Source organism: Heptranchias perlo, chromosome 7 (genome assembly GCF_035084215.1).
Source record: "Heptranchias perlo isolate sHepPer1 chromosome 7, sHepPer1.hap1, whole genome shotgun sequence".
Lineage (NCBI taxonomy): Eukaryota > Metazoa > Chordata > Chondrichthyes > Hexanchiformes > Hexanchidae > Heptranchias > Heptranchias perlo.
The window spans coordinates 30,510,780-30,728,772 of record NC_090331.1 but is presented as its reverse complement, the minus strand read 5'-3'; the positions used below and the strand labels follow the sequence as shown (position 1 = coordinate 30,728,772).

The window sequence follows — 217,993 nt, the reverse complement described above, 5'->3', positions numbered from 1 at the left end:
TTAATCCTAAACTTATGGTACATGAAAGATAATATTCAAAAAATGAGGTAGGCCGTACAATGGTAGTTAACTTATCGTTCCTGATGCTACATGGTTTTACTCTAGGCAGGAGAGAAATGGGCAGAATAATGGTACAATCATACTGAGTGGCTTTAATTCCAAACTAACCAGGTTCACAGTTCTAAGGATCATACTCTATTGGTCACAGATCAACTGAGTAACAGCTTTAAAGTCAAAATTGCCTTTATAGCTCTGTGATTACTTGCGAGCTCGTTTGTTGCTCTCCAAATGCTTTCCTCCTGCAGATAGGCATACTTGATGACTTAAAATTGTAAAAATATCAAAAGAGCTGGTCGTGCCTCTACAGGCAGGTCACCCCACGGGAGAAACCAATTTTACCAGCAGTGACCCTCAGGTAAGTCCCAGAAGGGGGAGTTGGAACATGTTTGGGGAGGGGGGGGCAACATGACTCCTGTGGTGGTGGGAGAGCACTCCTGCTTCTGGCGCCATATGAAGGTGTTTTAGGAAAAGAAAATCAAAACTTCCAGGTTGGGGACTGCTGAAGGATCCTGAGCGGGCCAGGCCCAATTTTAAGGGTAAGGGCATTAGGTCTTTTAAGGGCACTTGTATTTTTTGGAGGGGAGAAGGTTTCTAGTTGGCACCAGTGCTCGTCAGCAGGAATTCTTTGAGAAGACATGTTTAGAGAAAAAGGGGAGCAGCGGAAGGATGACACATGATCAGATTGCCCGAGAAGTGCTCTGGGCCTTCCTGCCTGAATCCACACCTGCACCCAAACATCATTCTGGCTGGTAGCATCACAATGAGATGCGAATGCCTGTCTAAGGTATATGCTGAAAGTTCCCCTGAAGTATCCCAATCACAGTATGTCGTGCTTTACATGGTATTGCATGAAAGAAGGCACATCAGGGTGATAGGAGCAAGCATTGCATGTTTGGTTGCATCTGCTAAGATGCCACTAACCATTTCTACAGGCTCTGGAAAATCCAACTGGGAATGATTGGTAAACTGCCTGCTCTGAGTCTGGATGTGGAGGAGAAGATGCCAAGCTCTGCCATCTGCTACAAGGACACCAGTGGTAATCATACACATGTGCAAACTCTGTTGCATGAACAGTAATTGTCAGCTGTGGCCTGAAAAGTGACTACACCTTGCAAGCACGTTGCAGTGCTGATCGATGGCATGGTACAAAAGGACATAAGAAATAGGAGCAGGTGTTAGGCCATCCGGTTCCTCGAGCCTACTCTGCCATTTAACAAGATCATAGAATCATAGAAGTTACAACATGGAAACAGGCCCTTCGGCCCAACATGTCCATGTCGCCCAGTTTATACCACTAAGCTAGTCCCAATTGCCTGCACTTGGCCCATATCCCTCTATACCCATCTTACTGTCCAAATGCTTTTTAAAAGACAAAATTGTACCCGCCTCTACTACTGCCTCTGGCAGCTCGTTCCAGACACTCACCACCCTTTGAGTGAAAAAATTGCCCCTCTGGACCCTTTTGTATCTCTCCCCTCTCACCTTAAATCTATGCCCCCTCGTTATAGACTCCCCTACCTTTGGGAAAAGATTTTGACTATCTACCTTATCTATGCCCCTCATTATTTTATAGACTTCTATAAGATCACCCCTTAACCTCCTACTCTCCAGGGAAAAAAGTCTCAGTCTATCCAACCTCTCCCTATAAGTCAAACCATCAAGTCCAGGTAGCATCCTAGTAAATCTTTTCTGCACTCTTTCTAGTTTAATAATATCCTTTCTATAATAGGGTGACCAGAACTGTACACAGTATTCCAAGTGTGGCCTTACTAATGTCCTGTACAACTTCAACAAGACATCCCAACTCCTGTATTCAATGTTCTGACCAATGAAACCAAGCATGCCGAATGCCTTCTTCACCACCCGATCCACCTGTGACTCCACTTTCAAGGAGCTATGAACCTGTACTCCCAGATCTCTTTGTTCTATAACTCTCCCCAACGCCCTACCATTAACGGAGTAGGTCCTGGCCCGATTCGATCTACCAAAATGCATCACCTCACATTTATCTAAATTAAACTCCATCTGCCATTCATCGGCCCACTGGCCCAATTTATCAAGGTCCCGCTGCAATCCCAGATAACCTTCTTTACTGTCCACAATGCCACCAATCTTGGTGTCATCTGCAAACTTACTAACCATGCCTCCTAAATTCTCATCCAAATCATTAATATAAATAACAAATAACAGCGGACCCAGCACCGATCCCTGAGGCACACCGCTGGACACAGGCCTCCAGTTTGAAAAACAACCCTCTACAACCACCCTCTGTCTTCTGTCGTCAAGCCAATTTTGTATCCAATTGGCTACCTCACCTTGGATCCCATGAGATTTAACCTTATGTAACAACCTACCATGCGGTACCTTGTCAAAGGCTTTGCTGAAGTCCATGTAGACCACGTCTACTGCACAGCCCTCATCTATCTTCTTGGTTAGCCCTTCAAAAAACTCAATCAAATTCATGAGACATGATTTTCCTCTCACAAAACCATGCTGACTGTTCCTAATCAGTCCCTGCCTCTCCAAATGCCTGTAGATCCTGTCCCTCAGAATACCCTCTAACAACTTACCCACTACAGATGTCAGGCTCACCAGTCTGTAGTTCCCAGGCTTTTCCCTGCCGCCCTTCTTAAACAATGGCACAACATTTGCTACCCTCCAATCTTCAGGCACCTCACCTGTTGCTGTCGATGATTCAAATATCTCTGCTAGGGGACCCGCAATTTCCTCCCTAACCTCCCATAACGTCCTGGGATACATTTCATCAGGTCCCAGAGATTTATCTAACTTGATGCGCGTTAAGACTTCCAGCACCTCCCTCTCTGTAATATGTACACTCCTCAAGACATCACGATTTATTTCCCCAAGTTCCCTAACATCCATGCCTTTCTCAACCGTAAATACCGATGTGAAATATTCATTTAGGATCTCACCCATCTCTTGTGGTTCCGCACATAGATGACCTTGTTGATCCTTAAGAGGCCCTACTCTCTCCCTAGTTACTCTTTTGCCCTTTATGTATTTGTAGAAGCTCTTTGGATTCTCCTTTGCCTTATCTGCCAAAGCAATCTCATGTCCCCTTTTTGCCCTCCTGATTTCTCTCTTAACTCTACTCCGGCAATCTCTATACTCTTCAAGGGATCCACTTGATCCCAGCTGTCTATGCATGTCATATGCCTCCTTCTTCTTTTTGACTAGTGCCTCAATCTCCCGAGTCATCCAAGGTTCCCTACTTCTACCAGCCTTGCCCTTCACTTTATAAGGAATGTGCTTACCCTGAACCCTGGTTAACACACTTTTGAAAGCCTCCCACTTACCAGACGTCCCTTTGCCTGCCAACAGACTCTCCCAATCAACTTCTGAAAGTTCCTGTCTAATACCATCAAAATTGGCCTTTCCCCAATTTAGAATTTTAACTTTTGGGCCAGACCTATCATTCTCCATAGCTATCTTAAAACTAATGGAATTATGATCACTGGTCCCAAAGTGATCCCTCACTAAAACTTCTGTCACCTGCCCTTCCTTATTTCTCAAGAGGAGGTCAAGTTTTGCCCCCTCTCTAGTCAGGCCATCCACATACTGAATGAGAAATTCCTCCTGAATACACTCAACAAATTTCTCTCCATCCAAGCCCCTAATGCTATGGCTGTCCCAGTCAATGTTGGGAAAGTTAAAGTCCCCTACTATTACCACCCTATTTTTCTTGCAGCTGTCTGTAATCTCCTTACATATTTGCTCCTCAATTTCCCGTTGACTATTTGGGGGTCTGTAGTACAATCCTATCAAAGTGATCTCTCCCTTCTTATTTTTCAGTTCTACCCATATAGACTCAGTGGGCGAACCCTCGGATATATCCCCTCTCACAACTGCCGTGATGTTCTCCCTAATCAAGAACGCAACTCCCCCTCCTCTCTTACCTCCTGCTCTATCTTTCCTATAGCATCTGTACCCTGGAACATTGAGCTGCCAGTCCTGCCCCTCCCTTAGCCATGTTTCAGTAATAGCTATAACATCCCAGTCCCATGTACCCATCCATGCCCTGAGTTCATCTGCCTTGCCCATCAGACTTCTTGCATTGAAATAAATGCAGTTTAATCTAGACTTCCCTTGGTCTTTGCCCTGCTTTCTCAGACCATCTGTCCGGTCATGTTTTGTACACTCTCCCTTACTGCCTTTTGTTTCTGTCACCACTTTACTTCCCACTGACTTCCTGCATCGGTTCCCATCCCCCTGCCACATTAGTTTAAACCCTCCCCAACAGCACTAGCAAACACTCCCCCTAGGACATTGGTTCCAGTCCTGCCCAGATGCAGACCGTCCAATTTGTACTGGTCCCACCTCCCCCAGAACCGGTTCCAATGGCCCAGGAATTTGAATCCCTCCCTCTTGCACCATCTCTCAAGCCACGTATTCATCCTAGCTATCCTGTCATTCCTACTCTGACTAGCCCGTGGCACTGGTAGCAATCCTGAGATTACTACCTTTGAGGTCCTACTTTTTAGTTTAACTCCTAACTCCCTAAATTCAGCTTGTAGAACCTCATCCCGTTTTTTACCCATATCGTTGGTACCTATATGCACCACGACAACTGGCTGTTCACCCTCCCCCTCCAGAATGTCCTGCAGCCGCTCCGAGACATCCCTGACCCTTGCACCAGGGAGGCAACATACCATCCTGGAGTCTCGGTTGAGTCCGCAGAAACGCCTGTCTATTCCCCTTACAATCGAGTCCTCTATCACTATAGCTCTGCCACTCTTTTTCCTGCCCTCCTGTGCAGCAGAGCCAGCCATGGTGCCATGAACCTGGCCGCTGTCACCTTCCCCCGGTGAGTCATCTCCTCCAACAGTATCCAAAACGGTATACCTGTTTTGGAGGGAGATGACCGCAGGGGACCCCTGCACTGCCTTCCTACTCTTCCTCTGTCTGTTGGTCACCCATTCACTATCTCCCTCAGTAATTTTTATCTGTGGTGTGACCAACTCACTGAACGTGCTATCCACGACTTCCTCAGCATCGCGGATGCTCCAAAGTGAGTCCATCTGCAGCTCCAGAGCCGTCAAGCGGTCAAACAGTAGCTGCAGCTGGACACACTTCCCGCAGGTGAAGGAACCAGGGACACAGGAAGGATCCCTGAATTCCCACATCCCACAAGAGGAACAAGACACGGGTCTGGGATCTCCTGCCATGACTTAACCCTTAAGTTAGCTTAACAACAACTACAATGTCAAGAGAATAAAAAAGGAAAGAAAAACTACTTACCACTCCCTTCAAGGAGTTTACACCTTTAAATTATTCTTAATTTAGAGAATGTTAACTACACTAGGGACCTTGATTCACTAAAAAAAAACGCTACTTGCTATCAGACCTGCAGACCTTACCTTTCTTTTTATTTTAGTTGCTGTATAAAAGTAGAAATACTCACCTGAACCTACTCACCAATCAGGTTCCTCCCCTGTGTCGCGTCCCTTTCTGATTCCTGACGTCACTTCGAACTCCGTCGCAGCTCCTTCTGAAATCCCGCCTTTTTATGGGACGCTCCCTCTGCTCCGATCCGCTCCTCTCAGCGCTCTGAAATCCCGCCTTTTTATGGGACGCTCCCTCTGCTCCGATCCGCTCCTCTCAGCTGTTCTCAGCGCTCTGAAATCCTGCCTTTTTATGGGACGCTCCCTCTGCTCCGATCCGCTCCTCTCAGCGCTCTGAAATCCCGCCTTTATTTGGGACGCTCCCTCCGCTCCGATCCGCTCCTCTCAGCTGTTCTCAGCGCTCTGAAATCCCGCCTTTTTATGGGACGCTCCCTCTGCTCCGATCCGCTCCTCTCAGCGCTCTGAAATCCCGCCTTTTTTATGGGACGCTCCCTCTGCTCCGCTCCTCTCAGCTGTTCTACCTCAATGCCCTTTTCTTGCACCATCCCCATATCCCTTGATGCCTTTAATATCTAGAAATCATCAATCTCTGTTTTGAATGTACTCAATGACACAGCCTCTACAGCCCTATGGGGTAGAGAATTCCAAAGATTCACCAGCCTCTGAGTGAAGAATATTCTGAGACTATTACCCTTGGTTCTAGACTCCCCAGCCAGGGGAAAGATCCTCCTTGCATCTACCCTGTCAAGCCCTGTAAGAATTTTGTATGTTTCAATCAGATCACCTCTCATTCTTCTAAACACTAGAGAATACAGGCCTAGTCTGTTCAATATCTCCTCATACGACAATCCCACCATCCCCAGAATGGTGCTGGTGAACGGCACAGAGGAAACCTCACGCATCCAATGCAGCAGCCTTGAAAGAGGAAGCCAGGTGCTGGGCTGTGCTGATGCTTGTCTAAAGCCTCATGTCTGCACCTGTGGCTCCCTTTCCCTTCAGCCTGCTACTTGTTAACCTGACACCCCTCCAGCCTTGGCACAGTATGGGAATGGGTTGAGATGTCTCTTAATACGCTCCAGACGCTTTCTAAATTGTTGTTCCCTTTTGTGACACTCCCCTTTAGTTGTGCCCATCAATTTAATCTGACTTGCACACAATTTTCATCTACCTGTGGTGTCATCACTAGAATCGGAGGACATTGCACCTGGAATTGTGCATCATTATCCAAATAAGGTTAGATAGGGAAATTGCATGCTATTAGCTTTTGGGATTTTGACGAGTCTTAAAAGAGTGCAAACTCGAATAGACCGATTTTACATATAAAAGATGAAAATTGTTCCTGTGTGTTTGAAGTAAAAGCTGAGATTTATGTTTGCTTGTAAACTTTTATTAAACCAGATCGAATTTCATGGACTAAATTATCTTAGGGTTGCCAACTCTGGCTGGACATATTCCTAGAGGTATCATCACATGACCTCCTGCCTCCATCCGCCTCGCCCCCACACTCCTGGCATTGGTTGCCCAACACCACCCACACCTGTGGCGAATCGCTTTGTCGTAGAATCATAGCATGGTTACAGCACAGAAGGAGGCCATTCAGCCCATTGAGCCCGTGCTGTCTCTTTGTAAGAGCACTCCAGTTAGACCCATTCACCCGCTCTTGTAGCCCTGCAAATTTTTTCCCTTTTTGAAAGCCACGATTGAATCTGCTTCCACCACCCTTTCAGGCAACGCATTCCAGATCATAACTGCTCGCTGCGTAAAGAAGTTTTTCCTTGTGTTGCTTTCGGTTCTTTCGCCAATCACCTTAAATCTGTGTCCTCTGGTTCTTGACCCTTCCACCAATGGGAACAGTTTCTCTTTATTTATTTTATCTAAACCCTTCATGATTTTGAACATTTCTATGACATCTCCTCTCAACCTTCTCTGCTCTAAGGAGAACAACCCCAGCTTCTCCAGTCTATCCATGTAACTGAAATCCCTCAACCCTGGAACCATTCTAGTAAATCTTTTCTGCACCCTCTCTAAGGCCTTGACATCTTTCCTAAAGTGCAGTGCCCAGAATTGGACACAATACTCCAGTTGTGGCCGAGCCAGTGTTTTATAAAGGTTCAACACATAACTTCCTTGTTTTTGTACTCTATGCCTCTATTTATGAAGTCCAGGATCCCATATGCTTTTTTAACCTCTTTCTCAACCTGTCCTGCCACCTTCAGCGACTTGTACACATATAACCCCAGGTCTCTCTGTTCCTGCCCTTTAGAATTGTACCATTTGGTTTATATTGCCTCTCCTCGTTCTTCCTGCCAAAATATATCGCTTCGCACTTCTCTGCGTTAAATTTCATTTGCCATGTGTCTGCCCATTTCACCAGCCTGTCTATGTCCTCTTGAAGTCTATTACTATCCTCCTCACTGTTTACTACACGTCCAAGTTTTGTATCATCTGCCAATTTTGAAATTGTGCCCTGTACACCCAAGTCATGCCCCCATCAACCCTCTCTGTTACCTCATCAAAAAATTCAATCAAGTTGGTTAAACACGATTTGCCATTAACAAATCCATGCTGGCTTTCCTTTATTAATCCACACTTATTAATCACGCCAATTGGAAAGCGAATAGACAGACTCTTCAATACCTGATTGGATGATTCCTGACTATCAGTCAAACAGTCTTTTTTTTTCATGTCCTATATTTTTATAACCAATAAACAAAAGTGTTCAAACAAAATTTTGAATGCCCCTATGATTTTTCTCCTGGATTGCTCACAGCAGTCTCCTGGAGATTAATCTTTAATTCCTGGAGACTCCAGGACAATCCTGGAAGGTTGTCAACCCTAAATTATCTGCAGTGTGGATTACAATAAAAATATAAAACCAATAACTAGAAGGTTAGTGAAAATTCAGTTAACGTTAAGCTCATCAACCTGGAATTTCTGTGAGGGTTCGTCCAGTTTCCCAACATATTTCGGCGGAAACCCCATAGAAGCAGAGTAATCATCTTTTTCTCTGGGGTTTCTGCTGATTTTATGCAGAAATTATGGTGGGAGATCGGGAACTCCCGGGGAAACTCTATAAAGTCTCCTTCAAATTCTAGTATTTTGATTTATCGTCAATTCAGTTGTGTCTGAGGCTAATTTAAGTTGTCTGTTTACTTTTCTAGGTTTCCAAATTTTATATGAAAAGATAGCCAAAAAAACAACAGCAATTATTGAAATAACAAACAAAGTATACAAAGCACTTGCTGCATTCACACTAGATATTTCTAATCCCAGAAAATAAACCCTTCCAGCGTTAGTTGTCTTTGTTGTGATAGTAGGTGTGGTTTTCACTGTTGAGGGTTCCATGGTGGTAACTAAAAAATGAAACAATTTGTAAATGTTTATTGAAAGACTATTCCATATACCGTTACTTGTTATTCATTAATACCAAAAATAATAATTGTTGATTTCTATTCTGCATTTCTCGAACTACAATTATTAAAAATTAAAAAAGAGAAAAACATACTGCTATGTAGAAGCTTTACTTAATCTAGTAATTTTAATTACCGGCACCTGGAATTTCCATGGAGGTCCTCATGATCTCCTGCCATAACTTTGGTGGAGATTGATGGAAACCCCAGAGAAACAGCATAAACAGCAATTTACATAGTTTCTCTGGGATTCCTGCTGATCTTCCATCGAAATTATGTCAAACGACTGGGAGAACTTTCGTGGAAATCCTATTCCCAGTTTCGGAACTACATCAGCATTTAATTCACAAAACTAATCAGAGTGTATCACGTGGCTCTGACTGAAGTGATACTATGCCATGTGACTTGAACTGAAGTGATATTCCACGTGACAAGCTGCAGTGATATAAACTTCTGCTAGTGAAATAAGATATGTTGTGTACATGGGTTTGCTTGTATTTCAGAGTTTTAATAAAATATAGAATATATGCTTTGCAGACAGTTATAAAACCAACATCACGTGGTCAATGAAAAAAAGGAAAAATTTAGCAGTTAATTAAAGGTGAAATGTACATTGAGTGTATATGGATATGGTAACCTAGTCGTTATGGTACTGGACTAGCAACCCAGAGGTGAAGTGATAAAATTGTACTCACTATTTGATCATTTGTGGGCTAGCACCGAAAAAATAACCAGGAAAGTTGCTGGATTGTTGTAAAAACCCAACTGGTTCACTAATGCTACCCCTAACCAGTTTGGCCTACATATGACTCCAGTCCCACATTATACGGTTAACTTTTAATGCCCTCGGAAGTGACACAGAAAGCTACCCAGGTGTAAATAATGGCTTATCCCAGTTCTGATGAAAGGTCTTTGACCTGAAACGTTAACTCTGTTTCTTTCTCCACAGATGCCGCCTCACTTGCTGAGCTTCTCCAGCATTTTCTGTTTTTATTTCAGATTTCCAGCATCCGCAGTATTTAGCTTTTGTAAATAATGGCTACAAAGCTCAACAATAAGAAAAAAATTTGATGCATTTATCGGTAATGAAAGGACTATAGCGATCTTAGCCAAGTTGACCCTGCAAAATCCTCCTCACCAATAGCTGGGGGCTGGTACCCAAATTTGGAGAGCTGTTCCACAGACTAATCAAGCAACAGCCTGACATAGTCATACTCACAGAATCATATCTTATCAGTCAACATCCCACCGACAGGATGGACACATCTGTCGACGATGACACTGGTAGAAGTAACCACCATCCTTTTGAAGACAAAGTCTTGTCTCTATCAGGAGGACATCCTCCATCACTTAGTGTGGCATTACCACCACTCTGTGGGACAGAATAAAGACAGATCTAGTTGTTTTTGGATTTTAAGGGAATCAAGGGATATGGGGATCGAGCGGGAAAGTGGAGTTGAGGTCGAAGATCGGCCATGATCTTACTGAATGGTGGAGCAGGCTCAAGGGGCCGTATGGCCTACTCCTGGTCCTATTTCTTATGCTCCTATGTGCAAAACTGGGCATCTTTGAGATGCTATGGGCTATTATCAACAGCAAAATGGTATACCAACACATCCTGTAACCTCATGCATTAGCATATCCCTCACTCATCCATCACCATCAAACCAGGAAACCAAATCTGGTTCAATGGCATGCCAGAAGCAGCATCAGACAAATCTTAGAATGAGGTACAAACCTAATGAAGCGACAACAAATGCTTATTTACATGATAAACACCAAAAGAAGCAGGCTACAGACAGAGCTAAGTGGTCCCACATCAAACCGATCAGATGATAGCTCTGTAGCACTCCCACATTCAGTTGAGGATGGTGGTGGACAACCAGGCAACTAACAGGAGGAGGCTCCATGAATGTCCTCATCCTCAACCATGGTGGAACTCAGCAGGTGCAATTTTATTCAGTCAAAATTGACAAGTAGATGATCCTACTCTGCCTCCTCTCAAAGACCCTCCCTCATAGTTACCAGTGTTCAGCCAATTTGGTTCACTCCACGTGACGTTAAGAAGCACTGAGTACATTGGACACAGCAAAGATTATCGGCCATGACAATATCCCAACTGTAGTGCTGAAGACCTGTACACCAGAGCCAGCCACTCCACTAGCCAAGCACAGCCATCTGCCTGACAATGGGAAAGATGTCCTTTCCACAAAAAATAGGATAAATCTAACCAGACTAAGTACTGCCTTATCAGTTTCCTCCCAATCATTGCTATCAAGCAACATCTACTGACCACTAACCGACCCACCGATGTTTGGTTCAGGTTCTGCAAGAACCACTCAGCTCCAGATCTCATCACAGCCTTGATCCAGACATGGATGCATGCGCTGAATACCAAAGGAGAGTTGAGAGTGGCTGCCCTTGATATCAAGGCAGCATTCAACCGAGTATGGCACCAAGGAACCTTAACTAAACTGAAGTTAATGGGGTTCAGAGGGAAAATCCAGCAGTGGCTGGAGTCATACCTGATGCAAAGGATGATCATTGTGGTTGTCAGAGACTAGTCATCACAGGTCCAAGACACCACTGCAGGAGTTTCTCGAGGAATCTTCATTGGCCCAACCATCTTTAGCTGCTTCATCATTCTCTACGTCATAGGAGTGGCACTATTAGCTGACAATTCCACAGTGTTCAGCTAAATTCACAACTCCTCCAAAAATGAAGCAGCCCATTCTGGCTTACAGTAGGACTTGGACTGACAAGTGGGAGGTAACATTCACACCACAAAATGATCATCTCAAACAAGAGAAAGTCCAGCCATCTCCCCTTAACCTTCAATGGCACCACAATCACTGAGTTCCCCCACATTGTAGAGTCACTAATGACCAAAAGCTGAAATGGACCAGCAAGATCAACACCTTGGCTATCATAGCAGTGCGGATACTGGGTACTTTATATCGAGTGGCTCACCTCCTGATCCCTCAAAGTCTCTCCATCATCTACAAGGCTCAAGTCAGGAGTATGATGGAATACTCATCACCCACCAGGATAGCTACACCTGCAACATCACTCAAGAAGCTCGATATTTTCCAGGACAGAACAGTTCGCTCGATCAGTGCCTTTGCTACTGGACTCAAATTCCACTCCCTCTGCCACCGGTGTACTGTGTCTGCAGCATGCATGATCTACAGGATGCACTGCAGAACCTCACCACCCCTGCAACCTCTACCACCAAGAAGGACAATTGTAATCACCAGGCATTGTTATGTGATCTTAAAATGCGAAGGATTCGAAAATCTCATTTCCACACCGCCTGAGGAAGGGGAAAGCCCCCAAAAGCTTGTGGGATTAAAAATAAAATTGTTGGACTATAACTTGGTGTTGTAAAATTGTTTACAATTGTCAACCCCAGTCCATCACCGGCATCTCCACACCAAGAAGGACATCAGCAGCAATGTTGTCGGACTACCATCACCTCCAGGTTTCCCTCCAAGTGCTGACGTGGACATATATTGCTGTTCCTTCATCATTGCTGGGTCAAAATCCTAGCATTTCCTACACTGTGAGAACACTATCAGCACATGGACTGCAGCGGTTCAAGGAGAAGGCCCAAAACCACCTTCTCAGGGCAAGTAGGGATGGGCAATAAATGCAGCCTTGCCAGTGTCACCCACATCCCAAGCACAAATAATAATAAAGAATATCTTTTGATATCATTAAAGTGAGGAATTACACCGCTGCAAATAAACATTTTTTCTCTACCAGGTTAGGTATCAGCTGGTGTAGCTCACAGTTCCATCATGCAACTTCTCCAGGAATGATATCGCTCAATCCCAACTTCAGCAGAATAACCCTTATTTTACATCGGCCAGGAGTAAAATTTTACAGTTGGTGCAATTCCTAAAAATATACTCTAAAATAACCTTTACAGCAAAGTGGCTAACTGATGACAAAAAATGCAGTAGTAAAGTTTTAAGAAATGTATTCGGTCAAAACAACCGATTAAAATGTGTATTCTTCAAAAATTATATTATATACTTAAGTATATTTACTTACCTTCTAATTGGAGACATTCATGGGGTCCTAAAGCAGGATCAGGGAAGCCATTGCAGCGTATAATTGTGGAATAATATTTAGTAGAAGCTTTAGGAATGCGAGGTAAAGAAGGGTTGGAAAAATTTATGTAAAATAAACCAAATCTGTCAGCATAACCCATAGCCCATTCAAAGTTGTCCATCAGTGACCATGCTGTGTAGCCACGGATATTGATTCCATCAAGTTTAATAGCTGTATGTGCATACAGAAAACAAAAGAAATACAGTCAACCTGAAGTTCATTACACCCTATAAGTATTGTTTAACAAGTTATAACCAAAAGACAAAACAACCAAAAACTAGTCATAACAATCTGTTATGGGCCACCAAATGGGACAAATGATGCGTATGGGCATTTCACACTCAAATCAGGGAAGTTGTAAGTGGGTAAACATTTCTCTGGGCTTGTTTTGGACTCAGCACAGGCAGTTCGCGCACTGCAAATGCCAAATGTCGAGCCGCCTGCTTCTCCAGCAGCAGCACGAAGATAAATCCTGGGGGTGGGGGGCAATCGCGAAGACTGTCTGGGCGGGGCAGCACTCCCGCTCCTCCTGGGGGCGGGGGCGACCGTCGAGGCGGGGGAGCACTCCCGCTCCTCCTGGGGGCGGGGGCGACCGTCGAGGCGGGGGAGCACTCCCGCTCCTCCTGGGGGCGGGGGCGACCGTCGAGGCGGGGGAGCACTCCCGCTCCTCCTGGGGGCGGGGGCGACCGTCGAGGCGGGGGAGCACTCCCGCTCCTCCTGGGGGCGGGGGCGACCGTCGAGGCGGGGGAGCACTCCCGCTCCTCCTGGGGGCGGGGGCGACCGTCGAGGCGGGGGAGCACTCCCGCTCCTCCTAGCTCCACAAGGAGTTTTTAAAAAATATTAAATGTAAAAAAACTTACCTCTCATTGGGGCGGCAGAAGATGCTGAAGAATGGCAGATGTCCTTAATGATTTTGTGTCAGTATTTGCAAATGAATCTGAGAACTGTCTTCCCCATACAGGGATAGAATTGAAAGGGCAAGAGGAAGAAAAATGTATGTATGTATGTGTATATATGAGGGAGAGAGAGAGAAATAACCTGCAAGGAAGTAATAGGCTAAGGACTCCAGAAGAAAGTATTAAAGAAGGTGACAAATGAAATCGGTCACATCTTGGCTATTGCGAATGAAAATAAAGAAAAATAAATAACTTGGATTTATATAGCATTTTTCAGGTGCTCAAGACATCCCAAAGAGCTTTATAGCCAATGAATTACTTTTCAAGTGTAGTCACTTTTGTTTTATAGGCAAATGTGGCAGCAAGGTCCCACAAACAGCAATGAAATGAATGGCAAGTTAATCTATTCTTGGTAGTGTTGGTTGAGGGATAAATGGTGGCCAGGACACCAGGAGAAATTCCCTCTTCTTCTTCAAATAGTGCCATAGGATATTTTCCATCTAGCTGAGCAAAAAGACAGAACTACCACAATGCAGCACTCCCTCAGTACTGCACTGAAATAAATTGCTGAATATGGCAGTTGTACCAAAGGGCTGGAGAGGGGCAATTTATAAAAGGGGATGGAAGAATATCCCAACCATAAACCGGTGAAACTGCAATCAGTAGCTGGGAAAATAATAGAAAGTATCACGAAAGAGAGAATAACGAAATCAAGGATATAAACATAGAATGATAAAAAAAGTCAACAGGTGGTGTATCTTGTTTGAATAATCTACTGGAGCTCTTTGAGAATATAAATGCCATGACAGGGGCAACTCAGTAGATTTAATATGCTGAAGTCCTGAAATTCTGTGAGGGCTCTCCTGGTCTCCCACTCCAATTTTGGCAGGAGACCAGCAGAACCCCAAGGAAAGTGGCGTAAATGGCTGTCTTTAGTTGTTTACTCCCTTTTTCTGGGGTTTTGGCCAGTATCCCACCCAAGTTAAGGTAGGAGACTGGGAAAACCGCTGCAGAATTTCAGGGCCCTAGACTTTATCAAAACATTTGATAAAGTACCAAACAGGAAATTACTTTACAAAGTAGAATGACATGGAATGGAGTAGGAGGTAAGCTTTGAAGCAGATAACTGGTTGAATCAGAAGCTGCAAAGAGTAGTTATTACAAAAGCAGCATGTGTATGGAAAGAGTTCACTAGAGGGGTTTCACTGGGCCGATCCTAGGACTACTGTTGTTTTTCATGTACATTAATGATTTGTAGCAATGGACAGTAATAGAGGTCTCCAGGCTTGCTGATAACAAACTGGCAGCGGTTATAAATAGTAGAGAAGAAACAGACCTGCTGTAGAGGGATCTGGGTATTGGCCCAATAATTGGGAGATGTTGTTTAATGTAGAGAAATGTGAAATCATGAAGCCATTAGCACACATTTGTAAAATCAGCCCTATCGTATCTAGGATACTTTATTTTTTCGGGTTATGTTCACTAAGATAAAGATATGTTTGCTTTTTGCAACCAGTAATAGTATCAAAGAAGGCAAAGTTGAGTTTGGCAACATTGCCCTCCAGTGTGCTACTCCAACTATGCAATTCAGCTCTACATTTGGAGGAAAGCCCTCGATCCTATTATCAGCATTTCCATTACATTCACTTTCAAATCTGGACATTTTCATGAGCCTAGCATTTGCAAGATTCCACATTGAAAGGTGGCATTATTCAATAAAATTATATACAATACTGGAGCTTTTCACTTGTCATGCACATCATTTTGTATTGGGAAATTAAACCCAAATACATGTTATATGTAAATTTAACACACTAAATTTTACAGAGAGGGGAACATGTATGTGATATGCAAGAGTACAAAGTATGTGAAAAACATGATGCTGGTACAGTACTGGGAAATGGAATATTTTCTTTTCTGTTCAGTTGGCACTTTCAGGTTAGGTGCAGAATGGGTTGGATACAGGCTGAAGCTCCCTGAATGCTAACCCAACCTCAGATTAACCTTTGCTGCACCAGTGAGATATTTCAGATTCTGCCACCAACTATTCTTGTGGCATCTCTGCCCAAATTTATTTCACTAGGGAGCCTAGTAGCTATCAGAGAGATAAGAATGTAATGCCATTAGTATGGGTCGGATTTAAATCTGGGTCCCTGTGTTGAACTGACAATATTTTAACCTACTGTACCAATGAATGCTCTTATTTGAGGAATGGATGAAAAAAAAATTCTCCTTATACATCCTGTGTTATAAAATGTTTTTAATGGTAAGTGAGGGAGCACTCAGTGTTGGTTTTGAGTTTGGATTGTTGTAATACCTGTGCAGCAAAGAACCGTTAGGTTATTCATTACTTAGGCTTCACTTGAGCTGGTATTGGAGACCTAAAGTTTTTGTTGCCATTATGAACTTGTAGAAATCCACAAAAGTATGTTGCTGGCACAACTCTAGCAGAAAAAGTAAAAATGAGAGCAAGAGACACAAAATACCTTTACCTTTTAAAATCTCGTTTATATAGCTCTGATGATAATTCATCCTCCAAGTATCGTTGAGGCCCTGGTCCCCATGCTCTGAAACGCCATTTTCGGTTATGTAAATAGGAGGGTTGTTGAACTCTTTTTTAATCCAGTTAAGGATTCTCCTAAAACCCCACGGAGTTACTTTCAGCCAAAAAGATCCAGAGCCAAGCCAGCTGCGGTCTACCGTAGTCCCTGTTCCTCTAGAAATAAATAATGATTTACTTTACACAACAGAATGCTGTTCCAAATTTTAATGGAACTCAATGTGTCAGAAGAAAAGTACACTGCTTAATATTTTATGGGCTCAATTTTAACTTTTGGCTGGCTGACTGGCCACGAACCCCCCTACCTCTACCCCCCATTCTGGGGGTGTAGAGGCTGGAGCCATTTTGAGGCCCTGGCCTCATTTAAATGGAACTAGCAAGCTGCAGGTGCCAAAGGGACACCCTGATACAGCTCACCTGATTCAGGCTGGTCCAATATCAGGCAGCCTGGAGGTACCAGGCTAGCAACAAGCTAACGACGGGGGGGTTGGGTCAAGATCACAGAGGAGGATGGAGCCGGGGCAGCAGTGGCCCAGATTATTTTTGTGGGGCCTGGAGAAGCACTCACCTCTTCGGCTCTATCACTAGTGAAACTGGTCAGAGAGCACACAGCGCATGCTCTGACCAGTTCTATCCTAAAATGGCAATCAGGATCCTATGTACGTCATGGGACCCCATTTTGCGTATTAAAAAATGCCAACCGCCTGAAACAGGCAGGCATTTTGGTCAACCAGTGGTTGGTGGCTCTGAAAGTGACGGCAGGCTGATTGTCGGCATTAACGGGGTGGTAAACCTACCAAGCCCATTTTGAGGCCATTACTGCTGATTTCGCCAAGTTAAAATTGACCCCAATATCTTTCTAAATGTTCCTATATTCAATTCTGAATAAAATGTATAACGGGTATTACTGTATTTTTCAAAGGTTGCACACTATTAATTGCCATTTACATTGTTTCTCCAGGATTTCCACCGATCACCTGCCGAAGTTACGGCAAGAGATCAGTAGAACCTCCAACACACATTTCTGGCATATTTCCTTATTGCTACTCCAATGGCTCTGTGAGCTTATCCAATAAGATGCATTTATATAGTGCCTTTGTTATAAAGAACGTACCAAGGTGCTTCTCAAATAGGTGTAGAGAAAATTAACATCAAGCCACCAACAGAATTAGGAAGGGTGACTGAAAGCTTGATCAAAGGGGGGTGGGGGGTTTGAATTGCTTTTAAAGATGGAAAGAGAAATGGAGAGGCAGAGAGGTTTAGGAAGGGTGTTCCAGAAAGTAGCACTGAGACGGTTGAAGGCTGTGCTGCAAATTGTGGGTGAAGGGACCTGAAGCAGGGAAGCACAAAGGGTTGGAGTCAGGTGAATGTAGTGTTTGGGAGAGCAAATAAGGCTGGAAGAGATCGCAGAAATGGGGTGGGGCAAGGCCATGGAGGGATTTATAGATAAGCCAAAGATTTTGAATTTAATGCATTGGAGGATGGAGCCAGTGTAGATAAACGAGGAACAACAGGACATCAAGATTGTGAAGAGTCTGGTTGAAGCTAAGGGAACGGTTGGGGAAGGGGATGGAATCTGGCAAGTGAGTGGAATTTGTGCTGACGCTGAGGATGATGGCATTGGACGTCCTGATGTGGCGCTGGACGAAGTTGTAACTTATTCAGGACTTGATGTGTGAAAGCCAACCCTATGTCTGCAGATGACAACATGTAAATAAAGAAGAGCAGGTGGCCAAGGATAGATCCTTGCGGTGGCCCTAGGAGTGAAATTGTGGGTGAGGTAAAAGAAGCCATTGCTGGAAATGCACTGGATGGATTTGGAACTATAGGAGTGGAACCATGTAAGGACAGTTCCACAGTGTTGGATGATGGAGGAGAGGTATTGGAGGAGGGTAACGTGTTGCAAAATATAATTATCGGTCTGACCAACATTTCATTCTGATAATACATTAGTTACTATTTTCTATTATTAAAACTCTTACCTGTCAGCATCATACATTGGGATAGCATTTCCAAAATTGACACTGAATGCCAAGACTGTGGTGTAGTGATTCAATCCCATAAAGTCATATGTCCCCTTAATTTTCTGCTTTTCATATTCAGTGAATTCAGGGAGTCTGAAAAGATTATGTCAATAGACAGTCAAATACCTCAAGCCTTGCTTTTCTTACCAAATTCTACTAAATATACTTGACATTTTCAGATACCCACATGGCAGATGTTTTCATTTAAAATTAGTTTAGTTTGAGTACTGGAATATGTAGACAGGATACAGTTGTAGAAGAATATGCTTAAAACTATCTTAGTTAAGGCCAAAGATTTAATTTATGGGCAAAGAAGAAACTCATGTTGTTACAGGTCACGTAAAATTTTTACAAAACCTGAAAATTTCAGTAGCCCAACCTACAGATGTCCTGACTGGTAAAGGATTTCTGAAACTCCTTATTTGATACCATGTCTGCAGTACCTTAATCAGTCTTTATAACTCACCAATTAATATTTCCTCTCTCAAAGAATTCCAAAGAGTAATAGTTGTTATATTATATTACTACTATTATTATATTACTTGTTTTTAATTTTTTGGGGCAAATTTGTTATTTCATCGCTGCTGTGGAAATATCAGGGGAGGTCTTTCTCTATGGGCGCCTGGCAGGTGGCACCTGAAGTGCACTGCATCTGAGAGGAGGTAGACGCCCACGTTTTTCGTCCGAGCCATTTGCATGGCTGAGGAACTCCAAGTGTAAACAATTTTACAACACCAAGTTATAGTCCAACGATTTTATTTGAAATTTACAAGCTTTCGGAGGCTTCCTCCTTCCTCAGGTAAATGTCAGGAACTCCTCGAAGCCTACGCATTTATAAATCACAGAACAATACATGGCAATCACAGTGTTCAGACAGAGAGGTGTTACCTACAGAGCCCCCGAATATACAGTCAACAAAAAAAAACAAACAGAAAAAAAACAGAGTGAGGCAGAAACATCCGGAAGGCAGAGAAAGCCAGCAAATGACCTGTTATATTAAAAACAGATAGCTTTTGTTCGCTGGTGGGGTTACGTGTAGCGTGACATGAACCCAAGATCCCGGTTGAGGCCGTCCTCATGGGTGCGGAACTTGGCTATCAATTTCTGCTCAACGATTTTGCGTTGTTGTGTGTCTCGAAGGCCGCCTTGGAGTACGCTTACCCGAAGGTCGGTGGCTGAATGTCCCTGACTGCTGAAGTGTTCTGTAGGGGCTCTGTAGGTAACACCTCTCTGTCTGAACACTGTGATTGCCTTGGCAACGGGCAGTTGCAAAGACTATCTGTAATCACCATGTATTGTTCTGTGATTTATAAATGCGTAGGCTTCGAGGAGTTCCTGACATTTACCTGAGGAAGGAGGAAGCCTCCGAAAGTTTATAAATTTCAACTATAACTTGGTGTTGTAAAATTGTTTACAATTGTCAACCCCAGTCCATCACCGGCATCTCCACATCATGAGCTCCAAGTGCACACCTGCCCCCTGATTGGGCCTTGCACCAGAGGATCCTGGAAAAAAATTGAAGCATGAGCCCTCCTTGTGACTGAGAGCACGGAGTGTTTGAAATGATCCAGGAAAGGGGGCTTAAATGAAGAATTAATGTTTGCCTCCTTGTCTTTGGCCTTCCCTCAGCCCCCCTGCACACCCTCTAATCTGCAGGGGTCTAGGGACAGGCCACTGTACCAGCTTCCTTCAGCTGCCCCAACACTAGAGTGCCCAATGGTTGATCTACCAAGAAATAAGATAGGAGCTTAAGAATATGCCTTCACCTCATCTAAGTGGAAACGCTGGGTCTGCGCCTAGTACAGGTACATTGGGGAAGCCTAGGAAATCCCAGAGTAGTACAGTGAGGGTGGAGACTTGATGTAATGGCTCCCCGCTCCATTTCCTTATCCCTGCCTAACAAACTCAATTCGCCAGGTGCAGGAAAGGTGCATGTATCTTTGTCCTAGTGATTTTTTTTCTTGGAAACTAATATTGAAACACTACTTAGTCTTCCCACCTGAACCATTGATTCAGTGTACATGTACAACAAATGTCATTAAATTATATTTTAGAAATTAAAATTTCAATTAATAAGTTTAATAGCTATCACAGGATTGCAATCAATTTCCAATATCAGCATTAATTTAAAATAAAGCTCCAATTTATAGAAAAAAAGTAAAATTATGTGCTGGTGATTCAAAGAAAATTTGAATTTACTTGAAGCTAATAGACTAATCAAAATAGTTTGCTATAATCCAGTTGTGCATTACCACTCTGGATACTTGATTCATTGAAAAGTGTTAATTTCCTACCGAGATTTGGTCAAGCCTTGAGCCAAACTCTTCTCTCTCACACGTGCTTTCATTACCTCATTGTAGTCACCATTTTTGAAAATTGGATATGCAAACCAACCACCATAAAACTAAAACAAAAAGGATAAAATTATACTCTGACATTGTCCAAACTCTATACTTTTTCTTCAACTGTTATAAAGTTCATGTTGAAAGAGGTTAGTAGTTAAATCATTAGTTACAAGTGAAATCTGAGAAATCTTATAGTACAATATTTAAATAAACACAAAATAAGTATGTCTCTAGACAGTGGTCCTACTCAATTAAAGTCTGTAACATAATAATTTAAAGTGTCCTATTTTATATTTACATAGCAGTAGAACAGAGTGAATAGGCACATTGAGATATGACGGATTCACTCCATTCATGCTATGAATTTTGAAGCTGGGCTCCAGAGCCATAAAGGGATCGTATAGAATCATAGAAGGTTACAGCACGGAAGGAGGCCATTCAGCCCATCAAGACCACGCCGGTTCTATGCATGAGCAATCCAGCTAGTCCCACTGCCTCGCCCTATCCCCGTAGCCCTGCACATTTTTTCATTTCAAGTACTTATTCAGTTCCCTTTTGAAGGCCAGGATTGAATCTGCCTCCACCACCCCCTCGGGCAGTGCATTCCAGATCCTAACCATTCACTGTGTAAAAAAGTTTTTCCTCATATCACCTTTGATTCTTTAAGTCTATGCCCTCTTGTTCTTGATCCTTCTGCCAATGGGAACAGTTTCTCTCTATTCTGTCTAGACCCTTCATGATTTTGAATACATCTATCAAATCTCCTCTCAACCTTCTCTGTTCCAAGGAGAACAATTCCAGTTTCTCCAGTCTATCCACGTAATTTAAGTCCTCATCCCTGGAATCACTGTAGTAAATCTCCTCTGTACCCGCTCTAAGGCCGTCACATCCTTCCTAAAGTACAGTGCCCAGAACAGGACACAATGGGCTCGATATTAGGAGGGTGGTGGGTTCACGGTGGGGGGCGATTGTGCGCGTGGGTAACGCGCCCGGTGAAATCAGTCTGCCCCGCGCGCGATCGCAGCCTAATTGGATCCACTTACCTGGTCTTCCGGGTTCCCCGCTGCTGATCTGCGCGGCGGGCGGACTGCGCATGCGCAGTAAGGTCTGTCAGCTGGAGGAGCTCTATTTAAAGGGGCAGTCCTCCACTGACTGATGCTGCAAGAAATAGGAAACATTACAGCATGGAGCAGCCCAGGGGGAAGGCTGCTCCCAGGTTTAATGATGCCTCACTCCAGGTATCATTGGATGGGGTGAGGAGGAGGGGGAGGACAGAGATCTTCCCCCCGGCGGGCAGGCGGAAGCGGCCTGCCTCTGCCACCAAGAAGGCCTGGCTCGAGGTGGCAGAGGAGGTCACCTGCACCACCAACATATCGCGCACCTGCATACAAAGCAGGAGGCGCTGCAATGACCTAAGTAGGTCAGCCAAAGTGAGTACACTTACTCATTCCCCTACACTCCGTCTGCCACATCACCACCCCCACCCCACACCTCCTTCTGCACTGCCAACACTGCTCTGTCACATCACCCCTCACACCCACTCAAACCTCATCCTCATCTTACCTGCACTTACTCACTTCACCAGTACTCATCCCACCACTACCACTCAACCCAATCCTCATACAATCTCATGCATCTCTTTCACAGTCAGCCTCACTCAACCTGCCACTACCTGTGCTGCAGCCACAGGGCATGCATCACATATGTGCAGTAGGCAGCGTAAGGCAAACGTGTCTCCTTAAGCATGAAGGGGATGCACAAGGGTGTTTGAGGGTTTGTCATAGTTTTTACTTATATTTAATTTCTGACCAACTCACATTACATATTATATTGTCACCATTACTGCCACGTCTTTGCGAATCTTGTCTGGTTTGTGCAATAATGCCCTTTCCTGAGGATCACAATGAAGACCCACATTGTGTCACTGCAGAGTGGGTGTAGGTGTATTTTCAGGGCTCTTTTGTGCAGACGACTGAGAGACGTCGGCAATGTCCCCGGTGGCACCCTGGAAGGATGCGGAGGAGAAGTTGTTGAGGGTAGTGGTGACTTTGACAGCGACAGGTAAGATGATGGTGCTCGGGCCAGCCGGGAGCAGCTCGGCATGAAGGAAGCTGCAGATGTCCACGACTACATGTCGAGTGACTCTGAGCCTCCGTGTGCACTGCTGCTCAGAGAGGTCCAGGAGGCTGAGCCTCGGTCTGTGGACCCTGTGGCGAGGGTAGTGCCCTCTTCGACGCATCTCTCTTTGCCTTTGCCCTCCCTCCTGCTGTGCAGGTGGATGTGTCACAGCACTGTGTTCTGGAGCTCCACGTGTCAGAGGTGGACGGCGTGGCCGGCGAGGCTGGTGATGCTGTTCGCCCTCCAAGGAGGTCATGACTGCAGCTACGGCGGCCCCCATCCGGAAGATGTACATCTGAGGGGGTCCGCAAGGTAGGTACATGTCTCTGGACCCCGGGGTAAGTGTGCAAGTTGGTGACTTTGATTGTTAGGAGGAGGGTGGTGGAGGCCAAACTTTGTCCAAAGTGACAGAGTGGCCTCCTGCAATGAGTGAGGGTCTCCCCCTCCCCACCTGTCAAATGGACCTTTGCAGCTGCCACAAGCTGATGGCTGCAACACGTCCATTTCAACTGGGAGTGTTTCCCCCAGTATGGGAAACAGTCCCAGTTGTTTGTAAAATCCCACCCCTCCTGAAATATCTCCTTAATCAGGTCTGTTAATGACCTGAAATGCCAGAATAAATACTGCTAAGTGGCACCCCGCCGGCTTTAATTGCCTGCGGGAGTCCCACATGCGGGGGCTGCGCGCGCATGTCAGCGCATCTGTGGGGAACCCGGAAGTGGGCGGGTTGGAGCCGGGCTCCCGACCCGCTCCGGGATTCCCCGATTTTCAGAGCCCCCTCGCCAGGAACGCACCCAATAGCAGGTGCTAATATCGGGCCCAATACTCCAGCTGTGGCCGAACCAGTGTTTTATAAAGGTTCATCATGACTTCCTTGCTTTTGTACTGTATGCTTCTATTTATAAAGCCCAGGACCCCGTATGCTTTTTCAACCGCTTTCTCAACCTGCCCTGCCACCTTCAACGATTTGTGCACATATACCCCCAGATCCCTTTGTTCCTCTACCCCTTTTAGAATTGTGCCCTCTAGTTTATATTGCCTCTTCTCATTTTTCCCACCGAAATGCATCACTTCGCATTTTTCCACGTTAAACGTCATCTGCCACATGTCCACCAGAGTGTCTATATCCTGTTGAAGTCTATCACTATCCTCCTCACTGTTCACTACCTTTCCAAGTTTTGTGTCATCTGCAAATTTTGAAATTGTGCCCTGTACTCCCAAGTCATTTAGCCAATTCTGTATCCATGTTACTATTGCCCCCTTTATTCCATGGGCTGCAATCTTAATAGCAAGCCTACCATGTGGCACTTTATCAAATGCTTTTTGAAAATCCATATCTTACTCACATTGTGCTGACTTTGATTATATAATGAGATGACATTGCTGGAAGGAAATGCAACTAAACCAGAATGGTGAGTTCCATTACTGTTTAATCACCTGTGATGAAGGACTTCCCATCAGGAAAATAACTGGCCAAGTTCTAATCCTCACTAAGTGAAGGTGTAACTCCCATCATTCAAAGTACCTAGCCAGTGAAGAGGTCTATAACCCTGTATATTCATGCATGGATAGCATCATAGTGGCAAAGTCAGAAGTGTGATCCAAAAAGATGGAAACTCATTATTTCTCAACTCTTGTTTGTTTAAATGAGTAATGCAAAATGATAGGACATTCTTCTCAAGCTGTCAAGCTCAGTTTGACCTTTAGTATAATGGAGAGTGAAGCAAGGTGCTATCCTACAGGAAGGAGAAAACAGAGGGATAGTCAACATGTTCAAAGCCTGAGAGCAAAAAGCCTGCCTTCCATGCTTTGGTTAGGGAATAATAAATGGCACAGGGAAGAAAATAACTAAGAAATGCTTTGTACATCCAAACTGTTTCTCATCAATTCACAGCAAATATAAATGATGATGTCATAGTGTGGAGTGCTTCTTTCTGATCACATGATTAGTTCACAATCCAACATGCATAATTCCAGGCTTGCATTCAGACTCCAAACTCTAGTTCTGTTCATTTTAGTCTGTTCTTGACTGTGTAAATCAGGATGCCTAATAGAATGTCTCACTTAAGGAGAAATAAAAGATTAAATTTTCCATCTATCTCTGCTGTAAAAATGTATCCTGCAGGGCAATTACAGAGTAACATGTAGAAATATGGTCTAGAACAACTTTGTCTCTTTCATAGCTGAAATAACCCTGAGTGGAGGCAAGTTGGAAGGAATATAGGGAAAGAAATGTCTTGCAGGGTCAAGTTAGTTATGTTAATGGTCACATTTCGGATTACGTTACAAGAACAATTTTATGAGCCTGGGTTTGGAGGATCCTTGGCAGTGAGCAGTGCACGCTGAAATTCTAGGTGCATATTGCCCATGATTTTCTGATTACTATGAATGGAAATCCATGGCAGCATGCACCCAAATTTCCAATATGTGCTGCTGGTGGGTGAGGCTCCTGGCTAGCAGCACAGTATTGTAAAATTACCTCTTACAGGTCAAGCAGAATAATCAGAAATGGATAGACTGGATTTCATATTCTGAGGGAAGTATAGTGCAAATTGTGGCTTTACTCAAGATTGCAGGATCTTATAAGACTCAGAAAAAACACTTAAATTGCTTTTATTAATTTTATAGGCTTTCAGCCTAGTGACTTACATGGCCCTTGTGAAAAAACTGGAAGCTGCGCGTTTTATAACATTAAAGATGCTATATAAATGCAAATTGTTATTGAGTATATTATTCAATCATAGATTTCACCTGGGATATGGACTCTAGCTCAAAAGATCCATGTGAGAGCAGATGGAAGACTTAATGAATTTATTCCTCTTGTAAGAGAAGTGAGGCAAGGTTGTCTAGTGTCAACCATCTTATTTGATGTCTTTAGCTATGTGTTGGATGGCGTCACAAAGGACCGTCTCTCAGTGATAGTTCCAGGTATGTCTGAAAGAATACAACATAGCTTCTTGTAGATGATAGTGTTGTTGGTGGAATTTCTTAGGCACCATTGCACTCTACTCGCCAACATGAACAATGGGCTAACCAGTGGGGTAGGGTGGTCGGTGCCCCAAATGCAATATTATGGTTTTCCATGGCTCAAGGGGGCTCCTGAAGGTCTTGATTAGAAAATACAAGGGGTGTCCATCCAATTATTGATTCATATTAATACCTGGGCGTCCCAGTGGATAATGCCTTTAGCTGGGACAAGATTGTCAGGGCCATGTGAAAAAGGCTGAAAGGTATTTTGGTCTTGCTCATCAGCCTACAGTGACAACAAAGTCCCAAGCTAAGTTTGTGATCATAAATTGTGTGTCTCAACAGTTCTTCTTCTTGGTCTTCATCCAACATGGATTTATGAAAGGGAAATCATGTTTGACAAACCTACTGGAGTTTTTTGAGGATGTAGCTGGTAGAATAGATAAGGGAGAACCAGTGAATGTAGTTTATTTGGATTTTCAGAAGGCCTTTGATAAAGTCCCACATAAGAGGTTAGCGTGCAAAATTAAAGCACATGGGATTGGGGGCAATATACTGGCATGGATTGAAAATTGGTTAACAGACAGGAAACAGAGAGTAGGAATAAATGGGTCTTTTTCTTGGTGGCAGGCAGTGATTAGTGGGGTACCGCAGGAATCAGTGCTTGGGCCCTAGCTATTCACAATATATATCAATGATTTGGATGAGGGAACCAAATGTAATATTTCAAAGTTTGCTGACGACACAAATCTAGGTGGGATCGTGAGTTGTGAGGAGGATGCAAAGAGGCTTTAAGGCGATTTAGACAAGTTGAGTGAGTGGGCAAATACATGGCAGATGCAGTATAATGTGGATAAATGTGAAGTTATCCACTTCGGAAGGAAAAACAGAAAGGCAGAGTATTATTTAAATGTTGATAGATTGACGAATGTTGATGCACAATGGGACCTGGGTGTCCTTGTACACCAGTCACTGAAAACAAACATGCAGGTGCAGCAAGCAGTTAGGAAGGCAAATGGTATATTGGCCTTCATTGCAAGAGGATTTGAGTATAGGAGCAAGGGTGTCTTACTGCAGTTATATAGGGCCTTGGTGAGACCACACCTGGAGTATTGTGTGCAGTTTTGGTCTCCTTGATACTTGCCATAGAGGGAGTGCAGCGAAGGTTCACCAGACTGAATCCTGGGATGGCAGGACTGTCGTATGAGGAGAGATTGGGACGACTCAGCCTGTGTTCACTCGAGTTTAGAAGAATGAGAGGGGATCTCATTGAAACTGGATTTAGGGAGGATGTTTCCCCTGGCTGGGGGGTCCAGAATGAGGGGTCACAGTCTCAGGATACGGGGTAGGCCATTTAGGACTGAGGTGAGGAGAAATTTCTTCACTCAGAGGGTGGTGAGCCTGTGGAATTCTCTACCACAGAAGGCTGTGGAGGCCAAGCCACTGAATATATTTAAGAAGGAGCTAGATAGTTTTCTAGACACAAAAGGCAACAAGGAGTATGGGGAGAGAGAAGGAACATGGCATTGATGGAGGATCAGCCATGATCATATTGAATGGCGGAGCAGGCTCGAAGGGCCGAAAGGCCTACTCCTGCTCCTATTTTCTATGTTTAGAATTCCTAAGCATGCAACAGCTTGTTTCAGTTCCAAGTTGTGAGATAGATTTGATTGAAAAAGGGGAAACAGTCACAGGAAAGGAGGGCTGCAGCCTACACAAAGCTGTCCTTCAGCACCTAGGAAGGGGAGCCAGCTTTACAGCAGGCATGTCTCTTTCTCAAAGCCCCTCACTCACACGAGCGCCTGGATTAAGCAGTTGGTGATGAGTAAGCGCCATATGCAGAATTGCATTTGAACATGTAGAACGTCAAGGTGGCTGTTACATTGCAAACTGTTTTACTTTGGTCCTTCCGTAACACTTAAGTCCATTGTGTGGTTGATAATGCAACTCTGAGACAGTTGCTGGAAAGCATTACATAGAGTCTGGTTATAAAGTCATGCACTCATTAATCCAGGGTCCACTGCCTTCTATGACTGGGTTGCAGAAAGGCAAGCATTTGCTGCTGAAGCTCAGCATCATCATCTGATGGAATTTATATTTGATGGAGTATGGTATGTGTCCACACTGTGGTTAATAGAATGGTAGCAATGCACTCACACATCTTATGATTGATAATGCTGCCCATCATGCGGCGTGAAGTCTTCCTGATATCTAGGTAGTGAGAACTTAAACCTACATTTGTTGCTGTCTAACAACTAAATTCTGACTCTTCCCCCAATTGATCTGTCAGACTGCCTCATTAATGATATCTAGAAGGGTAGATCTGGAGTTGGATCTTTCCCATTCAGCTCCAGATAACACTGCAAGTCAATGTCCTAATAAGTAAGGTGGTCTTGGCTGGAACTTTACTAGCACTCTGTATCGGCAAGCAGTATGGTTTTAATCTGTTAAATGCCAGTAATACCCCAGACACTTTATTAATTGTAATGTGTCTCTACGGGGAGAGACACCCGTAATTTCAGTGCAGATTCTCCCGATTACCAGCTGTAACTTTGTCCTAATTGGCTGAAGTCCTAAGCTCAGGAATGGCTATCCTCGTGCATGTTACAACTGGGGCTCTGTAGATCTTGGGCTCTTAATCTGCAGCCGTCTGTATGAATTCATAATTTTGAGGAATCAGATTAAGACACATATAATGCAGGACTTCAACAAACTCATTGCTATCCAGCAGTTTGTTTTCACACAGATCTTTAGCCATGCTAAGGGAGCCCCCAGAAGAAGGGAAATGGCAGGAGCTGGCACAGATAGTGGAGATGTCTGTCAGGGTGATGTCACTTTGGTTCCTCCTAGCCACCCCAACACCTCACCCACACGGTGGTTCCTCGTGTGTGAGCCCAGACAGTGAGTTGCAGCAGACTTTTTAAAAATACAGGCAGGTTTTCTCTTGCTTATACACATGGTTGTCCTTTTGGAAAACATCTTTTCCATCTTCAAAAGGACCGTACTGAGCCTCAAGATAGAAGAAGCACGTCGTCTGAAAACTTGACCAATGCATCGGAACATTGCAGTGAAAGAAAACTCACCTATATTTAAATTATGAGTTGCTTGCTGAGAATCATTTTCTTTGTAAAACAGGCTACCTGTCTGTGGGAGTACCATAGCTGAACCCACCCCTATCTTTGTTCACACACGCACCCTCCAACCCGAGTCACTCAACAGCAATCAGGAGCAGGAACTTGGGTTGTTTTCTTCTCCCTTTCTTAACACAGTCCAACTTATTTAACTAAATAAGATGTAAACTAATACTTGATCGTTTCTTACCATCAAATGCCTTTTTGCAGCGTCAACATCTTCCTGTTTGTATGGGTTCCTTGGCTCAACCCAGTCGGAATTTATAGTAATGGAGATCAGCCCTCTCTGTTGTGGTCTGTAAGTTTCATTGTACAAGTGCCAAACTTCAGCATGAGCTTTGATTAGATTGTGACCAACAATATAAGGAGCTGTGCCTAATCGCATACCAATACCTTCAAACACAAGATAAAGTGGTTTATTAAATAAAAAAGGGTTTCATACTTTTCAGAACAGCTAGAATATGCCAGAGTCAAAATCGTAGTTTGATGAGACTCATGATGCATCAACAGCACTTTCACACTTGAGTTCTTTTGATGTTTATCAATCAATTTATTACTGTAATTAAGGCTGTTGGTAATAACACTAACAGAAAATTAAAACCACTGTTTCATCAAAGTAAACTCATTGGGGGATTTGAGGGCAATTTTACCTAACCCGCGCACTGGGAAACTGACGAGGTCGGGTGCAATGCTGGTGTAACACCCCGCCCGATTTTACTCTGTGTTGGTCAATGGAGAGTAGTATTGGGCAGGGTGTAAAACTGGCGTTCCAACCGATCCTGTGAGTTTCCTGCCCGATGAATTGGATTAAAATTGCCCCCATGATGTCACTAGGTACATCCCTATTAACTATTATACTCAGCTCTTCTTCAGTGGGACTTTATGTCCAAAATTGCATTATGAAATTCAGCCTCCCTACAGCTTCGGGTATGGCTGTGATCAGCACAAAAGAACTAATGGTTATTCCACTGGCTGCAGTGTGTCTCACAGACATCAGTCATCCCTGGCAAATTTAGAGAAAATAGTAAAATATTTGGTTGGGTAACATGGAAGTTTGAACTGGCTTGTGAATCAAATGGCCATAGCTTTGAGACTTAGGACTTCCTTTTATTCAAATTCACCTGTCAAAGCTAGATACTGTGAATCCATAATGATGAGTGGTTGACTCTTTAGTTAAACTCTATTATATCCTAATTTTTAGTACAGAATCCACAATTTATATATGAAATATCCAATCAGATATTTGAATTTTTGGTTTTGATCACTGGATTGGATATGAAACTTTAAAAGGATCTGATGAGATTGTTAGATTTTCACACACTGTTAGTTTAAGACGTTACAGGTTACTGAAGTCACATAGCGGAAAAACTGTGACATGCAAAGAAAATTCAGGAAAAAAATGTCATATTTTGAGAAAATTACTGATCACACTGTAGCCTCTGGAAAGTGTTAATTACAGTTTAGGCAGCACTTAGTGCCGAGGAGTTTTCACATACATGATATACCTACATGTGATTGAAAAAGAGCACCTGTGTATATACAATACCTGGTGCAGCTGTGCCATAGCCATAACCAAGAAGTGCTGTATTGTAAGGCTCATTCAAGGTTATCCAGAACTTCACCCTGTCACCTAACTTTTGAAAGCAGAAATTAGCATATTCTACAAATCGGTCAATGGTGCTACTATTTTCCCAACCACCGACATCTTGCAGAGCCTGAGGCAGATCCCAGTGATAGAGGGTAACCTGTAGATAACCAGCAGATAACAAGTATAAACTAGATTGCTCATCATTGTCCTTCACTTTTTCCAGATTAGGTGACCACTTTAATTTTTTTTAAATGACATTTTATACTTCAATCTTAATGCTCAAAATAAGTTCACAATCTTTTGACAGCAAGACATGGAAGCAAATGATAGTCACAAATTTTCAAAATCAGCAAATGCCAAATAAAGTATCACCTCTGTAATCCAGTAAGTTGTTAAAATCAACAATTGTTAATAACCATAAGGATTGTATGATCCTACAGCTGAAACCAGGTCCTGTACACAGATGTATTCACCAACAACCAATCTTTTAAAGTTCATTAAAAATAGATTTTTTTTCAATTCGTTCATGGGATGTGGGCGTCGCTGGCGAGGCTGGCATTTATTGCCCATCCCTAATTGCCCTGGAGAAGGTGGTGGTGAGCCGCCTTCTTGAACTGCTGCGCTCCGTGTGGTGACGGTTCTCCCACAGTGCTGTTAGGAAGGGAGTTCCAGGATTTTGACCCAGCGACGATGAAGGAACAGCGATATATTTCCAAGTCGGAATGGTGTGTGACTTGGAGGGGAACGTGCAGGTGGTGTTGTTCCCATGTACCTGCTGCTCTTGTCTTTCTAGGTGGTAGAGGTCGTGGGTTTGGGAAGTGCTGTCAAAGAAGCCTTGGCGAGGTTCTGCAGTGCATCCTGTGGATGGTACACACTGCAGCCACTGTGCGCCGGTGGCGAAGGGAGTGAATGTTTAGGGTGGTGGATTAGGTGCCAATCAAGTGGGTTGCTTTGTCCTGGATGGTGTTGAGCTTCTTGAGTGTTGTTGGAGCTGCACTCATCCAAGCAAGTGGAGAGTATTCCATCACACTCCTGACTTGTGCCTTGTAGATAGTGGAAAGGCTTTGGGGAGTCAGGAGGTGAGTCACTCGTGCAGAATACCCAGCCTCTGACCTGCTCTTGTAGCCACAGTATTTATATGGCTGGTCCAGTTAAGTTTCTGGTCAATGGTGACCCCCAGGATGTTGATGGTGGGGGATTCGGTGATGGTAATGCCGTTGAATGTCAAGGGGAGGTGGGTAGATGCTCCCTTGTTGGAGATGGTCATTGCCTGGCACTTGTCTGGCGCGAATGTTACTTGCCACTTATCAGCCCAAGCCTGGATGTTGTCCAGGTCTTGCTGCATGCCGGCTCGGACTGCTTCATTATTTGAGCGGTTGCAAATGGAACTGAACACTGTGCAATCATCAGCGAACATCCCCATTTCTGACCTTATGATGGAGGGAAGGTCATTGATGAAGCAGCTGAAGATGGTTGGGCCTAGGACACGGCCCTGAGGAACTCCTGCAGCAATGCCCAGGGGCTGAGATGATTGGCCTCCAACAACCACTACAATCTTCCTTTGTGCTAGGTATGACTCCAGCCACTGGAGAGTTTTCCCCCTGATTCCCATTTACTTCAATTTTACTAGGGCTCCTTGGTGCCACACTCGGTCAAATGCTGCCTTGATGTCAAGGGCAGTCACTCTCACCTCACCTCTGGAATTCAGCTCTTTTGTCCATGTTTGGACCAAGGCTGTAATGAGGTCTGGAGCCGAGTGGTCCTGGCGGAACCCAAACTGAGCATCGGTGAGCAGGTTATTGGTGAGTAAGTGCCGCTTGATAGCACTGTCGACGACACCTTCCATCACTTTGCTGCTGATTGAGAGTAGACTGATGGGGCGGTAATTGGCCGGATTGGATTTGTCCTGCTTTTTGTGGACAGGACATACCTGGGCAATTTTCCACATTGTCGGGTAGATGCCAGTGTTGTAGCTGTACTGGAACAGCTTGGCTAGAGGCGCAGCTAGTTCTGGAGCAAAAGTCTTCAGCACTACAGCTGGGATGTTGTCGGGACCCATAGCCTTTGCTGTAACAGTGCACTCAGCCGTTTCTCGCTATCACGTGGAGTGAATCGAATTGGCTGAAGATTGGCTTCTGTGATGGTGGGGATATCGGGAGGAGGCTGAGATGGATCATCCACTCGGCACTTCTGGCTGAAGATGGTTGCAAACGCTTCAGCCTTGTCTTTTGCACTCACGTGCTGGACTCCGCCATCATTGAGGATGGGGATGTTTGCAGAGCCTCCTCCTCCCGTTAGTTGTTTAATTGTCCACCACCATTCACGATTCGATGTGGCAGGACTGCAGAGCTTTGATCTGATCCGTTGGTTGTAGAATCGCTTAGCTCTGTCTATAGCATGTTGCTTCCGCTGTTTTGCATGCATGTAGTTCTGTGTTGTAGCTTCACCAGGTTGGCACCTCATGTTTAGGTATGCCTGGTGCTGCTCCTGGCATGTTCTTCCACACTCCTCATTGAACCAGGGTGGATCCCCTGGCTTATTGGTAATGGTAGAGTGAGGAATATGCTGGGCCATGAGGTTACAGATTGTGCTGGAATACAATTCTGCTGCTGCTGATGGCCCACAGCGCCTCATGGATGCCCAGTTTTGAGCTGCTAGATCTGTTCTGAATCTATCCCATTTAGCACGGTGGTAGTGCCACACAACACGTTGGATGGTGTCCTCAGTGCGAAGACAGGACTTCATCTCCATGAGGACTGTGCGGTGGTAACTCCTACCAATACTGTCATGGACAGATGCATTTGCGACAGGTAGATTGGTGAGGACGAGGTCAAGTAAGTTTTTCCCTCATGTTGGTTCGCTCACCACCTGCCGCAGGCCCAGTCTGGCAGCTATGTCCTACAGGACTCGGCCAGCTCGGTCAGTAGTGGTGCTACCGAGCCACTCTTGGTGATGGACATTGAAGTCCCCCACCCAGAGTACATTCTGTGCCCTTGCTATCCTCAGTGATTCCTCCAAGTGGTGCTCAACATGGAGGAGGACTGATTCATCAGCTGAGGGAGGACGGTAGGTGGTAATCAGCAGGAGGTTTCCTTGCCCATGTTTGACCTGATGCCATGAGATTTCATGGGGTCCGAAGTCAATGTTGAGGACTCCCAGGGCCACTCCCTCCTGACTGTATATCACTGTACCGCCGGTGGGACTGGACATATCCAGGGATGGTGATGGAAAAGTCTGGGACGATGGCTGAAAGGTATGATTCTGTGAGTATGGCTATGTTAGGCTGTTGCTTGACTAGTCTGTGGGACAGCTCTCCCAATTTTGGCACAAATGCCCAGATGTTAGTGAGGAGGACTTTGCAGGGTCGACTGGGCTTGGTTTGCCCTTGTCGTGTCCGGTGCCTAGTGGTCCAATGCAATATTCTTATTATGACTTTTTTTAGCGAGATTTTACAACTGAGTGGCTTGCTAGGCCATTTCAGAGGGCAATTAAGAATCAACCACATTTCTTTTACAAATGCTTTTATAACATCATGTTAATCATTACTGGGTTGCTTTATTTATTAGAAATGAATAATTTATTCGAAATGTCGCCATCCCACTACAAACAAGAGAAAAAAAATCCAATGATGCATTGTTACTTGCTAAATTTAACACAATTTCAGCAATCTCAGGCTAAATTCTGTTCCATTTTTTATGTAGTGGCAGAAATATGTTTACCTCACAATTAGCTTTTATGTCCCTCTCTTTTCAGGCAATTTTCATCCCACCCCTCCTACTTTCCTAAAGGGGTTTGTCTTCGTGCTGGGCTCTGGTTCCAGAAGCACCAATCTCCTCTCCTGCCCCAAACTTGTCCAGGTGGCCAATCTTCATGCGTGAGCCTAAATGGTGACAGTATGAAGGCTATTCATGCCTGGGGGTCTTTCCAGATGATCCTGCTGCTATCCTCACATGTTATCCACACACAGGCACTCTACAGCAGGGATACTGATCAGGAACAAGAACCATGTTTGATTCTCCCCTCCCTAAACCAGGGGTGGTGACACTAATTGTAGTGCTCCCACCATTGCCCCAGCTAAGATTAGCTCATTCAGAACAGACCCCGGGATTGAATCTGGTGCTTTTCTGGTCTGAATGGTTTACCTACTGATTGCCTTAAAAAGTTGAGTCCTCAAGAAAGCTCATATTAATCCTTTTTTCAACTTAGTAGAGATCTCCTTTAATGCATATTTCCATCCAAGGAATGTTAAAATAAAAATACCAAATTGAAAATATCAGAAACAACATATACTTGTTAATGCACTGAGTGTAAGTGTCTGCACTTCATTTTAGCTCCATTGATCCTTTATGCATAACCTACCAACAAATGTATTTTTGTTAATTAGTGGTACTTACCTGAGGTTTGATGTTAGCTGCAAGAAGAGAATCAATAAACTTTATATAGTAGTTTAATCCAACTTCATTTACAAAACGCGTGGTTCCATCTGGGAGAATGCGAGACCATGACAGGGAAAAGCGATAATGGCTGACTTTCAGTTTTTTCAGAATAGCCAGATCTTCATCAATCTTGTGATAGCTGTCACATGCTACATCTCCTGTATCATCATTGCCTACTTTCAAGGGAGTATGAGAAAATGTGTCCCATATACTTAGTCCTTTCCCATCAGCCCTCCATGCTCCTTCAATCTGTAGTTAATTAGATATCAGTAAATATAAAATTTGTTTAAAGTTTTTAAGTATTTTCTTGGCATTATGCCTTCTACAAAATACTAAACATCTTAACATTATTTACCCTTTATGCACCCTTCACAAATAAAGAGGGAGACTAAATCTATGATAATACTTATTAACACAACACAAGGTCTGCCCCTTCTCCATCTTCAATGTATTTACATACAAGCAAATAACATGTATCAGTCATGAGGGCACACACAGTCTGAACAGTAGGTGTCTTTACAAATATTATCAACTGATCTTCACCACTGGAAGGTATGTTTAGTGTGGATGAGTTCATTGTCAACACTTGATTTATATTACCAGTATAGTCACATAATGCACTAGCAGTATCTTGTTGTAGAAATGAAATACTGCAACATTGCTTTACTAAGCAACTTAGAGCACAAGTATGAGCAGAGATTAAATATGATAGATCTCTGCCCATAATATGTAGTTCTGGTGGGTGTTCTAATTAATGCAAGAAGCTCTTATCAGAACGAGGTGGGATGGCATCACATCTGTCCCCACTATTTCCCATTGCTAATGCTGGCTCTGCATTCATTCATAAAAACACCCATGTACATCATGTATCCAGGATTGCCAGGCAACTGTTGGATGCAGATGCATTGATTTAAAAAGACAGGGGAAGACGAACTATTTGTTTTAAAGGATGGTTTGTAAGTGTTGCTGTGCAATTTTAAAAAATTCCTGTGAGAATCCACTCTACTTGTAGAAGAAGGGGAGAAGAAACAGAAAGATGCCAGGTAGATGAGGTTGCACCACAGGGTGTCTGTGCCCACTAGCGATCAACCCACACACTCAGGTAGAGATTAATTTACTTGAATTTGCCCAAGGAAGGCAACAGCAGAACTGTGCAACATACTTTAATCTTACAACCAAACTACATCACAGGCACGGCACTGCCAGAGGCTGTGAAGTGCACTTTAGCTCTTATGCTTTATCCCTCATGTTTGTACCAGGCAGTCCAGAAAGAGGATACCATGGAGTGTCAAACAGAACAATCCTCCTCACAGTTACCTTATGTATCATAACATCTGCTTTACCATCTATAAAACAGAGGGTCAAGTACTGGCTGCTCTTGCCTGCAGACTCCATTTTGTGCTTCCACTTTGGGATTCCTTTCACTTCATTTCTGCCTGATTTTTCTTTCCCTTCTTCTTCTTCAGCCATGATAAAGATGCTAATAGTTTGCATTGCCTTTTGAGCCTTTCCATAGGTCCTAAGAATTTTTGCCACCCTATGTGGCCACATACTTTTAGTTGCATGCAATCACAGCTCATTGCACTTTTGGCTAGCTTTGCACAAACATAGCCATTCTGAATTGCACTTCAATAGGAATTGAAAATCTGCTTTCTTGACCATTATGTTTCCAGCCCAACGAGGAAGGAGGCATTGCTGGATTTGGTTCTGGGGAATGAGGCAGACCAAATTAAAAACAGTGGATGTCCAAAGGGACCTAGGGGTTCAGGTACACAGATCATTGAAGTATCACGAACAGGTGCAGAAAATAATCAATAAGGCTAATGGAAGGCTGGCCTTTATATCTAGAGGACTAGAGTACAAGGGGGCAGAAGTTATGCTACAGCTATACAAAACCCTGGTTAGACCGCACCTGGAGTACTGTGAGTAGTTCTGGGCACCGCACCTTCAGATGGACATATTGGCCTTGGAGGGAGTGCAGCGTAGGTTCACTAGAATGATACCCGGACTTCAAGGGTTAAGTTACGAGGAGAGATTACACAAATTGGGGTTGTATTCTCTGGAGTTTAGAAGGTTAAGGGGTGTTCTGATCGAAGTTTAAGATATTAGGGGAACAGATAGGGTGGATAGAGAGAAACTATTTCCGCTGGTTAGGGATTCTAGGAATAGGGGGCACAGTCTAAAAATTAGAGCCAGACCTTTCAGGAGTGAGATAAGAAAACATTTCTACACACAAAGGGTGGTAGAAGTTTGGAACTCTCTTCCGCAAATGGCAATTGATACAAGCTCAATTGCTAAATTTAAATCTGAGAGAGATAGCTTTTTGGCAACCAAAGGCAGGTATATGGAGTTAGATCACAGACCAGCCATGATCTTATCAAATGGCAGAGCAGGCACGAGGGACTGAATGGCCTACTCCTGTTCCTATGTTCCTAAGTGAAGCAACTGTCAGTGGGGGAAAATTTAGAGAACAGCGATCATATCATAAGGTTTAGAATAGCTATGGAAAAGGACATGGACCACTCTAAAGTAAAAATACTCAATCGGAGGACGGCCAATTTCAGTGGGATGAGAACAGATCTGGCCTGGGTAAATTGGAATCAAAGATTGGCAGGCAAAACTGTAATTTAACAAGGCGGCCTTTAAGGAGGAGATGGTTCAGGTAGGGTTGAGAGGGGTAACTACTGTCATAGCTACTTTACCTTCAGTGTTATTAAACTATCCCAGATAGTTTCCTTTTAGAAAAATTATCTATGCTGTCCATGATATTCAAATGGCTATACAGCACTGTGATAAAGAAGCAGTGAAGTTACTGACAAGCATAGTTGGTGCAAGAAAGATTTTAGATCACAATTTTTCTAAAGGAAACATCTTAACTGTTGCAATAACAGGTGGTTAGAAACTGGATTGTAATGATGGGCAATGACAATGCTGTGGCATTTTGGGAGACAGAGTGCATCATAGGAATTAGAATAATTTCATACATATTACTTTATTTTTCTAAAATTTTTTTCTGTTCATAGATTTACAATTACAGTTTAGATTCTTAATTGCGCAGCATGGTTGTATAGAAATTGTGGCCTTTTGTCATTAAAAACTATGGGAGCATGAACTGGCAATAAACACTGGACATGAAAGTTTATTATTTGTGTATCATCATTACGTTCATGGGAAAGCACTAATTATGTGCTATAGGACTGTAGTCTCTACTACCAAGATCTATGCAAGTATGCAGCAAGCTTAAAGGCTAACCTGATAGGCAGCGGTAGCTGCACTCCACGCAAAGTTCTTCGGAAATTCTCCATAAAGGAATTCATCTTCTTTCCGTGGTGGGAAGCCATTGTCATGAATTATTTCTGTGTAATAATGTGCTGACCGCTTGGGAGTTCTTTGTCTGTTAAGGTCTTTGAAATTTACATGATGCAGCCCAAATCGTAAACTGTATCCATCGACCCATTCAAAGCTGTCCAAGAGGGACCCAGCTGAGTAACCTCTAAGATCAACATCATCCAACTTGTAAGCTGCAAATATATTTTTCAAAGAGAAAAAAAATTAATTCCAGGGTACTTGATTCATAATTATGTTACTTTCTATTGCACAAACCATTAAATGCTACAATGACATTCTCCCGTTTCACTGGAATTTCAGTACAATATATCCATAAATGAGGATGCAGGCACATCAGCATATAATTGAAAACAATATTAATATTAGGGGAAAATTCTACATGGAGCAAAGAATTTCTACTTCTACCAATCTATAGCCAATTGTTCTTCTGCTCTGACCCTTCTCTTGCTCTTCTCTCACTTTATGGATCCATAATTTGTACAGGGCATTACATTGTAGTAAAATTCAAGAACATCAATAGAAATACATATTAGCATTTTAATTAAAATTGATAAGATTTAAAATTAACCAAAGTATGAAGAAAAGCAGCTAGAAGTGACTGCTTGCTAAAGAAATCCAGATATTTCTATATAATTTTGTTAAGACAATTAAGGGCACTGGAAGTAATTAGCTTAAAAGTTCAAACTTGTTACAAATGTTCCTAATGCCCCCAATAAGGACAAACACTTCCATTACTGTTTGTAGCAGAAAAACAGAAACAAAATAACCTTTTAGAGCCTCATTGATATATGTTTTGTAGTAGAATATTCTGTCTGTATCATCCACACTGGAAGTAGATTTTGAAGCTACCCCATTTTCAGTTATGTAAATGGGAGGATTGTTATATTCTTCTTTGATCCAGTTCAGTAGTCTCCTCAGGCCCCAAGCTACAGCTCTAAAATCCTTAGCAGCAGAAGTTGGCCAATTTGAGTCAAACTCTTCAGCTGTATCTCTATCATATTCATAAGAAAAAGATTTGAGTCTGCTGATATGGTGACGTACAATTTTTGTGGTGTACGTTTTGATGCAAAAAACATCTGCAGTACCACGGATAAAAGTTTTCTCTTTCTCTGTAAACTGAGGCAGCCTTGGAGTCGATAGACGTTGCAGGTCACTCTTGTTTCCAACCTGCCATTTCATAGCCTCTGGATAATCGCCATTTTTAAAAATGGGGTGTGCAAACCAGCCCAACATAAACTGCAGATAGCGATCAGCTGCAGCCACATCTCTAAGGTCATTAATTATCTTTGGTTCTACCCAGTCTGCATAAAGGCTGATAGAAATTAAGCCTTTCTGTGTGCTCCTGTATTTATCATCATATGTGTGAAAGGCTTTGGCATGAGCTTTCAGCAATGTGTGTGCCACTATATATGGAAGGTCACCTGGTCTTTTAATAGCAGGGGGAAATGAAGCTGTACCGTATCCTTCCCAGGTGAATACAGAGGGTTCATTAAATGTTATCCAGAACTTAACTCTATCTCCAAAAGTTGTGAAGCAGTAATCAGCATATGTATTAAACAGGTCAATCAGTTCTTCATTCTCCCAGCCTCCAATATCTTGCAGTGCTTGAGGTAGATCCCAGTGGTAAAGTGTTACCATTGGTGTTATGTTGCTTGCAAGGAGACCATCCACTAGTTTGTTATAATAATGGACACCTGCAGGGTTCAATGACTCAGTTCTCCCATTAGGGAAAATACGAGGCCATGAAATAGAAAAATGGTAGTTTTTAACTCTCAATGCTCGAAGCATGTAAAGATCTTCATCAATTTTGTTGTAACTATCACATGCAACATCTCCTGTATCACCATTCTGGACCATATTAGGTTTATGGGTGAAATTGTCCCAGATACTGGGTCCTTTCCCATCAGCATCCCACCCTCCTTCAATCTGATAAGCTGAAGTGGATACGCTCCATACAAATCCTTCTGGGAATGTATCATATAAGAACTTGTCCCTTTCCATAACATCCTGACTTGAAAACTTCTCCCACACAACTTTAGCCTTTGAGGGCACTTCAGATGCCGACAAATCCATCAATCTCTCAATGTTGTTGTTGGGAATAAGGGTCTGAATTAAATTGTTTGAGGAACTGTTAACAAAACCATTATTCTCAATTATCCGTGTGTAAAAGTATGCAGATTCCTTTGGAGTTCTGGGTCTGTTAGAATCTTCAAAATTCACATAATGGAGTCCAAATCTATGGCTGTATCCTTGTGGACCTTCAAAACTGTCCATTAGTGACCATAGTGTAAATGCCCTCACATTGACCCCATCCATAATGAAAGCTGGTGGGGAAAAATGAAGGTGGTGTTAGTTGTGTTTTTCAGCAAATATATGTAACCAAGCAGTGTGAGACCATCAATCAAGTAGCCTGAAAGGCAATACCCAACTTTGCAGCTAGTTTTACCTTTAAGCTGTCAATTAACTTTGCAAAAATACTCCATCACAAAATGGATTCGTAAGAAAGAAACCATTAAAAGATCACTAACCCGTATTTCTCTCATGTAATTTATATTATATTCTTCTAGCCAGTGTTTTGCAGGCTCTTGGTTTTTGAGGGTTTTTTTTGCCAGCAGTGCTTTATGAAACCTCAGCAGCATAGCCAAGAAAAAGTATTTTCTTCAATTTCTCTCAAATCTTATTATAAATTGCCATTTGCCTGAACTTTGTGTGAGAAATTAGCATTTTTCTCATGAATTCAAATAGATTAGGGGAATTGCATTACGGCAGGAATAACAGAAAATCAGATTAGATTTATGGGAAAGTAAACACCAAATCAACAAATCAGAATCTGGACTCTGAGTCATTATTAATTTAATATAAAACTGATCATAGAAACTTAAAATAGTATACTTTAATTGGCATTGTTGGCAGTAATATTATTCCATTATTGTTATCTACCATTTTGATTGTGGGCATATTGAGAAGGCTGTGGCTGTTTTCTTGGCAATGCATGTTACAGTGATAAGCATACTGTTATGGTTGTGACCCTACCTGGCCAAGCAACGACATGCAAAGAGCTGCGACTGACTGGATCATAAGAAACAATGCACCACAGAGTGGAAGGATGCAGGTTCAATTGAAAAAGTAACTGAGGTTTACTACACTTTTAAAATGAGTGAGAACATTCTGTGTTAGTACTGAATGAACAGATGTATATGCATTAGTAGATTATTTGTACATATATGTGTCAATACTAGATCTGTACCTGCAACACAAGGCTAACAATTTTTTTTTGTTCAGCCAAATGAGCTAAATTGTTGTTGCTATCCATTGATATAGTGTCAGGCACTACTAAAGCCAGAAAAGACAACATCTGTAATCTATGGATAATTATGATTAATTGTTACTTTCATTTTTATTTTGACAATAATTTCCTTAACTGCACAAATATAAACTTACCCTTCAGTGCCTCATTAATATAGGCAGCAGAATTCTCTATCCTTACGGTATCATTTATGATATCACCACCACCATATTCTGTTGGCACTCCATGTCCTGTTACGTAAATTGGAATGGTGGTACCTGTATATTCATGAGTAACAAAATTTAACAACCTTCGCAACCCCCAGGGCACGATATATATCCATGGCGATACAGTCGGGCGCCATGATATGTGCAACTGTGGAGAAAAATCCCCAATACGATCATAATTTGAAACACATGTTTTATTAGTGGTAGAATTGATTAGACGAGAGGTATAGTGACTGAGACCAAAAAAATCTGAAGTTCCATTTATGTACTGTTTTTCCTTTTCTGTAAATGATGGAAGTTGGACAGGAGCAGAAGCACATTCCTGATTATATTTTTTTACCTGGGTTTTTAAGGCCTCTGGATAGTCACCATTAACAAAGATAGGGTGAGCAAACCAGCCCAACATAAATTGCAGATATCGATCAGCTGCTACAACATCTTTCTGATTATTAGGGGAGCTAGGTTCAGCCCAGTCCGAATTTAATGCTATTCCTACTTGACCATGTTGCTGCGAACGGTAGTTTTTGTCGTAAATGTGCCAGGCCTTAGCATGGGCCTTAATTATGGAATGGGCCACCTCGTAGGATGCAGTAGTTGGATTACTGATTCCAGGTGCATGTTGTCCAGTGCCATATCCAGCATAACTAACTACCCAGGGCTCGTTAAAGGTGATCCAATACTTCACACGGTCTCCAAAGGTAGCAAAACAAAAATCTGCATAGTCAGTAAACACATCTATTATACTCTCATTCTGCCATCCACCAATATCTTGCAGAGCTTGAGGAAGATCCCAGTGGTACAGTGTCACCATTGGTGCAATGTTGGACTCCAGCAGACTGTCAATTAATTTATTGTAATAGTCTATTCCATCCTGGTTCAGTTTGGCACGATAGCCAGTGGGGAAAATTCTAGGCCATGACAAGGAGAACTTATAAGAGTTAGATCGTAAACCCCTCATTAAATAAACATCATAATCAATTTTATTGAAGCTATCACAAGCAACATCTGCCGTCTGGTTTTTTTCTATTTTGCCCTCCTGAGCAAACCTGTCCCAAATGCTTTCTCCTTTCCCCCGTTCTGCCCAGCCTCCCTCAATTTTAAATGAGGCAGTTGCTGTGCTCCAGAGGAAACCAATGGGGAAAGTGCCATATAGGAAGGAGTCCCTCTCTGCCTCTGGTTGTTTAGAAAACTTCTTCCATACAGTTTGATAAGATGAAAGGATAGATGCTCTATGAAGTTGGTCTTCACTGTTACTGTCAGCAAGCTGAAATTTGTTTCCTTCTTCCACTGTAGAAAAGATGCTGAAAGCATGAAATAAAATTGGTTAAAAATTTTAGAAATCATATTATTTAAAAAAGTTGAACATAAATGTTCTAGGCTTTTTTCTGACAACAGAAATACCTGTCAGTGAAGCACTCATAAATAAAATCCTGACTACCAAAAACAACCCAAACATCTAGTTGTGCAGTTATTGCTGGAGAACATCTTAGTAATGAAGATAGTTTTTAGGCCTAGAGTTGGATCAGAAGGTATGGAAGATTTAGGGCCTGAAATGTCAAGGTCGTTACTCCTCCTCCAGACTCCTGGCCACCTATAAGCAGGAACTTTGACCCTGTCCCAAATCATGGGAGTGGGGTCATTTAAATGTTTGGGGCGGGCAGCCCATGCCTATATGTGTGCAACAGATGTGCCCGCCCCGACTGCCAATAGGGAAATCAGAGTGGCAACCATCTGGTCTGATGGTAGAAGCTGGAGGTCCTTAATGCATCAAAGATAGAATTCTTGAAACAACAACAGCTTGCATTTATAAAGCATCTTTATCATAGAAAAACAGCCCAAGATTCTTCACAGAGGCATAATGAAAAAAAAAATGGATGATGAGCCAAAGAAGGGTGACCAAAAGCTTAGTCAAAGAGGTGTTTTTAAGGAGGGTCTTGAAGTACAGGGAGGTAGACAGGTGGAGGGGTTTTGTGAGGGAATCCCGGAGCATGGGGCCTAGGTAGCTGAAGACATAGTCACCAATGGTGGGTGGAAAGAAGGGAAAGTTGCAGAAGATGCCAAAGTCAGATGAAGTTTGGGGTGGAGGGTGGTTTTAGTGCTGGAAGAGGTTATTGAGATAGGGAAGGATGAGGGAATGGAGGGATCTAAACGCAAGGGTGAGAATTTAAAATTTGAAGCATTGGGGTGCCAGGGGTCAAGCTAGGACAGAGAGAACAGGATGATGGGCGAATGGGACTTGGTGCAGGATAGGATATGGGCAGCAGAGTTTTGGATGGCCTGAAATCTATGGAGGCTGGAGGATGACAGGCTGGTCAGGAGAGCACTGAAATAGTTGAGTCTGAAGGTTACAAAGGCATGGATGAGGGTTTCTGCAGCAGATGGGCTGAAGTAGGGGTGCAGGCAGCCGTTTCGGCCGCAATCCAATTTCTAGGCCAGCTAGTTTTCATACATTTTTTTTAAACAGATTTTCTTTGCCAGGTATGCCAGGTATAATTTATTTCTCCTAAATAAATTATATAAATATATGAAGCACATTTAAACACATCTTCACTTAGCTTTGACAAAATTACAGGATTTTTCAAATTTTCACAAACTCATCTCTTATTTACATAGAAATTACACATGGTCATGCAGATTTTAAGCAATTTATAATTTAAATACCTTTCTTTATCTGAGTTGCTTGTTTGGTAATACAGAGGTAAACTGTCCAAAAAGTGATTGGCATCACAGCCAACAACTGGCACCTTATTAATACTTGCAGCTGCCAGTGAGAAAAATGAATGTTACAAATTGAGCACTCAAGACTATGAACTATGAAATACACAATACATACTAACGATGCTAAGACAAAAATTAAGCTTTTTTGTTTATGATTGATATTTATTCGATTCTTTCTTGTACACAAAGGGTCAAAACTGGTTACTGTTAGCTACTTCTGCAGGCTGCAGAGAATACAGAGTCCAGAATGGTACATACGCTTGGATTGATTGCTGCCATTGTCCTTGGATTGGAATTCATGAAACAGGTCATTTAAATAGATCACTGGGTCAACCCATTTGATGCAAATACAAGCATCCTGTGGGACTGTTTACAGTACATATGAGCTTGGCAGCTGTATTTGTACAGGTACACAACAGTTTATATCCTGTGAATGGCTGACCACAGTCAAGAGAAATACACTTTTTATTTCCTTTTGTTCTGGAATATTTTCGAAGGAATTTGGAAATATCTTGGTTTATTTGCAACCACACAACAATCAGTCTAAAACTAGCAGAAATAAGGAATGGGTCTAAAACTTCATGGTAGAGTGCAGCAATGTAACAAGTAAAGTATTGAAGGTTAGCACAGGAGAAACATGTTTGTTGTTTTTGACATTTCAAGATGATTAGTAGGTGTCAGCTGTGGCTTAGTGGTAGCACTCTTGCCTCTGAGTCAGAAGGTCGTGGGTTCAGACCCCACTCCAGAGATTTGAGTATATAATCTAGGTTGACCTTCATTTCAGTACTGAGGGAGTGCTGCACTGTCAGAGGTGCTGTCTTTTGAATGAGATATCAAAATGAGGTCCTATCTGCCCTCTCAGGAGGACATAAAAGATCACATGGCACTTCTGAAAGAAGAGCAAGGGAGTTTTCCCCAATATCCTGGCCACAGGGGTGGAGTAATGCATGGGCCTATGGTGCTTGTGCCCAGGGGTACCAGTAAAACATACCAGAATGCAGGAAAACTGCATACAACCACTGAATCAGTTTAATTTAAGCGTAGTATATTGTGATATGATTTGCTTTATTATTAAAGCAGTGTGTGTAAAAATTCCAGGGGCTATTTCTACATGCATTTTACTACACATTTGAGTTTTAATGAATCGGGGGGGGGGGGGGGGGGGGTTGGCGAGGGGCCCTGAATATTCTTGGTGCCAAAGGCCCAGAAGTTGAAGAGTTTTCACATACCTTTTAAAATTCCAGTGAGTGCAGTTCTGTGATGCTCTGTGCTGCCTAAGGCTGAGTCGGCACATCGTGAAAAGTCTAAGCTAAAGACCAAAATCTGTAAAAAGTTGTTGATGCTCTGTAAAATAAAAATAAATCACCATTAATTTCCTTTTCCATTGCTTAGCAAACTGCAATCCATTTTAACCTAAATGATCAAAGGTTTCCAAGGACTCCAAGATGCCAAAGGAATGGTAAAACTGATAAGTAGCAACCATTATTCTTTGCTAAGTACATCTATGACACCTCAGTCTACCTGTACTTCCAGTTTACAGGGTGCAGAAAGCTTATTATTGTACAGTAAACTCTAGGTTAAGTACTTGTGCCAAAACTGAAAATGTTTTGACTAATCTTAGTCACAAGATATAAAAGGCTCAAAATTCTGGGGGCCTAAAAGCTTATGTTATTTGGGAACACAAGGGCAGACTGTGGGACCGGATACAGTTTGGCAGGTCTGCGCCCCTTTTTCTGCCAGTCACAATTTCCATTTGAAGTGGGAGCAGATGCATATTGCACGCGTCCACATTTGGTTGGATGTATTATGACACCACGCATAAGGGAAATACATCATGCATTACATTTCCTGTCAATTATGTTGCAGCAATGCTGGGCACTAGGAACACCCCTGGGTCCCTCACAACCAGCATTGGTAAACATCTCGGGGCAGGGGAGTAGGGTTAAATTTTAAATGGGTGGTTTCCCTCCTGGAACTCTATTGCAGTGCGATCGATTGCAGTAGGAAAACTGCCAAATTCAAAACCTGGCAGCATTTTTAATTCTATAAAAATCTTTGACTGGCACAGCTGGGCAACCTACGCTGCAGTAAGTTGCTGAAGCAGATGCCCCAGCTGCACCATAAATGGCTTGGGTACCTAGCCGAAATATTTAATTTTCCCTGACTAAAACCAGGATTAGGGTCAGGGATGCAACAATAGGGGCTGGAAGCCCCGCTCCACCGCACATCCGCTAGCGGGTGGGACCAGACCCAAATCCTAAGGAGTTTTAAAAACAGCTACAGTCAAAATTATGTCCCCAACTTTATTCAACACAAACATTACAAAATTTTGTTAGTGGTCACCAAAGCTCGAGGGAGAAGCCAAGCTGTATTCAAACAAATGCATGCGGTGTGATTTGCTCAGTTACGTGTATAGCTGGCTGTAAGTTTTGAATAAGGCAGACAGTTATTCAAATCCAAAAAGCTCCAACAACTGTTCGGGGAATAGGTCAACCTATTCAAATCATTGAGTTGAGTTAGCTGGAACTTTCTGGTAAGATAAGTTAGATCACTTAGCTCCAGTAGTTAGAAATACTACATGAAGAAAACTGTATATAAAAGTTAACTGTAAAATAGTTTAGAATATAGATTGTGACCATTTATTTTATTTAATTGGTAAGTATTCTCAGCTTTACATTAGTATATTTAGGGATCACTAAGATCAGTTTTTACTAATAAATTTAAAACAGAAATAGGCAGTTTCCTAGAAGTAAAGGGAATTAGGGGTTACGGGGAGCGGGCAGGAAATTGGACATGAATTTAGATTTGAGGTTAGGATCAGATCAGCCATGATCTTATTGAATGGCGGAGCAGGCTCGAGGGGCCGATTGGCCTACTCCTGCTCCTATTTCTTATGTTCTTATGTTGATCAGTTTTTACTAATTTCCACCAGTAAATTTATGTTCTTTGAGCAATGGAAAAACTGACTTTTCGCTAATTTCAGAAAAACCCTCCAAAGTTTCCCATAATTTTTTAAACCAAAAATCAGATCTGAAGATGTGCGTGCATTGTATCCATGGTGTCATATCATGCATAATACGTGCTGATTTCACGGATGCGACGAACGTAAGAACATAAGAGCAGGAGTAGGCCATATGACCCCTCGAGCCTGCTCTGCCGTTCAATCACATCATGGCTGATCTTCGACCTCAACTCCACATTCTTGCCCGATCCCCATATCCCTTGATTCCCTTACAGTCCAAAAATCTATTGATCTCAGCCTTGAATATACTCAACGACTGAGCATCCACCACCCCAAGTGAAGAAATTCCTCCTCATCTCAAATGGCCGACCCCTTATCCTGAGACTATGCCCCCTAGTTCTCGACTCTCCAGCCAGGGGAAACAGCCTCTCAGCAGCTAACCTGTCAAGCCCTCTAAGAATTTTATAGGTTTCAATGAGATCACCTCTCATTCTTCTAAACTCCAGAGAATATAGGCCCATTCTACTCAATCTCTCCTCACAGGACAACCCTCTCATCCCAGGAATCTGGACCTAATCTTTGTCAAGAAGAAAAAGTGAAGGCTGTGCAATTTGGACTTTTTTTTTAAAAGAAGGTCTGGAGCAAAGACAGCAATGCACAGTTACCACATTAATAGTCGACAAGGACCGAGGCCATCAATTAAAGGCTGATTCAGGTCTCACACCAAGGCACTGTTTACTAAAAGAAAGATCGCAAGAACATAAGAACATAAGAAATAGGAGCAGGAGTAGGCCAATCGGCCCCTCGAGCCTGCTCCGCCATTCAATAAGATCATGGCTGATCTGATCCTAACCTCAAATCTAAATTCATGTCCAATTTCCTGCCCGCTCCCCGTAACCCCTAATTCCCTTTACTTCTAGGAAACTGTCTATTTCTGTTTTAAATTTATTTAATGATGTAGCTTCCACAGCTTCCTGGGGCAGCAAATTCCACAGACCTACTACCCTCTGAGTGAAGAAGTTTCTCCTCATCTCAGTTTTGAAAGAGCAGCCCCTTATTCTAAGATTATGCCCCCTCGTTCTAGTTTCACCCATCCTTGGGAACATCCTTACCGCATCCACCCGATCAAGCCCCTTCACAATCTTATATGTTTCAATAAGATCGCCTCTCATTCTTCTGAACTCCAATGAGTAAAGTCCCAATCTACTCAACCTCTCCTCATATGTCCGCCCCCTCATCCCCGGGATTAACCGAGTGAACCTTCTTTGTACTGCCTCAAGTGCAAGTATGTCTTTTCTTAAGTATGGACACCAAAACTGTATGCAGTATTCCAGGTGCAGTCTCACCAATACCTTACATAACTGCAGCAATACCTCCCTGTTTTTATATTCTATCCCCCTAGCAATAAAAGCCAACATTCTGTTGGCCTTCTTGATCACCTGCTGTACCTGCATACTAACCTTTTGATTTTCTTGCACTAGGACCCCCAGATCCCTTTGTACTGCAGTACTTTCCAGTTTCTCGCCATTAAGATAATAACTTGCTCTCCGATTTTTCCTGCCAAAGTGCATAACCTCACATTTTCCAATATTGTATTGCATCTGCCAAATCTCCGCCCACTCACCCAGCCTGTCTATATCCCCTTGTAGGTTTTTTATGTCCTCCTCACTCTCTACTTTCCCTCCCACCTTTGTATCATTTGCAAACTGTGATATGTTACACTCGGTCCCCTCCTCCAACTGCTCCCCTGAACATAATCTCCAACATCTCCAACAATTTTCATTATCCCACCATTATGGAGGCTAGTAACTAGCCAGAGCCACAACAATAAACAAAGGTTCTTCAATTTTACTTTATCTAAGGAGTTGAGTAAGAGTATGATGGATGGTGAGGCTCATAAAAGTGATGTCCATGAAATGTGTAAATAATTGAGGGTTAATAATTTGGTCTTGTCATTCACTGTGACTGTACCTTTTCTAAAGTCCCTTGCTTGTTTTATTTGAGTTTTAGCAATGTTCAAAATAATAACTGTTCTTAATCCTTTTCTCCAAATGTAACCAGATTTTTTTTTGTGGTTGATTTTTTTCCCTGCAACTGACTTTCTCCATTTTTCTTACACTAAAAATAAAATCCAAAAAATAAGTTTTTAAAGTGGCAATAAAAACTGACTTTAATGATCCTTAAGTGTATTGAATGGCTGATACTTGAATCTATGACACAAATGTGGGAGTTTAAAAAAAAAGTTCCGAACATAACTTCAGGCATGAGTTTTTAAACAGCTCTATCCCTCTCATCCAGCGGTAAGTACATCTCTATCTGCTTAGGTACTTTGCACACTCAGCTGAAGGAGGATATGAGGAAATCGGTGCCGTAGATATGCAATATATGAAACAGGAAACACTTGTAAAGTGGTTCCATAAATAAAATTTAAAATTTGTTCCTTCTTAATGTAGGTGTTAACAGTAAAGCTGATAATGATGGCAGAAATTTTACAAGAGCTGAAATGTTATTGTCAAACGCTAAGACTTTTCTTTCTGGCCAGTACAAGGTGATAGTGCTGGAGAATAAGATCCTTTCTTTCAAGAACAGACAGTATCAAGAACTGCCAAGTCAAATGCAACATCAGTTAAGTACAGTTTACACTTGATTCTAATTTCCCCCAGAAAAGTACCTCTATCTAGGTGCAAAGAAAAACCTGCCGTTGAACTTGTGAGAGATTTCCATTTAGCACAGAAATCTCCGAAGCAGTTGGAAGTACTCAGAGTGATCTGAAAACAAGAACCTTTTAAAAAAAATACAGGTTGCAAAACACAGAAAAGTGACAGAGATGGAGAACTGTGAAGCTTTGCTCTTAATGGTTCAATCTACTATAGTTCATTTCCTATAGTCCCTTTAAAGTTAGTTTTACATCAACAATGGGCATGCATAAATTACTGTACAGGTACATTCCAGGATAAGAATATAGAATCATGCAGTATGGGAGGAGGCCATTCAGTTAATTGTGCCTTTGCTGACTCTTGAAAAAAGTCCCACTCCCCTGTCCTTTCCCTATACTCTTATTTTCTTACAAATATATATCCATTTTCCTTTTAAAAGCTGTTATGGATTCTGCTTTCACTACTGCATCTGGTAGGGCATTCCATGTCCTAACAACCCACTGCATAGAAATCGCCTAAACTGTCCCTTTGTCCTTTTTGTGATGATCTTAAATTTATGCATTCTAGTTACTGACTCACCAACCAGTGGAAATAATTTTTCCTGATTGACCTTATCAAAACCCCTCATAATCATGAAAACCTCTATCCGATCTCCTCTTAACCTACTTTGTTCTAATAAAAAGACCCTCAATTTCTCTTGTCTCTCCTCATAACTTAAGCCCCTTATTCCTGGTATCATCTTATTAAAACTCTTCTGCACCTCCCCATGGCCTTGACAAGTTTTCTTAGGCAAGGCAGCCAAAACTGGATACAATATTCTCACTGCAGCCTAATTAATGACTTGTATAGGTTTAGCATTATTTCTGTGTTTTTGTATTCTATACTGCTATTTATAAAACCCAGGATCCGATATGCTTTTTTTTTTAAAAACAGCTTTATCAACTTCCCCTCCCATTTTTAAAGATTTATGTATCTAAACTGTTAAATATTTTTGCTCCTCTACTTCTTTTTAAAGTTTTAACATTGTGTATACATCCAGTCCTTATTCTCTCTCCAAAAATATATCACTTAACATTCTCCACATTACGTTTCATCTGACATTATTCTGCCCAATCTACTGAATCCACTAAACCATGTCCTGAAATCAAATTTTGATATTGTGCCGCATTCCTAAGTCTAGATTATTTATATATATTGAGAAGAACAATGGTCTCAACACTGACCCCTGGGAGACACCACTGCTTATATTTTTCCAGTCTGAAAAACATCCATTGACAACTACTGTCTATTTTGTATCTTTTACCCACTTCCAATCCATGTTGCCATAATTCCTTTAATATCATGTTCCTTAAATTTATCAACAAGCCTCCTTTGTAGCACCTTATCAAACGCCTCTTGAAAATCCATTTGTACAACATCCATGACATTTCCTTTATCAATACACTGTTATTTTCTGAAAGAATGCTATTAAATTTGTCACACACAATTTACTTTTTGCAAATCCATGTTAGTTGTCCATAATTAACCAATGTCTTTCGAGGTGAGTACTAATAGTACCTTGTATTATTGCATCTAGAAGCTTACGACTACCAATATTAGGGTAACTGACCTACAGTTACCTGGTTTAACCCTTTCTTCCTTGATGAAGAGGTATTACATTGATGATCCTCCAATCCTCTGGCCCAACTTCCATATCTAAGGCTGTTTTTCTTTTATTCATTCATGGGATGTGGGCGTCGTTGGCAAGGCCAGCATTTATTGCCCATCCCTAATTGCCCTTGAGAAGGTGGTGATGAGCTGCCTTCTTGAACCGCTGCAGTCCATGTGGTGAAAGTTCTCCCACACAGCTGTTAGGAGGGGAGTTCCAGGATTTTGACCCAGCGATGATGAAGCAACGGCGATATATTTCCAAGTCGGGATGGTGTGTGACTTGGAGGGGAACATGCAGCTGGTGTTGTTCCCATGTGCCTGCTGCTCTTGTCCTTCTAGGTGGTAGAGGTCGCGGGTTTGGGAGGTGCTGTCGAAGAAGCCTTGGCGAGTTTCTGCAGTGCATCCTGTGGATGGTGCACACTGCAGCCACTGTGCGCCGGTGGTGAAGGGAGTGAATGTTTAGGGTGGAGGATGGGGTGCCAATCAAGCGGGCTGCTTTATCTTGGATGGTGTCTAGCTTATTGAGTGTTGTTGGAGCTGCACTCATCCAAGCAAGTGGAGAGTATTCCATCACACTCCTGACTTGTGCCTTGTAGATGGTGGAAAGGCTTTGGGGAGTCAGGAGGTGAGTCACTCACCACAGAATACCCAGCCTCTGACCTGCTCTTGTAGCCACAGTATTTATATGGCTGGTCCAGTTAAGTTTCTGGTCAATGGTGACCCCCAGGATGTTGATGGTGGGGGATGCAGCGATGGTAATGCCGTTGAATGTCAAGGGGAGGTGGTCTCTTGTTGGAGACGGTCATTGCCTGGCACTTGTCTGGTGTGAATTATACTTGCCAGTTATCAGCCCAAGCCTGGATGTTGTCCAGGTCTTGCTGCAAGCGGGCACGGACTGCTTCATTATCTGAGGGGTTGCGAATGGAACTGAACACTGTGCAATCATCAGTGAACATCCCCATTTCTGACCTTATGATGAAGCAGCTGAAGATGGTTGGGTCTAGGACACTGCCCTGAGGAACTCCTGCAGCAATGTCCTGGGGCTGAGATGATTGGTCTCCAACAACCACTACCATCTTCCTTTGTGCTAGGTATGACTCCAGCCACTGGAGAGTTTTCCCCCTGATTCCCATTTACTTCAATTTTACATAAGAACATAAGAACATAAGAAATTGGAGCAGGAGTAGGCCAATCGGCCCCTCGAGCCTGCTCCGCCATTCAATAAGATCATGGCTGATCTGATCCCAACCACAAATCTAAAGAACACAAGAAGTCGGAGCAGGACCCGGCCACATAGCCCCTGGGCCCTCTCCGCCACCCACAGGGCATTGACCGATCCGAACTCAGCTTCATGTCCAATTTCCTGCCCGCTCCCCATAACCCCTAATTCCCTTTACTTCTAGGAAACTGTCTATTTCTGTTTTAAATTTATCTAATGATGTAGCTTCCACAGCTTCCTGGGGCAGCAAATTCCACAGACCTACCACCCTCTGAGTGAAGAAGTTTCTCCTCATCTCAGTTTTGAAAGAGCAGCCCCTTATTCTAAGATTATGCCCCCTAGTTCTAGTTTCACCCATCTTTGGGAACATCCTTACTGCATCCACCCGATCAAGACCCTTCACAATCTTATATGTTTCAATAAGATCGCCTCTCATTCTTCTGAACTCCAATGAGTAGAGTCCCAATCTACTCAACCTCTCCTCATATGTCCGCCCCCTCATCCCCGGGATTAACCGAGTGAACCTTCTTTGTACTGCCTCGAGAGCAAGTATGTCTTTTCTTAAGTATGGAGACCAAAACTGTATGCAGTATTCCAGGTGCGGTCTCACCAATACCTTATATAACTGCAGCAATACCTCCTTGTTTTTATATTCTATCCCCCTAGCAATAAAAGCCAACATTCCGTTGGCTTTCTTGATCACCTGCTGCACCTGCATACCAACTTTTTGATTTTCTTGCACTAGGACCCCCAGATCCCTTTGTACTGCAGTACTTTCCAGTCTCTCGCCATTAAGAAAATAACTTGCTCTCTGATTTTTCCTGCCAAAGTGCATAACCTCACATTTTCCAATATTATATTGCATCTGCCAAATCTCCGCCCACTCACCCAGCCTGTCTATATCCCCTTGCAGGTTTTTTATGTCCTCCTCACTCTCTACTTTCCCTCCCATCTTTGTATCATCTGCAAATTTTGATTTGTTGCACTCGGTCCCCTCCTCCAAATCGTTAATATAGATTGTAAAGAGTTGGGGACCCAGCACCGACCCCTGTGGAACACCACTGGTTACTGGTTGCCAGTCCGAAAATGAACCATTTATCCCAACTCTCTGCTTCCTGTTCGATAACCAATCCTCCACCCATGCCAGAATATTACCCCCAATCCCGTGATTTTTTATCTTAAGTAATAATCTTTTATGTGGCACCTTGTCGAATGCCTTCTGGAAGTCTAAATACACTACGTCCACTGGTTCCCCTTTATCCACCCTATACGTTATATCCTCGAAGAACTCAAGCAAATTTGTCAGACATGACTTCCCCTTCATAAAGCCATGCTGACTTTGTCCTATTAAATTATGCTTATCTAAATGTTCCGTTACTGTCTCCTTAATAATAGACTCCAAAATTTTACCCACCACAGATGTTAAGCTAACTGGCCTATAATTTCCAGCCTTCTGCCTACTACCCTTTTTAAATAACGGTGTTACATTAGCAGTTTTCCAATCTGCCGGGACCTCTCCTGAGTCCAGGGAATTTTGGAAAACTATCACCAAAGCATCCACAATCCCTACTGCCACTTCCCTCAAGACCCTAGGATGGAAGCCATCAGGTCCAGGGGATTTATCCGCCTTGAGTCCCATTATTTTACTGAGTACCATCTCTTGAGTGATTTTAATCGTATTTAGCTCCTCCCCCCCGAGAGTCCCCTGTTTGTCCAGTGTTGGGATATTCTTAGTGTCCTCTACTGTAAAGACTGAAACAAAATATTTGTTCAGCATTTTTGCCATCTCCATGTTTCCCACCATTAATTTCCCGGTCTCATCCTCTAAGGGACCTATGTTTGCCTTAGCCACCCTTTTTCTTTTTATATAACTATAGAAACTCTTGCTATCTGTTTTTATATTTTTTGCTAATTTCTTTTCATAATCTAACTTCCCTTTCTTAATCAATCCTTTAGTTACTTTTTGCTGTCTTTTGAAGAATTCCCAATCTTCTATCCTCCCACTAAGTTTGGCTACCTTATATGTCCTTGTTTTTAGTCGGATACTATCCTTGATTTCTTTACTTAGCCACGGGTGGCTGTCATTTCTTTTACACCCTTTTTTCCTCAGTGGAATATATTTATTTTGAAAGTTGTAAAATAACTCCCTAAATGAACACCACTGCTCATGTACCGTCTTACCCTTTAATCTATTTTCCCAGTCCACTTTAATCAATTCCGCTCTCATACCATCATAGTCTCCTTTATTCAAGCTCAGTACGCTTGTTTGAGAATCAACCTTCTCACCCTCTACTAGGGCTCCTTAGTGCCAAATGCAGTCAAATGCTGCCTTGATGTCAAGGGCGGTCACTCTCACCTCACCTCTGGAATTCAGCTCTTTTGTCCATGTTTGGACCAAGGCTGTAATGAGGTCTGGAGCCGAGTGGTCCTGGTGGAACCCAAACTGAACATCGGTGAGCAGGTTATTGGTGAGTAAGTGCCGCTTGATAGCACTGTCGACAACACCTTCCATCACTTTGCTGCTGATTGAGAGTAGACTGATGGGGCGGTAATTGGCCAGATTGGATTTGTCCTGCTTTTTGTGGAGAGGACATACCTGGGCAATTTTCCACATTGTCGGGTAGATGCCAGTGTTGTAGCTGTACTGGAACAGTTTGGCTAGAGGCGCGGCTAGTTCTGGAGCACAAGTCTTCAGCACTACAGCCGGGATGTCGGCAGGGCCCAGAGCCTTTGCTGTAACAGTGCACTCAGCCGTTTCTTGATATCACATGGAGTGAATCAAATTGGCTGAAGACTGGCTTCTGTGATGGTGGGGATATCGGGAGTAGGCCAAGATGGATCATCCACTCGGCACTTCTGGCTGAAGATGGTTGCAGACACTTCAGCCTTGTCTTTTGCACTCACGAGCTGAACTCTGCCATCATTGAGGATGGGGATGTTTACAGAGCCTCCTCCTCCCGTTAGTTGTTTAATTGTCCACCATCATTCACGACTGGATGTGGCAGGACTGCAGAGCTTTGATCTGATCCGTTGGTTGTGGAATTGCTTAGCTCTGTCTATAGCATGTTGCTTCCGCTGTTTAGCATGCATGTAGTCCTGAGTTGTAGCTTCATCAATGTTGGCACCTCATTTTTAGGTATGCCTAGTGCTGCTCCTGGTCATGTTCTTCTACACTCCTCATTGAACCAGGGTTGATCCACTGGCTTATTGGTAATGGTAGAGTGAGGAATATGCCAGGCCATGAAGTTACAGATTGTGCTGGAATACAATTCTGCTGCTGCTGATGGCCCACAGCGTCTCATGGATGCCCAGTTTTGAGCTGCTGGATCTGTTCTGAATCTATCACATTTAGCAAGGTGATAGTGCCACACAACACGTTGGATGGTGTCCTCAGTGCGAAGACGGGACTTCGTCTCCACGAGGACTGTGCGGTGGTCACTCCCACCAATACTGTCATGGACAGATGCAACTGCGACAGGTAGATTGGTGAGGACGAGGTCAAGTCGGTTTTTCCCTCGTGTTGGTTCGCTCACCAACTGTCGCAAGGCCCAGTCTGGCAGCTATGTCCTTCAGGACTCGGCCAGCTTGGTCCTACCGAGCCACTCTTGGTGATGGACATTGAAGTTCCCCCTCCCAGAGTACATTCTGATGCCGTTGCTACCCTCAGTGCTTCCTCCAAGTGGTGTTCAACATGGAGGAGGACTGATTCATCAGCTGAGGGAGGGCGGTAGGTGGTAATCAGCAGGAGGTTTCCTTGCCTATGTTTGACCTGATGCCATGAGATTTCATGGGGTCCGGAGTCAATGTTGAGGACTCCCTGGGTCACGTCCTCCTGACTGTATATCACTCTACCGCCACCTCTGGTCGGTCTGTCCTGCGGTGACACAGGACATACCCAGGGATGGTAATGGAAGAGTCTGGGACGTTGGCTGAAAGGTATGATTCTGTGAGCATGGCTATGTCAGGCTGTTGCTTGACTGGTCTGTGGGACAGCTCTCCCAATTTTGGCACAAGTCCCCAGATGTTTGAGAGGAGGACTTTGCAGGGTCGACTGGGCTTGGTTTGCCTTTGTCATGTTCGGTGCCTAATGGTCCATCCGGTTTTACTCTTATTATGACTTTTTTTAGCGAGATTTTACAACTGAGTGGCTTGCTAGACCATTTCAGAGGGCAATTAAGAACCAACCACATTGCTGTGGGTCTGGAGTCACATATGGGCCAGACCAGGTAAGGACGGCAGGTTTTCTTCCCTAAAGGGCATTAGTGAACCAGATGGGTTTATATGACAATCCGGTTGTTTCATGGCCACCATTACTGATACTAGTTTTTTTTCAATTCTAGATTTTTAAAAAATGTAATTAATTGAATTTAAATTCCCCAGCAGGATTTGAACTCATGACTCCAGATTATTAGTCCAGGCCTCTGGGTTACTGGTCCAGTAACATAACCACTATGCTACCTTACCCCTACCAGGAAAGAGATGGTCAGGTTTGAAAGATATGGTCAGATCCTTTGCTACTTGACTTATCTGAGCATTCTCGGATGCATGCCATCCATTTTAAGTTCCAACAATTTTTATCAGTACTATTTCATCATCTATAGTTTTCCTATTTAACTGCTCCACCCCTCCTCTTGTATCCTTTCATTCCCACCATTACACTTTTTGTGAAAACTGAGGTAATGTACACTTTTAGTATCTTCACCATGCCTTCATCCTCCATATGAGAATTTCCCCTTTTTTAATCTCTAATCAGCGCTACCCTTTTCTAAACTATTCTTTTACTTTTATGTGTTTATAAAATCCTTTATTATTTCTCTTCATGTTACCAGCCTGCCTTTCTTCAAACCTCCTCTTAGCCTTTCTAACCTCTTTTTACTTCCCCTTTACATTTTGAATATTCAGCTTGATTTGCTTTTGTATTAGTAGAACTAGATTTGTCTTGAGCCTCTTTAAGTCTCATTTTAATTTTACTGCTCATCAAAGAAACTCCAGCTTTTGCTGCACCACTTTTATTTCTTGTGGGAATATATCTAGCTTGTACCCTAATCATCTCTTGTTTGAATGATTCCCATTACTGTCTTATTTGCTCATTTATCCTTCTAGTTTATCGGGGGCTAGTTCCCTTTTTATTTCATTGAAATTGTTTATTTTTGCCAGTCATATACCTTGATTGCTTTCTCCCCTTTTCAATTTTCACATTGAACCTAATTATGTTACAGCTGCTGTTTCCTAGATGTTACCCAACCCTTACATTACCTACTTATCTCACTTAGAACTAGATAAATCTTAATTAATGAAAATATATTCGTATTTACAAACATTTACATTCCTTTGTTGGGCTAAAAACATACTGATCTAGAAACCAGTCCTGGACACATTGTATAAACTCTTCCCATTCTTTGCTATTTATGTTACTTTTACCACAGTCTGTCTTTGGATAATTAAAGTCATCCATTATTATAGCCTTGCTGTCCCTGCATTTTTGTCTAATTTGTCTGCATATCTCTTCCTCTATCTCCTTTTCCATGTTCGACAGTCTATAATATAATCCCAGTATATTGTAGCACTTTCCTACAGTGCCCTGGCCAATATTTGTCCCTCAATCAACACCACCAAAAACAGATGATCTGGTCATTATCACATTGCTGTTGTGGGAGCTTGCTGTGCGCAAATTGGCTGCTGTGTTTCCTACATTACAACAGTGATTACACTTCAAAAGTACTTCATTGGCTGTGAAGCGCTTTGGGATGTCCTGAGATTGTGAAAGGTGCTATATAAATGCAAGTATTTCTTTCTTTCTTTGTAGTGAGCTTTTAGGCCCCTTATCAGACATAACTGAATTCTTACAATAGTTTGAACTGAGACTCCCCAAGACAAAGGGATAATCAAGTTCTTGGTAAATTCTAAGCCTGCAACGATGTCATGTTATATCTTTGTACAACCTGTTCTGTTCCTAGCAAATGAACAATTCAATATGAAAAAATCTTCAATATTTGATGATTTACACTTTGAAATTTCCAATACTTAAAAAATGAAGAATGTTTGTATCTCTTTGTACTAAGAAAATCATGTATTTTGTTTTAACTGTACCTTGATTTTTGTCAGTTTTTCCTGTAAGGAATCTTCATTTGCTTTTGAGGTTTCATTTCCGAAAGTGTCAGTCTGAAAGAACAAAGATTACTGATCAGTTACAGGGCCCAGAGATCCAATACAAAATAACACTCCAATACAAAATAACCAGTGTGTGTGATCCATACACTGAAAATGTTCTAACAATTTTTGAGCACATGGCTAAAGAGCAGCAGCAATAAACATTCAAGTGGATTTGTAGTTTTTGTGTCAGTCTTTCCGACTCTAAACTCACAAGATCACAATTTTAAATCTAAATCTCAATTGACTTTGGAACTTTTCTGTTTACATGAATATCACCAGTCCTTGGCTAGGTCATTGTCAGAGGATTGTGAGAGTAGGATGAATGTCATCCACAGAAGCACACAGTCAGCTAATTGGGTTGGTGCAGCAACACTAATGACTGCTGTGAAACTGCCTATGGAATGGAACACCCTACATATTTAACCAAAGGAGGAAGCATGACATTCTGAGAAAAAATAATTCTATTATAACTTATGTATAAAATGTTACCATCTGCTCTCAGTCTCCTCCACCAACACCATATGCTATGTCTAACTCTTAAATCAATTTTAATCATTGTTCATATTCTGGTGACCATCTAAGTATTTGTAAATATATTCTCATTTATTAAGGTTTACTTAGAAGGTTAGTGCACCTGTAATTAAATGTTCAAATATAACCATTAATTAAGGTTTAGTGTAAAAATCTATGTCTCACCTTATGATTTTGCAAACAATCATATGGTACAGTTACAGCAATCAAGTCCACCATTCCCTGTAAGTAGAAAGCAGTGTTTTATAAAATAAGTAACTCCATCCAACTTCTAAAAGCTTCCTGCAGTTCCCCAATACATTTTTAAATCGTCTTCTCAATGCTAATAATGCAACATCATAATAAAGTCCAGAGCAAGCGATGATCATTTGGCTGAACAAGTTTGCTTCATCCATAGTCCATGTATAATTTTTCAATTAAGAACTCCACCCCCCACCCCCACTCTCACCCTCACCCCTCTCGCCCACACCTCTCACCACCACCTTACTTTAAGATTTTCTAGATGTACTCCAGTAAAGAATTTAAGTTGTTGATAATTGCTTCATGTTGACGAGATGCTTTCATGGTACGATCAAATGATCACTCCCAAATCCTGGCTTCACCTTTATTTTGCCCCTTACAGCCTTTGTAAAAGCTGAAATTTACTTTTTGTAAAGGCACCACCAAGTTTTTGACCTTTAAAAGTGGTCACATCACGGGGGAGTGGGCGGGGAAGTGAGTCGGAGATCACGGGGGAGGAGGAGGGTCGGAGATCGCGGGGGGGAGAGGAGGAGGGTTGGAGATCCCGGGGGGTGGGCGGGGTGCTCGCTGCAGGTAGGCTTGCTCGATCATTTTGAAGGCTGAAAATTCACCTCATTGATAACTTGCTGAAATGCCGGGAACATAACGTCTGTAGAAATCATATCGTTAATGTTCAAAACAATAGATAATCTTCCCCCTGTAAATAAAAATAACAATGATGATTGAATTCTGTGAAGGATTCTACGTAAGTTTCCACTTTATCGTGTAGAAATTTCCCAGTATTTATCTAGATCAAGGGCTTCGAAACCAGAGTTGTCAATTCATGATTAAAGGGACAATGGTAGAAATTATTGCATGGAAGACCGATGAGTTCATGTCATTTGGTTTCTAAGTACCCGTTAATATCTTAACCATGTACAATTTAATTCACATCTAGACAAAGGCCTTGTGGCCTGACTAATTTAACCTGGCCTGGTCCCATCATCAACTTGTCTCTAGGTCTTCATGTTCAAAAGGTGAGAGTGAGAGTGACTGCCCTTGACATCAAGGCAGCATTTGACCGAGTGTGGCACCAAGGAGCCCTAGTAAAATTGAAATCAATGGGAATCAGGGGGAAAACTCTCCAGTGGCTGGAGTCATACCTAGCACAAAGGAAGATGGTAGTGGTTGTTGGAGGCCAGTCATCTCAGCCCCAGGACATTGCTGCAGGAGTTCCTCAAGGCAGTGTCCTAGGGCCAACCATCTTCAGCTGCTTCATCAATGACCTTCCCTCCATCATAAGGTCAGAAATAGGGATGTTCGCTGATGGTTGTCCAGTGTTCAGTTCCATTCGCAACCCCTCAGATAATGAAGCAGTCCGAGCCCGCATGCAGCAAGACCTGGACAACATCCAGGCTTGGGCTGATAAGTGGCAAGTAACATTCGCGCCAGACAATGACCATCTCCAACAAGAGTCTAACCACCTTCCCTTGACATTCAACGGCAATACCATCGCCGAATCCCCCACCATCAACATCCTGGGGGTCACCATTGACCAGAAACTTAACTGGACCAACCAACACTGGACAAACAGGGGGCTCTAGGTGGGGAGGAGCTTAATACGATTAAAATCACTAAGGAATTGGTACTCTGTAAATTAATGGGACTCAAGGCGGATAAATCCCCTGGACCTGATGGCTTACATCCTAGGGTCTTGAGGGAAATGGCAGTAGGAATTGTGGATGCTTTGGTAATAATTTTCCAAAATTCTCTGGACTCGGCAAAGGTCCCGGCAGATTGGAAAACTGCTAATGTAACACCCTTATTTAAAAAGGGTAGTAGGCAGAAGGCTGGAAATTATAGACCAGTTAGCCTAACATCTGTAGTGGGTAAAATTTTGGAGTCTATTATTAAGGAGACAGTAGCGGAACATTTGGATAAACATAATTTAATAGGACAAAATCAGCATGGCTCTATGAAGGGGAAGTCATGTCTGACAAATTTGCTTGAGTTCTTTGAGGACATAACGTACAGGGTGGATAAAGGGGAACCAGTGGACGTAGTGTATTTAGACTTCCAGGAGACATTCGACAAGGTGCCACATAAAAGATTATTGCTCAAGATAAAGAATCACTGGATTGGGGGTAATATTCTGGCATGGGTGGAGAATTGGTTATCTAACAGGAGGCAGAGAGTTGGGATAAATGGTTCATTCTCGGACTGGCAACCAGTAGCCAGTGGTGTTCCGCAGGGGTCAGTGCTGGGTCCCGAACTCTTTATAATCTACATTAACGATTTGGAGGAGGGGACCGAGTGTAACATATCAAAGTTTGCAGATGATACAAAGATGGGAGGGAAAGTAGAGAGTGAGGAGGACATAAAAAACTTACAAGGGGATATAGACAGGCTGGGTGAGTGGGCGGAGATTTGGCAGATGCAATACAATATTGGAAAATGTGAGGATATGCACTTTGGCAGGAAAAATCAGAGAGCAAGTTATTATCTTAATGGCGAGAAACTGGAAAGTACTGCAGTACAAAGGGGTCTGGGGGTCCGAGTGCAAGAAAATCAAAAAGTTAGTATGCAGGTGCAGCAGGTGATCAAGAAGGCCAACGGAATATTGGCTTTTATTGCTCGGGGGATAGAATATAAAAACAGGGAGGTATTGCTGCAGTTATATAAGGTATTGGTGAGGCCGCACCTGGAATACTGCATACAGTTTTGGTGTCCATACTTAAGAAAAGACATACTTGCTCTCGAGGCAGTACAAAGAAGGTTCACTCGGTTAATCCCGGGGATGAGGGGGTGGACATATGAGGAGAGGTTGAGTAGATTGGGACTCTACTCATTGGAGTTCAGAAGAATGAGAGGCGATCTTATTGAAACATATGAGATTGTGAAGGAGCTTGATCAGGTGGATGCGGTAAGGATGTTCCCAAGGATGGGTGAAACTAGAACTAGGGGGCATAATCTTGGAATAACGGGTTGCTCTTTCAAAACTGAGATGAGGAGAAACTTCTTCACTCAGAGGGTAGTAGGTCAGTGGAATTTGCTGCCCCAGGAAGCTGTGGAAGCTACATCATTAAATAAATTAAAACAGAAATAGACAGTTTCCTAGAAGTAAAGGGAATTAGGGGTTACGGGGAGCGGGCAGGAAATTGGACATGAATTTAGATTTGAGGTTAGGATCAGATCAGCCATGATCTTATTGAATGGCGGAGCAGGCTCGAGGGGCCGATTGGCCTACTCCTGCTCCTATTTCTTATGTTCTTATAAATAATGTGGCTACAAGAGCAGGTCAGAGGCTGGGTATTCTGCGGCGAGTTACTCACCTCCTGACTCCCCAAAGCCTTTCCACCATCTACAAGGCACAAGTCAGGAGTGTGATGGAATACTCTCCACTTGCCTGGATGAGTGCAGCTCCAACAACACTCAAGAAGCTCGACATCATCCAGGACAAAGCAGCCCGCTTGATTGGCACCCCATCCACCACCCTAAACAGTCACTCCCTTCACCACTGGCGCACAGTGGCTGCAGTGTGTACCATCCACAGGATGCACTGCAGCAACTCGCCAAGGCTTCTTCGACAGCACCTCCCAAACCCGCGACCTCTACCACCTAGAAAGACAAGAGCAGCAGGTACATGGGACCAACACCACCTGCACGTTCCCCTCCAAGTCACACACCATCCCGACTTGGAAATATATCGCCGTTCCTTCATCGTAGCTGGGTCAAAATCCTGGAACTCCCTTCCTAACAGCATTGTAGGAGAACCTTCACCACACGGACTGCAGTGGTTCAAGGCGGCGGCTCACCACCACCTTCTCAACGGCAATTAGGGATAGGCAATAAATGCCGGCCTCGCCAGCGACGCCCACATCCCATGAACGAATAAAAAAAAATGGGTAAGGGAAGTCACCATACATTTTAACTGCAGTTATTTTAAATCTGTATGAAATAAAACACAGAAATCTCCCTCTTATTCACAATCTGGATTTCACTTGTTTTGTTAAGAATCTAAAATAATCGCATCACAGCAACCTACCCTATTAGTTTCATTTGATCTCTGCGTTTATTAGATTGTGTACTTTTAATCATTGTGAACTAAGGTGAAAGGGTTGTAACCATGTATTGTGGTGCTAACACTGCAGACACTTAAAATGTTAGCTTCCTGAAAATGGCATCTCACTGTCTGAGTCACCATTCAAATGTATTGAACGTGAAGTTCCTGCACTTGCATGGTCGATACGGACTAAACTCACCACAGAAAGTTAGGGCTTGTTCATTTCAGCCTTTTTAATGGCGTGATAAGTCTTAATTACTGCCAAACAGCCTATCTGGCACTGAAAATTAACTAATACAAGAGTGGAGTCTCATTCCTTCAGCTTTTAATTGTTGGAGGTTTAAAAAATTAAATTTTTAAAATAATGTTCTTTGTCCCTTTACTCCCTCTTACTCCAATCTTTCTTTCCCTTTCTTTATTTCACTTTCTGTACCTGATTTGACATTGAATTAATTATTGTAACTTACACTTCCTGGTTCAGACTTCGCGCTATTGAATCCTTAATTCTTCAATCTGATTGGTTAAGGAGATACTTAGTTGCTGGCCCTGTTCACACAGGTCCCAGATGCCCTGTAGAGGGCACTGCACCGTTTCAGCCACTTGCAATGCAAAGTCTCATGGAAATTAAACGGGCAAGGGCAAGTCTAATGAATGGCAGGTGGTGTTCGTTCACCCTCTACAGTAAATTCTGGTCCAATAGGAATCCAGTAAGCAATTTACCGCAAATTAGGTTAATTTTTTAGGGCATCATTGCGAAATGTGGAAGCCATAGATTTCAGATTTTAAGGGATGTGGTCCACTTATGAAAACTGTAATCGGACTACTTGAATGTGGAAATTTAATATACTTGGAAAAATCTCAAATTGTAACAATGAGATCTGGAGACATTGTAACCTTTTGATGCCCCATAATTTTGTGTTCAATCACGATGAGGCATCATAAATTAGGAATTGTTTTAGCCCTGGAAAGGATTGTAGGTAAAGATGTATTTTGCACCAGTTGTAGCTTTTGCACATTTTGCAAATACTACTTTGGTCCCTATTTAGTTAATTGTGCTGCTTCCCTTTCTATCGCCATGCTAATTTGAATGCTATAACTTGTACCATCTATAGGTATGTACTGCTTGTATTTGTGACTGGCATTCAGAGGTTTATAAAATACAAATATTAAATCAATCCAAAACTTTACACAGTATAAAAGTCTCTGTAGCAAAGATTTTAATAGGAGTGATCTGTAAACACCTCGAGCAAAAATAAATTAGAAATCTTGTGTATCAAGTGTAAAATTTAAGCCAACAAGGCAAAGCGGCAAAATACCAAAATGAATGAGAAAATCTGTACATGGAACAAAACTACTGTTGGACAGATCTTGCTTGTATCAGTCTGCAACCTTCAATCAACTGTAAAACTAAACTTTTAGTCACACCTGGGTCATGGAAGGTATCAGGGATTTCATATTATGGAGCTTTCTAATAAGTTATCAAACGTTTGATTTGTTGACTTTTAGACTTCGATAAAAAGAGACCAATCATTATTGCATTACATTTACGTGACCATAATCATGAGAAAGATTAGATATTGAACAACCATTATCTTTCACAAGATCATAAGATAAATATGGGTAAGGAAGGCCATTTGGCAAACCTTAGATAAGAACTTGCATTCATATAGCGCCTTTCACGACCTCAGGACGTCCCAAAGCACTTTACAACCAATGAAGTACTTTTTGAAGTCTAGTCACTGTTGTAATGTAGAAAACGCGGCAGCCAAGTTGCACACAGTAAGATCCCACAAACAGCAATGAGACAAATGACCACATAATCTGTTTTAGTGAGGTTGTTTGAGGGATAAATATTGGCCAGGACACCAGGAAGAACTCCCTTGCTCTTCTTCAAAATAGTGCTATGGGATCTATAAGGGCCTTTGTTTAACGTCTTATCTGAAAGATGGCACCTTTGACAGTACAGTCTCAGTACTGTACCAAAGTATCAGCCTAGATTTTGTGCTCAAGTCTCTGGATGGGACTTGAACCCATAGACCTTCTGACTCAGAGGCAAGAGTGTTAGCAACTGAGCCATGGCTGCTTGTAGTTCATCCACCCAGAAAGACTATATACTCCCCATAGCTGCATTTCACGATTCCAGGGTTTTCAAATGCATTAGTCAAAATGTTATTCCATGCATTGATCATTCCTCATGAAAAACGTTTTGACATTGTAGTGTTGGCTTGGTTCAGTTGGTAGCACTTTTGCCAGAGTCAAGAAGTTGTAGGTTCAAGCCCCACTCTAGAATTTGAGCATTTAATCTAGGCTGATACTCCAGTGTAGTACTGAGGGAGTGCTGCATTGTTGACAGTGCTGCTCTTCAGATGGGATGTTAAACTGAATTCCTATCTGCTGTTTAGCTGGAAATAAAAGTTCCCACTATTTCAAGAAGACCAGTGAGTTCTCCTGGCCACCATTCTTCCCTCAATGACCACCATGACTGACTGATTATTCATTTATTTGCTATTTGTGGAACCTTGCTGTAAAAGGAAGAAAGGCTTGCATTTATATAGCACCTTTCACAACCTCAAGACATCCCAAAGCACTTTACAGTCAATGAATTACTTTTTGAAATGTAGTCACTGTTGTAAGGTATTGGTTGCCACAATTGGCTACATAATAAGTGAGTAGAATCCAAAGTAAATTTATTGGCTGTGAAGCACTTAGGAGTGTCCTGAGGACATAAAATATGCTATATAAATTCAAGCTCTTTCTATCACTCCTAAATCTGCCCTTTACTTGATTTTGTGTCCCTTTGTCCCAATTGAGTTTGAAGTAATATTCAGGATTTGCCTTTTTCATATGATTTACTATCTGATGTAGCTCCCAGTCTCCTCCCTTCAAGGCTGAAAAATCTAAGTTTTGCCACTCTTTCCTCATAACTCAGGTCTCTAATAACACTATGGATCAGCCTCATTGCTATTCTATAAAATGCCTCCAGTGCTTGAATGTCACCTTTGTGTCTCAATGACTAGTTCTAGACACAGTACTCAAGCTGTGCTCTGACTAGCATACTACTTATATTTTGAGCATGACTTCTCTGGCTTATACTCTGCTGCAATAGCTAGAATAGTCCAGCATTTTATTTGCTTTGTTAATTTCTGCTCTTCAGTAGATGGAATCAGAAATTGGGGATATGGGGCATGATTTTAGCTCGGAGCCGGGAATCCAGCACGTCCGCAGATATTCACGTTGGGAACCCGGAAGCCAAATGAGTGCTCTGCAATCTACGATCGCAACTCAATTGAAGGTAAGTATTTGTGCTTTCGGGTTTCCCACGTGCCAGGCAATCAGACTGACAGCATGCTGCCTGTCGGAAGTGAAAGGATCCACGCAGGTATATCTAATAATGTGGAGGATTGCACCAAAATATAGGAAGGCATAAGTAGGCTTTCAGAGTGGACAGATAAATAGCAAATCAAATTCAATATAGCAAAATGTGAGGTGATTCATTTTAGTAAGAGGAATAAGGAGCAGACTTAGTCTTTGGAAGGTAAAAAAACGACATGGGATAGAGGAGCAAAGAGATCTAGGAATACAGAGACATCAATCACAAAGTAGCTACACAAGTTAATTAGGCCATAACAAATGCAAACAAAGTACTGGGGTTAATTTCTAGAGAAATAAGAATACAAAAAGAGGCAGTAATGTTAAATTTATTTCGCACCTTGGCTAGACCACACCTGGAGTACTGTGTGCAGTTCTGATCTCCATGTACAAAAAGCACTGGAGAAAGTGCAGAAAACATTTACAAGGATGTTACCAGAATTGAGAGGATGCAACCATCAGGAAAGATTTAACAGGTTGGGGCGCTTTTCTCTGGAAAAGACTAAGAGGAGATCTGATAGAGGTCTTTATAATTATGAAGGGTTTTGATAGGGTGGATGTGGAAGACTGTTTCTATATCTACAGATCAAATAATTTAGGAGTAATTTCTTTCCACAGGGACTGGTGAGAACGTGGATCTCGCTGCTACATGGAGTGGTTGAAACTGATAGAAGTAATGCATTTATGGGGAGGCTTAATGCATACGTGAGGGAGAAGAAAATAGAGGGATATGGGAGCACATAAGGAAGAGATAATTAGAATGGGAGGAAGCTTGTGTGGAGTATAAACCCCGGCATAGATCAGTTGGGCCAAATGGTCTGTTTCTATGCTGTAGATTCTATGTAATATTCTACTAAGGCATTTTTGAACTAATCAGGTACCAGCCTTTTTTAACCCTCTGGATCTGGGATGTTTGAACAGCTCAGTCAAGTTGTCCTGGTGCAAAAGCTCCCAATGTCCAAACTAAGTGTGCAAAGGAAACAAGGCAACTTGCGGGCCAGTTTAAAGAGCTCATGGGGTGGATTCAGCCCATTGGCTGTTTTGCACACTGCTACCCTGGATTTCTTTCAATACATCCCTAGCTTGACACCATTCAGAAGTACAAATATCACCTATTTTTCTTATACTTGTCTGTATAAAATTTCATCTTCAATTGCTCTCCTCACTTACATACTTTTGTCCAAGTCATTTTGTACTTTGAGCTGCCTCCTCAGAATTAACTGCCTCTCCTAGTTTTGTATCAGCTATAAATTTGACCAATTTGCATTCTGTTTCTAAATCCAAGTGATTGATGTAAATTAGATACAGTAGTAGGATCTGTACTAATTCCTGGGTCACCCAAGACATTTAAAACTTTTTAGAATTGTATTGGATAATAAAAAATTAAAGTTGCCAGTTTTTAAAAAAAATTCAGTCTCAGGATGTGGTCGTTTGTGTCAAGACCAGCATTTATTGTCCATCGCTGGTTGCCCTGAGAAGGTGGAGGTGGGTAGTCTTCTTTAACCACTGCAATCTGTGTGGTGAAGGTGCTCCCACAATGCTGTTAGGTCAGGAGGAACATGGGAACATAGGAACAGGAGTAGGCCATTTAGCCCCTCAAGCCTGCTCTGCCATTTGATAAGATCATGGCTGATCTGTGATCTAACTACATATCCCTGCGTTTGGCCCATATCTCTTAATATCTTTGGTTGCCAAAAAGCTATCTATCTCAGATTTAAATTTAGCAATTGAGCTAGTATCAATTGCCATTTGCAGAAGAGAGTTCCAAACTTCTACCACCCTTTGTGTGTAGAAATGTTTTCTAATCTCACTCCTGAAAGGTCTGCTCTAGTTTTTAGACGGTGCCCCCTACTCCTAGAATCCCCAACCAGCGGAAATAGTTTCTCTCTATCCACCCTATCTGTTCCCCATAATATCTTATAAACTTTGATCAGATCATCCCTTAACCTTCGAAACTCCAGAGAATACAACCCCAATTTGTGTAATCTCTCCTTGTAACTTAACCCTTGAAGTCCTAGTATCATTCTAGCAAAGCTACGCTGCACTCCCTCCAAGGCCAATGTGTCCTTCCGAAGGTGCGGTGCCCAGAACTGCTTACAGTACTCCAGGTGCGGTCTAACCAGGGTTTTGTATAGCTGCAGCATAGCTTCTGCCCCCTTGTACTCCAATCCTCCAGATATAAAGGCCAGCATTCCATTAGCCTTATTGATTATTTTCTGCACCTGTTCATGACACTTCAATGAACTATGTACCTGAACCCCTAAGTCCCTTTGGACATCCACTGTTTTTAACTTTTTACCATTTAGAAAGTACCCTGTTCTATCCTTTTTTAATCCAAAGTGGATGACCTCACATTTGTCTACATTGAATTCCATTTGCCACAGTTTTGCCCATTCACCTAATCTATCAATATCCCTTTGTAATTTTATGTTTTCATCTGCACTGCTTACAATGCCACCAATCTTTGTGTCATTGGCAAACTTAGATATGAGACTTTGTATGCCTTCATCTAAGTCATTAATAAATAGTGAATAATTGAGGCCCCAAGACAGATCCCTGCGGAGCTCCAGGATTTTGACCCAGTGACAACAAAGGAATGGTGGGTGATGTATGTCCAAGTCGGATCGGTGTTTGACTTGGAAGGGAACTTGAAGATGGTATTTTCATGCACCTGCTGCCCTTGTCCTAGGTGATGGAGGTCGCAGGTTGGGGCGGTGCTACCAAAGAAGCCTCGGGGTATTGCTAGTGCATCCTGTGGATAGTACACACTGCAGCTATGGTGCGCCAGTGATGAAGAGGGTGGATGTTTAGGTTGGTGGATGAAGGACCGATTAAGCGAACTGCTTTGTCCTGACTGGTATTGAGGTTGGTTTTAATAGCTCTGAAATTCAGTATTTATAAGCTAGCAAAATGACTCGTTGAACTACATTCCACACATTGGGCTCGATATTAGGAGAGAGGCGGGTTGCCAGCAGGGGGTCGACTGGGCATGTGGGTAACCCGCCCAGTAAAATCAGTGGGTTCCCCACGCGAATGCAGCCTAATTGAAGCCACTTACCTTGGCTTCCGGGTTTCGCGCTGGAAAGCTGCGCAACGGGCAGACTGCGCACCCGAATCATAGGCTGTCAGCTGGAGGAGCCCTATTTAAAGGGGCAGGCCTCCACTGACGGATGCTGCGGAAAATAGGCAAAATTACAGCATGGAGCATCCCAGGGGGAAGGCTGCTCCCAGGTTTAATGATGCCTCACTCCAGGTCTTATTGGATGGGGTGAGGAGGAGGAGGAGGAGGGAGATCTTTCACCTGGCGGAGAGGAGAAAGTGGCCTGCCTCTGCCACCACGAAGGCCTGGCAGAGGAGGTCACCAGCACCACCAACATACCACGCACCTGCATACAGTGCAGGAGGCGCTGCAATGACCTAAGTAGGTCAGCCAAAGTGAGTACACTTACTCATTCCCCTACACTCCGTCTGTCACATCACCGCCCCCACCCCACATCTCCTTCTGCACTGCCAACACTACTCTATCACATCACTCCTCACACCCACTCAAAGCTCATCCTTATCTTACCTGCACTTACTCACCTCGCCAGTACTCATCCCACCACTACCACTCAACCCAAACCTCATACAATCTCATGGCTCTATCTCATACTCAACCTCTCATGCATCTCTTTCACAGTCAGCCTCACTCAACCTGCCACTATCTGTGCTGCAGCCACAGGGCATGCATCACATATGTGTAGTAGGAAGCATAAGGCAAACGTGTCGTGAGCATGAAGGGGATGCACAAGGGTGTTTGAGGGTTTGTCATGGTTTTTAAACTTATATTTGATTTCTGATCAACTCACATTACATATATTGTCACCACTAAAACTACATCTTTGCAAATCTTGTCTGCTTTGTGCAATAATGCCCTTTCCTGAGGATCACCATGAAGACCCACAACTGATGCCACCCATTGTGTCTCTGCAGAGTGGGTGTAGGTGTATTTGCAGGGCTCTTTTGTGCAGACAACTGAGAGACGCCGGCGATGTCCCCGGTGGCACACTGGAGGGATGCGGAGGAGAAGTTGTTGAGGGCAGTGGTGACTTTGACAGCGACAGGTAAGAAGGTGGTGCTCGGGCCAGCCGGGAACAGCTCGGCATGAAGGAGGCTGCAGATGTGTACGACTACATGTCGAGTGACTCTGAGCCTCCGTGTGCACTGCTGCTCAGAGAGGTCCAGGAAGCTGAGTCTCGGTCTGTAGACCCTGTGGTGAGGGTAGTGCCTTCTCCGACGCATTTCTCTCTGCAGTTGCCCTCTCTCCTGCTGTGCAGGTGGATGCGTCACAGCACTGTGTTGTGGAGCTCCACATGTCTGAGGTGGATAGCGTGGCTGGCGAGGCTGTTCGTCCTCCGAGGAGGTCATGACTGCAGCTACGGCGGCCCCCATTCGAAAGATGTACGTTTGAGGGGGTCCGCAAGGTAGGTAAATGTGTCTGCGCATCGGGGTTCAGGTTGCAAGTTTGTGAATTTTATTGTTAGGAGGTGGGTGGTGCAGGCCAAATTTTGTCCAAAGTGACAGAGTGGTCTCCTGCAATGAGTGAGGGTCTTCCCCCCCCCCCCCCCCCCCCCAAACCTATCAAATGGACCTTTGCAGCTGCCACAGGCTGGTGGCTGCAACATGTCCATTTCAACTGGGAGTGTTTCCCCCAGTACGGGAAACACACTCAGTTTGGATGAAAATCCCACCCCTCCTAAAATATCCTACAAATCAGGTCTCCTAACGATCTGAACTATCACATTAATTGCCTGAAGTGAAAGCTGGCGGGAGTCCCGCATGCAGGGGCTGTGAGCGCATCCAAGCGCGTCACTGGGGAACCCAGAAGTGGGCAGGTTGGAGGCGGGCTCCGGACCCGCCCCGCGAATCCCCAATTTTCGGAGCCCCCCCCCACCACGAACCCACCCGCCCGGGCATCCAAAAATTGAGCCCATTATCTGTATCATGTAGAAAGCAGAAAACTTGCATTTCTTACACTTACTTTAGAAAACCTTACCTTTGGATGCCGCCTCGTTGTGATAAATTCTGTAAGCCTTTTCATGGGCAAGGATCATATACTTGATTGCTGAAGATCCGGTGTTCTGCAACTTGTTGTGTTTGAATTTTGTTATCTCTGAAGGATCATTAAATGTTATCCAGGTTTCAACTTTTTCTCCAAAAGCTGCAAAAGCAAACCGCGCATAGTCCGCAAACAAATCAATAAGTGCCTCATTCTCCCAGTCACCGTACCTCGCAACCAGACCTTGAGGTATGTCACCGTTGTGTAGAACTATCACAGGCTTGAGATTTGCAATTATTAATTCATTTAGGAGATTTGAATAGCATTTTAGTTGGTTATGATCCACCTTCTCAGCTATACCTTCTGGTAGAATTCTAGTCCAAGGAAGGATAACTTTGTAATGGGAAACTCTTTTCCTATGCAGAGTTGAAAGAAGATCTTTAAGATGCCTTGGAAGAGGGTCAGAGCAAAAGTAGTGTGCCTCTTCCTCCATGCTGAAGTTGATCTCCTGGTGTTTATCTTCATCTTTTGCTGAAGTCCTCACCAGGACATTTGTTAAGGGACCAGCAATTACCATAAAATCAGATGGTAAGTTTATTTCTGCATCAGATAAACTTATGAAAAATAGAATGAAGAAAATATTGTTGTTCAGTTCCATTTTAGAGGTCTAGTGTGAAGAGAAAGGGTAAAGTCTTTTCATAATAAATAGCTGCATCTAAATTAGTTATTTTATTACTGATAAGCCATTATAGGGTTGCTAAGGTAATTCTTTTTATTCGGTCGTGGGATGTGGGCGTTGCTGGCAAGGACAGCATTTATTGCCCATCCCTAATTGCCCTCGAGAGGGTGGTGGTGAGCCACCTTCTTGAACCGCTGCAGACCGTATGGTGAAGGTTCTCCCAGTGTTGTTAAGTAGGGAGTTCCAGGATTTTGACCCAGCGACGATGAAGGAACGGCGATATATTTCCAAGTCGGGATGGTGTGTGACTTGGAGGGGAACGTGCAGGTGGTGTTGTTCCCATATGCCTGCTGCCCATGTCCTTCTAGGTGGTAGAGGTCGCAGGTTTGGGAGGTGCTGTGAAAGAAGCCTTGGCGAGTTGCTGCAGTGCATCCTGTAGATGGTACACACTGCAGCCACAGTGCGCTGGTGGTGAAGGGAGTGAATACTTAGGGCGATGGATGGGGTGCCAATTAAGCGGACTGCGTTGTCCTGGATGGTGTCGAGCTTCTTGAGTCTTTTTGGAGCTGCATCCATCCAAGCAAGTGGAGAGTATTCCATCACACTCCTAACTTGTTCCTTGTAGATGGTGGAAAGGCTTTGGGGAGTCAGGAGGTGAGTCACTCGCCGCAGAATACCCAGCCTCTGACCTGTTCTTGCAGCCACAGTATTTATGTGGCTGGTCCAGTTAAGTTTCTGGTCAATGGTGACCCCTAGGACGTTGATAGTGGGGGAATTTGGCAATGATAATGCCATTGAACGTCAAGGGGAGGTGGTTAGACACTCTCTTGTTGGAGATGGTCATTGCCTGGCACTTGTCTGGTGCAAATGTTACTTGCCACTTATCAGCCCAAGCCTGGATGTTGTCCAGGTATTACTGCATGCGGACACAGACTGCTTCATTATCTGAGGGGTTGTGAATGGAACTGAATACTGCAATCATCAGCAAACATCCCCATTTCTGACCTCATGACAGGCTCATCATGTAATAAAATTCTAGATCATAATGTTACTCAACAGGAAAAGGACCTCAACTAAAGCTAACAAAAAAATACATGAACAATTTTTTTTTCAATGTTCTTCCCTCTCCCCTGAAGGCACTGATTCACACTGGGGTATCACTCCACGGATGTTGGCTTCTCGCTAATACTCCATGTGTGAGCCTTGACAGTGAATGTGAGGGGGCGTCAAACGCAATGTGATATTGTACCGTAGTCCCTTACAGTCAGAAATGGGGGAAATTATAATGGGGTACAAAGAAACGGCAGAACAATTAAACACATACTTTGGTTCTGTCTTCATAAAGGAGGACACAAATAACCTCCCAGAAATTAGGGAACCAAGGGTCTAGGAGAGGGAGGAACTGAAGGAAACCAGTATTAGTAAAAAAAGAGTGCTAGGGAAATTAATGGGCCGAAAGGCTGACAAATCCCCAGGGCTGATAATCTACATCCCAGAGTACTAAAGGAAGTGGCCCTGGAAATAGTGGATGCATTGGTGATCATCGTTCAAAATTCTAGACTCTGGAACAGTTCCTCCAGATTGGAGGGTGGCAAATGTAACCCCACTATTTAAAAAAAGAGAGAAGAGAAAAAACAGGGAATTACAGACCAGTTAGCCTAACACCAGTAGTAGGGAAAATACTACAGTCTATTATAAAAGATCTGATAACAGAACACTTGAAGGCTTTTGATAAGGTCCCACACAAATTAAAACACATAGGATTGGTGGGGTGGGGGGGGAATATACTGGCATGGATTGGGAATTGGTTGACCGACAGGAAACAGAGAATAGGTGGCAGGCAGTGACTAGCGGGGTACCGCAGGGATCAGTGCTTGGGCCCCAGTTATTCACAATATATATCAATGATTTGGATGGGGGAACTAAATGTAACATTTACAAGTTTGCAGACAACACAAAGCTGGGGTGGAATGTGAGCTGTGAGGAGGATGCAAGGAGGCTCCAATGTGATTTAGACAAGTTGGATGAGTGGGCAAGAACATGGCAGATGCAGTATAACGTGGATAAATGTGAGGTTATCCACTTTGGTTGTAAAAACAGAAAGGCAGATTATCTGAATGGTGATAGATTGGAAAAAGGGGAGGTGCACCAGTCGCTGAAAGCGAGCATTCAGGTGCAACAAGCAGTTAGGAAGGTGAATTGGCCTTCATTGCAAGAGGATTTGAGTACAGGAGCAGGGATGTCTTAATGCAGTTATACAGGGCCTTGGTGAGACCACATCTGGAGTATTGTGTGCAGTTTTGGTCTCCTTATCTGAGGAAGGGTGTCCTTGCTATGGAAGGAGTGCAACAAAGGTTTACCAGACTGATTCCTGGGATGGTAGGATTGACGTTTGAAAAGAAATTGGGTCGACTAGGCCTATATTCACTCGAATTTAGAAGAATGAGGTGATCTCATCAAAACATATAAAATTCTAACAGGACTAGACAGACTAGAGGCAGGGAGCATGTTCCCAATAGCTGGGGAGTCCAGAACCAGGGGTCACAGTCTCAGGATACGGGGTATGCTATTTAGAACCAAGGAGAAATTTCTTCACGCAGAGGATGGTGAACCTCTGGAATTCTCTACACAGAAGGCAGTGGAGGCAAAGTCATTAGATGTATTCAAGAAGAGAGATATATTTCTTAATGCTAAAGGGATCAAGGGATATGGGGAAAAAGTGGGAACAGAGTACTGAGTTAGATGATCAGCCATGATCATTTTGAATGGCGGAGCAGACCCAAAGGGCCGGATGGCCTACTCTTGCTCCTATTTTCTATGTTAGCTGACATGTACTTTCCAGGGTGGATTGCTGGAGTGAGTGATCGGAAGTGGGAAGTACGGGTGATTGATTTTCCCCTCCATAGGTCAATTAATTAGCCACAGAGTAGGAATGAAACCTGGGACTTCTGCACAATGTGGTGCATTTACCATAATTGAATCCATTTACTAAGAGTTCAAAAATGTTGCTGAAATATTTCAGTTTTACACAGTGATTTTAAAAAAAATTCGGTCATGGGATGTGGGTGTCACTGGCAAGGCCAGCATTTATTGCCCATCCCTAATTGCCCTAGAGAAGGTGGTGATGAACCACCTTCTTGAATCGCTGCAGTCCGAGTAGTGAAGATTCTCCCACAGTGCTGTTAGGAAGGGAATTCCAGGATATTGACCCAGCAACAATGAAGGAACGGCAATATATTTCCAAGTCAGGATGGTGTGTGACTTGGAGGGGAACGTGCAGGTGGTGTTGTTCCCATGTGCCTGCTGCCCTTGTCCTTCTATGAGGTAGAGGTCGCGGGTTTGGGAGGTGCTGTTGAAGAAGCCTTGGCGAGTTGCTGCAGTACATCCTGTAGATGGTACAAACTGCAGCTACGGTGCGCCGGTGGTGAATGTTTAGGGTGGAGGATGGGATGCCAAACAAGCAGGCTATTTTGTGCTGGATGGTGTTGAGCTTCTTGAGTGTTGTTGGAACTGCACTCATCCAGGCAAGTGAAGAGTATTCCATCACACTCCTGCTTTGTTCCTTGTAGATGGTGGAAAGGCTTTGGGGAGTTAGGTGGTGAGTCACTCACCGCAGAATACCCAGCCTCTGACCTGCTCTTGTAGCCACAGTATTTATATGGCTGGTCCAGTTAAGTTTCTGGTCAATGGTGACCCCCAGGCTGTTGCTGGTGGGGGATTCAGCAATGGAAATGCTGTTGAATGTCAAGGGGAGGTGGTTAGACTCTCTTGTTGGAGATGGTTATTGCCTGGCACTTGTCTGGCGCAAATGTTATTTGCCACTTATCAGCCCATGCCTGGATGTTGTCCAGGTCTTGCTGCATGCAGGCACGGACTGCTTCATTATCTGAGGGGTTACAAATGGAACTGAACACTGTGTAATCGTCAGCAAACATCCCCATTTCTGACCTTATGATGGAGGGAAGGTCATTGATGAAGCAGCTGAAGATGGTTGTGCCTAGGACACTGCCCTGAGGAACTCCTGCAGCAATGTCCTGGGGCTGAGATGATTGGCCTCCAACAACCACTACCGTCTTTCTTTGTGCTAGGTATGACTCTAGCCACTGGAGAGATATATACAGCCCAACAACCCTATTAAGAAAGTGAACACCAGCCATAGTCCAGTTTTTGGCTAATTTTCCCAGCACATCTAAATTTGCTTCCAGAAATTTGTTCTCCTCCACACTCCTAACACTTGCACAAATTTGAGGCTTAAAGAATTTTTACATAAAAACTGGAATCAGCTAACAATGGAGAAAGCATTGTGGGGGTTAGAGGAGAGAAGAGATATTGGAGAGCAGAAGGAGAGGTTACAGGAGGTCAGGAAGGAAACTAACAGGTGAGAACAAGGTGGGGGAGGGATGTTGGGCCTGGTTATTTGGAAGGGGCCAAGGACAGTTTCAACTCCAATCTTCTGGGCCCCCCTCGTCCAAAAGGCTGCTAGACCGTGCTCCTCCCTCTCCACTGCTGCAAAATCTCAGCATATCAGATTATGCCCCCCTTCCAAATTCAAGTCTGTCCACAATGCTGATACTTGGCATAACACCTTTGTTCTTAACACCTTCGACTCACCGTGAGTAGCGTCACGGGAGTTCAACTATAACAAACATAATTAAGGAGGAACATCGCCGTTGCAATATGGACAAATCTGGAAGGAAAAAGCAAAGAAATCAGAGAGGACAACCAAAACTATTTGTTGTCTGGAGTGACACTGACTGGAAAAAAAAAAAATCTATAAAATGCACTCCTTAGTAAATGTTTAAATTTACCCCCAAGGTAAACAATACAAGGGCAACAAGCTGTGTAGATTGCACGCACTTATGGCATTAATTCCACATTCCAAGGCCTGGTTTTAAAGTGTTTTTTTAAATACCACAATGCCTAGGTTTTAAAAAAAGCAAAGTTCAAATATTTTATTAGTCACCTGAACCTAGAGATTAGATTAATCATGCACTATTATCTTATTTCTAATTTTATATGGGAGTTGTACTATCAGTTTTTGTGCTGATAATGCATCCCCAAAGTTCTTGATGTAAGCCATCGTTCATATAAAATTAAACAACTGCAAGCTTTTTAAAACTGATATCTCACTTTGCTTGTTTGGCAATTCCAGTATAGTGTAAAATAACTAATATGAGCGAACATAAAAGGCAATAATGCAGTTCTGTAAACAATGCGCACCTTTAATGTAGAAAAATGTCCCAAGGAGCGTAATCCAACAAAAATGGGCGCAGAGACAAAGTACAAGGGGACGTTAGAAAAATTACAAGTGAGGGAATCTTGCATTTAAAAAGAAAATAATCATGAAATTCACGATATTCGGAAGGGTGACCAAAAGCATGGTCAAAGATGTGGTTTTTAAGGAACCTGTCTAGTTCCTTCTTGAAACCTATTAAGATTTCTTGTTCCACCACCTGTGCTGCTAATATATTCCATACTTAAATTTCTTTAAAAAGTTCTTCTTGCACTTCCTATTTATTTTTGTTGTCCTTAATTTGTAAATATGCTTACATTCTGAACAAAGCAGAAAAGCTTGGATCCAATTTGTCCAAACCTTTCATAATTTTAAACTCTTTGGAGCTCTGCTCCATTATGTGGTGCCTGGCTACATGCTGTGCACTTTGAAAAGCAGTGCAGAAGATATGATCAACATGTAGTGTGATCTGTGTTTCAGATTGTAACTGTTACAAATTTGGGTCTGCCGTGGATACCTTCTTGGGTTCAATGACATCAAGTTGTTCCCTTAAGCAGTCTTGAGCGTCTTACTTTAATGGGAACTGCCCCATATCTACTTGTACAAGGGCGTAACAACAGTATCCCCTTGTAATTTGAACTGGATATTCATGTCTTTCAGATGTGTACTTCTTCAATCTTCTCAAAGGTGGATCGAGCAAACACGAGGTAAGGCTCGATATGAATTGATGAGCTGCTTTGTTTCACAGCGAATGAAAATATAGAATTGTTGTGATCAGACTCACTAATTCAAACAGCAAGCCTTATCTTTAGTTTGTATTATGACACAAAGTATACACCACACTTCTCCACATCAGTGGGTTGGTTTACTTAGCTATTCTCTCCTGCACTCCAATCTTCTCGTAGTCGTTGCTACCTGACTGCATCACAGCATTCTCTTTCAAAAACCATGACTGCATCTGCAGCCTTTTCTGGATTACCCTGCCTGTGTTCAGCTGTTTTATACCTATCTGTTTACAGCTAGACAGGGAAGGCCTGCCAGAAGGCCCAGCAACTCAAACAATGGGTGTGAGGCATATATTGATTACCAAGCTAATGAATTGTTCATCATTTAGTTTAAGAGGAAACATTAAAGCCAGCTCATCATCTTGACTACCTATTGTCTCAAAGCCTTAAAAAAAATCTTCCATGAATATATTATGCTTTAAAACACTACATTTAATAGGAACCATTTTGCCCCCAAATCCTCTCTGGAAAAATGGTCAAAACTTCCCAAAACATCACAGTCTGTTTTTTGCTGCAGATTTGCTCTCTTGACTGTGAAAAGATTTTAAAAATACAATTTAGAAGGTTGAATTCTCCTAGCAGCTTAGCTGCTGAAAGGAAATCAAGATCTGCCGCTATTTGTGAATTTTTAGCATGATTTTCCCACATGGGCTGTCACAGTAGACTCTGGTTATTTTAGTTCCACTGGAGCGAGGTGATGCATCTCTCTCACAGAATTTGTCTACAGGAGTTGAAGGCTCTGGTGACATTTTTCAACTCTGACTGAAGCAAAACTGTTTCCAGGCCCCATATAGAGGGCAGGCCTTGCAGGTATTTCTAAAATTAAGTTTTGGGCTCACTTAATTCTTTTGCAATTCTGTAACTGTGTTGATGTTGGGCGATTCTTAACTCCACAGAATGATCTGAGTCAAGGAAAATAGTTGGAAATAATACAAATCAAAATGGGAGTGATGTCACTGGCTTTGCTTCTCCTCTTTACTATAAAGTTTTACTGGGTGCTGCTTGCCAATTCTTGTTTGGATTCCACTCTCTGGAGTTCCCTCCCTTAACACCTTTGCCTCTCCCTCCTTCAGAAACCTGCTGAAAACCCACCCCTTCAACTGAGCTTTTGGTCACCCTTTCTAATCTTTTCTTTCTTGGCTCGGGTTCCATTTTCCATATGCTCATCTGTGAAGCTTAGTGCCTGAAATATTACTCAACAGGTAATCAGCATTGTTCATTTAACAAAGATTTGTTGCTTTATTATGAATGCGACATTTCAGCCCTTAAGAAAGCATGACATACATTTCACACGTGACATTTTGAAGTATAATGGATATGTGCTGGACTCAAGACTTGGATCTCAGCCACTGGGATACGTTGCATTTCATTTCTACTATAAACTTCAAAGAACAGCTTAAGATATTCACTCCACGTAAATACTTCCACTAAATTTCAAACTCTTGTCCTGTAACAGATCTCCAGAGAAAAGCTCTAAGTAATAATCTGATTTTTGCTATTTTAGTTACATCAAATCTGACAAGAGGCCATCACCCCATAACAGAATTTATTACATCAATCAAACAACTGTTTGTACTGGGTTTGTGCCCGGTACTAACCTAACTGACCTTGAGTCAGATACCTTAAGATTCATTATCTTCTCTAATCTGCACAATAAAAGGATCCTCTTACGTCACTGTAGGTTTCTAATTGAACATATTTTCTTTCTCCTTTTACAAACACATTTTGTAAGCTATTCCCCTCACTATTCCCATACAAGTGCCCTGCTTGGCGGGCTCTTGAGCTAGTAGTTAGGATGTAGGGCTATTGGTTAAATACCACAATTCACATTGAGCATTTGGATGAGCACTTGAAATGCCATAGCATACAAGGCTACGGACCAAATGCTGGAATATGGGATTAGAGTAGACAGGGCTGATGGCCGGCGCGGACACGATGGGCCGAAGGGCCTCTATCCGTGCTGTATAACTCTATGACTCCCGAGCAATATAACACCTGTGTGTGTCAGGATTAAACATTAAGTTGACAGCTAACATGGAAATCGATGTTTAGATGGATGCTCAAAGTTAGTAAGATGACAGCGCTAAGCAAATATAATTTGCTTTATATTTTAGTTAAGGCATCACACAGCAATTTCAACATTCAAGGCAGTTTTCTACATGAAATATATTCACAACTCACAAATGTAATTGCCTCAGATGCACAGCTAGCTTTGAATTAGCCTCATGGTCTATTTAAATCTTGCTCGCTCCTTCAAGTTCCACCAAAACAAGATCCCATAAACTTTTACTTACCTTGTTGTCTTGGGATTAAAATACAAGTCCATCTAGGTTATAGTACTTTTTAAAATTCAAAAAGCAGTCCTTATTATAGTTTTAATATAAAAGCAGGTTATCCCATCATACTATCCAAATAATATTTGCATACATTTTTCTCTTCTAATTCACCTCAACTCAGTAAATTGTAATTGGCGAAATGTAAAAGGCAATGTCAGGAAACATGTCTGCATTTTAAACTATTTTATCAACAAACGTTGCGAACACAAGCAAGTTTAAAAGTACATACTATAATTTCCTTCCACCATTCAATCCAAAATGCCATTAGACTTCAAAACAAATCTAAAAGCTTCTAAAATCAGATTTTAAAAAAATGTACTAGGCACCATTTGTTTTATCCTTGATTAGCACTTCAGTATCCCGTTCAGAGCCAAAACAAAAGCCATTCTACACTGGAATAGAATTATATCAAAGTTTGGTTCATGCCTACAGTCTTGGAGAGGTGTGTATTTTGGTGATGTTGTTAGCAGTAACTTAGATTCCAAGTTGATCCAATGTAATATTTGGTATTTAATCTTCCAATGCATAATTGGGGTTAACCACTAGGTAGGGATCCTGCTCCAAAGCTTCATCTCCCTCCCCTTTTCGGCTTTTCAGACCAGTCTGTTTCAGTTCAATCAAAATGTGGTCCTATTGAGAAATTCAAACACAAGTTAAGATTCATACAACGCAATAAGATGTAGACTTTTGCTGGTTTAAAAAAATATGCATTCTAGAGATCTGGATGGTGCTTGAGTGCAACCCAGCCTGATGGGATGAGTCTCCTCACTCTAAAAGGTACACAATTTGAATTTGAGCAGTCTGAACCAAATTTCTATCCCATGTGTGTCCACAGCACATAGCTAGCTATAATTCAGTACAAACTAGCAATCTAACCCAGAGAAGCCACTGCCTCAAAGTCAGAAGGTTTTGGGTTAAAGCCCCACCCAAACAAGTCAAACACTTCAATACAATACTGAAGGAGTGCTGCACTGTTGGATGCCATCCTTCAAATGAGACACTAAGCAGAGGTCTGTTCCAACAGTTCAGATGGAAAATAAAAATCCCAAGTCACTATGTGACAAACAGCAAGGAATTCTCCTCGTTTCCTGAACAATACCCCTCCCTAAACCTTCAACAGAAAGATATCAATTGGTTATGTGTTTCATTCCCACTTGTAGGATCTTGCTGTGCAGAAAATGGCTGCATGACAACAGTCACTACATGTCATAATCATTCATTCCTGTGAAGTGCCTTGAGATGTTTTTGAGCCATGATAAAGTGCAAGTCTCCCACTCTTCCAATAGTGACATCCTCAAGAAATAGAATAAATATTAATAGATCTTGACCAAACAGGTCAGGCTGTGAGAAATCAGAATTGAGATACATTTCTTACTTACATAATGAATAAGTCTGTGAATAACTTTCTCAATTAATCTCTTTTTGTTAATTAGTTCTTCTTCTGATTCAATTTCAGATTCAATTTCTTTCAAGTACCAGTTAATGAGTTCACTCTTCTTTGGTGAAGCATCATCTTCTTCTGCAGATGGAATGAGACACACAAATCAGTTTCATGACATACAAACACAATTGACTTCAATGTTTATTTTTCTGGAGTTATTTCCCCATTTACTCATCATCTAAGGTGAACTAGAAGTCAAGGCACCATAACAGCACAAATATAAGCACAAATGAGTGAGGCCATTCAGCCCACTTAACTCATCTTTCCATGGAACCCAACAAATCTCCCCCCACCATCACAGCATCCAACTGGCTTTTGAATGAGCCAGAGTTTCAGCCTTGACTATATTACCCAGAAGACCATTTTCCAATCATTATCTGTGTGAAGAAACAGTTCATTACATCAGTCCTGAACTTGCCATTACTAGTTTCTAACTATCATCATATTGACTTATCCTGCTGTATTGGTTTAACTTGAAATCATGCTCAGGATTAACATTTTCTATTCCACTTGGTATCTTATGTACATCTTTATAAGGTTACTCTGATTCAACTTTCAAGACTGAAGAATCCAAGTTTTTCTGACCTTTCCTCATAATTCAGTCCTCTGATACTAGCCATCAGCCACATCGCCCTTCCCTGCACTGCTTCCAGAATCTGAAGTTTCACTTGTGCCTCAGTGGCTAGAACTGAGTATTCAAGGAGCAACCTGACCAGAGCACGACACAGATTCAACATCATAGTCCCAGACCTAAACTCTATTGATTTGGCAATATTGGTCAGCATTCTGTTTGCTTCTCTGCAACAAGTGGACTTGGTGAGTGTAATCTACAATAACTCCACTATCTTTCGGCCTCTCCACCAGCTAGTTCAATACCAATGATTATGTTCCCCATTTTTTCTTCTAATCTGCAAGTTATTGCACTTATTGAATTTCATGTGCCACAGTGCTATCCACTTACAAATATTGTCTAGCTTCTTCTGTAATTGCTCAGCTGCTTCACTCAACTGTACCAATTCCTCCCTCCTCACCAAGTTTAACTATTGTTTCCTCCATTTTTTTTAATCCACCTCCAACTTTTATCCGTAGAACGTTATTGATCAATTAGTTTCCAGCTGGGCAGGACATCAAGTTCGCACTGGTCCATTGATTCCAGCCTGTGATATCTGTGTGACGGGAAGCTGTCAGATCAGCAGGGAATCGGGAAGAGCAAGATCCAGATTTCCGCATCTGACTGCGCAAGTGCAGTCGCCAGCACTTGCTCTTCGATTTGCCCATTAATAACAGTGAACGCTGTTAGGCTCACTGCTATTTTACAAGCAATTTCCAGCCCAATATTATGTATTGGATCACAAAGATTTGAGCATCATTTTTCCAAACCACTACTTTAAACTGCAGTATGCAATGCAGCTATTAAGTAATCTACATTCTTACCTTCTTCTAGTTTCCGGAGACGGATGACAATAAGGTTAGAAATCTTGCGATACTCCACAAAAGACATCCTCATTGTGGATTTTGGCACTTCTTCCTTGACACTGTCTTCAGGATGGCCATTGACACCATTAATTCCATTTGGAATATCAGAATGTCCTGTCAGAATTACCATTTTATTAGAACAACTGAATCCAGTACCGTGTGTGGTGCATACCAACTCTCAGCACGCCATGAAATGAAACAAAACAAAGTCGCCAGTACCCTGCTGGTGTGGCCATTATCATCTCAACCAATTATTAAGGGTCCAAGCAACATTTTTAGGTCTCAGCCAGTTTATAATGTAAGCAAAAAGAATTTGCTGACCGTGCCTGTATGAGTGTATCTCAGAATGATCAACAGTTTCATTTGGCAGGTCCCACTCAAATAGCTGAAATAGGGTCCTCATTTAGTGTAAAAAAAAGTGGAAGGAGAAAAAGAACTGATGTTTGCTACAAAGAATAAATATCATCAATTGCTGTCCTAAGATGCTCCTGTGTTAAGTATTTTGTCAAATTCAAATACTAGGAAAGTTGTTACAGCAGATAACTGGCAACAATTCCACAGCCAGATGTCATCTTCAACCAACTCAACCCAATGGAATCATGATTACCCCCCCCCCACGCTCCCTCTAGGAGGATAGCTACTATGTGGATTAAAGCTTTGCAGGAGCTGCCGTCCCAAGCCTCAGAGTTGACATCAGTATCTGAGGGTTCTGGTGGATGCCAGTTTTATTTTGGACACAGTTCTTTAGGAGTGTGCTGAGCAGTGGCACAGAGTGCTTTTGGTCTTTCTTCAATGCCTACAAAATCCAAACTGAGGATAAGTTTTAAGATGAGTCCAAACACTTCTTCACGGTTTAGAATCCCTATGTATTTAACATCCAGGACCAAACTGTGAAAGTGATTTGTGGTTCTAAGGGGAAATGGTGCAAGAGAGGGCTCAATTCTACACCAACCTGTTACACAGCACGAGAGAGAGAGAGAGAGAGAGAGAGAGAGAGCGCCTCACGGGCAGCACATCTCTTTGCCAAATTCTCTCAAATATACCTGGATTAAGATGGAATTGATAAATTAATCCAATATGCAGCATTGGTCTTAGACACAGAATAAAAATAAAACTTCAATTTTGACATCTAGACATCAAGGTGACTGACATATTAGAAGCTGTCTAATGAAGGCACTTCCATCATGCTGAAAGCAGAGGTCTATCAAATGGCTGATAAACAGATGAAGTGTGCAAACAAGCTGCAAATGAATGGCAATTAGGTCAGTGTCAGCTGACATAATCAAGATTCAGAACATCAGTTATTTTTGCAAGTACAATGGGGGAAAATTGTTTGGAAGAAAAAAATGGTGAAGTTCTGCAGCTGCAGAAGCTGCAATCGGCCTTGCTATATAATTTTGCATGAGTGTGAAAGGGAAAACCTTAAAGGGATTAAAGCATTAAATCATCAATGTTGTATTTAACCTAGTTACAGTAAGGGGTTAACAGTTCAAAAGGCCAGATAGCAAGCTAAAATTTAAAAAGGTAAAATCAGACGAATTAATAGAATCTTAGAAACTAGGGTGAAGGAAAGAATAACTACATCTCTAGTCAGTCTAAACACTTTTTGATTACAGGTTTATTCAATCTTCCTGCAATTAAAATTAGAGTACCATTGATCCCTTCATGGACTTCCTCCTCCATCTCCTCTCCTCCCTCATCATCTTGGTCAAAATTTACATCTGGAGTCTCTACTCTAATGATTGATTTGTTCAGCAGCCGGAAAGCTTCCTTGACATGCTTAGGTTGTACCTATAAAGCCATAAGTAAAAAATATAGCACAAGTCATTATTTTGGTAGAGCTATCTGTTAAAGTTACTACAACTGTATTTTGTTTACTTTTATTAGCCCCCAAGTTTTAAAAACATCTAAAAGAAAATGTTGAAGTTTAACCACAAAAATCAATTATACATTATGAAAAATTACAAAGTTCCTAGTATTCAGAGTTAACAGAGCAAACTATCAGTAGTGCAAGATTCTACAAGCCATTCAACATCCTGCTGTAGCAGCAAAGAACCTAACTGCCAAACAGGATGCGACTCTAGACACTGAAGAAGTGTCTGAGGAAGTTCACCCAGCTCTCGGCTGGACTAGTAGATGGAAAAGCTGAGAAGCGCAGTGATCCATTTCTCAGAAAAAAAATGGCAATTCAAGGAAAGTATACGGTGGAGCTTTACAAGAACTGATTGTGCAGAACTACAAAAGTTGCTGGCCTTAAAGTTGGAGAAGGAAAAAGGACTGCTCTGAAAGGAAACGTTCAACAGGGACAACCTTCCAAAAACAGGCTCTTTAATCAGTCTGGTACTCAGACAATATAACTAATGGGCAGCTCATGGTAGCAGAGCAGGAAGACGCATTTAAACTTGTGAATTGCACTTGGAGAACAAAATTGGTGGAGGATATGGATAAAATTGACAGACTGCCCTACCTTTCCAGCTGAACATTATGATGGCAGCAAAGTAGTGAAAACAGACTTGGGAGTTGAAAAGAAGAGAGTATAGAGCAAGCAACAATGCACACTCTCTCAAGCAAGAGAACAAACCCCTTTAATAGAGTTAATGGTTACCTCATCACAGCAATGCATTCTAGCCATGGATTCAGAAAGTCGAATCATACTCTCCAGCTGACGCACTGTGATCCGCCATGCTGATTTGATTACTCCAGATCCATCCCTCTGACGGAGTCGTCTGTACTGTTCTACTATGAAGTCTTCAGATTCCTTTGATATCTAGAAAACAAAACCCTGAGAAGTTATCTTGATTAAAAATAAGCTTTATAGCTTATTTAAGAAAACGTGCAAAAAATGTCATTACACTGCCAGGACAAAGAAATTGACCTAACAATATACAAATCAGCTTTTCCCTGCTTTATAAAAGCGGCAAGAATAAAAGTAGGATTTTAAACCATACAATAACAATGTATTCCTATCAGGCTCTAAGTGGATTAACTGTCTTCATATCAACTTTTCATTTCACATAATTATCAAGAATGACAAAGCAATACTATTACACAAAAAAATACAAGTACAATAAAAGTAACATTACATTCATCAAGCAACTGACCTTGGGCTTGAACTGCCTCGCAAACAACAGGTACCTCCTGATGTCATCCAAGGAGTAGATTCGCTCAATGGATTCTTGAATTCGAGAATGAAGGTCCACTATACGCCTAGCAATGGCGTAATCGGTTACCTAGTTTACAACAATTTTATAAAAGAAAATTTCTTCTACAACTTGTTTAAAAATGAAAACACTTTTTGTAAGAAAAGGAATATAAAAATATAACGAATATTTATTCCCACCTCATTACACTCATCAACCAGAATGAAGAACAAATCAAATCGAGACATGATCGGGGCTGTGAGGTTTACATTCTGTTTGAGAGATTTTGAACGATCGTACCGTCCACCAACTGGGTTTGCTGCAGCCAAAATGGAAGTCCTGGCATTCAAGGTGGCCTATAAAGCAACGATTGGATACCATCTTTAAAAGACTATGGCTTTAGCTTTTAATCCATTTAAGCTAACACACAATCCATACACATTTTACATACGCACCATACTTTGCTATTACTTTCAGCTGCTTAACTGTCTACTTCAAAGTTAATGAAAGCCTTTTAGTAATCCCTAGAAACCGCTTCCCGTTTCCTTTTTAAAAAGGTAAGTTTCCAAACCACTGAAAAATACAAAACACAGAATTTCCACCAGCAAGTAGTAGTGAACCAGGAATTCTTATCTTCTACACTGAAATTTAGAAAAAAAAATTCTTTTTAATACTTACCTTTTGTGAAATCTTGAACACTCAGCCTTTGATAAATTCCCACTGCACTTCAAATTTATATATACACAACCTTAATTTATGCACATTAATCCTCCCATTGTGCTCAAGCTTGGGTGCAAAATATTCTCAATTTTCATTTTTGAAATAAAAGGCAGTTTTAAAAAAAACGCACAAAATTCAGATAAGAGAACCCCAGATTCCAAAAAATTTAACAAATTGAGATCTTTCATGTAAGTGTGAGGAAGGTTTAAAGACATTTAATGCAAAAAGTATTTGCATTGGAGAAAGGTACAGAAAGTGCTCAACAGGAATAAACCAAAAAAAAACAAATAAGTAAAACAATACAGATGGTACTGAAATAAATTGAACACAAATCTGTGAACCAAGAACAAGAAACCAAGGTGAATAAAGAAAAATTCACCAGAGTGAAAACCAGGATGGAAACTAGGAGTACTAAAAGCAGATGAAAATTAAAACGGTACAACAAATTCAGTGATATTAGTAGCAAAAGGAGATAGCAGGATGGATTTAGAACTTGTGTGAAAGATCATCCACCAGTTCTTTGGACAGGGAGTTGCATCAGTAAAATAAACTGATGGAGAAACTATTAGAACAGCAACATGCTGGTAAAGTGTAATGCAAATTGAATAGATATTAGTAGAAAGGCGAGAACAGCCCAACATTACAATAGAACCATAAATTACACAGTGAAGAATATGGAGTAAACTAAGATTATAACATCAAAGAAAATGTCCACAACAGGTCATATCCTCAAACTGTAAATATGAACTCCCTGCAGTCAAATACTCCCTGCAGTCAAATACCGGAAAGTGCCTGGGATTCATGAAGCTATACCCCAGCAAGGAGTAAAAGTCTCAAAGAAATTGGGAAGAAATAAAAACATTTGACAATTTTTCACTTAAGGGGTGTTCCCCAAAAATTATGGAATTAAGACTTCACATCATTGGTCCATTGTATACTTGTCCAACTCCCTCCCCAAAGTATGTGCATACTTTGGGCTCTTTGCCCTCCTCAACAACTACAGCTGCTGGAGATTTGAAAATAGCACATTGACAACCCACTCCTTCCATAATTTGGTAAAAAATTTTAATCTCGCTCCTATCCCGCAGTGTATGTAGTTTAAGGTCAGCCCTAAATTAAAGTCATGGTACAGTACAGCACTGGTTCTAGCAATGAACTAGCGTCCCGGAGCTGGAGTTCAAATCCCACCATAGCAAGTTGTGAATTGATTTAATAAACCTGGTGATGTGAACCAGTACCAGGAAAAAAATGCCTCGAAAGCTGCTTGGGCTGCTGCAAAAACTAACTAGTTCACTAATGATGTGGAGATGCTGGTGATGGACTGGGGTTGACAATTGTAAACAATTTTACAACACCAAGTTATAGTCCAGCAATTTTATTTTAAATTCACAAGCTTTCGGAGGCTTCCTCCTTCCTCAGGTGAACGTTTGTTGGAAATGAAATCCTCGAAATGAAATCGCATTTATAATTCACAGAACAATGCTTGGTGATTACAAGCATTGTTTGTTTGTTTGTTGTTTTTTTTTGGTGATTTGTATATTCGGAGACCTTGCAGGTAACACCTGTCTGTCTGCACACTGATTGCCTTGGCAACGGGCAGTTGAAAAAACTGTCTGTAATCACCAAGCATTGTTCTGTGAATTATAAATGCGATTTCATTTCGAGGATTTCATTTCCAACGTTCACCTGAGGAAGGAGGAAGCCTCCGAAAGCTTGTGAATTTAAAATAAAATTGCTGGACTATAACTTGGTGTTGTAAAATTGTTTACAATAGTTCACTAATGTCATGCCACCTCTACCTAGTCTGGCCTACACATGACTCTAGGGGGCACTGAGAGTCAACTACATAGTGTGGGACTGACTTGACCAAGCAAATTACTTGGTTGTAAAAGTGTTACTGAAAAGAGATGACATCTTTTCAGAGTAATTAACGTCATATCCCACAAATAAACAGATAAAATAAAGATTCTGCAGGATACAGATAGGAAAAAAAAATAGAATTAAAAAAATTTAGATGAAGGGCAATGGAAAGGAGGAAAGACTTGAAAGGAAGAACATCTGTAATCCTCCATTTAGAACACAAGGAAAGAAAGAAGCACGACAAGAAAAGGCTAAAGAAGAACTGAGAAAATTGTAATTAGAGGTACTATGTCAGAGGATGTTTGCAATGGTAAAAGCAAGCCTTTACTTATACTTAAGTCACACATATTTTTTAAAAGTTTCATAAGATTTCAATCACCCAATTACTACTGCCTAAAGAAGGCATCAACTATAATTCATTCTTTCAGTGTTCCAGTTCACAGTAAACACCCAAAAGGTAGTTCAGTATCATTTAAACAAGTTACTTTGACTCCAGCTTTAGTGATGGAAATGGTCTGCTGCTCCATGGCTTCGTGGATAGCTACTTGATCTCTCGTTTCCATTTTATCAAATTCATCAATGCAGCAAACACCCTACAAAAAGAAAAAAAAAACTTAGTTAAAGATTTAAAGGGTTTCTCTCAGTAATTTGTGGGAATTATGATCAGAAAATTATTTTTAGCAACTTTGAACAATCACAGATACAAGTAAAAAGAAAATTCCACAAGTCCAAGGCTCAGGACATGCAAAGAAGTGCCAGGACATGCAGAGTGCAGTGAACTATGGCGTTAGCCACTTTATGTTGGTTCTACTATTTACACAGCTCTGAGGGTCTCTAGTGACAGATGCCTAGTACTGCAGCATTACATAAGAACAAAAGAAATAGCAGCAGGAGTAGGCCATACGGCCCCTCGAGCCTGCTCCGTCATTCAGTAAGATCTTGGCTAATCTTCGACCTCAACTCCACTTTCCTTCCCGATCCCCATATCCCTTGATTCCCCTAGAGTCCAAAAATCCATCTATCTCAGCCCTTGAATATACTCAAGGACTGAGCATCCCCAGCCCTCTAAGGTAGAAAATTCGAAATATTCACGACCCTCTGAGTGAAGAAATTCCTCTTCCTCTCAGTCCTAAATCGCTCACCCCCTATCCTGAGACTATGGGCCTGATTTTAGCAGGCCGGCGGGTTGGGTTTCGGATGCGTGGCCTCCGCGCCCGGTGAAATTAGTGGGTTGCCCGCGCGATCGTAGCAGGCAATCCACTAATTGGAATCACTTACCTGCTCCTCCGGGGTCCGCGCAGCTGGTCTGCGCGTCGGGCGGGCTGCGCATGCGCAGTACGATCTGTCAGCTGGAGGCTCTCTAGTTAAAGGGGCAGTCCTCCACTGACAGATGCTGCAACCAATGGAACAAATTACAGCATGGAGCAGCCCAGGGGGAAGGCTGCTCCCAGTTTAATGATGCCTCACCCCAGGTATCATCAGATGGGGTGAGGAGGAGGGGGTGGACAGAGATCTTCCACCCAGCGGGCGGGGGGAAGCGGCCTGCCTCTGCCACCAAGAAGGCCTGGCTCGAGGTGGCAGAGGGGGTCACCTACGCCACCAACATATCGCCCACCTGCATACAGTGCAGGAGGCGCTCCAATGACCGCAGTAGGTCAGCCACAGTGAGAACATGTAGTCTTTCCCCTACACTCTGTCTGCCACAACACTGCCCCCACCCCACATCTCCTTCGGCACTGCCAACACTACTCTGTCACATCACCCCTCATACCCACTCAGATCCCATCCTCATCTTACCTGCACCTACTCACCTCGCCAGTACTCACCCCGCCACTAACACGCAACCCAATCCTCATACAATCTCATGGCTCTATCCCATACTCACCCTCTCGTGCATCTCCCTCACGGCCAGCCTCACTCAACCTGCCACCACCTGTGCTGCAGCCACAGGGCATGCATCACATATGTGCAGTAGGCAGCGTAAGGCAAACGTGTCGTGAGCATGAAGGGGATGCACAAGGGTGTCTGAGGGTTTGCCATGGGTGTTACCTATATTGAATTTCAGAGCAACAAACATCACACATTATATTGGCACCACCACTGCCATGTCTCCGCGAATCCTGTCTGTTGTGTCCAATAATGCCCGCTCCTGGGTACTACTATGAGGACCCACCACTGATGCCACCCATTGTGTTACTGCAGAGTAGGTGCAGGTGTATTTGCAGGGCTCTTCCGCGCAGACGACTGAGAGACATCGGCGGTGTACCCGGCTGCACCCTGGAAGGATGCGGAGAAGTTGTGGAGGGCAGTGGTGACTTTGGCAGCGACAGGTAAGCAGATGGTGCTGGGGCCAGCCAGGAGCAGCTCGGCATGAAAGAGCCTGCAGATGTCCACGACTACATGTCGAGTGAATCTGCCCCTTCGTGTGCACTGCTGCTCGGAGAGGTCCGGGGAGCTGCGCCTCGGTCTGTGGACCCTGTGGCGAGGGTAGTGCCCTCTGCGATGCGTCTCTCTCTGCGGTAGCCCTCCCTCCTGCTGTACAGGTGGATGTGTCACAGCACTCTGTTGTGGAGCTCCACGTGTCAGAGGTGGACGGCGTGGATGGCGAGGCTGGTGATGCTGTTCGCCCTCCGAGGGGGTCAGGACTGCAGCTACGGCGGCCCCCATCCGCAAGATGTACATCTGAGGGGGTCCACAAGGTAGGCACATGTCTCCGGACCCCGGGGTGAGTGTGCAGGTTGGTGACTTTGACCGTCAGGAGGGGGGTGGTGGAGGCCACACTTTGTCCCAAGTGACAGAGTGGCCTCCTGCAATGGGTGAGGGTCTCCCCCACTGACCTGACAAATGGACCTTTGCAGCTGCCACAGGCTGACGGCTGCAACACGTCCAGTTCAACTAGAACTGTTTCCCCCAGTGTGTGAAACAGTCCCATGTTTCCCCAAAATCACACACAGTCCCTCAATCAGGTCAGTTAATGACCTGAAAAAGCAAAATAAATAACCTCAAGTGACATCCCGCTGGCTTTAATTGCCTGCGGGATTCCCACCAGCGGGGGCCACGCACGCACCCCCGCACGTCATCGGGGAACCTGGAAGTGGGCGGGATCGTGGCGCGATCTGGTCACGTGCCTGGAGATCGGGATTTTCGGGGCCCCCCCCGCTGGAAACCCACAGGAAACCAGACGGTAAAATCGAGCCCTATGTTCCCTTGTTCTAGACTCTCCAGCCAGGGGAAACATCTTCTCAGCATCTACCCTGTAAAGCCCTCTAAGAATCTTATATGTTTCAATGAGATCACCTCTCATTCTTCTAAACTCCAGAGTATAGGCCCAGTCTACTCAATCCTTCCTCCTAGGACAATTCTCTCATCCCAGGAATCAATCTAGTGAACCTTCGTTGCACTGCCTCCAAGGGAAATATATCCTTCCTTAGGTAAGGAGGCCAAAACTGTACATAGTACTCCAGTGTGGTCTCACCAAAGCCCTGTACAATTGTAGCAAGATTTCCTTACTCTTGTACTCCAAGCCCCTTGCAATAAAGGCTAACATACCATTTGCCTTCTTAATTGCTTGCTGTACTGGCATACTAACTTTGTGTTTCGTGTACAAGGACATGCAAATCCCTCTGAACACCAATATTTAATAGTTTCTCACCATTTAAAAAATATTCTGTTTTTCTATTTTTCCTACCGAAGTGAATAACCTCACATTTCCTCACATTATACTCCATCTGCCACCTTCTTGTCCACTCAGTCAGTCCATATCCCTTTGCAGATTCTTTGCGTCCTCCTCACAGCTTACTTTCCCACCTAGCTTTGTATCGTCAGCAAACTTGGATACATTACACTCGGTCCCTTCACCTAAGTCATTAATATAGACTGTAAATAGCTGAGGCCCAAGCACTGATCCCTGCGGCATCCCACTAGTTTCAACCTGCCAACACGAAAATGAACAGTTTATTTGTTTTCTGTCCGTTAACCAATCCATGCTAATATATTATCCCCAATCCCATGAGCCCTAATCTTGTGTCGCACTTTATCGAATGCCTTTTGAAAATCCAAATTTACTACATCCACTGGTTTCCCATCATCTACCCTGCTAGTTACCCCCTCAAAACACTAATAGATTTGTCAAATATGACTTCCTTTTCATAATATGATTAGGCAGAGTCAACATGGTTTTATGATTTTCTAAGTGCCCTGTTACTACATCCTTAATAATAGATTATAGCATTTTCCCTACTACTGATGTCAGGATACATTGCACAGGTCCTCATGAATACCTGAGGACAACAGATCTAGGGGCTCACTAAGACTGAAGTGTTTCAACTCTTCGAATTCAAACTCCAGAAGTTATTCACTTTTATATTAGGTCACAGAAACCTTAAATCAACAGAATTTCAAATTGAATATACATCAACTAAGAATAAATTGTGTGGAATGCCCTTACATTATCAGCAAGCATCAATGCTCCAGCTTCAATGACAAATTCATGCGACTCTTCATCTCTCACAACTGCAGCCGTCAGACCTGCAGCAGTACTAGCTTTACCGCTTGTGTACACAGCCCGAGGGCTGAATTCCTCCACATGCCTGTATTATACAGAAAATCAGACTGGTAATGCAAGCATTTTTAATTCATGAGTATTAAAACAAAAATGAATATAGTTGCCACTCAATCCTGGAACACCAACATTTAATACATAAAAATGTTCTGTAACTCTTCCTATCCATATGGCCTAGCTGTGCCTGACTGAGAGGTCAGCCAGTTAATCTACTTCCAGAGCTACGCTTATACCGCAAGAGAAGTTGCAAAGATAACCCAGGGTGACTCAGTTTTTTTTAATCCTACCTGTGGTAAAGCCTTTAGCTCCACTCTGCACTGGCTGTGGATGAAATTAATAGTATTGGATAAAGGATCAAAGCTGCAACGCTATGTCTTTCTACCTTACTGCACAGCACACTGAAGCTTCACACCTTGTGGCATTTCTTTCATTAAATGTTAATAAAAACTCATTGGATTGTTCCTCTCTTCTTTCCCCTCCCCTATTTAATCAAACTACAAAAACTCAATTATTTAATCATAGCAGGGTGGAGGTGGGAGGCAAGAATCACCATACCGATAACATACAATTACATATTTTGGAGAGAGAGCTTTGCAAGAACACTTATTATTTTTTTCATAAAGCAGGTTTACAGTACAACTGTTGGGTCACAGGTGGTAACAAAAGTTACTGATTTTTGAAGAGCACTTGAGCTACCAAAGATCTTAATAACTCAGCTTGGTACAACTTACTTAAGGAACTGGCTCTTAGCTGTGCTTGGATCGCCAACAATACAAACGTTAATATCACCACGCAGAGAAGTGCCCTCCATGGTAGTTTTTGGAACTCCTCCAAAAAGCATCAGCAAGACTCCACGTTTCACTTCATCATTACCTAAAATAGAAAATTGCATTCTGTGGTTTCTAAGTACTGTACCTCAAAAATTGGGTAAAAACTTATTTTAAATAACAGACCTCCAATGAAACATCTCAAAAATGCATCAATAAAAAATATTTAAATTCAGAACTCTATAATGTTCATTAGATGCCAATCAATATTATTCAGCTATCATAGCAACAACTAGCGTGTGGCAATTTTTGAAATGACTAACTTCACATCAGTATTCAGGATCAAAGAAATGCCAGTGCGAGCAGATCTGGATCATGCTCACTCCAAAAGCAAAAGTATTCTTCTTTTATACATCTTCAAAATTTTGCTTCTCACCATGAATGGTAGGGAAAAGGCTTGTACAGAGATTGTGATACAGGTTCTTATCCTGACTCATTTCAAACACCTTCTCCCATTCCTGAACGGTCATCTGATTTTTAATACTTTCTGCTGTCTGTTCTTCTTCTCTCATTTCTTTGCCACCAAACTGTTTTTTTAAAAACAAAAAGAGTTTTAGTGCAGGAACTAGATAGCCTTCACCTCTGGAGATCCAGGCAGGTAAATTGACACTACTATATGAAACCAAGATACAAAAGCAGCACATATGCATCTTTACTTAATTTGCTATATTAGGTTATAAAAGCTAAACTTCTATTTTAATATCTTGGTGACTAGTCACTGAAAACATTTAAGACATCTTTCAGAATACAAGAACAAATTCGATATGAACAGTGATTAGATAAAAGAAAACTAACCATAACTGTAGTGATCCCATTTAATAAAATCTGAATTTGCCATTGGGTACAAGAGATGACTGGCAAATTAATCCTTGAAACTTTATTTCTCATTATTCTTTTGTTGTGTTTTTTCCTCTCAAAGTACAAATTAACTTTTTAAGCTTTTATTCACAAGTAAGTAACATTCACTTAACACCAATTTTAGTTCAGGCAGTCAGATGGATGCACTCCAGAACTAATCACAACCTGATCCAGACATGGAGGCAAGAGCTGGATGCCACAGGAGAGGTGAGATAGCAGGCCTTGACATCAACAGCAACTTGCATTTATACAGCGCCTTTAACGTAGTAAAACACCCTAAGAAGTTTCACAGGAGCGATCAAACATAAAGAGATATGAGGACAGGTGACCAGAAGTTTGGTCAACGAGGTAGGTTTTAAGGAGCGTCTTAAGGAGAGAGAGGTAGCGAGGCAGAGAGATTTAGGAAGGGAATGCCAAAACTTATGGCCTATGCAGCTAAAGGCACAGCCATCCACGGCATGATTAAAATCGGGGATGCGCAAGAGGCAAGAATTGGAAGAGCGCAGAGATCTCTGAGGGCTGGAGGAAGTTAGAGGTAGGAAAGGGCGAGGCCATGGAGGGATTTGAAAACAAGGATGAGAATTTTAAAGTCGAGGCCTTCCCGGACCGGGAGCCAACGTAGGTCAGCGAGCACAGGGGTGATGGAAGAACAGGATATGGTGCGAGTTAGGATACGGGCAGCAGAGTTTTGGATGAGCTGAAGTTTATGGAGGGTGGAAGATGGGAGGCCGGCCAGTAGAGCATTGGAATAGTCAAGTCTAGAGGTAATATAGGCATGTATGAGGGTTTCAGCAGCAGATGAGCTGAGGCAGGGGCAGAGACGGGCAATGTTAAAGAGGTGGAGCGGATATGTAGTCAGAAGCTCATCTCGGTCAAATAGGACGCCAAGAGGGATAGAGTCAGTGGCTACGGAACAGAATTTGTGGCAGGGACCGAAGACAATGGCTTCGGTCTTCCCAATATTTAGTTGGAGGAAATTTTTGCTCATCCAGTACTGGATGTCAGACAAGCAGTGTGAGAGACAATGGAGTGGACAAGGTAGGTGATGGTGAGGTAGAGATGGATGTCGCCAGCGTACATGTGGAATCTGACATTGTGTTTTCAGATGATGTTGCCAAGGGGCAGCATGTAGTTGAGAAATAGAAGGGGACCAAGGATAGATTCATGGGGGACTCCAGAGGTAACGGTGCGGGAGCGGGAGCGGGAAGAGAAGCCATTCAGGCGATTCTCTGGCTGTGACTGGATAGATAAGAATGGAACCAGGCGAGCGCAGTTCCACCCAGCTGGACGACAGAGGAGAGGCACTGGAGGAGGATGGTGTGGTCAACCTTTTCAAAGGTTGCAGACAGGTAGAGAAGATTGAGCAGGGATAGTTTACCAGTCACATAAGATGCCATTTGTAACTTTGATAAGGGCTGTTTCAGTACTGTGGCAGGGGCAGAAACCTGATTGGAGGGATTCAAACATGGAGTTGCAGGAAAGGTGGGCACGGATTTGGGAGGCGACGACACGTTCAAGGACTTGAGAGGAAGGAGGCTGGAGTTGGGACAGTAGTTAGCAAGGATAGAGGGGTCAAGGGCAGGTTTTTTGAGGAAGGGGTGACGACGGCAGATTTGACAGGGAGGGGGACAAGTTATCAATATCAGCTAACATGGGGGCCAGGGAGGGAAGTTGGGTGGTCAGAAGTTTGGTGGGAATTGGATCGAGGGACAGGAGGTGGGTCTCCTGATCAAGATGAGCTTGGAGAGGGCATGGAGAGAAACTAGAGAAAGATGCGCGTTCAGGGCTAGGGCAGGGGGGAACCTTAGGGGAAATTTGGCTTGGTGGGCATGGGGAAGGGAGGGAAGCAACAGAGGCAGCTGAACGGATGGTCTCAATCTTAGTGACAAAGAAGTCCACGAGAGCCTCGCACTTGTTGTTGCAGGTGAGGGTGGAGGAGGCAGGGGAGAGGGGTTTAAGACGACGCCTTGTAGCGAAGTGAAGCAGAGGGTTATCTTTGCATTCCAGGATGATCCTGGAATAGTGAGCAGTTTTGGTAAAGAGCAGGACCCGATTGTCCTTTATGTGGTCCAGCCACATCTGGCGAAGAATGGCTAAACCAGTTGTCTGCCATAAACGTTCAAGTCTGCATCCCTTGGACTTAAGGAAGCGGAGATAAGGGCCACACCAGGGGGAACGATAGGGCGAGAGAGAGCATTGGTTTTAATGGGGACAAGGGCATCAAAAGGTGGAGGTGAGGGTAACTGAGCAAATCGGTAGCTGCAGAAATGTCATGGTGGATGGAGGGCCAAAGGCTAGACAGTTGGGAATTTAAAAGTGCTGTTGTAAGTGACTTGGGGGAAGAGTTTTTCCAGAGATGGACACAGAAGGAAGTGGGGTTGGGAGGAGGAAAGGGGATGTGGGTGGAGAGGGATACAAGGAAGTGATCGGAGATGGCCTTATCTGTGATTGACACGATGGGAGTAGAGAGACCACGTGAGATGGCAAGGTCGAGGGGGTGGCTGTGAATATGGATAGGCTAGTCTATATGGAGGGAGAGATTAAGGAAGGATAGAAGGCAACATTCAAATGAGTTTAAGTAGTTTAGTCCACTACTTCAACTCAGATAACTGGAAATGTTGAACATTTTCCACACAAGTCATAAGCTGAATGTTCAGAATCTTTTTCCACCAGAATGTTGGGATCCTGAAATGGTATAATGAAACAAAACAAAAACATACATGCTATGGACTCAAGCTATGCCAGTGTGTAAAATACAGATAAACTGGGGTTTAATGTGGTTAGGTGCTATGGCAACCTAAACTGTGTCATAGTTGCAAGCAGGAAAGTGTCTTCAGATCATCAAATTGTCATAGACATTAGTACACCACTCAAAATAAACACCAAGTATACACACCCGTGGATTTGTTTGTGCCACATGACATGCCAGGAAGGCCAGTTTGTAGGACAGGTCACGTACACCTAAAGCACGCAGACCTCTGACTCCTTCTGTTTCATACCCATCAGCACCACTAACACGAGACCCAGTTTCAGCACGGACACCTAAAGAAACACAAAACTACTAATTAAGCAAGCAAAAAAAGGCATTGTTCTATTGCATTATTACCTTGTTGTTACCTCCTAGCCATTTATTCTTCGAAACAAATTATAAGCAATTGTAAAAATCAAAATGTGCAAATCCACATAGTATGTTACAGCACGAGGCCATTTGGCCCATCGAACCCATGCCGGCTTTGTAAGAGCAATCCAGTTAGTCCCACTCCCCTGCAATTTCCCCATAGCCCTGTAAATTTTTCCCTTCAAGTATTTATCCAATTCCCTTTCGAAAGTTATTATTGAATCTGCTTCCACCACCCTTTCAGATACTGCATTCCAGTTAAAAAGCAGGACCACAAAAGGTAGTTTTAAAAAATTCGTTCATGAGATGCGGGCGTCACTGGCGAGGCCAGCATTTATTGCCCATCCCTAATTGCCCTTGAGAAGGTAGTGGTGAGCCGCCTTCTTGAACCGCTGCAGTCTGGATTACTCCCAGCGCCACATGCTAGTGAGTCCAGAACTAGGAAGAGACAAAGGAGGGGTCAAGATAGGTGGTGGTGAGGTAGAGATGGATGTCGTCAGTGTACATGTGGAACCTGACGTGCTTTTGGATGACAACGCCAAGGGGCAGCATGTAGATGAGAAATAGGAGGCGACCAAGGATAGATCCCTGGGGGACTCCAGAGGTAAAGGAGGCAGGACAGGTTGAGAAAATGGTTAAAAAAGCATAATGGATCCTGGGCTTTATAAATAGCGGCACAGACTACAAAAGCATGGAAGTTATGTTGAATCTTCATAAAACACTGGTTTGGCCACAGCTGGAGTATTGAGTTCAATTCTGGGCACCGCACCTTAGGGAGGATGTGACTGCCTTAGAGGGTGCAGAAAATATTTGCTAGAATGGTTCCAGGGATGTGGGGCTTCAGTCACGTGGATAGACTGGAGAAGCTGGGGTTGTTCTCCTTAGAGCAGAGAAGTTTGAGAGGAGATTTGATAGAAATGTTCAAAATCATGAAGGGTTTAGATAAAGTAAATAAAGAAAAACTGTTCCTATCGGCAGAAGGGTCGAGAACCAGAGGACACGGATTTAAGGTGATTGGCAAAAGAACCAAAGGTGACATGAGGAAAAACTTTTTTTTAAGCAGCGATTAGTTATGATCTGGAACGTGCTGCCTGAAAGAGTGTTGGAAGCAGAGTCACTCGTGGCTTTCAAAAAGGAATAGGATAAATACTTGAAGGGAAAAAATTTGCAGGGCTACAGGAAAAGTGCGAGGGAATGGGACTAACTGGATGGCTCTTACAAAGAGCTGGCATGGGCTTGACAGGCCAAATGGCCTCATTCTGTGCTGTAACCATTCTATGATTCTGTCATAACACACTGCTTAAAAGAAGTTTCCTCATGTCACCCCGGTTGTTTTGCCAATCACCTTAAATCTGTGTCCTCTGGTTACCGACCCGTCTGCCACTGGAAACACTTTCTCCTTAGTCACTATCAAAACCGTTCATGATTTTGAACACCTCTATCAAATATCCTCTTAACCTTCTCTCCTCTAAGGAGAACAATCCCAGCTTCTCCAGTCTCTCACATAACTGAAGTCGCTCATCCCTGGTACCATTCTAGTAAATCTCTTCTGCACCCTCTCCAAGGTCTTGACATCCTTCCTGAAGTGTGGTGCCCAGAATTGAACACAATACTTCAGCTGAGGCCTAACCAATGTTTTATAAAGGTTCAGCATAACATCCTTGCTTTGTACTCTATGCCTCTATTAATAAAGCCCAGGATCCCATATGCTTTTTTTTTAAAAACAGTCTTCTCAACTTGTCCTGCCACCTTCAAAGATTTGTGTACATAAACCCCCAGGTCTCTTCTGTTCCTGTACCATTTAGTTTACATTGCTTCTCCTCATTCTTCTTACCAAAATATATCACTTTACACTTTTCTGCATTAAATTTCATCTGCCATGTGTCTGCCCATCTCACCAGCCTGTCTATGTCCTCCTGAAGTCTGTTACTATCCTCCACGTTGTTTACTACATTCCCAAGTCTTGTGTCATCTGCAAACTTTGAAATATTCCCTGTATACCCAAGTCCAGGTCAAGATCAGAAAGAGCAATGGTCCCAAAACCAACCCCTGGGGAACATCACTGTATACTTCCCTCCAGTCTGAAAAACAACCGTTCGCCACTACTCTGCTTTTTGTCCCCTAGCCAATTTGTATCCATGTTGCCAATGTCCCTTTAATCCATGGGCTTTAATTTTGCTTACATCTTGTAACCACAAAGCTTATCCTCAGGGAAAAAGAAACTGATCCCTGGTACTGCCAGCATACTAGTGATAGAACAGTCAGTACGTTTGTGGTAAGATTTTCAATAGATTCTGCATTTTTCAAGACTATCAATAATATGCAAGCCAAAAATATCAGTGGTATAATATTATTTTTTTTAAAAATCAAAACTTGAGAAACCAGAAAAAAAATGGCACAAAATACAAGATGCCATCAAGGTTGAAGAGTAAAAGAGGGGACAAGTTAGGTGATGTCAAGTTGGATTTAAAAAAAACTGCAATATCCACAGTGATGGAAGACAACACTGTGCTACTCTGCTTGTTGATACAACCTCTTAATAGAATTCTCTATTTGCTAGTATGGCATTTTTCTTCCAATCAAATTACACTAAACCTCACTGGTCTACAAATGCTGTCATCGTATACTAAAACCAGCACGAAGTATTTAGCCTCAAATGATTTCCAATTTATTGAATACCTGGTGTAGTCAGTTGAGATACATCAGGAACAACGATAAGCGTCCCTGTGAAGTCACATCTGTCACCAGCCTGGGCTGATTCCACAGCTTCTGCACGCAGGATAACTTCCACACTTCGAGGAATGCTACCACGGGGTAACTCAGCCTGGGTTTCCTGAATACGAACCTGAAAGGGCAAGGCCGTGCAAGTTAATCAAACAACAAAGGGCAAGGAAAACAGCCATTCTTTAAACAATGCTGTAATGTTATCATTGTGCTCAACTCTTTTAAACTCACATGCTTCAGTGAAAAAAACAGAAAAATATTTGCTGCTAATGCAAAAATACCCATGAAATGTGTCTTTAACTGGTTTTGAATCTTCTGTTAAAAATTCCAGAGAATGCTTAGAAAAGCACAAGACACTAAGCACAAATGTTACATTTTTAAAAATTGAATGTCAGGTTTCAATTTTGTGTCTTTTAAATGATCAGTTTTACTTTTATAGGAGCAGTTTTACTTTTATAGTGTATTACTTGTATTTCTTTTAGATCATCATTTCTATTTTCCCAAATCTTTAACCAGAGAACTAAAACTGCACTTTTAGCTGGGAGGTCAGCAGAATGTTACAGTGTCATATTATAAACAGGTATAGCACTGAATACAGAAGTGAAGATGCAACATTTAAGCATTCACTACACCATTATGTAATCCTCTGAGCAATAGAGTGCTCCAAAACAAACAAAATAAGACAGAAATCTGAAAATTGTGTGGGGCATCCAATGGAACAATAACAATATTTTAATACAACTAATTTTAAGAACATTGTGAATGAGTAAACACAAAATTTTTTAAAAATATATTTGCTGAAATTATTAACATGTATTTCTTTCTCTTCTCCTACCATTGTAATGCAAAATTATTTTAGATAAATAAAATAGAGCAATGCACCATTCACTGGTCAAAATGGAAAAGGGGATGTGCTCCCGTCTCTAGCAGAACGGTGATTAAACCACAAAAAAAGTGAATGAAGGCACCCAGAATAACTCACCCATCAGATTTTCCTCTTGTCCTGTTCCAGGACGAGGCAGGGGGAGAAAAGAGTTGGTAGGGGGAAGAGCAAAGGTCCTGCTCCCCACTTGGCAACTTTGCTAACATTTTTTGATATTTACAAGATTTCTACTGAGCAAGTCAGTTTAAGATGTGGCCGATTTTACCCATGTTAATTTATTCATAAAATGGGAAGTTCTGATTTGGAACCGACACATCAAAGCAAGTTGAATACAATCCTGAAAATAATTGTCATTTTATTAGTAGTTTAAGTAATTTTCACTTATGTATTTCTAACAGCTAATAAAATTTCAATTAATTCTCTATTACGTATTTCTATACCAGTAAGTCAAGACTCCTTTTAAAATAAAATTCCTAAGCATTTTATCATTTGCACAAGAGCAAAATGGTAAACTTTAATTCCAGCTGTACTCTCACCTTCTGAAAGTCAACAAATCGTGACTTATTAGTGTCCAGCATAAATCTCCTCCTGTTGGCACACACTGGATTCCTGCAGATATTTGGCTGTGTGTACTTGAACTGTTGTTCCACATCCTTAACCACCGTCTGACAATCGAGGCACATAAATGTTCCACTGACCAATTCTGGGTGAACAGGGTGCGTTCGAACAACCTGTCCACTGATGCGCAGCAGGGTTCCAATCCTTGCTGCAGTCAGTTCTCGGATTCTAGTTTACAACAAGAACAGTCAGTGTTTGATCATTTTAGTGGATGATTATGAATGACTAATTTTAATTGGCTCTAAGCTCTATACACTAAACTCTAAATTCTATAATACTTTATTACTGTATTAATTTGACAACAGTGCAAACTTAATAAAACCTAAATATGAATATAATAAAAAATATTTGGAAGTATTTAAATTTGCAATATTTTGAAATAGCACTTTGGAGTGTTCGGATTCCCAATTAGAAACTGGACATGGATTAATAAATTAGAAGTTGTAATGATACAATACTTGGCAGTGTGACAGCACACAGCCTTTAAATTCAAATCCACAGGTGGTCAATCTTCAAACCTCCAATAACACTTCCTCTGTAATTTACTGTAAACTAAATCTATCCTTGGCCCCCTCCTATTACCATCTTCAGCCAGAGTGGATGATCCATCTCGGCCTCCTCCCGATATCCCCACCATCACAGAAGCCAGTCTTCAGCCAATTCGATTCACTCCACGTGATATCAAGAAATGGCTGAGTGCATTGGATACAGCAAAGGCTATGGGCCCCGACAACATCCCAGCTGTAGTGCTGAAGACTTGTGCTCCAGACCTAGCTGTGCCTCCAGCGAAACTGTTCCAGTACAGCTGTAACACTGGCATCTACCTGACAATGTGGAAAATTGCCCAGGTATGTCCTGTCCACAAAAAGCAGGACAAATCCAACCTGGCCAATTACCGCCCCATCAGTCTACTCTCAATCATCAGCAAAGTGATGGAAGGTGTCGTCGAGAGTGCTATCAAGCGGCACTTACTCACCAATGCTCAGTTTGGGTTCCGCCAGGACCACTCGGCTCCAGATCTCATTACAGCCTTAGTCAAAACATGGACAAAAGAGCTGAATTCCAGAGATGAGGTGAGAATGACTGCCCTTGACATCAAGGCAGCATTTGACAGAGTGTGGCACCAAGGAGCCCTAGTAAAATTGAAGTCAATGGGAATCAGGGGGAAAACTCTCCAGTGGCTGGAGTCATACCTAGCACAAAAGAAGATTGTAGTGGTTGTTAGAAGCCAATCATCTCAGCCCCAGGACATTGCTGCAGGAGTTCCTCAGGGCTGTGTCCTAGGGCCAACCATCTTCAGCTGCTTCATCAATGACCTTCCCTCCATCATAAGGTCAGAAATGGGGATGTTTGCTGATGATTGCAGTGTTCAGTTCCATTCGCAACCCCTCAGATAATGAAGCAGTCCGTGCCCGCATGCAGCAAGACCTGGACAACATCCAGGCTTGGGCTGATAAGTGGCAAGTAACATTCGCGCCAGACAATGACCATCTCCAACAAGAGAGAGTCTACCCACCTCCCCTTGACATTCAACAGCATTACCATCGCCAAATCCCCCACCATCAACATCCTGGGGGTCACCATTGACCAGAAACTTAACTGGACCAGCCACATAAATACTGTGGCTACAAGAGCAGGTCAGAGGCTGGGTATTTTGCGGCGAGTGACTCACCTCCTGACTCCCCAAAGCCTTTCCACCATCTACAAAGGTACAAGTCAGGAGTGTGATGGATTACTTTCCACTTGCCTGGATGAGTGCAGCTCCAACAACACTCAAGAAGCTTGACACCATCCAGGACAAAGCAGCCCACTTGATTGGCACCCCATCCACCACCCCAAACATTCACTCCCTTAACCACCGGCACACTGTGGCTGCAGTGTGTACCATCCGCAGGATGCACTGCAGCAGCTCGCCAAGGCTTCTTCTACAGCACCTCCCAAACCAGTGACCTCTACCACCTAGAAGGACAAGGGCAGCAGGCACATGGGAACAACACCACCTGCACGTTCCCTTCCAAGTCAGACACCATCCTGACGTCGAAATATATTGCCGTTCCTTCATCGTCGCTGGGTCAAAATCCTGGAACTCCCTACCTAACAGCACTGTGGGAGAACCTTCACCACATGGACTGCAGCGGTTCAAGAAGGCGGCTCACCACCACCTACTCAAGGGCAATGAGGGATGGGCAGTAAATGCTGGCCTTGCCAGCGACACCCACATCCCATGAACGAATAAAAAAGTAATTCTCATCTACATGCTGCCCCCTGGCGACATCATCCGAAAACATGTCAGGTTCCATATGTACGCCGAAGACACCCGGCTCTACCTCACCACCACCTCTCTCGACCCCTCTACCGGCGCTCATTTGTCACATTGCTGGATGAGCAAAAATTTCTTCCACCTAATTAGGAAGACCGAAGCCATTGTCTTTGGTCCCCGTCACAAACTCCATTCCTTAGCCGCTGACTCCATCCCTCTCCTAGCCACTGCAACCTTGGTGTCCTATTTGATCCTGAGATGAGCTTCTGATCACATATCCGCTCCATCACCAAGACCGCCTACTTCCACCTCCGTAACATCGCCGTCTCCACCCCCCTTCAGCTCATCTGCTGCTGAAACCCTCATCCATGCCGTTGTTACCTCTAGACATGACTATTCCAATGCTCTCCTAGCCAGCCTCCCAGCTTCCACCCTCCATAAACTTGAGCACATCCAAAACTTTGCTGCCCGTATCCTAACTCACACCATGTCCCATTCACCCATCAACCCTGTGCTCGCTGACCGACATTGGCTCCCAGTCCGGGAAGGCATCAATTTTAAAATTCCCATCCTTGTTTTCAAATCCCTCCATGGCTACGCCCTTCCCTCTCTGTAACCAACCTCCTGCCCTACGATATCTCTGAGCTCCTCCAATTCTTGCCTCTTGGGCATCCTCGATTTTAATCGCTCCTCCACTGGCGGCCGTGCCTTCAGCTGCCTTGGCCCTAAGGAATTCCCTCCCTAAACCTCTCCGCCTCTCTACCTCCTTTAAGATGATCCTTAAAACCTATCCTTCACCTATCCTAATATCTCCTTATGTGGTTCAGTGTCAAATTTTGTTTGAGAACGCTCCTGTGAAGCGCCTTGGGACGTTTTACTACGTTAAAGGCGCTATATATAAATGCAAGTTGTTGAATACAGCAACGTCTCGTCACTAACAAATGTCTGCCCAAAGATAGTAAGCAAAACTGATGTGAATTAAATGGGGCCACTCTTAAATCATGATTTAAAAAAGCCCACTAGAGCTAGATTAAGGAGATATCATTCTTTCTGACCTAAATCAACAGCCATCTCAAAAGCTGTAAGAATATAGATATGTTTTTACTTTTCGTTTAAACAGAACAGGATAGGCACATATAGATTATTAAATAAATAAACTAGACGGATAATGTGGAGCTAATAGGGTTGTTAGGATTAAAACACATAGACTTTTAATCACAGCAGGGGGAGTGTAAGAGGGGAGATTACTGCAATATAAAAGGCAATAGGTTCCTGTTGCTAGAAAGCGGAGTTGAGATCGAAGATCAGCCATGATCTTATTGAATGGCAGAGCAGGCTCAAGGGACCATATGGCCTACACCTGCTCCTATTTGTTATGTAGAGGATGATATCAAAGTTTTGTACAACAAAGCTATGGCTTGGGAAAAGCAAGGATAGGAAGTAACGGTGTGGTATGAAAAGACATGAGGCCCCTCATACCTATCTAGGAATCTGTTCAAAGCTCTAAGAGTCATAAAACACCCAGTAGCTTTTGAATCTTGCAGGAACTAGACTGTAAGGGAAAATGGTATAAAAAGAGATACAATGTTTTACTCAGTAGGAGCTTTTGCCGACCTTAAAGACCAGGTAACGTGAATAGGCTTGGATAAGCCAGTCTCATGATTTCTACCTAGAAGTTCCCTGCACAGATGGTTTCAGATGAGATGCTAAATGTGTACTATTCTGTATGAAATGTTTAATGATAGATGTTTTGAAGCAAGAATAAATGAAGTTAATTCTCAGACATATTACTGTCTCTAGCTTTACGAATATGTTAAAAGGATAAGGAAATATCTCAACAGAAGCTTAATCCCATAGATGATGTAATTCAAATTTCACTTTACTTATCTTAAAACTGACAAATGCATCAATCAATCTCTTACTTGTGTCTGGCTGGCAATTCCTGGATTGCTACATAAAACTCCTTGTTTGGTGGAATATTTCCATGGTCTCTGGCAAAATTCCGAACAGCACGGCATAGGTGTGGATAAACTCTGAAAAAGAAAACAACAGATTGACCAACATAAACAGAAATGCATCAGATCTTCTATTACTAGTATTTGACATACATGTTTGCTTTAAATGCTTTAAACAATTTTGAAGCTGGGTTTTAAAATTTACCACTTCCTTCTCGATGACTATACTAAAGGAAGGATTTCTTGTGTCGGGCACACAAGAAATGCAGAGCTGATGCTTCCTCCTCCAATAAAGCAAGCTTGCTTCCTTTTAAAATCTTAATCTTGAAATTTTTTTTTTAGTACAGGTTCCCCACTGGTTATCTCTTTTAAAAAAAAATGCACATTGTGGGTTCCTGTAGCCATAAACACATTTATTGCAAGTTTTAGTATAGATTAACAGCTAATCAAAGTAAAATTTATTCCACCTGTAAAATTCCTCTTGAACAGTAGTAGCCAGTTGCTGGTTGTACTGCTCCAGATCTGCAAAGCTTACAGCAAGTGTGTTCCTTTCAGGCCGGATCAGCTCTTCAGCATCATGCAAATATTTAATTTCACCATCACTGTTCAGGAATCTGGAAGAACAAAAAGTTTATTATGAAATCAAAATTAGGTGTCCCTGCACAGTCTAGTCTATTGATGGAACAAACGGCATTTCTTTGTTACAGGACATAGCATTTGAAGTTCTTAACACCTCCTGGGCTATCAACTGTTTCACAGATATTACTCGCAATAGGTTTATAAAAGATTTGCTGTACCTATGAGATTACATGGAAATGTAATTTATCAATGGATCAATTGCCCCTGAATAAATTATTAGGATTCTTGTACCAACTTAACATGCAAACACACAATGCCACCAAAATTAAGCAAAATGTGACAAAGGGAGCAAAGCATCCCTGAAAAAAGACAAATGAAGCAATCTACTGCAGATTAGTGAATAACTCATATTAGGTGACCACATTACTCTGGATGACACTAAAAACTTGTATTTATATAGCACCGTTCAAATCCTCATAGCGTCCCTAAGTGCTTCATAACCACTGAAGTGTAACTATTGTTATGTGGGCACGACAGCCAGTTTGACCACAGCAAGCACTGCCCCCACCCCCAACAGTAGATGAGATAAATGACCAGTTAATCAATTTTAGTGATTTAGATTGAGGAGTAAATATCAGTCAGGGCGCTGGAAGAACTTCCAACGCCTCTTATGTAATGCTATGGGTTCTTTTATGTCCACCTGAACCTCTATTTGACATCTCATCCAAAAGATGGCATCTGATAATGAAGCATACCCTCACTACTGTACTGAAGTGTTCAAACCCACCTTCTTGTCTTCAGCCTGCCCCGAGGACCCGTGGTCCCTATGTCAGTGGAAGGTAAGCCGTAAAGCCATGTTTCACTAGGTGAACCTGCAGTGGAGCAATCAGTGAGCAGTGTCCCAGGACTCCCCCCACCTCCATCGCATTACTTTGATGGGTGTTTACCACAGGCCCAGCTCTGCCCCCACCTAGGAGCCCAGAGTAATGTAAAGGGGACAGAGACCTTTTTCCTGAAATTTGTTTCCAGGGAATTGGGTGTTTCTAGGGGCAAAGGTCAGCAAAATCATTACGTTCACACAAAAGGAACAAATTCCACACTTTACCTTCAACTATTCTTCATTTGTACTATTAACATATTGTTAAATTCAAATGTCACTATTGTATATTTTATGTCAACAAGCATAATATTTAGCTCAAAGTTGCAATGACGCCAAAAGGAATTGTAATATTGTCTTGTTACACAGATATTAGTTTATTTCTCGGCTACATATCAGCATAGCTCAGTGGTCAGTATTGATTCAAGCCCCAATCCAGAACTTGAGCACATAATCTAGATTGATACTTCAGTGTACAGGAACTTGCCAAATGGTCTTTTCTGATCCCATATATTACTAAATTCAAAAAAGTAATTCATTGGCCATGAAGCACTTGGTGATGTCCTCGGAAAAGAAAAAATTCTATCTAAATTCAAGCTCACAAACAGGGGGGGGGGGGGGTGTTGCTAATGTCATCCCAGCTCAAATGTCTATCTCCCCCAAAAGTGGCAAGATAGCCTTCATCCAAATTTCTTTTGATTTAGAAGAGCTGAATGTTCCAACAGTTTTTTTTCCCTCTATTAGTAAAACTATACCAGCAGTAATGTGTACATATTAATATGCAAGTACTGTGCTTGGTTACCTCTCTTGCCCTTGCAGTGGATTTGGCTTTGCATCAACGTAGCTTTTTATTCTAAGTCTAAAGGAAAGTTTGAAGGTGGGCCTCACGCCAGCTTCAGCATAACTATAGCCGGCGCAAAACACACCAGCTTCAGTGTAACTACAGCCAGTGCAAAACACACTGGCCCAGAATTTCCATGAGATCGCGCTGGCTTTTTCAGCGCAATCCGGCCGAATCAGCGCAAAACATCGCAGAATTTTGATTACACTTGGTGCAATTTACGTCTAGCGTAATTCGAGTTTCCGCAATGTTTTGAGCTGGCTAAAAAAAAAATTGCACTGAAGCCGGCCCTGTCCACAAAACTGACCCTGCAGCCCGGCCCCCCCCCCGATCGAAACAACACGGATGGCGAGTTTCCGCCAGCCTGAGAAAGTTCGAGAAGGGTTTTAAAATTAAGCTTGTTTTCTTAGGCGTAAAGGCACTAATTAGTAGGCAGGTTTAAACTGACTAGTGTACACCAATGAAAGTAGTGAATGCTTCGGTATAGCTTTTTTTGAGTCACTTTCAGTAATTAAAAATCAGGTTACTCACAGGTGGAGGACTAGACACTTACTAAAAATGCTTATTTTTAGCGATAAACTAATTTTCAGCTGTATTAATACAAGTGCACCAGACTACCACTTTTAAACATTTAAATTAATTTTTAGAAAAAAAATTACAACAAAACGATTATGCTGCCAAATTGCACTGATTTGTGGCAGATTTTACATTTAATTATGTGACTGCATTTTAGCAGAAACTTGAAATAAAATGCGCTAGCGCAATTTTCACCCAAATGCCCGTTGCGCCCAAAGTGGAAACTTCAGGCCACCATCTTCAGTATAACTTCAGCAGGTGCAAAACACACAATCTTCAGTGTAAGCAGGTCGTGCAAAACACACCATCTTCAGTTTAACTACAGTCGGTGCAAAACAAACTTTTAAAAGTTGGATCAAGAAACTTAATTTGATTTCAGTATAATAACGACACAGGAAAAGCGGCTCTCTGTGGACATTAACGATTAACCGGCATTCAGATGCGATTGCAGTCAGCAGTATAACTCGAGTCCGTCTGCGGATGTGAAAGGGGGTAGTGAGTGTCAAGCCGCCGGACTCAGCATCTCCTGCTCCCTGGGCTAAGCCGCGCCGTCGGTGTAACGATGTGGAGATGCCGGTGATGGACTGGGGTTGACAATTGTAAACAATTTTACAACACCAAGTTATAGTCCAGCAATTTTATTTTAAATTCACAAGCTTTCGGAGGCTTCCTCCTTCCTCAGGCAACAGATCTGACTGAACGCAGCGCTTTGCCGCGCTCCACAACCGAGCGGGACCTGCGGTCCTAACAGGCCGAGTTTAGTGCACTAACTCAGGAAAGAACCCCTGCGCCCGTGTGTGTGTGTGTGTGAGGGCCGCGGGGTCAGATTTAACCCCCCCTCACCGCCGGGACAACGATCCCCGGGCCTGGGAACTCGCGCTGCGCGTACCGGCCGGGACCGCCGAACACCCGATTACTACGCCACTCACTCCTCGAGGAAATCCTGGAACAGTTTCTGACATTTCTCCGCCAGCTCATCCTTGACCTGCTGCCCGGCGGCTCCGACCGCGGCCTCCCCCAGATCCATCTTTTAAAAAACAATATAAACGGACACCGTCACGCACCCGACAATGCACAACTTTTCGCGCCACCACCAGATCACGTGCCCAGTTCCCGCCAGTGAAGCGCCAATCCACAACCGGCTGAGTGATCATGTGATCGCACTGCTGGCTCCTGGAAACCAATGGCTCGCTGGAGGAGGAGGCGAAGGGAAATCGCCACCGTAAACGCGTTTCGACTCCGCGCACTTTAGGTGCGCACTGGCTTTCCGTCCAGCGGGTAGGAAACGGGGTCAAGAACGAGCGTCCGAAGCTCGTGCGCCGTTGGAGATGGAAAGAAATAAAAACACGTGAACCGAACGTTTCTTCGCAAAGGCGCTGACTCGGGGCCGGTCATCTTAATGTAAAAGTTCGCAACACTTAAAGGGCAGCCACTTTTTGGTCATGATGTGGAGATGCCGGTGATGGACTGGGGTTGACAATTGTAAACAATTTTACAACGCCAAGTTATAGTCCAACGATTTTATTTGAAATTCACAAGCTTTCGGAGGCTTCCTCCTTCCTCAGGTGAATGTTGTCTTTTTGGTCAAGTCGAGCTCAGGTTGGGGCTAACTGCAGGAGGCGGAGGAGAGAGTGTGGTGAAAGTTGGTGAGCTGTAGGCGCAAATAGCCACACGGGAATACCATGTTGTGGTGATAACAGAGAGCTGGCTCAAAAAAAGGGCAGGACTGGGTACTATATATTCCTGGATACAAGATCTTCAGGAAAGAAAGGAGGGTGAATGGCAATATTGATTAAGGAGACTATTGCAGTACTGGAGAGAGAGGATGTCCTGGAGGGGTCAAGGACAGTATCTATTTGGTTAGAGTTAAGAAACAATAGAGGTGCCATTACACCACTGGGTGTATTGTATAGGCCATCAATCAGTGGGAAGGATATAGAGGAGCAAATTTGCAGGGAAATTACAGAGAGGTGCAAAACCCTTAGAGTAGTGATAACGGGGGACTTCAACTATTCCAATATAAGGAATCTTACAACACCAGGTTATAGTCCAACTGTTTTATTTGAAAATCACAAGCTTTTGGAGGCTTTCTCCTTTTTCAAATAAAACAGTTGGACTATAACCTGGTGTTGTAAGATTCCTTACATTTGTCAACCCCAGTCCATGCAGAAATAGACAGTTTCCTAGAAGTGAAGGGAATTAGGGGTTACGGGGAGCAGGCAGGAAATTGGACATGAATTTAGATTTGAGGTTAGGATCAGATCAGCCATGATCTTATTAAATGGCGGAGCAGGCTCGAAGGGCCGATTGGCCTACTCCTGCTCCTATTTCTTATGTTCTTATGTTCATCACTGGCATCTCCACGTAATCACTATTCCAATAGACTGGGATAGTAATAATGTAAGGGGCAAAGAGGGGGAGGAATTTTTGAAATGTGTTCAGGAGAACTTTCTTGACCAGTACGTTTCCAGCCCAATGATGAAGGAAGCATTGCTGGAGTTGGTTCTGGGGAATTAGGTGGGCCAAGTGGTGCAAGTGTCAGTGGGGGAGCATTTAGGGAACAGTGATTGTAGTATCGTAAAGTTTAGAATAGCTATGGAAAAGGATACAGACCATTCTAAAGTGAAAATACTCAATTGGAGGAGGGCAAATTTCAGTGGGATGAGAACAGATCTGGCCCAGGTAAATTGGAATCAAAGACTGGCAGGCAAAACTAAAGGCAGCCTTTAGAGGAGATGGTTTGGGTACAGTCTAAGTACATTTGCACGAGGGAGAAAGGCAGGGCAGCTTCCTGGCTGACAAAAGAGATAGTAAGATGAAGTGGGAAAAAAGGGTGGTAACACAAGTGAGAACTAGGCTGAATATAGAAAGTTCAGATGGGAAGTGAAAAAAGAAATGAAGGGCAAAGAGAGAGTATGAGAATAGGCAGGTGGTCAACATAAAAGGGAATCCAAAAGACTTTTATAGGCATGTAAATGGGTAGTAAGAGGAGGGGTGGGGCCAATTAAGGACCAAAAAGGAGATCTACTCATGGATGCTGACGGCATAGCAGAGGTACTAAATGAGTACTTTGCATCTGTCTTTACCAAGGAAGAAGATGCTGCCAGAGTCTCAGTAAAGGAAGATGTAGTTGAGATACTGGAAGAGCTAAAAATTGAAAAAGAGGAGGTACTAGAAAGGTTGGCTGTACTTAAAGTAGATAAGTCACCTGGTCCAGATGGGATGCATCCTAGATTGCTGAGGGAAGTAGGGGTTGAAATTGCGGTGGTATTGGCCATAATCTTCCAAACATCCTTAGATATGGGGATGGTGCCAGAGGACTGGAGAATTGCAAATGTTACACCCTTGTTCAAAATGGGTAAAAGGATAAACACAGCAACTATAGGACAGTCAGTTTAACCTCGGTGGTGGGGAAACTTTAAGAAATGATAATCAGGGACAGAATTAGCAGAAACTCGGAAAAGTGTGGATTGATTAGAGAAAGCCAGCACAGATTTATTGAAGGCAAATCGTGCTTAACTAACTCTAAGAGTTTTTTGATGAGGTAACAGAGAGGGTAGATGAGGGCAATGCAGTTGACTTTCAAAAGGTGTTTGATAAAGTGCTGCAAAATAGGCTTGTCATCAAGATTGTGGCCTATGGAATAAAGGGGGCAGTAGAAACATAGAAAACAGGAGCAGGAGTAGACTATTCAGCCCTTCAATACCATATTCTTGCTCTCCCCATACCCCTTGATGCCTTTTGTGTCTAGAAATCTATCTAGCTCCTTCTTCAATGTATTGTGACTTGGCCTCCACAGCCTTCTGTGGTAGAGAATTTCACCGGTTCACCCCCCTCTGAGTGAAGAAATTTCTCCTCATCTCAGTCCTAAACGTCCTACCCCGTATCTTGAGACTGTAACCCCTCATTCTGGACCCCCCCCACCCCAAGCCAGGGGGGAACATCCTCCCTGCGTCCAGTCTGTCTAGCCCTGTCAGAATTTTATGTTTCAATGAGATCCCCTATCGTTCTTCTAAATTCGAGTGAATACAGGCCGAGTCGACCCAATCTCTCCTCATATGATAGTCTTGCCATCCCAGGGATCAGTCTGGTAAACTTCGCTGCGCTCCCTCTATGGCAAGTATATCCTTTCTTAGTACTGCACACAATACTCCAGGTGTGGTCTCACCAAGGCATTGTATAACTGCAGTAAGACATCCTTGTTCCTAAACTCAAATCCTCTTGCAATGAAGGCCTTCATAACTGCTTGCTGCACCTGCATGTTTGTTTCCAGCGACTGGTGTACAAGGACACCCAGGTCCCTTTGTACATCAACATTCCCCAATCTATCACCATTTAAATAATACTCTACCTTTCTGTTTTTCCTTCTGAAGTGGATAACTTCACATTTATCCACATTATACTGCATCTGCCATGTATTTTCCCACTCAATCAACTTGTCTAAATCGCCTTGAAGCCTCTTTGCATACTCCTCACAACTCATGATTCTACCTAGTTTTGTGTCATCAGCAAACTTGGAAATAGTACAATTTGGTTCCCTCATCCAAATCATTGATAAATATTGTGAATAGCTGGGGCCCAAGCACTGATCCCTGCGGTACCCCACTAGTCACTGCCTGCCACCCTGAAAAAGAACTATTTATTCCTACTGTCTGTTAACCAATTTTCAATCCATTTGAATTTTGCACACTAACCTCTTATGTGGGTCTTTATCAAAGGCCTTCTGAAAATCCAAATAAACCACATCCACTGGTTCTCCCTTATTTATTCTACTAGTTATGTCCTCAAAAAACTCCAGTAGGTTTGTCAAACATGCTTTCCCTTTCATAAATCCATGTTGACTTTGTCTAATCCCATTGATATTTTCTAAGTGTCCTGTTATCACATCCTTTACAATAGACTCTAGCATTTTCCCTACTACTGATGTTAGGCTAACCGGTCTGTAGTTCCCTGTTTTCTCCCTCCTTTTTTAAATAGTGGAGTTACATTTGCCACCCTCTAATCTGCAGGAACTGTTCCATAATCTATAGAATTTTGGAAGATGACAACTAATGCATCCACTATTTCCATGGCTACTTCTTTTAGTACTCTGGGATGGTGATTATCAGGTCCTGGGGGTTTATCGGCTTTCAGTCTCATTAATTTCTCCAGCACTTTTTTTTTTACTAATACTAATTTCCTTTAATTCCTCCTTCTCCCTGGACCCTTGGTTCCTTAGCATTTCTGGGAAGTTATTTGTGTCCTCTTTCGTGAAGACAGAACCAAAGTATTTGTTTAATTGCTCTGCCATTTCCCTGTTCCCCAGTATAAATTCTCCCGTTTCTGACTGTAAGGGACCTACATGTGTCTTCACTAATCTTTTTCTTTTTACATACTTGTAGAAGCTTTTACAGTCCACTTTTATGTTCCTTGCAAGTTTACTCTCATACTCTATTTTTCCCCTCTTAATCAATCTCTTGGTCCTTTTTTGCTGAATTCTAAACTGCTCCCAATCCTCAAGCTTGCTACTTTTTTTGGCAACTTTATATGACTCCTCTTTGGATCTAATACCATCCTTAATTTCTTTTGTTAGCCATGGTTGGGGTGTTTTTCCTTTTGTGTTTTTGTGCCAGAAAGGAATGTATAATTGTTGCAATTCATGCATTTGTTCCTTAAATGTTAGCCATTGCCTATCCACCGTCATGCCTTTTAATGAAGCTTCCCAATCTATCATAGCCAACTCACTCCTCATACCTTCGTAGTTTCTTTTGTTTAGATTTAGGACCCTAGTTTCAGATTGGACTATTTCACTTTCCACCTTAATGAAGAATTCTATCATGTTATGGTCACTCTTCCCTAAAGGACCCCGCACAACAAGATTATCAATTAACCCCTTCTCATTGCACAATACCCAATCTAGGATAGCCTGTTCCCTGGTTGGCTCCTCAACGTATTTGTCTAAAACACCATCTCGTACACACTCCAGGAATTCATCCTCCACAGTATTATTGCTAATTTGGTTTGGCCAGTCTATATGCAGATTAAAGTCACCCATGATTACTGTAGTACCCTTGTTACATGTATCTCTAATTTCCTGTTTGATCCCATCCCCTACATTACCACTACTGTTTGGAGGCCTATGAACAACTCCCACCAGTGTTTTCTGCCAACATGTAGCAACATGGATACAGAATTGGCTAAGTAACAGGAAACAGTAGTGGTGAATGGTTGTTTTTCGGACTGGAAGGAGGTGTACAGTGGTGTTCCCCAGGGGTTGATGCTGGGACCACTGCTTTTCTCTGTATATTAATGACTTGGAGTTGGGTGTACAGGGCACAATTTCCAAATTTGCAGATGACACAAAACTTGTTAGAGCAGTGAACAGTGAGGAGGATAGTGATAGACTTCCAAGAGGATATAGAGAGGCAGGTGGCATGGGTGGACATGTGGCAGATGAAATTTTAATGCAGAAAAAAGCGAGGTGATGCATTTCGGTAGGAAGAATGACGAGAGGCATTATGAACTAAAGGGCACAATTCTAAAAGGGGAAAAGGAACAGAGATCTGGGGCTATATGTACACAAATAGTTGAAGGTGGCAGGGCAGGTTGAGAAAGCGGTTAAAAAAAGCATATGGGATCCTGGGCTTTATAAATAAGAGACATAGAGTACAAAAGTAAGGAAGTCACGATGAACCTTTATAAAACACAGGTTCGGCCACAGCTGGAGTTCTGGGCACCGCACATTAGGAAAAATGTGAAAGCCTTAGAGATTTACTAGAATGATTCCTGGGATGAGGGATAGACTGGAGAAGCTGGGGCTCTTCTCCTTGAACAGAGAAGGTTGAGAGGAGATTTGATAGATATTCAAAACCGTGAAGGGTCTAGACAGAGTAGATAGAGAGAAACTGTTTCCATTGGCGGAAGGATCAAGAAGCAGAGGGCATAGATTTAAAGTGATTGGCAAAAGTACCAAAGGTAACATGATGAAAAACTTTTTTACACAGTGAGTGGTTAGGATCTGGAATGCACTGCCAGAGGGGGTGGTGGGGGCAGATTCAATCATGGTCTTCAAAAGGGAACTGGATAAGTACTTGAAAGGAAAATATTTGCAGGGCTACGGGGATAAGGCGGGGGCGTGGGACTAGCTGGATTGCTTTTGCATAGAGCTGGCGCGGACTCGATGGGCCGAACGGCCTCCTTCCTTGCTGTAACCTTTCTATGATTCTATAGGGGAGGAGGGAGGAGGGGGATGGAGGATGGAAAATTGGGGCTCCACTTTTAGGCCCGGAGTTTCCTCCTGATTGTGCCCAGATTCTTCTGTGTTCACCTGAATCCAGCTTTAATCAGCTGACCAGCAGTAAATTGAAGCCACAGGCCTGCCCTGTTGCTGCAGAAATCATCAATTAGTTTTTTTAAAAGTTGAAGAATGGTTTATTTCCTGGCCATCCCACTGATCTATATAATGATGAAGGAAGAGGATAGAGAGTTACAGAGACTTGAGGCACGAAGAATTAGGTGCAAGTACCCTGCCCACAGAGTGTACAGGCCACCGCATGATCTATGAGGAGATGACGGAGGAGCTGGTTGTGAGCCACCTATGCCTCAGTAAGGTTGCAGTTGATCGACTGTGACTTGCTGCGGGATGATCTCAAGCCTTGGACCACATGCTGCAGGGCTATCACGATCATGATGAAGGTCACCACGGCTCTGAACTTCTTTGGGTGCAGGTCATTCCAGGCATCCATGGGGGACCAGTGCAGTGTCTGTCAAGGGGAAGTGAGGGACAGCACTGGCAGGTGACTAATGCCCTGTCCTGCAGGGTGCGTGAGTTCATTGTATTTGATATGTCACTGGCAGAGTGAAGGTGGAGGGCACTGGGCTTCTATTGTGTAGCTAGCTTCCCCAAGATGCATGGAGCAATTGATAGAATGCATGTGGCATGGAAGGCTCCCTTTGAAAACCGGCAGAGCTACATGAACAGGATAGGATTCCACTCACTTAATGTGCAGATTGTAGGTGATGCCAATCTGTACATCCTGCACGTTAATGCTGAGCATGCAGATGCACATCATGCATTAGTCATGCAGAATTCTGTAATAACCCGCATGTTCGGGGAAGGTGAACAGGCCAACGGATGGCTTATTGGCGACAAAACATACCCCTGCGGCCATAGCTTATGACACCGATTCGGGTAGCACAGACCGAAGTGGAGGAGAGGTACAGTGAGGTGCAAGTGTCCACCAGGCAGGTCGTCGATAGAGCAGTTGGGGCGCTGAAAGGCTGCTTCAGGTTTCTGGATACGTCTGGGATGTACTTTAATATTCACCAAACAGTGGCGAAGATTGTGATGTACTTTAATATTCACCAAACAGTGGCGAAGATTGTGCTTTTTTATTCGTTCATGGGATCTGGGCGTCGCTGGTGAGGCCAGCATTTATTGCCCATCCCTAATTGCTCTTGAGAAGGTGGTGGTGAGCCGTTGCCTTGAACCGCTGCAGTCCGTGTGGTGAAGGTTCTTCCACAGTGCTGTTAGGAAGGGAGTTCCAGGATTTTGACCCAGCGACGATGAAGGAACGGCGATATATTTCCAAATCGGGATGGTGTGCGACTTGGAGGGAAACGTGCAGGTGGTGTTGTTCCCATGTGCCTGCTGCCCTTGTCCTTCTAGGTGGTAGAGGTCACTGGTTTGGGAGGTGCTGTCAAAGAAGCCTTGGTGAGTTGCTGCAGTGCATCCTGTGGATGGTACACTCTACAGCCACAGTGCGCCGGTGGTGGAGGGAGTGAATGTTTAGGGTGGTGGATGGGGTGCCAATCAAGCGGGCTGCTTTGTCCTGGATGGTGTCGAGCTTCTTGAGTGTTGAAGCTGCACTCATCCAGGCAAGTGGAGAGTGTTCCATCACACTCCTGACTTGTGACTTGTGGATGGGGGAAAGGCTTTGGGGAGTCAGGAGGTGAGTCACTGGCCGCAGAATACCCAGCCTCTGACCTGCTCTTATAGCCACAGTATTTATGTGGTTGTTCCAGTTAAGTTTCTGGTCAATGGTGACCCCCAGGATGTTGATGGTGGGGGATTCGGCGATGGTAATGCAGTTGAATGTCAAGGGGAGGTGGTTAGACTCTCTCTTGTTGGAGATGGTCATTGCCTGGCACTTGTCTGGCGCGAATGTTACTTGCCTGTTATCAGCCCAAGCCTGGATGTTGTCCAGGTCTTGCTGCATGCGGGCACGGACTGCTTCGTTATCTGAGGGGTTGCGAATGGAACTGAACACTGCAATCATCAGCGAACATCCGCATTTCTGACCTTATGATAGAGGGAAGGTCATTGATGAAGCAGCTGAAGATGTTTGGGCCTAGGACACTGCCCTGAGGAACTCCTGCAGCACAACTTCGCATTGGCGGAAGGTCTCGACCTCAACATCCTGGAAGAGGACCCGATAGAGACGGAAGATGCAGCATCACAGGGATGCTGAACCTGTGCAGGAGGCAAACGCCTGACAGGGCAGGACTCTCAGGTCAGCTTGTGGGGATAACTTTCAGTGATCGATCCCTCCCCGGGGCAGTGAGCAGAAGAGGGTTCGGCCACTGATCAGTTCAAATGCAAAAGAGATTTTTATGATAAGAAATTTAAATTGCCAACTGTTAGCGATAAATAGAATACACAGAAAATTAAACTTTTTCTGTTCTAAAAATATAACTATAAATGTTTCAATTAGTAAGACCAAATGATGTAAAATTTTTGCAAATTAGATATTAAAATTTAACATTTAAACATGAACAAGAGTGCAAAATTGTGCAAAAACTTAAAAAAAATATTTACAGAAGTTCAAATATTTGCAAAATTCAAACGTATTAAACTTTTAACAAATATTGCGCAGCCTGGCAGCTTCCCCTCTCTTTCCCCCCCCCCCCCCCCGCCCAATTGGACAACAAGGTAGACAGCAATTAAATTCCCCACTCTCCCAAGGCACCTCACTTGGCCCCCGTGCCCGGATGTGCTCTTTTACTAACTGCACCCCCAGCCCCCCACATGACTACCAACCGATGTGGATGACACAGCTGCCTGCAGTGTGGCGGAATTTGATGAGCCATGGACCAGTGCTCCCCAGGAGCTGCGCTGCCTCCTGTTCATGGGTTAACAGTCGGAGTGCATTCTTATCCTACCAAGACATAAAAGGAAAAGATCAAAAAGTGTTATGAGCATTTGCAGGAGCTGCTTGATTTTAGAGATCGCAAGTCAATTTTAGAAAGACAGGTAATGGCAACTGTAAAATCATAGTAGATACAGCACAGGAGGAGGCCATTTGGCCCATCGTGTCTTTGCTGTCTCTTTGAAAGAGCTATCCAATTAGTTCAGGTCCAGGGGATTTGTCGGCTTTTAGTCCCATTAGTTTGTCCACTACTTTTTCTCCAGTGATATTAATTGTTTTAAGTTCCTCACACTCATTTACCCCTTGGTTTCCCACTATTTTTGGTATGAATTTTGTGACTTCTACTGTGAAGACATATACAAAATATTTGTTTAATGCATCTGCCATTTCCTGATTCCCCATTAAATTTCTCCTGTCTCAGCCTCTAAGGGACCAACGTTTACTTTTGCTACTCTCTTCCTTTTTACATACTTGTAGAAGCTCTTTCAGTCCGTTTTTATATTTCTTGCTCGTTTACTTTCATATTCTATTTTCTCCCTCTATCAATTTTTTGGCCGTCCTTTTTTTGGTTTGTAAAATTCTCCCAATCCCCAGGCTTATTACTCTTGGCAACATTATAAACCTCTTCTTTCAATCTAATACTCTCCTTAACCTCTTTAGTTAGCCATGGGTGGATCACTTTTCCGCTGGAGTTTTTATTTCTCATATTTGTTGAGAATATTTAAATATTTCTTTAAATGTTTGCCATTGCTTTTCAAGTGTCAAACCCTTCAATTTAATTTCCCAATCTACCTTTGACAACTCACCCCTCATACCTATGTAATTGGCTTTATTTAATGTAAAGAATCTTACAACACCAGGTTATAGTCCAACAAATTTATTTGAAAATCACAAGCTTTCGGAGGCTTTCTCCTTCGTCAGGTGAATGTGGAAATGAAATCCTTGAACGTTTCGCATTTATATTCAGAGAACAATACCTGGTGATTATCTGGGGCGTGGTCGCCTCCCGCTGCCGCTCCGCTCTGGGGCGTGGTCGCCTCCCGCTGCCGCTCCGCTCTGGGGCGTGGTCGCCTCCCGCTGCCGCTCCGCTCTGGGGCGTGGTCGCCTCCCGCTGCCGCTCCGCTCTGGGGCGTGGTCGCCTCCCGCTGCCGCTCCGCTCTGGGGCGTGGTCGCCTCCCGCTGCCGCTCCGCTCTGGGGCGTGGTCGCCTCCCGCTGCCGCTCCGCTCTGGGGCGTGGTCGCCTCCCGCTGCCGCTCCGCTCTGGGGCGTGGTCGCCTCCCGCTGCCGCTCCGCTCTGGGGCGTGGTCGCCTCCCGCTGCCGCTCCGCTCTGGGGCGTGGTCGCCTCCCGCTGCCGCTCCGCTCTGGGGCGTGGTCGCCTCCCGCTGCCGCTCCGCTCTGGGGCGTGGTCGCCTCCCGCTGCCGCTCCGCTCCGGGGCGTGGTCGCCTCCCGCTGCCGCTCCGCTCCGGGGCGTGGTCGCCTCCCGCTGCCGCTCCGCTCCGGGGCGTGGTCGCCTCCCGCTGCCGCTCCGCTCCGGGGCGTGGTCGCCTCCCGCTGCCGCTCCGCTCCGGGGCGTGGTCGCCTCCCGCTGCCGCTCCGCTCCGGGGCGTGGTCGCCTCCCGCTGCCGCTCCGCTCCGGGGCGTGGTCGCCTCCCGCTGCCGCGCCGCTCCGGGGCGTGGTCGCCTCCCGCTGCCGCGCCGCTCCGGGGCGTGGTCGCCTCCCGCTGCCGCGCCGCTCCGGGGCGTGGTCGCCTCCCGCTGCCGCTCCGGGGCGTGGTCGCCTCCCGCTGCCGCTCCGGGGCGTGGTCGCCTCCCGCTGCCGCTCCGGGGCGTGGTCGCCTCCCGCTGCCGCTCCGGGGCGTGGTCGCCTCCCGCTGCCGCTCCCGGGCGTGGTCGCCTCCCGCTGCCGCTCCCGGGCGTGGTCGCCTCCCGCTGCCGCTCCGGGGCGTGGTCGCCTCCCGCTGCCGCTCCGGGGCGTGGTCGCCTCCCGCTGCCGCTCCGGGGCGTGGTCGCCTCCCGCTGCCGCTCCGGGGCGTGGTCGCCTCCCGCTGCCGCTCCGGGGCGTGGTCGCCTCCCGCTGCCGCTCCGGGGCGTGGTCGCCTCCCGCTGCCGCTCCGGGGCGTGGTCGCCTCCCGCTGCCGCTCCGGGGCGTGGTCGCCTCCCGCTGCCGCTCCGGGGCGTGGTCGCCTCCCGCTGCCGCTCCGGGGCGTGGTCGCCTCCCGCTGCCGCTCCGGGGCGTGGTCGCCTCCCGCTGCCGCTCCGGGGCGTGGTCGCCTCCCGCTGCCGCTCCGGGGCGTGGTCGCCTCCCGCTGCCGCTCCGGGGCGTGGTCGCCTCCCGCTGCCGCTCCGGGGCGTGGTCGCCTCCCGCTGCCGCTCCGGGGCGTGGTCGCCTCCCGCTGCCGCTCCGGGGCGTGGTCGCCTCCCGCTGCCGCTCCGGGGCGTGGTCGCCTCCCGCTGCCGCTCCGGGGCGTGGTCGCCTCCCGCTGCCGCTCCGGGGCGTGGTCGCCTCCCGCTGCCGCTCCGGGGCGTGGTCGCCTCCCGCTGCCGCTCCGGGGCGTGGTCGCCTCCCGCTGCCGCTCCGGGGCGTGGTCGCCTCCCGCTGCCGCTCCGGGGCGTGGTCGCCTCCCGCTGCCGCTCCGGGGCGTGGTCGCCTCCCGCTGCCGCTCCGGGGCGTGGTCGCCTCCCGCTGCCGCTCCGGGGCGTGGTCGCCTCCCGCTGCCGCTCCGGGGCGTGGTCGCCTCCCGCTGCCGCTCCGGGGCGTGGTCGCCTCCCGCTGCCGCTCCGGGGCGTGGTCGCCTCCCGCTGCCGCTCCGGGGCGTGGTCGCCTCCCGCTGCCGCTCCGGGGCGTGGTCGCCTCCCGCTGCCGCTCCGGGGCGTGGTCGCCTCCCGCTGCCGCTCCGGGGCGTGGTCGCCTCCCGCTGCCGCTCCGGGGCGTGGTCGCCTCCCGCTGCCGCTCCGGGGCGTGGTCGCCTCCCGCTGCCGCTCCGGGGCGTGGTCGCCTCCCGCTGCCGCTCCGGGGCGTGGTCGCCTCCCGCTGCCGCTCCGCTCCGGGGCGTGGTCGCCTCCCGCTGCCGCTCCGCTCCGGGGCGTGGTCGCCTCCCGCTGCCGCTCCGCTCCGGGGCGTGGTCGCCTCCCGCTGCCGCTCCGCTCCGGGGCGTGGTCGCCTCCCGCTGCCGCTCCGCTCCGGGGCGTGGTCGCCTCCCGCTGCCGCTCCGCTCCGGGGCGTGGTCGCCTCCCGCTCCGCTCCGGGGCGTGGTCGCCTCCCGCGCCGCTCCGGGGCGTGGTCGCCTCCCGCTCCGCTCCGGGGCGTGGTCGCCTCCCGCGCCGCTCCGGGGCGTGGTCGCCTCCCGCTCCGCTCCGGGGCGTGGTCGCCTCCCGCTCCGCTCCGGGGCGTGGTCGCCTCCCGCTCCGCTCCGGGGCGTGGTCGCCTCCCGCTGCCGCTCCGCTCCGGGGCGTGGTCGCCTCCCGCTGCCGCTCCGCTCCGGGGCGTGGTCGCCTCCCGCTGCCGCTCCGCTCCGGGGCGTGGTCGCCTCCCGCTGCCGCTCCGCTCCGGGGCGTGGTCGCCTCCCGCTGCCGCTCCGCTCTGGGGCGTTCTGGTTCAGCATAACTTCCTTGCTTTTGTACTCCATGCTTCTATTAATAAATCCAAGGATCACAGATCCTTTCTCAACCTGTCCTGCCACCTTCAAAGATTTATATACGTGCACCCCCAGGTCTCTCTGTTCCTGCACCTCCTTTAAAATTGTTCATTTAGTTTATATGGCCTCTCCTCATTCTTCCTACCAAAATGCAATTAAATCCTCTATACCCAAGTCCAAACAGAGCAGTGGTCCTAATATTGACCCCTGGGGAACACCACTGAATACTTCCCTCCAGTCTGAAAAACAACCGTTCACCACTACTCTCTGCTTTCTGTCCCCTAGCCAATTATGCATCCACGCTGCCACTGTCCCTTTAATCCCAGGGGCTTTAATTTTGCTAACAAGTCTATTATGTGGTACTTTAACAAATGCTTTTTGAAAGTCTATGTACACATCAACCGCACTACCCTCATTACTTTTCCAAGTGCCAATTAATTTTGTCCCAAATTATTGTCTCTACAAGTTTCTTCACCACCGACGTTAGGCTGACTGGCCTGTAATCGCCGGGTTTATCCCCCTTCCCTTTTTTGAATAGGGGTGTAACATGTGCAATCCCCCAGTCCTCTGGCACCATCCCCATATCTAAGGAGGATTGGAAGATTGTGGCCAGAGCCTCCGCAATTTCCACCCTTACTTCTTTCAGTAACCTAAGATGCATCCCATCTGGACCGGCTGACTTTTCTACTTTGAATACTGCCAAACTTTTAAGTACCTCCTCTTTAGTTTTATCCTATCCAATATCGCTAGTACCTCCTCCTTTACTGCTACAATGGCAGTATCCTCTTCTCTAGAGAAGACGAATGCGAAGTGTTCATTTAGTACCTCTGCCAGGCCCTCTGCCTCCACAGGAAGATCTCCTTTTTTGTCCTTAATTGGTCCCATTCTTCCATTGACTGCCTTTTTACTATTTATATGTTTATAAAAGACTTTTGGGTTCCCTTTTATGTTAGGCGCTAATCTATTCTCATACTCTCTCCTTTGCCCCTCATTCCCTTTTTTAGATCTCCTCTGCACTTTCTGTATTCAGCCTGGTTCTCTATTATGAACCTTACATTCGTCATAAGTCTCCTTTTTCTGTTTCATTTTAATCTCTACATCTTTAGTCACGCAGGGAGCTCTAGCTTTGGATGCCCTTCCTTTCCCCCTCATAGGGATGTGTCTACTCTGTACCCAAAACAACAACTCCTTGAAGGCTTCCCAATGGTTGTTTTGCCTACCAATTTTTGATTACAATCCACCTGGGAAAGATCCCTTTTTAACTCACTGGGATTTACCCTCCTCTAGTTAAGCATTTTCACATTTGATTGTTCCTTGTCCTTTTCCATAACTGTTCTAAACCTAATATGATCTCTGTGCTCCAAATGCTCCCCCACTGAAACATACTCCACCTGCCCCACTTCATTCCCCAGAACTAGATCCAGCACTGTTTCCTTCCTGGTTGGGCTGGAATCGCACTGTTCTCTTGAAAACATTTCAGAAATTCCTCCCACTCTTTTCCCTTTACATTGTTACTGTCCCAGTCTATATTGGGTTAATTTAAGGCTCCCATTATCACGACTCTGTAGTTCTTGGATCTTTCTGTAATTTGCCTGCAAATTTGCTCCTCTATCTCCTTCTATTTGGTGGCCTATAGTTTACACCCAGTAGTGTAAGAGTTCCACTATCGTTCCTTAATTCTAACCAAACAGATTGTCTTTGACCGCTCAACTACATCATCCCTTTCCAGTGCTGTAATAGTTTTTGATCTGTTTCCCCCCCCTCCCCACACCATTCCTTTCTTTGCTTCCCTATCTTTCCTGAATACATTGTAGCCAGGAATATTAAATACCCAATCCTCCCCTCCTTTGAATCAGGTCTCTGTTATTGCCACTATATCATAGTCCCACGTTGCGACTTGAGCCCGGAGCTCACCAACCTTATTTACCACGCTACGTGCATTTACGCACATGCAGTCCAATCTCATCTCAGACTGCCTCGCATTTGCTCCGCCTGATCCCTCCTATTTCTGAACTATTCTTTACTCTAGTGCTACTTGTCCTTCCCAGTTCTCTGTGCACCTTATATCTCCTTTCTAATGTTTCATCCTGGTACCCATCCCTCTGCCAAATTAGTTTAAATCATCCCCCACAGCACTAGTTAACTCCCTTTGAGGACATTGATCCCAGCTCTGTTGAGGTGCAACCTGTCCATCTTGAACAGATCCCTCCTGCCCCAGAACTGGTCCCAATTCCCCAGGAACCTGAGCCCTCCCTCCTGCACCGTTGCTCCAGCCACGCATTAACCTGTCATATCTTACTATTCCTATACTCACTAGTGTGTGGCTCTGGGAGTATTCCAGAGATTACTAGTTTTGAGGTCGTGCTTTTTAACTTCCTCCCTAGCTCCTGAAACTCTGACTGCAGGACCTCGACCCTTTTTCTTCCTATGTCTTTGGTCCCAAATGGACGACGACTTCTGGCTGTTCCACTTCCCCTCTCAAAATGTTCTGCACCCTCGCAGTGATGTCCTTTACCCTGACTCCAGGGAGGCAGCACACCATGTGGGACTCACGTCGGTTGCAGAAACGCCTGTCTATCAAATGTTGAGAGTTCAAAGTTCAAATTGATTGCAAACTCGTTTAAACACAGGTGAGTAAAAATATTATATGACAAAATTGGAAACCAAAACAGGAAATGCTGTTCTGACACAGGCTTATACCCGAAAGTTTATCTTTTTACAGATACTTACTGCTCAGCGTATTTCCAGGACTTCGTTTTTGCTAAAATCATGGATGAAAAGGTTTATTTTTCAAAGTGAGCCATAAAAATAATCATATTGTAAAAGATGTAAAACAAGTTTCACTCATCTGATGAACCGCAAAGATTATAGAAGTGTTCTTTATTGTGCCATGTATAGCCCAGAGCTACATGTGATGTCTCTCATTATCTCACGTTAAGTGGTTTGCAGCACTGATTCTCCTGCAAGAAATAACCAATTACTTTGGTTCAAAACTAATTAAATAGCTGTGCACTAAAATACCCCGAGTGGACACCCAGCGGTAACCAAAACAGCACAAATATCCTGTCCCGAAGCAATCCGTTTAGCATTTCCAACTTTGGTTGGAGGCATTCCTGTTTTTTTTGGGGGGTGGTGGTGTTGATCATGTGATATCCTGACCACATGACACCTGCAAATGTTATTGCATTTACCTTATACTGTAGTTGAGTATCTTTGCTCATGGTATTGTACCAACAACAGTTGTGCGAGAAGTTTCGAGAACCAAGAGGCCACTCGCGAGCTGGTGGAGAGGGGAATCTGAGGGCGGGGAAGAGGCCCGTGCTACTGCGATGGGGCATAAGTGCCGAATGACATTTTTTAAAACTCCAGATGATTAAGCACAGACTAGGGACATTGGATGTATTTAACAGGCACTCATCTTTGATACAAGGCAAGAATTATCTCTAATCTATTTTAAATAATAAAAACAAAACTGTTTCCCAAATTACACACCGGAACTCCACAAGTGGCAATTGCTCCTGAGATCTGCACCTTTGGTCTTAAGCCTATAATACAACTGATGCACTCAGTAGTTACTTGTGAGCAATTTTCTGTTTCTAACACTCATGACCCCTTTCATATCAACAACTTGCATTTGTATAGCGCCTTTAACGTAGTGAAATGACCCAAGGCGCTTCACAGGAGCTATTATCAAACAAAATTTGAAACTGAGACCAACAGCTTAGTCTGAGAGGTAGGTTTTAAGGAGAGGTGGAGAGGTTTAGGGACGGAATGCTAGAGCTTAGGGCCTTAGCAGCTGAAGGCACAGCAGTATTCGCTGGTGGTGGAGCGATTAAAAAGAGACAAGAATTGGAGGAGTGCAGAGATCGTGGAGGGTTGTAGGGCTGGAGGAGGTTACAGAGGGATTTGAAAACAAGGATGAGAATTTTACAATCGAGGCGTTCCCAGACTGGGAGCTAATGTTGGTTAGCAAGGGTGATGGGTGAATGGGACTTGGTGCGAGTTAGGATACGGGCAACAGCAGTTTAGATGAGCTCAAGTTTATGGAGGGTAGAAGATGGGAGGCCGCCCAGGATAGAATCGGTTTAGTCAAGTCTAGAGGTAACAAAGGCATGGATGAGGGTTTCAGCAGCAGATGAGCTGAGGTGGGGGTGGAGACTGGTGATGTTACGGAGGTAGAAATAGGCGGTCCTGGTGATGGAGTGGAAATGTGGTCGGAAGCTCATCTTGGGGTCACGTAAGACACCAAGGTTGTAAACAGTCTGGTTCAGGCTCAGACAGTGACCAGGGAGAAGGATGGAGTGGATGGCTAGATAACGGAGTTTGTGGTGGGGACTGAAAACAATGGCTTCAGTTTTCTCAATATTTAGTTGGAGGAAATGTTTGCTCATCCAGTCCTGGATTTTGGACAAGCTGTGTGACAAATCATAGACGTCAAATAATGTGACAACTAAGATATTAAAAAATGAATAAAATCTGATTTGAAGTCATTCTCTGTGGCAGAGGCAATGGAGCACTTAGGTATGATGTACAGACTTTACCCATGTGAAAGGACCTACACATACTGGAGTTAAGTCTTTTTGCCTCTCCCAGGAGATTGTGCAATGAGGAGCAGTAGGTAAATTATGTGTGGTTACAACACATCTGGATGGTGTAGATTTGGGCTGGCTGCTCTTTTTCTGTTTGTTTCACATGTACACTTAAATTGATGAACATAAAAATACAGAAACAACCAAAAAGCATTTTGACCCAACTGGTTTGGCCTGTTATTTAGGTCACCTTTCAGGACTTGCATGGACATTTTATTTTTATTGCATAATGTTCATGTAAATAGAAATCAACATTAAGGTTCTTTAGTGCCAGCTGTGGCTCAGTTAGTAGCACTCTTGCCTCTGAGTCAGAAGGTCATGAGTTCAAGTCCCACTCCAGAGATTTGCAGTACTGAGGCAACTTATTGAAGATTGTATTTTAATTTTTCTCATTTTCCAGTCATACGTCATTCCTTGATATCAGCTGCAAATTTGTTTTCTTAGCCAGCTAGAAAAATTATGAATGTTATTTGCTAGTTTAAGATTAAACCATTTAAATTTATCACGTAAAAATTCTTATATACCAATAATGAACCCAGACAACATATGTCTTTGCTGTCATCTCCCACATCATGTCTTAGAACTCGCTATACTTTTATGCTTATCTGGTGTGGTCCTAGCTTTCTGTCGAACACACCAGTCTACTCTTATTCTCTAATTATTCACATTAAAAGTAATAAAAACGATTGGTCATATTTATTCTGGTTGTTACTTCTGTATCCCAACACAGGCCTAGAAATGTTTTATGTTGTCTTTAGATATAAAGGACAGGAATTTTATATGAAAAATCCTGGATAAAGTTTAATATTTTCAGTGCTATGTCATTTGTTTGTTTTTAATACATTAATTCTGTTAATCAAGTCTAGTTACAAGTATTTATTTTCATCAATACTATTTGAATTTTTTTTGAAAAGAAATGAAAAGGTAGCACGAACATATGAAAGGATAGGACTTTTCCTTCCAATTAAACCGATCGGGTTAGATTCTTCGAAGGATGTTACATTGGAAAATTTTCTAATGGGACTGTCCCGTTTCAAGATTTTTGCCTAGTCCGCCTGGAAGGGATTTTGGTTTAAAGTTACAATGGGCTGGAATTTGCTCTAAAAATAAGTGAGGCTAACAGCTCACTGTTATTTCAGTGGAAATGGTAGAGCGACTTCAGGCGACCGTACATGCGCAGTTAAACGCGGAAATCTGGAAGTTGTTCTACCAGATGTCCTACATCTCCTTAAGGCCATCTCACTGGCTGACTCACCATTCAAATGAATGGAACGGTATGAAGTTCCTACACTGCCTTGATGGATACAAAGTAATCTTGCCAAAAAAAACGTAGAGTTATTTAAGTCTAAGTACCCTTTATATCAGCGTGGTAAGTCTTAATGACTGCCAAACCACCTCTCTGGCACTGAAAATTAATTTTTACAAGTGTGGAGTCTCACTCAATCAGATTTTAATTGTTGTTGGACATTTAAAAAAAACATTTTTACATTTTTAAAAAACTTTGTCTCATAATTCAATATTTCTTCTCTTTATTTCACTTTCTGTACCTGATTTAACATTGAATTCACTATTCTAACTTACATTTTCTGGTTCTGACAGTGTGGCTCAGTAACATGCTTCAATCTGATTGGTTAAGGGGATAGACAGTTGCTTGCCCCACTCACACAGGTCCTAGCTGCCCTATAGAGGGCACTGCACTGGATTCAGCGCCCAATCAGAGGACCTTGCCATGAAAAGTTTATGGGTAAGTGCAAGTCTAACAAGCGACGTTTGCCGCTCAGAGCAAAATCTGGCCCAATATGTTTTTGATATAAAGTCAGGGTCAGAATACGAAGTGTTAACTGCCAGAGACCCAACATACTTTTTGACTTGACAGCAAAAAAGCCCACAGCTGCTGAAAAAGGGTAGCTAGTGAATTTAATGGTTTCACCTGAAGGAAGTGGGATAGCCATTAAAACCTTCTGATGAAAGGTCATCGACCTGAAACGTTAACTCTGTTTCTCTCTCTCCATTGATGCTGCCTGACCAGCTGAGTGTTTCCAGCATTTTCAGTTTTTTATTAGCTAATGGGCGGGTCATTAACACATTCTAACACCTCCCCAGATATTTGCATCTGTTTTGGATTGGTTTCTTTCTTTTAACCCAGCAGGTGGCTTCGCTAGGCTACACAACTACATGTGGGGGAGGGAGGGGTTGTTTCTTACTTAAGGTGGCAATTTTGATGGCAGCATCATGAGCCAATCCTTGACAGAGAACTGGGGGAGTGAGGAAAACAGTCTGCAGCAGTTTGAATTTGAAAGAGTAAGGGAAGCAGAGAACTCCTTTTCTAAAGTTAATGCCAGTCAGTTCAGTATATACTGACTTGTAAGGTAAAGCTAAGTCCATATCAACCGCTAAGTTTGCATAATTTATTATTTTTCATGTTACATGAAGCAATAAAATTGAGAAAATTTTGCTATAAAAACATTAACATGAAATGCATGAACAAACAGATTAAACAGCTTGTTTTACAACTGGTCTTGTTGTACTGTTAGGACCATAAGGCTCTTGCTGTTACCGCTCCAGGTCACACTATTATAGAACTAGATGTTGGGCAGTAAAGGTACTCTCCAGATGTTGAGGAACATAGGACCTGCTTACAAGATGACCAGTGTTGCTGAACCCAAGAGACTATCTAGTGCAGATCCAAAATTTGTAACAGGAACTAACTGCATTCAGTATGTCAAGTAAAATGCAGCATGCTAAATATTGAATCCAGCCCCACCCAAGAAATTGTTCAGCTGCAGTGGGCAGAGACTGTCCTTATAACATAGAGGATGTGACAAGAACAGTAATGGGAAAAACAATGACACCCGTTCATAAATTCTAGAAATGTATCAGCTGTTAATTAGCAATTTAATACACAAGAGTATGATAGAAAAGCACTTCACATTTTTAAGTTATTAATCATTTAATTTATTGCAATTTGTTGAGTCTGGAATTTATTAAAATTGAAAATTTGCTACCACAGTAGGTTATTATTTCACGACCTGCACTCTGTAATTCTCTCAATTTAAGGCTTATTATTGCAAACCATCTTGTAAATTCCCACATGCAAACTATAACAGAATGTAGTCTATACACATTACTCTATGTATTACAATAAGTATTAACTTTCTGTGGTCTTCAAATATTATCTTGTAAATTGTCATTACATTAGAAATGGTCAAGTGGTGCTGTGCTTTCTTTACAGAATTTCAATGTTCAGTCTAATAGTTTAAAAAGCATTTTTATTTCAAAACTATCTTATCAAATGTGAGTTTAGCAACCAAACCGTGCAATGGAAAAGCTGTCATTGTGGCACTTTATTGTATTTATTACTGCTCATTTATGAAAAGACATTCACCAGTTTATAATGGTAGATAAACAGATCTTTCTAGCCTTTGGGTCTGTTCAGGGAGTTAGCCGCTTGGGGTCACGGGGGAACATGGATGTCTGACGTACATTATGTAAACCCAGGTACAGCATGGTGACACGTTCCAAACCTAAATGTTGAGAAAAGGAAAAAAAATGAAAACAACAACAGATTTAAATCTACCAGTAACCATTTGTGATTTGCCAAGAGCAGAAACAATACGTTACCTATGCCGCCACCTGCATGTGGAGGAGCACCAAAACGGAAGGAATCAATGTATGATTTTATCTTTTCTACATCTGTACAAAAATGTAAAAAAAAAGTTTCAATGTATAAATCAGTGGATAAGATATCAATTTTAGAACGTCAACAAGTCCAGGAAGTTTAATAAAAACCTCATTTCCCTGGGCCTACTAGTCTCATTTGTTTCCAGTTCGAGGACCTCAAACGGTGCCTGAGCAGGTCGATCTTGCTGCCCCCGGGGACACAATGGGCGCGAGCAGATAATAAACAAATGAGGCTGGAAGATCAATTTGCCATAATCCTGCCGCTGATCTCGTCAGACACGATTCAATTTCTAGGTCATTGTGTCAGTTTACATTTTTGATCTAGACAAGGATTACAGAGAAACCTGTACAAATGGACACCGCCAAAAAAGGGTCACTCATTGACAGTCCCAAATAATTTACATAGTAAAATATAGACGATGCACCATGAAACAACAGAGACTCACAAATTACGGACAGCCTTCAGTGGACCAAGTCAGTTTACAACTTGGGACACGCAAGTAAATGCGAGGTGGGATCGGGTGAAATAAATGGCTTTTGAGTAATGGAGATCTCTTTACCTAGCATCCAGAATGGCAGAGAAACTGCTGTATCTCTGGGATTGAATGCTTGCAGGGCTCTATCCCAGGGATAGAGTGATTTTTCTGCTGCTATGTATGCTGGGTAAAAATTTCCCCATTATGCTCAGGGGAGAGATGGGATATTGGGGGCAAGAAATGGAGGGTGGGGGCTCGGGGCAAAGATGGAGGCTGGGGAATGGGGGCTCTGGGCAGAGATGGAGGCTGGGGAATTGTGGGGGGGGGGGGGGGGGAGGAAAGAATTGGAGAGAACGGTTTCCCCTCTTCGCCTACTCACGGGTGGCCTCCCGGTTCTTGGAACTTCTCACACAACAGCAGCTGGCGCGAGAAATGCAACGACATGGGGCCCAACATTTATACAGTACAGTAAATCCAATAGCATTTGTAGAAGTTATGTGATCCAATGACACACGATCCGACATCACATGGTCAGAACATCATGTGATCATGCCTCCAACCAGAGTTGGTAACCCTACTCCACCAGTACGTCAGGTATTGATGAGCTGCTAACAGCAGCCCCCCAGCCCCTCGAACATTAGCAATTGCAGCACACAGATGGAGGCGGTCCCAAACAGGGGTCTGCAGGACATTAATCCCCCCACAATTTGGCTGGGATCTCTATCAAATCTTCTCGCAACCGTCTCTGTTCCAAGAACAACCCCAGTTTCTCCAGTCTATCCACGTAACTGAAATCCCTCATCCCTGGAATCATTCTCGTAAATCTTTTCTGCACCCTCTCTAAGGCCTTCACATCCTTCCTAAAGTGTGGTGACCAGAATTGGACACAATACTCCAGTTATGGCCGAACCAGTGTTTTAGAAAAGGTTCATGACTTCCTTGCTTTTGTACTCTATGCCTCTATTTATAAAGCCCAGAATCCCGTATGCTTTTTTTTAAAAACTACTTTCTCAACCTGCCCTGCCATCTTCAACGATTTGTACACATACACCCTCAGATCGCTCTGTTCCTGTACCCCTTTTAGAATTGTGCCCTCGAGTTCATATTGCCTCTCCTCGTTCTTCCTACCGAAATGTATCACTTCGCATTTTTCTGTATTAAATTTCACCTGCAACATGTCCACCCATGCCACCAGCCTGTCTTTGTCCTCTTGAAGTCTATTACTATCTTCCTCACTGTTTACTACACTTCCAAGTTTTGTGTCATCTGCAAATTTTGAAATTGTGCCCTGTACACCCAAGTCCAAGTCATTAATATATATCAAGAAAAGCAGTGGTCCTCGTACCGACCCCTAGGGAACACCACTGTACACCTCCCTCCAGTCAGAAAAACAACCGTTCACCACTACTCTCTGCTTCCTGTTACTTAGCCAATTCTGTATCCATGTTGCTACTGCCCCCTTTATCCCACGGGCTTCAATCTTGATGATAAGCCTACCATGCGGCACTTTATCAAACGCCTTTTTAAAGGTGATATACACCACATCAACTGCATTGCCATCATCGACCCTCTCTGTTACCTCATCAAAAAACTCTATCAAGTTAGTTAGATAGACACGATTTGCCTTTAACAAATCCATGCTGGCTTTCCCTAATCAATCCACACTTGTCCAAGTGACTGCTAATTTTGTCCCGGATTATCGTTTCGAAAAGTTTCCCCACCACCGAGGTTAAACTGACTGGCATGTAGTTGCTGGGTTTATCCTTATACCCTTTTTTGAACAAGAAACATTTGCAATTCTCCAGTCCTCTGGCACCACCCCCGTATCTAAGAATGTTTGGAAGATTATGGCCAGTACTGCTGCAATTTCCACCCGTACTTCCCTCAGCAACCAAGGATGCATCCCATCTGGACCGGGTGACTTATCTATTTTAAGTACAGCTAGCCTTTCGAGTACCTCTTTATCAATTTTTAGCCCATCTAATATCTTAAGTACATCTTCCTTTATTGAGACTTTGGCAGTATCTTCTTCCTTGGTAAAGACAGATGCAAACTACTCATTTAGTTCCTCGGCCATGCCCTCTGCCTCAATGAGTAGATCTCCTTTTTGGTCCCTGATCAGCCCCACCCTTCCTCTTACCACCCATTTTCATGCCTATAGAAGGCTTTTGGATTCCCTTTATGTTGGCAGCCAGTCTATTCTCATACTCTCTCTTTGCCCCACTTATTTCCTTTTTCACTTCCCCTCTAAACTTTCTATATTCTGCCTGATTCTCACTTGTGTTATCAACCTGACATATCATATGCCCCTTTTTTCTGCTTCACAGGGAGCTCTGGCTTTAATTGCCCTACCTTTCTCCCTCGTGGGAATGTACTTAGACTGTACCCGAAACATCTCCCAATTAAAGGCTGCCCATTGTTCAATTAGTTTTGCCTGCCAATCTTAGATTCCAATTTACCTGGGCCAGATCTGTTCTCATCCCACTGAAATTGGCCCTCATCCAATTGAGTAATTTTACTTTAGAGTAGTCCATGTCCTTTTCCATAGCTAGTCTAAACCTTATGATCCTACGATCGCTGTTCCCCCACTGACACTTGCTCCACTTGGCCCGCCTCATTCCCAGAACCAAGTCCAGCAATGCCTCCTTCCTCGTTGGGCTGGAAACATACTGGTCAAGAAAGTTCTCCTGAACGCACTTCAAAAATTCCTCCCCCTCTTTGCCCCTTACACTATTACTATCCCAGTCTATATTAAGATAGTTGAAGTCCCCCGTTATCATTACTCTATGGCTTTTGCACCCCTCTGTAATTTCCCTGCAAATTATATATCCTTCTCACTAGTTGGTAGCTGAAAGACTACATCCAGTAGTGTAATGGCACCTGTATTGTACCTTAACTCTAACCAAATAGATTCTGTCCTTGACCTCTCCAGGACATTCTCTCCAGCACTGCAATATTCTCCTTAAATCAATACTGCCATCCTCCCTCTTTTTCCTGAACACCTTGTGTATCCAGGAATATTTAGTAATCCTGCCCTATTTTGAGCCAGGTCTCGGTTATTGCCACAGCATCATACTCCCATGTGGCTAATCGGGCCTGCAGCTCTCCAACCTTGTTTAACATGCTTCGTGTGTTTACACACACGCATTGTAAACCTATCTTTGACTTTCTTGTACTCTCTTTTAGTCTGGTCCCATCTACTACCGTACTATTTCTTGCTCCAGTGCTGGCCTGTACAGGTCCCATCTCCCCCAGAACTGGTCCCAATGCCTCAGGAATCGAAAGCCCTCCCTCCTGCACCATCTCTCCAGCCATGCATTCACCTGCCCTATCCTTCTATTTCTATACTCGCTAGCATGTGGCACCAGGAGTAATCTGGAGATTACTACCTTTGAGGTCTTTCTTAATCTCTTTCCTTACTCCTTAAAATCTGCCTGCAGGACCTCATCCCTCTTTCTACCTATGTCATTGGTACCAATATGGACCATGACCCCTGGCTGTTCACCCTCCTCCTCCAGAATGTTCTGCAGCCGCTCAGTGACATCCTTGACCCTGGCACCAGGGAGGCAACATACCAGCCTGGAATCACATCTGCGGCTGCAGAAACGCCCGTCTGCTCCCCTAACTATTGAATCCCCTTTCACTATTGCTCTCTTGACCTTTCTCCTCCCCTCCTGTACAGCTGAGCCACCTACGGTACTATGGTCTTGGCTATGGCTGCACTCCCCAGGGGAACCCTCTCCCCCACCAATATTCAGAACTGAATACTGGTTAGAGAGCGAGATGCCCTCAGGGGTCTCCTGCATTACCTGCCTGGTCCTCCTTGTCTGTCTGGCAGTCACCCAGTCCCTCTCTGCCTGCACCTTCTTATGATGTGGAGATGCTGGTGATGGACTGGGGTGGACAAATGTAAGGAGTCGCACAATACCAGGTTATAGGCGTTATTGGCGGTAAGGATGTTCCCAAGGATGGGTGAAACTAGAACGAGGGGGCATAATCTTAGAATAAGGGGCTGCTCTTTCAAAACTGAGATGAGGAGAAACTTCTTCACTCAGAGGGTAGAAGGTCTGTGGAATTTGCTGCCCCAGGAAGCTGTGGGAGCTACATCATTAAATAAATTTAAAACAGAAATAGACAGTTTCCTAGAAACAAAGGGAATTAGGGGTTACGGGGAGCGGGCAGGAAATTGGACATGAATTTAGATTTGAGGTTAGGATCAAATCAGCCATGATCTTATTGAATGGCGGAGCAGGCTCAAGGGGCCGATTGGCCTACTCCTGCTCCTATTTCTTATGTTCTTATAGTCCAACAGCTTTATTTGAAATCACAAGCTTTCGGAGCTTTGCTCCTTTGTCAGGTGAGTGAAGAGTTGCATAAAGGCACAGCATATATAGTCAGAGAACAATGCCTGGTGATTACAGATAATCTTTCTAACTGCCCTTTATCACACCTCGGTAGAGAGATAATCACAGCAATCAAAGGAGTGAATGGTGTTCAGACAGGTTAGTCAGGGAAACATTACATCCAAGAATACTGAGGTGGGGTCACAAGGGGTCAAATCAGAAAGAAAGAGAGAGAGAGAGAGGTGGGGTTACACGTAGCGTGACATGAACCCAAGATCCCGGACATTCAGCCTCCGATCTTCGGGTAAGCGTTCTCCAAGGCGGCCTTCGAGACACACGACAACGCAAAATCGTCGAGCAGAAATTAATAGCCAAGTTCCGCACCCATGAGGACGGCCTCAACCGGGATCTTGGGTTCATGTCACGCTACATGTAACCCCACCTGACATAGAGTCATCCAGTCTCAAGTCGTAGTTGGCTTGTTCTCCATACACAGATGTGGCCGGACCTGCTGCGATTTCCAGCGAAAAAAAGTTATCTGTTTTTAATACAACTGGTCATTCTCTCTCTCTCTCTCTCTGTCTTTCTGGTCTCTCTCTCTCTCTCTTTCTGATTTGACCCCTTGTGACCCCACCTCAGTATTCTTGGATGTAATGTTTCCCTGACTAACCTGTCTGAACACCATTCACTCCTTTGATTGCTGTGATTATCTCTCTGCCGAGGTGTGATAAAGGGCAGTTAGAAAGATTATCTGTAATCACCAGGCATTGTTCTCTGACTATATATGCTGTGCCTTTATGCAACTCTTCACTCACCTGACGAAGGAGCAAAGCTCCGAAAACTTGTGATTTCAAATAAAGCTGTTGGACTATAACCTGGTGTTGTGCGACTCCTTACATTTGCACCTTCTTAAACTGTGGGACGACCACCTCCTGAAACGTGTTCCTCCAGATACAGCCAATCCCGGGATATTTGGCTCATGCGGTTTAGTGTACACACAATGACAGTTTTGAAAATAGGGACACCTGGAAATAGGTGTCCCTAATTTACAGGTTTCACTGTACCAAAATCTGAAATCATACAGGCGTTACATTTTTAAAACTATATACACAATACCTATCCCAAGCTGGAGTGCTCTGTCAGTCAGAATTTGAGGGTCATGGATTCTCTGGGCACCCGACAAAATCTCCTCTCCTCTCATAAACATGTCATACGAGTTGGAGTATTTCTGGAATGTTTAAAATTTTCATTAAAATATATAAATGTAATTATTTTTGCTTGAATTATCTTATATCATAATGATGCAAGTTACAACAAAATATAAGTTTCACTCACAGGGTCACGTGGATCTGGCATGGTATAGAAAGGCCTCACAGCTAGAGGATACTTGTCAAGGATATAGAAGTCTGTATCATACTGTGACAAAAAAACAGTAAAATTGATCAGAGCGACTCAGTTTTTTGGTATGCACAAATTGCTTTAATTAAAGCATAAAATATAACTTGAGATCGAAACAATTTTCATATTTTGGAACCATGACATACTAAAACCAGTACATACTAACAGTGCCCTAAAATATTTATTAGGCAGCCAATTTTCATTAGCAAAATGATTCCATCAGTTCAAAAGTAAAAATGCTAATCACCACCTACTCATTTCTGCAATGTACTTGGGGCACAACGTTACTCAATTCATTACAGATTATGCACTGTACAAAGTATATGGCATAGATTTGTAAGACATGCTGGTTAAAGGACAGTATTAGATAGCCATCTTCAATAATGTGCAATTGCACAATTATTGTTACTTTAAACTTTCATGGCAAAGATCAGTATTTTATTTATTGTAGCACCTAAAACAATAAAAGCCTTTATGTTTGTGGTGGACACAGGCTCCCATCCTGCATCAAGTCAGAAGATATTTCTGTATTATAACTTTTCATATGAAATTTTAGCAAGATGAAGTATGGCAAATTTAAACTAGTTTCTGTTAATTGCTTTCTGGAAGGGATGTCACATGCATATGCATATAAAATAATATACACACACATAATTAAGTCTGAAGTCACAGAAATTCTCTCCCATCTGTAAAACTTTGGCTGTCCTAACAGCTTTTCAATTATAGCAAATCAAATTATGGATCTTTTGAAGGACAATTATAATTTTATTTATGAAAAGCAAAAATACTGCGAATGCTGGAAATCTGAAATAAAAACAGATAATGCTGGAAATACTCAGCAAGTCAGGCAGCACCTGTAGAGAAAGGAGAGTTAATGTTTCAGGTCGATGACCTCTCGTCAGAACTGGAAGAAGTGAAAGATTTAACAGTTTTTAAGCAAGTACAGTCAGACAAAGCAGGAGAGGAAGGGGAAGGGAGGAAAGAAGAAAAGGGAAGGTCTGTGATATGGAGGAGGGCAGGAATGATTAAATGACAAAAGGGATGATGGTGCAAGGCAAGGAGAGTAGTAATGGGACAAGTAAAGAAACAAAAGATGGGTCCAGAGGAGCTGTAAATGGCAACAGCAGAACAATTAGCAGCACCTGCTGACCGAAAAAATGGGAACAGTGGTTATGATCTGAAGTTATTGAAATTAATGTTGAGTCCAAAAGGTTGTAAAGCGCCGAAATGAAAGATGAGGTACTGTTCCTCGATCTTCCACTGAGGTTCATTGGAGCAGTGTAGTTCATTGGAGTAGTGTAGGAGGCCGAAGACAGAGAGGTCAGAGTGGGAGTGGGACAGAGAACTAAAATGACAAGCGATCGGAAGGTCAGGGTCACGTTTGTAGACTGAGTGGAGGTGTTCGGCAAAGCGATCACTCAATCTTGTGTTTGGTTTCCCCAATGTAGAGGAGACCGCATCGTGAGCAGCCAATACAGTATACTAACTAGAAAGAAGTACAAGTAAATCGCTTTTCACCTGGAAGGATTGTTTGGGGCCCTGGATGGTGGGAAGGGAGGAGGTGAAAGGGCAGGTGTTGCACCTCCTGCATTCGCAAGGGAAGGTGCCGTGGGAAGGAGACCAGGTGTTGAGGGTGATGGAAGAGTCGACCAGGGTGTCACGGAGCAAATGGTCCCTTTGGAATGCTGAAAGGGGAGAGGAAGGGAAGAGTCTTCCTTTCCTCGACTTCTCTATTTCTATTTCTGGGGATAAGCTGTCAATCAATATCTACTTTAAGCCCACCGACTCCCACAGCTATCTTGATTACACTTCCTCCCACCCACTTCCTGTAAGGACTCTCTTCCATTCTCCTGGTTTCTCTGTCTCCGTTGCATCTGTTCTGATGATACCAGCTTCCACAGCACTGAGTCCAATATGTCTTCCCTTTTCCTCAACTGAGGATTCCCCTTCACTGTAGTTGACAGGGCCCTCGACTGTGTCTGTACAATTTCCCGCATTTTAGCCCCCACCCCTTCCCCTCCCTTCCAGAACCATGATAGGGTCCCCCTTGTTCTCACCTCCACTCCACCAGCCTCCACGTTCAACATATCATTCTCCGCCATTTCCGCCAACTCCAGCGTGATGCCACCACCAAACACATCTTCCTCTCCCTTTTCAGCATTCCGAAGGGATCGTTCCCTCCGCGACACCCTAGTCGACTCTTCCATCACCCCCAACACCTGGTCTCCTTCCCACAGCACCTTCCCGTGCGAGCGCAGGAGATGCAACACCTGCCCTTTCACCCCCTCCCTTCCCACCATCCAGGGTTCCAAATACTCCTTCCAAGTGAACAGTGATTTACTTGTACTTCTTTCAATTTAGTAGACTGTGTTCGCTGCTCACAATGCGGTCTCCTCTACATTGGGAAGACAAAACGCAGATTGGGTGATCGCTTTGCTGAACCCTCCGTTCAGTCTGCAAGCATGACCCTGACCTTCCGGTCGCTTGTCATTTTAATTCTCTGTCCCACTCCCACTCTGACCCCTCTGTCTTCGGCCTCCTACACTGCTCCAATGAATCTCAATGGAAGGTCGAGGAACAGTACCTCATCTTTCAATTAGGCACTTTGCAACCTTCCGGACTCCAGATTGATTTCAAAATTTCAGATCATAACCACTGCTCCCATTTTTTCGGACAGCAGGAGCTGCTAATAATTCTGCTGTAGCCATTTACAGCTCCTCTAGACCCATCTTTTGTTTCTTTACTTGTTCCATTACCACATTCCTTGCCTTGCACCATCATCCCTTTTGTCATTTAATCACTCCTGCCCTCCACCCTATCACAGACCTTCCCTTTTCTTCTTTTCTCCCTCCCCCCCACCCCCCCCCCGCCACACCCTTTGCCCGGTGCTGTACTTGCTTAAAAACTGTTACATTTTTCACTTAGTCCAGTTCTGACAAAAGGTCATCGATCTGAAACGTCAACTCTGCTTCTTGCTCTGCAGATGCTGCCTGACTTGCTGAGTATTTCTATGATTTTATTTATTGCTGGTGTAGAATCCAAGCTTAAATATGCAGCAGCTTTTTCTAACTGCTAAACTGGGCACATTGTGTTAGCAGTAGCAAATCCTGGGTAATGCAAATGCTAGGAGTCTGGTCATCATAGAATAGAATACAAACACTTTCTTCATCATTATGTCTTTGATATAGCTTGATTGATAGTTCTATATCCAGTTCTATTTCTCAGGTGGGGGTAAATACAAATGGATTTGGCTATATTTTTAGTTTACTTGTTTCAACCATCTAGCTTAATGTTGCAGCAATAAGAACGAACTCCATAGACCTAAGTGCCCATATTACATCCAAATTAAAATCTCTTAAGAATACCAAAACACTGTTATTTGATCTCGGAAAATGGTTTCTGAGGGGGGCGCGGCGTGAAACGAGCGTCCCGAGAGGGGGGCGCGGCGTGAAACGAGCGTCCCGAGAGGGGGGCGCGGCGTGAAACGAGCGTCCCGAGAGGGGGGCGCGGCGTGAAACGAGCGTCCCGAGAGGGGGGCGCGGCGTGAAACGAGCGTCCCGAGAGGGGGGCGCGGCGTGAAACGAGCGTCCCGAGAGGGGGGCGCGGCGTGAAACGAGCGTCCCGAGAGGGGGGCGCGGCGTGAAACGAGCGTCCCGAGAGGGGGGCGCGGCGTGAAACGAGCGTCCCGAGAGGGGGGCGCGGCGTGAAACGAGCGTCCCGAGAGGGGGGCGCGGCGTGAAACGAGCGTCCCGAGAGGGGGGCGCGGCGTGAAACGAGCGTCCGAGAGGTGGGCGCGGCGTGAAACGAGCGTCCGAGAGGTGGGCGCGGCGTGAAACGAGCGTCCGAGAGGTGGGCGGGGCGTGAAACGAGCGTCCGAGAGGTGGGCGCGGCGTGAAAGGAGCGTCCGAGAGGTGGGCGCGGCGTGAAAGGAGAGTCCGAGAGGTGGGCGCGGCGTGAAAGGAGAGTCCGAGAGGTGGGCGCGGCGTGAAACGAGCGTCCGAGAGGTGGGCGCGGCGTGAAAGGAGAGTCCGAGAGGTGGGCGCGGCGTGAAAGGAGAGTCTCGAGAGTGGGAAGAGAGTCTGAGAGGTGAACGCAGTGTAAATCTAAGGCAAGTCATGGCAGCAGAGCTCGCACCCGTGATATGCTCCTCCTGTACTTTGTGGGAGGTCATGGTCACTGCCAGTGTCCCTGGCTACCATGTGTGCAGGGAGTGTGTCCAGCTGCAGCTACGGCTAACCGCATTTCGGAGCTGGATCTGCGGGTGGATTCACAGTGGAGCATCTGTGATGCTGAGATTATTGTGGATAGCACGTTCAGTGAGGTGGTCACACCGCAGATAGAGATTACGCAGGCAGAAAGGAAATGGGTGACCGCCAGGCAGAGTAAAAGGACTAGGCAGGTAGAGCAGGAGTCCCCTGGGTCATCTCCCTCTCCAACAGATATACTGCTTTAAATACTGTTGGGGGAGATGACTTATCAGGGGAAAGCATCAAGAGCCAAGTTCGTGGCACCACGGGTGGCTCTGCTGCACAGGAGGGGAGGAATAAGAGTGGCAGGGCTATATTGATAGCGGATTTAATTGTAAGGGGAACAAATAGGCGTTTCTGCGGCCACAAACGTGACTCCGGGATAGTATGTTGCCTCCCTGGTTCCAGGGTCAAGGATGTCACGGAGCAGCTGCAGGGCATTCTGGAGGGGGAGGGTGAACAGCCAGTAGTCGTGATCCATATTGGTACCAATGACATAAGTGAAAAAAGGGATGAGGTCCTGCAAGGTGAATTTAAGGAGTTAGGAGATAAATTAAAAAGCAGAACTTCAAAGTTAGTGATCTCAGGATTACTACCAGTGCCACGTGCTAGTGAGTATAGGAACAAGAGAATAGACCAGAAGAATGCGTGGCTGCAGGGATTTAGGGTGTGGGAGGGATTTAGATTCCTGGGACATTGGGACCGGTTCGGGGGAAGGTGGGACCTGTACAAGTGGGACGGGTTACACCCGAGCAGGACCGGGACCAATGTCCTTGCGGGGGTGTTGCTAGTGCTGTTGGGGAAGGTTTAAACTAGAATGGCAGGGGGATGGGAACCTGAGCAGGGAGACAGAGGAGGGGGAAACAAGGAGAGAAACAAAAGACAGAAAGGGAAGAAGCAATAGTGGAAGGCAGAGAAAACAAGGGTGAAAAACAAATAGGGCCATAGTGCAAAATAGAACTAAGATGACTAGCAATCTTAAAAAGACAAGTCTAAAGGCATTGTGTTTTAATGCGCGGAGCATTCGCAATAAGGTAGATGAATTAACAGCGCAGATAGATATTAATGGTTATGATATAGTTGCAATTACGGAGACATGGCTGCAGGGTGACCAAGGATGGGAACTGAACATCCAGGGGTATTCAATATTTAGGAAGGACAGGCAAGAAGGGAAAGGAGGTGGGGTAGTTTTGTTAGTAAAGGAGGAAATCAGTGCAATAATGAGGAAGGATATTGGCTCGGAAAATCACGATGTGGAATCTGTATGGGTGGAGCTAAGAAACACCAAGGGGCAGAAAATGTTGGTGGGGGTTGTCCATAGGCCCCCAAACAGTAGTGGAGATGTAGGGGAGGGTATTAAACAGGAAATTAGAGACGCATGCAAGAAAGGTACAACTATAATCATGGGTGACTTTAACATACATACAGATTGGTCAAACCAAATTAGCAATAATACTGTGGGGGGAGGAATTCCTGGAGTGTGTACGTGATGGTTTTCTAGACCAAAACGTTGAGGAACCAAGTAGAGAACAGAAGATCCTAGACTGGGTATTGTGCAATAAGAAAGGATTAATTAACAAGCTTGTTGTGAGGGGTCCCTTAGGGAAGAGCAACCATAACATGATGGAATTCCTCATTAAGATGGAGAGTGAAGTACTTGAATCCGAAACTAGGGTCCTGAATCTAAATAAAGGAAATTATGAAAGTATGAGGTGCGAGTTGGCTATGATAGATTGGGAACTTTACTAAAAGGGATGACGGTGGATAGGCAATGGCTAATATTTAAAGAACGTGTGCAGGAATTACAACAATTATTCATTCCTGTCTGGCGCAAAAATAAAACAGGAAAAACAGCTCAACCTTGGCTTACAAAAGAAATTAGGGATAGTATTAGATCCAAAGAGGAGACATATCAAATTGCCAGAAAAAGCGGCAAGCCTGAGGATGGGGAGCAGTTCAGAATTTAGCAAAGAAGGACAAAGAGATTGATTAAGAGGGGAAATATAGAGTATGAGAGTAAACTAGCAGGGAACATAAAAACTGACTGTAAAAGCTTCTATAAATATGTCAAGAGAAAAAGATCAGTGAAGACAAATGTAGGTCCCTTACAGTCAAAAATGGGGGAAATTATAATGGGGAACAAAGATGGCGGAACAATTAAACACATACTTTGGTTCTGTCTTCACAAAGGAGGACACAAATAACCTCCCAAAAATGTGAGGGAACCAAGGGTCTAGTGAGAGGGAGGAACTGAAAGAAACCAGTATTAGTAAAAAAAAAGTGCTCGGGAAATTAATGGGGCTAAAGGCTGATAAATCCCCAGGGCCTGATTTTCTTCACCCCAGAGTACTAAAGGAAGTGGCCCTGGAAATAGTGGATGCATTGGTGATCATCTTCCAAAATTCTATAGACTCTGGAACAGTTCCTACAGATTGGAGGGTGGCAAATGTAACCCCACTATTTAAAAAAGGAGGGAGAGAAAAAACAGGGAATTACAGACCAGTTAGTCTAACATCAGTAGTGGGGAAAATGCTAGAGTCTATTATAAAAGATGTGATAACAGAACACTTGGAGGGCATTAACGGGATTGGACAAAGTCAGCATGGGTTTATGAAAGGGAAATCATGCTTAACAAATCGACTGGAGTTTTTTTGAGGATGTAACTAGTAGAATAGATAGGGGAGAACCAGTGGATGTGGTGTATTTGGATTTTCAGAAGGTTTTTGATAAGGTCCCACACAACAGGTTAGTGTGCAAAATTAAAGCACTTGGGATTGAGGGGAATATACTGGCATGGACTGAGAATTGGTTGACAGGCAGGAAACAGAGAGTAGGAATAAACGGGTCTTTTTCCGGGTGACAGGCAGTGACTAGGGGGGTACCGCAGGGATCATGCTTGGCCCCCAGCTATTCACAATATACATCGATGATTTGGATGAGGGAACGGAATGTAACATTTCCAAGTTTGCAGACGACACAAAGCTGGGGTGGAATGTGAGCTGTGAGGAGGATGCAAAGAGGCTCCAATGTGATTTAGACAAGTTGGGTGAGTGGGCAAGAACATGGCAGATGCAGTATAACGTGGATAAATGTGAGGTTATCCACTTTGGATGTAAAAACAGAAAGGCAGATTATTATCTGAATGGTGATAGATTGGGAAAAGGGGAGATACGAGACCTGGGTGTCCTTGTACACCAGTCCCTGAAAGCGAGCATTCAGGTGCAGCAAGCAGTTAGGATGGCGAATGGTATGTTGGCCTTCATTGCAAGAGGATTTGAGTACAGAAGCAGGGATGTCTTACTGCAGTTATACAGGGCCTTGGTGAGACCACATCTGGAGTATTGTGTGCAGTTTTGGTCTCCTTATCTGAGGAAGGATGTCCTTGTCATGGAGGGAGTGCAACGAAGGTTTACCAGACTGATTCCTGGGATGGCAGGACTGACGTATGAGGAGAGATTGGGTTGACTACGCCTTTATTCACTAGAGTTTAGAAGAATGAAAGGTGATCCCATTGAAACATATAAAATTCTAACAGGACTAGACAGACTAGATGCAGGGAGGATGTTCCCAATGGCTGGGGAGTCCAGATCCAAAGGTCACAGTCTCAGGATACGGGGTATGCCATTTAGAACCGAGATGAGGAGAAATTTCTTCACTCAGAGGGTGGTAAATCTGTGGAATTCTCTACCACAGAAGGCAGTGGAGGCCAAGTCATTAGATGTATTCAAGAAGGAGGTAGATATATTTCTTAATGCTAAAGGGATCAAGGGATGTGGGGAGAAAGCGGGAACAGGGTACTGAGTTAGACGATCAGCCATGATCATTTTGAATGGCGGAGCAGGCCCGATGGGCCGAATTGCCTACTCTTGCTCCTATTTTTTATGTTTCTATGTTTCAATTGGCTGAGTGGTATCTCGATTTTGAGTCAAAAGGTCAAGGGTCCACTCCAGGACACAATCTACCTTGACACTTCAGTGCAGTCCTGGACTGTTGGGGAAGCTTTTAATGAGATGTTAAATCAATACCATCTGCCCTCTCAGGTGGATGTAAAAGATCCACGGCACTATTCTAGAGGGCTAGAATATGAAAAGAAAGAGGTTTTGCTACAGCCATACAAAGTGCTGGTTAGACCAAATCTGGAGTGCTGTATACAGTTCTGGGCACTGCACCTTAGGAAGGATATATCGGCCATGGAAGGAGTGCACAGATTCACCAGAATGTTACCAGGCTCTAAGGGTTAAATTATGAGGAAAGATTACATAAACTAGACTTGTATTCCCTGGAATATAGAAGGTTAAAGGACGATATGATTGAGGTTTTTAGGATTTTGAAAGGAATCGATAGGGTAGATAGAGGGAAACCTTTTCTGGTGGTGAGGGAGTCTAGGACAAGGGGACATAACCTTAAAATCAGAGCCAGGGCATTCAGGAGACAAGTTAGGAAACACTTCTTCATGTAAAGGGTTTAGAAGTGTGGAACTCTCTTCCAGAAACAGTAGATGCTAGCTCAATGAATAATTTTAAATCTGAGATCGATAGATTTTTGCTAGCCAAGGCTATCAAGGGAGATGGGGCCAAGGCGAGTAAATGGAGTTAGGATACAGATTAGCCACGATCTCAATGAATGGCAGAACAGGCTCGAGGGGTTGATTGGCCTAGTCCTGTTCCTATATTCCTATTCGAAAATCAGGGGAGTTCTCCCTAATTTATCTCATTGCTGTTGTGGAACCTTGCTGTGCGCAAATTGGCTGCAGTGTTTGCCTACATTACAACAGTGACTACACTTCAAAAGCAGTTAATTGGCTATGAAGTGCTTTGGGATGCTCTGAGGACATGAAAGGCACTATATCTTTCTATCTTTCCATATTACTCTTAATCTGCTGGTTTACTTTGTTTCTGCCTAATTTTATGTTATAATGTTAAATACAACTTGAAATATACCATCCATCAACATGGAGTAATCAGGAATGTATGGTTTGCATCCCGTACATCTTTTCAGTGAGAGCCCAGAAAAAAGATAATTGTTAATCCTGCTAACCCATTCACTCAACACAAGTTGTGCATGAATTCCAGTTTATGGGAGGCACGGGCCTGCCTACGGAAACGGTCTTGTTGTGAGAATGAATATTAAAGTTCCGGAAAAAGCCCAAATTCTAGTAACATTCATCACAAGTTCAAACATAGCTAAAGCCTATTTAACTGAAATAAACTAGAAATGTGGACATGTACTGAGCAATGTTTGTGATTCCTCAAAAAAAAACTTATAATCGAATATATAGTATCACAATTCTTAGTTTGCAGCATTTTTCAAACAAATTTAAAAAAATAGCATCCCCTGCAACAAATATCCTTATTCCAGCAAAGCTCCCATGGTCTGGATTTTTATGGTTGATTCTGTTTATTTAGAAAGTAAAATCCTTCTAGAGAGTGGTCCAAGTGAAATTCCTGGTTATGCAATACAGATGCACATCTATGAATGCTTAAAGCCTGGAAAAGCAAACTGAGATTAACAATTTCCGGCAGACAATTAGAAGTCAATAATTAACAGTGACAACCACTGGTAAAATGCTCAGTGTGGATAACAACTTAAAGTTTCATCGAAAGATTAGATTATAACACACTCCTGTTTCAGTAATAGCAATCTTTTTAAAAGAATAAAACAAAAACTCAACAAGTACTTCTGAAAATTAACAGCATAATCAAATAGTGACAATGTAGATTGACGAAATCAGGGACAATCTCACGTTAATGCTACAACAACGTGTTCAGACTGCCTCACTGAAATTTGAGGCCACTTGGTGACCAATCAGATCATATGATAGCGATAAGTACAGCTGGATCACTTCAGATGTTATTATAATACTCTGATCCAGCAGAATATTTAACAATATTTGAATATAATGCATTAGTTTCCTTACAAAGAATAAAATGATATTCATCTCTTACCTTTTCCTTCACCAGGCGACCCAATAGCTTTTCATTTGGAGTGCTGAAAAGTAAATGTAATAATATGATCACAATCTTAATTTACCATTATAACTTTGTAACCATTAATGGAGCAAAATCAATATTTACCATCTCTAATTTTAATATCACCCATCTTTAGGATTGTATTATTCTAGGAATAAAATTAGAAAATCTGTCCTGCTAACTAGTTACTAACATCACAAATATCTTGTTCTTCCAATAATTTCTTGGTAGATGTAATTGGTTTATCTTTGAACTAATGGAATAATTTAGTTGGCATTAAGTTGCCATGCTGAGAAGATACAGTGACTAGCTATGCTAAGGATTATTCAATGACTGCCTTGTAAAAAACATAATCAAAGTAATTGTTTTAGTTTCTGAGGCAGCTAATTTCTCAGTTAAACCACCATCTACAGTGCCATTAATACATGTTAAGTTCTTACCATGAATCAACTTAAAGGGAAAACTAGCTTAATTCTTATCTTTACCTCAAATCCTCTTCATCACCCATCTCCACACCAGCTTCTTTCAGCATGGCCACAGCTTCCGGAAATTCCAGCCTCAAAGATGGTTCCAAGAACTTAAAGGGTTCACAGGGGTACTGCTTACCTATTGTTTGAATCTCAGTCTGATACCTGTTCAGTTTTAAAAATGTAATAAATCAATGCTTTACTATTATTTTACACAGTTTTAGACTACAGTTAAGTGTATTTACTTTTTCAATGAGTTATTAGCTTTTTGTTATTGTTGTTACTCGTTGTCGCTGTTAGAGGAAGCAAAGTCTAAACTATAAAATGCTGTTCAATTTTTATGAACTTTTAACAATGCCTGGTCAAATGTCTACAACACATTGAATGTAATGAAAAGTCCCAATTTATTTTTGTCTAATTTTTTGGTGAGTTTTGTACTCATGTAAATTTTACAGGGACCAAAACAATTTCCATTATCAGCATCCAATTACTCTCAGACCAAGTACAGCATGGATTATACACAGGATAAAGCTCCTTTATCCTTTAAAAATAGGTGTTTGTCAAGGGGACAACATACTGGCAGAAATTGAGATTATGCAAATACAGTAATTTTAAACCGTTTTAATATCCAGCATCTAGAAAAGGGAAAGTGATGTATTAAGATTTTATGGAGCTGAATTTCTTTACAATGGGCCGGGTTTTGCTAAAAAAAAACGGTGTCGGAACAATGCATGCCATTATTAATGCGCAATTCGGCCAGCAACTTGTGGCGAGGAAGCGATACCACGTGAACTGCAAATTGCCACAAGTTGCTGGCTGATACGTGCCGCTCTGCCATTAGCTTCGCCAAAACGACATCTTGTCCTTCACCTCCCAATGATTTTCATGAAGTTGCTGCATTTTCACATTAATTGGCCATAAAACTCGCCACAGAAAGTTAAGTCTTGTAATTGACAGTGTAAGCACCCTTTTAACAATGTGATAATTGTTAATGGCTGCTAATCAACTTCTCTTGCCCAGAAAATTAACAATTATAAATGTGGAATCTCAGATTGTGAATTGTTTTCAGAGATTTAAAAAATGATAAATTTAATGTTTTTTTCTTACTTTTCCTTTGTCTCTTTTTCTCTCTCAATCCAATCTTACTTTCCCTCTTTGTACCTGATTTGACATTGACTTCACTCATTCTAATTCACCCTCCTTTTCAGTCCTTCCTCTTTATTACTCAATCCTTAAATCTCATTGGTTAAGGAGATACACTGTTTGTCCTGTTGCCCTCACTGCGCTGTTATCAGCTTGCACTGCCAGCAACTTTGTGGGCAAAATTTTTTAAAACCTAAACGTACACAAACAAGTCGAACTAACAGATCACACCGCGAGTTGCACCGCTCCAGCAAAATCTGGCCCATTATGTACGGTGAAAGTGAACAAAAGACGTCACTTGTATTTCTTGGATTGTAATTGCAACTCAATTTCAGCCGCAGTAAAGAAAGAATGTACTTGTAGTTACATAGTACCTTTCGCATCCGTCGGACGTCCCAAATTGCTTCAAAGCTAATGAATTACTTTTGAAGCATAGTCACTGGTTGTTATGTAAGCAAACATGGCAGCCAATTTGCACATAGCAAGGTCCCACAAAAAACAATGGATGCATGACTAGTTAATCTGTTTTCCGTAACATCACCAGTCTCCATCCCTACCTCAGCTCATCTGCTGCTGAAACCTGCATCCATGCCTTTGTTAACTCTAGACTCGAATATTCCAATGCTCTCCTGACCGGCCTTTTTCACCTTGCACCCTCCGTAGACTTGAGCTCACCCAAAACTCTGCTGCTTGCGCCAAGTCCTGTTCACCCATTACCAATGTGCTCGTTGACCTACATTGGCTCCCAGTCGACAACGCCTCGATTTTAAAATTCTCATCCTTGTTTTCAAATCGCTCCATGGCCTCCCTACCTCTGTAACCTCCTCCAGCTCTACAACCCTCCGAGATTTCTGCGCTACTCCAATTCTGGCCTATTGCGCACCCCCGATTTTCATCACTCCATCGTTGCCGGCCGTGCCTTCAGCAGCTTAAGTCCCAAAGCTCTAGAATTCTCTCCCTAAACCTCTCCAACTCTCTACTACTCTCCTCCTTTAAGACGCTTCTTAAAACCTAACTCTATTACAAAGCTTTTGGTCATCAGTCCTAATATTTCCTTATGTGGTTCGGTGTCAAATTTTGTTTGATAACGCTCCTGCAAAATGCCTTGGGACGTTTTACTATGTTAAAGGCGCTATGTAATTGCAAGTTGTTGTTGTTGGTCGAGGGGTAAGTGTTGGCCGAGGACACTGAAGAATTCTCTCGCTGTTTCTCAAACAGTGCTATGGGATCTATTACATCCATTCTAAAAAGGCAGATGAGACCTTGATTTAATGTCTCATCCAAAACACAGCACCTCTGACAATGGGGCAGTCCCTCGGTACTGCACTGAAATGTGAGCCGAGATTATGTACACAAGTCCCTGAATTGGGACTTGAAGCTACGGCCTACTGACCGAAAGGCAAGCGTGTTACCACCGAGTAATTCAATAAAGTTAGAATGCAACATTACATTCAAGTATACCGCATCATGTACGCACATTACTAAACATTCAGACAAACACATTTCCCCTGCAAGCATTCAAATTATGCTTTCATCCTCCCATGTAATAACCTCAAGAAAGATGAAAAAAACTGCAAACACGAGAAGAAATAAAGCGACTAGATGTAGTCTAAAGTTACTTTACCTATCTCTCAAACCCTTGAAAATCTGTACCAGAGTTTCAGCAATTTCAGTCACCACCTCATGATAGTGGTAATTGAATGCCATCTCAATATCCAGCCCAACAAACTCAGTCAGGTGGCGATGTGTGTTGGAGTCCTCAGCTCGGAACACTGTAAAAAAAAATGGTAAACTTAATATGTAGTCATTTTCTAAAATTCAAAATATATGAATGGATAGTATTACAACAAAATGGACTGTTAAGCTTTGTCTAAAAAAAAGGAATTTGAATTACTCCAAAATGGTAACATTAAAACTGGGAAGGCAGACAATTATGAAGAGAATATGGTACATCTGCATGCCTTTAAAAGAGTGTGGGTGATTGCGCCAGTGCAGTTGTAAACCCAAAATAAACTCAGTTTCAGAACCTTTCAATAATTTGCATCAGGACTGCTGTTATTGAGTGATGACAGCAAAACTACTTCCTTGATCTACATAATGTAAAAAAGGGCTGAATGGCCAACTCCTGCTCCTATTTTCTATGTTTCTATCCTAGTTTGTAGGAGGACAGGAGGATTGCAAATATTACAGCCCTTTTCAAAAAATGGGAGAGGGATAAACCCGGCAATTATAGACCAAGTCAGCCTGACCTCGGTGGTGGGGAAACTTTTAGAGACAATAACCCAGGAAAAAATTAATTGGTATTTGGAAAAGTATGGGCTAATAAATGGATTTATTAAGGGAAAACAGTGTTTGACGAACTTGATTTGAGTTCTTTGATGAAGTAACGGAGAGGGTTGATGTGTAGTTGATGTATATATGGACTTTCAAAAGGCATTTGATAAAGTGCCACATAATAGACTTGTCAGCAAAATTAAAACCCTTGGGATTAAAGGGACAGTGGCAGCGTGGATACAAAATTGGCTAGAGAACAGAAAGCAGAAAGTAGTGGTGAACGGTTGTTTTTCAGACTGGAGGGAAATATACAGTGGTGTTCCCCATGGGTCAGTATTAGGTCCATTATATATATATTAATGACCTGGATTTGGGTATTGATGGTATAATTTCAAAGTTTGCAAATGACACGAAACTCGGAAATGTAGTAAACAATGTGGAGGATAGTAACAGTCTTCAGGAGGACACACAGACAGACTGCTGAAATGGGCAGACACATGGCAGATGAAATTTAACGCAGAGAAGTGTGAAATGATGCATTTTGGTAGGAAGAATGAGGAGAGGCAATATAAACTAAATGGTACAATTTTAAAGGGGGTGCAGGAACAGAGAGACCTGGGAGAGCACATACACAAACCTTTGTAGGTGGCAGGACAAGTTGAGAAGGCTGATAAAATGTATATGGGATCCTCGGCTTTATTAATAGAGGCATAGAGTACAAATGCAAGGAAGTTATTGCTGAACATTTATAAAACACTGGTTAGACCTCAGCTGGAGTATGGTGTTCAACTCTGGCCACCATACTTTAGGAAGGATGTCACGGCCTTAGAAAGGGAAAGGAGATTTACTAGAATGGTACCAGGGATGAGGGACTTCAGTGGAGAGATTGGAGAAGCTGGGGTTGTTCCTGGTTAGGGGAAGATTTGATAGAGGTGTTCAAAATCATAAACGGCTTTGATAGAGGAAAAACTGCTTCCAGCGGCAGAGGGGTCGGTAACCAGAGGACACAGATTTAAGGTGATCAGCAAAAGAGCCAGAGGTGACACAGGGAGACATTTTTTTTAATGCAGCAAGCTGTAATGATCTGGAATGCACTGTCTGAAAGGGTGTTGGAAGCAGACTCAACAGTAACTTTCAAAAGGAAATTAGATAAATACTTGAAGGAAAAAATTTTACAGGGCTATGGGGAAAGAGCAGGGGAATGGGACTAATTGGATAGCTCGTTCAAAGAGCCAGAACAGGCACAATGGGCCGAATGGCCTCCTCTTGTGCTATACCTATTATGATACTATGAACATACTGAATCTGTCTGAAAATACTGAATCAGTGGATAATATACAAAGATAGCGATCATTTTTCAACAGTGAAACGGCTTGGTTTTAAACTGTTTTATGCTATCTATAAATGTGCAGCACCAGCAATAAGATCCTCCAACCCAACCCAATCCCCTTCCTTAATTATAACATTTAAAAGGACGGGGAGTACAGAAAAATAAGACTTACCGGGTCCAATGCAAAACACTTTGTCAAAGTCAGCGCAAATACACATCTGCTTGTAAAGCTGTGGTGACTGAGCCAGGTAAGCACTGGTTTTAAAATAAGTCACAGTAAACACATTGGCCCCTCCTTCGCTGGCAGCTGCAAGAAAAATCAGTAATTTTTCAATTCCCACAATTGGCCATTTACTTCTCTATAATCATGATTAATAATTTTTAAATAAAAACAGGCTTCTATTAACATTTTCTATCCTTACACATCTGTTTGGGGATTCACTTTAGGTTCCATTTGGGCTGTCATGTAACTTAACATCGACAGAGCCACCTACAGATGCAGTACCGTTCGAATTCAGAGACCACTCACCGCTGTTAATACATAGAAACATAGAAAGGTTACAGCACGGAAGGAGGCCATTCAGCCCATCGATTCTGTGCCGGCTCTATACAAGAACAATCCAGCTAGTCCCACTCCCCTGCCCTATCCCCGTTATCCTGCAAATTTTTTCCTTTCAAGTACTTATCCAATTCCCTTTTGAAGGCCATGATTGAATCTGCCTCCATCACCTCCTGCGTCAGTGCATTCCAGATCCTAACCACTCACTGTGTAAAAAAAGTTTTTCCTCATGTCATCTTTGGTTCTTTTGCCAATCACCTTAAATCTTTGTCCTCTGGTTCTTGACCCTTCCGCCAACGGGAACAGTTTTTCCTCTATAAACTCTGTCTAGACCCTTCATGATTTTGAATACATCTATTAAATCTCCTCGCAATCGTCTCTGTTCCAAGGAGAACAACTCCAGCCTCTCCAGTCTAACCATGTACCTGAAGTCCCTCATCCCTGGAATTATTCTAGTAAATATTATAGATATTTATACATAAATAGGGAGATATTTAGATGATTAGATATTGCATACATCAGATTACTAAAACACATTTGACTATATTAAAATAATGAACCATATCATGGTTGCCATGTCAGATTAAGGATTTAAGGGCTGATTTTATGGTGATGCACTTACAACTCTGGTATGCAGAGGAAATGGGGGTGGGAGATTGCATGAGAAGGCTTCAAGCCAATTCTGCCCAGGGTTGTGTTGCCTGTTATTTTCTGGTCAGGTTGCTCTCCTAGTGTGCTAAGGCCTCACTAAGGGTTTAAAAATCATGCAAATGAGCAGAGCTTCCCTCTCCCACAAATTCTGTGTTTCACAAGTCATTGCTGAATGAATATTTTTAACAGGAGCATTGCAAACTCACTTCCTGCCTTTTGCTCTGCGCAAATTGGCTGGCATGTTTCTCCAGATTAAAACAATGCATACACTCTAAAGGTATTTCATTGGCTGTGAAAGGCTCTACATAAATGCAATGTTTATTCTTTCTTCTTTGAAAGTTTCTTAATGTTATGTTTAGCCGATTTGAGAGGCTGTGAGTTGGTACTTCTTTTTGCTTTGCTTTTGTTTCATTTAGTTTGTCATATTTTTGCAAGGGGGATTTTGCTCATAATTTTTATACTTTTTGTATTGTTTGAATTTCTTTCATCTTTCATATCCTATCACTGAAGGGGGTTATACTCTCAATTCAAACACCCCATGCAACAACTTGCATTTACATTGCGACTTTAACTTAATTAAACGTCCCAAGGCACTTCACAGAAGCATGATCAAACTAAATTTGACACTGAGCCACATAAGGAGATATTAGGACAAGTGACCAAAAGCTTGGTCGAAGAGGTAGGTTATAAGGAGGGTCTTAAAGGAGGAGAGAGAGGTAGAGGGGTTTAGGAGTGGGATTCTAGAGCTTATTTCTAGAGGTCATTTCTCTTGCATTCAGGGAGCTGGAGCATGAAGATTTCTATAGGGATGCACAGAGGTAGGCGCATCTGCATCAGAGGTGGCCCGACCGATTTGCTTTCACCCAAGGAGATGGGTCAATAGACCCCACCACACAGTTACTTGGCATGTCCGAGGAACTCTACCTTCGCTGCTCACGCTTCATCAGGGAACTTAGCCATTGCCTGCAGTCCAACCTGCAAACTTCACCCATGACTGGAACAGCCTATGGCGATGAGTAACTACTGCCATGAACTTCTACACAACTACCTCAAGTAACGTAGTCCGATCTGCTAATCTGCAGTGCATCATTGCGTATATCAGATCATTTACCAGGCCTATTGACCATCATTTTTCCCGAAGAAAAGCAACCAGCAATGGGAGAAGCCTCCTCACTTACCACTGTACCCAGAGCAGAAAATTGACCCTAAAGAGATTTCATGTTTAACCTCTAGAACAGGCTGGACAACAGGGGGCAGTGTTGTACAAGCCGAATAAGCCACAGAGCAGCAATAAAGTGCAAAACCAAGTCCAAGCAACAAATGGGTTACTGAAACAACAAATTTGTTTTTTTTTGGCAAAGGTTTTACACGATCCATACTGGACAAGAAAATGGATCAAAACTACATACTAATATGTTTAAATACTGATGTTCATGATCTCTATAAATTTAAATATGATACATCACAGAAATGGCTGGGTGGAAAATAAAACTGCAAATAGACCACTGGCACACATCATACCACTGATTGGGAGATATGATCATCCAGGTCAATCTATTAACATCGCTCCAAATTTACTGTAGGTCTTTTTTTAAAAAAAAACTTTTATTTCTTCCAGGTTTAGAAAAGTTAGGTTTACCTATGCAAACAAAGTATTAAACTGAGTATTTACCAAATTATGAACCTTTGTTTAGTATTAATATACAGGTTTACATAATAAATGCATCACTAGGTGTCACTTTTAATCATACTAGATTAAATGTTTCAAGGACTTTTTTTCTTTAGATGTGAACATAATTTTTGTTAGTACAGCATTTTTAAAATTTCCCATTCCCATTTTTCAATTGAAACATAGCTAATCATATTGCATACATTTTAATTTTCCTCATCAAAAATATCATAATGAATATAATACACTGAATCTTTGGTTATGATGAATACAGTCATTGCAACACATTAGAAATGGACAGAAATACAAAATGCACCATCTCCTTAGGTCCTGCATGTCACAATCATTCCTTGTCCAAGAAGGCAGGCAAATAACATTCTCCCATGTCTCAACATGGACTTACTGAAAATTCATGCTATGTTTTATGTTTTCTAAAATTTATGCTTTCTGTAACAGGACATTCTGTATAATATCGGATCACAAGTTTTATACATGTTTTTTGCACAACAGTTTGCAAATTCTCATTTCTTCACAGATCATTTTTAAAATTAATATAAAATGGTTATTTGAAACAGCAGTTTCAATTTTACAAATTTATTAACACAACCTTTTTCAAACTGTTCAGAAAAATAATGCCAGTGGGTGTCATTTGGAATTTAAAAAGTTGCAAAAGAAAAGTTGTACTCGATAGAATCATAGAATCTTAAACCAGCTTTTTCCCCATAAACCTGCACATTAGTCCTCTTCAAGTAAGTGTCCAATTGCCTTTTGAAAGTTCCTATGGAATCTGCTTCAACCACCCTTTCAGGTCATGCGTTCCACATCTTAACAACCCTCTGTGTGAAAAAAATTCCCCTAATTTCCCCTCTAATTCTTTTGTCAATTATTTTAAATCTATGACCTCTGGTTACTGACCCACTTGCCAGTTTCTCCCTATTTGCTCAATCAAAACCCCTCATTATTTTGAATACCTCTATTAGGTCTTCCTGAACTTCCTCTGCATGAAGGAGGACAATCCCAGCTTCTCCAATCTCTCCAAATAATTGAAGTCCCTTAGTCCTGGTATCACTCTGGTAAACCTCCTCTGTACTCTCCCCAAGGCCTTAACATCCTTCCTAAAGTGTGGTGTCCAGAATTGTACACAATACTCTAGTTAGTTGAGGGTTAACCAGTGATTTGTAAAGGTTTAGCATGACTTCCTTGTTTTTGTATACAATGCCCCTATTTACAAAGCCAAGTATCCCATACGTGGTTAGCTTTATAAACTGACTGCAGTTAATACGATCAGAAAAGTAAAATTTTGCATGGTGTTTTAAGCTTCATAAAACCACAAATCAGCAGGGTTTCCAAATGTATATGAAACTTTGCATACATAGGGGGAGCCAAACTAAGCTCAAATGTTACCAGACAGGGCCAGTGGTGTACGGTGACTGAAAGCGTCAAATTGTTTTTATTATTACAGGATTCTAGAATGTTTACTGGTATTTTGGGATCACATTCCACAATTCTGTCCATTTTTCTGTCAAAAGCACAGGCCATTGCCTCATCAACAAATTACTGACAATGCATAGATACAATATGTTTGCAAATTACTTTTATTCTTGCATCTTTACAATGTAGCATGTTCTAATTATTAATACAATTTCTTTGTATATCATGATGTATACAGCGGAGACATTTATGATTAGATCACAAGAGAGAAAAAAAAATTCATGTACCTGAGATAATTTTTGGAGTCTGGACTTCTATAAATTCCTTTTTGATTAGTGTTTCCCGGAACAGTTGGCATACACCAGACTGCAGACGAAAGATGGATTGACTGGTCATCGTCTGCAATAAAGTGAATGAGGTAAGGAGGCAAGTTTGTTGTACGAGTGCTGATTTTAATGGATACAGTTGAGCTTTTAAAAAAATTTCAAGACCCATACCTAATCATTTAGGTTCATAACCAGATTTATTTTCCTCAGGTTTTAATACAAATATGATCAAATATTTTCTCAGAGAATCTTACTAAATTAGCCAGTTTAATAATTTGTCATCTGTAAACTTGCCGCCTTGCTAATCTCTAAATTGTTGGTAATTTTTTTAAAACAAAAAGTAGCTAGTGTTACTGACTTAACAGTTTCTGGCCAATTAGGAAGGGCAAAATCCATGAAACTACATTTAAAAAAAATCTCAGACCTAACTACAACTGTAATGAACACAACAAGTTAGTCTGAGAAGCAAAACTGATAATTTAATTTTTTTTGCCCATTTTTGAACTTCCACCTCTCTTCAGGCACTCAAGATGGTCGCTATTTCCAACCAAGGAATTAGGCAGACAGTCTTACTTTTCTCCAGATGTCCACCAGTTAGGTTTGTGACAGTGCAATAGTTTGAGTCAGCCACTGTTTTCCTATCCTCCCATCCAGGCGGGGAAAACCTGGCTGTGCTCAGTGCATCCCCAATGCTCCAAAAGATTAAAAACTCACCCACTGGAGAATTGTGGGTCAAATTTTGTCTTACCACCATACAACAAACATGTCAGGACATTAGCGGATGCCTTATTAAGGTGTCTAAGTGAAAAGTATAATTGTAATAAACATGACGTATTCATATACTGGTCTATGAAACATGAAAGTTTCACACTTCTAATCACTGACGTACATAATTACAGTAGGTAAAATATGCATGGTTTCCTTTCTTAACCACACAAACCCCAGTTGTCACTGAGTTAATGAAAACACACAGTTTCACTACTCAACAATTAAGCAGAAAAAATGAACACATATGACATATGATCCTGGTACAAGCTATCCTACTATACATAATATGTTTTGGCTTCCTCAAGCCATACAGTGACAGTACCATCATGTACTTAATGTTAACTATTTATCTATGAGTAGAACCTTTTAATGCTCCCCCCTTTCATTTTTTTCTGGAAAAGAGTAAAGTTCAGAGAGATAAAGAGGGCTTGGGCTCAAATTAATTGGGCAGAAAAGTCAGCAAATAAAACACTTTGCAGTAGAGAATCTTCAAATATGAGATGAAGGTAGTACAAAATGGGTACATTCCTATTAGGCAAAAAAGAAGTACATCAAAGAATAGAGTTCCACAAATAAAAATAAAAACTTAAAAGGGAAGCACATGATAAAACCAGGGCTAACAACACTAAAGAAAATCATGAATAGAGAAAGTATAATGGAGAGATGAAAAGGGAAATGAGAAGGGAATATAAAAGGAAATAGAAAAGAAATTGTTAGAGCAGTAGGACTACTCAGTGATGACGGAGGGAGTCTACTTGTGGAGGAGGGGGTATGGTTGAAATATTAAATAAATATTTTGCCACAGTTTTTATAAATTATGGTGAATGAGAATGGAGGTTTACTGGAGAAAGATATGGAACAATTGTTAGCGATACTACTGAAAAGGAAGTGATTCCGAAAAAATTAACAGAACTCAAAAGTTGACAAGCCATCGGGCTCTTATGGTATGCATGCTAGGCTGTTGAAGGAAGTCAGAGAGGAGATAGCAGTGCAGATATTAGCACTGTAAACTGCATGGTTCAGTGATAACCCTCCACACTTTAGGTGAAGCACCTGTTTTCTGCTTCCAAATAACCATGCAGATGAAGTTAAGAACTCAAAAGTGTGGCAATCACAAGTGAAAACCCACATCTCGCCACTCCATGGTTCCATACATTGGTACTGTACCACCACAATGCCTTGCTCTGGAGTTTTAAAAAAATATGAATTACACAGTTTAATTAATTTTTCTTATTCTATTTGAAACCAAGTGGAATGGCTCATCTGGGTGAAAAGAGTCAATGTGAGTTAGCCAAAAGTCCAAATGTACTGAGCATTTTATAAAATCCAATTTATAGTCAAATTGGATTTTAAAAAATGATTCAATGTGGTTAATTTGGACTACCTATTGAAGGAGCAATTTCTGATTCAAATTAGTGCAATAAATACAGGATAACATTTGTTTACTTACTAGAGTATGACCAAAATTTAGAAATACCTCGAGGCATTTGTACTTTATTCTGTTTTGACGAAAATGTTGTGGTGGCTTTTTCAGTGCACAAAAGCTGTAGGATTCACTTTTTCTTTAAAATTTAGTGACTAATAGTGACCAAATGTAAATTATAACTATAACAAATGTCACAATATTTTTAGTTTGAAAAATTGTTGACCAGAAAATGAATGCCAGCAAACCTATCAGAATAAGGAAAGGAGATCCACAAATGAGTAAGAAAATTAAAACAAATTATTTTTGTCAATGTACAATGGTTACATAACATCTTTGTTGTTTCAAATCAAGAGGAATGTTTCCTTTATTCACTTTACGTGAGGCTGAAATGAGTCTCCAAGTTAGGGCAATATTGGTAATGGCAAGTACAAATGAAAATAAAATCATATTTCAAATAAATAACATTTATATAGTACAGTATCATGTCAAAACCATCTCAACCTGTTTCACACAATTAATTACTTTTTGGAGTGCAGTAATCGTTATGTAGGCAAAACGTAGCAGCCATCCTGCACCACCTACATCCTACAAACAACAATGAGATGAAGAACTACTCAATCTGTTTTTATTTTGGGCAATATTAATTTAGGAAAAAATGTTGGCCAGGAAATTGTGAAAACTCTCTAGTCTTCTACACAGTGTCATTCGATCTTAACCATCCACCTGAACAGGCTGACGGAATCTTTGTTTAACCTCTCCTCTGAAGACAATGCCGTAGCCCCTTATGTCGACACTGGAGTATCGGCTTACATTATGCTCTTAAGTACTAGTGTGGAGCACATACCCACAACTTTCTATCCAGAGGGAAATTCAGCCAGAAATGAAACATATTTCTTACTTGCTTTCAGTGTGAGTTCTAGCCAAAAGTCCAAATGTACTGAGGATGCCAATGGTCAAATTAGATTTTATAAAATGATTCTGTGTGTTTAATTTGGACTACCTATTAAAGAAGCAATTTCTGATTCAAAAATTTTTTGAAGACTTCTTACTAAATATCACCACATATTTACATACACACTAAATATTTACAAAGTGTATCCTAATAGCATCTGGGAAGAACATAACTACTGCAGCAATCTTGTCTATATTTTGATTCCTTGAATCCTATACTGAATTCCAGAAAAACTGAACAGGCAAAAAAGAATCAGATTCCAAACAGTAAGCATCTGAAATCTATATGACAAGCTGCAAGTGCGATATAATTGCCATTAAGCTAACAGTACCATACTTATGGTCTAACAACTACTCTTCTTTCCATAGACAGTAGCCAGCTAACATGGAAAAATTTACATTTGTAAGCATGTTATCAAGTCACAAAATTAAATATTCATTTATACTCATCAATTTTCAGAAGGCCTGTGATAAAGTCCCACATAAGAGGTTAGTGTGCAAAATTAAAGCACATGGGATTGAGGGTAAATATACTGGCATGGATTGAGAATTGGTTAACAGACAGGAAACAGAGAGTAGGAATAAATGGGTCTTTTACGGGGTGGCTGGCAGTGACTGGTGGGATACAGCAGGGATCAGTGCTTGGACCCCAGCTATTCACAATATATCAATGATTTGGATGAGGGAACCAAATGTAATATTTCCAAGTTTGCTGATGACACGAAACTAGATGAGATTGTGAGGAGGATGCAAAGAGGCTTCAAGGCGATTTAGACAAGTTGAGTGAGTGGGCAAATACATGGCAGATGCAGTATAATGTGGATAAATGTGAAGTTATCCACTTCAGAAGGAAAAACAGAAAAGCAGAGTATTATTTAAATGGCGATAGATTGGGGAATGTTGATGTACAAAGGGACCTGGGTGTCCTTGTACACCAGTCACTGGAAGCAAACATGCAAGTGCAGCAAGCAGTTAGGAAGGTAAATGGTATGTTGGCCTTCATTGCAAGAGGATGAGAGTACAGGAGCAAGGGTGTTTTACTGCAGTTATACAGGGCCTTGATGAGACCACACCTGGAGTATTGTGTGCAGTTTTGGTCTCCTTACCTAAGAATGGATATACTTGCCATAGAGGGAGTGCAGCGAAGGTTCACTAGACTGATTCCTGGGATCATAGGACTGTCGTATGAGGAGGGATTGAGGAGACTCGGCCTGTATTCACTTGAGTTTAGAAGAATGAGAGGGGATCTCATTGAAACATATAAAATTCTGACAGGGCTAGACTGACTGGATACAGGGAGGATGTTTCCCCTGGCTGGGGGGGTCCAGAACGAGGGGTCACAGTCTCAGGATATGGGGTAGGACATTTAGGACTAAGATGAGGAGAAATTTCTTCACTCAGAGGGTGGTGAACCTATGGAATTCTCTACCACAGAAGGCTGTGGAGGCCAAGTCACTGAATATATTTAAGAAGGAGCTAGATAGATTTCTAGACACAAAAGGCATCAAGGGGTATGGGGAGAGAGCAGGAATATGGTATTGAGATAGAGGATCAGCCATGATCATATTGAATGGCGGAGCAGGCTCGAAGGGCTCAATGGCCTACTCCTGCTCCTATTTTCTATGTTTCCATGATTCATTTACTGATGACACCAGTAATATATGTGGCAACTCTACCCATATACATTACAGTTACCAGTTGTGACTATTGGATTGTTTCAAGACTCTGACTGGGTAAAGAAAACATGAAGTGAGTAGCTTCAGTTGAGATGAAACTATCAAACACATATGTAGCAGATAGAGAGTTACCAACATAACTATTAAGAGTGAAAATTGTAAAATTTGGACATGTGGTGACAGGAAGTACAAATGAGATGAGCTGAACTCAATTTTGAAAAACATGTTGCAGGATAAAGATCAAGGTGGTGATGGAGAAGAAACCGGGACAGAAGTCACACAGGTGGGGCTCATTAGTAACTTAGGTAAAGCAGGTAATTCCAGGTTAAATGCAACAGAAAAGAACATCCATGATTACTGCTACCACCAGGTAGCACTGAGGATGGTAAACCTATTCGATTTAGCTTACCCTTAGGTCAATAATTCGATTATCAAGTCTTGTATCTTGGTTGACAGTGGCCCTTCCTTCCTAGATATGAAAATTATATATATGAAAATGGTAAGAGGTTAAACAATTATAGTCACTGAATCTTGTTTTCAACATTTATACCAGTAGCCTATTGGTATATTGGTGGAAGGGCATATGCTATCTTAGCAGAAACTGAAAAATTGCAGAGTATTTCTACATTTTCCCTGCTCCCAAAATTCTAGGCGGTTGTACTAAACCATTAAATTAGCGAATACAAAAAAAACCCACAATGTCAAAAAATGGGTTGTGTAAATTGGTCAAATTACAGTGCAAGATATTGGCCTAGACTTTCTGATTGTAACAGCAATAGTTAGCCATTAAATGAAGGGGGTATCATTGACGTTATGATCATAAAATCTAATCCGTTATCTCTGAGGTACATAAAAAGGACAACAATGATGACTGAGACATGACATAATTAACTTACTCCATTAAATGTGATGGGGAAGGGAAGAAGCAGTTACCACCACAAAAATAACACAAAGCACTGTTATATTGAAAATGATGTGCAGCTCCAACATAAATTGAAATGAAGTACTATTTTCAGTTCTTTTTTTGTTGACCTCACAAGGCTGCAACCATCTGCTTCTAACCGTTTAATTGAAACCCCCCCCCCCACCTCCTTCAGACACCTGCACTCTGTCAGACATGTTGTCCCAAAGGATTTTATGTTCGCCCTCTGTAATATGTCATGTCACAAAGCTGTCAAAGACAGGACAACAAAATCTTGAAGTACGCCATCTTTTGTTCGCTTATGGAGAGTAGCACTGCTTATTTTCATCATTTCTAGGCATAGAACATTTCCATGTTTTATAATCAAAATAATATATTTAAAACCACTCAAAAATTACAATTTGATGAAAACTGACCAATAAGCATTGCTAATCAAAATATTTTTACATTAATGAATTTCAGTTGGAGTTTTGAAATTAAGTTTCATCCATCAAGCTCTCACTGTGAAGCATTGTTACAATATTGCTGTACTGCTGGAATTCTCTACGATAATCGTCTGCCAATATCTTCTGCAATTTCACAACAAAGTCAATGCTAACTTGTCAAATAGATCAGTTAGAATGATCATAAATCATTATGACTGAAGTTAAATATTTGCTCACAGCAAATTTAGTGGTCAAATACATGTGGTCCAGAATGGCCAATTGTAGATACTGCATATTTTAATTTGTTCCAAAAGGATTTGACACTAAAAGAGCACCCAGTTAATGTAGTAACTTTCAAACTGAAAGAACATGCAGTTAAACTGTTTGGGTGTAGCCTTCAAATGAAATCCTTGCATTAAGTAATTTCTGGGTATGGGTTACAAATTTATTAGATTATAACATTTTAGTTGTTGCTAGCAGGTACACAATCTTTAGTTAAGGTTAAAAAGGTGCTGGTTTGTGGGTCTAGCACATAACAGTTATGCTAACGATCTCATGTGTTGCTCCTTTCACAGTCTCAAGCTCAACAATTAAGAAATAGTAACTGCCAAGATAATAATCAATGTTTCAATTACTACACACGTGATGGAAGAAACTACCCTTTGTACTGTTCAATCAAGTAAATGTACCTTTGCACATGTAGATTGTAGAATAGAAATTGTATTACAGAAAATACACTCAATAGTTAAAAGGGAAATGTATTGTGGGAAAGTATTTTCAACTATTGTGTTTTATCCATAGATCATCAAGGATCTCTGACACATTAAGATAAATTATGGTTTACATTTTTACAGTGCTGCCGCATGGAGACATGACATTTTAGATAGAGTAGGAATCTAATTCACATTCAGCTGATATGAGCCATGGACTTGTGTAAACAAGATTCTATGCTGCAAAAATTGTGTAGGGTGTGGGGAAAATCAATATCCTTTTCATTACAAGATGTCTAATTAAATGCCTAATTAAGTACCACTTACATTTTGCTATATACTAGGTTATGGAATAATTGCATTTCCAAATTGGCATCCAGGAATGGAATCCCAGCTATATTAATCCGGTTGTGCACTGGCTGACCTCAATCAATCCTATCTCAAGACCTGTACCAGATCTGACAAGTTGTATTTCCTGCAGATGGGAAGAGATGGAACTCTTCCAATGTCAGATCCTTTGGAACAGGATAAAATTTTACTCTGAGAATACTCTGTGCACAGTGGGGATGGTAGCCTGAGAAGCACCCCAAACCATAAATTATTGGATGGGTTATTATTAGAAATGTAGCCATTTGTTCCTATAAAGGTACCAGTTCCATCAAGTCTTCCATATATGTGGAATCAATGGTAATAATAAATAATTCTATTTTATTTAAAGTGAAGTATAAGAAAAGTTATAGTATATTTGTAAACGTTTAGAAGAGAAAGGAATCACTTATATGTAAGCACGGTTTGGTTTGTAACTAGGGTTTCACTGAAACATTTGTTCAATTGATAATATACTTGATTCATGAACATGTGGCGGCCAAATTGTTTCTGTCCATTCAGCATTACACTCAAAATAGTAATGTTCCAGATAGCAGGACTTAATACTGGTGAATTTCGCTGCACCTTTTACAAGCTTATTTAACATCTGTAATGAATTTACCAGTTCTCAGTCTGCTGCACTAAAGGATACATCTTGGGATATGTACAAATGACAAAGTCACAAATGCAATATGATGTTGGGCCAATACAATAGCAAAATATCATATTCAAATTTTCCCTGACAGGATGATGGAATCAGTCCCAGTGGAAGTTAAATCTGAGATGGTGGGACTGTTTATAGGAAGAACTGAATGGATGAATGACAGAGGGGAAACATCCACCATTGTTGGCACTGCAGTCGAGCATGTTGACAAGATCTTATGGCATCAATGGCTAACCTGGTCATGAATGACAGATCGACTGATCATGGGTATAAACAGAATTAAATAGAAATACGTCTTAAACTTAAGTCAGTAAATAGTAATAGATGTTGGGCAGTCTCATCAAAGGTAAAGATGATGTTGCACATAACAAAGTCTTTTCATGGTGAGCAAAAATATATTAGTTTTGTCACCATCATAGCTGTGACTTTAGGAGACATTCAACTGGATGGATAAGGTCTCCCTGCTCACTGGTGGCATCAGTTGTTACTCGGGGAATATAGCTTGTTTAGCAAGGGACTCTCTGTAAAGCATTGTGAAAGGGGGATAGCTGTTGGAATCAATACAATCTAATACCAAACACCTTGTTATGGCTATCTTCGTATCCTGAATGTCCATTTCCCACCATCTTGTGTGCCAAGAGAAGGTGATTCCAACACATCCACCATAATTTCTGGCACTTTTTACATCTGTCCATCGGAGGTTCATTTGTATAGATGTTCTACTCCATTTATTTATTTAATCACATCTGGCCAATGTAGGAGCTAATTGAGTTCAAATGTTTTTAAAGTGTCATCTACCAACTAACAATATAATCAAATAAATTTGCTAAGTTTTAACCAAGCCAAACCCAAACAAGGCAGAAGGAAAAAAACTAAACAGTTTGGAGAATTGCATGAAATTCAGTGCATGTTAAACACAAGTAAAATACAGCACTGATATACATAATAAGATTTGAATTATATTATTTACCTCATCGCCTGCCTCAGGACGTATTGCATCATCTAGCTGCAAAGGCAGGCGTGGTTCAGCTGCACTGATAACATAGATCTGAAAACAAATGGTGGCATAAATAGTAAGATAGTAACAAAATAACAGTAAACACATAAATGTGACAGAAATAACAGCAGGGATATAGTTTCAATCTAAAAACGTTTACTCAGATGTAACTGAAACAGAATTTGCATAGTGAATAGGCATGTTGGTCCCTAACTGCATATTGTTGAATTCAAATGGCTTAGGGTTAACTAGCACTGATTTTTTTTTCAAAAAGCAGTACAGAGAACCAACTGGAATGGTTGGCTTCATGTGTAGGATGCTAACTAAAAGACACTGTTACAGTCTCATGTTAAAATCTTATTTGTATAAAGTACAACAGGTACAGAATAGTAATGCAGTAATTCAAGATTTCAGGTTTACTACAGCTTGCAAAATGAGCACAAATGAAACATCAAGGAGATATGACTGCAATTAAAAATGGGATTCATCATCACAAATGTGTATGTGTTTTCTATTCTTTTAGGTTATATCCACACATAACTACAGTGAAACCTGTACAAACAGATAGCTCCAAAGAATGGAAACCTGCAAAAAAAAGGACACTCATTGACAGTCCTAAATAATTAACATTGTAAAATATAAGCTGCACCTTGAAACAACAGACACTCGCAAATTATGAACTACGGACAGCCTTCAATGCACCAAGTCCGTTTACAACATGAAACACAGGACACGCAGGTAAGTGCGAGGTAACAGCGGGTGAAAGAAACGGCTTTTGTGTAATGAAGATCTCTTTATCCAGCATCCATAGTGGCAGAGAAACTGCTCTATCTCTGGGATTGAATGCTTGCACAGCTCTGCCCTAGGGATAGAATCATAGAAAGGTTACAGCACGGAAGGAGGCCATTTGGCCTATTGAGTCCGTGCCGGCTCTTTGCAAGAGCCAGCCAGCTAGTCCCACTCAAACGCCCTATCCCCATAGCCCTAAAAATATTTTCCCTTCAAGTACTCATCCAATTTCCTTTTGAAAGCCACAAATGGATCTGCCTCCACCACCCCCTCTGGCAGTGCATTCCAGGTCATAACCACTCACTGTGTAAAAAAAGTTGATTCTCATGTCGCCCTTAGTTCTTTTGACAATCACCTTAAATCTATGTCCCCTGGTTCTTGATCCTTCCGCCAATGGGAACAGTTTCTCTCTATCTACTCTGTCTGGACCCTTCATGATTTTGAATACCTCTATCAAATCTCCTCTCAACCTTCTCTGCCCAAAGGAGAACAACCCCAGCTTTTCCAGTCTATCCATGTAACTGAAGTCCCTCATCCCTGGAATCATTCTAGTAAATCTCTTCTGCACCCTCTCTAAGGCCTTCACATCGTTACTAAAGTGCAGTGCTCAGAACTGGACACAATACTGTAGCTGTGGCTGAACCAGTGTTTTATAAAGGTTCATCATGACTTCCTTGCTTTTGTACTCTATGTCTCTATTTATAAAGTCCAGGATCCCATATGCTTTCTTAACCGCTTTCTCAACCTGCCTTACCACCTTCAATGACTTGTGCACATATACCTCCAGATCTCTGTTCCTGCACACCTTTTAGAATTGTACCCTTTAGTTTGTATTGTCTCACTCGTTCTTCCTACGAAAATGTATCACTTCGCACTTTCTGCTTCAAATTTAATCTGCCACGTGTCCGCCCATTCCACCAGCCTGTCTATGTCCTCTTGAAGTCTATCACTATCCTCCTCACTGTTCACTACACTTCCAAGTTTTGTGTCATCTGCAAATTTTGAAATTTTGCCCTGTACACCCAAGACCAAGTCATTAATGCATATCAAGAAAAGCAGTGGTCCTAGCACAGACCCCTGGGGAACACCACTGCACACCTCTGTTTTTTTTCCCTGTTTGTTTTTTTGTTGAATGTGTATTCGGGGGTTCTGCAGGTGACACCTCTCTGTCTGAACACGGTGATTGCCTTGGCAACGGGCAGTTGCAGGGGCAGTCTGTAAACACCATGTATTGTTCTATATGTATAAATGCGTAGGCTTCAAGGAGCTCTTGAAACATTTGCCTGAGGAAGGAGAAAATCTCCGAAAGCTTGTGAATTTAAAATAAAATTGCTGGACTATAACTTGGTGTTGTAAAATTGTTTACAATTGTCAACCCCAGTCCATCACCGGCATCTCCACATCACCTCTCTCCAGTCAGAAAAACAACCGTTCACCACTACTCTATGCTTCCTGTTACTTAGCCAATTTCATATCCATGCTGCCACTGCCCCTTTTATTACACGGGCTTTAACTCTGATGACAGGCCTACTATGTGGTACTTTATCAAACACCTTTTGGAAGTCCATATATACCACATCAACTGCACTGCCCTCATCAACCCTCTCTGTTACCTAATCAAAAAACTCAATCAAGTTGGTTAAATACAATTTGTCTTTAACAAATCTGTGCTGGCTTTCCTTAATTAATCCACACTTGTCCAAGTGACTGTTAATTTTGTCCTAGATTATCGTTTCTAAGTTTCCCCACCACTGAAGTTAAACTGACTGGCCTATAGTTGCTGGGTTTATCCTCACACCATTTTTTGAACAAGGATACATCATTTGCAATTCTCCAGTCCTCTGGCACCACCCCCATACCTAAGGATGATTGGAAGATTATGGCCAGTACCTCTGCAATTTCCACCCTTACTTCCCTCAGCAACCTAGGATGCATTCCCATCTGAATCGGGTGACTTATCTACTTTAAGTACAGTTAGCCTTTCTAGTACCTTTATCAATTTTTAGCCCATCCAGTATCTCAACTACCTCCTCTTTTACTGTGACTGTGGCAGCATCTTCTCTGCCGCTACAGGTTCTGGATAAAGAACTCCCCATTCCACAAAATCCAGGAACTGTACTGCTCCGTGCCGTCACCCGCAGAGAGCCGCGACCAGCCGGGGGGAGTCAGGAGACCTGAAATCGCTGGGTGGGGGTGGGGGGGGGGGGGGGGAAGAGATGGATACTGGGGAATAGGGGGGGGCGGGGAGGAGGAGAGGTGGAGATTGGGGGGGGTGGGGGGTAGAGATGGCAAGAATGATTTCCCCTCTTCACCTGCTCACGGGTGGCCTCCTGGTTCGTGGAACTTCTCATACAACAGCTGCTACACGAGATACACAACTACAGGGGAACCAACATTTATACGGTACAGTAAATCTAATAACATTTGTAGAGGTCATGTGATCTGATGTCATGTGATCCAACATCACATGGTCAGAACATCATGTGATCATGCCTCCAAACAGAGATGGCAAATCTACTCCACCAATACGTCAGGTACTGATGAGCTGCCAACAGCCCCCTACCCACCCCCCGGCACTTCAAACATTAGCAGCTGCAGCACACAGAGGGAGGAGGTCCCAAACAGGGGTCTGCAGGACATTAATCCCCCCACAATTTGGCTGGGATCTCCCAGGCACTCTGGCCCGACAGCAGCCACCTTGCCCTGTGCAGGCTGCTAATGTAGCTGATCCCAGGATCAGGAAATCCCTCTCTTAATGGAAAAGGATCCTGGGATGGCAATGAACTGGGAAAGCCAACGAACAGAAAATTAACTGAAATCACATCCTGCTGGCAGGGCTTCAGAATTAGGTACTATCCCAGGTGAGGACGAAAAAAAGGAACGCTGCAGGAGATACAGCCAATCCCACGATATTTGGCTTATCCGGTTTACTATACGTGCAATCACCATTTTGAAAACAGGGACAACTGCAAATAAATGACACCTGATGCAAGTCTCTTAGGTATCCCTATTTTACAGGTTTCACTGTACTTTATTAGAATCTATTCAGAGTGCATATTTTACAACTTAAAAAGATAGACTTACTCTTTCGATGTGTAGCTCAACATCTCGCTGGGAACAGCTCTCTATTTTCTGCTCCACCTTCCTTACAATGCCTTCCACATCCACTATACTCTCTTTGTTGATGCTGTGAGAAAAAAAAAATCATATTTATAGTTTGGTTCAATAATTCCACTGCACGTTGTTGCATTACATACTACTTTACTATACAATAGAAAACTTATGCAAGTTTTATTTTGGATGTCTTATTTTGCCACATTAAGATCAATCGTACATGCCATACAACATAAGAAATCAAACAATGATATGTACACAATTATTAGTAATTTACAGTGCATTCACACTGTAGAAAGCAAACTGAATGAATCACTCCAGAGTTCATTTTGGCTTTGGCAAGCCAATTTGTAGTGGCTCCTAGAAAAACAGATCTTACTTCCTGAGGCTATGAAAATGTTGAGCCTATTGCATGACATGCAAGTGATGGTCACAATACATGCATACAGAAGAGTTAGTTCAATTTCCAAGCAATTGGAAAGCTTTTTTGAATTAGCCCCAGGATGGAAAACCAATTCTTCAAAGATCTTTCCTTAAATTTCCGTTTTTTCTTGCCTTGCTGGCAAAGTTCCAGTTGTGCCCTTACTTGACTTTGCATTTCTGAACCCAAACCGCAGAAGATCGCATTTACACTGTGTCTGGCATCTGAAGTTCAGGATCTGCACTCCGTGGGCCTTCATTTCTATTGTGATCCACTCTACGGTTACTGGCTTTAATCGAACTTTGCACATCAACTTCAATGCCGTAGTGCAGTGGAAACTGTTTCATTGCAATACTGAAGCTGGTGTATGAATGCATCCTTAGAATGGCCAAGAAAAAAATATAGAGTCATGCATGTGACTGATAAGTTTAAAATAATTAAAAAGGACCCCAATAAACAAATTACATAAAATTTAAAAACGATAAGAATTAAGTAATTTGTTTCTAAAAGGTAGGTAAGAAATACCAAATATATATTGGGGTAGGAATGTCCAAACTTTCTGTCCTTGTGGGACACTTAAGTGCATACCAATAAACCGCTTGGGCCAAGCTGCTGATATTAGCAGTTCTTGGCATTCTGATTTCGGACTTATCCATCAATGAGGTAACAGTGCTAATAACAGCCCTTTCCAAGCATTCAGGCCCACAAAATTCAAGTAGAAGACCCAAGCAAGTAGGAAACGTGAATTTAAATAGAACTGAGTTGCCTGAGTTTCATGGATAGGATTCCTAGGTCTCACAGGCTACAGGTTCCCCACAGGCCAGATTGGTCATCTCTGCTTTTGAGTAACAATTGGAATTGCATACCTTCTTGGTATGCAGATCTTAAACTTTAAATAATCATGGAAATGAGTATTGTTTTGAGATTTTGTGGCACTTTTGAAAGCAGAGTATTATCTTAAGATAAAATATTATATTGCATTTCATATTTCAAATATAGAAAGCTTTTACCTATTTAAAAAGGTAGGTTATTTTCATTAATTTACCACAATCCCTGCTCAGTTCTTCTGTTTCATCTTAAGTTCAGTTTTAAAAAAATGCAAAATAACTACAAAGATTTTAATTTTTTTTATTGATTTTGGAACAATTTAAGTATTGTACTGCCTGTTATATTTTTCTGCTTTCGTATAGTTATTTTATTTGTAAATAAATCACACCATTGACTTAACCTGAATGTTATGGTCTGACATGATGTTTGCTGTCCTTTAAAGTGGACAGGAGTGCATGGTGAGCTGCTTACATGGATTATTTGCATAATATTGTGGTAAAAGGGTAATTGCTAGTTCTATAGCATGCTATCCTATTCACAACATGCACAAAGGTGAAAATTTCAGTTCATAGGGTCATTGGTGCACTTACGGAAACTGCCTTTTTGTTGTGAATACGAGTTAGAATTGTTGAGAGGGAGCCCAAATTGTAATTGTCTCAATTATCAAATGGAATGTGTGCGCTTTGCAACTGTTGCCAAGTAAAATTAAATTATATCTAAAGTAACAAGGCACCATTAGTTGGCAGGTGTTTGATTTCTATCTTATTTCAATTGGCTCACAAGCACTTGGTGCCTAGTGACTGAAATCAGAGCATTATTTAATCACTAAAGTATTCAGAAATCTTGCCCATTTGAGTACAAAATAAAACACATGAATTTTCAGATTTGATTTTTCTTTATTACTGTGAATTTACTTTCTCTCTCCCTTCCCCATTCTATTTATGACTACACAGTATATTAACTGAGATCAGATTTTACAATGCATTACTAAAGGCCTACTTTCCTTCAAGAGAAATGTTTTGCCTTAAAATGATTTATACAAATAGGTATAGCTTTTGCAATTAGAAAACATTTACATTTTTTCACATCTAACACACATTAAAGAAAAGATTTCTAATCCATATCAACTAAAAAGTTATTTTTTCCCATATAGATCAGACACTTTTGCACATTCCTTCTGCAAGCATTCTATCCTGCATTAAGTTCCTGAAGCATTTACAAAATAGAATGAATTGTTTCTCAAGGCATTGTTCAGTCTGTGGAACTGGGGTGGTAACCTGGTGGCAAGCAGGAAGGTTATGTGTAGACTTGGGGGGGGAGGGGCAAAGAGGGAGGCAGAGAAAGGGAGAAGAGCACACAAGCAGGCTGCAACAGCAGATGCCATTCAGGCTGGGGACCACTGATTTAAAAATAAGATTTGTTCATTTTGGTTTGCAATTAATTGATAAGTAGCATTGGTATTAAGGCGCTAAGTGATGTTCTATTGCTTTAATAGTGGCAGGGATGCAAGTAATTCTCATGATGACTGTAACACAGAATTGTTTTTAGTGGAATGTGATTGATCCTATTTCAGTTGGCCTTACAGCAGAGGCCAAAAGGAGCATAGCTTTCAATTACTTAAGTACAAGAATGGATCAAATTTGTGAGTTTTGTACAAGTATAATTTTGCTTTTAATAAAATAAGACAATTCATCAATAAATCATCACTAACAGCTTCATAATCACACAATTTACTTTAGCGGAATACAGGATTATAAGGAAATGAATCCAGGCATGAAGCCAAATTTGTTAAAACTTTTAATTTCTAATTTTTTTCCCCCTCAGTGGAGGTGCCAGACACGGCTCCCCAATAAGCTTCTCGATGAGGAGTTCCTGAGCCTGTCTGGCAAATGAGTTTCAACATAGACAGGTGTGAGGTGGGGCATTTTGGTAGGAAGAATATGGAGGCCACATACTCCTTGGATAGTAAGAGTCTAAGCGGGATAGAGGAGCAAAGGGGTACAGATACACAAATCACTAAAAGTAGCGATGCAGGTTAATAAGGCCATAAAAAAGGCAAATCAAACACTAGGGTTAATTTCTAGAGGGATAGAACTGAAAAGCAAAGAAGTTACGTTGAACTTGTATAGAACCTCGGTTAGCCCACTCGAGTATTGTGCACAGTTCTGGTCTCCATATTATAAAAAGGATATAAAAGCATTGGAAAGGGTGAAAAAAAGATTCACAAGGATGCTACTAGAACTGAGAGGATATACTTATCAGGGAAGGTTGAATAGGCTGGGGCTCTTTTCTCTAGAAGAGATGGCTGAGGGGTGACCTGGTAGAGGTCATTAAGATAATGAAAGGGTTTGATAGGGTAGACATGGAGAAAATGTTTCTACTTGTGGGAGAGTCCAAAACTAGAGCTCATAAATATAAAATAGTCGCTAATAAAGCCAATAGGGAAATCAGGAGAAACTTCTTTACCCAAACAGTGGTAAGAATGTGGAATGCGCTACCACAAGGAATAGTTGAGGCAAGTAACATAGATGCATTTAAGGGGAAGCTAGATAAGCACATGAGGGAGAAAGGAATAGTAGGGTGGCCCGATAGGGTTAGAAGAAGTAGGGAGGGAGGAGGTTCATGTGGAGCATAAATGCCGGCATAGACCAGTTGGGCTGAACGGCCTATTTCAGTGCTGTAGACATAGAAAATTCATGGCACTGAAGGAGGCCATTCGGCCTATCGTGTCTGTGCCGGTCAAAATAGAGGTACCCAGCCTAATGCCACTTTCCAGCACTCGGTCCGTAGCCTTGTAGGTGAAGGCACTTCAAGTGCATATCCAAGTACCTTTTAAATGCGATGAGGGTTTCTGCCTCTACCACCTTTCAGATAGTGAGTTCCAGACCCCCACCACCCTCTGGATGAAATTTTTTCTCCTCAGCTCCCCTCTAATCCTACCAATTACTTTAAATCCATGCCTCCTGGTTATTGACCTCTCGAACGGAAATAGGTCCTTCCTGTCTATCTAGGCCCCTCATAATTTTATACACTTCAATTAAATCACCCCTCAGTCTCCTCTGTTCCAAAGAAAACAAGCCCAGCCTATCCAATCTTTCCTCACAGCTAAAATTCTCCAGCCCTGCAACATTATCGTAAATCTCCTCTGCACCCTCTCTAGTGCAATCACATCTTTCCTGTTATGTGGTGACCAGAACTGTACACAGTACTCTAGCTGTGGCCTAACTAGTGTTTTATATAGTTCTAGAATAACCTCTCTGCTCTTATATTCTATGCCTTGGCTAATAAAGGAAAGTATGCCGTATGCCTTTTTAACCACCTTGTCTACCTGTCATGCTACCTTCAGGGATCTGTGGACGTGCACTCCACACTCTCTTCCTCCACACCTCCCAGTATCCTCCCATTTGTATATTCCCTTGCCGTGTTTGACTTCCCTACATGCATTATCTCACACATCTCCGGATTGAATTCCATTTGCCACTTTTCTGCCCACTTGACCAGTTCATTGATATCTTCCTGCAGTCTACAGCTTTCCTCCTCACTATCAACCACACAACCAATTTTTGTATTATTTGCAAACTTCTTAATCACGCCCCTTGCATTTAAAATTCTATAAACTCGAACAGTTCCTCCAGATTGGAGGGTGGCAAATGTAACCCCACTAATTAAAAAAGGGAGAGAAAAAACAGGGAATTACAGATCAGTTAGCCTAACATCAGTAGTGGGGAAAATGCTAGAGTCTATTATAAAGGATGTGATAACAGCACTCTTGGAAGGCATTAACGGGATTGGACAAAATCAGCATGGGTTTATGAAAGGGAAATCATGCTTAACAAATCTACTGGAGTTTTTTGAGGATGTAACTAGCAGAATAGATATGGGAGAACCAATGGATGTGGTGCACTTGGATTTTCAGAAGGCTTTTATAAGGTCCCACACAAGAGGTTAGTTTGCAAAATTAAAGCACATGGGATTGGGGGGAGTACACTGGCATGGATTGAGAATTGGTTGATAGACAGGAAACAGAGGGTAGGAATAAATGGTTCTTTTTCCGGGTGGCAGTGACTGGTGGGGTACCGGTGGGATCAGTGCTTGGCCCCCAGTTATTCACAATATATATCAATGATTTGGGTGAGGGAACTAAATGTAACATTTCCAAGTTTGCAGATGACACAAAGCTGGGGTGGAATGTGAGCTGTGAGGAGGATGCAAAGAGGCTCCAATGTGATTTAGACAAGTTGGGTGAGTGGGCAAGAACATGGCAGATGCAGTATAACGTGGATAAATGTGAGGTTATCCACTTTGGTTGTAAAAACAGAAAGGCAGATTATTATCTGAATGGTGATAGATTGGGAAAAGGGGAGGTGCAACGAGACCTGGGTGTCCTTGTACACCAGTCCCTGAAAGCGAGCATTCAGGTGCAGCAAGCAGTTAGGAAGGCGAATGGATTCAAGAGGATTTGAGTACAGAAGCAGGGATGTCTTACTGGAGTTATACAGGGCCTTGGTGAGACCACATCTGGAGTATTGTGTGCAGTTTTGGTCTCCTTATCTGAGGAAGGATGTCCTTGCCATGGAGGGAGTGCAATGAAGGTTTACCAGACTGATTTCTGGGATGGCAGGACTGACGTATGAGGAGAGATTGGGTCAAGTCGGCCTATGTTCACCAGAGTTTAGAAGAATGAGAGGTGATCTCATCGAAACATATAAAATTCTAACAGGACTAGACAGACTAGATGCAGGGAGGATGTTCCCAATGGCTGGGGAGTCCAGAACCAGGGGTCACAGTCTCAGGATACGGGGTATGCCATTTAGAACCGAGATGAGGAGAAATTTCTTCACGCAGAGGGTGGTGAACCTGTGGAATTCTCTACCACAGAAGGCAGTGGATGTATTCAAGAAGCAGAGAGATATATTTCTTAATGCTAAAGGGATCAAGGGATATGGGGAAAAAGCAGGAACAGGGTACTGAGTTAGACGATCAGCCATGATCATTTTGAATGGCGGAGCATGCCTGAAGGGCCAAATGGCCTACTCTTGCTCCTATTTTCTATGTTTTGATGTAAGTCTAAATCATTGATATATACCACAAAAAGTGACCTAGTAATGAGTCCTGCCGAACCCCACTGGAAACAGCCTTCCAGTCACAAAAACACCCGTCGACCATTACCCTTTGATTCCTGCCACTGAGCCAATTTTGGATCCAACTTGCCACTTTCCCTTGGATCCCATGGGATTTACTTTTTTGACCAGTCTGCCATGTGGGACCTTGTCAAAAGCCTTGCTAAAATCCATGCAGACTACGTCAAACGCATTACCCTCATTGACCCTCCTTGTTAACCGCCTCAAAAAATTCAATCAAGTTAGTTAGACACGACCGTCCCTTAACAAATCCACGTTGACTGTCCTTGATTAATCAGTGCCTTTCTAAAAGATGGTTCATACTGTCCCTCAGAATTGATTCCATTAATTTGCCCACCACCGAGGTTAGACTGACTGGCCTATAATTACTCAATCTATCCCTCTCTCCCTTTTTAAACAACGGTACAACGTTAGCTGTCCTCCAATTCTCCGGCACCATGCCTGTAGCCAGGGAGGATCGGAAAATGACGGTCAGAGCCTCCGCTATTTCCTCTCTTGCTTCTCTTAACAGCTTGGGATACATTTCATCCGGGCCTGGCGATTTATCTACTTTCAAAGATGCTGAACCCCTTATTACTTCCTCTCTCACTATGTTTATCCATTATTTCATACTCCTCCTCAACTACAATCTCTGCATCGTCCCCCTCTTTTGTGAAGACAGACGCAAATTATTCATCAAGAACCATACCCACATCTTCCGCCTTCACACGTAGGTTACCTTTTTGGTCTCTCATAGGCCCTACTCTTTCCTTTATGTATTTATAAAACATTTTTGGGTTTTCCTTAATTTTACTTGCCAGTACTTTTTCATGCCCTACCTTTGCTTTCCTAATTTCTTTTTTAATTTCACCCCTGCACTTTCTATACTCCTCTAGGCTTTATGCGGTATTGAGCTCTCGGTGTCTGACATAAGCTTCCCTTTTTTGCCTTATCTTACCCTGTGTGCTACTTGTCATCCAGGGGGCTCTAGAATTGGCAGTCCCACCCTTTTTTTTGTTGGAACATGTTTACTCTGAACCCCTTGAATTTCCCCCTTGAATGCCTTCCACTGCTCTGACACTGATTTACCTTGAAGTAGCTATTTTCAGTCCACTTCTGCAAAATCACTTCTCAGCTTAGTAAAATTGGCCTTTCCCCAATTTGGAACTTTTACTCCTGTTCCATCTTTGTCCTTTTCCATAACTATGCTAAATCTAACTGAATTATGATCACTACCACCAAAATGCTCTCCCACTGATACTCCTTTCACCTATCCAGCTTTATTCCCTAAAACTAAATCCAGAACTGCCCCCTCTCTTGTTGGGCTTGCTATGTACTGGCTAAAAAAGTTCTCCTGAATGCAATTTAAGAATTCTGCGCCCTCTATAACTTTTATGCTGATTGTATCCCAGTTAATATTAGGGTAGTTGAAATCCCCTACTATTACTGCCCTATTGTTTTTGCACTTCTCAGAAATTTGCCTACATATTTGCTCTTCTATCTCCGTGACTGTTTGGGGGTCTATAGTACACGCCCAGTAGTGTGACTGCCCTTTTTTGTTCTTTAGCTCAACCCATATGGCCTCATTTGATGATCCTTCTAACATATCATTCCTCCTCATAGCCATAATTGTTTCTTTAACCAATATTGCCACCCCCCCCACCATCTCGTCTGAAAACCCTGTAACCAGGAACATTGAGCTGCCATTCCTGCCCTGTTTAATGTAGTTTTGATGTAACTTGATGAGGTTTAAATGAAAGTGATGAGTTTAACCGAAAAGAGGGGGATAAAAAAAAACTGAAGGCTGAGTAACACACATTACTCCTTTGTATCCTTTTTGTTATAAGCATCGGGAAAAACGAGGGTGAAATATATCTATCTTTATCCAGCAGTAATTTAACATAAGTAAAGCCTTGTGTATATGCGCACTTCCTGTAAGTCTAACACCTACTCATCGTGCTTAAAACTTACATATTTATTGTAATTACTTTAATTGAGCCTCTTAGCTCTGTCTCCAAAGTTTCTAACCATTGCCACCTCTCACCATCAACCCATCCCGAGAAAAGCACATCAGCCATGTTCCTGCCATAAATTCTTTGAAGCACTTACTGCACTTTTACTAAGATAGTAAAAGCACAGTAAGCTCTCTGAAAAATTAAAAATGTGATACTGCTTTTCTCACTGGGGAGTGGGTGCAGGTCCATGAACGGCTTTCCCCATCATGGAGCTTGGGAACTGTATGGTCCTTATTTAAAGTAAATAGTGTGCATATGGTGTAATTATCATCATTCAGAGGCTAATTATAGTTTAAGCACACTAAATGCTTTTGGAAAGAACTTGCACCTTCCACGACCTCAGGACGTCCAAAGCACTTTACAGCCAATGAAGCACTTTTGAAGTGTAGTCACTATTGTAATGTAGGAAACTGAATAACAAACTAAGTGCTGGAAAACCACACTTCGAAAGCTTCCTCAGAGGCGAGTGGCACGTGGTTGGGCAAGAATTTGCAATGGCTTACGGCCTTCATTCTATTACACTCCCAAAATACTACCAAAACGCCCCCACAATGATAACCACATCCTCAGTAAACCCAGACCCCACCCCCTAAATCTCAAAATACATCTCTCTAATCACCCCAGACCCACACATCCCTGTCACAGCAGTACCATAGCCATGCAACCCAATATCTAATGTTATCAGGGTCCAGCATTCAGTCCGCTACCCCCAAAACCCTGTCCACCTCCCATTGGTCAGATTTTGAATTTGGTTGATAAAGCTATATTAAAAAAAAGTCTTTTAAATGTAAAAGATTTAGAACAGAGGGCAGGAGAAACTTCTTTAAACAGAGTGTTGAGAGACTGTGGAATTCACTTCCAGGGCAGGTGGTCAAAACAGAAACGACGTCAATATTGAAGATTAGATTGGATACGTGGATGAAGGAAAATGGTCTGAAGGGATCTGGGAACAGGGATAAGTAAATGTGATTTGCTTGTGTGGAGGGTAAATGTCGAGAGAATTGGTTAGACCGGATAGCCTGTTTCCATATTGTAATTTCTATGTATATGGTTTCCTACAATTTTTAGAAGAGGGGTGGAGAGTCCAAAAACAAAGAATTAATGCTAAACATATACAAATCATTAGTTAGGCTGCAGTTGGAACATTGTGTCCTGTTTTGGGCACATTAATGACACCAGGGAAGCAAGTCTTTAGTTATGAGACTACAAAAACTGGGGCTCCTTTTAACAGAACAAAAAAAACTAAGAGGAGATCTGATAGATGTGTTCAAAATTATGAGGGGTTTTGTAAGGCAATTCAGGAAAAACTATTTCCACTGGTTGACGAGTGGATAACTAGAAGACATAAATTATGATCACCAAAACAACAAATGAAGAGGGTTGTTAGGCTATGAAATGCCCTATCAGAAACAGTGGCGGAAGCAGAATCCTTTTTAAAGGGAAGTGGATAAATAAAAAAATTTTTAAATTTAAAAGGGTACGTGGAAAAGGTATGGGATGGGACTAAGTGGATAGCGCTTTCAGAAAGCCGACTGAGTTCACAAATTGTTTACAGTAAGGATTGTTTATAAATCTTTATCTAAATAATGTGGGCTATTTAACCAACTACAAGGGAAACACTAATTATTTATTTTTCCACGAATCAATTAATAAATTTGCTTCACTGTCTCTATAGAAGCCGTAGACACTTATTTCCAAATTTTCTCACTGGAAGTGTGTATCCTAACATTATAACCTTCGACTGATCATTAGCAACACCATGGGAGATCCACTAAAATATACACACATCAGGGAAGGGAAATTAAAATTTACTAAGAGGTATAATTGAGAAAAAACAAATTCAGAAGTATCCCCCTTTTCTCCTAAAAAGTATGTTTCTTGCATGAGCAGCCAATGCATATATTATGTGCACACACAGACACGACACATATTTGTCTACTGGTACCCTCCAGTTGAAGCTGTGATCAGACACCCACACAATAAAAATACTGCATAGGCTAGCAGGGAACACTATGAACAGAGACAGGTGCAAATGAATTTCCTGTCTCGGTCTGTTAAACCAAGCTTATCAGTTTAACACAAACAAACAGCCATCTGTGAAAAAAGCTGTAAGAGAACTACAAAAAAGTAAACACACAGTCAACTATAGGTTCACAATGCCCTTTAATGACCAGTGACCTATAATCACTCTTACAAAAACATCCTACAGGATATCTAATTAAAACCCTACAACCATACAATGGCCATAGGTTTTTAAGAAAAAAATCCTCTAAAATCTTCGAGGAAAACAGTAAAATCATTTTAAAAAAAACTAAGCTTTGAGAATTTTACTCTAAAACATTTTGAAAGATATTTTAGATTATAATACATGGTGAAAGATATATATTGTACAAAAATCTTACAATGTAACAAAGAAACAGACGATTCAATTAATCAAGTTTACACCAGTATTTTTCTCCACTAGCCACCTAATCTAATCCTATTCTCCCACTTGCTCTCAATATCTTTTCACATTCCTTTTTCAAGCAACTAATTCCCTTTTAAAAGTACTTAAGGACACTTGTATCACGTCACCCTTCAACCTTCTCAGCTCTACAACAACTTACATATTTGTTTGATAACCCTCCTGTGAAGCGCCTTGGTGTGGGGGGGTTTACTACATTAAAGGCGCAAGTTATTGTTTATATAGAATCTTTCAAGTAAAAGAATGGGCTAAGACACTTCATAGAAGGCATGTGGAAAATGGACACCAAGCCAGGAACGGAGAAATTAAGACAGGAAACCAAAAGATGAGAGCGCAACGGCGGAGAGGGGGGGAGCGCGCAACGGCGGAGAGGGGGGGAGCGCGCAACGGCGGAGAGGGGGGGAGCGCGCAACGGCGGAGAGGGGGGGAGCGCGCAACGGCGGAGAGGGGGGGAGCGCGCAACGGCGGAGAGGGGGGGGAGCGCGCAACGGCGGAGAGGGGGGGAGCGCGCAACGGCGGAGAGGGGGGGAGCGCGCAACGGCGGAGAGGGGGGGAGCGCGCAACGGCGGAGAGGGGGGGAGCGCGCAACGGCGGAGAGGGGGGGAGCGCGCAACGGCGGAGGGGGGGGGAGCGCGCAACGGCGGAGGGGGGGGAGCGCGCAACGGCGGAGAGGGGGGAGCGCGCAACGGCGGAGAGGGGGGAGCGCGCAACGGCGGAGAGGGGGGAGCGCGCAACGGCGGAGAGGGGGGAGCGCGCAACGGCGGAGAGGGGGGGAGCGCGCAACGGCGGAGAGGGGGGGAGCGCGCAACGGCGGAGAGGGGGGGAGCGCGCAACGGCGGAGAGGGGGGGAGCGCGCAACGGCGGAGAGGGGGGGAGCGCGCAACGGCGGAGAGGGGGGGAGCGCGCAACGGCGGAGAGGGGGGGAGCGCGCAACGGCGGAGAGGGGGGGAGCGCGCAACGGCGGAGAGGGGGGGGAGGGAGAGCGAGGGGCGGGCGGAGCGAGCAGAGAGCGTTTAGGTCGGGAATTTCAGAGAGTCGCACCCAGAGGCAACTGAAGAGTCTGCTGCCAATAGTGGAGTGATTAAGAATACTGGGAATAGGGACAAATGGACATCTTTTTCTTAATGCTATTAACCTTCATGCTCTGCAGGCTGTGAAGCTTAAAGGTACTGTCTTGTTTTGTTGAATTGTAAATACTGACCATTGACTAATGACTGAGTCTTGTTATTCCCATTGTGAGACAAGACATCTATGTGCTGTGATTAATTGAGGAGCAATAACCCAAGAAAAGCAGAACAAAAGGAGGCAGCTAGATGAATAAGTTTCACCAAAGCTGGTTTTCTTGAACTCTGTGCAAAACCACCTTGCAAAACCAAAAAGGATGTTGTGACGAGATGGGTCAAGCTGGCCACATTGTATTCTGTTAAAAAAACAACCTTGTAAATCTATAAGGGCTTTGTAAGATTATACGGTTACCTGTAGAATCTGTATCAAACATGTAGTTTGATTAATACAAAAGGTGAATTACCCAAACATATATCCGATGATAGTTAATCAATGTATTGCTGTAATCACACCTGTACCTTGACTTATTGTACCACATGTATTGGTGATATGTACCTTTTGCTATCCTTATATGAACACATTTCTCTCTTTAGTAAACAATTTTACAACACCAAGTTATAGTCCAGCAATTTTATTTTAAATTCACAAGCTTTCGGAGGCTTCCTCCTTCCTCAGGTGAACGATGTGGAACGAAGGTTTCCACATCGTTCACCTGAGGAAGGAGGAAGCCTCCGAAAGCTTGTGAATTTAAAATAAAATTGCTGGACTATAACTTGGTGTTGTAAAATTGTTTACAATTCTCTTTAGTACTAATTAAGCAAGTACATAGTAATTAACCACATAACTTAGAATTGGTCAGGCTTTGCAAAAACCCTTAAAATTCCTTTAATAAAATAAAAATATGAAATTGCCAGCACAGCACATAAGCTGTAACCATAGTTACACTAACAAGTCACTCAGTCATACCCATGAGATAAGAACCTAACTGTCCATATGAGACAATGAAGTCTTAAGAGTTACCAGCCTGGGACCCAGACAGGAGTATAAGATAATAGACCTAGAAGTTGCTAAAGGTGGCCTTGAGAGAAACACAACAGGATAATATGAGGTGCCAGTCCTGTGGGAATGGCGGTAACTAGTGACTGGTCAATCGGAGGGGTATGGCTTAGCGGGGGGGGGGGGGGCCACTCCATCACCCCCTGAACATCAAAAAAAGATAAGGAGTCGGCCAACCCTTCATCCTTTGTCTGAAAGGTACTCGACGCTCAATTGGCCACCAAGCCTTTTGGAAAGATCCCAATAGGGTTGAACACATACGTCAGCAACAGCCCCTGTGCCCATCCTCAAAAGTGGCATAAAAGAGACCCCTAGCGAGAGTCAGGTTGTAGAGGATACATTCAGGAGTACAGGTTGACCCTGGAGCGAAACCAGGCATCCCTGAGGAAAGGATCCGGATCCGACAAGGTCAGAGGCCTACAACGGGAGCCTTGTCCCGATCAAGGGGGCAAGAAGAAAAGAGAAAACCTCAGACGGGGTAAGGCCAAGAGCCTACAGCTGCATCGATGGAAGAGACCCCAGGCAGGGTGACTGTCAAGACTCCAGTGTGAAGTGGGCACTCCCTCTACCCAGGACAAGTGATATACCTCTTGTTTTGTACTACTAACTACTGCTTAAGCGCACATAGTGCTGAACCTTATGTGAAACTTAATAAAACTCCACTGTACCATATTGGCGTCACATCGATCACTGGCAGAGGGGTAAAGTTACCCTACAGCTTTCATGAATAACAACCCCATATATGATGTAAGGTTCCTGCCAGGGGGCTTTAAAATCCCAAGTTTTTTTGAGCTCGGTGCAGGGGAATCAGCGAAGTCCACCCAGCTGTCAGAAGACTACAACCTCTGCCCAGAGATCAATTGAGATGTCAGAAGACTAACAAGTTGTCAGAAGGCACAAAACGACTATGCCGCCACCTTAATTACGATCTCTGCTTGGAGATCAAATGGGGTAATGTTGTTTTAATCTTTATTATTACTGTCTTCTAATAGTGAGTACTTTTACATGTTTGATTTCATTATTAATAAATGAGACATTGATTACCATTTGGCGTCAAGTCCGAATCTGTTACAGTGAAGAGGTCAGGGACTTTGCATGAGGAGACAGGGCTGGAGGAGTTTGAAGATCTAGGGTAGGAAAAGGCCATGAAACGATTTGAAGACAAGAACAAGGATTTTAAACTCGAGGCGCTGGAGGATGTGTCGTCAATGTAGGTCAGCAAGGACTAGGGTGGTGGGCGAGTAGGACAGGATACGTGCAGCAGAGTCTACTGAAAGGTTCTCGCCTCTCAAGTCTCTGTTCAGAAATATAACACCTCATCGCTTGTGACACCCAAGTGAATCTATGCTGCACTTTTTCCATTGCTTTTATATCCTTCCTATAACGTAGGGCCCGAAGCTGTATGTAATACAACACGTGCAGCCTAACTAACATGTTACCCGAGTTCAACATTATTTCCCTACTTTTGCCTGTAGATACAAAACCTCAGATCCTGTTTGCCTTTTTATAGCATTATCCATTTGCACTGATTTCTTTACTGACCTGTGCATCTGCACACCAAGGTCTCTGCGCCTCCACTCCATTTGAAGTCTTACAATTAAGGTGTTCTTTCTTCCCCTATTCTTATGTCCAAAATCTAATACTTCATATTTTTCCACATTGAACTATATATGCCACCTATCTTCCCATCCTGCTAGCATTTGCCTTCCTGCAGTCTTTCACACTTTACAGTTCTTGTCATAATTTGCCAAACCCCTCCCCGCAATTTGATGTCATTAGCAAATTTTGATTTTGTTCCCTTAATTCCCAACTCCAGATCCTTTGTGTATATAGTAAATAACAATGGCCCCAACATAAACTGCCAGGGAACACCACTCACATCTTTCTAGTCCAAGGAATTGCCCCATTACCCCACATATTGTTTTCTGTCCTCAAACAACCTCTCCATCCATGCAGCCACATTCCCCTAAATTCCATGTGCCATTATCTATATCATAAGTCTCCTGTGTGGTAACTTATCAAATTACACAGAATTACATAGAGCTACAGCACAGAAACTGGCAATTGCCATTTGAAAAGTGTTAAAAATCATATCCACTGCATTTCATTTATCTTGGCTGTTACTTCTTCCAATAATTCAATACGGTTGGTCAAACATGACCTGCCTTGTAGAATTCTGTGCTGACAGGCCCCGATTAACTCATTTTGTTCCAAGTGTTGAGTAGTTTTATCCTACATATAGTTAGACTATAGGGGGGTCAGTTTACAACTTCCACCTGCCCTGTTTAAAAGGCACTAGGCAGTTGAAAATGGCCAGGAAACAGTGGCCGCTATATGAACGCCCAAAGCCCACCTGATGTGATTTTCAAGCAGATTTGTAAATGGACCAGCCCAAAACAGGTGGGAGGCTGCTTGCATATGCAAATGGGTGGAGCACCACGTGCATGCTCTGCCCATTTGTACCAAGCAGTGAACGACCTAACCAGCAGTCGTTAAAGGGGCAGTCGGTGGCCTCTCCAACAGGGTGGGGCTGGGGGGAGGGGGGGAGGGGGAGGAGGGAGATCTTTTGAGGAACCAGGTGCAGCAGAAACCTTCCCCCAACCCATGTGCCTCAACCATCCCCCACTCTATAGTGCCAACTTCCAGCTCAACTCACCCATAGTTTCTCCCTGCCTGATTCTCCACCCCTCCTCCAGGTTCGGCAAGCTGCCCACCAGCTCTCAACGAGGACTGATCAGCTTGCCAATTGTACTTTAATGTGCCCGAACCTGAAAATGGTTTGGGCCTTCCACTGAAGGATTGCAGCATGCACCACAGGCACACCGCCAACTTCGTGTCTGATTTGGGAATGTTTAAAATTGCCCCCTAATAGTTCACCAATTGAAGCAAGACTAACTGGCCTATAATTTCCTGGATAATCCCTGTCTCCTTTCTTGAGAAGAGGAGTCACATGCCACCCTCTGGTGCCCTTGTACAATTTTCCACATCATTTTTGAAAATTATAAACAGAGCCTTGGGTATTTCTTCCCTAGCTTCCCAGAGGATCCTTCTATGTATATCACCAGGTCCCTGTGATTTCTCTACCCTAAGTCTGAGTGACTTCTTTAATAACAGATTTCTTCAAATACTAATCTCTAATAAAGTTTCTGGTGTTTCTATAATCCTGATCTTCCCCTCAGCTATGCAAACTAAGGCAATATACTTAACTGGTTTTTGCAATTCTCTCACTCTGCACTACAAACTTGCTTCCTCCTTAGCAACTCCAGCCTTACCTTAATTAGCTTCTTACTAAGCATATGCTGGTAGAAAGCGTTTTTATTGCTCTTTGTTAATTTTCTCACATATTCCAATTAGCCTTTCCAATTTTTTGTAACTTTCCTAAACTCTTAATATTTCTCCTGGCTCTCATTTTTATTAACTGCAATGTAAGCAATAAATGTTCTTTTAAGTTCCAAATTTGATTTACTCTCCCTGTTCATCCACGGAACCCTAGCCTTTGATACATTTCCTTTTTTGCTTACTGAAATGTACCGATTAGATTTAGTTCGCAAAAATTTCAAAACAGGTAAGGTTTCAATTTTAATAATGTGTTTTGAGAGTACTTATCTGCATACATTTCAAAACATTACATGATTTGAGAACTGTATATTAACAATGATACATATCTGAACTATGGCATGAAAAGTGGCTCTGAATGTAAATACTCTACTTTCTCATAATTGTATTTCAGACAACAGGATGCAATTCTGAACTTACTTAGCTGCAAATTTGACCATCTGCTTGCTCACATGGTCTCCTACAGCCACAAGTCCTTGGATGTTAAACTGCTGCTGACGCAGAACTAAAAAACATTGCTTCCCTGTAGAGATAAAAATAGTGTGCATTGAGTGCTACATACGTCAGATTGCCTGGCACACAGTTTTGCTTCTTACATTTTAGTCACATTTTTTTTTGTTATTCATACACTTTTCCTTTAAAGCCACACAAAAACTCATGAGCATGGAAAAACACTTCAAAACATAGATTAAAGGGAAACATTAAGCCACAGAATCCCACACTCCAAATTAACTTTTTAAATGTACTTTCAACAATTTTGTACCTTGTTTTTACCCCAAAATAAAAAGTTATTTCTTGACTTTTAGGTTGCCAAAGTAGTTTAAACAAAGACCCACTGCCAGGGAGCATGTGAGCAGATGACTAATTAGACATTTTAGTTACATGTCCTATACATTTCACAGATTAAAATAAGGATTTAACTTATTAAATGTGTTTACTTGTAACTTAAAACATTCACTGTCTATAACCGTGACATCCAGGGAGCACATAGTAAAAACTACCGATATTTTTCAGTGTTATTGTGAAGCTGGTGACTCTCATACTTGACAGATACCATTGTATACAAAATACTGAATTGACTGACTACCAGTCGTGCTTTCATTCTTTGAATGAGAACATACAAGATTAATAGGAATGAGGAAGGCTATTTGGCCAATCCAATATCATCCATCCAGAAAGAACCTATATATGCCCACCTTCTCCCCTCCCCATCACTGCATCAAGCCATTTCTGAAAGGTTTTTCGGGATTGTGCCTTCTCCACCATATCTTAAAATCCATTCCACGTGAACAAAGTGAATTGTGTGGACAACTTTCCGACATCTGCCCTAAATTAATCTTTTGCTAATTTGAACATAGGACACCTTTATTCTACCCTCTCAGTTTAATTTGAAGGGGTCTTCCAAATTTACATACAGGATCTTATATACTTCTCGAAGTTCCCCATTCAGTCACCTCCTTTCAAGGTTGAAAAGCCCACAAAGTACTCATAGTCTCTGATGTAATGCTGGAAATAGCTGCAGCCAATTTGTGCACAGCAAGGTCTCACAAACAGCAATGAAGTAAATGGCCAGATAATCTGTATTTTTTTTAAAAAGTGATGGTGGGACATCAGGAGCACTCCACTTCTCTTTTTCAAATAGGGCCAAAGTCAGCATCTCCAGGAGTGCAGCACTCCCTCGGTACTGCATTGAAGTGACAGCCTAGATTAGATGCTCAAGTCTCTGGAGTGGGGCTTGATTAATTATTGACATTGTTTAAATCGACATTCTTATTTCAAATATTTCCCAACGAACCAACACAGTACCATCTTTCATTTGATGCTGTAAACAAAAACTAAACAGAAATAAAAGCATACAACACGTACACAGTTCCCATCCTGCTCTACTAAAAAAATTGCTGTCATTTAAAAAATGGAAGCTTATGATTCAATTTGTTAAGAACTATATTCCCCTTCTCTATTGTGTGGTTAGCACCTAAATAAACCTTATTCTTAGGAAAGAATATTAAGTGGAAACATTTACCATGAGAAACTTCTGCCTCCAAAAAGCTGCTTCCTGTTGACCAAGTATAAAGTGAAAGACGAATGAATACCGTAATGAGTTCTTACCTTTGGCTCTGCTGGTGTGGACTCGGGAACGGAGCCAGACCACCTGGTCAGCTTTTTCTTCTGTCAGATTTTTCACATGAACCAACACACGGTCTTTACATAAAGAAGATACCTCTGTTTTAGCGTTATCTCAGAAAATACAATGATCAAGATATTCAAATGATCAATCAAAATACCTAATCTAGTTAAACTACAGATCTCAGTCTTTAAGGTCAATACATTTTCAATAAAAGGGGATCAGGTACGAGTTTCTCAGCTCCATGAAGGAGGCTGAACTTCTACCATTTATATCTGCATCAAGAAGTGGGTACTCTACCTTATTTTTCCCTTTCCCAGGCCAGGGGCACACTAATCAGCTGCAGCATTGACCCAGAGTCCAGCTAACACCAGTGGAGCACAAATAAGGAATCAAACCTGGGACCTTCTTGTTCGGTATGGCTCATTACCACATTATACAGTGCATTTATTCAGTTATTTTACCTGACATTTTAGCTGGTGCAATAGCACCATTTGCTTGAAGAAAGCTCTGGAATTTAAACCCTCTTCAGAAGATTTCTTCTGATTTTTTCTCATATGAGGATCCTCAGGACCTCTAAGAAAGGGGCTTCTAATTTTTTTTTGTTGTTTCCATAATTTGCATGTCATTTTTGACTTATTAACTCTAGTATCCCTTCTAGGAAAATCTTGGCAGCATTTGCAAGCACAAAATCATAATTAGCAGGAGACTCTAGCAGCATTGTGTGTTTGTAGGCAGAAAGGAAACATTTCCTGTGGCTCATACAATAGTTAAAAGCAAAACTGAGATGGAAATGATAAATTTTCATGAAGCATAAAAGTATGATTACTGTTTTTTTCAATCTTGCTTCACACGATGGAACGACATAATTGTCTCTGCTGCTGACTACAATTTTGAAGAGGCCCATAAAAGAGGTGGTGTTAAAAGATATGTAGCAGCTGTTGCAACAGATCAGTAGACCATCGCTTTTTTTTGGGGGGGGCGGGGGCGGGGGAGGAACAAAAATGTTATTCATAATTAAACTCACCCAGTTTTTCCTGTGATTGGATCATTGGAAGAATTCCATATCTGTCTTTAGCAAAGTCCTAAAAGGGAATCCACATTCAGTACACTGGAAATTTATATATAACCGATAAATCTTGTCACATGAATGGCAATTTGATGCCAGAAGTTCATACTTTATTATCGTAAAAATCACAACTAAGCATAATAACGGTCACTGCACTTCAAAAGTAATTCACTGTGTGACATGTTCTGAAGCATTTTGTGATAAACTATATGAATGCAAGTAGTATTACCTGATCAAAATGTTCTTTATTGAACCATAAGTCTGTACAAACAGAACAAATCTGATTCTCAAAATGAAAAGATAGACACTATATATGCCTTTTATCACTGCTGTAAAATTTGCTAGAAAGTTTATTACAAAACCAAATATTTGCATACATTAGAATCATAAAAATTGCACAACCTCCTAGTTAAATGAACATTTAAGGTCTTGCTCACCAACTTGTTCACATATTTTTCAACTAATACTTAGATCAACTATTGATCATAATACTGTACTAAAATACATTCTAGTGCTTATTCTGTTAGTGCAACATCATGAGTCTTAAAGACCTATACTGTAACCAAATCTAACACTGATTAAAAATAGATCAAAATCTATTAATAGGCACAACCCCACAACAGATGTGTTATCTCAAATTCAAACATTTAAATTATTTTCCCCTGACCACCACCACTACATCAAGCTATGGTTTAGGTCTCCTCCTAATGGTTTTCTGGTAGATCTTAGGCAGCTATGGCCTCAAAAGTGCTTGGGGCATTCTTCGCTGCTTTTCCATCTCCCTTCTCTTTTCATGGAGGGCAGGCCTGGTGCCATAAAATGAGCCCCTCTTTTCTGGGCTGGCATGTGCAAAACAAATGAAAACAGAGGAAAAAAGACTCTGCCATGTTTTTTTGCCATTTGGCATTTGAATGCCAAGGTGGTTTAGGATTACTTCTGTAGACATGCATACCAACAGAAATACAATCCTAACACCTTTGAAGTTATACAGCAACAAAAGGTAATAGACAACTGCATCATTCAATTACTTTAGATCAATCGTCATTCACAGACTATAACTTGGAATGCTTGTATACTCAAATACAATTATCACTTCCTGAAGACTATGGAGACATCCCAGCCTGACTATGTGTAACCAAAATGTTAAACTGAGTAAACTGAATAAAACACATAAGCAGCAAGGTGTTACAAAGTACTTCAGAGTAACAATGCATCTTAAACAACCCCTTCTGCTTGCTGAATTGTCACATAAACTGCCTCATTCTTACAGAAAATAGCTCCCATGACTGATCTCAACTCTCTGTATATACAAGTTAAGAATTCAACACAGACAAAAATGCATTTTTGTCACACCATATTAGTCACACTTGTGGTATTCTAAGAGATTGCCAATTTAAGTGATAATTAGTAGCAAATTAGGGGTAGTGTTTAGGTTTACTAGAAACCGTTGAGACTCCCAAACTCATTTCACACAGGATGCTTACAGGAGACTTTCATCCCCTTATTTTGGTCTGGACTTGGAATAAGCTATGCTAAGATGTGTGGTTTTTTTTGCAAAAGCTTGCCTAAAAGGGGTTAGCTTCCTAAGACAGTCCAAAACTCAGCTGTAAATGATAATTACAATGCAAGATGGGAAGATGCGTTTCTGAGACCCAAAAAAATGGACAACGTGTGATACATGTTTGGTTATTTAGAAAGACACTTCACATCTTGGAAATCTTTTGTTGATCTTTATGGGGGCTGAGGGAGGTTTTTAAAAATCAAAACACAGACACCAAGAATGCAATCAAGCAGAAGGCTGTGACGGGAGCTAACCGGTGTCCTGGACTGTAGGACAGAGTACAGAGAAATAGCGCTTTTATGTCAAGTTAGATGACCACTGGAATTAGCTAGCACTCATATGTCATCTTTGTAACAGTACATGAACAGATGTTGTACCAACTGTACCAAGGAACTCTCATCAATCTCACTGTTCTGTGTGTTCTACCTACAGTGAAGTAATACAGCTCACAATTCAAAACAAACTTCGCCTCACCCAGCATTAACTCTGTTTAACTTTGGAAGATGCAGAAATCCCATCCCGAACACAAGGAAGTTTCATGGTTACATTCCCAAGGCCTGCTACTGTACACGTAGATATAGGGCAGTGGAAGTCAGCTTCTGTAAGATGACCAGACAGCTTAAGGGAGTGGCTGACACCACTGAACCAGAGTAGATATCTGCAGCAGACCCAAATTTGTGACCAGAGCCGGATTAAGAATTTTGGGGCTCTGGGCACCAAGAACAGCTAGAACATCCCCCACAATCCATGAAACACAAACTTGAGTAAAATGAATGAAGAAATAGGCCCATAGAAAGTCTACACAGTGCATTAATAATAAAGCAAATCAGATCACAATATAGTACGCTTAAATGAAACTGCCCCCTGGCTGGGGCCCCATATTTATCTGAGGCCTTTGAGTACAGGCCCCATAGGCCCTAGCGTTTATGTTCCAATTATGGCACTCACTATGGCACCCAGTCCAATTAATGCTCAGCTTCCTAACATATCTGAGAAATTATTCATGGTAATCAATAGTTGAATCCACATGAAAGGACTGCACTAAAACAATTTGCAATCATATATTTAAAGTGAAAGAAATTCCCCATCCATGAAAAGTATCACTGATGTATCAAACTCTACTACATTCAAGGAAATAGACGGCCAAAGATTTGATTGACTAAACCTCAACTGTAGGGATCATAATGTATTTACTAGGATGAACATTTTAAATAATTAACCCTACAAACTATACACTAGTTATTAATAGATTATAAGCAAAAGTGGGAAAGCTTTATAGGGAATAATGGATACTTCGGATTGATTTTATCTCCATCTGGTAGTGGTCCAAGAGGACTTTGAGTTCATAGTAGGTACAGCACAGGAGGAGGCCATTCAGCTCATCGTGCCTGTGCCGGCTCTTTGACAGAGCTATCCAATTAGTCCCATTCCCCTGCTCTTTCCCCAGAGCCCTGTAATTTTTTTCCTTTCAAGTATTTATCCAATTCCCCTCAAAGTTACTATTGAATCTGCTTCCACCACCCTTTCAGGCAATGTATCCTAGATCATTACAACTTGCTGCGTAAAAAAATGTTTCCTCATGTCGCCTCTGGCTCTTTTGCCGATCACCTTAAATCTGTGTCCTCTGGTTAATGACCCTTCTGCCACTGGTAACAGTTTCTCCTTATTTACTCTGTCAAAACCATTCAGGATTTTGAACACCTCTATCAAATCTCCCCCTAACCTTCTCTGTTCTAAGGAGAACAATCCCACCTTCTCCAATCTCTCCACATGACTGAAGTCCCTCAAACCTGGTACCATTCTAGTAAATCTCTTCTGTACCCTCTCCAAGGCTTTGACATCCTTCCTAAAGTATGCTGCCCAGAATTGAACACAATACTCCAGCTGAGGCCGAACTAGTGTTTTATAAAGGTTTAGCATAACTTCCTTGTTTTTGTGCTCTATGCCTCTATTAATAAAGCCCAGGATCCCATAAGTTTCTGAGCTAACACCTGCTTTCAAATTTCATACATTTATAAATGGCAACCGGGTGTTCCCAAATGGGATGATAGCAGATGGATTTAGAAATATCCAACTCTCCATCCTGAAGCACAGCAGAAAGTGAGAAGAATAGGATATTGACAACTTCCACATGGTACAATCAGTTGTTAAGAAAACATTTCTGAATACTACACATCTCATGAGGGGGACTAAAAGGTGGTGAGGTCTTAAAAAAGAATTCCTGATGGATAATCAATCTAAATGTGAAATAAAAACTGCAAGGCACACCAATGAAACACTACTGTATATTAATTTTAGCACATTAAGTTATCAATGATGAAAATTAGGAAGCATTGTAGACACTAAGGATTATAGTTGTATTACCAAAAGTTATTTAAAATTTTAAAAATTAAGAACTTTTAAATTAGATAAATACCCACCTCTTCATCTCCTGCCTGATTTTCTGCTGCCTAGAGGAAGTAACATTAAACCAGGAAGAAAGTTAACAATCTTACAGCTATCTCAATCAATCACATACAAATGTATACCTTTTTTGAACTTAATAAGGCTCCCAAACATCTGGATCAATATCAGATCTAGTGTGCCATTATTCATGATTGCCACGCAACTACATAAATTGTGGCTAATTATCTTGAATTCAAAAATCTGAACTAATATCTCCATAATTTTTATGTTTCAAAACATTTCCTTTATATTACATACTTAATGTAATTTTGTCAAAATACTGCTTGAACAGTTACCCTGATGACTTAGTTGGTAAATGCTTAGCCAAATAGACTAGCAAAATCCCAAATTCAATCCTAAATCTGTAATGAGTTCACTGATCTCAACCACAGTAGCAATTTGGTACTACAATCAGGGCCTATGGGTCCCTAGGTTATGAATGGAAGGAGAAGCAGGGGGTGTAGGGAAGGAGAGAAAAAAAAAATCAGCCAGATACTCCCGGTTGTAATCCGGAGACAAATGCTGGAAAATATCCGTTTGTGTGGACTTCAGATGAGGACAAGATTAGGTTGGGTTGCAATACTCCCCACAATCAAAAAGTCTGCAGGAACCTACTAATGAAGAATGTCCATTGGACAGGGCACCAGAAGGTTGTTAACAACAATGAATTGTACCCAACATGAGTCACCATCTTCTGGAAAGGAGTGGAAAAACTTGAGAAAAACAAAACGAAACATACTTCTTGTGAATTAATGTTTCCTGTCCTTACTGATAAAATCTTCCAATCCAGAATGTAACTCCCCATCTCACATACGTGTGGAAGACTGGAGTTTACAGAACAGGTTAATGTTCCAGTTACATTTCTGATATTGAATGACAAGGTTAAAAGCATGCCGATCTGCAAAGCTTTTGTGTTTCATTCTGTAAATTGATGTTATTTAAGAAATGCAAAAGCTACATCTGCAAATCTAAATCTGCTTGCCATCCATCTATCAAATTCGAATAGAAGTGCATGCATCTGAAAATGTTTTCAAACCGACCAATTTGGCCTGCTTCTCTGCCTTCTTGGCAGCCTTTTCTGCTTCTTTCTGCAGTTTCTTCGCTGCCTTCTTCGACTGTGCTTGGTCCTCTGGGACACTGTAGTGGATTAAACAGTAGCAGTCATTGAAATGTTTGTTAATTGGCAATGCAAAATTTATTAACATCTGCCTTGTTATTTCCATCGATTGTGCATTTCATCCACTTCCTTGAGGATGTTAAAGGGTTATTAGGATTATTGAATCATAGAACGGTTACAGCACAGAAGGAGGCCATTCGGCCCATCGAGTCCGCGCCGACTCTATGAAAGAGCAATCCAGCTAGTCCCACTCCCCTGCCCTATCCCCGTAGCCCTGCAAATTTTTTACTTTCAACTACTTATCCAGTTCCCCTTTGAAAGCCATGATTGAATCTGCATCCACCCCCCCCTCGGGCAGTGCATTCCAGATCCTAACCACTCGCTGTGTAAAAATATTTTTCCTCGTGTCACCTTTAGTTCTTCAGCCAATCACCTGAAATCTATGCCCTTCGGTTCTTGACCCTTCTGCCAATGGGAACAGTTTCTTTCTATCTACTCTGTCTATACACTTCATGAATTTGAATACATCTATCGAATCTCCTCGCAACCTTCTTTGTTTCAAGGAGAGCAACCCCAGCTTCTCCAGTCTATCCACATAACTGAAGTCCCTCATCCCGGGAATCATTCCAGTAAATCTCTTCTGCACCCTCTCTAACGCCCTCACATCTTTCCTAAAGTGCAGTGCCCAGACCTGGACACAATACTCCAGCTGTGGCCGAACCAGTGTTTTATAAAGGTTCATCATGGCTTCCTTACTTTTGTACTCTGTGCCTCTATTTGTAAAGCCTCGGATCCAGTATTCTTTTTTAAACACTTTCTCAACCTGCCCTTCCACTTTCAACAATGTGTGTGCATATAACCCCAGATGTCTCTGTTCCTTTACCCCTTTTAGAATTGTGCCTTTAGTTTATATTGCCTCTCCTCATTTTTCCTTCCGAAATGCTTCACCTCGCATTTTTCTACGTGTCCGCCCATGCCACCAGCCTGTCTGTAACCTCTTGAAGTCTATCACTATTCTCCTCACTGTTCACTACTCTTCCAAGTTTTGAAATTGTGCCCTGTACACCCAAGTCCAAGTCATTTATATCAAGAAAAGCAGTGGCCCTAGCACCGACCCCTGGGGAACACCACTGTACACCTCCCTCCAGTCCAAAAAAACAACCATTCACCACTACTCTCTGTTTCCTGTCACTTAGCCAATTTCGTATCCATGCTGCTACTGCCCCCTTTATTCCATGGGCCCCAATCTTGATGACAAGCCTACCATGCGGCACTTTATCAAACGCCTTTTGAAAGTCCATATACACCACATCAACTGCATTGCCTTCATCTACGCTCTCTGTTACCTTATCAAAAAACTATCAGGTTAGTTAAACACTATTTACCTTTAGCAAATCCATGCTGGCTTTCCCTAATCAAGCCACACTCATTCAAGTGGCTGCTAATTCTGTTCTGTATTATCGTTTCTAAAAGTTGCCCCACCACTGAGGTTAAACTGATTGGCCTAAAGTTGCTGGGTGTATCCTTACACCCTTTTTTGAACAAGGGTGTAAAATTTGCAATTCTCCAGTCCTCTGGCACCAACCCTGTGTCTACAGGTGTTTGGAAGATAATGGCCAGTACCTCCGCAATTTCCACCCTTACTTCCCCCAGCAACCTAGGATGCATCCCATCCGGACCGGGTGACTTATCTACTTTAAGTATAGCTAGCCTTTCTAGTACCTCTTCTTTATCAATTTTTAGCCCATTCAGTATCTCAGCTTTATCTTCCTTTACTGAGACTCTGGCAGCATCTTCTTCCTTGGTAAAGACAGATGCAAAGTATTCATTTAGTACCTCGGCCATGCCCTCTGCCTCCATGAGTAGATCTCTTTTATTGTCCCTACTTGCCCCACCCCTCCTCTTACGACCCGTTTACGTTTACATGCCTATAGAAGACTTTTGGATTCCCTTTTATGTTGGCCGCCAGTCTATTCTCATAATCTCTCTTTACCCCTCTTATTTCCTTTTTCACTTCCCCTCTGAACTTTCTATATTCTGCCTGGTTCTCACTTGTGTTATCAACCTGACATATCATATGCCCCTTTTTTCCGCTTCATCTTACTCTCTATCTCTTTTGTCATCCAGGGAGCTCTGGCTTTAGTTGCCCTACCTTTCTCCCTCATGGGAATGTTCCCCGACTGTACCCGAACCATCTCCTCTTTAAAGGCTGCTGCCCAATGTTCAATTACAGTTTTGCCTGCCAATGTTTGATACCAATTTACCCAGGCCAGGTCAGTTCTCATCCCACTGAAATTGGCCCTCCTCCAATTGAGTATTTTTACTTTAGGGTGGTCCATGTCCTTTTTCATAGCTATTCTAAACCTTATGATACTAAATGTTCCCCCACTGACACTTGCTCCACTTGGCCTGCCTCATTCCCTAGAACCAAGTCCAGCAATGCCTCCTTCCTCGTTGGGCTGGAAACATACTGGTCAGGAAAGTTATCCTGAACACGTTTCTAAAATTCCTCCCCCCTCTTTGCTCTTTATAATTATCACAGTCTATATTAGGATAGTTGAAATCCCCCATTATCACTACTCTATAGCTTTTGCACCTCTCTGTAATTTCCCTGCAAATTTGTTCCTCTATATCCTTCCCACTAGTTGGTGGCCTATAGAATACACCCAGTAGTGTAATGGCACCTCTACTGTTTTTTTAATACTAATGAAATAGATTCTGTCCATGACCCCTCCAGGACATCCTCTCTCTCCAGCACTGCAATATTCTTCTTATTCAATACTGCCACCCCCATCCTTTCTTCCCTTCCCTATATTCCCTGAACACCTTGTACCCAGGAATATTTAGTACCCAATCCTGCTCTTTTTTGAGCCAGGTCTCCGTTATCGCCACAACATCGTATTCCCACGTGGCTATTTGCGCCTACAGCTCACTAACCTTGTTTACCACGTTTCGTGCGTTTACACACATGCACTGTAAACCAGTCTTAGGCTTTCTTGTACTCTCCCTTAGTCTGATCCCACCTAATACCGTACTACTTCTTGCTCTAATGCTATCATCTCTCCCGATCCTTTGTGCCCCTAGCATCTCTTTCCAATGCTACATCCTGGTGCCCACTCCCCTGCCAAATTAGTTTAAACCCAACCCCCCCCACCCCCAACAGCACTAGCGAACCTCCCCGTGAGGACATTGGTCCCAGCTCCACTGAGGTGCAACCCGCCCAGCCTGTACAGGTCCCCCCTCCCCCAGAACTGGTCCAAATGCCCCAGGAATACAAAGCCCTCCCTCTTGCACCATCTCCCCAGCCACGCATTCATTTGCTAAATCCTCCTATTTCTACACTTGCTAGCACATGGCACTGGGAGTAATCCGGAGATTATTACCTTTGAGGTCCTGCTTCTTAATCCCTTTCCAACTCCTTAAAATCTGCCAAAAGGACCTCATCCCTCTTTCTATCTATGTCGTTGGACAATGACCTCTGGCTGTTCACCCTCCCCCTCCAGAATGTTCTGCAGCCACTCAGTGACATCCTTGAGCCTGGCACCAGGGAGGCAACATACCATCCTGGAATCACTTCTGCAGCCATTGAAACGCCTGCCTGCTCCCCTAACTATAGAATCCCCGAACCTTTCTCCTCCCTCCTGTACAGCTAAGCCACCCATGGTGCTATAGTCTTGGCTCTGGCTGCACTCCGCAGAGGAACCTCTCCCTCACCAGTATGAATACTGCTTAGAGAGCAAGATGCACTCAGGGGACTCCTGCACTACCTGCCTGGTCCACCTTGTCTGTCTGGCGGTCACCCAGTCCCTCTAAGCCTGCACTCTCTTAAGCTGCGGGGTGACCACCTCCTGAAATGTGCTATCCACGTAGCTCTCAACCTCAGTGATGCCAGCTGCTGCTCAACCTCCTAAACCCGAAGGTCGAACTCCTCCAGCCAACGACACTTCCTGCACCTGTGGCTGTCCAGGACACGGGCAGCGTCCTGGAGTTCTCACATGGCACAGGATGTGCATTCCACGAGTCTGAGCTGCCCTGCCATGCCTCGATTTATTAGATTATTAACTAAACTTAACAAAAAATAAACTCACCAGAAAAAGAAACACTCACCAGCTACTCACTAATTATATTTTCATTAGAAATGAGACTTGGAATTCTACAACATGTAAAAGTGATTTAATAATTCCTAGATAAACTGTTTTTGTTATTTTCCATTCAGAAGCTGCATATTTTACAATATTGAGCACTACTGATGCTTTATTTTACACTGTACTCAATCAAAACAGCTATAATAGATCACAGTAGACAAATGTGATTACATTCAGCATTCAATTACTGAACAACTACTTCAGGAAATAAACACACATGAAAACTTTTGTCATGGGATACCAGCTGCAAGGAAAACAGACAAAGGCAGCAGATGTTTTAAGTTCAAAATTGCTTTGTTCTTGTTAGTCACCTTGCTACTTCCACTGAATGAACAGGCTGTATTTAGAATGCCCAAGCACGGTATAACCAGATACAATGTTATCACATTGGGCTCAATTAGGACTTGGCGTGAAATCTCAATGGAGGGGGGAAGAAATGAGTACTTAGCCACAACTGACTTCCACACACAAAAGCCTGCGCTGTCAGAAAGCTGTTCTGCAATTCCATAAATGCAACATACCTACAATGGAACACATGTCATACAGAGATAAGCAATAGATTTAATAGTATGGTTCAGGTTCCAGAGTCACTGGTTAAACTTCATTTTCTTTTCCTATTAAAATGGAACTACCATTGAAAATGATGCTGACAATAAATATAATTCCAGAACACTTCTCGACACACATGCAGCACCACTTGTTTCACTTCCCCTCCATTCCAAAAAATTTAATTCTCACATCTACTTCTAGAGGCAACAGCACCACAGCAGCAATATGAACTATCTCTGAAGGTTCCAGCTACTATTTTTGCTAGCCAGGAACTACACTAAGCACTGTGCACAGCTCCCACCCCCAACCCCATCACCCCCACCTCCCCCCCACCCAGCCTACCTCCCCACTCCCTACCCTAGGGATTAACACAATCATCTCCATAAATCAGTTAATAGCTTATTTGTTATTGGTTTCACAAATGGACTTCGAGGCATCCCAGCATTCTACATTTTGAAGAGTATGAATTCACACTAAAACTAATAATTACATTAAAACTTGGTGTGGGCATTTACTTGAATTTCATTCAATATTAGATTTCAATCTCTGACCGAGAGAAGTTGGGTTTGTTAGCTTTGACACAATCCTGGTCAAATCCATGTGAATGCATATCAGTCAACTGTTTTCTTTAAAATCCAGCTGCTCAAAACTGTGAATTGCTACACCTGCAACTTTTCTGAATGGTGAGACTATACCAGAAATTTCAGTTTCAAACATTTCCTCTGGTAAACAGGAAAACTCTAGCAGTGATTTCCTTCACGTAACACTTATAGTAAAGCCTGAAAAAAACCTTTTAACAATAAAATCCATCATTAAAAGTTGGCAAAATGCCAATAACGACTCCTCCCCAAAATTAATAAGAGCTATGCTCAGTTCTGGTGTTCATAACATTAATCACCCAGATGCAAACAAAAATAGATTATAACATATTTTGTTTCCAAATCTTCTCTCTTTCTAAAGAAAAATCACCTGTCAAACCCTATCAATTAAGGGCAGGGTGATTTGGACAACTGTCTTCTCCATGATGGACCGGTAGATGATCGTGTTGGATGAAGCAAGACAATCATGACTGTTTTACTCCCTCTGTCTGATTCAAATATTTCAGCCATTTTCACTATTCCATCTACTAGTCTAGATAGCTAAATACCTCAGCCAAACAAGCCAAGTGAGTTGAACAGGAAGCCCCAAGACTCAAATGCAGAACCTATCAGTTCTGAATTAAGTGTAACTATCATACAATTTGAACGACCAAACCACCACTGTCTTATTTTAAATCATATCACATACCTTGTGGAAAAATGTATTTAATGCTCAGATCAACATTCTGAATCTATTGTAAATAGATGTGGTATAGAATGACAAGATCAAAAGGCTTCTGTCTGAAGGTAAACTGGTACTGTATGATGGACCATTTTAGGCTACACTTTAAACAAACCAAAGTACTAGATGTACAATTCAAGACAGAAAGAAGATAAATTGTACAGATGAGGTAGATCCAGAATATTACTTCAGATTAAACCCAGAAAGTAGGAACAGAAGGCATAAATTTAAATTAGTGAAAAGTACATTTAAAAGAGATATTATAAAGAATTTCCTTACTCAAAAAGTGATAAAATGTTTGGAATAATCTGTTGGGCGAATAAGAAGCAAAAAAATTGAAGATGTTTAAAATGCAGCTGGACACTCTTGTGGGAGAAGATACCAGAAGATGTACTTTAATAGGCCAATAACCTTTTCTTGTTTTTGGCTTTTCCTATGTTGTCCAATCATACGAGCAGCACAGTATTGCCAACTCTGGTAACTGAAAAAAAGCAGCATAACAGGAAGATTTTGTCTTCAAGCTTCTCCCTGCAGGCAAAAGGAGCATTTTTTGATACTTCCCTCTGGCCTAATTGCGTGGGAAATCACCTGCACGCAACAATCCACTGCTCAGAATAGACAAAATTTGCCCCGTGTGTGCTGGGAAATTCCAAAATTAATAGATTGAAAAACATTTGGAAATATGAAGTGAGAGTAAAAACGCTTTCCCTCCCCCAGCACATATGACAACAAAACTTGAAATTCACTTTACAATTAAAGTAAAGAAGTGAAAGGCTAAAATGAGTCATATCATTATATCAAGGCATTAACTCAGTAGTTTATGTACTTTTTGCACTCATTTATCTGTTCTAGTCAGGTAAATTCATTCTAATATTTAACTGAACATATCCTTTAAATGCTTATGAATTTAACCTAGCCTTTGGGAAATTGCTTCCTCTTCCAATTTTCCATTCTCTTAAGGCACTGCTTTTGGTGGGTACCAACATCTGTACAGTACCTCACCCATGTAGCAAATTTTCATTTCTGAGCCTAGGCAGTGAGTATTGACGCACTGTTTGACCTTGGGGGCATTCCATTGGGACCAATCCTATCATCTGACCTCTGCACAATTCTGCACAGGTCACTTGTTAGAAATCCCCTCTTTTCATTCCCCTATCTCAGAGGCCAGCTGTGGCACCACTGTTGCCATCACTTAATTCAACACAAAGGGTCCTATCTAAAACCACCCTTGTCAGCATGGCTTAGGGGCTCACTAGGCAGTGCATCTACTAACTGAGCCCAGAGTGGTGGCAGTAAGCCCAGTTTGAAGTTCGGGGGGGGGGGGAGGGGTCTGTAGCAGGTTTGGGGCAGCAAGAGATGAGCCCTGGGGTTCCTGCAAAAAGTTGGGGTGCAGTGGGCAGTGGGAGAGGTTGAAGCCTGGAGTGGGGAGCAATGAGCCTAAGTGGCAGGGGAAGCCTAGGGTTGCCGACTCTGGTTGGACATATTCCGAGAAGTTTTATTACATGAAAATGAAAGTAAAACACAATTTCCTTAATGCCCCAATGATTTTACTCCCAGGTTGCTCGCAGCAGTGTCCAGGAGATTAATTTTTAATTCCTGGAAACTCCAGTACAATTCTGAAGGGTTGGCAACCCTAACAGAAATCCCACGATCTTGCAATGAGCGGGGCGGGGGGGGGGGGGGGGGGACTCCACGGTCCTGTAGTGGGTTAGGTGCGACGCAGTGGGAAGTCCCACGGTCCTGAAATGGGTCGGTGGTGGGGGCAATGGACCAGGGTCCTGCGGGAGGAGGGGATGATGCAACGTCTGTGGCAGCACAGCCTCGTTCATGCTCTCAAAGATCGCTTCCCCTCATGGTGACCACGATTTCCAGCCTCAGCTCTTACCCTCCAGCCTCTCCTTTTGTCATCGTGTCGATTTTTGTTTTAAAAAAGAAAACCAGTCTCTTAAATTAAAAAAAAAATGTAAAACACGCCGCCAGAAACCCGTCGCACCACACGATCACCACAAACCGGAAGAGCGCTCGCGGCACGCTTTCCGCTGCTCCGGCTGCAACGGAAGTCTCCAACTATTGATCCGGCGCCGTTCAAAGATTCCCCCCCTGGGTAGGTGAGTCGAGGTAGCTGCAGACTGGCATAAAGTGAACCAACCCGACGAATTGTTGACAGACACAGCCTGGGAACTCGATTTTATAAAACGAGGTCCAGTAGCTGAGCCTGAATTTGTGGAATGGAGAAGAAACAAATCTCTTGAAGGGGATTCTGTAGTGCAGCTCACGGTGAAGGAATGAATGCAAATAAAGCTAGGGTTGCCAACCTTCCAGGATTGACCTGGAGCCTTCAGGAAATGAAGATTATTCTCCGGGACATTGCTGCAAACAACCCAGCAGAAAAATCATAGGGGCATTAAAAATGTGTTTCTTTTCATTTTCTTTGAACACCTGTGTGTATTAGTTATAAAAATACTGTAGATGGAGAAAAAAGGCTGTTTGACAGTCAAGAATCATCCAGTTGGGTAGTGAAAAGTCTTTTTGCTTTTCAATTGGCATAGGAAGCCGATGCACCCTGAGGATGGACATGTTGGGAGACCAATAGTGGGAGGGTGAGGGTGAGGGTGAGGGTGGGCAGTTGGCATTTCAACCAGAGTTGGCAACCCTAAATAAAGTCCATTTCAGAACAAAGTAAAAATATGCTTTACATTGCATGTTTAATGTCTGCATGGTGAGCTCTACATTACAATTATTACTACCAGTTACATAGAGACTATTAGGGGAAATCCGAGTGTTACCAATATTACCTAGTGGGTATATACCTTGATAAGGTAAATGCAATACCAATTTTTGAAGTCATGTGATCAGGTATCACATGGTCAGATGTCATGTGGTCAGAACATCATGTGATCAAACTTCCAAATACAGTTGGCAACTCTATGGTAGTGATATTCTCACATCACTTTGTTTTGATACCACATGAAGTGTAAATACAGTGCAATGTCAAGCCACATATAGAAAATGTTCAAGGAGTCTATTGGGTCCCTCTGGGCACTTTACAAACCTACCTAACTTCACTTTAAGTGTTTAAAGAATGTAGATTCCCTACTCCCCGCTTTTTAAACATCTTTATTTTTCACTATTTGGAGAGAACTGTGGCCTGCTCCCGTATCCAGGCATACATACAGCTATCTAATACAAAAGGCTCTTACAGATTCAGCCAAGCAGGAGTAAGGCAATGTAAGCATAGTTCTGCTGCCTGTAACCCATAATGCAATTACTGGTCTCAGACGTTTAGCTGTGGTGCAAATGCACCCTTGGTTTCAACATAACTAGATGAGAAATATGCAAAGATTGTTTGTAGTTTGTTTTGTTTTTAAATTTAACAGGTAGTATGGTGAGAAAATAGGTGGGAAAAAGTAATTGCCTGGGAAGAGAAGCCAGGGAAGGATGACAGCATAAGGTGGCCATTTGTTTGGTACCACCAGATTAATAGAACAATCTGCAGCACATATGGGACATGTGTGTAACACAAATACATACAAATAGATTTTCATGGCACCAGGTCTTGTCATATGTGTAAAGAAATAAAAGTTGAAACCGTTGGAAATCTGAAATAAAAAACAAAAATGCACAGCATTACACAGTAAGTCCACCAATATCTGTAAAGAGAAAAGACCATTGATGTTTGGGTTTAAAATCTTCATCTTAATTGAATATTGAAAGATAAGCAAGCTGCTTTGTCAGATAGAAGAGAGAAAAAAAGAGAAGGGAAAGGAAAAAAGACAACATATTCTCCAATCACAGAGGGAGTTTAATTGGTTGAATGACCTACAAACTGCTTAACAGAGAAGCAGGAATCAGTTAGAATGAGTTATATGTATGTGTGTGCTTGCAAGACCGAAGGAGGTATTAGTCATATTCATGATGGGACAAGATAATTTAGATATTGCCAAACTTTGTCAAGGTTTTTGTAGTTAGCCATCATCATGTTTTATGTATCTGTTATAGATTCTTTTGTCTGTAAAGTACCTCTTGCAGATTGTAAAATGCCACTGCATTTTAAAAAGTTTTTTGAATGTGATAAATGCAGAGGCAAGATGCAGCTTTGTAAGTACTGGCCTACATAATTCTGAGAAAGAGTAACAATTGGGATCAGGCAGCTACTCCCCTTCCCAGAAGGATCTGTTTGCAGATTTTTTTCTAAAAAAAGACAAAGAAAGCTAATCAAACAAACTCACCTGGTGGGTTTCTATGTTTGACTCTTTCATGAGCAAGTTCCATAGCCCTGTATCTTCCTCTGATTCAAATATTTATCTGATTTTCCCTTAAAAGGCGCAATGATCTCTGCACAACCCCTCCTGTCTCAAAGCATTCTATGCTCCAATAACTGTCGGCATAAAGAAATATCTCCTTGCCTCTTTACTCACTGTCACTGACAATTTTAAACTGATGATCCTTGACATTGACTCCCCAAACAAAGGAAATAGTATTCCCTTATTCACTGTCAAAACCCTATATAATTTTAGAACTATCTATTAAATCTCCTTTTAGCTTTCTCTGTTCCAGTGGAAATAGTCCTGGTATCTCAAAATCGCTCATAACTATAGTTTCTTAATATCTTTTCTATCATGAGGCACTTAAAACGGCATACAGTCCACCAACTGTGGCCTAACCATTATTTTGTACAAATTTATCATAACTTCTTTACTCTTGTATTTATGCCCCTTTTCATAAATCCCCAAATGCTCTTAACCTTTTTATGGTGTTATTTACCTGCACTTGCACAGTCATAAGAACATAAGAACATAAGAAATTGGAGCAGGAGTAGGCCAATCGGCCCCTCGAGCCTGCTCCGCCATTCAATAAGATCATGGCTGATCTGATCCCAACCACAAATCTAAAGAACACAAGAAGTCGGAGCAGGACCCGGCCACATAGCCCCTGGGCCCTCTCCGCCACCCACAGGGCATTTGACCGATCCGAACTCAGCTTCATGTCCAATTTCCTGCCCGCTCCCCATAACCCCTAATTCCCTTTACTTCTAGGAAACTGTCTATTTCTGTTTTAAATTTATCTAATGATGTAGCTTCCACAGCTTCCTGGGGCAGCAAATTCCACAGACCTACCACCCTCTGAGTGAAGAAGTTTCTCCTCATCTCAGTTTTGAAAGAGCAGCCCCTTATTCTAAGATTATGCCCCCTAGTTCTAGTTTCACCCATCTTTGGGAACATCCTTACTGCATCCACCCGATCAAGACCCTTCACAATCTTATATGTTTCAATAAGATCGCCTCTCATTCTTCTGAACTCCAATGAGTAGAGTCCCAATCTACTCAACCTCTCCTCATATGTCCGCCCCCTCATCCCCGGGATTAACCGAGTGAACCTTCTTTGTACTGCCTCGAGAGCAAGTATGTCTTTTCTTAAGTATGGAGACCAAAACTGTATGCAGTATTCCAGGTGCGGTCTCACCAATACCTTATATAACTGCAGCAATACCTCCTTGTTTTTATATTCTATCCCCCTAGCAATAAAAGCCAACATTCCGTTGGCTTTCTTGATCACCTGCTGCACCTGCATACCAACTTTTTGATTTTCTTGCACTAGGACCCCCAGATCCCTTTGTACTGCAGTACTTTCCAGTCTCTCGCCATTAAGAAAATAACTTGCTCTCTGATTTTTCCTGCCAAAGTGCATAACCTCACATTTTCCAATATTATATTGCATCTGCCAAATCTCCGCCCACTCACCCAGCCTGTCTATATCCCCTTGCAGGTTTTTTATGTCCTCCTCACTCTCTACTTTCCCTCCCATCTTTGTATCATCAGTCAGTGACATATATATGAACCCTTACGTCTACCTGTTTATCCACACTCTTCAGCATCTTTCCAATGAATGTATATTACCATTCTTTGTTTTGCTTCCCAAAATGTATTACCTCATACTTATCCATATTAAATTCTATATACCACCTGTCATCCCATTTTCTTAATCTGACTGTGTCTTCCTGAAGTCTTTTATAATCCTCCTTGCTGTTTGCCAAACCTCCTACTTCTATGTCATCAGCAAATTTTAAGATTGTGTTCCCTTTACCCAAGTCCAAATCATCTATATATACACAGGGACCCTGGGGTGCACCACTTCCAACCTTTCTCCAATTCAAGCAACATCTAATTACTCTAACTCTTCATTTCCTGTTTGTCAGCCAACTTTCGATCCATACAACTCCATTTCTTCTTATCATATGCTTGAATTTTTCTAACAAGCCTTTTGTGAGATGCCCAATCAAGCACCTTCTGAATATCTATGTACAATAAATCGACTGCATTCCCTTTATCTATCCAATTGGTCACTTCTTCAAAAAAATCTTCGATTTGTCAAACACGACAAATCCATGTTGGCTATCCTTGTAATACCTATGTATTTCTAAATACTCACTACTTTTATCATGAATTATACATTCTAAGAATGGACATGAACTGGCGTTGAACTGACTGATCTATAATTACCATTTTATCCTTCTCTCCCATCTTCAACAAAAGTGTTACAATGGCTACTGTCCTGTCCAGTGGCACAATTTGCATATTTAAGGAGGATTGAAAAATTGAAGCCAGAGCTTCTCCTATCTCCACTCCGACTTCTTTCAACAGTATAGAGTGCATTCTATCAGGGACAGGTGACTCACCCACCCCAAGTTCTGCTCATTTTTTTCAGAACCATTTCCTTTTCTACAGTTCCCTTGAAGAATTGTTCTATATCCTCCTGTAGTGTTCTCATTTCTACCGTTTGTAAAAGCTGATGCAAAATATCTATTTTATATCTATTATACCTTTATCCTACACATTTAAACTCCCTTCTTCATTGCTGAGCAGTCCTACCTTTTATACTTTAACTTTTTATATGCTAATAAAGCCTGTACTATTTTCTTTTATATTATCTGCTAGTCTTTTTTTCATATTTCCTTTTAGCCATTCTAATCTCCATTTTCATCTCCCCACTACATTTTCTCATGATTATTTTTAGTATTGTTAGTCCTCATTTTATCATATGCCTTCCTTTTAAGTTTCAGCTTAGTTTTCATCTCTTTTTATCCACAAAACTCTATCCTTTTAATTTATTTTTCACTCTATCCATCTCACATTTTAAGATTTCCCACTGTTAATCCATCAACCTGTTTGCTAACTTTTCTGCCCAGTTAATTTTGGCTAGATCTCATCTTATTTCAATGAACATTGCTTTTTTCTGTCTAGCACCCTTTTCTTTTGCTTTTCTTCATTATCCTTTTCAATTTTTACATTGAACCTAACTATGTTGTGATTGCTTGATTGGCACCCCATCCACCACCCTAAACATTCACTCCCTTCACCACCGGTGCACTGTGGCTGCAGTGTGTACCATCCACAGGATGCACTGCAGCAACTCGCCAAGGCTTCTTCGACAGCACCTCCCAAACCCGCGACCTCTACCACCTAGAAGGACAAGAGCAGCAGGCACATGGGAACAATACCACCTGCACGTTCCCCTCCAAGTCACACACCATCCCGACTTGGAAATATATCGCCGTTCCTTCATCGTCGCAGGGTCAAAATCCGGGAACTCCCTTCCTAACAGCACTGTGGGGGAACCTTCACCACACGGACTGCAGCGGTTCAAGAAGACGGTTCACTACCACCTTCTCGAGGGCAATTACGGATGGACAATAAATGCTGGCCTCGCCAGAGATGCCCACATCCCTTGAATGAATAATAAAAGAAAAATTCCCAATTGCTTTCCTACTCTCACATTAATTATATGCCCACTTCATTTGCCAGAACTAAATTAAGCAATGCTTTGTTCTTTGTTGGACCAGGAACAGACTAATCTAAGAAGCAGTTCCAGGAGAGCTTGAGCACAGAAGTTGGGAAAGACAGAGAGTGTACCACTAAATCTAATGGAGTGAATCATAGAATCATAGAAAGGTTACAGCATGGGAAGGAGGCCATTTGGCCCATCAAGTCCGCACTGGCTCTATGTAAAAGCAATCAAGCTAGTCCCACTCCCCCGCCCTTCTCCCTGTAAATCTTTTCCTTTCAAGCACTTATCCAGTTCCCTTTTGAAGGCCACGATTGAATCTGCCTCCACAACCCCCTCGGTGAAGCGTTAACAGAGTGAGGACTTTCAACTGGGAATTTGGTGAGAGTGGGAATTAGGTGCAGAGAGGGAAGGAGGTGCTTAGTGATTTAAACCAAAGAACTATAGACTAAAACTGAGCGGAGCATCAAGGGCGCCGCATGAGGAATCAAAATTCAAGAAAAAGTCAGTGATATCACAAGACAAGGGGGAGCGCCGAGGGTAAGTCAGTAAGTATTTAGTTCATTGGTTAGTGTATTTAGTAGTTAGTGTTTTTTAGTGGTTTTTAGTGGTTAGTGTTTTAGTGTCAGATAAACAGTAAAGCTAAACAAACAGTTTAAATAACTGTTAGCTAACATGGCAGCATAGCTGGGCCTGTTGCATACACATCCTGTGCCAAATGAGAACTCCAGAACACTTTGTGTGTCCTGGAAAACTACATGCGCAGGAAGTGCCGCCAACTGCTCGAGCTCAAGCACAGAGTATCTGAGCTTGAGGGGCGGCTGGCATCAATACAGTGCATACAGGAGGCTGAGAGTTTCACAGATAGCACATTTCAGGAGGTGGTCACCCCGCAGCTACAGTGAGTTCAGTCAGAGAGGGAGTTGTATGTGGACTTGAGTGGGTTCTTTATCTGTAGTCCTTTCGGGACGCAACCAACAGAGTACCCTTCGTCGTCCAGTACTTCCCTGGAGCGGAGAAACTACACCATGTTCTCCGCAGCCTTCAACATGTCATCGATGACGACGAACACCTCGCTAAGGCCATCCCCACGCCTCCACTGCTCGCCTTTAAACAGCCACCCAACCTCAAACAGACCATCGTTCGCAGCAAGTTACCCAGTTTTCAGGAGAACAGCGTCCACGACACCACACAACTCTGCCACGGCAACCTCTGCAAGACATGCCAGATCATCGACACGGATACCACCATCACACGAGAGGACACCACCCACCAGGTACATGGTTCATACTCCTGTGACTCGGCCAACGTTGTTTCCCTCATACGTTGCAGGAAAGGATGCCCCGGAGCATGGTACATTGGCGAGACCATGCAGACGCTGCGACAACGGATGAACGGACACCGCGCAACAATCGCCAAACAGGAGGGTTCCCTCCCAGTCGGGGAACACTTTAGCAGTCAAGGACATTCAGCCACCGATCTTCAGGTAAGCGTTCTCCAAGGCGGCCTTCGAGACACACGACAACGCAAAATCGTCGAGCAGAAGTTGATAGCCAAGTTCCGCACCCATGAGGACGGCCTCAACCGGGATCTTGGGTTCATGTCACGCTACACGTAACCCCACCAGCAAAAAGGGGGAAAAAAATTATATGTTTTTAAAAATTCTCTCTCTCTCTCTCTCTCTCCGCCATTTTGAGTTTCTTTCTGCCTGCCTGTGTAATAGACACAATGTATATCTAGTGTACTGGGACGTGCTGTTCTCCGTGACTGGCCTGTTTGAATAACAACGACACCTTTTGATTGGTGTGATGCTGTCCCAACATAGTATAAGATATGCGATTTGAGAACCTTTTCATTCATTCATCTGACGAAGGAGATAATCTCCGAAAGCTTGTGATTTTAAAATAAATTTGTTGGACTATAACCTGGTGTTGTAAGATTCCTTACATTTGTCCACCCCAGTCCATCACCGGCATCTCCACATCCTGATTAAGGGACTGTGTGTGATTTTTGAGCAACATGGGACTGTTTCCCGTCCTGGGGGAAACACTCCCAGCTGGAATGGACGTGTTGCAGCTGTCAGCCTGTGGCAGCTGCAAAGGTCCATTTGACAGGTTGGGGGGGGGGAGACCCTCACTCATTGCAGGAGGCCACTCTGTCACTTGGGACAAAGTTTGGCCTCCTCCACCCTCCTCCTGACGGTCAAAGTCACCAACCTGCACACTTACCCCGGGGTCCGGAGACATGTACCTACCTTGCGGACCCCCTCAGATGTACATCTTGCGGATGGGGGCCGCCGTAGCTGCAGTCATGACCTCCTCAGAGGGCGAACAGCATCACCAGCCTCGCCATCCACGCCGTCCACCTCTGACACGTGGAGCTCCACAACAGAGTGCTGTGACACATCCACCTGTACAGCAGGTGGGAGGGCTACCGCAGAGAGAGATGCGTCGCAGAGGGCACTACCCTCGCCACAGGGTCCACAGACCGAGGCGCAGCCTCCTGGACCTCTCTGAGCAGCAGTGCACACGGAGGCTCAGAGTCACTCGACATGTAGCCGTGGACATCTGCAGCCTCTTTCATGCCGAGCTGCTCCTGGCTGGCCCGTGCACCATCTTCCTACCTGTCGGTGTCAAAGTCACCACTGCCCTCCCGAACTTCTCCTCCGCATCCTTCCAGGGTGCCACCGGGGACATCGCCGATGTCTCTGTCGTCTGCGCAGAAGAGCCCTGCAAATACACCTACACCCACTCTGTAGTGACACAATGGGTGGCATCAGTGGTGGGTCCTCATAGTGATACCCACGAGTGGGCTTTATTGCACAAACCGGACAGGATTCACGAAGACATGGCAGTAGTGGTGCCAATAGAATGTGTGATGTGAGTTGTTCTGAAATTCAAAAGAAGTAACAACCATGACAAACCCTCAAACACCCTTGTGCATCCCCTTCATGCTCACGACACGTTTGCCTTACGCTGCCTACTGCACATATGTGATGCATGGCCTGTGGCTGCAGCACAGGTGGTGGCAGGTTGAGTGAGGCTGGCCGTGAGGGAGATGCACGAGAGGGTGAGTATGGGACAGAGCCATGACATTGTATGAGGATTGGGTTGCGTGGTAGTGGCGGGGTGAGTACTGGCGAGGTGAGTAGGTGCAGGTAAGATGAGGATGGGGTTTGAGTGGGTATGAGGGGTGATGTGACAGAGTAGTGTTGGCAGTGCCGAAGGAGATGTGGGGTGGGGGCAGTGATGTAGCAGACGGAGTGTAGGGGAAAGACTACGTGTACTCACTGTGGCTGACCTACTGAGGTCATTGGACCGCCTCCTGCACTGTGTGCAGGTGGGCGATATGTTGGTGGCGCGGGTGACCCCCTCTGCCACCTCGAGCCAGGCCTTCCTGGTGGCAGAGGCGGGCCGCTTCCTCCCACCCGCCGGGTGGAAGATCTCTGTCCTCCCCCTCCTCCTCACCCCATGTATTGATACCTGGGGTGAGGGATCATTAAACTGGGAGCAGCTGTCCCCCTGGGCTGCTCCATGCAGTCATCTTTGCTATTTCTTGCAGCATCTGTCAGTGGAGGACTGCCCCTTTAAATAGAGCGCCTCCAGCTGACAGATCTTACTGCGCATGTGCAGCCCGCCCGACGCGCAGATCAGCAGCGGGGAACCCGGAGGAGCAGGTAAGTGAATCCAATTAGTGCGTTGCCTGCTGCGATCGCGCGGGAAACCCACTAATTTCACCGGGTGCGTTACCAACGCGCCCGCTTGCCCATCCGCCGGGAACCCGCACCCCTGGTAAAATCGGGCCCATAGAGTACAAGAACAAGGAAGTTATGCTAAACCTAAAACACTGGTTAGGCCTCAGCTGGAGTATTGTGTTCAATTCTGGGCAGCATACTTTAGGAAGGATGTCAAAGCCTTGGAGAGGGTACAGAAGAGATTTACTAGAATGGTACCAGGTTTGAGGGACTTCAGTCATGTGGAGAGATTGGAGAAGGTGGGATTGTTCTCCTTAGAACAGAGAAGGTTCGGGGGAGATTTGATCGAGGTGTTCAAAATCCTGAATGGTTTTGACAGAGTAAATAAGGAGAAACTGTTTCCAGTGGCAGAGATTTAAGGTGATAGGCAAAAGAGCCAGGAGGGAACATTTTTTTACGCAGCGAGTTGTAATGATCTGGAATGCACTGCCTGAAACGGTGGTGGAAGCAGATTCAATCGTAACTTTCAAAGGGGATTGTATAAATACTTGAAGGGAAACAATTTACTGGGCTATGGGGAAATTGCAGGGGAATGGGACTAATTGGATAGCTCTATTAAAGAGCCGGCACAGGCACGATGGGCCGAATGACCTCCTCCTGTGCTATACCTACTATGATACTATCATATTAAGGGGAACTGATGGGGTAGATACAGAGAAACTATTTCTGCTGGTTGGGGAGTCCAGGACTAGGGGACATAACCTAAAAATTGGAGCCAGGACATTCAGGAATGAAGTTGGGATAAACTTCTCACGCAAAGGGTGGTAGAAGTTTGGAACTCTCTTCTACAAACGGCAGTTGATGCTAGCTCAATTTTTAATTTTAAATCTGAGATTAATAGATTTTTGTTAACCAAAGGTATTAAGGGATATGGGGCTAAGGCAGATATATGGAGTTAGGTCACAGATCAGCCATGATCTCATTGAACAGGCTCGAGGGGCTAAGTGGCCTACTCCTGTTCCTATCTTCCTATGTTCCTTTTCTTGGCCTTCTTTGTTCTCGTGGATATAGTCCCAGTATCTCAAGTTTCTTCTCATAACTATAGTTTTCCATTCCTGCATTTATGCTGTATCCTCCCTATGGCTTTAATGTTCATTCTATAACAAGGTGCCCAAAACTGTACATTGTACTTCAAAAGTGGCCTACAATAACAACTTGTATTTACATAGCACCTTCTACATAGAAAAACATCCCAAGGCACTTTACAGAGACATGAGGAAAAATGGATGCCAAACCAAAGAAGCAGATATTAGGAGGGATGACCAAAAGATTTGTCAAAGAAGTTGATTTTAAGGAGGTTCTTAAAGAAGGAGAGGGAGGTGGAGGGGTTTAGGAGACAATTCCAGAGTGTTAGGCCTGGGTGGCTGATAGCATGGCCGCCGATAGTGGGGGAATGCACAACAGGCTGGAGTCAGAGAAACAGAGGGGAGTTGCAGCACTGGAGGAGATTACAGAGATAGGAAGGGTGAGGTCATGGAGGGATTTAAGTACAAGGATGAGAATTTTAAATTTGAGACGTTAGGGGACTGGGAGCCAATGCAGATTAGCTACGACAGATGTGATGCCTGAGCAGGATTTGGTGCAGGATAGGATACAGGCAGCAGAGTTTTGGATGAGCTAAAGTTTATGGAGGGTGGAGGATGGGTGGCCGGAATAGTTAAGTCTGGAAGTGACAAAGGCAAGGATGAAAGTTCCAGCAACATATGGGCTAAGGTAGAGGTGGAAGTGGGGGATGTTAAGGAGGTCAAAATAGATGGACTTTGTGATGGAGATGATGTGAAGCTAAAAGCTCAGCTTGGGATTGAATAGGTTGGCGAGGTTGCTAACAGTCTGATTCAACTTAAGACAGTGACTGGGGAAGGAGGTGGAGTCAGTTGCAAGGCTAAGCAGTTTGTGGCGGGGCCTAAGATGATGGCTTTGATCTTCCCAATATTTAGCTGGAGGATATTGCTGGTCATCTAAGACTGGATATTGGACAAACCAGTTTGACAGCACAGAGGCAGTGGAGGGGTTGAGCGATGTAGGGGATAGGTAGAACTTGCCAATGTTTTATACAAATTTATCATTACTTCTTTACCTTTGTAATCTATACCCCCATTTATAAAACCCCAAAATGCTGTTTGCCTTTTTTTAATGGCTTTATCTACCTGAACTTGCACTTTCAGGGAATTATGTATTATGGAGGCAAAGAGAGGAGCGGAAAGCCACACCTCAAGCATTATATGCTAACTACTTTCAGATGGATGTACTATAATGAGCTTGCAAATGGTTAATATTCTAATATTTCACCATGTTGGGTTAATTAAAATTACATTACCATTATTGTACCATGCGGATACTGATCATTACCACTCTTTATTTTGCAACCAGTAAATGGCAGAAAATTCTGGCAATACTACTTCACCAGTATCGTAATTGAATCATTTTTGTTGTTGTCAATTTAATTTATACTGCTGTGACTTTACTATTCTGGATGGGACCTTCCTTGATGTTTGGAGGGAGGGTAAATATGTAATGAAATCTACCAGATAAAATGTTCATTCCCTTGCAAACAAATATCTCCTGATCCATGCCCTTATCCTGATTAATTCATTGAGATTTTGAGCCTGACTGGAATCTGGCTAACCAGCAATGATTCCTTTCCCCTCATCATGGTTGCCTGCCTGGTTACAGATTCCTCCTTCCATCCAAACTGCCATGCTGGTAGCGTGACTCTCATTTTTAGATCCCACCTTAATCTGACTCCTTACTCCTCTGGCTTCTCCTTTATATTAAAACACTTCACCCTTACCATCCCTTCAAGGCCCTCATTGTTTATTGTCCTACAGAGCCCACTGGTAGCTTCCTTTGGCAATCTTCTCCCTACTTCTCGCTCAGTCTTTGCACCAAAAGAGTCTTCACCTTCAGCAGTTTCAACTTGCATCTATATTTCCTTCAGCCCCTGTTCTCTGGTTTCTCCACCCTTCTATACTCACTCAGTCTCACCCCTTTATATCAACTCTATTATCCATAATCATAGCCACCTCCTTCCAACCACTTACTCATTTTCCTTGCTGTCCAAATCCTCTTGTCAGCCCCCAATCTCTCTATACAACACCTTCTGCCTCCAGGGGGAAAAAAACAACCTCCTACCCCTCCAGCTTTCTCTCCAACTTCCATGCCTCTCCTCCGTGATCCATCTCCGTTGCACTTGGCCGTGCTTTTGCTCACCTCCCTTAGTCCCCCTCCTGTTCAGGTCTAAGGCAAAACTCTGAAGCTCTTTAGGGCATAACGTTACATTAAATGCACGATATAAATGTAAGTTTTGTTGATTTTTATCATTATTACAAAGGAGATGCTTTGCACCTTTCTAAGCACGTTTTGTGGGGAATTGCAACCTGACACAACAATATGCTGCCATTGGCAATCCATTTTAAATCTTTCTTAACCCCTGGTCATCACATAGCACATAATGGAGTTGAAGGAGTGAACTTATAAGATGTAATGGGATATCGCAGTTCACAAACATAATTTTAACCTCAAGATCAGATAACATCGGTGATCTCACTTTTTAGTTGTGGTTTTTTAAAAACATGTCCTGCTTCATTGGGCTCTCTCTGTACTTTTCACATTGTTTACGGGTGACAGCTGACAGGAAGTACACCATGTCCTTAATGGATGGTGATTTTCATAAAAGTATGTCTTGTGACATCATCATTGCACTATTGAAGTTTTATTGCAGCTTTTTTGAAGTTGAATGCTAGCTGAATCCTTGATACAGGGCAACAGTTATACCCCTTCTTTGCTTTGAAATCTGAACTAGAACAAACATAGATCAAAACGATATATTTCACATTAAATAAATCACAAATTGACAACTACAAATAGGTTTCAAAAGCACTCAGAAATATCCTGAC

At 42.8% G+C, this 217,993-nt stretch overlaps 4 protein-coding genes across 6 annotated transcripts; all 4 read right to left on the bottom strand.

Moving 5' to 3' along the window:
* Positions 1-8,507: 8,507 nt before the first annotated feature.
* LOC137323990 (lactase/phlorizin hydrolase-like) lies at positions 8,508-73,112 on the bottom strand. Its single transcript, XM_067988162.1, has 17 exons — positions 72,452-73,112; positions 60,617-60,702; positions 59,931-59,987; positions 59,172-59,243; positions 45,823-45,937; positions 44,537-44,636; positions 41,804-43,176; positions 39,130-40,686; positions 38,267-38,535; positions 34,973-35,263; positions 30,537-30,735; positions 29,181-29,383; positions 20,724-20,833; positions 18,388-18,522; positions 16,338-16,561; positions 12,890-13,120; positions 8,508-8,776 (listed from the first exon to the last, which is right to left on the bottom strand). The coding sequence occupies exons 1-17, from the start codon at positions 73,110-73,112 to the stop codon at positions 8,508-8,510; spliced, it is 5,952 nt and encodes a 1,983-aa protein (XP_067844263.1).
* Positions 73,113-80,363: 7,251 nt separating this feature from the next.
* LOC137323584 (DNA replication licensing factor MCM6-like) lies at positions 80,364-122,592 on the bottom strand. Of its 3 annotated transcripts, XM_067987218.1 has the most exons (18): positions 121,906-122,592; positions 120,820-120,937; positions 108,396-108,542; positions 107,896-108,006; positions 103,632-103,881; positions 102,168-102,333; positions 99,267-99,412; positions 95,889-96,039; positions 95,417-95,558; positions 94,572-94,713; positions 90,610-90,717; positions 87,745-87,900; positions 87,506-87,634; positions 87,010-87,171; positions 86,057-86,195; positions 84,363-84,518; positions 82,867-83,006; positions 80,364-82,117 (listed from the first exon to the last, which is right to left on the bottom strand). In XM_067987218.1, the coding sequence occupies exons 2-18, from the start codon at positions 120,867-120,869 to the stop codon at positions 81,998-82,000; spliced, it is 2,415 nt and encodes an 804-aa protein (XP_067843319.1). In that variant the 5' UTR covers positions 120,870-120,937; positions 121,906-122,592; the 3' UTR covers positions 80,364-81,997. The 3 variants fall into 3 exon arrangements, with proteins under 3 accessions (XP_067843319.1, XP_067843318.1, XP_067843317.1); XM_067987217.1 differs by lacking the exon at positions 121,906-122,592 and having other exon boundaries at positions 120,820-121,012; XM_067987216.1 differs by lacking the exons at positions 120,820-120,937; positions 121,906-122,592 and adding an exon at positions 111,731-111,899.
* Positions 120,913-124,556, bottom strand: LOC137323989 (serine/arginine repetitive matrix protein 2-like). The gene is made up of 2 exons (XM_067988161.1): positions 121,906-124,556; positions 120,913-120,937 (listed from the first exon to the last, which is right to left on the bottom strand). The coding sequence occupies exons 1-2, from the start codon at positions 124,554-124,556 to the stop codon at positions 120,913-120,915; spliced, it is 2,676 nt and encodes an 891-aa protein (XP_067844262.1).
* Positions 124,557-131,548: 6,992 nt separating this feature from the next.
* dars1 (aspartyl-tRNA synthetase 1) lies at positions 131,549-204,587 on the bottom strand. The gene is made up of 18 exons (XM_067987215.1): positions 204,448-204,587; positions 196,472-196,568; positions 195,407-195,436; positions 191,384-191,441; positions 190,341-190,433; positions 188,652-188,754; positions 171,897-171,999; positions 167,997-168,074; positions 164,349-164,408; positions 159,080-159,191; positions 154,655-154,789; positions 152,503-152,650; positions 149,754-149,900; positions 149,245-149,287; positions 138,990-139,070; positions 138,771-138,882; positions 132,776-132,847; positions 131,549-132,678 (listed from the first exon to the last, which is right to left on the bottom strand). The coding sequence occupies exons 1-18, from the start codon at positions 204,468-204,470 to the stop codon at positions 132,587-132,589; spliced, it is 1,587 nt and encodes a 528-aa protein (XP_067843316.1). The 5' UTR covers positions 204,471-204,587; the 3' UTR covers positions 131,549-132,586.
* Positions 204,588-217,993: the final 13,406 nt, after the last annotated feature.

Coding starts and splice junctions, on each gene's coding strand:
- LOC137323990 (XM_067988162.1), bottom strand. CDS start 73,112: ATGGAACTGAACAACAATATTTTCTTCATTCTATTTTTCATAAGTTTA. Junction 59,988..60,616: donor TTCAGCAAGTTATCAATGAG/GTGAATTTTCAG, acceptor TTCTACTTACAG/GGAATGGTGGACTTGATTGC. Junction 43,177..44,536: donor AGCAACTCAGATAAAGAAAG/GTATTTAAATTA, acceptor TCATGCTTTCAG/CATCTTTTCTACAGTGGAAG.
- LOC137323584 (XM_067987216.1), bottom strand. CDS start 111,828: ATGGATCTGGGGGAGGCCGCGGTCGGAGCCGCCGGGCAGCAGGTCAAG. Junction 108,543..111,730: donor TTCCAGGATTTCCTCGAGGA/GTGAGTGGCGTA, acceptor TTGTTCTTCCAG/ATTCCTGAACAGTGATGGTG. Junction 87,172..87,505: donor CGAGGCAGTTCAAGCCCAAG/GTCAGTTGCTTG, acceptor TTTGTTTTCTAG/ATATCAAAGGAATCTGAAGA.
- LOC137323989 (XM_067988161.1), bottom strand. CDS start 124,556: ATGGAGTACAAAAGCAAGGAAGTTATGCTGAACCAGAACGCCCCAGAG. Junction 120,938..121,905: donor ACGCCCCAGATAATCACCAG/GTATTGTTCTCT, acceptor ATGTCTTGGTAG/GATAAGAATGCACTCCGACT.
- dars1 (XM_067987215.1), bottom strand. CDS start 204,470: ATGACAAAAGGAGAGGCTGGAGG. Junction 195,437..196,471: donor CAGAGAAGCAGGCCAAATTG/GTCGGTTTGAAA, acceptor TACTTCCTCTAG/GCAGCAGAAAATCAGGCAGG. Junction 149,288..149,753: donor GGTGATGAAGAGGATTTGAG/GTAAAGATAAGA, acceptor TTTACTTTTCAG/CACTCCAAATGAAAAGCTAT.